The 288,358-nt window shown below is 41.1% G+C and overlaps 1 protein-coding gene and 3 long non-coding RNA genes across 5 annotated transcripts in view; 2 read left to right on the forward strand and 2 right to left on the reverse strand.

The window, feature by feature from the left end:
* Positions 1–21,414: 21,414 nt before the first annotated feature.
* LOC140197603 (uncharacterized) lies at positions 21,415–145,067 on the reverse strand. The gene is made up of 5 exons (XR_011885972.1): positions 144,889–145,067; positions 141,450–141,656; positions 99,484–105,442; positions 91,139–91,434; positions 21,415–22,262 (listed from the first exon to the last, which is right to left on the reverse strand). It is a non-coding gene; the product is annotated as an uncharacterized lncRNA (long non-coding RNA).
* A 38,205-nt stretch (positions 145,068–183,272) lies between these two features.
* LOC140197214 (uncharacterized) lies at positions 183,273–193,726 on the reverse strand. The gene is made up of 3 exons (XR_011885881.1): positions 193,587–193,726; positions 189,523–189,679; positions 183,273–184,562 (listed from the first exon to the last, which is right to left on the reverse strand). It is a non-coding gene; the product is annotated as an uncharacterized lncRNA (long non-coding RNA).
* Positions 188,804–228,229, forward strand: LOC140197216 (uncharacterized). Its single transcript, XR_011885882.1, has 3 exons — positions 188,804–188,922; positions 189,140–189,237; positions 228,179–228,229. It is a non-coding gene; the product is annotated as an uncharacterized lncRNA (long non-coding RNA).
* Positions 228,230–228,598: 369 nt separating this feature from the next.
* The window catches only part of pik3r1 (phosphoinositide-3-kinase, regulatory subunit 1 (alpha)), a 66,909-nt gene continuing 7,149 nt past the window's right edge, over positions 228,599–288,358 (forward strand). The window contains exons 1-12 of one of the 2 annotated variants that reach the window (XM_072257811.1): positions 228,599–228,704; positions 230,620–231,308; positions 268,545–268,637; positions 269,170–269,244; positions 270,665–270,796; positions 271,965–272,166; positions 272,359–272,453; positions 285,447–285,549; positions 286,063–286,161; positions 286,252–286,432; positions 287,336–287,461; positions 287,657–287,799. In XM_072257811.1, coding sequence (XP_072113912.1) covers positions 230,978–231,308; positions 268,545–268,637; positions 269,170–269,244; positions 270,665–270,796; positions 271,965–272,166; positions 272,359–272,453; positions 285,447–285,549; positions 286,063–286,161; positions 286,252–286,432; positions 287,336–287,461; positions 287,657–287,799 — 1,580 coding nt within the window. In that variant the 5' untranslated portion in view covers positions 228,599–228,704; positions 230,620–230,977. Of the gene's footprint in view, positions 228,705–230,619; positions 231,309–268,544; positions 268,638–269,169; positions 269,245–270,664; positions 270,797–271,964; positions 272,167–272,358; positions 272,454–282,978; positions 283,143–285,446; positions 285,550–286,062; positions 286,162–286,251; positions 286,433–287,335; positions 287,462–287,656; positions 287,800–288,358 lie in introns of those variants that run through there. The other variant, XM_072257812.1, reaches the window with a different exon arrangement.

Consider the following 288,358-nt stretch of genomic DNA (forward strand, 5'->3'; position numbering starts at 1 on the left):
TTGTTTGTATGAACATCTTTAGGAGGATATCTGCAGCTTATCCCTATGGCAAACCTGACCTCACCAGGTGCAGTTGATTCCTTTGTCCAGTCATCCCTCTGCAACTCAAAACTAACTTGCTTTTCTCTATTTCACAATTCTGACAAAGAAACTTCCATTTGAAACATTAGCTCTGTTTCTCTTTGCGCAGATTGCACTCAATGTATGCAGAATAATGGATGATGTCATGATAACTGCACAGTCACCTCAGATAGAGAGGGGTCGGGTCTTGTGAATGAGTGAACTTGTTGAAGTGCTTTTCATATAGTCCCTTCCCCCTGCTGCTCAATGCTCTATTCACCAACCAGCCTGAATATTAACAAATGTGAGGCCGTGAGACGACAACTGTGTGAGGCTTAAGCTGCACCTTGATGGAGACACTCACAAAGCTTGGAGAAAGCAGCTAAATTTGCTGTCACTGCTGGGCACAAACATCACTGGGAGCATTTCTAAGCCGCTGTTAAAAGCATGTCAACAAGGCCACAGGAGGAGGTTAGGAAAGAGCTGAGGAGATCAGAGCACCCTTCCCGTTTTCGGTACAACATTTGGTTTCATCTTATCAGAAGGACATGCCCTCTTCTAGTTGACACCATCAAAGAGGAGGTGCAGGAGCCTGAAGATGCACACTCAACGTTTTAAAACAACTTCTTCCCCTCTGCCATCAGATTTCTGAACGGTGCATGAACACCACTTCACTGTTTTGTTCTCCTTTTGTACTATTATGTATTTTAAAAATATTTTATATTGTAACTTATAGCTTTTTTATGCATTGCACTCTCCTGCTGCTGTAAAACAACTAATTTCACAACATATGTCAGTAATAAAAAACCTGACTTTGATTCTGAGAACGCCACAAACTGCTCTACGAGTGCAACCTAACTAAAGTTTTATACAACGTAGGAGGCCAAGGAGAGATCAGGGTGGGGAAGGCTAACACCACCTCAAAGATAAAAAGGGAACTGTTGGGGGTAAACAAAGTTTTAAAAATATATTTCAAAGACAAATTGCTCCAAGTATATATTCGTTGTTCACCAACTTCAGTACTTCCTCCTTGTCACTGGCACCTTGATCACTCTCCCAGACAATCTCAGTGCACTGTGCCATCCCCTGCCCTGCCTAAAACATATTGCATCTCAAAACGGAATCAGAAGAGGCTGCAGATGCTGGAACCTGGGGCAACAAGCAATCCACTGGAGGAGTACAATGGGCCAGTTAATAGTATTAAGTGAACAGAAAAGAATTTTCATTTAAAAGAATCATAGAGCAGTATCAGCATCAAAGGAGGCTAAGCAGCCCACTGGGTTTATGTTGGTTCTGCTTAAAAGCAATCCAACTAGCCCCGCTCCCACACACTCTCCCCCCCAAGGCATGCAAAATCTTTCCTTTCAGATACTTATCCGTCTCCCCTGTGAGTGCCGTGGTTGAATCTACCTCCACTACTACTCACGATAGCGCATGCCAGACTCTAAGCACTCATTGTTTAAACATTCTTTCCTCAGAAATAGATCCAAAATGGTGATGTTTATATAAAGCAATGTCTTGTACTCAGTCCAGAAACTCCTTGGCTTTAAAGTACCAACTGTATAATGTCGCTAATCTTAAATATGCAACTTCAATCATTCTGAGAGCCAAGTTTTGTTTCTCTGACAGTCTCCCCAGAAAGAAGAGGAGCTGGAATGGTGGCAGCTGAGTATAAATGAACCTGAGAGGAGGTGTAATGTAGCCTTGTGCGTGATGATGTTGGATACGACAGAAGAATTTGTTTCATGCTGGTAGGATGTAGGACAATAGCCGATGGAGTGAGGCAGTGATAGGAATGGGTTGTCCTGAGGTAGAGATACATGGCCTTAGTGCAGATATTTAGTTGAAAGCACATCTCAGTATCAAGTAAAAGAGCAAGGTTGAGGACAATTGCTTCACGTCAGAGAGTGGCCGGGAAAAGGAATAGGACTGAAAGGTGCAAACTTGCATTTGGGATGGGCAATAGTGCCTTCCATTGAAATGTCCTCAACGGAAGGAGATTTCTGTTCATCCAGTAGTGCATATTGAACAAGTTAGTAGTAAAATATAACTATACAGCAATGAAAGCAGAGCCGGATTTTGTTGCCATGCCACCAGTCTGCAAGTTGTTTCCAAAATAGCGCAAGAATAATAAATAATTTAATTGAATGAAAATGCTGATCATGCATACAGCTGAGAAAGCAAACTAAATTAACGTTTCTTTTTTGGCCAAAATGTTGTTAACTAGAGAAACAAAGTTTATTATTGAGGGATTTGATTTTTACTTACTTCTTGACCTGAGTGGTTAAAGAGTAGTAGAGTCTAATTCAAAGAGGAATTGTAAATATTTGAAAAGGAAATAAATGCAGCAGTAAGAAACAAGCAGGTTTGATGAATAATTGGATAGCTGTGCCAAAGAGTCATATGGACAATGGGGAAAATAACCTCCTTCTGCATCACCCTGTGTTAATGGGGAAAGTACACAGTTATTGGGAGGATTCCTCACAGTATTGATGTACAGAGGGATCTTGGAGTGGCTGAACAAGTTGATGGGTGATACAGAAGGCGTATAGCATGCTTGCATTTATTGGTTGAGGCACTGAGCTCAAAAGTCAGGAAGTTAAGTTGCAGCTTTATCAAACTCTGGTTAGGCTGCATCGGCAGTGGTGCGTTCATTTATGGTTACCATATTTATAGGAAGGATGTGGAGATTGGAGACAGTGCAGAAGAGGTTTACCAGGATATTGCCTGGATTAGAGGGCATGTGTAGAGAGTACAGACAAACTTGGGTTGTTTTCTCTGGAGTGCCGGAGACCGAGCAGAAATTCTGATAGAAGTTTATAAAATTATGAGAGGCATTCAAAAAGTAGACCAACAGTATCTTTCTCCTAGAGTCAAAAGGTTTAATATTGAGGACTTCCATTTAGATCAGAAGTGGTAAGTTCATAGGAGATGTGTTAGGCAGGCCTTTTACCCCAAAAGTGATGGGTGCATGGAATGCATAGTCGGGGTGATAGTGGAGTCAAAAATGATGGAGCTGTTTAAGAGACATTTAGATGAGCAAATGGATATACAATGAATGGAAGGATATGGACTTTGTGTAGGCAGAAGGGCGTAGTCTAGTTAAATTAGTTCAGCTCAGCATTGTGGCTGAAGTGTCTACCTGTGCTGTATTATGTTCTGTAAACCCAAAATATCAACATAAACTGTCATTTCTGGTTCTGAATCTCACTCGGGTTCACATCTGTCCACATGCTGCTTTCCCATTTGACCTCTGTTGGCAATTGGCACTTAGTACTCTGGTGATTTCATGAAGAGTTAAATCTGAATCTTGGTGTGACCAAACCAGGAAGTTACTAGAATTACCGTTTAACTGATGTAGAAATATCAACGTTTGGGTTTTGCAACCCAACTGCTTTTTGACCACTGATCATTCCTATTCTGTTCTCAAACTTTAGGATGGTGAAGTCATAATCACTGGTCTCTAGGCTCTTTTATTTCCATGGATGTTGCCTAGGAAACTGAAATCTCCTTTCAGAAAGATTGAGACTGCAAATTTAAGATTAACAACATAAAACAGTTGGCACTTTATAAGGAGGGAGTTTTTGGAAAGAATACAAGACATTGTTTTACACAAACATCAGCATATTTAACCTAGTGCTGAGAAGTGATCAAATTGGTACATTTGGGATCTTGCAAAATGTCCTTTATGGTGCCTCCACTATTTGTCTTCCTTGTTTCTTTTGATTTGCCTGAACTTGCTGAGCCACTTTCTGCTTCCATGTGTCATGAATTTATTTTTCTTTCACATTTTATGAATAAATTGTTAAAAGTTATGGTTTAGAGCCTGGAGCCAGCAAGAATCCTGGACTCTGTCCTAGTTTCATTAACAAAGAATTCACACCAGCAAGCACAATTATTCTCATTTCTGCATGACAGTACTAATCTTTGGAAATTAAATGTGCAAAATGGCCTTGGCATAATGAATATGGCACGATAAAACAAATACTGGTATTTCAGTTGTTTCAGATAACAGATGTTGCTGTAGAAATTATCTCTCTTTTCACCCAGTTTTCAGGGTGGAAATATCTCTGGTCCCACTACAAAATGTGATGACTCCCATACTGCTTAAGATATTCCCAAGCAATCACTTAAGCCGAATCTATTAGGAGCCTTTTGGCAAGTGGGAGCTAAAATTCGAGGTATGATCATGCAAAGCATTCAGAAATGGGGTTCAAGATTTCTCTGAAGGCATGTCCTTGCTAATGGTTGTTAAAGACATTTTTTGAGTAATATTTTGGCTGTTTAGCAGAGTTGGAACGTCTTTCTTGCTGAACAGCTGTCGGAGATGTGACTTCTGGCAGCATTTGAAATCTGTCATCGCACTGGCTACAGGAGTGCTTGGAAGGTTGGAGCTGTTGCTGGTGTAAGCGACAATGCTACTGGGCAGTGACAAAAGCCCCGTGGAACTGAACAGACCGGTGTAGCTGAGAGAAAGTGCGACTAGAGGCAAGGATACCAGACGCCCCGTGGGCTCTGGGAATTTAACAACAGGAAGCCTCAACACTGAACACCAAATTCAGGAACCACAGTGGAGAAGATGGTAGAACTACTGCCTCGTGGCTCCAGTGACCCAAGTTCAATTTGCAACATCCTGTCTGGTGTTTACATTTTCTCCCCATGACTGTATTGTCACTAGCTCATGTCACTCGCTGTAGGAGGATTTGAGCCATATTCTCAGGCCATAAGATGACTTTGATAGTTACGGTCACTCTTAACTTTAAAATGTAAACAAGCAGCTTGCACCCTCCTAGAGGACCACAACCTTGTCTTTGGGTTTGGAGGCCTGTGTGCCTCAACGACCTGGAGAGCCATGTTGACTGGAGTCAGGGCTTTACGCTTTGGCTCTTGGTAGGGTCACCCCATGTCAAACAGGTCAAAGGGTAGAGGCCAGGGTAAGAGTGGTCTACCAGTCCTCCAGGTTCGGGAGATCAGCCCCGGACTAGCAACCCTGACTGAAAACAGCAATGAAAGATCCTTCTACATCTGAGTACAACGGTATTCCTGAGTCTCCACCCTGGACTTGGATGTCAGGCGGTGGTGAAAACCAAGGGGAAGCTACTGACGTGATGAAGGAAGCCCTGAACACCATCAGAGATGGAGGACCCTTCACTGCTGCCCTAAACGCCAGTGGTGTAACAGGCAATAGGCAAGTAAAACAACTTGCAGCAGCCACATGGCAGCGTGCTCTCCATATATCTATCAAACCAGTGACAGACAGCCTCTCGGCATCACTTTCTCAGAGTAAGTCACTGATCAGTGGGCTGCTGCCGGAGTCGTCTGCGTCACCGCTTTGCACAGGTGTTAGGTCTCAGTGACTGCATGCATGTAACAGACCTGCTTGCAAAACATCTGTTGACAGCAGATTAATGGAGCCTATAATTAAGGGTGCATACAGGTACTAGTCTGTAGTTGCCTGCTCCTGTTTGATCTCTGAAATTAAACAAACTTTGGTCTGGTGATGATTTGGATAGACCACCCAGGGTGTAATAGGTGAGGCGGGATTTGCCAGAGGAGGGAATGAGTATTGTTGGGTCATTCAGTGCAGAAGCTAACAGTGATACAAAGCTGTTGCATTTTCAATGTCTCCCTCACCCCTGTCCACCCCACTGTGTGCGGCTGCTTCTGGACTTTCTGAAAATTAAGTGTCTGAATGACGTTAGCATTTTCAGTTGAATCAAGGGAAGGGAGGCCATTGCCTGATGAACCTGAATGAAGCTACTAATTGAGTGGGCAGAGTGATATCAACAGAAACGCACACAAATTGCTGGAAGAACACAGCAGGTCAGGCTGCATCAGTGGAGAGAAATGAATAGTCGACATTTTAGGCCAAGACCCTCCATCAGGAAGGGTGCAGAAGCCAGAATAAGAAAGTGAAGGGAACCACTCCATTCTGTCCCCACCCCCCCCACCATTATTTTTGTTTTTTTCCAATTCTGCTGGCCCACTTCCCTTTTTCTGCCGTCATATCCTGCCCATCACCTCGTGCTCATTCTCCATCTCATTCCTTTTATTCTATAGGCCTGTGTCCTCTCCTGTCAGATTACTCCTTCCTCAGCACTTTACCTCTTCCAACCACCATCTCCCAGCTTCTCACATCACTCTCCCCTCCTCTGTGCCTCTTGAGTCTAACTGGCTCTCCACATGTGATCATGCCCAAACCTTTTACTCAGCATCACTTCCCTGAACTAACCCTACATCCATTGATTCTCTTTATATTGTTATATCTAAAAAACATGTATCTGCTCTGCAATGATTTGAGACCAAAGCTATTCAATAAATTCATAAATGTCTGAAATAAGAGGGTAGAAATCCACATATTCACATTTTCTGATGACACAAAGAGGCAGCTTTATCACATTTGATGGAAACATTGAATTACAAATTAATAGGAAGAAATACAGTGTAATGAACTCTTCAGGGAGCCAGAAAGTGTTGGTATCCAATGTTTTTTAGAGCACCTGAACTGGTTAATTGTTCTTTAATGAGAGTTGTTAATTGTTTAGAGGCCCTTGTGTTTTTTTCTCAGACTACGTCCACACTACGCCGGATAATTTTGAAAACGCCGGTTTTGAGTGAAAATGACAGGCCTCCACACTAAGCATTTTTCAAAATATCTCCATCCACAATAGACGGATTTTTGGGCGAATCTCCTCCTACTGGGCATGTGCGGGGCACACAGAAAACAAGCGAAGAGGAAACGGTATACTTGGTGCGCATTGGTCCAGTTACGGAGTAGAAAAAGTTAAAAGGAATTGCTCTTGGCTCTCGGGCAGGAGCCCTTAAAAATAAAAAAAAAACAAATACTGGAGCGTATGGAGGTAACCAACAGGGAGTTCATGGACAGTATGACCCGGCTGACGACGAACATTGAAAAACTGACTAACTCTGTTGCATTAATAAAGTACCTTGTTAAATGTATAAAAACATGTCTGCATCAGTGTTATCTTGTATTTCCATACAATGTTACATTAGGCTGTTACACATCTATTGTCAGAGAAGTACTTGCATAAATAGGTAAACCGCCTTGGTTCTTGGTTCTTGATCCTCCAAAATATTCCGCATGGAATTTAAACTGGAGGTGGCGGAGGGTGTTTTCTGTCCTTACCTTCATATAAGCAAGGTCAGGAAACAGGGCAAAGTGAATATACTTACTTATTCAGTAAGCTATGGGTCAAAGTATTTGGTGAGTACATTTCTAACTCTTCTGGCTTCAGTCTCGTTGCCGTCTGTTCTGAAATTGTTAGGTTATGTGGAGGGTTGCGTTCAAGAAAACAACGAAATGCCGCGCTGCCGCCATCTGTTCCGGCACGTCATGACAGCGTTTTTAAATAGTCAAAAAAGTTCACTTTACAATTTAACTCCCACGCCGCTCACACCGACTGCGCGTTATAACAGTCGTACGGCAGTGCTTGTACAGTACTAAGCAGAAACAGAAAAAGCATTGTTGTTGTGGTGTCGTCATGACAGCGTTTTTAAATCTCTCCATTTGCCCCATATACACTACAACGGATATTAGGCATTTTGAGATTTATTCACTCTGGAGACTGTTTCTGAAAATCTCCGTTTTTGGGGGATGAAAACGTCGCCTTAGTGTGGATGGAGGGTCAAAATGAAGAGAAAAAGCTTCATTTTCAAAATTATCCGGCGTACTGTGGACGTAGCCTCAGACGACTCACCCTTTATTATGCGGTCTCCTGGTGCTTTCTGTTTAAACTTGTCAAGTTTATTTTGATAGGATCGGGGATTTTGTATTAGTTGTTTTATTTATGTGAACAGCTGATAAACGCTAATCGCAGAGCCCTAGTTTTGAAAATGTTACGTCCCATGGTGTCACTTGGCCGAGCCACCAATGTTCTGTTAGAGTCCCCGTGAATAAACTTTGGTCGTCATCTCTACATTGGTATCTGTCTTTCCTTTGCACTTGGGTTCTGACATTGCCAGCACACATAGTGGCAGAATGGGATGACCGTGTGAGTAGGAAGCACGAGACAGCATGAGGGCCGCCAGACCCCGTGTCTGGAACTCGGGGTCCTGTCATCAGCTGGTCTGGGGGTCAATACCAAAGATCGAAGCATGAAAGTTGATTGGAAATCTGGAAGCCCAAGCCCGTTGGCCAGAGACTGGAGACTGGAGATTGGAGACTGGAGACTGGGGACTTGGAGACTGGAAACTGGAGACTGGAGACTGGAGACTGGAGATTGGAGACTGGAGATTGGAGACTGGAGACTGGAGATTGGAGACTGGAGACTGGAGACTGGGGACTGGAGACTGGAGGTCTCTCCTGGAGTTGGAGGACTGTCCGTGTGTGTGGGCAGGAGGGAGAATGGGGAAGAATAAAATGGATTGTTTTGCTGTTATTGTTTTGTTGCTTGCTGTGTTCTGTGTTGTTCTGCTGAGAATTGTGGGTATGCTACAGTACTGTGCAAAAGTCTTAGGCACATATACATAGCTAGGGTGCCTAAGACTTTTGCACAGTACTGTAGTATTTTGATGTATTGCAGTGTAGTGCTGCTGCAAAAAAAACAAATTTCATGACATATGTGAGTGTGATAAACCTGATTCTGATATGGGTCTCTCTTGTGGACTGAAAGAGGGAAGGGAGCAGCGAGAGGGGAATCATGGTTGGGAAAAGGGAAAGGAAAACAGAGGGAGCGGGACACACCAGAGAGACATTCTTATCAATAAACCAGTTGCTTGGGATCATATGCCCTTGCCAGTGTCTCAGGCTGGATGTGTCTGCACCTGCGCCAACTCTCGTCCCTGGCACTCCTTCTCTGCCATATATATATTTAAGACTTTTTGCACTGTGCTGTATGCTGGTGTTGGTATGTGTGTGGTGATGCTTGCAGTCTGCTTCCAGCACGTCCTTAGATGTGTTGGTTGTGATCAGAAACAGTCATTTTCACTGTTTTGATGTACATGTGATAAATAAATCTGCACCACAATCTGAAAATGAACAAAACTTTGTCAAATAGTTCTCATTGCAGCCAAGCATAAGGTTTGGACTTGGAATAGATGGCATCTTCTAAATGATGAAAATCTAGACACCAAGGAGAGGCAACGACAGAGCAGGCACAGAGAGAGACCTGGAGGATTTACAAGGGAGTGGCTTTTATATCTAGAAGTCTAGAGTTAAAAATGGAGAAAGTTGTGTTGTAAGAATACAAATCCCTGACTAAACCACACCCTGGATGGTTATTTCTAATTCTGGGATAACATTTTAGGAGCGGTAGATTGTCCTTGGAGAGAGTACGAGATTTAGTAGAAGGTGACTAGATTAGTAGCAGGTTTAATGTCTTTAGTTGCTATATCTGGGTGGAACAGTGGTGTGGTATAGACGGTACATTCTACGCGTGACTGTGTGAGTTTCCTTTGGGTGTTCCCATTTCCTCCCACATCCCAAAGAAATGTGGGTTGGTAGCTTAATTGGCTGCTGCTACTGCCTCCAGTGTGTGGGAAAGCAGGAGAGCCCCAGGCAATGTGGAAGGAACAAAATGGGCTGAGTGCAAAGGGGCAGGTGGCGATTGGCAGAGAGTTTGAGGCCTGAGGGGCGTGTTTCCATTTTAGGAAGAAATATTTTCCTTTCTGGCTGGTCTCGCCTTCTAACTTAACTTCCTGCCCATCACATCTTTACCTCTAATGGCAATTCCATCAAGAGGATAACAGTTCCTCAAACTGCAAATTAAAAATTGTCAGCGTATTCTAAAGGTACCTTCTGTTTCACTTTGCCTGTACTAGGCCAGAGGGAGCTTATCCAAACCCTTGCTCTGCAGCCTTGTAGGTTGCAGCACACCTGATTCTCTTCCAGCTATGTCCTGAATGAGTCCTGATGAAGGGTCTCAGACCGAACTGGCGACTGTCTACTCCTCTCCATAGATGCTGCCTGACCTGCTGAGTTCCTCCAGCATTCTGTGTGTGTGTTGCTCAAAGTTTCCAGCATCTCCAGAATCTCTTGTGTTTATAACCTAACTCCTTCCATCTCCAAATCATTGGGTGATTTAAATTTTTTTTTAAATTTCCTCAAATCTTGTTGCATCTTTCCACCGCTAAACCTAAATCTATATGCCCTGGTTATTGACTATTCTGCCAGGGCTACTAGATCCTTCCATTTCACCCTGTCTGGGCCTCTTGCAATCTTATATACAGTACATTAGATTAAATCTTCCCCATCACTTCCTTTGTTCTAAATTTAACACCAACAACTTCAGAACCATAGTTCCTCATCCCTGGCAACAAGCTCATTATTCTTCCACTGTAGAGTCATCATAGCTTTGTGGCGCAATGTGGCCAGCAGAACTTCATACAGTCCTCTAGCTGTGGTCTAAGTGGTGAATGATGTAGCTCTAACATTGCCTATTATACTCTAGTGTACAGGTAAATGGCAACAGAACCTGGGGGTGAATAAAAAGGAAAATGGTGTGTGATGATTGAAAATGGACTTTGTAATTAAGAAGCCAAACAGCATATTTGCTTTTTATTAGCAAATATGTATCAGCTAATAAAGTCAAGTATGCTATATGACTTTTTGATCACTTTATCTACTTGCTCTACTATTGTCAGGAATCTATGAACTGTGGAAGGCTCTTTAAGTTCCTACAGATACAGTATACTGCAGGGTAACGTAATTAGAAGAAATGCCCGTAATTCACAACCACCAACATTGGGGTTTCGCTTTAAGAGGCTGGTCTGAAGTGATGACATTGTTACATAAAAATTTTTAGCGTGCTTTTGTGTTGAGATTTTGGAGTTCAATAAATGTGTTATGGGCTTTCATTAAACATATAATGCCTCACTTCGTTTTATTTCCGAAAACCGACATTGGTGATCCCGATGCTCTAGGAAGATTCCAGAGTTATTGAACATGTCGGCCAATGCAGTTGCTTTGAAACTGCTGGAGTTTTGGGAGCAAAATGCCGTCACTTGGTTTGTACAAGCTGAGGTCTAATCCGTTCTGTGAGAAATCACCACCACTGACACCAATTTGCACTGTGTGGTAGCATCACACAGAAACTCCATGGCTGCAAGAGAGGTGAATCTACTTGAACAGCTGCCTGAACGTGATAAATACCAATCACTGAAAACTTACCTTTTACAGACTTTTGAACTATCAGAGTCTGAGCATGCAAAACAGTTGCTCTCCTTACCCAGTCCTGGTGATAGAAACATAGAAACATAGAAAATAGGTGCAGGAGTAGGCCATTCGGCCCTTCGAGCCTGCATCACCATGCAGTATGATCATGGCTGATCATCCAACTCAGAACCCTGTACCAGCCTTCCCTCCATACCCCCTGATCCCTTTAGCCACAAGGGTCATATCTAACTCCCCAAAGGCGATGTCAGGCCTTTGGAGCTAATGGACCACATGCTATCTCTCCTGGGAAATCAAACTCCTTGTTTTATTTTTAAAGAACTCTTCATGCAGCAAATGCCTGAGTGATGGCTTGATGATATTAATGTGGACCTCGCTGGTCCTCTTCCCCCCTTGCCGTTTCACGTACCTCCTTACCATGGTGGACCAGACGACCAGGTGGCCAGAGGTTGTCCCTGTAGCATCGATGACGGCCGCGGATGTGGCTCGGGCATTCATCAGCACCTGGGTTGCTCGGTTTGGTGCCCCACCTGATGTTTCCTCTGACCACGGTCCCCAATTAATTTCAGACCTCTTGGGCTGCAATGGCCCAGAACCTCGGCATTAGGCTACGTCACCCGTAGACCAATGGCCTATGTAAGTGGTTTCACCGCTCCTTAAAGGCTGCTCTGAGGGCTTCCCTGAACGATGAGTGCCAGCATGATCGTCTCCCATGGGTCCTGCTGGGGCCCAGAACTACTCCAAAAGAGGACCTGCAGTCGTCAATGGCAGAGTTGTTATATGGGCAGCCGTCACGGCAACTTCCCCTCAGGCCTCCTTATGACGGCCTGCTCTGTGTTTTGGAATGGGGAGAAAAGACTTTTATCATAGAAAAGTGGGGTAAACCTGAACGTATTTGGGTTGAGTGCCTTAAACCGACCACAAGATTTGACGTATTCTGCTGCCATGCCCCTGGCGTCACAATGCAACCGTGAGTGTGTTAATGCAGTGCTGGGTGAGACAGGGGCACCTGCGGCTCCTCCGCCCACAGAGACCAGGCAGCTCATCCGAGATCCGAACAGGCTCACAATGCTGGCTTCAGAGAATTTTGGGGTGGGGTGGGGTGGGAGGTGGTGGGAGCCTGCGTAGGGTAACTTAATTGGGAGAAATGTACATAATTCATAACCACCAACATTGATTTGGGGTTTCACTTTAAGAGCCTGGTCAGATGGCATTGTTACATAAAGAGTTTTAGCGCACTTTTATGTTTAGGCTTTGGAGTTCAATAAAGTGAGTTAGAGGCTTCATTAAACATAAAATGCCTCACTTTGTCTTATTTGCGAAAACCTCCAATACAACATGGAAACAGTTCCTTGATCCACCGAGTCCACTATGATCATCAGACGCCCATTTACACTAATCTCCCCACATTTGCACCAGTTCACTCTATCATCACTCAGCACACACCAGAGGCAATTTACAATGGCCAGTTAACCTGCCGATTCAGTTGGACGCGGGAGAAAACCAGAGAGCCTAGGAGAAGCCCACACGATCAAGGGAGGGCATGCAAACTCCACACAGACAGTGCCAGAGATCAGGACTGAATCTGGGGGTGTGAGGCAACAGTTCACCTTACGTCAGCACTGGGTTGTCCTTCTTGTCATTTTCTCCAGCAGTGTAGAACACGTGGCATTGGATGCCACAAAGCAGAGAAAGACTTATTTTAATTCTGAACCAGACATATTTAGTAAATGACATGCCAATTTAGCTACTGAAGTTGTCTTGTCCCTCCTCTGTTGTTACTTTCCCAAATGCTATTTCCCCAGCTGACAGCCAAACCTGGAGTTAACATAAAATCATTTAAAGTGCAATGCTGGATGTTGCATGGAAGTCGATCTTCGATCCCAAGGGCTTATGGAAACAGCCTTCACAAGAATATCAAACTTCAGTAGGGCATGCAAAAGGCTGATTAAAGAAAAGTACAGTAGATCATTGGTAATTCTATCATTGAAGCCCATTCAAAAAGCTTATTGTTGTGAACTGTGCATTGGTGAGATGATGCTTTATATATTTTCAAACTGAATGAATGGGCCATGAAGAATATTCTTTCTGTCCGAGGATGAGCTATAACAGAGCAATCCTTGTAATGGGAGAACTGTGGCAATGATACTGCAGGCAGCTGTTGGTTTGAAGCAAGTTTTATTTCAAAATGACTTGAACTCTTGTTCCACAAGTGTTACCATGCCAGTCTCTGCGATTAATTGATGTGGACAACCAATGCATCATACAGAAAAAAACCAGGCGCACGCCAGAGTACAACACATCATAAGCAAAAAACAGCACAGAGCATAACATGATACACACTATAGCACAACATTACACATGGAACTGTACAGCACAACACAATGCAACAGAACAGTACAGCACAGTATAGGTCTTCTGCTCATGATATCGTGCTGATCTTTTATCCTACTCCAAAGTTAATCTAACCCTCGCCTCCTACAAAAGAAATGATAATGGACCAAACACAACATTGCACAGCATGAAGCACCCCACAACATAACACCACAGAGCACAATGCACAACATGAATCACAGCACAGCACAATACAGGAGGTACAGGAGCCTTAGGTCCCACACCATCAGGTTCAGGAGCAGTTATTACCCTTCAGTACCAGGCTCCTGAGCCAGCCTGGATATCTTCACTCACCTTAACACTGAACTGATCCCATAACCTTCAGATTCACTTTCAGGTTCTCTACAGCTCATGTTCTCACTTGTTATTTACTTATTTCTTTTTTTTATCTGCACAATGTGTCTTCTTTTGCTCATTGGTTGTATGTCACTCTTCACTTGTGTGTTACTTTCCCTGATGTTATTTCCTCAGCTGGAGTGTGAAAGGCCACTGGGGAGTGGGAGAAGTAGTTTGTTCAGAGACGTGCTCCTACCAATGTCTCTGTGTCCTCCTGATACATGAACCTTGAAATTCTCAGTACCCTTTCAAAAGCTGCCTCTCCACTTTGATAGGACATCAGTGCTATTTTTTTCCCAGTGGCTTAAGGTTCCTGTTGAGTCTATGTGTCAGATGCATATAAGAGGGCAGGAGTCACTGCTGTGCAGTAGATGATAAGTTTTGTGCTAGGTGGGAGGTTTAAATTGCCTAGATAAGTTGGCCGTTGTCCATGCTGGTGAATTGAATGAGGGAGTAAACTTAATCATTAGCATCTATTTTAATTTAGGGGTAGCTCCTGAGAAATGACATAGTGGATAGTGCAATCACTTTACAGTTGGCTGTGGTCACTGACCAGAGCTTGATTTCTGCTGGTATCTGAAAGGAGTTGTACTTTCTCCCTGTTAGTACATGGGTGTTCTCTGGGGGATTAGTGAGGGGTAGGCACGCCATGTGGGCACCAGAAGCACGGCAGTACTTGCGGGCTGACCCCAGCACAATCCTCGCTGATTTGATTTGAGGCAAATGACACATTTTCTTTTCCGTCCCGATGGAGGATCTTGGCCTGAAACATCAACTGTTGTTCCATAAATGCTCCCCTGCTTATCCCGCATTTGTGTGCATTGCTACAGATTTCCAGCTTTGGATGCGAGTCCTGAGTCTCCTGTACCTTCTTCCTGATGGCAGCAGCAAGAAGAGAGGCTGGCCTGGGTGGTGGGGGCCCTTGATGAATGTTGCTTTCCTGCGGCAGTGCTCCATGTGAATGTGCTCAATAGTGGGAAAGGCTTTACCCGTGATAGATTGGATTAGATTAGATTATAAGGACACGCAGTCCTCTGTTATTGTCATTTAGTAATGCATGCATTAAGAAATGATACAATGTTCCTCCAGAATGATATCACAGAAACACAAGACAAACAAGACTGAAAAACTGACAAAGACCACATAATCATGACATATAGTTACAACAGTGCAAAGCAATACTGTGATTTGATAAGAACAGACCATGGGCACGGCAAAAAAAGGTCTCAAAGTCTCTCGAAAGTCCCATCATCTCACACAGACAGAGAAGGAAGAAAAACTCTCCCTGCCATGAGCTTCCAGCGCCGCAAACTTGCCGATGCAGCACCCTGGAAGCACCCGACCACAGCCGACTCTTGAGTCCGTCCGAAAACATCGAGCCTCCGACCAGCCCTCCGACACTGAGCACCGAGCACCATCTCTGCCGAGCACTTCGACCCCGGCCCCGGCAACAGGCAATAGGCAAAGCCAAGGATTTGGGGCCTTACCCTCCGGAGATTCTCGATCGCACAGTAGCAGCAGCAGTGAAGCAGGCATTTCAGAAGATTCTCCAGATGTTCCTCCGTGCTTCTTACATCTGCCTCCATCAAATCAGGATTGTACACGGCATCCTACTTACAAATACGATATCATTTTGGAGCAGCTGCGCGCGCTGCGTCGTGCCGCCACCTTCTCCTGCCTCCTATGGAGGCTATATCCAATACTTTTTGTAGGATTTTCCATTCAAAGTCATTGGTGTTCCATATCAGGCCATGATGCAACCAATCAATATACTTTCCACTGCACATCTGTAGAAGCTTGTCAAAGTTTTAGATGTCATGCCAAATCTTCGCAAACTTCTATGGAAGTAGAAGTGTTGCCGTGCTTTCTTCATAATTGCACTTATGTGCTGGGCACAGGACAGAACTTTTGAAATGGTAACACCAAGGAATATAACGTCGCTGATTATTTATGTTTTGTAACTCCAAAAACTAATCAAAAGAAAAACACAGGAGTCGAGAGATGCATGTCTACTCTGTTTTACATGGTACTAAATTTACTGTATTGTAAATTTTATATTATCCTACTCAGGCTTAAAGATTTAATCACTGAGGAGGACTTCTTACTCTTGTGGGATAACATCTTGGTGGCTACAAAACAATCTGAGATTCTGGGGCCGCCTCTGTGGTGGTTGTAGGAGTTGACTCTGAGACTGCAGGAAGTGGTTCTGACCGCTCTGAGAACCCGACTTCTGGACGTGGTGGTATCCCAAACAGAGCATGGCAAGCTGCTCGATCTGCTGATCTATCCCAGGCCACCAGACAAAGCTCTGAGCCAACACTTTCATTTTGACCATGCCTAGATGACCAGCATGTACCGCCTCCAAAACTTCTGCTCTCAGCTTAGAAGTTACAACAACTCTCAATCCCCACATAAGGCAACCCCCATCAAGGGTTAGTTCATCCCAGCACTGGTAAAAATGGGGGAACTGGAATTACCTCTGCGCATTCCAGCCATGCTGGGTGGCCATGTAGACCTGAGAGAATGTGGGGTATTTTCTTGTTTCCCCTTGGAAACATCTCTGCTGTAATAGGGAGACTTTCAATTTACATTAGGAAGAATACATCAAGAGGAGTGTCCTCTTTTGTAAACTTTTCAGGTATTTCCGTTCTCCAAGGCTAAAGATGCTTCCAGTTTAAAGTCGCGTTACTGAAGATGAGTGACAACTGGACCCCAAAACAAGAAATGCAACTAAATTCTTTATTAATGAATCCACTTTTTACTGGGGATCTCTAGAGATGCAGCTTGTTAGACCCTCAATAACAGCCTCCGGACGCAGCGGTGAGAAAACCTCCTTTCCCAGACTCAGTACGTCTAGGGTCGATATGACTTGGGTCTGGCCAAACCCGTGAAATTGGAATGTCTCGCCCACCTGAACCCCGATCTGTGTGAACGCTGTGTAATTTACTGCTCCCGTGCAATTGTCTGTCAGCAAGAAATAACAAACCGCACACTGCATACAATTATAAAGAAAGTATATTTATGAATGTTAACTTAATGAAACAGTTACTAAAGAAAAGAAAGAAAAAAAAAACAAAAGGGCCCATCATAATTAAACAGTCAAATATGCATACAAGTTTGAGCCTCTTGAAGTTGAACTCAGCACTGGACCTTGGTCTGCGTGAAAGCACACACCACCTTCCTACTGCTTGAAATCCATCTCGAACAAATGGGCTCCACCACAGGTCCTTCCTCCTTGAAGCCATTCATCTTCACAAAGACCTTGTGCAACAGGGATGGCATCCTCAGCCATCTTCCCTCCTGTCTTCTCCCAACTCCCACTAAAAAGACCTCGACCCACACCAGTGTCTGTCACAAAAATCTCTCTGCCCAGCATTCTCTAGAACCTTCTCCCAATTCCACCATCTTGACTGCCTGACACAACATTCCTAAGTTGAACAACAGAGCCCCTTATCTTACCTCAAACCCAAACAAGCTGAAAGCATAAAAGATGCTTCTTACAGAACTGCTAAAATGAAATACCTGCAACATAGCAGTAAAAATCTTAATCAGGCCTCCAACTAATAACACTTTTTCTGTAAAGAATTATGGCAAATGATCACTGCTAACAATGAAGAGGCGAGCGAAGGTGAGACTGACTCGAGGGTTGAGGCCTGCAGCTGCAATACAAAGTCGGAGTGACGTCGAGGCACGTTTGAGGAGAAGTGGGCGGAACAGGGTTGAGACGTGGTTGAGACGAAGTCAGCGTGTGTGTAGCGGAGTAAAGCCAAAGCAAAAGAACTTCAGAGCCTGTCCATGTAAACTGGAAGTGAGGTCTGATTGATCTGGGCCTATTTGGATAGGTTGGGTACTGGCTGGAACATGGTAGTGAGTTCGTGGGCTGGAGTGTATCGATGCGACAGGGTCCAGGTCTTAGAGCAATGATTGAGTGATTGATTGATTATTTATTTATTGGCATGTGCCTGCATGCATGCGAGTCTGTGCATCTGTGTATCTGTGCATGTGTCCATGATGATGGATTTTTCATGGCTTTTTCCAATGCGCAGAGCGAGAGAGAGAGATTGTGTGGCGCGCCACTCCACACACAGACATTTTTGCAGCATTTTCCCTTTGTTTCATGAGGTTGAGTTGCGGTCTTGACACTTAACCTGGCACGGATGGAAAGCGTGCTTGGGGGCGGTCCCGACTAGTTTCGAACCCGGGAACCTCCACTCCTGGGTCCGGCGCCGATGTTGTTTGAGTGATTTAAATGCGAGGCTAGGTGGATTGAAAAGGCAGGGTGTCGGGCTGGAGGCACGGGTCAGGCCTCTACTGCTTGCTACTCGGTGATATTTTGCTCTGCTTTTCACTGCACTAAGGCTGAGTCTATGGGCCTGCTCCGGCTGCTCTATGGACTCATTTTCATTCTGAGTGCTGTTGCTTGCTTTTATTGTTTGCACGGTTTGTGCATTTTTCTCTCTCTCTGCACACTGGGTGTTTGGTAGTCTTTTTTTTAATAGGGCGTTTCTTAACTTGTGGCTGCTTGTCACGAGACGGACCTCAAGGTCATATAATATATATATACTTTGATAATAAATGAACTTTGGAACGCGACAATCCATCAGCAGTTCCATGATTAGTTGTCCCCTTGAATTTGATCTTGTGTCCTCAAAGGAGCAGAATGCTTCTCCGCATTCATGCTGCTCCTGTTCATGAAATGCCCTCTGTGGACTGAAAATGGACAGTAGTGGTTGATGATCGGTATTGAGGGTAAACTTTCTCCCATACAAGTACTGGTTGAAATGTTTTACACCCCAAACCAGACTCAAGGCCTCTCTGTCAATCCATGCATAATTTTTGTCTGCAGTGGTATGGGATGGTGATGCAAAGGCTATGGGGGTGTTCACTTCCATCACTCATAAAATGTGACAGGACTACACCTATTAATTGTTTGATTAGTCAAACAATATATTTACAATATTACTCAAATATGACTGAAGTATTAAATGCTTCTCCATCTCTGACCCCCTGAAGAGGACAGGCCCATGGTCCTCCGACTTCTTCCTCTTGAAGTCAATAATCAGCTCCTTAGTCCTGCTGACATTGAATGAGAGGTTGTTGTTGTGACACTCAGCCAGATTTTCAATCTCCTTCCTATTTGCTGATTCATCACCACCTTGGCAAGCTTCATAATGGCATTGGAACTGTGCTTAGCCTCACAGTCATAAGTACCATGTAAGTAGGGCAGTGGGCTAAGCACACAGCCTTGTGGTGTACCTGTGCTGAGTGAGATTGTGGAAGAGATGTTTTTCCCAGTCCGAACTCACTGGGGCCTGCAAGTGTGGAAATCAATGATCCAATTGCACAAGGAGGTATTGAGGAACATGATCTGGAAGCTTATCAATTAGTTATGAGGGCATGATAGTATTGAATGCTGAGCTATGCTCAATAAAGAGCATCCTGATGTATGCATCTTTGCTGTCCAGATGTTCCAAGGTTGAGTGAAGAGACGATGAAATGGTATCTGCTGTGGACCTGCTGTTCCAGTAAGCAAATTGGAGTGGATCCAAGTCATTTCATCACTGACCTCTCAATGGACTTCATCACAGTGGATCTAAGAGCTACTGGAGTATAGTCGTTGAGTCATGCTACCACGTTCTTCTGAAACACTGGTCCAATTGAAGCCTTCTTGAAGCAGCTGGGTACCTCAGACTGCCAAAGCAAGAGGTAAAAGATATCGGTGAACACCCCAGCCTGATGATCAGCACAGGTCTTTAGTACTCAGACAGGCACTTCCTCTGGGCCAGGTGCTTTCCATGGTTTCGCCTGAAGGATGCTCTCAGAGACTGAGATCATAGTGTTGCCGGGGACTGTGGGAGTTTGTAAAGGTTCCTCCATGTTTTTACAGTCAAAGTGAGCATAAAAGACATTGAGCTCATCTGTGAGTGAAGCCTTGTTGTCACCTATTTCACTTGGTTTCACTTTGCAAGTGGTGATTGTATTCAACCACTGCCACAAAGACGTTAAAGTAGCAAATAAAAACTAATACAAGACTGAAGCACGTAAGGCCTGGCCTGCGTTAACTGACTGAACTAGTTTACTATTGGCCTGGGTCATGCTATTCTTTGGACGATAGTTCTATAGATCAGGTTTGGGATGTCAAAGTTCCTGACTCCTGAACCTTTCTTCTGCAGTGTGGAACTATGGAGCTTGCCAGTGCTCCAGAGTCAACACCAGTTCCAGGAACCGAGCTCAGGTGTGTTAAGATAGGGATCCAGAAACATAGGGTATAGAACATACTTGACATCTGGCCCTTTGGATTTGCCTCAGCCATGCTGTCCGAAGCTTCGTCTGTTTCCAAGCGTCTCTGAGAAACAGGGACCTGTAGCAGCATACTTAAATAATAATATTTGCCATTACTACCAAGATCTGCACCTGCAGCAACTCCATCTGGGTCTATGCATTAGGTTTCTGTGCTCACCACAGTGTCTCTGCTACTCATCGCAATGTAGCCCCCCCACGCCCCTGCAGGTGTTCCCTGCACTGCCAGCAACAGCCAGGTATTGGCCAACACCCCAGTGCCACCTTTTTCAGGGCTAGTTGATTCAGCAGTATTTGAAGAGTATTAAATGTGTTTAGAACACTTTTAACTAATGAAAAATAACAGAACATTAAAAACTAATCCTGTGGATTGCTTCTATGAACCGTGAAGCATGATGAATTGGATTCATGATCCAATTCCTGCCACATTGTTCTTATTGAAATGAATTATTATGCATTACATCACTTACTTTAAACACAAGCTAAATATTTAGTTTAGACAGCATTTCCATGCGCACAGAATTTAAAGCAAATGAATCACCAGCGAGACTGCAGGGGAAATAAAATTCTGTCGAGCACAGCATCATCTTCGGAATATATTGCACGCCAGTTTACAGATCATGTGGGAGTGGTCTAGTAATTCTATTTGTTAATAGCTGCCCTTGTGCTTATGTGATTGAATATGTTTGCATAATATATTTTAAAAATCAAATGCAAGGATGGCGTGATAGAACCAAATCACTTGTCTTTTCAGGAAGGTAAGTACTTATTTGGAGAGTAGTAGTAAATTAGGAGATATTACTGCAAGTGGTCAATATTGGAATTTTGCTCATTATAATTAATTATGTGAATTAATGTTGTCTGTTGCTCATGACTCCACTATCGTCCAAAAATTTGTTTGTCCCATGCTTGAAAATATTCAGTAAGTCAGAACCCCACAGATCACTTGGATAGAGGAATCTAAAAAATTCAGTTTCTGAGAGAGGAAATTATTCATCATTATGTCTAATGGGCAATATTTTACTGAAGTAACACTCCTTACTTACCAATCCTCCCACAAGGGGAAACGTTCGCACAGTATCTACCTGTTAATTCTCTTTGGAATATTATGTTTCAATGAGGTCACCTCTCATCTTATTTTTAAGATGATGCCAGCAAACAATGATTTCTCGAGCGACGTCTTTCAGATAGCCAATCTCCTCAATTATTTCACTTTCTCTATGTCTTCTGCTTGTTCTTTTTGTCTTGAGTGTATTATGGAAACTGTTGGCAAGCAGTTCGGAATTTAGATCGAATGATCTAGAGCTCTGTTGTGTCTGGAGAGCTGCCTCGTGGAGAAGATCAGAGACGGGGACCCAAAAAGGACTGAGAACATGAGCTGACTCGTGGGAAAGACCAGAGTTGGGACGTGGGGTCACGAATGACTCCATTTTGAATCGACGAGGAAGAATGAAGCATCGCGGTGAATGCGGAGGAGGTCAATGGTCATTCTCAATGGAGCCCACAGGGTCTGTAGATGGGTTGGCGGCATTCACATTCGGGCCCAGTGTGCCGGTCACTCTTTACAGAAGGACTGAGGCCGTGTGGCTGCTCTTCTCAAAAGCTGACGGAGGGATGTTTCTGATTTCCTGAGATTTATGTGATTATTGGACTGTACTTTCTATTGGTCGCCAGTTTTTGGTGTTTTTCTTTCTTGTAGTCAGTTGGCAGGTGGGCAATATGTTAATATTTATGTGAGGGAGAAGTTGGGGATTTGGAATCTGAGGTTTGTTGTTCTGTTCGGTTTTTTCTGTGTGGGTGAATCGTTAGATTTTGTCTGTGAGAAGGGGGGTTGGGGGTTTTGATGCTATTGTCACTGTTCTTTTCTGCGAAGAGGAGGCTAGGGATTTGATGTTATTGCTGCTGTTTTTTTGCAAGACAGGGGTTGCAAGAGAGGGGGTGGGGGGTTTTGGGGTTTGCAAGATTTTCTTTTTCATGTCAGGAACAAGTGATGGCTTTTCTTTTCAACAACTCCCATGGTTTTTCTGTATTTCATGGTTATCTGGAGAAGACAAATATCAGAGTTTTATTGTACATGCATACTTTGACAATGAAGTGAAACTTTGAACCTTTGAAGTTCATTCAAAAAAATCCAACAAGTAAAAGTTAACCAAAATTCAAGCTAAGAAAATTCTCTAAACGGCAACTAATGCAAATTTACCCCTAATTTAACAAGAAGACTAGATGTGGTCTCTATAATACATTGTACTGCTGTAGCAATGCTTTCCTGCTCTTATACTCCATTACCCTCAGGTTAAAGGATACTTGCATTTTCTCTTTAATCCTCCAGGAAAAGACGTGCCTGTACAAACATTGCTTTTATCATTCTCATATTGTATGTCAAACTGCAAATTCCAAAATTATGGCAGACATGCCCTGATATGGGAGCTTAGTAATATAAAAATTACTGCTTCCACGTCATATATTGTCTTAGTCCACTCGGATTTTCTTAAATCATCTTGTCAACTGTGGTGAAACTCTGTCATGTCCTGTTGTGTTAGCAGACCCCCTTTAGACTTTCCAAATGAAGAAACGCTGATTAATTTTCAATACACATCAAGTGATATCATATCTGCATTTCCTTCAGCTCACCAGCACCTCTTAATTCCCTTATTCCTGCTCTGCATTTGGAATGTCCAAAGGAAAACCCATCCTCAGTATTTTGCATGGTCTGATTCAGATACCAATAATGACCAAGGATAATGAGCCAGGTACTGGAAAGAAAAATAAAATAGGTAAAAATGACGCACCACACAGCAAAACTAATGAACCAAGTAGTTCCATCAACAGAAAAAAATGTGACTTGAAGAACTTCCTTAGAACGAGGTGATGTTGCCAAGTTGCAACAGAAGTGTCTTGCCCACAATTTGCTTTCCGTTCTAATACTTGTAAATAAAAACCAATTACACAGTTGCTTCTTATTCCTATTACTAGAATTCCGATGTGGTACAGCTGCAAGTGAGCTGAGTGAGGGACAACAGCAAGACTTTGGAAAACTGGGGACGCCTTGTGTCCTGAAAGCTGCCTTTTTATTATTTAATGTAAAGGATGTGCCACTATAAGAAAGTACATGTGATTTGACATCACATTGTACCTCATGATCTTGGCTGGCTGTGGGTGAGCTTAGTCACAGCACTTCCGTACAGAAAAAAAAACATAAATAAAAATCAGCCTATAAACCCTTTCACTTAATTGGATCTTCCACTCAGCATCTGTGCCTTGCTTAAACCCATTCTGCATCATGCTGCTCTTAAGACACACAATTGTCTGTAACTGTCTTAATCCCTTCCCAACGTTCTGAAACTGTCTTCTCTCTCAACACTTTACCTTTAGTGCCCTGAGCAAATATGTACCCTTTCAACAGATTTTTTTTTAATCAAAATCATCCCTTTGGTAGTTTTAATGAGATCACATCCAACCCTACCGAAATCTCTTCAGGATACATGACAGTGCCTATCTCTTTTCATTCAAAATTGCTTAATTAGTTGTCTTTCAAATTGAAATTGCAGAGTATCACTTTGTATGCTGTCTGATAAAGAGGTCTGCTTTATTACAACACAATAATGATTTAAAGTTTAATAATGATTTATAAATTATACATCATACATTTTTATTTGGTTAAGATGTAACAATCTATAATAACTACAAAGTAAAAAAAATCCAAAGGCAAACTCAATCCCTTTAATTGTAAAGTATCCTGAAACATACTGTACTTTGTTATTATATTTCTTTAACTCTGCTGCACTTGACCATTGTGTCCAAGGGTTGTCCCACCCGAACAAGGTGCCACATTGTTCTGATACAACTTACATTGAAATAGCTCACCGTCGTTTGCTCACCACCACAGATGTTAACAGAAAAACCTCCAATATTCTATTAAATTGAAGGGATGACTATCACTTCAAGACAAGTCAGTCTATTTCCTTTATTTTGTTTGAGCTCAGATGCCTCAGCTTCACAAAACCCATCCTCATTTTAATCAATTCCAAGCCCAGCCTCCCAGTTACTGACGTCACCTTCCTCCTCAGTTTCCCGCCCAGTACTGTCAGCCCTTATGTGCACCCAAAGATCCAAAAGCCGGATCTTCTTCCAGACCTATTGTTTCAGCCTATTCTTGTCTAGTACAACCTCGTTCCACCTATATTGGATCCATGGGAAAAGCAATACAGGGCGCTTTAATATTTCCTGCTCCCTTTAACCCACTAGGTTCATTGGAAGATATATATTAATGAGTAACAGGTTAAAAAGAAGTGAAATAAAATTGCAACCACAGAACAGATGGCAGATACTTGAATCTGGAATCAAAACAAATTGCTGGAGGAACAACACCTTCCCCCACCTCAATTACTGAGGCAGGTTATGCATTATACGTGGGGGTAAAGGAATAGTTTTTGGGTAATGAAAGTAGTAACAACCAAATAGTCCAAAAAAAAATCCTGGCAGTTCCACGAGTGCTTGATTGTAGGAAATTTGCAGAATTTGTATATCTGGGCCCCTGTTCCCTTCGTTGTCACATGGGTCTTGACAGGTTGGAGGCCCAGCTGAGAGAATAAATGATAGGCTGGCAGTTGGTACTGTGTGGAGCAGGGGCAGAGTAGCCGAGCTGTGTGATATACCCCTGTAGAGGGTGCAAATCAGCCGCACATTGTAGAGGTCAAATAGCCCCAGGGGTTCCCAATGGCTGCTTTGGGGACAATTTTGTTTAGTTGCACCTGCAGTGCTCCAAAGCGGATGTTGCATGAATAGTGATGTTGTCCTACATGTGCCCATTGCAGAAGTTACATCAGAAAAGTTGGGGTGAGTCAGGGTTGAAAGTCCCTGAAAGAATTTTCAGAGTGACTAGAAAATCATTGCAAAAGGGGAAAACAAAAAAAATCAGGAAAAAATGGAAGAAAGCACCCAAATTTCCCCCCTCTCTACTTGAATACTGTGGTTTTGTACTTTTGCAGTTCTGACAAAAGTCCTTGACCTGAAATGTGACTGCTTCTCTACCCACCAGTGTTCCTTGATGCAGTGAGCATTTGAATTTCCAGTGCTTACGATTTTTGTTCTATATCTATGTTGATTACTCTTTTTTAAAGTAGAATGTTGAATTGATATGAAGAGGATCTTTAGTGGACTGACTTTGCAATCGGGAAATCTGACCATTTGGTGAAAGCATCCAACCAACAGAGGAAAATGGACCACTATATTGCCCTGTGCTAACATTGTGGTTATCACTTTACTGGTATGTGTGTGTGTATTGCTGATGGCTTGACATGGAAAAATGTCTTGTGGGATGATTTGGAAAGATGCAATTTATAGGAATAGGAGTCACTCCGTTCCATTCTGTCACCCAATTAAATCATGTCTGACAGGTATCTCATCTCCATACACAGACCAGAACACCACATCCTCTAGTGCATTTACCAGACAAAAATATTTTAATCCTTTCAGGTAGAGAGTTTCAGATTTCGACTGTCCCTTGGGTGAAAAGTTATTTCTTGATCTCACCCTTTGTGTAGTCTCTGAAGAGTAACCATTGGACTGGATCATCTCTATATCTAATCCAATAAAATCCTTATTTGTATACATTTGATCTCTACTTAATCTTTTAAACTCAGAATGAACATGGCATGTTTTCTTCCCTCTTGTCCTCAATGTGTAACCTTTGTAGAATTTTGGCAATAGTTCTTGGGGTTGAGACTAGTCCTGATGACTGTCCACACCACAGGTGCAGCCTGGCCTGCTGAGTTCCTCCATCTTTCAATCTCATAAGTAAGTTCCCTTCAGTCTTTGAGAAACGGAATTCAGCAAAGCAACTAGTGACATCAAGGTGTTTGAATACAGTGGCATGGAGTTATACTGCCCAGAAAGAGTATTATGTCTGTGCTGACCATTGTACCCACCCTGATGGATGCAGGTGAGGGTTTGGGCCAGTAGAGGGGTGTGGAGGTTAGGGGTGCAGTTGAGGGATAAAGGTAAGAGGGGGCCCTGGCATAGAGAGAGAGGGGAGAGGTCTGGTGGAGCCAGGATTTGTGGGGTTGTGGGTCTCAGTTTGTGGCCCATCTATAGTATTCCCATTTACCAGTACAGCCTGCAGCTGTCTACACCTTGGTGACTCAAGAGCCTGTCTAAATAATTCTTAAAAATTTGCAATCATATCTGTCTCCACCACCACTTAGGCAGTGTGCTCCAGGGTCTAATCACATTATGAGTGGAAAAATATCTTCTTCACATTCTTAAACTTCTTTCCCATTATCCTAAATAATATGTTCTCTAATTTTAGATATCTGTTCAATGTTTACCCTATTTGGGAGCCTCATCTTTTCGTATACTTCTCTCAGGTCCCCCCTCAGGTACCTTTGCTCCAGGGATGCATCCTTGGTTGTATTGTATTTGTGCAGGAAGTGTGGCAACGCTTGTGGGCTGCCCTCAACACATCCTTAGGCTGTGCTAGTTGTTAAAGCATTTCAATGTTTCAACGTACATGTGATTAAATGAACCTGAATAATTTCATAACCAAACTGATTATTGGCCCAACATGAAAGAGGGGCAAATATTTAGAATCGTTGTGCTAAACAAGGCAACAATAGGAAAAAGCATCCTTCTGCATGCAGTTAAATACTGCAGTACACCAGTCAATGTGTTAAAAATTTGGACTCCTTTCCACCTTCATCAAGATGGGCCATCCCAATGCATCTTGAGTCTATGGAGTCTATGAAATATGCAATCAGTTCATTGCTTCAATTTCAGACTCTGCTGAAAATAAGTGTACTTCTTTAATGCTAATTAAATGTTGTATGTAGAATTCATCTGGTATTTTATGTGTTGCTTTGCTTCTCTTTCATCCTTTGGGTTATGAGGTTGCTTGGTGACCCCAAAATGAAAGGTTCAGTGTCACAGCAGATAGCTGTGCAGTCACCGTAAATGATTCCAGCCAAAGACGCCACGGGCATGAATTATAAAAATATTCTTTTTTCTAATAAAAAGGATTAAATATAACCTGTGTGAATCGTGTAAATAGAATACATATTGAGAATAGCTGAAAATAAATTTCCTATGCCACAGGCCGCATTACTCAGTCATGCCAGTGGTTTCCATGAGTTACGCTGGAGATACCAACCAGAGCCTTATTTGCCATTGACAACAGAGTCCTTCTGAATATCTCATGCAAATGGTTAGGGAATCAGAACCAACTGAAATGGAGCAGCAGGCAATTCAGGCTAGGAATTTATTTTTAAATATTTGTTCTTGGGATGTGGGTAACACAGAAATTTATTGACCATTCCTGGTTGCCCTGAAAGTCCATGGGACCAAAGTCCATCAGAATAGGCCAGGAAAGGAGTGGCTATTCTCCTTCCCCGAGAGAGGTCAGTGAGCCAGATCCGATGCCATGTAATTGCTGTAATTTATGAGCCAATAAATCAGTTTTCCTGAACTTAATTTCATCAATTCCCATTGTAGGATTTGAACTCACAACACAGGACGGAACACCAAGTGATGAGGATGTGGACTGTGGATTTCCGATGGGATTCTGCCAATTCTAGGGATTCAGGAATACTGCCAAAACTGAAAGCATTAAGGAGCAAAAGCCCTTTGACAAGATGCAGCCTTAAAAAGATAAGTTCAGGAAGAGAATGATGCTATGATTCTCGGTCTTTCCACCATACAAACTCAGAGTGTTTATTATTGTTTCTCAGCATCAAATGTCACTTATATACATGATAGCTGGGAACTGATGGCATGGGATCGAAATAAGATTGACTGTTTATTTTAATTATTTAGAAATACGCCATGGTTACAGACTCTTCCTGCCCAGTGATCCTGTGCCGACCAATTACCCTCAAGTTGTTGAGTTCTACCTCACTAACATACTGCAACCAGCTAACAGCAGTATGCAAGTCAATTGGAGCAACTGATGTCCAGCTCTGCTGGTGAAGTGAAAATGTCCAAAACTGAGATGGATGCAGTTTGCTGGATGTCGCATTAAGAGGAAACCAGGGCCAAGAACCTATTGTCTGATGCTCATGAAGGATAGGAAAGGAATGTCAGCAGAGAGGAGAGAAATTACTATCAAGATGGCAAAAGTCCACAACACTCAAATGTTTCTGCCGTGCTTCTGGGTAGGATCCCAGATCCAATGAATGCATCAGACCTTACCTTTGTCAGATCAGGCCCTAAAGCATACAGGTTGAAAATTACAGATGGTACTGTTTGTCCAGCAGTGTACCAAATTCATCACTGCATTACTGAACAGAGGGGTTGAACTTTTTAAAATGAACAAGTCGGTTGTCTCAGGTTAAAAAAAAAGAGGAGAGTGGATTCAATGTTCTTATGATAATATTGCCTTATAGAATCATAACTGCAATTAACGGACGGAAGGAAACAAAATAAAAATTCACACTCCTGAACTGCCTTATTTTGTTTTCATAAAATGTTCTGAACAAGGGCTACAATGTATTTGAGCTTCAATATACAGTCGATTTATGGCTTAAAACCTTCACATTCTCTTGCCTCCCATCTATATTTAAGCGGTATAAGATGGTGGTGAATGCACAAGGATATGTCTATGCAATCCAACGCAAACACCAGCTGTCTGGGTCATAACCACAAAACTGGGAGTTGACAGGAAAACCTGAGCTCATAATTGGGATTGCTGTTGAAGTGAAAAGGATTGAAACTGGCTTTGGCATTCTGGTGAGGTGGCAGGACTTGAAAGCATTGAGTTTCAGCCCTCTCCACTGTACCGGTAACACTGCCAACGTTTTCATGCATGGTGATTAATACGATGTGGCAAATTCTGGCATATCCATACAAGCGCACAGAGCCAAGACCCCAGGATTCTTGGAAACACCTCAATCGGTATTAGTAAAAAAAATGGCCTTTCCAAATATTAATCAGAGATAGTTTCTACTGCTACAAAAATATCTGCTATTACCTTCACTCATTTGAAGCTAACTTCCTTTAACGTGTCATTTCACCTGTTTTGAGCCAACTCACAATATTGATTTAAATCCAATGAGATTTAAATGGATTTCAGGAAAACAGTATTCCATTGATGTAATTTTGCAGAAATCACATCTTGAGAATAGGTTACTATGAACATTAGCATTACAGATGCGACGCAAAATGAACAACTGCACTCAATAATTAATTGTCCCATGTGCTACAGGAGGACAGTTGAATGTAATGATAGAATGAAATGTGGAAGTCTGATGTCATGGTAACACTTCTTCTGTTGATCATTTTTGATGACGGGACCTGAAGGAGGGTCTCGGACCGAAACACCAACTATTTATTCCTTTCCAGCCTGACCTGATGAGTTCCCTCACCATTTTGTGAGTGTTACACTGGATTTCCAGAACCTGCAGAATCTCTGGTGTTTATGATCATTTTTCAAAGTCTTTGCATTGCACCAAATGCATGGCCACTGTTTCATTTTACTGCTTTTTTTTATTGCATCTGTTATCATTTTGATTTGTTCGCTGGCTCCATTATTTAATGCTCAGAGTACTTCATGTATGAGAAGATGATGTGTTGGATATTTTCCAGAATCTGCATCATATTTTATCTTGCAGGTGCCTGGGAAAAATCATCAATCTACATTGATCTGTTTTGCTTTCCTCCTGGACTCAAGTACAATAACTACATCTTTTTTTATGTTATATATACTGGCTTTTTCACATTGGCTATTTATATTCCTGAATTGGTGGGGCTGTCAAATTGTCATTACTTAGACTGCAACATAATAAAGAATGCAATGCTTTAACTATGTAGCTAAGATGGAAGTCACAAGGATGAAGGAAACAATGGATTAGAAGTCAGGTTTAACCTCTTTTAGCTGCAATAAACATTTAGTTCTTATGTTTAGTTGTTTCCCATGAAAAAGAATCATGTCTTTAATCAAGACAAGGCTTGAAAGAGCACTGGTATTAGATATTAGATTAGATTCAACTTTATTGTCATTGTGGCGAGTTCTAATGTTCCCTCTAATTTTTAGTAGTCAGTGGGCGCAAAAATCTTATGTTGTGCAATTTTTTTTCCTGTGACAAAAGTATGTGCGCACTGAATGCACACATGGCACAGTTTATGTAGGTTTACAAAATATTTGACGTAAAACTGCACAGAATAACAACAAAATAACATACATATTTAAGTCACTCAGTTATTTTATCTCTCTCCTGTCTTTGGCATTTACCCATTCTTCGTAAACTCTATCTAGACCAATGTACTTCCATACAATTGATAGCTTTTGATTCTCATTAACATATCCAAATGACTAACTAGTTAACAGAAACATTTAGCTAAAAGATTATTTTCAATAAGTATAATTATTAATTACTACATTATTTTAGGTAACTAACCTTTTGTGCACACATTAATTTCCTTAGTGCACTGTTTGAAAAACGTGTGTGCGCGCGCACATGCGCACAGCTTAGAGGGAACATAGCCGAGTACAGATACAAAGCCAATGAAATGCAGTTAGCATCTGACCAGAAATGCAAAGAATAGTGTTATTTACAAAATAACTGCAAATAAGAAGTAAGTGCTACAGCACACAAATATAAAGGTACCGAGACAGTACAATATGGGTGCAATACTGCTTAGCACTGTGATGTGAGGTTCAGCAGGGTCATAGCCTCAGTGAAGAAGCTCTTCCTGTGCCTGCTGGTGCAGGAGCGGAGGCTCCTGTAGCGCCTTCCGAATGGGAGGAGAGTAAAAAGTCCATGGTTAGGGTGAGATGCATCCTTGATAATGCTTTTCGCCCTGCCCAGGCAGCGTTTACCACATACCATGTAAGATGGGGTAAAGTAGCACCTACATGTTTCACCAGGAAATTCCAGAGACCTACTGCAATTGCTGTCTTAAAGAGCACAGGTGCATGCATCACTAATGCTGGAAAAAGAGCAACCAATACAAAAACCAGCAAATGGCCAAATAACGGAGTGCAAGGTTGCCGATAAAGTTCTCCAAATCCAGGAGCATCATTTTCATGTGACCTGGGCTATAATGTGACCAAGGAGCACCTCAGCGTAGGCCCACCAGCTGGCATGATATCTCTGCGGCAGTCTGATAGTGAAATTGCCGGCAATGAAATACTTCTGCCTGCTTACCAGCCTTGCACCTTCTGGCTAATAGGGAGACTGGCGGAAGTAGCTGTGACAAGAATACACATAGATGTTAGCTGTCCTGTGTGATCAGCAGTTGGTCTGCCACCTGTCTTCGGGAGAGAGAGAGATAAGGAAGACAATGGAGCAGCATTTGGAGATGTGTAATGAAGGGACGGGAGAGAGCGCTGTCTAGAGCGGCTCCCCCTTTGAACCCTGAACTGTTTGAAGTGATGGACAGGCGATACCCCAGCAGGGGGATAAAAAGGGACAGGTTCGCTAAGGCAGGACACACGACACCACGAGGTAATGAGACCCTGGAAGCGGTGCCCCCCCACAAGTCAGCGGGAGTTGTTTTGGAAGGCTGGTTACGGAACTAAGCCATAGACGCACAGGGTGGAAAGGTACGATCAGCGGGAACCCGGTGTGTGTCCACCCTCGCTTGGGTGCCGGGTTCACTGCAGAGGATCGACCGCATCTGGAGGAGGGGTCACAGTCGGTGACCTCAGGTGACATCACAAAGGACTCGCCCGAAAGCTGCTTGTGAGCAATATCGCAGGTCTGTGTGTGGAAGCCGTTTTGAATGATCATTCCTTCTTGTTCTCTCTCTCCTTCCCCCCCACATTGTCCATCGCCACGGCAATGATTACTGCGAACTGAACTAAATTGGACTGAACTTTGTGTCACTTTGAAATTGGTCATTTACCCCTAGACAACGATAGAGCTTGATTGATCCTGTTATCTTAATTCTGTGCACATGTGTGTTTATCATTGCAGAATTGTTGCATTTATTATCCTTTCGATGACTGTGTTGCTTGTTTCTTTAATAAAACTTTCTTAGTTCTAGTAATCCAGACTCCAACTGAGTGATCCATTTCTGCTGGTTTGGCAACCCAGTTACGGGGTACGTAACGTAAGTGGGGGCTCGTCCAGGATTTTGAACGCTAAATTTGGGACAGAGTAAATTGATTGGGTCAAAATTCCCGAAAGAAAGAAAAGACAATCAGCAGAAATGGAGGCTGAGGAATTTATAAAGGCGCCGACCTTGGAGGCATTAGAGGATGCTAGGAAATCGGAATTGGTAGCTGTGGCCAAACGGTTGAATCTTGCTAAGGGGAAGTCGACAATGAGGAGAGAGGAGATACACAGAGCTATCGTAGAGCACTATGTATCAAAAGGTGTGTTTCCCCAAGGCGAGCTGGAGGTGGTGTCTATTGAAAAACCTGCTGGAGACGCGGTACAGGTGCAGCTTGAAAAACTGAGACTCAAGCACGAGTTCTGGGTACGGCAGTTGGAGCGAGAAGAGAAAGAGAGGGACAGACAGTTACAGCGAGAAGAGCAGGAGAGAGAGTTAGAAAGGAAAGAGAGAGAGAGGCAGTTGGAGCGAGAAGAGAGGCAGTTGGAGAAACAGAGGGAAAGGGAATTCGAGCTGGAGAAGTTAAGGTTAAGGGCAGAGCAGGGGCTCATGCCGAACCAAGGTGGGGGGTTCCGGGCGACCCAGGAGGTTAGGCTGGTTCCCCCATTTGACGATACTGACGTGGATCGGTACTTTCTCCACTTCAAAAAAGTGGCTATAAGTCAGGACTGGCCGAGGGATAAGTGGGTTGTTTTGCTTCAAAGTGTACTGAAAGGGAAAGCCCAAGAAGCTTACTCGGCTTTGTCCGCGGAAGATGCCCAGAGGTATGAGGTGGTGAAAGAGGCCATCCTCTGGATTTATGAGTTGGTCCCGGAGGCATACCGGCAGAGGTTCCGGAATGCGAGGAAGGAGTGGGACCGCACGTATTTGGAGTTTGCCCGTGAGATGCAGACATATTGTGAGCGTTGGTGTGCCTCAAAGGGGGTAGAGGGGGATTATGACAGACTGCTACAGCTGATCCTGATTGAGCAGTTTAAAGGTTGTGTCCCTGAGGGTATGAGACCCTACCTAGATGAGAAAGAGACAGCCACGTTAGCCGCAACTGCTAAGTTAGCAGATGAGTATGCATTGACGCATAAAATGAAGTTTGCCCTGAGTAAAGGCTACCAGAAGGGTAGTCAGGACGGCAGGGAGAGTCCGCCAGAAAAGTCAGAAAGTAAGCCGGGGACTAGTGAGAAGGATAAGGTAGACCGGGAGCAGTCTGGTAGGAAGTCTCCTGGGGTCGTCTGTTATAATTGCGGGAAAGTCAGACACTTTGCGTCCAGGTGCTTTGCCCCAAAGAAGGAGACGGGAAAAGGGAAAACAGCAATTTTGACTGGCGGTATCGAGCTGGTAAATGAACCGCTAGGACAGGACAGGTCTGCCAAAGTTCAGGAAGGGCGCTAGAAGTTTATCTCGGCCGGATTGGTGTCAGTGAAGGAGGGGTTAAAACCGGTTCCAGTGCAGATCTGGAGAGACACGGGAGCGTGTCAGTCACTGATACTGAAGAGTGTATTAGAGTTTAGCTCAGAGACCCAGACTGGGGAGGTAAAGGTCAAAGGTGTTGGGGAAGGGACAGAGTCAGTCCCTTTGCACCAGATACACTTACAAAGCAACCTGGTCTCTGGACTAGTCACGATCGGGGTGAGGTCTGAATTACCGATGAAAGGCATGGAAGTCTTGCTCGGTAATGACGTCGCCGGGGGAATCATGTTCCCAGTCGTGAGATTGACAGGTCAGCCTGCCAGCATTGAGGCCCCGCCCATGGACTCACAGGTTCATCACGGGACTGCGGTAGTAAATTTAGCTGAGACGTTTCTGCCAGTCTTGTACGGGAAGGGGGTAGAAAGTGAAAAGAAGGAGTGTAGTGAGGCAAGAGGTAGTGAGGGAGCTGGGACAGACGTAGCAGTAGCCAGGAAAGAATTTGTGCAGACGCAGAAGCGAGAAGAGGGGCTGATGGTTTCGGCAGAGACAGCTCTCTCTGACACAGACTTGACAAGGGAACTAGTAGGCTATTGTGTGGGGGAGGAAGTGCTAAGGAAGCAAGGGAAACCAAGTACTGTGCCTGCAGATGAGGAGTGGGGGGTAGTGCAAAAGAGTTATGGGGATGAGGTTTTTAACCTGGCACACGAGGTACCCCCCGGTGGACATTTTGCGGTGCTGGAGGAAACAGTTGGTGGAATCATGAAAGAGGTTTACCGGCTGCTCAGGGGGGAGGATGTTACTGATTATGACCGACGCGAACTGAGACGGTCACAGGCTTTTGATATGCTAACAAACCTAGTCGGGGTTAGCGTGGAAATCAATGAAGCTAGGGTCCCCCCGACAAGAGAAAAAAGCCATTTTGAAAAGATGAGTATGGTATCGACCAGATGGGAGAAGGCTATTGTTTTGGCCAGGTCTGCTGATAAGGTCTCTCCCTTAATCCCCGAACAAAGCGACTCTTCAGGAGAAGTAATTAAACGACTCGCACCCGTGTGTTTGATTGTCCCGAGACGATGCAAAGAACTGGGACGTTGGGTGGTGTCTGTTACAATAGGTCAGCCTAGTAAGCAACAGTCATGTAGAATGAGTAATTCAGTGACTAAAGGGCTGACGAACACAGAGCTGTGTATTGGCAATTTAATACGGCTGTCTGTAACCAGCTTGATAGTGAACCTTGAAAAAAATGAGTTCGGCCACACGAAGGTCACTTACCTGGGAATTGTGGTGACACAGGGGCAGCTGGCAGCGATGCAAGCTACAGTGCAGGCTATTGCTGACCTCCCAACCCCGACAGACAAGAGGGCCCTCAGAAGGCTCTTGGAGATGGTGGGGTACTGTAGGAAGTTTTGCAATAACTCTGCGGTCACTACCCCGCCCCCCCCCCCCCCCCCCACTAAGCCCTTGCGAGAGAAAACTAAGTCGGAATGGGACGACCCTTGTTATTGTGGTCCGGGACAAAACCAAATGAGAGGTTACATTGATCGCAATTCATCAGTGTTTTTGGCCACTATGAAGTTTGCTAAGTTGGAGCCTGGTCTAAGGGATTATAAATAACCTATATAAAAGGGACAGAAAATGTGATGGCTGACTGTCTGTCAGGCGTTGACAACTTCAAACTCGCTGTATTAGCCAAATAACTGATAAAGATGTATATTTGTGTGTATCAAATAATGTACTCATGTTTGTAATTTTTACCCCAGTAAAAATCCTTAAAAGGGGAGAAGTGTGACAAGAATACACGTAGATAAGATGTTAGCTGTCCTGTGTGATCAGCAGTTGGTCTGCCACCTGTCTTCAGGAGAGAGAGAGATAAGGAAAACAATGGAGCAGCATTTGGAGATGTGTAATGAAGGGACGGGAGAGAGAGCTGTCTAGAGCGGCTCCCCCCTTTGAACCCTGAATTGTTTGAAGTGATGGACAGGCGATACCCCAGCAGGGGGATAAAAAGGGACAGGTTCGCTAAGGCAGGACACACACGACACCACGAGGTAACGAGACCCTGGAAGCGGTGCCCCCCCCACAAGTCGGCGGGAGTCGTTTTGGAAGGCTGGTTGCGGAACCAAGCCATAGACGCACAGGGTGGAAAGGTACGATCAGCGGGAACCCGGTGTGTGTCCACCCTCGCCTGGGTGCCGGGTTCACTGCAGAGGATCGACCGCATCTGGAGGAGGGGTCACAGTCGGTGACCTCAGGTGCCTTCACAAAGGACTCGCCCGAAAGCTGCTTGTGAGCAATATCGCAGGTCTGTGTGTGGAAGCCGTTTTGAATGATCATTCCTTCTTGTTCTCTCTCTCCTTCCCCCCCACATTGTCCATCGCCACGGCAATGATTACTGCGAACTGAACTAAATTGGACTGAACTTTGCGTCACTTTGAAATTGATCATTTACCCCTAGACAACGACAGAGCTTGATTGATCCTGTTATCTTAATTCTGTGCACATGTGTGTTTATCATTGCTGAACTGTTGCATTTATTATCCTTTCGATGACTGTGTTGCTTGTTTCTTTAATAAAACTTCCTTAGTTCTAGTAATCCAGACTCCAACTGAGTGATCCATTTCTGCTGGTTTGGCAACCCAGTTACGGGGTACGTAACATAGCCCATCCTGAAACTCTGCTGGACAAATACAAAAACTGTTCAAAAACTTACCCTGTACTTCCTTTTTCATGCTTGTATCACCATGGCTAACCAAACTTCAGTGGTTGAACTGCAGGATACAGATGACACTGGCATTTCAAGTCATCCTTAACTTATCCACTGAAGCATACGGGTTAATAGGCCTTGTATAAAGAGCTGAATCGTGCAGGCAAGGCAAGAATGACTGCCTTCAACGCAAGGCAGCATTATATACTGCGTGGAATCAAATTGCCATAAAAAATAGTCAATGGGTATCAAATGAAAATAGATTAAAGGCTGTTGTCATACCCCACACAAAGGAAGATGTGGAGGTCAGTCGTCCCAGCACCAGTATGTCATTGCAGGAGTTGTTGAAGGCGGCGTTTGAGACCCAAACAATCCCTGATGACTGGTCTTCCCATCATCAGCTCAGAAGTGAGATTGCTCACTGATGATTTCACAATGTCAATTCCTCTCATAACTCCTCAGTAAATAAGTCCATGTCTGCATACAGCAAGACATAGACAATACTTGGCAAGTAATAGGTATGCCAGTAAGGGGCCAAGAAATAACTGTAACAGAAAAGAGGCAATCTAAGCACTTACCCTCAATATTCAATGATATTACCCTTACTGAATCACCAACCATCAATATCTTAATGGTCACCACTAACCAGAAACTCAAGCAGACCAGACAGAAAAGATGCCATGGGTATCCCATCGTGTGAGTCTCAATCCTCGACCAGTCAAGGTCTTCCACCTTCTAATTGGTAGCTGGTTTATTTGTGTCACATGTATCAAGGTGCAGTTAATTATTAATTTTTGATGCTATCCCCACAGATCATTTCACAACATAAGTGCAGTATGGTTGTGCAAGAGAAAGGTGATAACAGAATGCATCACCGGGTCTCTGTCCAAGACCACAAGAAACTTGCAGGCAAAGTGCAGTGCAGATAGACAATAAGGTGCAGGGCACAAAGAGGTGGATTGTAAGGTCAAGAATCCATACTTAACAGTCCTTGGGCCCACAGGAAATCTGCAGCGAGCAGAAGTCTAGCCACGTCAGCCAGGATGAAGTCCCGTGTGTAAAGTCACCCACTGAAGCAAAGTGTCACTCGTCGTGTCCTGGAAGTTTGAATCCTGCTGTCTGTGGTGTCCTCCAACAAGGTTTCGGCATTCTTTGCCTTCTCATCAATAGGTCATGCTGACAGCACACACACTTGAGCACCCGTGTCTTACAGGAAGCGTCGCCCATAATGAACAATAGATGACCCTGCCAGCTGGAGCTCATGCTGTTCTCAGACCTCTGGTGTCCTGATGCCTTGCACTGTCAAAGTTGCAAGGCGGTCAGCACTTACTAGCGTTTGTATCAAAGCGAGCGTGGTGAAAACACAGGCCCGGCTTCGTCAAGTTGGGAGCCTTGCTGACCAGGCTCATTGAGGTAGAGAAAGGAGGAGGAATGATGCACCACTGCCTAGCTGTGTGTGGACCATTAAGCTCCTTATAGTCCTTCATGGGTGCATCAGCAAGGGCTATGTGAACTTGATCAGTCATTTGCTGCATGAAGAGCTCTTTAAAAATAAAACAAGGATGGTGATTTCCCCAGGAGAGACCGCATGTGGTCCAGCAGATCCAATGGCTTAGCATCTCCAAGGCCAGGCAAGGAGAGCAACTGCTTGGCGTGCTCAAGCTCTGATTGTCCAAAAGTCTGTAAAAGGTGAGTTTTCAGTGATCGGTATTTAGCACGTTCAGATGAGTGTCCTAGCAGACTCACCACTCTCAGCCAGAAAGCTGCTGAGCGACACTATCACCTAGAGATATTTGCTTTTGTCATTGGTGATTTCTCACAATGCGAATTGGGCCTCTGGCTGCACGAACCAAGCAATGCATTTTGCTCCCAAAACTCCTGCAGTTTCAAAATGACTGCATTAACCAACAAGTTCAATAACTCTGGAACCTCCTTCAGCATCGGCGTCTCCAGTGTAGGTTTCCACCAATAAAATGGCAGAGGCATTTCAGGTTTAAGAAAAAAAGTAGCAACTCATTTATTGAACACCAAAAACTGAAAACAAAGCATTTATTTGCAAAGTTGGTCTCCTTTTGCACATTGGTTGTTTGTCAGTATTTGTGTGTAGTTTCTCATTAATTTTATTGCATTCTACTGTGAATGCTTACAAAAAAATGAACCTCAGGGTGGTATATATGATGACATACGTAATTTGATAGTAAATTTACTTTGAATTTTGATTTCAGACAAATCCCTCACTCGAGTTTGAGAAATTTTAGTCAAACGGAGAGCTTCTTCCGTCCTCAGCCGTGAGCACATGGAACATTAATGATCAGAATCCTCCTTTGGGAAGCTCTGTAGCTGTGCCAACAAGACAGAACTTTTGGCAACTAAAGACTTGTATTATTACATTCCAACCAAATCAAATGTCCCTCTTCTCCAAAAGTATGACCTTGTTGCAGACATATGCATACCTTCAGTAAGAAACAGATCAGCCTCACTGATTATTTTTCATTAGCCATGTTCCCAAAAGGACTATTGCATTTAGTATATATAAACACTGTAAATACTAACTGACAATTGCAGGAACACTGTCAAATGACTGACCTTATCTCCTCTCCTGAAATTATTTCTTACTCCCTCTGATAATCACTTAACTCAGCAGAGCCTGAAAGTACTATGGGACTTTCCACTCAATGTGGTTTGAGTGGAAAGGAAATTCATCTGCTATGTTACTTAAGTCTAAAGGGCATAAATGTCTTTACCAGGTCACAATTTACTTTAGAGTGAATATTAATACTGAATGTTAATCTTAGTTTTACATGGCATGATTTGTGTCTGATCAATTTGATGTTTTTGAAATGCATTGATAACAGCTATATGAACTTTAATAATAAAGCCCCAAATGCGAGGCTAATCCAAAACGTTAGAGCCCAAGTTGGCAAAATGGATCCAGAACTGGCCTGATGAAGTCCTGCTGAAGGATCTTGGCCTGAAACGTTGACTGTACTCTTTTCCATAGCTGTTGCCTGGCCTGCTGAGTTCCTCCAGCATTTTGTGTGTGTTGTCCAGGCTTAGACTGTTAATAAGAGGAGAAGGATAAGGGTGGAAGGTTGTTTTTTTTGATAGAAAGCCTTAAGTGAACGAGGTACCATGGGATCAGTGCAGCAACCATCACTGTTTGTGGATGTGGGAATAGGAGGTGAGATTAGTCAATTTGCACAATGATGAGCTGAGGAGGATTGTCACAGGCTGAATGATTATACTGATTAAGCGGTAAGATGGGCAGAGCAGTGGATGTAATTTCATCCTAATAAGGGTAAGGTGATATATTTTTCTGAGGACTAATTTTTAAGGCATCCGTTAGTCTTGCCAGACCATGAATCTGCACCTGGAAAGTCTTCACTCTCCAGAGCGCAGGCCTGGGCAAGGTTGTATTGAAGACCAGCGGTTGCCCAGTCTCCCCTCTCCACAACACCGATGTTGTCCAAGGGAAGGGCAAGGGCCGATACAGCTTGGCACCAATGTCGTCGCAGAGCAATGTGTGGTTAAGTGCCTTGTTCAAGGACACAACACACTGCCTCGGCTGGGGCTCGAACTCACGACCTTCAGATCGCTAGTCGAATGCCTTAACCACTTGGCCATGTGCCCACACTAATAATACCAGGACATACACATGGGAGGGCCCTAAGGAGTGTTCAGCAACAAATGGTCTTCAGTGGATAAGTCCAAGCATCCCTGAAAGAAGCTGCCAGATAGAAAGTTAAGAAAACATACATGATGTTTGCCATCATTAGTTGTATATATAAGAACATATATCTTATATGTATATATAAGAACAGGGAGGCTATGTTACAATTTTATAAAACATGATTTAACCACAGCTGGAGGATAATGTCCTGTTCTGGTTACCACACGATCGGAAGGACCAAGGTGTGCTGGAGAAGGTGAAAAGGAGTGTCACCAGGATGTCGTCTGCATCAGTTATAAGGAGAGATTGAACAGGCTGAGTAATTTTTCCAAGACGGTGAGAAGTACCTGGCAGGCATTTACAAAGTTAAGAGGGGCACAGCAGATGCGTATGAAATCAGAGTTTTTAAATTTGAGGTGGGGGATAGGTTCCTTAAGAATATCATAGTTGAGGGCTATAGCGGGATAAGCTCCCACTTTCTATTAAATGCTGCCAATGGCATGCATTTCAAATAGTCTCTGACAACTAAGTCCAGCTCCTGGCTGGATTTGGCTACTAAGCCAGCAGAACTCGTTCTACTGACAGGAAAAAGGGCAAAAGCAGGTTACTGGCACCTTAAAACCAACTGCTTCAGGCAGATGGGGCTCACCAGCCGTGGTCGGCAGCTCATCTAGGAGAAGGAAAACTCTGATCTCAAACCTCCGCTTCTTAGAGGCTGTAACCACTCATGGAGAAAGCTTCTGGAGTAAACCCCAAGGAGAAATCCAGGGCTGGAGACCCCAAGGCAGTCCTATGTTGAGTTTAACGCTGACTGGCAACTCCTGCATTGCCACTGCGGTCAAACTGTACCTTTAGATTCTTCAGCTATGTGGAGAGGGGGAGCCTGCTGCATAGACAACAACTTGCTCTCCATATCGTACTACTCTAGCTTGCATTCTGGTTTGCATATCATGCAGACAGCTAGGATGTTATATCCGTGGCTGAGCCCAGGCAACGGAGGGCCTCTCTGAGGGAGTAGGAGGTTCAGAGGGATCTTGAGGAAGACTTTTTCACCCAGAGAGCGGCTGGACTCTGGAAATCACTGCTGGCGGAGGTGCTGGAGGCAACACACTGTCACAACATTCAAGAAGTAAATAAACAAGCATTTGAATGGCAAAACTATTGAATGATAAGACTAATGCTGGAAAAATAGATTAGTATAGATATGTACTTGATGGCTGGCATGAATATGGTGGGCTAAAGGGACTGTTTCTCAGTTGTATGATTTCCTGCCCCTATGAACGCAGAATATCTCAGAGCCAGTGAATTGATTTTAAAGTATTGCAACTTTATCCTTGGAGGAAACATAGCAGATGATCTGTGTAGAAGCTTTTACAAACACCAACAAGATAATAACTAGATAATCTGCTTCAATGACAATGATAGATGAATACACAAAAGACAGAGAACATACAGAGGATCTTTAGAAATGCTGCTAGTAAGCTGTTTTTGGGTTAGAGTCGGGCCTGAGAGCACCAGTGACAGCTTTCCATTCTCTAAATACAGCACAGGATCTCAATGTTCAAGACTAGTGTGAAAATTGAAACCACAACCATCTGATTCAATGCTGACAACAGAGCCACATCTGACCATGAAGCAGTACAAGGAATTGAGAAGTTTGGAGAGGCAGTTACAAAGACCTGTCAGCTGACAACATAGTCACCAGTGGTGGAGTGATTAATTGCAGGGATGCATGAGAGGAGCAGTCACCTCGAAGAATTGTACAATTGGAAGAGACTTTATTAAGATAAGGACGCTGAATCATTGTGGGTCTTGAAAATAAAGATGTATATTTGAAAAGGGATCTAGTGCTTTTCCGGCATATATGATGAATAAACTTTTCTCGTGCTTCCAGCCAGGTATAAGTATCGATTATGACTGGTGTTTCGATGACAGACTCTGCTATCTACTTCAGGAATGATGCCTTGACAGTCTAGTCTGGTGGTATTTATACCCCTGTTGTCCATCCTTCCTGATTGGTTAGTCCTCATCCAATCAGGGATCTGCTGTTCCACCTTGTTTTACAATTGAATTCCAGTTCTTACTTAGAGCTAGACCATCTTTGTTAAAATTCTTTTCCTCTAGCTTTATTTCAATGGCTTCTTTTACTAGGTGGTCCCAATAGCCATTGGCGTGGCACATTAGTTTTGAGGCTGTTCTGCTGCTGCCGATTTCTCCAGGACACCCAAATGGATATAACTCCTGTGCTCCTTGATGAGGGTTTCCACCATGCGTCAAGATTCCACCAAGACGGTAGTGTGGCATTTAACACTGTTCACATCACTCCAGGGACATAAGTTCAATCTTGATTTCCAGTGCTGTTTATGTAGAATTTGCATGCTCTTCCAATGCATCCAGTAGTTTCTGCTGGGTGTCCTGGTTTCCTCCCATATCCATACCTGGTTAATTGGTCTAAAGTGTAGGTATGTAGCAAAAAGGAATCCAATGAGTATGTATATCTTGCAGGGGTAGAGAGAAACAAAGGAGAGAGAATGGAGCAAATAGATTTCCTCTACTTTAAACCTGCATGGACCCAATAGGCTGAACAGCCGCCTTCTATATTGTGTAAGGAACCAAACAAGCCATCCTGTAGAAAAGAGGAAATAAAATCTCTTGCTTTAATTTTTAGACACTGATGTGTCAGGAGAAATGATTTCATTAATAATGGCTAAGCTACTGAGGATGTGTGTTGGCTACAGGCAACAATTAAACAGGCATTTTTCTATAAACAGAAAATTCTAATTAATATAGAACTCCAATGTTTAGAAGCAAATCTAACCTTTAATTGGAAGGATTTGGGAGTGCTGTAGCACAATGAATTGCTCCTTCGTGTCACCCTGCCGAGTGCAATGCTGCTGCCTAACTGTACTCACACAGTCCAACATGTCTTCTTAGCTTTCCCAATTGGATCTTGAGAACTAAAGGCTCGGTGCATCCCAACCAACGCCGTTGTTAATTTTTGTCAGGATATCATAACCAAGCCCTTTGCTAGTATTAAACTCTGTAATATTTTCTCCTGTCTACTCTGACTGGCAATCAAATACATCTCCATGAAAATGATGGCTTGTTATTGGCCACCTCCCTCCGGATGCTCACTGCTGCGTTAGTGGTGAATGTACCATCATTCAGAGAAATTGGAACAGTTGAAATCATTCAATAGAAAAAAAACAATTACAGTATGTACTGTCTATTAAAAACATGCAGAAATATAAATCATACAGTTAAGTTTATGTTTGAGTTTTGAAACACCCCCTGAAAATTGCTAGATATAATTGCTAATTGGATCTGCCCATGGCTGGTAACCTCCCAAAATATGGAAAAGTTTACTTTGGAACCACTATGCTGGATGTGAGATCTATTTATGCAACTTTTTGAAAGAATGAAGAGTAGATTTGGTTTATTGACCACATGCACTTACATGGTGTTGGTGTTTGCGTGTACAGAACGTGAGAGGTGCTGACGTGCATGGAAAAACCCTGCTAACTGAGTAATGCTGGGACAAAAATGAATTTGTACAATGGACCACAGTGGCTTAAGAAATTTGCCTGATGACTGCTGCTTCACCCTACTCTTCTGCAATCCCTCTCTATGCTTTGTGGATCTGTTGCTGAAGCTCTCTTGCTCTATTTGCTTACTGGGAACTTTCCCAGCTGTGGACTTGTTTCAAAACCTAGAAACTTCTGCTTTTATTGGTTCACATGTTGTGGGCATTGCTGTAAAGGCCAGCATGTATTCTCCAACCTTAACTGCCCTCAAGGCGGCGGCAGTGGGTTTATACAACTGTTGTTGCTTTGGTGGTGAAGATGGTCCTCTGACATTTTATCCTTGAGTACAGCTGCAGAAATGCAGAGGTGAAATATAGGTAATCTAAAGAGTTGAACAGATGCCAAGCACTTTTCACATGTAAGAGATATTAAGCCTATTGCTCTAAAACTATCACAACACCTAAATCATGGATCAAGAGTACGTTTGGCTCTGCTTCTAACCAAGAATGACCATCACCTTGGTTGGGGAATGGTCTGGGGATAATTTATGGAACAATGCTAAAGTTTTCAAAAAGCTGAGAATGGTCTGCTGGTGCTAAAGAGATAGCTGCTGGCTTGACATTCGTGTATCATCATGGAAATGATTGTATATCTCTGGTAAGTCCCACGCCTTGCTGTTTGACTTCAGCTAGCAGGAACTGGAATTCTGCAAGAGGTGGGAGCTTTTAAAAGAGGTGAGTCACAAGACTTTCTGTTTAGTTTTAGTTAACAGGTGCCCAAAAGAGGCACATTTGAAAACGAAGTGAAAATTGATGGTTAATTGGTAGCAGCCAATAAAAAGGAGCTAGGATCAAGTAGCACAGTCATTGTGAGAGTTGAAGTTTTGACTCAAGAGGCTTCAGCAAGGAGGAAGTCAGCAAAGGTTGAAGATGAGGTTCTGTAAGTTCTTTTCCATTGTTGTGTATTGTAGATGGTGATACTCCTGCACGTGGGCTGTACTTGTCCACCACGAAGATCTGCGGTTGCAAGTCTGGGTTGTACTGCTGGAGGCTTTTCCAAATGTTATCCGTACCACTATGATGCATTGATTGTTGAGGGAATGAATGCTTATTGAGGTGAATGGCCGTTTTGTCCTGGAGGTATTGAGTACTGTTAGAGCTACACTCTTCCACGTAAGTGCTGAATACTCTATGCCATCTCTGACCATTGCCAGATAGATGGGAGTATGGTAAATGGGGTCAAAAGGAGAGTTACTTGCCACAATTCTCAGCCTCTGGTCCTACACTGGCAGCCACTTTACTTACGTGGCTGGTGTTGAAGGAAGTAATTTGACAAATTAATCAGCACTGTTGTTGCTAAGTTTGGTGATTAGAGATTATTGCCAATCATTTGTAAGCCATGAATTTTAAATACCACATGTCAGTCCTGTTGCATGCAAGTCTGAACAACATAGGATAGTACAGCACAGTATAGGCCCTCCAGCCCACAATGTTGTGCCGACCCTCAAACCCTGCCTCCCATATAACCCCCCACATTAAATTCCTCCATATACCTGTCTAGTAGTCTCTTAAATTTCACTAGTGTATCTGCCTCCACCACTGACTCAGGCAGTGCATTCCACGCACCAACCACTCTCTGAGTAAAAAAACCTTCTTCTAATATCCCCCTTGAACTTCCCACCTGTTACCTTAAAGCCATGTCCTCTTGTACTGAGCAGTGGTACCCTGGGGAAGAGGCGCTGGCTGTCCACTCTATCTATTCCTTTTAATATCTTGTATACCTCTATCATGTCTCCTCTCATCCTCCTTCTCTCCAAAGAGTAAAGCCCTAGCACCCTTAATCTCTGATCATAATCCATACTCTCTAAACCAGGCAGCATCCTGGTAAATCTCCTCTATACCCTTTCCAATGCTTCCACATCCTTCCTATAGTGAGGCGACCAGAACTGGACACAGTACTCCAAGTGTGGCCTAGCCAGAGTTTTGTAGAGCTGCATCATTACATCGCGACTCTTAAACTCTATCCCTCAACTTATGAAAGCTAACACCCCATAAACTTTCTTAGCTACCCTATCTACCTGTGAGGCAACTTTCAGGGATCTGTGGACATGTACCCCGAGATCCCTCTGCTCCTCCACACTACCAAGTATCCTGCCATTTACTTTGTACTCTGCCTTGGAGTTTGTCCTTCCAAAGTGTACCACCTCACGCTTCTCTGGGTTGAACTCCATCTGCCACTTCTCAGCCCACTTCTGCATCCTATCAATGTCTCTCTGCAATCTTTGACAATCCTTTTCATTATCCACAACACTACCAACCTTTGTGTCATCTGCAAACTTGCCAACCCACCCTCCTACCCATACATCTAGGTCGTCAATAAAAATCACAAAAAGTAGAGGTCCCAGAACCAATCCTTGTGGGACACCACTAGTTACAACCCTTCAGTCCGAATGTACTCCCTCCACCATGACCCTCTGCTTTCTGCAGACAAGCCAATTCTGAATCCACCTGGCCAAACTTCCCTGGATCCCATGCCTTCTGACTTCCTGAATAAGCCTACCGTGTGGAACCTTGTCAAATGCCTTACTAAAATCCATGTAGATCACATCCACTGCACTACCCTCATCTATATGCCTGGTCACCACCTCAAAGAACTCTTTCAGGCTTGTTAGACACGATCTGCCCTTCACAAAGCCGTGCTGACTGTCCCTGATCAGACCATGATTCTCTAAATGCCCAGAGATCCTATCTCTAAGAATCTTTTCCAACAGCTTTCCCACTACAGACGTAAGGCTCACTGGTCTATAATTACCCGGACTATCCCTACTACCTTTTTTGAACAAGGGGACAACATTTGCCTCCCTCCAGTCCTCCGGTACCATTCCCATAGACAACGAGGACATAAAGATCCTAGCCAGAGGCTCAGCAATCTCTTCCCTCGCCTCGTGGAGCAGCCTGGGGAATATGCCGTCAGGCCCTGGGGACTTATCCGTCCTCATGTATTTTAACAACTCCAACACCTCCTCTCCCTTAATATCAACATGCTCCAGAACATCAACCTCACTCATATTGTCCTCACCGTCATCAAATTCCCTCTCATTGGTGAATACCAAAGAGAAGTACTCATTGAGGACCTCGCTCACTTCCACAGCCTCCAGGCACATCTTCCCACCTTTATCTCTAATCGGTCCTACCTTCACTCCTGTCATCCTTTTGTTCTTCACATAAGTGAAGAATGCTTTGGGGTTTTCCTTAACCCTACTCGCCAAAGCCTTCTCATGCCCTCTTCTTGCTCTCCTCAGCACCTTCTTAAGCTCCTTTCTTGCTACCCTATATTCTTCAATAGACCCATCTGATCCTTGCTTCCTAAACCTCATGTATGCTGCCTTCTTCCACCTGACTAGCTTTTCCACCTCACTTGTCACCCATGGTTCCTTCACCCTACCATTCTTTATCTTTCTCACCAGGACAAATTTATCCCTAACATCCTGCAAGAGATCCCTAAACATCGTCCACATTTTCATAGTACATTTCCCTGCAAAAAAATCATCCCAATTCACGCCTGCAAGTTCTAGCCTTATAGCCTAATAATTTGCTTTTCCCCAATTAAAAATTTTCCTGTCCTCTCTGATTCTGTCCTTTTCTATGATAATGCTAAAGGCCAGGGAGTGGTGGTCACTGTCCCCCAGATGCTCACCCACTGAGAGATCCGTGACCTGACCCGGTTCATTACCTAGTACTAGATCTAGTATGGCATTCCCCCTGGTCGGCCTGTCCACATACTGTGACAGGAATCCATCCTGGACACACTTAACAAACTCTGCCCCATCTAAACCCTTGGAACTAATCAGGTGCCAATCAATATTAGGGAAGTTAAAGTCACTCATGATAACAACCCTGTTATTTTTGCACCTTTCCAAAATCTGCCTCCCAATCTGCTCCTCAGTATCTCTGCTGCTACCAGGTGGCCTATAGAATACCCCCAATAGAGCAACTGCTCCCCTCCTGTTCCTGACTTCCACCCATACTGACCCAAAAAAGGATGCTGCTATATTACCCACCCTTTCTGTAACTGTAATAGTATCCCTGACCAGTAATGCCACCCCTCCTCCCCTTTATCCCCCTGCTCTATCCCTTTTAAAGCACTGAAATCCAGGAATATTGAGAATCCTTTCCTGCCCTGGTGTCAGCCAAGTCTCTGTAAAGGCCACTACATCATAATTCCATGTATGTATCCAAGCTCTCAGTTCATCACCTTTGTTCCTGATGCTTCTTGCATTGAGGTACACACACTTTAGCCCTTCTACCTTACTACCTTTACATCTTTTATTCTGCTTCTCTTTCCTCAAAGCCTATTTACGTTAGATCTGGCTTTAATCCATGCACTATACTTATAGTTCTTGCATGACCTTTATCTTCCTCCACCTCACTATCTGCTCTAACACCCTGGTTCCCCTGTAGAGGAATTGCAAAAGGAATTGACTCTTATACAATAATCAGATATCAGATATCATCCCTTTTCATCGTATGTTGAAAGGGAGAGCATCTAAGACAATAAAATGTGGAACTCTTGAATTAATGATCTGGTGCTGATATAAATGGAAGCCAGTAGCCATCAGCGTCTGCTCTTGACAAGGTATGACATCAACAAGCTGGGAGTTTGTTAACTTTTTTAACTTTTTAAAAAAAGTCTGTTACTTGCACTTTGCCCCTGGGCCAATGCTTCAAAAAAGTCTATAGTGATCGGTTCTGGTGGAAGGCAAATGGTGCATGTGATTTAGATAGACCAATCAATCACACCTTACCCCACTGATAGCTGAGAGTGGACTAACTGGGCAAAAAATTAGCTGGACTAGGTTCATCATGGCCAATTTATTGTTTTCTTGTATGGATGGGAGTCTCTCTATAAAACCCTGGTTGGCACAAACTTGAAATACTTTGGTTCTGGTTGCCTCATTTTAGGAACTATGTGGAAGCTTTACAGTGTGCGGCGGATGCCGCTTGGACTAGAGGGTATGCCTTAAGAAGATGGGTCGAGTGAGCTTGGGCTTCTTTCTTTAGAGTGAAGTTAGAGGAGAGGTAACTTGATAGAGGTGTACAAGATTATGAAAGGCAGAGCAGAGAGCCAGAGACACCCCCCGCCCCCCGGGTGTAAATGTCTAATACAAGGAGCATCATTTTAATATGATTGGAGGAAAGTGTAGTGGGGATGTCAGAGGTACATACTTTACACAGTGGCGGGAGCAGGGAATGACCTGCCAAGATTGCTGGTACCGACAGATAAATTAGGGGCATTTAAAAACCTCTTGTGTAGCTAGGCACATGGATGATAAGAAAATGGAGGGCTATGTTGGAGAGAAATGTTAGACTGATCTTAGAGTAGTTAAAAAGGTCAGCACAATATTGCGAGCTGAAGAGCCTGTATTGTGCTGTAAAGTTCACATCTGGTGTTTATGGAACTGTTGTAACTGTTTGAAGAAACTTGGCTAACAACGTGGCTAGTTCTGGAGCTCAGGCCTTTGCACTACTGCTAGCTTACCTGGCCACATGGACTTTTCTACATTCGTTAACCTCAGTTTAGTTAATCCACGTAGACTGGACTGAACTGGCTCAAGAATGGCTTCTGAGAAAGTGGGGATCTCGGCAGGAAGCTAGTGGTTCATTTGCTTAGCAATTTTGGTGAAAATGTTTGCAGCTAATTTGATCTTCTGACCAGCAAGCAGTAGGTGAGGCCCTGCCATTCACGGAGATGTGGCTGTCCCTGGATCATCTTCCCGCTAACAGATGAACAATTTTTGTAGAACTGTAGAACATTAACCTAATCCATTGACTACTGTCAGGGAGCCCTTCTACTCTCATTAACCAGACTAACTAGCTATCTTCTGATGTGATATTAATAGTAGAATTGAGGTTTGTGTCAGAACTCTATTGTCTTTTGCTTAGGCAATTCCTCGGGATTAGGGTTTACTCAAATCCTGAGGAGTACTTCTATGGATTTTGGTTTAAGATGTCCTTTGTTCACCAGCTATCATGCAGTATGGATGGAGTGTAGTCTTAGTCAATAGTAAGACTGCCCAAAGAATGGGGCATTTGGGGTGAAGGGAGACATCAAGAAGGATGGAAGAGGAGGCTAAGGGAAGAGGATGAATGAAGGGGTAGGGACTGTGTGTGACAGTAGGACAGGGCTTGCAGACCAAGGAGGGGAGATTTAAGTGGGCACTGGGGTGTTCAGAACGGAGTGGCAAGAGGTTGACACAGACAGTGCAGGTGTGTAAACCTGTTGCTATTCTGGAAGTGAGTGTTCTGTCTCTAATAGAGCCTGATTCCGATTCATCTTGGCCCTTGGAATCACTGCTTGTGCAACTTTTCCACAATTGCTGTACACGTGAATACTGTTAGTTCTGCTGTGATAACACTCACACTAGTCGAGCTAAAACTTGTAGGAGATGGAAGCTGCTGAGTGAATAAGTAGCAGATGTCCTAACCATGCAACATTAGCAGTAATGTGTACAGCACCTGCCCTGTACCAGTTGTGGTGAGATTGTCAAAATAGCTCTAGCAAAAGTCATGCATCGCTACTTCACAGAACACTTAACTGACACAAACAACAAAATAAACTGAGGCTGGCTCATGACCTATTGATTGATATCTGATCAAAATAGCTGCTGTGTTTTATTTGATCTTGTTCAGTAGGAGTGGTAAGAAAGGGTAGAGTAGGGCACATGGCATCAGCAAAATAATATCTTCACTTTCAAAGTTTTAGTCCTTCTTGCTATGACATGGTATCAACTGGTTATTAGCTCTTAAACTAATGGAGGCAACTTGTTTCACACCATTTGATGTACAACTAGTGTTTTTCCTTTTGACTTCAGTTTCAAAGTTCTTTGGCACCATACTTAGTCAAATGTTACCTTGATGACAAGGGTAGCCATTCTCTAGTTGCTTTCCAAAATGAAACTAGCTTTATTAGAAAGTGTTATTTGTCAGATGTACATTGAAACACATGATGAAATGTGTCACTGCGTCAGCAACCAACACAATCTAATAATCATCAACTATTACTCAATTAGCAGACTTCCATCACAGTAATGCCTGTGGTTTCTTCAGAAGATGCCCAAAGCCTGGTCAATATCATTAATTTAGTCTCTGTAAATGACTCCACCCCTCTTGGAAGCTTACAGATTTAAAGGGGGGCCACTGTTGAATCTCAGCTATTTTGAGAGAATAGTTGCTTCTCCCTGAGAAGGCAAATGCAATGTTGGCATTCGTTTCAAGGAAATTACAATATAAATGCAAGAATGTAATGCAAGGGTGTTAAAAGGCATTGATCAGACTATATTTGGAGTACTGTGAGCAAGTTTGGGCCTATATCTTAAAAACAAAAGATGTATAGACATTGGGGAGGGTCCAGAGGTGGTCTATAAAAAATATCTTGGGAATGAAAGAGCTGTGTATGAGGAGCATTTGGTGGTTCTGGATCTCTATCAATTAGAGTTTAGAAGAAAAAGGGAAATCTCATTGAAACCTATCAAAGCTTGGACAGAGTGGACATGGAGAGGATATCTATTATAATAGGTGAGTTAAGGGAAAGAAAGACCTTCTCAGAACAGAAGGGCATCCCCTTATACTTCCTTTGGCCAGAGGTGGTGAATCTGGAATTCATTGCTATGGACAGGTATGGAAGCCAAGTCATTGGATATATTTAAAGTGAAGGTTGATAAACTCTTGATTAGTATGGGCATCAATGCTTACCAGCAGAAGGAAGGAGAATGTGATAGAAAATAAATCAGCCATAATTGGCAGAACAGATTCAATGGGCCAAATGGTATAATTCTGTTCCTATGTCTTGTGTTTTAATGATTATTGAGGATGCCTCTGGGAGACTGCTGTGTGTAGAAAAACAAGCATGTTCAGAAAATTTTCACCTGCATTCGGAGAGGCAGAACCCCAGCCCCTCAGTTGGATCCATTCTCTTTCCTTGCATTACTTGGTGGGGTTCAGCTCATGCTGTGGGCTTGGTAGTGCCTAAAAGCTCCCCTCCAACTCAGACCAAAATTACCTTGTGGGGGAAGGGGTGGCAGATGCTTGTTACAGTGCTAAATCTTGGAATTTACTACCTGGCAAAACTGAGGGGTACCTTCAACGCGCGCAGCGTGAGGCTGCTCCAGGATGATATTGTATTTGTTAAATAGGGGCACAATCCTGATTTGATGGAGACAGCCATGAGAAGCACAGAGGAACATCTGGAGACACCTCTGAAATGCCTGCTTCGCTGCCGTTGCTACTGTGCGATTGAGAATCTTTGGAGGGTAAGGCCCTAAATCCTCGGCTTTGCCTATTGCCTGTTGCTGGGGCTGGGGTCAAAGCACTCGGCAGAAATGGCGCTTGGTGTCGGAGGGCTGGTCGGAGGCTCGAAGTTTTCGGACGGACTCAAGAGTCGGCTGTGGTTGGGTGCTTCCAGACTGCTACATCGGCAAGTTTGCGACGCTGGAAGCTCATGGGGGGTAGTTTCTCCCTTCTACCATCTGCGTGATATGATGGGACTTTCGAGAGACTTTGGGACTTTTTTTACCGTGCCCATGGTCTGTTCTTCATCAAATTATGGTATTGTTTTGCACTGTTGTAACTATATGTTATAATTATGTGGTTTTTGTCAGTTTTTTTTAGTCTTGGTTTGTCTTGTGTCTGGAGGAACATGGTATCATTCCTTAATGCATGCATTACTAAATGACAATAAGAGAGCACTGTGTGTCCTTATAATCTGAACTTCAGCAGTACAAAAAGACCATTTAAAACAAAGGGAAGTTAGAGTGGGCAGTAAGTGATGGCTTGCCAATATCCAGATCTCCAAACGAATATTAATGTAATGCATTTTTATATGGTTGCCAAATTATTAGCTACACCTGCTTGTTAATGCAAAATCCAATCTGCCAATCATGTCAGCAGCTCAATGCATAAAAGCATGCAGATGTGTTCAAGAGGTTCAGTTGCTGTTCGGACCTAACATCAGAATAGGGAGGAAATACGATCTTAGTAACTTTGTGGATTAAGTGTTGGTGGCAGACAGGGTGGTTTGAATATCTCAAACAGCTGATCTCCTAGGATTTTCACACAAACAGTCTCTAAAGTTTGTACAGGGAAAAAAAAGAGCGGCAGTTCTGTGGGCAAGAAAGCCGTGTTAATGTGAGGTCAGAGGAGAATGGCCAGACAGGTTCAGACTGACAGGAAAGTGACAGTAACTCAACCATACATTACACCAATGGTGTGCAGAAGAGCAACCCTAAATGCACAACACATGGGCTACAACTGGAGAAGACTACGAACATACAGGAGGTAAGCTATTAGAATGGCCACTGAGTGCAGTTTGATTGTTCCTGATTTTTTGGTAGCCTCCCCGACTCGTGAGTAGTCTTCCAATATGCTCAGTTGCATTAGAAGCCCATGTTATTCAGTTGACAATCAATGGGAGAGAGATCTACCTCCGGTCATTGGAGATGAACTTAAGCAGTCAGTTAAACTTGGGAAGTGAATTCAACTGTGTCTCGTATTCTTGCACCTGTTTAGCTGCCGTGACCAAAGATGAATTACTTCCCATTGTGTTTTCATGTGCATGAAATAAAAATTAATCAGAAGCAGACATTTGGCACATGTTTGCTTTACCCAATGTTCTCATGTGCCTTGCACTCATAATAGACACAAGACTGGTCCTTGCAGGATTAGATTCACTATCGATCCTTTGGTTTCAGTCATACCAGTAAAGATAAAAACAGGAAATGCACATGATCAATTGACATCTAGCAAAGGTAAAAGACTGCCATTTTATCTGGGTTTTTTCATGCTTTTCACTTTTCTTTTATGTCTGAAAGGTGACTTCAGTTCATAGTGGATTGAAAGCCTTTGAGGCTTTTTAGCAATGAGATCACCATACTCCAGTGGTAGTTTGAATATTTCTCATGTTGACAGTACTGAATTTCAGTTTCAAAATTATAATTAAATGGAGTTTACGCAGAGATCACAATGATCATTCTATGCAACACCTGCAGAAATAGTGTAAGCAATCTTTCGTGCTATTTCTCCAAGGATTCCTTTAATCAATGTTACCCCACAAGGCTAAAGAACCCTGAAATTTTCAGAGCCAAGTTCTGAAATGTTAAACACAGCTTTTTTTGTTTCAACAGTGAGGTGTGTGTCTGAAACCAGAGCAGTTGCTATAGTGATCTCAATATTAATTAGGTCCTCGAAGGGAGAAAATCATTGGCCAAGGTATTTGCAGCGTGCTGTGAAGGGAGTGGAGGAGACTGAAATTGGCCTAGGATCCTGGCAAGGCTGAACTTGAAAGTAGGGGCACATCAGCACTTTTTTGTTTTCCAGCTGGCACTTGATGAAACTATCTGCAGAGGGCTAGCACAACAGCAAGACCACCATGCCGAATGTCCTCAACAATTGTAAAATCTTACAAATAAGACAGCAGAGGGAGGCCACTGTTGGAGAGAAGAGAGATGTCCCAGGTGGAGGAGGGAGGGAGATGTGATTATGGGGGGTGGGGGGTAGTTGTGATTAGGAGAGGAGCAGGGGCACATGCCACGAAGGACTGAATAAGCTATGATTGCATGGGGAGTGGTTGCAGGAGAAGCTAATGGTACAACCATAAGCATTTCATGGATTCCTCACAACACCTAGAAAATGTTCCTTTTTAATTTCTTCTATGTTAAGTCTTAGCTTTCACTTCAAAGGGTGGGGGAGGGGTGGTCATCCAGGGTAGATTTTTTAAATTGGCAATTCAGTGGCCTAAACCTTTAAGTTTAGAGTAAATTTATTGTCCAAGTACATAGTCACCATACACCATCTTGAGATTGATTTCTTCCAAGCATACTCAGTAAATCCAAGAACAGAATCAATGAGACCACAAATGACCAATGTGCAAAAGACGACAAACTGTGCAAATGTAAAAGAAAAGCTAAACAAAAGAAAATCTGCAGATGCTGGAAGTCCAAAGCACCACCCACAAAATGCTGGAGGAATTCAGCAGGTCAGGCAGCATCTATGGAAAAGAGTAAACAGTCGATGGAGAGATCGCTGCCTGAAACATAGACTGTTTGCTCTTTTCCATTGATGCTGCCTGACCTGCTGAGAAATAATAAATACCTAACACGAGATGAAGTCCCTGAGAGTGAGTCCATGGTTTGTGGGAACAGTTCAGTGATGGGGCAATTGAAGTTGAATGAAGTTAGTCCCTTTGGTTCAAGAGTCTGATAGCTGAGGGGCAATGACTGTCCCTGAACCTGGTGGTGTGGGTCCTGAGTCTCCATTATGACATTCCTGTGGCAGCAGTGGGGAAAAAAGGCATGGCCTAGGTGGTGGGAGTCTTGATGATAGATGCTGCTTTCCTGCGACAGCAGCAAACCCAATGAAAGTGACGAGGAGAGCTGTTCTATGCTCAACGTGAGTCTATTTTATTTGGCCACTACAATAGGTAGAGTGAAATTTAAAAAAGCTTAGCGTTGAAAGCCAAAGTTGGAACAATTGCCACTGTTTTGAGATTTACTAAATTTTCACTTCATGCCAATCATTGGGATATGATTTACCTTGGCATCTTGAGCGACGCAGTAGTATAGCAGTTAGCATAATGCTATTACAGCACCAGTGATTACTGACTGGCGTTCAATTCTCACAACTACCTGGTAGGAGATTGTACGTTCTCCCCGTGGCTGCGAGTTTTCTCAAGGAATCCTCTTTCCTCCCACGTTCCAAAGACGGGGTTAGTTGGCATAGCGACACTTCTGGGCTGTCCAGCACAATCATTGCTGATTTGATGTGAATGATGCAGTTCACAATGTTTTGATGTACATGTGACACTAACCCAATCTTGTCCAATCTTGTAATTTGTATGTGGAGCAAGAGGCTTCAGTCATAAACTATTATTTAATTATATACTTCATATTTTCATAAAATCCTCACTGGCCAAGTTACTTGATGAATCACACTTTAATTTCTTTCTAACTGGTAAGGAGTCATGAAGAAGGGTTCTCAACTCAAAAAAAAAAAAAAAAAAATTAACTCTCAGTATCTCTTCATAAATGCTACCTGACCCTTTGATTTCCTCCAGTAGTTTGTGTGTTGCTCCAGATTTCCAGCATCTGCAGCCTTTCTTGTCTCCAAGGAATGAGTAAAACTTCCTTTAAACTACGTGAGCTTGCCTTCCATATGTCTGGAAAATATAAATGCACCAAAATGAATGTAATGAGTGAGTCCTTTGGAGAACCTGTGTGTTTTATCTGTGGGACTGCATACGTGTTCCAGCTTGTGATGAATGAAATGTTAATTTGACTTCAGGTCATGCCACATCCATGCTTCATATACTAGGCGGAACATCAGATTGAAGGAGAGTCGGAGAGAATAAATTTGGGAATTAAAATGCATCCCAGGCGGCCAATATATTAAAATCTATCTATGAGCATGCATGTGCTTAACTTTGTGATAACTTGTAAGCGTACTTTGTTTCAATAATTTAATAGCCTCAAAAGATGTTCACTGAATTGAGTTTCTATGGTAACAGTGTGGACTTTCAAATAGGCTATCAATCATAAGCATGAGATTCTGCAGATTCGAAATCAGAGCAGTGCGCACAAAATGCTGGAGGAACTCAGCAGGTCAGGCAGCATTTATGGAATGAATAAACGGTTGATATTTTGGGCAGAGACCCTTCATCAGTACTCAATCATAGATGGGCTTTCAAATTTTCATTTGGTAGAATATAGTGATGGTTTGAGCTTTCCTTTTGCACTTTGATCCATTGGATGCAATTCAGATTTTTAGCAAACGAAGATCTGTGAAGAAAGTATTTCTGGTCATTAGAATTTAAGACTTGTAATTAACCTGAATGGTTTACTGTTTCTTTGTACAGATTACCTGAATCTGCTGTATGCTTCCACATTTTCTATTTTTATTACAGAATCTGCAGCTTTTAGCTTTGCAATTATGATTTTGTTTAGTTGAGTGTTCAAACTGATTTAATACTTGGATAGTAAATTTACTTTGAATGTATGTCAACATGTCTGCCCTGATATTCATTTTCTTGCAGGCATTCACAAAGAAATATGATAGAATTCAATGAAAAGCTATACACAAAGACTGACAACCAACCAATGTGAAAAATGTTGTTCAAAATGCGTAAGTAAATAATACTGAGAGCATTAGTTTGAGTCCTTGAAAATGAGTCCATACGTTGTGGAACCAGTTCAGTGAGGTGAGTCAAGTTATCCATGCAGGCTCAGGAGCCGGATGGTTGAAGGGTCATAACCTGGTGGTCCCTGAACCTGACGGTGTAGGACTTGAGGCTCCTGCACCTTGCTGATGGCAGCAGCAAGAACAGAGCACAGCATAGATGCTGGGTGTCCTCGATGGTGAATCTTGTCGTGGCACTTGCCACATTTCAGAGCCGTCTCTATTTCCTGAGGAGACTGAGGTCCTTTAACATCTGCCGGACGATGCTGAGGATGTTCTACGAGTCTGTGGTGGCCAGTGCGATCATGTTTGCTGTTGTGTGCTGGGGCAGCAGGCTGAGGGTAGCAGACATCAACAGAATCAACAAACTCATTCGTAAGGCCAGTGATGTTGTGGGGATGGAACTGGACTCTCTCACAGTGGTGTCTGAAAAGAGGATGCTGTCTAAGTTGCATGCCATCTTGGACAATGTCTCCCATCCACTACATAATGTAATGGGTGGGCACAGGAGTACATTCAGCCAGAGACTCACTCCACCGAGATGCAGCACAGAGCGTCATAGGAGGTCATTCCTGCCTGTGGCCATCAAACTTCACAACTCCTCCCTTGGAGGGTCAGACACCCTGAGCCAATAGGCTGGTCCTGGACTTATTTCATAATTTACTGGCATAATTTGCATATTACTATTTAACTATTTATGGTTCTATTACTATTTATTATTTATGGTGCAACTGTAACGAAAACCAATTTCCCTCGGGATCAATAAAGTATGACTATTTCCATTCTGAGCACCTTGGCAGGCTGTACACTGAAGAAAGCGTGCATTCTGACACATTCCAAGCCTAGAAAAAAACAAAGCTAGCAAGTTTTATAAGATATCTTTCCCATTCTCTAAAGATAAAGGGAAGTGGCACCACGCTACAGGCTGTACAATTCTGACACAACACAATGTAGGGTTTGCATTATGGAGAAGAAAATGCTAGAATAGAGGAATTTGTGTGAAGTAGCATCACTAAAAGTTTTGTGGAGAAATATAACTGGTATTTTCAAAACAAAAGGACTTGTACCTGCATTTCAGATTTAAACTGGTTAAAATTGGGTAGAAAAGCCTGCAGAAGTCTTAAAAAAATCATAAAAATGAGAAAGAGACCATGCTGCGTCATTTGTTCCCTTGTGTCCACTCTACTAGTCAAGAAGGTTACAGCTTGTGTGTACTGGCGTGCAGTCCTCCAAACCTCCATCAGCTGCAAACCTCATCAATATCATCCATATCATTTGTATTCTTTCAAACAGCCGAATCCCCAGCTGTAAACCCAGTGACACCTCACTAGTTACTGTCCTCCAAACCAAAAAATGACCTATTGGTTCCCATTTCCTCCTTTCTGTACATTAACCATTCCTCAATCCCAGCCACTCCCCTCCTCCCCCAGTGCCCTAATTGTGTTTATTAATCTCCCGTATAGCATCTTGTCAAAGGCTTTGTGAAGGTTTAAAGTCAATTTATTCTCAAAGTGCATGTCTCCATATACAACCCTGAGATTCACTTCCTTGCGGACATACTCATTAAATCTGTAATACAATCAATGAAAGACTGCTCCAGCTTGAGCACTCAACCAGTGTGCAAATTATGACAAACTGCAAATACTCAAATAATAATTAAATGTCAAGAACATGAATGGTGAGCCCCTGAAAGTGGGTCTGTAGGCCGTGGGAATATTTTAATGATGGGGTGTGTGAAGTTATCCCCTTTGGTTCAAGACCTTAATGGTCGAGAAGTAATAACTGTTCCTGAAGATGGTGGTGAGTCCCAAGGCTCCTGTACAAACTTCCTCATAGCAGCAGCAAGATGAGAGCATGACCTTGGTGAGGACTTTACCTGTGATGGAGTGGTGTATATTCATCACTTTTTGCAGAACTTTCCGTTCAGTATCATTGGTGTTTCCATACCAGGTTGTGATGCAGCCAATAAATACACTTCCCACCACACATGTATAGTAGTTTGTCCTGTAGGTTTTTGCAAGCAAGGTGATTTGAGGTGTTTTATGTTTAAGAAAAACTAACAACTCACTTAACTGCACTCCAAAATACTGAACAAAGTGCAGTGAAAGTCCTTCACGTAATTACATCACATCAGGCCAGCTTCTTAGTGAACCCCAATTCCATGTCAGTGATTGTGAATTGTGTACATTTCCACCAATTGCATTACTCTACAAAGAATTCACTAAAACTGGCATTTTGAGCCTGGCCAGAGAGTTCGGATGAGCTGCCCAGCTTGGGTCCTGTGTTCCATGGGGGGAGGAAGAGAAGGTGCTGCTGGCTTGTTCAGAGGTGTGTTGACAAGCTCGTGATCGTGTCGTGGTGACAATAGCATGGTAGCAGACTCCTCCAAATCTTGGTGTGCTGGTTTAAGGCAATCTACTGAAATGCATTTAGGTCTACCCCTCCTGTGATAAGCTCTTTCTCTCCATTCCAAAACACAACTGGCCATTGTAAAGGGCACCTAAGGAGATGCTGGTGTGCATCATGGTGGATGAAAACAAACTAGGTAGAAAGTAAGTCAACAGGAACCCAAAAGTGCTGTACACCATGATGTGAGGTAGGAATAGGTGCAAAGGAATTGAATTTGCTGAGGGTAAAATGCTGTTGAGGGGCTGACTAGGCAGTCATGGCATCAGGAATAAAATCATGTGGCACTCATAATGGCTAACTGTATAACAACTCAGCCACAGATGACTGTATGTCCTTTTTGGAGCTGTTCTGAGTCCCAACAGGACCCACGGGAGACAATCATGCCAACACTCATCTGTCAGAAGCCTTCAGAGCAGCCTTTAAGGAGTGGTGAAACCTCTCACATAGGTCATTGGACTGCAGGTGATACGCTGTGGTGCGACGTAGCCTAACACCGAAGTTCCAAGCCATTGAGGGCCGGCAGTCTGATATGAATTGGGGTCCGCGGTCAGAGGAAATATCAGATGGAATGCCAAACTGAGCAACCCAGTGCTGATGAGCACCCAAACTAGTCTGTGACTGTCCTCGATGCAAGAGGGACAAGCACTGACCGCCTAGTGGGCCAGTACACTAGGGTAAGGAGGTGCATGATGCTGAGAGAAGAGGACCAAAATGGTCAAACCTCAAAAGGTGCAAGTGGTGCCCAGACATGATGGTTAACTTTTGCCTGCTGGCACTCCCCACAGGCTGCAGTCCAACTGTGCACGTTCTTTCTAAGACTATGCTATCACAAACTTTAGCGTAACCAGTTTCAATGAGGCCTTCAGGCCCGGATACAAGAGACCATGTATAGAGTTCAAAACCAGTCCGTCTCCGGTAAAGGGTAATGGTGACCGGTTAAAACCATCACTCATGAGAGAAACCCCAGCTTTCCCCGAAGTTAATGTCAGCCAACCACAGGCCTGTGACTGCTGTTCAGTAAGCCTGGACCTCTAGGTTGGTAGTTTGCTTGGCTGCAATGCCAGCATAGTCAACCCCTATGTACCTGGCCTCAACAACTGGCCATGAGAGGTAATCAGCCACGGAATTATTTTCCGCTCGATATGTTGTATTTCATTTGTGAACTCTGTCGGCCAGGTGGCATTGTTGCACGTAGACCAAGGGTCAGCTATTCTGCCCATCACATACACAAGGGGTTTGAAGTCAATGAACATTGTGAAATGGTGACCCTCTGGAAGAGTGAAAATGGCAGACAGCCAGATAGACCGAGGAGCTGACAGTCAAACGTGCTGAAGAAGGTGAGTGTCTGCCACGCACCTCTGACCAACTGTTCACGCACAGCCCCCCAGCACAGTCCGAAGCATCAGTAGTAATGGCTATAGATGCATTGGGGACTGGGTGCACCAGGAGGATCATGTTGGGAAAAAGCTCGCTTGGTATCATCAAATATCTGCTGACTGGCCAGCACATGATTCGAGGTGTTGCCTTTAAGTGCACTATACAGTTAAGTAGCAAGCGGAATGAAGCAGGGATAGGAATTCACTATACCTAAAATCGCCGGTAGTTTTTTAGTAGCATGCTGTGGTGGAAATCCATAATAGTGGCTACTTCTGATGAGTCGGTTTTCTCACCTTCTGCAGAGGTGCGATGGCCCAGAAAGTCAATGGTTGACAACCCAAACTGGCATCTGGGGCTAATAATCAACCCATATGGGCTTTAGCACTCAGTGTGCGGAGAGGAGATGTGTTCAGATTCGGTTGCAATGGTGACAAGTATGTCATCCGGGTACAGAAAATCTAAGTCTTTTAATAGAGTCCATCAGCTGCTGCAAGGTCTGTACTGCATTTTTCACCCAAATGGCATATGTGGAAACTCAGTGGGGTTATCACAGCCAATTTTGGGAATATCCTCTGAGCTCACAGGAAACTGGTGGTAGCCCCGAACTAGATCAACTTTGGGGTGCAAAAAATTAGCTTTCCAGCTATTCATGCCGAAAAGTCTTGGATGTGTGGGACCAGGTAACAATCAGGGCTGGTGGCCTCTTTAGGACATTGGCAATCACCACATGGGAGGCAACTAGCATCTGACTCGGGGACAATATGGAGGGGGAGGTGAAGCCCAGGGGCTATTCGACAGGCATGCAATGTCAAGTCTTTTCGTGTTGGCAAACTCAGTCTTCACGGTTGGCAGCTTTTCTGGGTCCAGTCTACGCACCCGGGCATGGACTAGCAGGCCAGTTGAAGGAAGGTGGTGCTGAACCCCGTGTTCTGTGACTGTAGTGGTGAAGGTAGGCTTGGTAAGGTTTGGGAATTGGCCCAGCAGTTGAGTAAACTCACGGTGGTGCATGCACTTGCCAGTCGTTGGGAACTTACTGGAGAAACAGAGTAATGACCCAAAGTCCTTCACATCCACAAACTGGCAGTTTTTAAGATTGACTAATAGTCCTTGGGCACACAGGAAATCTGCACCACTTTAGCCAGGACGAAGTCCCATGTGTAACGTCACCTGTCATATCCCGTAAGACTGGATCCTGCTGCCTTTGGCGGCCTGCAGTGAGGTTTCGTCGCTCTTTGCCTTCTCATCAATAGGCGATGCCAGCAGCACACTCACTTGAGCACCCGTGTCACACAGGAAGTTATTCAACACAAACCATACGCAAAGCGCTATTAGAAGTCCTTTACTAATTGCATCATCAGGTCAGACCAGCCTCTTGAAGCAAAACCCCAACTCAATGTTGGTGGTTGTGAATTGTGTACATTTCTGCCAATTACATTACTCTACGGTCGATTTTAGATGTCATGCCAAATCTCCACAAACGCCATAGGAAGTAGAGGCACTACTGAGCTTTCTTCGTAATTGCACTTGCATGCTAGGCCCAGGACAGGTCCTCCGAAATGATAGCTCCGAGGAATTAAGTTGCTGATCCTCTTGCTGTCTCCTACAGCAGTCAATAATCAGCTTCTTGGGTTGTGCTGACATTGAGCTGTTGTGGCACCACTCAGCAAGATTTTCAATCTCCCTCCTATATGTTGATTCATCACTCCCTTTGATTTGGCCAAAGACAGTGGTACTATTAGCAAACTTGACTATAACATTGGAGCTGTGCTTAGCCACAGTCAAGTATAAAGTGACTAGAGCAGGGGGCTAAGCACTGACTTGTGGTGCACCTATGCTGATGGAGATTGTGGAGATGTTGTTGTGATTCTGAACTGACTGGGGACTAAAAACAAGGAAATCGATGATCCAATGACACAAGGAGGTATTAAGATTAGGGTCTTGAAGCTTATCATTTAGGTTTGAGGGGATGATGGTATTGAATGCCAAGCTGTAGTTCATAAGAGCATTCTGATGGTTGCATCTTTGCTGTCCAGATGTTCTAGGGTTGAGTGAAGAGTCAATGAGATGGCGTCCACTGTTTAGCTGTTGCACCTGTAGGCAACTTGGACTGGATCCAATTTGCTTCTTGGGCAGGAGTTGATATGTTTCCTCACCAATCTCTCAAAGCACTTCATTACTGTAAATGTAAATGAGACTGGACTGTATTCACTGAGGTGGGCTATCATGTTCTCAGTCACTGGTATAAGTGAAGTCTCCTTGAAGCAGGTGGGTACCTCAGACTGCCGAAGCGAAAGGTTAAATACCTTTGAACACTCAGCCACTTGATCAGCACAGGTGTTTAGTCAGGTACCTCACCTGGGACGAACACTTTTCATGAGTGTGCACTCCTGGAGGCTGTTCACAAGTCTGCCTCATCCTGAGAATGACAGGATCATCAGGTGCTGTGGGAGTTTGAGAAGGTTCCTCCATGTTTTGACAGTCAAAATGAGCATAGACAGCATTGAGTTCATCTGGAAGCAAAGCCCTGTTGTCTATGTATCTTGGTTTATCTTTATGGTAATGCCCCCTTCACCATTCTCCATTTCCCTTTCTCTCTCACCTTATCCCCTTACCTACCCATCACCTCCTGGTTCTCCTCCCCCTTTGTTTCTTCCATGGCCTTCTGTCGCCTCCTATCAGAATCCCCACTTCTCCAGTCTTTTGCAGCAATACATAGAGGTACCAACTACAGAAGGGGCAGTGTTGGATCTCCTGTTAGGGAATGAGATAGGGCAGGTGACGGAGGTATGTGTTGGGGAGCACTTCGGGTCCAGTGATCGCAATACCATCAGTTTCAATATAATTATGGAGAAGGATAGGACTGGACCCAGGGTTGAGATTTTTGATTGCAGAAAGGCTAACTTTGAGGAGATGTGAAAGGATTTGGGAGGAGTGGATTGGGACAATTTGTTTTATGGGAAGGATGTAATAGAGAAATGGAGGTCATTTAAAGGTGAAATTTTGAGGGTACAGGATCTTTATGTTCCTGTTAGGTTGAAAGGAAAGGTTAAAAGTTTGAGAGAGCCATGGTTTTCAAGGGATATTGGAAACTTGGTTCGGAAAAAGAGAGGGATCTACAATAAATATAGGCAGCTTGGAGTAAATGAGGTGCTTGAGCAATATAAAGAATATAAAAAGAATCTTAAGAAAGAAATTAGAAAAGCTAAAAGAAGATATGAGGCTGCTTTGGCAAGTAAGGTGAAAATAAATCCGAAGGGTTTCTACAGTTATATTAATAGCAGAAGGATAGTGAGGGATAAAATTGGTCCCTTAGACAATCAGAGTGGACGGCTATGTGCGGAGCCAAAAGTCATGGGGGAGATTTTGAACAATTTCTTTTCTTTGGTATTCACTAAGATGGATATTGAATTGTGTAAGGTAAGGGAAACAAGAAGGGTATTTATGGAAAGTATGATGATGAAAGAAGAGGAAGTACTGGCGCTTTTAAGGAATATAAAAGTGGCTAAGTCTCCGGGTCCAGACAGGATATTCCCTAGGACCTTGAGGGAAGTTAGTGTGGAAATAGCAGGGGCTCTGACAGAAATATTTCAAATGTCATTAGAAATGGGGATGGTGCCGGAGGATTGGCATATTGCTCATGTAGTTCCGTTGTTTAAAAAGGGTTCTAAGAGTAAACCTAGCAATTATCGGCCTGTGAGTTTGATGTCAGTGGTGGATAAATTGATGGAAAGTATTCTTAGAGATGATATATATAATTATCTGGATAGACAGGGTCTGATTAGGAACAGTCAACATGGATTTGTGCGTGGAAGGTCATGTTTGACAAACCTTATTGAATTTTTTGATGAGGTTACTCGGAAAGTTGACGAGGGTAAAGCAGTGGATGTTGTCTATATGGACTTCAGTAAAGCCTTTGACAAGATTCCACATGGAAGGTTAGTTAGGAAGGTTCAATCGTTAGGTATTAATATTGAAGTAGTAAAATGGATTCAGCAGTGTCTGGATGGGAGATGCCAGAGAGGAGTGGTGGATTACTGTGTGTCAGATTGGAGGATGGTGTCCAGTTGTGTGCCTCAAGGATCTGTACTGTGTCCAATGTTGTTTGTCATATATATTAATGATCTGGATGATGGGGTGGTAAATTGGATTAGTAAGTATGCAGGTGATACTAAGATAGGTGGCGTTGTGGATAATGAAATAGGTTTTCAAAGCTTGCAGAGAAATTTAGGCCAGTTAGAAGAGTGGGCTGAAAGATGGCAGATGGAGTTTAATGCTTATAGATGTGAGGTGCTACATTTTGGTAGGACTAATCAAAATAGGACATACATGGTAAATGGTAGGGCTTTGAAGAATGCAGTAGAACAGAGGGATCTAGGAATAATGGTGCATAGTTCCTTGAAGGTGGAATCTCATGTAGATAGGGTGGTGAAGAAAGCTTTTGGTATGCTGGCCTTTATTAATCACAGCATTGAGTATAGGAGTTGGGATGTAATGTTGCAATTGTATAAGGCATTGGTAAGGCCAAATTTGAAGTATTGTGTACAGTTCTGGTCACCGAATTATAGGAAAGATGTCAATAAAATTGAGAGAGTACAGAGGAGATTTACTAGAATGTTGCCTGGGATTCATCTCCTAAATTACAGAGAAAGGTTGAACAAGTTGGGTCTTTATTCTTTGGAGTGTAGAAGGTTGAAGGGGGACTCGATAGAGGTATTTAAAATTATGAGGGGGATGGATAGAGTTGACGTGGATAGGCTTTTTCCATTGAGAGTAGGGGAGATTCAAACAAGAGGACATGAGTTGAGAGTTAAAGGGCAAAAGTTTAGGGGTAACATGAGGGGGAACTTCTTTACTCAGAGTGGTAGCTGTGTGGAACGAGCTTCCAGCAGAAGTGGTTGAGGCAGGTTCCATTTAAAGTTAAATTGGATAGATATATGGACAGGAAATGAATGGAGGGTTACAGGCTGAGTGCAGGTCGGTGGGACTAGGTGAGAGTAAGAGTTCGGCACGGACTAGAAGATGGCCTGTTTCCGTGCTGTAATTGTTATATGGTTATATGTTATATTGTGTCTCTATCACCAATCAACTTCCCAGCTCCTTACTTCACCTCCTCCCAGTTTCACCTATCACCTTGTGTTTCTCCTGCCCTTCCTCCATCTTCTAACTCTGACTCTTTCTTTCTTTCTCCAGTACTGATGAAGGGTCTCGGTCCGAAACGTCAACTGTACTCTTTTCCGCAGAGGCTGCCGTGCCTACTGATTTCTTCCAGCATTGTGTGTGTATTGCACAATAGACCAATTGTTTCACATTTATCTTTTCTATTTACAGCATCAAGATTTGGTAAACATGCTGTAAATTTCCTTTCATAAAATGGAATTCTTGCCTCCTTAGCCTTTGTTTTAATTTTTTAAGTGAACTTTTACATCTTTAATAATAGATTCATGCCACTTGTCAAGCTGAGCAATCGAAAAATCCAAATTTTTTTCTTTTAACTGGTTCAAGATGGCTTCTTGGTTAAAAATCCCCCACAGGATGAACTATTAGTAAACAGAAGCAGAGTGAGTATTGGAGACAGAGCCAGACACAACTGAGACGTCATCACCAAAGGGTGCATGTGTCTAGTCTCAGTGTTTCGTGCTTGTCTGATCGGCAGAAGGCTGCAACAGAATGACCAAATGAGGTTTAATGTGTTCTGTCAACATATCAGATAGCACATCATAAGTAAGCAGTCAGTTGATGGTATCCTTGCCATTCTTTTTGTCACCGTCTTAACAAATGTGAAGTAATGTAATGAAAATTGCACAGAGAAGACACAATACAGGAAATCTGTTTAATTGTTTATTAATTTCTTAAGGAAGCAGGTTTTTAAACTGAAGATGCATGGCCAGGATTGATAATATTTTACTTTGTAACAACTTGGCTTAAGTGGCTTGTCAATGCTCCCCATGGAGAAAAGGTGTAGTCACAATGATGTTGCTGTTTACGTGCTGTTTTGAAGTGTAGTTAGTGCTGCGGCAAACCTGCTAAGCAATTTGAAATTCCTATACATTAACAAATAGGACATAGAACAGTACAGCACAGGAACAGACCTTGCTGCCCACATTATTGTGCCAAACTAATTAAACGCCTATCTAAACTAATCACTTTTGCCTATAAAATATTCCTACCCCACCATCCTCTGCACACTCGTTCCATTTTTAAGAGCCTCTTAAATGTCTCTATTGTATTTTCCTCCACCACCACTCCCGGCAGTGCTTTCCAGCATCTTCCTCATTTAAAAAAAACAACATGCCCCTTCACCTTAAACGCATGCCCTCAATTTAATGGTTAGCTCTGATAACTCTGGGGGGAGGGGATTAAATACTAGAAGTACCCTAGTTCACATGATGTTGCAAGATCATCCCTAAATGCTTCAGTTTATGGTGAAAGCCTCATTTTAATATTTCTCCTTAAAGGACACATTGCTGTCAGATAAGGAATGTTTAACTCTCGAAGTACCCTGAAACTATGGGTGCAGAAGCAAACTGACCCATAGGTAATCATACCATAACATTCTTATGAAAGGTTTCTCTATTCTTCATTTATGACTCTTGAACTGAGTGGAGGCTTTAGAAGTTCATTGCTGTTTTATGTATGAATGGAAGCTTGCTTCATAAAGCATACATTTCAGAAAAGATACCACCTATATATAAAAATCCCAGAACTTTCAAGCTAGCCAGCGTCAATACGATCTGGAACAGCAGTAAATCCATGCCATTCATTTGGAGGATACGCCTACCCACATTCTGTGCCCATTTGGGAAATGGAAAGTAATAGTAACATGATTACTGCCCACATCAAATGCTTAACTTGCTCCAGACCTTACTAGACTTATTCATTGAAATGTATTCACATTTCAGAATGATTTATTACTTTCAACATTCTTTTAAACGTGAAAGCTTTGATCTGAATTCAGACATCACAGGAAAACAGCTGAAAATGAGTAAAATTTGGCTGAAATTGTCCACAGTCCTACAAGAGAAAATGTTAGCAAAACAGCTGAGTGTGCATTAAATTTATATTTAATTTGCCATCAGTTTTGTAGAAACCCAATCCTACTCAGCTGGGAATGTTTCATTTCTTGATGTGAAGAAAGCTACATGCAAAGGAGTTCAATTAGCTTTCAGTGTCTGGAATAACGTGCACCTTACTTGAGATTCAAAATGGCAACACATTGGATTTGCCTACACAACAGTTGAGCTGTTAGTTGAAATAAATGGTTGATTACATCCATTTCCTTGCCTTTTGCACTTCTTTTTGTTAATTCCTGTCCTCATCAGAACAAGAAATGAGATCTGCCCAGCATTTTGCAAGACTTTCCCTTTCCTCAATTTGATCCAAGGGGGAGGGGGGGTTCTCTGGTGAAGTACCAAAGATCGAGAATTTAGAGGGAAGCTGGTAAAAAAAAGGAATTTTGGGGGGGGTGTTCTCTGGTGAAGTACCAAAGATCGAGAATTTAGAGGGAAGCTGGTAAAAAAAAGGGGGGGGGGAGAGAGATGGGTAAGAGATGGGCCAGTAGGTGATAGGCCAGGTGGGGGAGGGGAGGGGAGTGGGAGATGGAAGTTGGAAGGTGATAGAGGAACAGGATGAAGAGGGATGGAGGACAGACGGAACCAGATGGGGGAGAGTAACAAATCTAGGTGATCAGTGTATGGGGTTGTGTGGATGGACAAGGTAAACAAAGGAAAAGAACCTAGGTGGACTGGTAGGAGTGAGAAATGGGCAAAGCTGGGGGTCATGTTTACTTGAAACTAGAATATTGAATGTTAATGATAGCATGGGTTTCCAGGCCACCACAACTGGAATATGAGGTGGTGGCGTTCTGGTTTGTGTTGGCTACACTGTGAGTGGAGAAGATCAAGGACAGGCAGCTCTGTGAATGGGAAGGGGATTTGAAATAACATGCAAATAGAAATTTAAGATGACCATTGTGGACAGACCTCAACAAAAAGGTTGTCTAGTATATGCTTGGTCTCCTCAATGTAGAGGAGGCAACATTGAGAGCACTACAGAAGTATTGTTGCTGTTTTGTAGAAGAATGTACAGCTAAATTCTGATCGGTGAGTGAGTAACAAATAGTCAGAGAAACTCAGTGGGTCAGGCAGGGAAATAGACAGTTGATGATTCAGGTTGTGATGAAGGGTCTCAACTCGATTCATCAAGTGTCCATTTTTCTCTACTAATTCTGCTGAGGTCAAAATCAAGTTTCTCCAGCATTTTGTTCATTGCTCCTGATTACAGCATCAGTACTCTGAAGTCTCCAATGATGAATGAATAGTTTGTCTACTTTTGGCAAGTCAGCTGAAAGATGAATGTAACCCAGGGATGTTGTGATATTTCTTAATTGTATCATATTACTTTTTAAAAAATTGCCTGATAAGGACTGTTTAATGTCTCATTGCAAAGATGGTTTCTTTGGGTATTGCAAAAAGAATTTCTAGAGCTTTGTGTGATCAGGACATCCTAAAGACAGTAGGCATGATTTGTTTCTGTCATCTCAAAGCATCAAAACATACAGTTAATGTATTGTTTGTATCAATGACCAACAGAGTCCAAAACCTACTGGGCACAGCCTGGAAGTCTCACCATGCTCCTGATACCAACATGGCATGCCTACAAGTTACTAACCCTAATTTCCACATCTGTGGAATGTGGGAGGGAGCCAACACGGTTACAGGGAGAATGAACAAACTCTGGTTATTACCTTTAACCATTAGGCTCCTGAAATGGTGTGGATAAATTCACTCACCCCAACACTGATTTGATTATTGGACACAACCTATAGACTCCCTTTCAAGGATCCCTACAGCTCATGTTCTCAGTTTTGTGCATTTGTTTTTATTTCTCAGCTCAAGCTGGTAAAACTTGAGGTGCGGGCATAGCCAAGCACATCTTTCAATTTCTAGGAACTTTCAGACTATTCCAGTGGTGATCAGTATTGTGGGTTTCTGAAAATTTAAATAATGCTGTCTAGGCCTTATTGCTTAATGCTATTGTGTAGTTACTTTGAGGTGATACCAGTTATACAATGCACTGTAAAACTGTTCAGCCCCCAATGCTTTGTTCACAAATTATCTATTTAGTGTGGCCTTGTATGCACCAAGCTTTTGTTTTAGTGTATCTATAAATTCTACAATGCTTTTAAGTTGATTATGTCCTGAATAGACCTAATATTTCTTAAGTATTTCCTTAGCTTTTCTCTTTCTTGCTTGGGTTATCCATTTTTAAGGATGTATTCCATTTAGGTGGGTTATTTCTGCTGTAAGGTTTCAATTTTGTTTCTTGATCTTCTGCAATTTCAGTGTTCTCATTTTATTACTGTTTTAGGTTTCCATTAATGAATGCTTCTATTTTGGAGCCTTTACACTGCACTGTTGATGCTGCATGGTATGTTATGTGTAGTTCTTAGATGTTTCAAGTTTTCCTAAATGTGCTAATATTGAAGATTATTAACAATTTTTGCAAATTTTGACTGATTTTGTTTTTGCATGTAGGGTCTTGTTGTTGGGTCAGTGTCCATGTATTCTGTTACTATGATAAATGTTTACAGTGGCATGCAAAAGTTTGGGCACCCCGGTCAAAATTTCTGTTACTGTGAATAGTTAAGTGAGTAGAGGATGAACTGATCTCCAAAAATAAAGTTAAAGATGTAACTTTCTTCAACATTTTAAGCAAGATTAGTGAATTATTTTTGCTTTGTACAATTTTAGAGTGGGGAAAAAAGGGAAAGGAAAACTATGCAAAAGTTTGGGCACCCCAAGAGATTTGAGCTCTCAGATAACTTTTACCAGGGTCTCAGATTTTAAATAGCCTGTTAGGGCTATGGCTTGTATATAATCGTTGTTAGGAAAGGCCAGGTGATGCAAATTTCAAAACTTTATAAATACCCTGACTCCTCAAACCTTGTCCCAACAATCTGCAGCCATGGGCTCCTCTAAGCAGCTGCCTAGCACTCTGAAAATTAAAATAAATGATGCCCACAAAGCAGGAGAAGGCTATAAGGAGATAGCAAAGCGTTTTCAGGTAGCCGTTTCCTCAGTTTGTAATGTAATTAAGAAATGGCAGTTAATAGGAACGGTGGAGGTCAAGTTGAGGTCTGGAAGACCAAGAAATCTTTCCAAGAGAACTGCTTGTAGGATTGCTAGAAAAGCAAATCAAAACCCCCGCTTGACTGCAAAAGACCTTCAGGAAGACTCAGCAGACTCTGGAGTGGTGGTGCACTGTTCTACTGTGCAGCGACACCTGCACAAATATGACCTTCATGGAAGAGTCATCAGAAGAAAACCTTTCCTGTGTCCTCACCACAAAATTCAGCATCAGAAGTTTGCAAAGGAACATCTAAACAAGCCTGATGCATTTTGGAAACAAGTCCTGTGGACTGATGAAGTTAAAATAGAACTTTTTGGCCACAACGAGCAAAGGTATGTTTGGAGAAAAAAGGGTTAAGCACGGGGATGGATCGATCATGCTTTGGGCTTGTATTGCAGCCAGTGGCACGGGGAACATTTCATTGGTAGAGGGAAGAATTAATTCAATTTAATACCAGCAAATTCCGGAAGCAAACATCGCACTGTCTGTAAAAAAGCTGAAGATGAAAAGAGGATGGCTTCTACAACCGAATAATGATCCTAAACGCACCTCAAAATCCACAATGGACTACCTCGAGGTGCAAGCTGAAGGTTTTGCCATGGCCCTCACAGTCCCCCGACCTAAACATCATCGAAAATCCGTGGATAGACCTCAAAAGAGCAGTGCATGCAAGATGGCCCAAGAATCTCACAGAACTAGAAGCCTTTTGCAAGGAAGAATGAGCGAAAATCCCCCAAACAAGAATTAAAAGACTCTTAGCTGACTACAGAAAGCGTTTACAAGCTGTAATACTTGCCAAAGGGGGTGTTACTAAGTTACTAAGTACTGACCATGCAGGGTGCCCAAACTTTTGCTTCGGGCCCTTTTCCTATTTTGTTATTTTGAAACTGTAAAAGATGGAAATAAAAAAGTAATCTTGCTTAAAATATTAAAGAAGTCTGTCATCTTTAACTTTCTGCCTTTTGGAAATCAGTTTATCATTTACTTAGCTATTCACAGTAACAGAAATTTTGACCAGGGGTGCCCAAACTTTTGCATGTAACTGTAGCTAATTTTGTCTGTAAGCTCAGCTTTAGCATTCTGTGAAGGCTCTACATCAGTGAATCAACATCAGGTTATGGAGAATTTGAAGTAATTCTATTTTCATCTGCGTTTCAGTGGGTGGCAGCTTTAGTTTCTTGTATAGCATTGGGTTCTTTGATTTCTTTCCGGCTCTTGAGCTACATGTTTTATTTGGTTTAACATGTCTAGAAGGATTAAGTTGTATTTTATTAACACTCTGTTGATCTGTCATTTGATGCACATTTGCATGTAGGGATATTGTGCTATTATTTTTTCTGTCAGCTCAAGCTGGTAAAACCTGAGGTACAGGCATAGCCAAGCATGCTCATTTCTCAATTGCTAGGAACCTTTGGGCTATTTTGGTGTTTATTATTGTGGCTTTCTGCAGATTTACATAAATAATGCTGTGTACCTCTAATTGTTTAGTGCCTTTAGGATGACACCATTTGTTGATATTACTATCGAGGCGATGTATACTTTGTTCATGTTCCCAAGTCTTTCAATTGCCTCTTAATTTGGCTTATTTCTGCTGTTTTTCACTTATAGATTTCTGTAAGTTGTGTGTTTGGAATGGCTATGTCTATTAAATAAGTTCCTGTTTATCCTGTATTTTGACCAAATGCTTATGGATTACCCTATCTATAATAACTGCTCATAATATAATTTGTGGTATTGTGACACTCAGACTGGATCAGACTTAGTGTCTGTGTAAGAAATCAGATTGTGTGAAACCGCTACAGGATCCTATAATGTTTGCATTGTTTTTTTTCTTGTCATTTTCTACATTTATCACATTGAGTTTGTTGGTCTTTTATTAGGTATTTTTAATCATTTTTTGTTAACCACCTGATCCTGTATTGCACAAGGAATCCTGATTCTAGGAAGAGGTCTCCAACTCTGAGCCAGGCATTCAATGCTTCCTTGTTGACATCTAGTCTGTTCGGATCATGGGGATGTCTTCCATGGAGGGTCATGCTCTTCCATTGGTTCACTTTTTCTCAAAAGTGTTAAGTCTTCATTTTTCTGGGTTGTGTTCTCATTTAAGTTTATACTTATCAGAATAAATGTATACTTATCAGAATTGCATATGATTGCGTGGAGTACTGATTCCTGTTTTAGTTGATGACAGTATATCCTAAGAAGTTTTAACCGACAATAAACTTTTGATATCTGTTATTCCTCTGCCCCTTCTCTCCTAGGTAGTGTTAATCTAAGTGCATATGAATTTGCATAGGTTTTCTGAAATTTGTAATTTCAGTTCTTTATTTTATTATTTATATAATTTTTTAAAAAATTGTTCGCAATTTCTTTTGCGCATTGGTTGCTTGTCACTCTTTGTATGTAGTTTCTGTCAATGCTTTTGTATTTCTACTGTGAATGCCTGCAAGAAAATGAAGCTCAGGGTAGTATATAGTGACGTATACATACTTTGATAAAATTACTTTGAGCTTTGATCAGCAATCTGTGGCCTAATTCTGAAGGTGGATTTGAGCCTACAGTGACACTTGCACCTTGGAGGAAGGATGGTACTGTTCAAAACACACTGAAACTTGTGATCCGGAAACCTGGCTTGGAAACCACAAAGAATTGCTCATCACCACACTACTGGTTTGTTGCTGAAAATCACCATGCTTAATCCTGAAGATTTAAATGTGCATCTAGTGAAAATGGAGTTTACAGAAATGTCTAGCAAACATGTTACTACCTTATATAACCATATAACAATTACAGCATGGAAACAGCCCAACTCGGACCTTCTGGTCCGTGCTGAACTCTTACTCTCGCCTCATCCCACCGACCTGCACTCAGCCCATAACCCTCCATTCCTTTCCTCTCCATATATCTATCCAATTTAACTTTAAATGACAACATCGAACCTGCCTCAACCACTTCTGCTGGAAGCTCGTTCCACACGGCTACCACTCTCTGAGTAAAGAAGTTCCCCCTCCCCCATGCTACCCCTAAACTTTTCCCCTTTAACTCTCAACTCATGTCCTCTTGTTCGAATCTCCTCCACTCTCAATGGAAAAGGCCTATCCACGTCAACTCTATCTATCCCCCTGATAACTTTAAATACCTCATTTGATACTTGCAGCTAAATTGTTTTCCTCTTCCTTGTAGATCAATTTTACATCCTTCCCAATTAGCTTTCCTCCATTTCAATTTGATACATTTTATGATTACGCGTGACCAGAGATGTGAGCTGTTAAAATTCTCAAGTTCCATGCTGTACCTTAGTACTAACCCATCCAAATACATGAACATTTTGCACTGTGGGCCTTCCTGTAAACCTCTGAGCAGAAACCTAGTTCTTCAATGGACTGTTTGAAGTTAGAGCTAGGTATTCTCAGTAGGATTACTGTCAACATAGAAATTCACCAAAATGACATTTTCCTCTAATGGTAATCTTTTGTTTCAATTGAGCCATTAGCTATACTTTCATATATGAAATAAAGAATGCTCATACTACAAGATTTTGAACTAATAATCCAGAAACGTCCTCTAACAGGGCTACAACCTTGTCATTGGGTTTGAAGCTTGCGTGCGTGAATGACATGGAGAACTATGTTGGTTGAAGTCAGGGCTTTGTGCTTTTGCTCTTGGTAGGGTCACCCCATGCCACACAGGTCGAGGGTAGAGGCCAGACTAAGTGTGGTTCACCATTCCTCCAATTCCAGGGCTTCACCTAAGGGCTAATAACCCTGACTGGTACAACAAAACTGTTACAGAAACAGCAATGAAGAATCCTTCTGCATCTGAGTGTGATGTTATTCCTGAGTCTCTGCCCAAGTCTTGTGTGATTGACAGTGGTGAAAACCGAGGAAGCTACTGACATGATGAAAACCCTGAACACTGCCAGAGGTCGAAGACCTTAATAATCAATAGAGCACAAATAAAAATCTAACCATGATACTTTACTAATTTGAGTTTAGTTTGTTTAAAGGTTAAACTAGTACCATAAAGTGTAAATTTGAAGCTGTCATTTATTTTGAAAATGGAACTAATTGACCAAATTCACTGGAGAGAGAAACTTTGTTCTGCAGTCATCACATACAGGGTTGCTTAACTTGTAATTCCCCTCCTTAGTACCTGTGAGCTTCTCAATGACTAAGTGATCACTGGGTTATTGCTGATCTGTATTAGGAGAGTTTCCATTGTCAGTTACTTTAGATTATTTCTACAAACCTAAGTGTTAAAAAAAAAACTTGAATTTTTGTAGCAACTTTGTTTGTCCTATGATACTTCACATATAAATTCCTTTCAAAGTGTACTCACCGTTAATTTGCAACTGTAGATACAAATCCTGCACCAGAGCAAATTGGTGAGGTTAGCTGGGGTGCAGCTGGTGACATGAGTTTTGGGAAATCACCCAGCTCTTTGTAAGGTGCTGGACTTTTTTATTTTCACCAACACAGAACAAGCTCCATTGCCTTCTTTCCAAAAGAATTCCCAGATCCATTTCACAAACTAGTTTTCATCTGTAAATTACAAAAATTGCTTGACTGTGGTTTATGGGAAAACTTAAAAGGAAATAGCTGATTATAATCAGAAGCTAATTATAGGTTGACTTTAAATGACCTAGATATTAAAGGAATTAAAATTTTTTTTACAGACTGAAGTATTTTCACTGGAAAGGTGGGAGGGTCCTTTAACACAGAACTTTGAGATTACAAAATACTGCATTTGGCAGTATGCTCACTCAGGTCTTTGCAGAACTCTCTTTCTGATCAGATAGTGCAATGTTATAATACTGGATAATGATTATTAACATGAAGTAAAAACAGCATGTTAAATCATTACTAAACTGCAAATCTTAACTTTATTGACTCTAGAATTCCCATTTTTTTTATCAAGGCAATAAGTCACACTTGATCTACCAGTACTCTCCATATGCTTGGATGAATGCAGCTCCAACATGTGAGAAATTCAACATCATCCAGGTCAGAGCAACCAGCTTAATGAAAACATGATCTACCTGATATTTGTGTTCTCCAGCAACAATGCACTGTGAATAGTTTGTGCTATCTATAAAATGCAGAGCAATTATTTGCCAAGATGTTAACAATTCTCAACCTGCAAATCTGTTTCTGTCCAAAGATTGGGGTCAGGGGTGGAATTCATCTCATTACTCTGCAAGCTGGCATAGACATTACAACATGTGCTGAGATTTAGTGGCAAGCTTTTTGTCTGCATGCCATCCAGACCATTCATTTCATACACAATGCAGTCTATATACCATTACAGTTATAGAACATGAAATGCAGGTAGTGTGACAAATTAGATAGATAGTTAATTTTTATCATATTCAAGTCTGTTCAAGTGGGATAGATGTCCTTGAGCCAGGTGGCATGTGTTCTAGCCTTAGTACCCTCAGTGGGGGAGGGGGGGGGGTGAAGAGAATGAATGACCAGGGTGGGGGGAATCTTTAATTATGTTGACTGCTTGGCCAAGGCAGTGGGAAGTGTAGAAAGAGCCAATGGAGGGGAGGCTGGTTTTCATGAGGGATTGAGCTGTGTCCACAACTTTGAAATTTCCTGCCGTCTTGGTAGAGTAGTTGCAATCCCAAGAGGTGATGCATCTGAATAAGATGAATCACAATTTGGTCCGAATGGTTAAAAATGTGGTGAGATGAATTACTTTCTTCTATTTTGTAAGAGAATAATATTAAAATATGAAATGAGTATGCAAGTCTCACTAGCCTACAGAACAGTGCGCTTAGTGTCAGTACTAAGGAAGGCAGCAAGAAGAGATGCAACCTTCTCCAGTTCATGCAAAGTAAACAGTCTTTTCCCACAGTCTACCTTTTGAACAAATATCTAACAATCACTTGCTATGATACTGACAGGACTATATACCCGAAACAGAAAGTTTAGCAGGGCAGGCAGCATCTGTGGAGAGAAACAACAATGTTTCAGTTTGACCTTTCATTAGAACTGGGGAAAGTTTAGAAATTACTACAATTGGCACAAGTTGTGTACAGCATTCTATACCAGGCTCACCAGTGAATAAGATAATTAACAAGGAGTTAAATGAATGTGTATGTAAAAATGAAACAGTGGTGCAAGTGTTCACTGAGTTTTAAAAAAAAGGCTTTATTTGTCACATGTACATTGCGTCAATGAAATGCATTTTCTGCATCCAATCAAATCAGCAAGGATTGTGCCGGGCAGCCCACAAGTATTACTGTGCTTCCAGTGCCACCAGACATGTGAACAACTCATCAACCCTAACTGTACACGAAAGGAAACTGGAGTACCCAGCGGAAACCCACGCAGTCACGGGCAAAACGTACAAATACCTAACGGACAGTAGTGGGAGTTGAAGCCCAGTCGGTGATGGGCTCTGTAATAGGGTTGCGCTAACAGCTAAGCCACTCTGTTGCCTATATTGTTGTTAATATATCATTAGACAGTCAAAATTAATCTAGATCATTTCAACACATTTAAATTTTTTTTTAACTTAATTTATAGAGCATTTTTTTTCTTTTAAATGAGTGCATTTAAACTTGCAGAGAAGGGGGTGGGATATGAAGTGCAGAGTGGAGACTTAGTGAAGATGGATGACATAGACCATTGGCTCAAAGAGTACTATTGACAGTTACTCTATGGGAAATGTGTAAACAGAGGGTTGTGTTCTTTATATTAATACCGTGGGTTAACAGTAAAGAATCATATTCTTCCAGAATATGAACTTTTATTTACAGCAACAAAACAAAACTACGTTTTTACCAAGCCATGTCCCAGATCATTCTATCATTTCTGCGCATGCTCAGAACTCTTTCCAATCACGTTCTTACAAGTGATACCACCATATCTTCCTTTCCTTAAAAATAAAAACAATTAGCAACATTGACCATAACAAATAAATAATTTAACATGTCTCTATCAGTCCCTCTGGGGCTTTACGAACACGAGGAGACCTTCTCAGTGGTTCACACAGTTCTTGTGTTTCGTTGTTATTTCCATGTTCTGTCTGGTCTCCATCAGTTAACTGAAACTCTGAAGTTGGCTCTTTCTTAAGGTCTTTGCGATTTCTTCTTAACACTGCTCCTTCAATTCAATTGGATCCTGATTCTTGTCACTCTTTGGCTTCAGATCTGTATTATACTGTTCTGGCAAGTTTGGCCTCTGTCCTCCTGCAGAGGTGAGATTGTGATGGAATGCATGGCCCATTGATGCACGTGAGTTACTTTCAGAGGTCAAAATTGCAACTCCTGGTTTTGGTGGCAATGCTTTGTCAGATGCTGGTAACAAAGGGATGGGTCTGGGAGCTTTCTTTATGATTTCATACTCTTTCATCAAGTCACTGTATTCTGACTCTGTGTCACTATCCAGGACTAAAACTCTTTTCACCAAATTCAGTCTCTCACAGGCAGATAGACTCAGTATTGACTGTACATTCTTTGGCACCACCACAAATGAAAGTGTGTGCACCATATTTTTGTGTCATAATTTTGCTACACATGTTCCTTTAACTGGAATGTTTGCACCTCAATACCCAGTCACTTTTATATTTGTCTTATGTAACTTTGGTCTTGGCTTCAACGCATTAAGCTCAGATTCTGCAAAGCATCAAAGGTTTTTCCCGTCAAAATCTCGTTCTCTTTAACAGTCTTTCTCTCAGACCATTATCCCGAATGCCACAAACATTTCATCTTTAATGAAAGAGTCTGTCAATTCTGCAAACTCACATGTTTTACTCCGGTGCCTCAACTCCGTAACATATTGATCAATTGTTTTAGCAGCTCTCCGTGTACATTTGAAAAATTTATACCGCTCATACATCACATTACGCTTTGGTATACAAAATGCTTCAAATTTGTCCATTATCGACTTCAAATTTAAATTATCTCCATCTTCAAAGATGAAGTGATTATATACCTCAACTGCATCGTCACCTATTACGTGGAGTAGAAGTGCAGCTTTCGTTTTTTCCCTTTTTTTCATCTGCTCCGATCGCTGATAAATATATTTCAAAATGCTGCTTGAATTTTCTCCAGATCTCAGCTACGTTCCCAGTCAGCTGAAGTGTTGGTGGAGGTTGCAAACCTTCCATTTTTAAAACTGTTAGCAAACACCAAAACAGTTCAAACTTTTTTTTCTTCGATTACCTTCGCTTCTCCCATGTTAGCGAATGTATTATTCTTCCAACATTCCATGTTGTCTTCCAGACCAACTTCTGACACCATGTTGTGTTCTTTATATTAATATGTACCATGGGTTAACAATAAAGAATCATATTCTTCCAGAATATGAACTTTTATTTACAGCAACAAAACCAAACCACGTTTTTACCAAGCCATGTTCCAGATCATTCTATCATTTTTGCACATGCTCAGAACTCTTTCCAATCACTTTCTTAGACGTGATATCACCATATCCCCTTTAAAACTCCTCCTCACAAGCCTGTGCCCTATTCATTTTGATACATTCTACCACAGGGAAAAACATACTTTATACTTTATTGTCGCCAAACAATTGATACTAGAGCATACAATCATCACAGCGATATTTGATTCTGCACTACGTGCTTTCTGGAGTACAAATCAATAGTAAATATTAAAAAGTTAAATTATAAATCATAAATCGAAAATAAAAAAGGGAAAGTAAGGTAGTGCAAAAAAACCGAGAGGCAGGTCCGGATATTTGGAGGGTACGGCCCAGATCCGGGTCAGGATCCTTTCAGCAGTCTTGTCACAGTTGGAAAGATGCTGTTTCCAAATCTGGCCATATGAGTCTTCAAGCTCCTGAGTCTTCTCCCGGTGGGAAGAGGGATGAAAAGTGTGTTGGCTGGGTGGGTTGTGTCCTTGATTATCCTGGCAGCACTGCTCCAACAGCGTGCGGTGTAAAGTGAGTCCAAGGACGGAAGATTAGTTTCTGTGATGTGCTGGGCTGTGTTCACAATCCTCTGCAGCTTCTTCCGGTCTTGGACAGGACAACTTCCATACCAGGTTGTGATGCACCCTAGAAGAATGCTTTCTACGGTGCATTTATAAAAATCAGTGAGGGTTTTAGGGGACAGGCCAAATTTCTTTAGTTTTCTCAGGAAGTATAGGTGCTGGTGGGCCTTCTTGGCAGTGGACTCTGCTTGGTTGGACCAAGTCAGGTCATTTGTGATATTGACCCTGAGGAACCTAAAGCTTTTGACCTGTTCCACTTGCGCACCACCGATATAAATGGGGTCGTGCGGTCCACTACTACTTCTGAAGTCAACAACCAATTCCTTTGTCTTGCTGACGTTGAGGGATAGGTTATTGTCTTCGCACCATGCCAGCAGGTTCTTAATTTCCTCTCTGTACTCAAACTCATCATTACCCGAAATACGACCTACAATTGTGGTGTCATCAGCAAACTTATATATTGAGTTTGATGGAAACTTGGCTACACAATCATGGGTGTACAGTGAGTACAGCAGGGGGCTGAATACACAGCCTTGTGGGGCACCGGTGCTCAGAATGATTGTAGAGGAGAACTTGTCCCCTATTTTTACAGCCTGGGTCCTGTCTGTGACGAAGTTGAAGATCCAGCTGCAGATCTGAGTGCTAAGGCCCAGGTTCCAGAGCTGAGGAATCAGTTTATTTGGAATGATGGTATTAAAGGCAGAGCTATAGTCAATGAAAAGGAGCCTTACATTTTGACTATGTATCCTCTATGTCTCAATCATTTTTCTTTTTCTCTATCAATTACCTTTTAGTATCAATCATGGAGCTCGACAGCACAGAAACGGGCCCTTCAACCCATTCAGACCATGCGGAAATGTTCATCTGCCTAGTCCCATTGACGTGCACATGGATCATATCCTACTATACCCCTCTCATCCCTGTCCTATCCAAGTCGCATAAATGTTGAAATTGAACCTGTATCCGCCAGTTTTACTGGCAAACCATTCCACACTCACCACCCTGAGTGAAGATCCCCCTCACGTTCTCCTTAAACATTTCACCTTATACCCTTAACCCATGGCCTCTAGTTCTAGTCTCTCTCAACCTCAATATAAAAGCCTGCTTGCATTTACCCTTTCTATACCCCTCATAATTTTGTATACTTCCATCAAATCTCACCTCAATTTTCTACCTTGTGGGGAATAAAGTCATAACTTATTCAACCCTTCCCTATAACTCAGGTCTTCAAGTCCCGGCAACGTCCTTACAAATATTCTCTGCACTCATTCAATCTTACTTGCATCTTTCTTGTAGGTAGATGACCAAAACTTCACACGATTCTCCAGATTAGGCTCATCAGTACAATTTCCACATAACAGTCCATCTCCTGTACTCAATACATTGATTTATGAAGACCAATGTGCCAAAAGCTTTCATTATTACCCTATCTACTTGTGGTGCCACTTGCAAGGAATTGTGGATCTGTATTCCCTGATCTGTCCTATCGCACTCATTGCCCTGCTGCTTATTGTGCAAGTCCTGCCCTGATGTCATCCCAAAATGCAACACCTCGTGCTTGGCAGTTGGAATTTAATGCAGACATTTTTTCCAGCTGCTCCAGATCCCACTGCAAACTTTGATAGTCTGCTCTGTCCACTACATCACATATATTGGTGTCATTCACACATTGTTGATCCAGGTTACCACAATTTCATCCAGATCATTGATATAGATGACAGACAGCAATGGGCCCAGCACTCGTTCCTGCAGTACACCACTAGTCACAGACCTCCAATCCAAGAGGCAACCATCTACTACCAATCTCTGGCTTTTCCCATAAAGCCAATGTCTAATCCAATTTGCTACCTCAGCTTGAATGCCAAGTGACTGAGCCTTCTTGATCAACCTCCCATGTGAGACCTTGTCAAAGGCATTGCCAAGGTCCATGTAGGTAACATCTACTGCCTTGCCTCCGACTTTCCTGATAAAATATTGGTTAGACAACCAACCACACAAATCAATATTGATTCTCTAATCACTGTCTATCCAAATACTTCTCCCTTACAATACCTACCAACAACTGGCCCACTACTGATGTAAGGCTAACTGGCATACAATTTCCTGGCTTATTCTTGGAGTCGTTCTTAACTAACAAACAACATTAGCTATCCTCCAGTCCTCTAGCACCTCACCTGTGACTAAGGACATCTTAACTATCTCTGCTAGAGCCCCTGCAATTTCTGCACTCTACTCCCACAGGATCCAAGGGAACATCTTGTCAGCCATTAGGAATTTGTCTACCTCATTTGTCTCAAGACAGCAAACACCTCCTCTGTAATCTGTATATGGTCCACGACCTCAGTGCTGCTTTGCCTCACTGCTATAAACTGTTCATTGCCCCAGTAACACAGTTGTAAAAAAAAAATTCATTTAAGATCTTCCCTATCTCTTTCAGCTCCATCCATAGATAACACCTCTCATTTTTCAGAGGCCCAATGTTGTCTTTTATTCTTTTGCTCTTAGTATATCTGTAGAGGCTCTGGGATTCTCCTTCACATTGTTTGCCAAAGCAATCTCATGTCTTTTGGCTCTCCAGATTTCAAGTGTTCTCTTGCATTTCTTGCACTCAAGTACCTCATTTGTTCCTTCTGCCTATGGCTGCTACGCACATTGATTTTCTTAAGCAGGACCTCAATATCTCAAACAAAGGTTCGCTAAACCCACCCTTTACTCGAAAGATGACCAGCACATCCTATCCAATCTCTGGTGAGCCTCGACTGCACTCTCTCCAGCACAGCTTTGCAACAACCACAAATGCATTCAAACCAATAACTTGTAAAGTTGCAACATAATATCCCAACTTGTGTTCTATCCCTGACCTGAAGGCATTCTATATGCCTTCCTGGGTTTGCATTTTCAAGGAACTTGGACTTGAATCCTAAGGTCCTGTTGTACTTTAAATTCCCTTTAGCACCCTGTCATTCATTGCATTTGTCCTAACTCTGTTTGATATCCATAAATGTATCACATCTGAGGATGTTCATGCAGCCTCAATGCTGCCATGTAATCTGTTTGGCTCCACATGTCAAAATTCAAAGTTGCTTGCACTGTCACAGTAGCCCAACATGTTTTCCTCCATGGTTTCTGGAGCACTGCCCCAGATGAGAATCACGGATCCATGAGAGGAACAGCATTTGTGATCCCACCTCTGGAATTCTGCAGCTCGTACCAGCACAGAGACTGGCCCCTCGACTCATCTGGTCCATACTTATCAAGGTAACCCATCTAGCTAGTCCCATGACCTTCCAAACCTTTTTGATTCATGTATTTGTATAACTTTAAGTTGTTATACTTACCTCAGCCATTTCCTCTGACGGCTGATTCCACATACATAACACCCTCTTTCTATATAAAAAGAAAATTGTACCTCAAGCTCCTCCCAAGTCTCTTCCCTCTCTCCTTAAATTTCTACTACTTGCTACACCAGTCCTGTTGGGGGGGGCGCGGGAGGGAGCTGACTGCATTTATCAAATCTGTGCTCTTAATGGTTTTATATACCTAAGCTCACTGCCTAGTCTCCTACAGAATAAAGTCTGATCCTGTCCAACCTTTCCCTATAACTCTGACCGTCAAGTCCTAGCAACATCACAGTAAATATTTTATGAACTCTTTCTGGTCTAATAACATTTTTCCTATAGCAGGGCAATAAAAACAGAACATAACACTGAAGCGTGGCCTCACTATCATCCTGTACAATTGTACCATGTCCTCAAACTTTATACTCGGTGCCCCGACTTACATAGGCTCGTGTACCAAAAGCTGCCTTCACCACACTGTTTCTCTGTGACTCGGCTTTCAGTGAACCATGTATTTCCAGGTCCCTCTGCTTTAACAAACAGGGCATCAGTTGGAGCACAGATGATTGTTCTGGCGTCCAAATTGTATTGCAGGCTGATTGACATAATTCCATACCTGACTGGTAGGTTTCCAAAGCACATTAGCCTCAATGGAATCTCAAACATTGCTTTTGAAATGCACTGACAAATCTGTCTGATATCACTCCATTCCGGTAGTCCAGCTGAACACAGGATGCCAAAGTGCAGTTCCCAGGGACTGGATCACCAGCTGACCTTAACCCGGGACGCACATGATGTTGAGCACTGATACAGCACAGGTCATGAGAAGTGGAAATGAAATAATGCAATAGGGGATGGTTTCCAAGGTTTACAATAAGGCAAGCTTTCAGATTTTGCAATCTTCCCTGTTTTTGGTCCGCATAGGTCCAATCTAATGAGTGTTACACTTGGTGCCAATAGAGGAAATGTATTCCATTCTCCACCCCTGATGTCAATTATCTCAACAGCACAAAATTTCATCAGATGTAAGACACAATGAGATTGATTCTGGAAAACGAAACAACCTTCAGCCATTCACAAGATCAGAAAAGGAAGTGTATCAGATGTCAAAGCACATTATATTGAGACACATTTCTAGGTCAGTTATCAAAGCTTGAGGGCAAACAATAATAAAATAAATGTCTTTATTATGGACAAATGTTGGGGCTGAAACTTCTTGCTGTGGTAATGTAAATGGCTGAGAGATTACATATCATTGCAATGGTTTGAATGTGAGAGGTATTAGTTTGGCTTTTCTCATTACGACTTTCTTCTGTGTTCCTGACCAACCCAACTTATTTTTGTCCATAGCTGAACTCAAAGCCGGGTTGCTGATATTACTGACTATGGGCGGATGAAGCTGTGCAGAGGGTACTTTGAAATTAGCACCTGTGATAACACCCCACCACACTCTCATCTCTGACAGCTTACTTTGCATAAATTCAATTGCAAGATGCAGCTGTCAAATGTCTCAGACTTCTAGTGTGGCAATTTGGAAATTGGGGAACCACAGGTCTGACATCAGATGCGGAAATACTGGAACTTATTTTTAGAGTCAGAGTCATAAAGAGATACAGTACAGGAACAGGCTCTTTGGCCTACCAACCAACCACCTATTCAACCCACCAAGTTCATGGCAGCCATCAACTATCTATTATTTACCTCAAATTCTACATTAATCCCAACAACCACCTCAACCACAGACCCCCAACTAGACCAGAAGACCGAAAAACATTGGAGCAGAATCTTGGCTGATCCATTTCCCTCTCAACCCCATTCTGCAGTCATCTCCCCATAACTTCTCACATCCTGACTTGTACAGAATCTATTAACCTCCACCTTAAATGCACTCAGTGACCTTGCCTCCACATCTGCCTGTAGCAATGAATTCCAGAGATTTGCCACCCTTTGTCTAAAGAGATTCCACCTAATTTCTGTTCTAAATGGATGTCCCTCTATCCTGAGGTTGTGCCCTTTGGTCCTAGACTCCCCTGCTATAAGAAGCATCCTCTCTCCATCCACTCACCACTGACTCAACCTGCGAGTTACCCTTTAGGGTATCCTGTACAAGGATTCATAAGTTCCTTTGCACCTTGGATTTTTGAATTCTACCCCCTCCCACTACATCTAGAAAATAGTTTTTTAGGATTTCTTCTAAAGTGTATGATCATACATTTCCTGACATTGTGTTCCATCTGCCACTTCTTTGCCCATTCTCCTAATCCAAGTCCTTCCTCAGCCTTCCTGCCTTAATGAGAATTGTACAGTGGTGTTCACATCTATGGTGATGAAGCACTTTGAGAGATTAGAAACATAGAACATAGAAAACCTACAGCACAATGCAGGCCCTTCGGTCCACAATACTGTGCTGAACATGTACATTAGAAATTACCTTGTGTTACCCATAGCCCTCTATTTTTCTAAGCTCCATGTACCTATTTAGGAGTCTCTTAAAAGACCCTATCGTATCCGCCTCCACCACTGTCGCCAGCAGCCCATTCCACGCACTCACCACTCTCTGCGTTAAAAAAAACCTACCCCTGACATCTCCTCTATACTTACTTCCAAGCACCTTAAAACTGTGCCCTCTCATGTTAGCAATTTCAGCCCTGGGAAAAAGCCTCTGACTATCCACATGATCAATACCCCTCATCATCTTATACACTTCTATCAGGTCACCTCTCACCCTCTGTCGCTCCAAGGTGAAAAGGCCAAGTTTACTCAACCTATTCTCACAAAGTATGCTCCCCAATCCAGGTAATATCCTTGTAAATCTCTTCTGCACTCTTTCTATAGTTTCCACATCCTTACTGTAGTGAGGTGTTTAGATCTGAGCGCAGTACTCCAGGTGGGGTCTGACCAGGGTCCTATATAGATGTAACATTACCTCTCGGCTCTTGAACTCAATCCCATGGTTGATGAAGGCCAATGCACCGTATGCCTTCTTAACCACACAGTCAACCTGCACAGCAGCTTTGAGTATCCTATGGACTCGGATCCCAAGATCCGTCTGATCCTCTACACTACCAAGAGTCTTACTATTAATACTAAATTCTGCCATTGTATTTGACCTACCAAAATGAACCATCTCACACCTATCTGGGTTGAACTCCATCTGCCACTTCTCAGTCCAGTTTTGCATCCTATTGATGTCCTGATGTAACCTCAGACAGCCCTCCACATTATCCACAACACCCCCTACCTTTGGGTCATCAGCAAATTTACTAACCCATCCCTCCACTTCCTCATCCAAATAATTTATAAAAATCACAAAGAGAAGGGGTCCCAGGACAGATCGCTGAGGCACACCACTGGTCACCAACCTCCAAGTAGAATATGACTTGTCTACAACCACTCTTTGCCTTCTCTGGGCAAGCTAGTTCTGGATCCACAAAGCAATGTCCTCTTGGATCCCATGCCTCCTTACTTTCTCAATAAGCCTTGCATATAGGTACCTTATCAAATGTCTTGCCGAAATCCATATACACTACATCTACTGCTCTACCTTCATCAATCTGTCTAGTCACATCCTCAAAAAATTCAGTCAGGCTCGTAAGGCTCGACCTGCCGTTCACAAAGCTATGCTGACTATTCCTAATCATATTATGCCTCTCCAAATGTTCATAAATCCTGCCTCTCAGGATCTACTCCATCAACTTACCAACCATTGAAGTAAGACTCACTGGTCTATAATTTCCTGGGCTATCTCTACTCCCTTCCTTGAATAAGGGAACAACATCTGAGCGTCTCCCATCCCCATTGATGATGCAAAGATCATTGTCAGAGGCTCAACAATCTCCTCCCTTGCCTCCCACAGTAGCCTAGGGTATATCTCATCCAGTCCCAGTGACTTGTCCAACTTGATACTTTCCAAAATCTCCAGCACATCCTCTTTCTTAATCTCTATATGCTCAAGCTTTTCAGTCCATTGTAAGTCATTCCTACAATCGCCAAGGTCCATTTTCCGTAATGAATACTTTGCTCCAGTATTCACTAAGTACCTCCATTACCTCCTCTGGTTCCATACACACTTTTCCACTGTCACACTTGGTTGGTCCTATTCTCTCATGTCTTATCCTCTTGCTCTTCACATACTTGTAGAATGCCTTGGGGTTTTACTTAATCCTGCTCTCCTAATTTCATTCTTAACCTCCTTCCTGCTAGCCTTATAATTTTCTAGATCTCTATCAGTACCTAGGTTTTTGAACCTTTCATAAGCTTTTCTTTTCTTGACTGGATTTTCAACAGCCTTTGTAGACCATGGTTCCTGTACCCTCCCATCCTTTCCCTGTCTTATTGGAATGTGCCTAGGCAGAATGCCACACAAATATCCCCTGAACATTTGCCACATTTCTGCCATACATTTCCCTGAGAACATCTGTGCCCAATTTATGCTTCCAAGTTCCTGCCTGATAGCTTCATATTTCCTCTACTCAGTACCTCGCTCTGCAATGTGAACCCTCAGCGTCCTAACTGGAGGACCACAATCTGTGTGGATTGGAAATAATATCTCCACCTCACTGACAATCAACACTGGTGCACCTCAGGAGTGTGTGCCTAGCCCACTGCTTTGCTCTCCTACACCCTGACTTTGAGGCTATGTACAGCTCAAATGCCAGCTATAAATTTGCTGATGATATAACCATTGTTGGCAGAATCTCAGATGGTGATGAGGGGCATACAGGAGCAAGATATATCAGCTAGTTGAGTGATAACCTTGCACTCAGTGTCTGTAAGACCAAAGAGCTGATTGTGGACTTCAGAAAGGGTAAGACAAGGGAACACGCACAGAGGGCTCAGAAGTGGAGTGAGTGAGCAATTTCAAGTTCCAGGATCTTAATATCTCCTGAGGACATAGCCTGGTCTTAACATATCAATGCAGCTATAAAAAAGGGCAAGACAGTGGCTATATTTAGTTGGGAGTTTGAGGAGATTTGGTATGTCACCTAAAACAGTAGCAAATTTCTACAGATGTACTTTGTGGAGCATTCTAACTGACTGCATCACTGACTGATATTGGGGTGGAGGGCAATCACACAGGTTTGAAGCAAGCTGTAGAGTTGTACAATTAGTCAGCTCCATCATGGCCACTAGCCTCCATAGGATCCAAGACATCTTCAAGGAGCAATGCCTCAAGGGTGGCATCCATCGTTAAGGAATCCCATCACCCAGGACATGCCCTCTTCTCATTGTTGCCATCAGAAAGGAGGTACAGAAGCCTGAAGGCACACGCTCAATGAATCAGCAACAGCTTCTTCACATCTGCCATCTGATTTCTGAATGGACATTGAATGCATGAACATTACCTTGTACTTTTTATTTATTTTTTTAAGTATTTAACTATTTAGTATACTTTAATTTGGGTTTTTCCCCCTATATTACCATGTATTGCATTATACAGCTGCTGCAAAGTTAACAAATTTCACGATATATGCCAGTGATATTAAACTTGACTCTGATCAGAAAAGGCTTCCTTTATTCCCACTCTTCCTGTCAATCAGTCAATGCTGTATTCATGCTAGTATCTTTCCTGTAATACCCGGGGCCCTATCTTGCTAAACAGCCTCATGTGTAGCACCTTGTCAAGGCCTTTTGAAAATCCAAATACACAACATTCACTGATTCTCCTGCTTGGGACTTCCTCACAGATTTCCAGCAGATTTGTCAGGCAAGATTTTCCCTTAAGCAAATCTTGCTGACTCTGGCCAATTTTATTATTTGCTTCTAAGTGCCCCAAAACCTCATCCTTAACAAACAACTCCAACATCTTCCCGACCACTGAGGCCAGGCTAACTGGCCTATAATTTCCTCTCTTCTGCCTCTTTCCCGTAAAATGTGAAGATAGAAATTACAGGCCCTTCGGCCCACAATGTTGTGCTGACCATGTACCTACTCTAGAGACTGCCTAAATTTCCCTAGCACATAGCCCTCTGTTTTTCTAAGCTCCATGTACCTATCTAAGAGGCTCTTAAAAGACCCTATTATATCCACTATGTGGAGTGATGCTTTCAATTTTTCAGTCCTCCAGAACCATTCCAGACTCTAGCAATTCTTGAACGACCACTACTAATGCCCCCACAATCTCTTTGGCTAATTCTTTCAAAACCCTGGGTTTTATTCCATCTGCTCCAGGTGACTTATCTACCTTCAGACCTTCCAACTTCCAAAACACCTTCTCCCTGGAAATAGAGACTGCATTCATTTCTGCCCCATAACACTCAATCACCTGGCACACCGCTAGGCTCCTTTACAGTGAAGACAAACGCAAAATACTGATTCAGCTTTTCCAACTTTTCCTTGTCCCCCATTACTACCCCTCCAGCATAATTTTCCAGAGACTTGATATATACTCTTGCCCCACTTTTATTCTTTGTGTGGCGGGGGGGAGAAAAAGTTCTTGGTATTCTCTTTGATATTATTGGCTAGTTCACCTTCATATTTCATCTTTTCGCTGCTTATAACTTTTTAGTTGCCTTCTGTTTTTAAAAGCTTTCATGTTCTCTAAATTCCTACTAATTGTTGCACAATGTGCCCTCTTTTGCTTTCTGTGTTTGCTTCCCTTGTCAGCCACTGGTTGTCATCCTGCATTTAGAGTACTGCTGCTTTGGGATGTATCTATCCTGTGCCTTCTGAATTGCTGCCAGAAACTACAGCCGTAGCTGCTCTGCCATTATCCCTACTACAGTCCGCATCTAATCAACTTCAGCCAGCTCCCCTCTTGTGTCTCTGATTCCCTTTACTCCACTGGAGTACTGATGCATCTGACTTGAGCTTCTCCCTCTCAAATCGCAGGGTGAATTCTATCATATAATGACCACGCTCTCAAAAGTTTGGTACCTTAAGCTCCCTAATCAAAACCAGTTCATTACACAACGCCCAGTCCGGACCAGCTGATCCCCTGCTGGGCTCAGCCACAAGTTGCCCTAAAAACCCATCTCGTAGACATCCAACAAATTCTATCTTTTGGCACTCAAAGTCAGCACCAACTTGATTTTCCCAATCTAGGTGTATATTGAAATTTCCCATGACTTTTATAACCTTGCCCTTTTGACATGCATTTCCTATATCCTAGCTACTGTTTTTTTTTAACCAACAGAGCCACACCACCCTCTGCCTGCTTGCCTGTCCTTTTGATACAATGTTATGATCCCAACTATAATTTTCTTTCAGTGACAACTCAGTGATGCCCACAGTGTCACACGTGCCCATCTGTGACTGCGCTAAAAGATCACCTACCTTATTCCATAAACTGTGTACTTACAAATGTTACACCTTCAGTCCTGTATTCATCACCCTTTTCAGTTTTGTCCCCATTACACTGCAGCTCATTCCACCAATTGCAATTTTGTTCTATTACCTGCCTGCCCTTCCTGACACTCTCACTATACTCTGCGTCTGCTTGTAAACCATCTGCCTCCTTCCTCAGCCCTGTCACTGTTTCCCATCCCCTTGCCAAGTTAGTTTAAACCCTCCCCAACAGTTCCAGCAAGCCTGTCCACAAGGTTATTGATACCCCTTTGGGTTCAGGTGTAACATGTCCCTTTTGTACAGCTCATGCTTTCCTCAGAAGGGATCCCAGTGATCGAGAAATCTGAAACTTTGCTCCCTGCACCAGTTCCTCAACCATGCATTCATTTGCCAGATCATCCTATCCTTGCCCTCACTGCACATGGCACAGGCAGTGATACAGAGATCGCTACACTGGGGGTCCTGCTGTTCAGCTTTCTATCTAGCTCCCTAAATTCTCCCTTCAGGACCTTCTCCCTTTACTACCTGTGTCACTGGTGCCAATGTGTACCGAGAATTGCTGCTCACCCTCCTCCTTTAGAATGCTGTGAACCCAATCTGAGACAGCACTGGCATGGGGAGGCAACATATCATCCAGGTGTCTCTATCATGTCCACTCCTAACTATGGAATCCTCTATCACTACTGCAATCCTCTTCTCTTCTCTTCTTCCCCCGCCCCCACGCTTCTGAGCCACCTCAGACTCAGTGCCAGAGACCCAAGGGCTATGGCTTCCCCTGATAGGTAGTTTCTCCTCTCCCACCCCCCCCCCAAAAAAAACAGTATCCAAAGTGAGAACAGGTGATACCTGAGATCAGATCTGGCTGTCTGGTGGTCTCCACTCCCACTATACCTCCTGCCCCCTCAGCAGGATTCTAGCTTCTGTCTCCTTTCTTTTCAGTCCTGATGAAAAGTCTTGGTTCGAAAGATCAACTGTTTATTCCCCTCCGTAGATGTTGTCTGACCTACTGAGTTATGCCAGCGTTTTTGTGTTGCTCAAGATGTGCAGCATCTGCAGAATCTCATGTCCACCATGCCTGCATCTGGTACCTGTAACTGTAGAAGTGCTGCTGGGCCTGTGTGCACCTCTAAGCCAGGGAGCATCTGAGGAAAGAAAATGGAATTAATGACTCAGATTAAAAACAGTTTTTGTCAGAGCTTGGACACATACTATTTGTGGAACACTAACTATATTAAGCTATCTTCCTTTTCTGTCAGAGGTGACGAATAATTAGCAAAGTTCAAAGTCGGTTCCAATTAACTCTCTATTTTAAGATGTTAAATCAAGCATATTTAATTCCCTTATTATAAGCACATCTGCAAGCTATGAACTTATTGGCAAAGTCTAATTTAATATCCTGAGATGAATAATAACTTCAAATGTAATTACACTTTTACTTAACTTCACACACCAAACACTAACAAAGGGGGTTATTCTCCCTTCTCTTGCCATTGACAGGAAGTCCAATCACTTCGAAAAATCAGGTTCCAAGTTGAATCATTTGATCCATTTTCACAAAACTAAAATGATTGCTTTTCCCAACTCCTGAATTTAAAAATATTTTGTTTAAGTGCTTTTAGAGCAAACTTTGGCATGATTCTGATGGAGCTTTTGCACAACTCTGACCTGAGGTCTGACTTCTAAGCTTGAGGCTGACTGCTTACCCCTGAGATTCACCAGATAATTTAGGCTGAGATTCAACCAAACAAATTTGATCCACTCCTATGACTATTCTAAATTTTAGTCTTTGGGGCAGTGCTGAGATGGGAACAGACCATATTGAGTGTTATTATCACAGGAAATAAGTAACAATTGTGTTTGATCTGCTTGAAGTCTGCCACTTGCAAATTTTCCATTCACTTAAGCAGCCTTGTGAGTTGCACTGTGATCTCACACAACTTCCCTTTATTTACCCAGACCCTGCTCAATTCAAAGTTCCTTATAATTGTTGTATACAGTCATACTATGTTCTTTTTACAAAGGATATGTGCAGCCTTAAATTGAAGATCCCTAGCCTATCATTTTGACACCTGCCTGATCTCTTTTCAAGTTTTAATTGACCAGCTCAAAATACATTGCTATTTGTATGCCATTAATTCTAATTATGTATTGAGCAGACATTGTAAAAATTCTAATATGCTCCATATTTCTGTCCTGGAAATGTAGTTGATGTAAGGATATCAGCCTTGAGGTTATTATAACCATGAGTGGTAGTGAGGACAAGCTCCCACTACCTATAGTAGACTATGGCAGGGTCTAAATGAGATCACTGGGCGCAAAGAAAAGGCTGGGAATATCAATAACTGTGGCCCTTCTCTTTCTGACGAACTTAATGTATTCTACGCAAGATTCGAACAGAAGAGGAACATCCTGCTCCCTCCAAATGAACCAGATCTGGTGGCATCAAGGTTCATTGTCACCGAGGAGGACATTAGAAGGGCCTTCCTGAAGATAAATCCAAGGAAGGCAATGGGCCCAGATGGCGTCCCGGGACGGGTTCTCCGGGCCTGTGCAACTGAGCTAGCTGGAGTGTTTGCAGACATCTTCAACTGCTCCTTGCTTCAGGCTAAGATCCCCTCGTGTTTTCAGAAGGCAACGATAATCCCAGTGCCAAAGAAGAGCAAGGTGGCATGCCTGAATGACTGTCGACCTGTGGCTCTGACATCAATTGCTATGAAGTGCTTCGAGAGATTGGTTATGGCACACATCAACCACAGCCTACTGGTCAACCTCGACACTTTGCAATTCGCCTACCTGAGCAACATCTCTCTGGCCCTACATTCCTCCTTAGAACACCTGGAGAATAAAGATGCATACGTAAGGCTCCTTTTCATTGACTACAGCTTTGCCTTTAATACCATCATTCCAAATAAACTGACTCCTAAGCTGCGGAACCTGGGCCTTAGCACTCAGATCTGCAGCTGGATCTTCAACTTCCTCACAGACAGGACCCTGGCTGTAAAAATAGGGGACAAGCTCTCCCCTACAATCACTCTGAGCACCGGTGCCCCACAAGGCTGTGTACTCAGCCCCCTGATGTACTCACTGTACGCCCATGATTGTTTAGTCAAGTTTCCATCAAACTCAGTATATAAGTTTGCTGATGACACCACAATTGTAGGCCGTATATCGGGTCATGATGAGTTTGAGTACAGAGAGGAAGTTAAGAGCCTGGTGGCACAGTGCAAAGACAACAACCTCTCCCTCAACATCAGCAAGACAAAGGAATTGGTTGTTGACTTCAGAAGGAGTAGCGGACCGCACGATCCAATTTACATCGGTGGTGTGCAAGTGAAACAGGTCAAAAGCTTTAAGTTCCTTGGGGTCAATATAACAAATGACCTGACTTGGTCCAACCAAGCAGAGTTCACTGCCAAGAAGGCCCACCAGCATCTTTACTTTCTGAGAAAGCTAAGGAAATTTAGCCTGTCCCCTAAAACCCTCACCAATTTTTATAGATGCACCGTAGAAAGCATTCTTCTAGGGTGCATCACAACCTGGTATGGAAGTTGTCCTGTCCAAGACCGAAAGAAACTGCAGAAGATCGTGAACACAGCCCAGCATATCACACAAACCAATCTTCCATCCTTGCACTCACTTTACACCACATGCTGTCGGAGCAGTGCTGCCAGGATAATCAAGGACACGACCCACCCAGTCAACACACTTTTCATCCCTCTTCCCTCCGGGAGAAGGTTCAGGAGCTTGAAGACTCGTACAGCCAGATTTGAGAACAGTTTCTTTCCAACTGTGATAAGACTGCTGAATGGATCCTGACCCGGATCTGGGCCGTACCCGCCAAATATCCGGACCTGCCTCTCGGGTTTTTTTTGCACTGCATTACTTTCCATTTTTCTATTTTCTATTTATGATTTATAATTTAAATTTTTAATATTTACTGATTTTTACTATTTTTAATATTTAATATTTGTAATCCAGGGAGCGGGAAGCGCAGAATCAAATATCGCTGTGATGATTGTACGTTCTAGTATCAATTGTTTGGCGACAATAAAATATAAAGTATAAATGCTCCCATTGGTTTGCGACTCAAATAGCCTCTAGTCCAACTCCTGGTCTTCACGTGAGGCTTGCCTTCTAAGCCTGGGCTGAACTGTTTCTACTGACAGAAGGGGCAAAGGTGGGCTACTGGTACCTTTAAAAACCAGTCGTTTCAGGCAGATGAGGCTCATCAGCCAAAGTTGGCAGCTCATCTAGGAGAAGGAAAACTCTGATCTCAAATCTCGACTGTCTTGTGACTATACCTAATCCTGGGGAAGGCTTTGGGAGTGTATATATATATATATATATGTAGCTTGGAATAGGAGATGCAGTGTTACGCTTAGCCCTCAGTGTTCACTCACCACAGCCTCTATTCAGGTGATGAGCATTAACCTCTTTATTTACCTTTGCTTTTTCTCTATTTGAGAGAAGGAGGATGTAACTCTTCATTTTGATACAAGAAGCATTCTGCAACTGGCACATGGCAAAACAAGGACAGGAATTTGTTTCAGGGAGTTCCAGAGAATGAGGGGTGAATTTGTCACCTAACCGTCAAACCTCCACACATGAATCTAGATACTGAGTCCATAATGTCTAGTACACTACTTAGTCCCACTTCCACTGGCACACCTCTTAGAATGTTGCTTCTTTGCTGAAGCTTCAGTGTTAAGATGTAACGTGGCTTGGAGTTGGCTTCCCTTTCAAGGCACAAGTGAGGATGTTGCAAGACGTGTCATTGTCTTCCATAGTCTCCGATGTGAAGTGTTTTGCAGCCAAAGAAAAGTTTTTGAAGTTTCTTTGAAGTGTAATCACTATTTGTTTGCAGGAAACACTCCTCTAATCAGTGGCACCAAGCATAGACTCTGCAACCAGTTTGCAGATTACCTGTGCTATGCCATCCGGAGCTCCTGGCTGCATCCATTTTATCCCCTTCCTATTCCCACAGCCATCTGTCCAGCCTTGGCCTGCTCCACGTTCAAAGTGAGGTACAATGGAAAACTGAAGAAGCACACTTCATATTCTCTCTACCTTATCTAAATCCCAAAGGCATGAACATTGGATTCTCCAACTTCAGCTAATCCTTCTTTTGAACAGTTTTGGGCCATTTATCTAAGAAAAGATGTGCTGATATTGAAGGGGCTCAAAGGAAATTCACAAAAATGATTCCAGGATTGAAAGGCTTGTCATATGAGGAGCATTTGAAGGCTCTGGGCCTCTACTCACTAGAATTCAGAAGAATGAGGGGTGACTTCATTGAAACCTATCGAATGTTGAAAGGAAACAACATGAATTCTGCAGATGTTGGAAATTCAAGCAACACACATCAAAGTTGCTGGTGAACGCAGCAGGCCAGGCAGCATCTGTAGGAAGAGGTGCAGTCGACGTTTCAGGCTGAGACCCTTCATCAGGAATGTTGAAAGGCCTCGACAGAGTGGATGTGGACAGGATGGTACCGATGGTTGTAGAGTCTAAGATCAGAGGACACAGCCTCAGAATAGAGGGGTGTCCTCTTAGAACAGAGATGAAGAGAAATTTCTTTAGCCAGAATTTGTCTGTCATTGGGTATATTTAAGGCCTGAAGAATACACAACGTATTAGGAAGGACTAGCAAAAAAAAACAAACAAACTGCTGGAGGAACTCGGTAGGCCAGGCAGCATTTATGGAGAGAGTGTGAGAATCTGGATGGAGCCAGTACAAAGGAGAAGTGGGAGAGGTGAGGCAGGGGCTCCAGACGACAGGTAGACAGTTGAAGTAGGGATAATGGGCAGATAGGCCCTTTGGTGAGGTGGGAGGGGAAGGTATGGAGATGGGAGACAGAGCTTAGGGCTTGATAGTTGGAAAAAGAAGCAGAGGGACCCATGTGGGGTTGGGGGAGGTTGATACTCTTGATTAGTCAGGGCATGAAGGGATATGGGGAGAAGGCAGGAGACTGGGGTTGAGTGGGGAAAATGGATCAGCCATGATGAAATGATGGAGCAGACGCTGGGCCAAATGGCCGAAATCTGCTCCTTTATCTTACGGTCATGTGGTCTTTGCCAACAAGGTCTTCTATCCTGTTCTCCCATCTTCTCAGCTGGCCATCATCTCTCTCTTCTCCCTTATCCAGATCCACATCATTGTCCTTGCTCAAAGAGTCCAGCACTTTATGCCTCTGTGTCTGCATTCTCCCTCCCCTAACCCTGCATGGTTCCCTCTGCTTCTTTTTCCAACTATCAAGCCCTAAGCTCTGTCTCCCATCTCCATACCTTCCCCCCCCCCCCCCCACCGCCTCACCAAAGGGCTTACCTGCCCATTATCCCACTTCAGCTGTCTACCTGTCATCTGGAGCCCCTGCCTCACCTCTCCGGCTTCTCCTTTGTACTGGCTCCATCCAGATTCTCACACTCACTTCCCTTCATAAATACTGCCTGACCTACCGAGTTCCTCCAGCAGTTTGTTTGTTTTTGCTAGTCCTTCCTAATACATTGCGTATTCTTCAGGCCCAACTAGATGAGCATCTGCACTGCTTACAGTACAAATTACATTGAGTCCGAGGTACTGTAGTGACACAACTAATATAATTGCTGCCCCACAGCACTGGAAAACCAAGTTCAATTCAAAGTCAAGTTTGTTATATGCGCAGGAACACATACATACAGGTGTACTGAAAAACTTGCAGCAGCGTCACAGATACATAGCATTATATAAACAGCATTCATAAGAAAAACTAAGCATCAATTGTACGTAATTTTTACTGACGTTTAACGCATTCTATTGCAAGGTGGCCAAAATGATCACAGTGTTGCTAATCTGTAGTGATTAGCATTTTGCCATTTGGTACAAGGACCAAATGGTTGAGGGAAAGAGCATTTCTTGAACCTGGTGGTAAGGGATTTTAGGCGTCTGTACCTCCTGACCTTGGGTGCCATCTGTGTGGAGTTCCCCCATGGCTGCACAAGTTCCTTTCGGTTTCTCCGGTTTTCTCCCATGGGTTATTTAACCCTAGTAAATGCCCCTAGTACATGTGGTAACTGAGTGGTAGAGTCTGGGAGGAGTCGAAAATGTGGGAAGAATGAATGGGATTAGTGTCAATGTTTGGTACAGATTTGGTGGCTGAAGGGCCTGTTTCTGTCTTCTCTGGCACTGACTCCACAATGTAACATATAGGAGCAGGAAAGGGCCATATTCAATAAGATCTTGGGCTCATTTCCCTGCCTACTTGCCATAACTCTTGGCTCCTCTATAGCTGAAAAATCCACCTGTCTAGACTTTGAATCTAGTTAATGGCTGTACTTACGCACTCCGGAAAGGAGAACACCAAAGCCAAGAAGAAATTATTTGTTTCTTAAATGTGTGACCCCCCCCCTCAATCTGAAACTATGTCCCCTATTCTAGACCACCGAAGAGGGGAAAGTAAATCTCAGCATTTTCCCTGTCCAATCTGCTCGGGATCTTAAATAAAAGCAGAAAATGCTGGGAACTCCCAGTGGGTCTTACCTGATGCTAGATGTTTTAGTTCAAAAAACTTTTATCGGAGTTGGGAAAGTCAGAAAACAAATCAGTCTGATATTTTGCAGAGTAGTGGAACAGGATAAATTAAATTTCTGAAAGTGTCAGATTCTTAGACTTTTCATTCCTCAGAACTTGGACTGGAAAGTGTTCAGAAAGGATTTGAGTATGCCACCAGAAATAGAGGACCTGAGTTGTGGAGAGATTAGCCAAACTAGTCTTTCCTCTTTGAAACATAAGAAAATGAGGGGCGGCCTTGTAGAAATGTTTAAAATTGTGAGGCACAGATAAGATAAATAGTAACATCCCCCCTCCCCCCTACCCTAGGGTAGAGAAATCCAGAATTAGAGGGCACAGAATTAAGTGAGATGGGAAAAATTTAAAAGGGAACTGATTCAACTTTTTCCACACAAAGGGTGTAGGTATACGGAATGAGCTGTCAGAAGTGGTTGAGGCAGGTACAATTGTATAATTTAAGAACACTTCGATAGGTACATGGAGGGATGGGATGTAGAGGGATATGAGCTGAATACAGGAAATTGGGACCAGCTGGGTGGGCATGGACTCGTTGGGCTGAAGGACCTGAATCTATGTTGTATTGCTCTAAGTCTAGGACTCTGCGTTCAATTCGTAAAGGCCCAGCTAACTGAACCTTCATAAGACAACCCCTCTTGCCCCGGAGTCAATCCAGTTAACCTTCGCTGAACAGTCTCCATTGCAAATAAAGGCACAACAAATAACTGTTGAAGGACCTCAGCGGGTCTGGCAGCGTCTGTGGAGCCAAAGGGATAGTCGATGCAGGGTCTTGACCCAAAATATCAGCTATCCACTGCTTCTACAGTTGCTGCCTGACCCGTTCATTTCCTCCAGCAGTTTGCTTTGTTGCTCCAGATTCCAGCATCTGCAGTCTCCTGTGTGTCCATTGCAAATATATCTGTCCTTAAATAAGGAGATCAGTACTACATAGTGACATGTGGATATGGTCTCATTAATGCCCTGTAAATATAACAAAACTTGTGTTTCTATCCCCTTGTAATAAAGGGCCTAAAGTGCCAAAGGATAATTTCCCATATTCTTCAACACCACTGGTGATGCCCATAATTGAAATTGCTTCTCTTCCATTTGTAATCAGCAAACAATGAAACCATGTTTATGCTAAATAAATGAATGAAACATTCTCCCACTGTTGCCAAAAAATGGTACTCTGGTTAATTGATTTACTATTGTCACATGTACTGTGAAAATATTTGTTTGGCATGTCATCTGTTCAGATCATTTCATTATAATGGTGCATTAAGGTACAGTAGTACAAGGGAAAGCAATAACAAGATGTAGAATGGTGTTAGCTACAGAAGGCGTGTAATGCAGGCAGACAATATGATGCAAAACCTTATTGAAGTAGATTTTGAGATCAAGAGCCCATTTTATCATATTAGTGGTCTTGTAGTTTCTCACAGTCGCAGGCAGAGCAGTTGCTGTTATGTCTATGCACAACTACATATCAATTAAATAAAAGGATGCACAAGGGAAATGGCTTTAAATGGTGCATTCACATTGTAGTGAGACAGAGACAATGCACATGTTTAGGCACAGACAACAGATCACTATGTAGTGCTAAGGAGGGTGGGGGGGTGTAATTGCTCTAAATGAAATAGATCCATACCTTACACTTTCTATACCAAGTTGTGATGCATCTGGATAGATGGTGCATCAATTAAAAAATTGGTGAGGTTCAATGGAGACATGCCAATTTTCTTTAGCCTCCCGAGGATGTAGCGGTGCTGGTGAGCTTCCATGCCAATACATTAAGAAGACATTTCTGCCATTTGGCACGCGATGCAGAACTAGAGACAGACAGATTTGTTAAAGACTGAGCAACTGTTCCTGTTTTTATGTTGGTGTTTATAGTCAATGGATTAATGTGTCTATCTGTGTACCCATGAGTAGAATTTAGGTATCAGTCTATTGATGTTGATCAGAAAATTAAATTGGCACAATGTATTATGGCCACTTCACAACACTGTACAAATCCTGAAAAGGTTAAAAACTGAAATCAAGTAGACTTCTATTCCAGAGTCCTGTTTCCGTGTTGTGAATTCAATTCTTTTAATGAGGAATATTGCTAAACTTTTATGTAATTGTGGTCCAGCTCATTGAAAATATTACTCAGGCCTATCATAAGATAACAATGTGAATCAGAATTGTACTTTGAAATCTGTTTACGTTAGAAGCAAACCTGTGGCTTGTGGAACATTTCAAAGTAAAGCAATACATCTGAATACAATTATTTTTTTCCCATTTCCAGTCACCTGGATGGAAGACACACTTTAAGTGTTTACTACTATTCAATAAGAAAGCAATAGAATACATGAATGAACATTTCTTCCTACTCATTGATTTTTTATAATGTTTATTCCTGAAAATGTTCTGAGAATACTTTATACTTTATACTTTATTGTCGCCAAACAATTGATACTAGAACGTACAATCATCACAGCGATATTTGATTCTGCACTTTGTGCCCCCTGGAGTACAATTCAATAGTAAATATTAAGAAATTAAATTATAAATCATAAATAGAAAATAGAAAAGGGAAAGTAAGGTAGTGCAAAAAAAACCGAGAGGCAGGTCCGGATATTTGGAGGGTACGGCCCAGATCCGGGTCAGGATCTGTTCAGCAGTCTTATCACAGTTGGAAAGAAGCTGTTCCCAAATCTGGCCGTGCGACCCTTCAAGCTCCTGAGCCTTCTCTTGGAGGGAAGAGGAACGAAAAGTGTGTTGGCTGTGTGGGTCGTGTCCTTGATTATCCTGGCAGCACTGCTCTGACAGCGTGCGGTGTAAAGTGAGTCCAAGGACGGAAGATTGGATTGTGTGATATGCTGCGCCATGTTCACAATCTTCTGCAGCTTCCTCCGGTCTTGGACAGGACAACTTCCATACCAGGTTGTGATGCTCCCTAGAAGAATGCTTTCTACAGTGCATCTATAAAAATTAGTGAGGGCTTTAGGGGACAGGCCAAATTTCTTTAGTTTTCTCAGGAAGTAAAGGTGCTGGTGGGCCTTCTTGGCAGTGGACTCTGCTTGGTTGGACCAAGTCAGGTCATTTGTGATATTGACCCCAAGGAACTTAAAGCTTTTGACCTGTTCCACTTGCACACCACTGATGTAAATGGGGTTGTGAGGTCCGCTAATCCTTCTGAAGTCAACAACCTATTCCTTCGTCTTGCTGACATTGAGGGATAGGTTATTGTCTTCACACCATGCCACGAATAGAGGGGAATGTTGCTGGGAACCACTTCTTACCCAGCTCCATATGCTTGTCTTTTCATAAGTGATTTGCTAACACAAATTATTCAGCATTGCAACTCAATCACAAAGCCTAGCATCAAAGCTTTATGAAGGTCCAAGCAGGTATAATTGGGTGATGGAGCCTTTGTGAATCAAAGAAATCTAATCCCTTCAATATTTTCCCAATTGTCTCACAAATGGCCGCACTTATCGCAAGTGGATTGCTTCACTAGTGATAGCCAATTATACACCGGCCTCTTACACTGTTTCTCACTCTTTTTTACCTTGTTTTGTTTCTAGTTCCTGCTTGCCTGGCTTATTCTGTTGTTAATGACAGATTTTATTCTCCTTTGTAATTATAGCACATAGGGCAGTGCAGCATAGGAACATGCACCTCAGCCGATGATGTTGTGCTGAACTAATTAAATGCCAAACTAAGCCAATTCCCCTGCAAATGCATCCCTCCATTCTCTGCCTACCTGACAGCCTTTTAAATGCCTCTGTCGTATTCGCTTCCATTACCACCCCATGCATTCACCAGTCTGTGTGTATGTCTAAAAAGAACTTGCCCAGCACACCTCCTTTGAAATTACCCACTCTCATTTTATGCATCCCATTTAATATTGGATATTTCGACCCTGGGAGAAAGTTATTTGCTATCCATCCTATATGTGCTTTTCATAATCTTAGACGTTTCACAGGCCTCCTCTCAGTCTCTGCTGTTTCAAAGAAAATCATTTTCATAACTTCCCATTGAGGGAATTCAACATATGATATCAGACCATAGCTACTTCAGCATTTTGCATATTGCTTTTTCATGATACTCAAATAATTTTTCTTTTCTCCTTGTCACATTCAATTAATAGGGGCTTAGAAACTACTATGTTGCACAATGTTTAGCTGTGCTGTGCTGTTGAAATTTATTGGAAAACTATTTACTTACCCTCTCTCTCTCTCTCTCTGGCTATCCATCCCATAGGATGATGATGGTTTCTTTCAGTCAATTAGTGGAGTTTATACCCCACTCCTCAGAAAGGAACAGCGTGTGTGTGAGTGGATTTTAGGTGAGTAGGGGGTTGCACAGGTCCAGACCCACCCTCTCGACATCCCCTCCCAGATCCAGCGGCATGGTGGGGTCCAAGACGGCTGGGGGAAGTTCTGTTGCAGTGAATGGCCAGACCAAGCTTCGATGCAAGGGATGCCCTTTCCGCGCTTCACGGCACGTGTTTGCTAGATGGCCGTTGACCCTACGAGAGGGTTCGTCCGCCCTTTGACAGGTCTTGTTTTTCATCCTGCAGGGTGTCTAGCCACCCTCCTCAGCAGGCAAGCCTGGTGGGGGAGCCGGTTTAGTCGCCGACCACCCGACCATGGGACAGGTAGTACTGGGTTACATGGTACCAGTAGAACTCAGACGAGTGACATGACCAACTATTTACTTACCAGTCCAACTATGACAGTAGAAATAACAGTGATTGTAACAGTATCTACGAACATTATGGAATAAGTTACACTTTATATTTTCCTTTACAGAAATCAGTAACTTGCTGTCCAAGTTGCCCTGTATTTGGAACAAAGATCATGTTGTATACTTGGCCCATCAATAATTTTCACCAGCTCCTTATCTGACACAACTTGCCTTCCATATTTGTTATAGATAGTGGCCATTCCAGCCCATACAAGCTCACAGTGTAAACTCCATTTCACTACGTGTTCCATGTTACCTATTCTCCCTATATTCTTATCAACTCACCGAAGCACTGGAGACAATTTTCACAGGCTGATTAACCTTCCAACCCATACATTTGGCATGTAGAAGGAAGCAAGAAATTCCAGGAGATATGAGAATGGAGAGAAAATTGGGTGATGGGCAAAAGGCAGAGTGGGAAAGGGTCAGGTCAGGTTACGTTAAGAAAACAGAGCCTGCAGAAGGACTTGGACAGATTAAGGGAATGGGCAAAGAATTGGCAGTTGGATTACGGTGTCGGGATTGTATGGCCGTGCACATTGATAGAAGGAATAAAGGTGTACAATATTTTCTAAATGGGGAGCTAACTCAGAATCTGGAGATGCAGAGAGACTTGGGAGCTCTAGTGCACAATTCTTGAAAGATTACTTCTCAGGCTGAGTCAGTAATAAGGAAGGCAAATGCAGTGCCAGCATTTATTTATGAAACGCTGTCTCATTCTGCCCCGCAGAGATAAAGTTTTTTGAATCTTTGAATCTTTTTTTGAATCTTACTTTGAGGGCTAGAATATAAAAGCAAGGATGTAAGGCTGAGTCTTTAAGGCATTAGTCGACCAGATTTGGAGTATACTGAGAAATTCTGAACCCCAAAAAGGATGTGCTGGCATTGGAAAGGGTCCAGAGGAGAATGATCCCGGGAATGAAAGGGTTGATGTATGAGGAGCATTTGATGAGGACCTGTACTTGCTGGAGTGTAGAAGAATGAGGGGAACTCATTTAAAGCTACCACATATTGAAAGGCCTAGGTAAACTGAATGTGGAGAAGATGTTTCCAACAAGAGTCTCCAACCAGAGGGCACAGCCATAAAGTACAAAATATCCTTTTAGAACAAAGATGAGGAGAAATTTCTTCAGCCAGAGGGTTGTGAATCTGAAATTAATTGCCACAGAAGTCATTGGGTATATTCAACAGGGGCTAATAGGTACTCAATTTATAAGTGCATCAAAGATTATGGGGACAAAGTAGGAGAATGGGGTTAAGAGCAAAAACGAATTGGCTTTGATCCAACGATGCAGCAGACTCTGATCGAATGCCCTAATTCTGCTCCTATGTTTTATGGGAAACCTACAGTCACAGGAAGAGCAAGTTCTGAATAGACAGCACTGTCTGACTGGGACTGAACTTTAGTCACTGGAAGTGTGACTACTGTGCAAGCCTTCAGTTACTCTTTTTTCTTTCTTTTTTTTAAACGGCAACTAAATTGCCCCTCCCATTCCACATTTCCTTAAGCCCAACAAATTCAGCTCCTGTAACTCTCTCATTAGATCCATCTGGATTATTTTTCTATTTATGATAAATGCTACCTTTCCAAAGCACAGAGACCAAAATTACACTTAGTACTCCAAGGCCCTGTGCAGTTACGGTAAGATATCCTTTCTCTTGTACTGCAAATAAAATATTTTGATAGAAGTTCACATTTAAAGTAAGTTTATCACCAAAGTACATATGTCACCATATACAACCCTGAGATTCATTTTCTTGTGGGCATTCACAGTAAATGCAAATAAACACTAGAGCCAATGAAAGCCCGCACACACAGATGGACAAAAAACCAATGTCCAAAAGACAGCAAACTATGGATATAGAAAGAAGAAAACAAAATAATAAGTAAATAAGCAATAAATATCAAGAATGAGAAGAGTCATTGAAAGGGTGTCCATAGGTTGTGGGGAACAGTTCAATGATGGGGTTGAGTGAAGTTGTTATTTCCTTGCTTCAAAGAGCCTGATGGTTGACGAGTAATAACTGTTTCTGAACCTGGTGTTGAGCCCTGAGGCTCCTGTACCACCATCCTGATGACAGCAGCGGGAAGAGAGCATGGCCTTGGATGGTGGGGGTCCTTGATGATGGATGCTGCTTTCCTGTGACAGCGCTCCGTGTGGATGTGCTCGATGGTGAGGAGGGCTTTACCCGTGATGTACTGGGCTGTATCCACCTCTTTTTGTAAGCTTTTCTGATCAAGAGCATTTGTGCAAGCAGCCAATATATTCATCACTGTGTTATCTATAGAAGTTTGTCAATGTTTTAAATGACATGCTGAATCTTCACAAACTTCTAAGGAAGTAGAGGCGCTGTGATGCTTTCTTTGTAATGGCACCAGGACAGATCCTCTGGAATAATAACACCGACGAATTAAAAGTTGCTGACCCTCTCCACCTCTGATCTGGTGAAAACTGACTCGTGGATCTCTGGTTTCCTCCTGTAGACAATTATCAGCTGCTTAGGCTGGATGACATTGGGTGTTGTTGTTGTGGCACTGCTCAGCTAGATTTTCACTTTCCCTCACACTGATTCACCACTGCCTTTGATTCGGCCGGTGCCAGTCGTGTCGTCAGCAAACTTAAGTGTGGCATTGGAGTTGTGCTTGGCCTCAGTCGTAAGTATAAAGCAAGCAGAGCTGGGGGCTAAGTTCACAGCCTTGTGGTGCACCGGTGCTGATGGTGATTGTGGAGGTGATGTTGTTACCAATCCGAACTGACTGGGGTCTGCAAGTGAGGAAATTGAGGCTCTATTTTCACAAGGAGGTTTTGAGGCCAAGGCCTTGGAGGTCATTTTCGTTTTGAGGGGATGATGGTATTGAAATCCATTCTCTGTAATGCATGGATAAGAAACAAGAGATCATTGATTATATTTTTTTAAAAATCATGGATCACAGATCTAGAAAGGAGACATCTTTTTCCAGTAAGAAATCTGAACATAATGCCTGAAAAGATGGTACAGCCTGATACCATAATGCAGAAGCTGAGAAAAGGGAGCTTACAAGTTTGTAGACCACATTGAGCAGGAGGTAACTAAGGACATAAATAATATCTCTTTCAATGAACCAGCAAAGCACAGACGTAGTGGGTTGAAGGCTGAGTTTTAGTCTGAAAAGTACAATACCTTTTGGATTCCGTGACTGGCGGAAATGTTAATAATCCATTGTAAAGAAGTGATTAGTGCTGCAGTTTTCTGATTCTGACTTGCTGTTCTCTCCTTTTGTATTTGCATCACATGGGTCACGGAGAACACTTGGAGACCTCACTGAACATCTAAGTGCACGAGCCAGTGGTTAGAATAAGGTAGCTATCATTATTAGCACCTTAAGGTGAATACTATCAGGGCCAACAGCTCAGTCTGTGTACACAGTCCAAACACAAGGATCTGTAGACTTGTTTTCCAACTCAGCACAGCACAAAACGGGGCTTGGGCTTTTAGCCAACAGATGCAAGGAAAATGACTGTAATCTTGGGCTCTTATGCATGGTAATTACTAGAATTGCTGTAACTTAATTGAGTGAAGCATGCAGAAACTGGCATAATTGTGTATATAATCAAAGTTGACTCTCAGCAGAATTCTTGTTATATTTTGTGAAGTCATGGAGTGAAACAACACAAAACAGGCCATTCAACCCAACTTGTCAATGCTGGCCTAGGCTATACCTCTTCCTATCCTGTTGCTTGTAAAAACACCAACCCCTTCTCTCAATTCCTGTCTCTGCCACATCTGCTCTCAGGATGAGGCTTTTCATTTCAGAACGAAGGAGATGTCCTTCTCCTTCAAAGAAGGGGTGACCCTTCCTCCATCATCAACACTGCCCTCATCTGCATCTCTTCCATTTCACATGTCTGTTCTTACTCCATCCTCCCGCCACACTACCAGAGATTGGGTTCCTCTTGTTCTCAACTACTACCCTACCAGCCCCCACGTCCAGCACATAGTTCTCCGAAACTTCCACCACCTCCAACGGGATCCCACCATCAAGCACATCTTTCCCTCCCCGCCCTTCCCCCCGCTTCTGCTTTCCACAGGGATCACTCCCTACACAATTCCCTTGTCCATTCGTTCCTCTCCACTGATCTCCCTCCTGGCACTTATACTTGCAAGCGGAACAAGTGCTACACCTCCCCCTACACCTCCTCCCTCACTACTATTCAGGTCCCTAAACTGTCCTTCCAGGTGAGGTGATCTTTCCAAGTACGCGTGTGGAAAAACCTGCTGAATTGCCCTTTCAATCTTTCCCATCGCACCATTACCTACGGCTTCTAGCTTTAGACTCCCCTACCCTAGGAAAAAGACTGCCCCTTTTGACTTTATAAATGTCTATAAGGTCACTTCTCAGCCTCCTTTGCTCCAGGGAAAACAGCCCTAGCCTATGTAAAAGTGAACCCTCCAGTCCCAGCAACATCCTTGTGAATCTTTTCTGCACCCTCTCTAGCTTAATCACGTTGTTCCTGTAGTGTGGCAACAAGAAACATGCACAGTAGACCAAGAACGTTCGCACCAACATCCCATACAACTGTAACATGGCACCTCAATGCCTCATCCAATGAAGGCAGGCACGTCAAAAACTTCACTACCTTGACCACCTGGGTCACCACTTTCAGGGAACAATGTAGTTGTACTCTAGGCCTCTCTGTTCTGCAACACTTACCAGACCCCTGCCGTTCTTTCTGTAAGTCCTACCCAGCTTTAACATCCCAATTTGCATCATTTTACATTTATCAGAGTTAAATTCCACCTGCCATTCCCCTGTTTACTTGCCTAATTGACCTAGGTCCTTGTTGTAGTTCAGAGTTCATGCCCAGTATCCCCTAAAAGAAGTTCGTATGTCCTTCCTGTGAGCTGGTGGATTTCCTCCGGGTGCACATTTCCTCCCACAGGTCAAAGACATACTGGTTGGCAGTTAATTGGTAATTGTAAATTGTCCTGTGATTAGGCTGGGGTTGCTGGCAGTGTGATTAGTTAGGCCAAAGGGCCTATTCTGTATTGTATCCCTAAATAAATTAACTTTCCCACCACTGACGTTCAACTCACTGGCCTGTAGTTCCTGTCTTGTCCTTGCAGCCCTGCTTTAAAAAAAAGCACAACATTAACCACATTTTTACTACTGTGCCATAGGTATTTCATTTTAGCAATTCTGTGAGAGCAGTCTGTTCTGCTTTTAGTCTGCTAGTAACTTACCCATGCCTAAGGAAGATACAAAAATCTCTGCAAGGGCCCCAGCAGTTTCTTCGCTACTTTTCCTACAATGTCCAGAATACACTTGAGCAGGCCCCGGTGACTTTTCCAACCCTGTGCCTCATTCCGGTGTTTCCTAGCTCCCAGACCATCTGCTGGGAAATAGAGAAGTATTCTTTTAAGAATACCTGTCCAGCTCCCTACGAAGAGAATCTATTTCTTATTGAGTGTGGAAACGCATGATCATTACTGTGCCAATATCATTTGTGTGGGGCTTCATGAATATAAAATTTGCCCCTATTTTAGCATAACTTTGTTTGATTTCGTGGTTAATTAACTTTATTTTCTTACTATACAGAGTCATAGTATGTCCTTGTGCTGGGGAGGCTCGTGCCCATGATGCAGCTGGCTGAGTTTACAACCCTCAACAGCTTTTTCTGATCTTGTTCATTGGTGCCTCCGTTCCTGATAATGATGCAACCAATCAAAATGCTCTCCAAAGTACATCCGTAGAAATTTGCTAAAATTTGCTAAAATTTTTACAGATTTCCTCAAACCTCCAAACCTCCTCAAACTCCGAATGAAATATGGTTGCCTTCTTTGTAATTGCATCAATATGTTGGACCCAGGATAGATCTTCAGAGATGTTGACATCCATCCAAATCATTTATATAAATAACAAGGGTCTTTACAGCTCACCATTAGTCACTGGCCCCCATTCCAACAACCTTCAACCACCACCCTCTGCTTCCTAGCTCTGCGCCAATTTTAAATCCACTTAACTGGCTCTCCCTTAGATTCCAGGGCCTTAACTTTCCAGACCGACCCACCATGTGGGACTTTGTCAAAGTGCTTACTAAAGTCTAAGTGGGCAACATCCACTGTTCTACCCTCATCTATCTTTTTGCTTACCTCTTCAAAAAACTCTCAAAAATTTTGTCAAGCACAACTTTCCACACATACAGCCATGCGGACCCCTGCCAATTAGACTCTGTCTAACCAAATGCTGGTAGATCCTATCCCTCAGAATTCCCTCCAGTGAAGCCCTCACTAGTGAAGTCAAGATGTCTAACCTGTAGTTCCCTGGCTCATCCTTGCCAATGTTCCTAAACAATTGAAGCCACCTGGTTCACATTTTTACTACTGTGCCATAGCTATTTCATTTTAGCAGTTCTGTGAGAGCAGTCTGTTCTGCTTTCAGCCTGTTTGGTTTACCATTAAAGATAAAGGATGTTTAGGAATGTGAGTCATCCAATCAGGATGGTGGAACTGGGAGAAGGTTCTAGAGAACGGGGGGGGGGAGAGGCTTTATGAGGGACACTAAGGTGGGTCGAGGTCTTTAGGGGGGAGATGACGAGCGAAGAAGCTGGAGAGAACCAGCTATAGGATTTGATCCAGTGGGAATGCACGATTCGATAGAGCCCAAAGTGTGGAGTTCTACCGAGTTTTGTTGAATATGGTTTTTGTAAGATTTGAGCTCCAACTTGTGCACATTTGACTGTTTAATTGTAATAGGCCCTTTTTCTTTCTTTTCTTTTCTTTACTAACTCTTTGGTTAAGTTAATGTTCATAAATATACTTTCTTTATAATTGTGTACAATTTGTTATTTCATGTCCACAGTAATTGCATGGGGCAGTTAATCAAGCCATGGTTTGAGTGGGTGAGACATCACAATCTCCTGAGTTTGGCAGGTCAAATTCGTAGGCACCCTAAATGTATGGAGCCTGAGGAAGGTAATTTTCTCACTGCAGAGCCCAGTGGCTGTTAGCGAGTTAGAGACTCCCAGTAAAAAAGGGATTTCACAACAAACATTCGCGAACTTCTAGTCTTCAGGAACTTCACCAGTAGTTAATGAAGCAAAAATGGCTATAAGAGACTCCACAATTCCTTCTCTTGCCTTCCAAAGTGCCTGAGGTTGCATTTGGTCTGGCCGTGGGGAATTTTCCATCTTATTTCACTGTAAGGTTGCAAATATTTCCTCCATGGTAATATGAATTTCCTCCAAAACATCTCCACTATTTTCCCTTATCTCTTGAACAACTATTATTTTCTGCTCAGTAAAAACCAAAGAGAAATATTCAATAAAAATTCCACCCATCTATTGTCACTCAAGACATTGGTGGCTCCGCAGTCTTCATATAGCTATTGAAACTCCAGGATTTGCCTTAACTGTCAGATTCAGCTCGTACCTTCTCTTTGGACTCTGATTTTCCTCTTAAAAGTAGTTTTAATCTTTTTCTAGTAATCAAAGGATTCACTTAATCCCAGCCTCCTAAACCCAGGGTATGCTTCCTTCTTTTTTAAACCAGACCCTCAAGATCCTTTGTCAGCCATGGTTCTCTAAATGCCAGGTTTATCCTTCACCCTAAAAAGAGCATGCTGTTCCCAGACATTTGATAGCACACTTAAAAACCTCTCACTTGCTATTCATTCCTTTCCTTTTCTTTCAAACAGGCTCACTCAACCGACCTCTGCTCGATCATGCCTAGTTCCCCCAAACTTAGACCCTACTCTAGTTTAATACCCTAACCTACGGACCTTTGCTATCACTCTCTTAAAAGTAAGTGAATAATGGAATTATAATAGCGCTAAGTGCACCCTGAATGCCATTTCTGTTACTTGCCCTACATTGTTCCCGAAGAAAAGGTCCAGTGATGTACTCTCCCGACTCAGGAAACTTTTCTGGACACATTTCACAAATTCCACCCTGTTCTGACCCTTAACACTTTGGGTGGCCCTTTCACTCCCAGGGAAATTAAAATCTCCCACTAATATAATCCTATTATTCTTACAACCATGAGCAATTGTTTTTCTACACGCCTCCTCCTCAAGTTCCTACTGACGAATGGGGGAGGGGTCTATAATACAGACCCATCAAAGTAATCCTCCATTTTTTTGTTTCCAAGTTGTTCCCATGTGATCACGCTGGAAATCCCCTGAGAATGTTGTCCTTACATGATTCAATTATGTCCTCCCAATCATAAAGAGAAATCCCCTCTTTGCTTACCCATACCTCTGTCATGCCTGAAAAGCATCTGTATCCCATAACATTAGAATCAGAATCAGGTTTAATATCACACAGATACAACACAGAATTGGCTCTTCCAGCCCTCCGAGCTGCGCTACCCAGCTATCCCCAGATTTAATCCTAACCTAATCATGGGACAGTTTACAATGACCAATTAACCTAGCAACCGGTAAGTCTTTGGACTGTGTGAAGGGTAAACCTGGCAAGTTTGGGGAAGCTTGACTGACAAGGGATATTGTGGTTGAGATATTAAGCTGCCCTTCTCTCAGCCATGTTTCTGTCATAGCTATAACTCCCCAGTCCTCACAACAAATTGATGCTGTCAATCCATTCACCTTACCTGTTAATGTAGGTTAACAGGGTATTCCTTTCACTATCTTTACTGTGCCCCTGGCTCCTGGTTACTAAACTTGTTCTTTGCTTTATCCCATGACCTGCTCCTGCTCAGATTCCCATCCCTGCCAATCTAGTTTCAAACCTCCTGTGTACACTATCAAATTTATCTGCCAGGATATTGGTCCCTCTCCAGTTCAAGTGTATCTTATCCATCCTGTAAAGGTCACCTCTGCCATAGAAGAGATCCCAACGGTCCAAGAATAAGAATTCCTGACCCTGCACCAGCTCTTCAGCTTATGATGCCTTATGTGAAGTGACCATTGTTTTATTGGCAGAAACTGGAGGGCTAGTAAAAGATCAAAATTATTTTCATCTGAATAAACTGAAACCATATTATATCTCTGTGACTCATCTTCTTCCAAGCTGTAGTACTTTTCACATACAACTGCAGATAGCATTAAAGGTGTTCCAGGTCCCTCTTGGACGAGGCAAATAATATTGTTATTGGTCTCTGCAATAAGCATTTAGGTTTAAATTGCAATAATGCAAAATTTATTAATCTTGCTTGGAACTAGAACTATTAGGTGTACACACATGAATGTTTAGTGCCTGCACACTGTCTGAGTGTGCCTGCAGAATGTCACTGCGTGCTGTTTTATATGATAACGTTGGGATTTTAATTTGTTGCCGCTCTGTCTGAGAAGTTAATATTAGAGGAACAAATATAAATATCAGCAGTGACAATAACCACTGCCTCCTAGGTCCTGTTGTCAGAAAAATGTTCATGCTCAGCGGGCCTCAGTTGAGAGCCGCCAGCTCTACATGTTTCTGTCTGTGGCCTGTCTGAATAAGCGATTGGTCGGCATTCCACCAATCCAGGGTTGGAGGCTGCTTTCTCAGCGTTAGGCATGCATCGACAGTGCTGGCCAGCTTCTGACAAGACCTGCTGCTCCTCCCACTCAGACATCTGCTCAGCAACAGGCAAACGCTGGTGCCAGTGTCCCTGAAGGTAGATTTATCAGAACTTCATCATACAAATCCAACATCACTTTAGTGCCAAGCCGAAAAATGACTCCTTCTTTATCAGAGTATAGAAATTAAAGAAAACAGGTTTAAAAATATCTTGCTCTAAAGATTGTACTGTTATTGTGTGACTTAGTTAAGCCAAACCCAGCAAGTAGAATCAGCAAACCTAGAACATTCAAATATTTGTGCACATTTTTGCATTTGGGGTACTTTGACTAGGAATTATCAGTGGAGTTTCTGCACATAGGCTGGCTTTGATAAATCCAACAGCAGAATCCTGCAGGAAAAGGAAATTCTGATGAGATTTTGGAAGATAAACTACACTTAGACATGCAGAGTGTCTGGGTCTGCTCTGGAAGAGGGGTAAAGAATAAAGAAGTGTGTCAAAGGTCTGATTACATATTTCTTCCCTTGAAGCATAAATATATATTTTTTTACCAAAAATGTTTTACCTTTGGACGGCAATATTTACTGAAAAGTTTGAGAAGATACTCTCACTTAAAGATTCAGTTCTCCACTTCACTTACAAACGAAGGGCATAAAGATCTAGTATTGTTGTTTACTGGATGGGCGCAAGCTCATGGATGGGGTAGTTGATGGGTTACTACTTCATCTAGGATTATATTGCCCAGCATTTTGGATGGGTTCCCTTATTTAAAATATTTGCTGGAACAAATTATAAAATTTATTATGATACTTAAATGAGGTTACTGTATTTGTTTCAGAATTCCTTTATAGTGTGAGGCTACCACAGCACCTGATTTGCCAACAGAACAATGTGCCAACATATTGCTAAGGTGTGATATAAAGAGCTTATTCATGCCAGACAATTCAATTGCTAACTTGTCAGATTACAGCACTACTTAAACCCTGGGCCTCTTCTCGGCTGCCATCTCCATCCCATAAGAGCTCTCGTGTTTCCAGACTTAACTCAGTGTCAGTGCCAAGCTCCAAACTCCTGCAGACTGCCGAGTTTAGATTCTGCTGGTGGGTCTGCCTCGGCGACTGGATGTCAGGTGGCAGCAGGGAAGGAGAGAGAGAAGGAGAGGGGGAAGGGGAAGAGCAATCAGTTTTCACTCTGCACTCCCTTTATTTCACTGCTTTCTCCAGCAGCACGACTGCCTTGGAGGCTGGGTGCCATCTCATGCGTTGCTCAGAATCAGAATCAGGGTCAGGTTCATTATCACTGGCATGTGTCGTGAAATTTGTTAAATTAGCAGCAACAGCGGTTCAGTACAATGCATAATATAGAAGAAGAAAAATAAATAAATAAATTACAGTATATGTATATTAACTAGATTAAAATTCATGCAATAACAGAAATAATATATATTTAAAAAGCCAGGTAGTGCTCACGGGTTCAATGTCCATTTAGGAATCGGATGGCTGAAGGAAAGAATCTATTCCTGAATCGCTGAGTTTGTGCCTTCAGGGTTCTGTACCTCCTACCTGGTGGTAACAGTGAGAAAAGGGCATGCCCTGGGTGCTGGAGGTCCTTAATAATGGACGCTGCCTTTCTGAGACATCACCCCTTGAAGATGCCCTGGGTATTTTGTAGACTACTACCCATAGATGGGACTGACTAAATTTACGCTGCCTGTGAACAGTTCTGCCCCTTCTGAATGGAAGGGAACCGTGCTGCCTAAAGGTGCACCTTGTTTCTGACCCCAGGCTATGCATTATGTAGGTGTGCTTCAATAGGTATCACTCATTCAGCCTCTGCCTGTCCTCCATGTGTCCTGTATACCAACCAGTCTGTCCGTCACTCTGAGGTCACCTAGCAGAACAGCACACACACCTCTCCTGACCCTCAAAGACCCTCAGCCTCTGCCCAAAGATCCTAGAGCTTTCTGCATGCTCCCCCCACCATCCCTCCGCCGCTCCCCTCAGAGCACTTTTCTCCACTCCCTTCTATTCAGTTCCTCCAGCTTTGTTCCCTCGAAACCTGTTCGTCTGGTGACGTTTATCTTCCTGCTTTTTTGAGCTCCCATTTGAGGGAGTAGTAACTCTAACCAGTCTGATCCGATTCAGAGAGATGGCAAGCTCAGCAAACTGTCACGACATCCAGCCTCAGCAGTAGAAAAGAAAGCAGCTGTGAACCAAAAGTATTCGTTACAGTTTTTATAGAACTTTTTTTCAGACTTCTCAATAACCATCACTTTCTCAGTGGCGAGCTTTAGAAAGTCTGTGAAATCCTTGGATGCATTGTTAAATGTAAATGACTTTTACAAAGTTGCACCAATTAACCAATTATCTCATGCTTATTAAACAGCCTGCAGCTCCCATGAAGGGCTGTATGCTTTCAGCCTAATATACATGTAAGGTTGGAGCCAGAGACCATCACATTTCTGCCAACATTAATTAATGCTGCCCTGGCTTCTAAGTCCTAATTTTACTATATTTTAACAATCCCCACTGGTTTGCAACAGAACAGCACAGGAACAAGTCCTTCAATCCTTCATGTCTCTGGTGACTATATTGCCATCCTAAGCTAATCCCATCTGCCTGCATGTGGACCATGTCTCTTCAGGGAATGTCTGTTCAGATATGTCTGTCCAAATGCCTCTGATATATTGTAATTCTAGACACCTCCATTCCTCTGCCAGCAGTCTGTTCCATACACCTACCACGCTGTGTAAAAGACAAACCTGCCACACTAATTTCCTTTAAACTTTCCTCCTCTGACCTTCTGGTATTTAACATTTCCACCCTGAGATCTATCCTATCAATACCACTCATAACTTTATAGATTTCAGTCAGGTCTTGCATCCCTGAGCCTCAAAACTCCACAGAAAACCATTTCTCAGCATAGCTAATAGTCTCTGTCCCAGACAACATCCTGGTGGATCTGCGTCCCTTTCCAAGGTCTCCAAATCTTTCCTATCGTGTGTACACAATGCTCCAAATGTGGCCCAATCAACATTTTATACTTCTGCAAGATGACTTGCCCACTTTCATATTCAGTGCCCTGATGATGAAAGTAAGCATAGTGTACCCTTTTTTAACCACTCTTGCGTTGCACTTTTTTTGAGTTATGGACTTGGACCCCAAGATCCCTCTGTATATCAATACTCTAAGTGTCCTGCCACTTGCTATCTCCTTTCTTTTCACATTTGATCTCCCAAAATGCATCACTTCTTTCCTCCTGCATTTGACCTCACACTTTCTAGGCCTTCGACTTACACTGTCAGGTATTGATATAAAATCTGCTAGCTTCTCTAAATAGTTAAGATCCAAAGCATGCTGTTGCAATATCAGTGGGAAAATGTTTGCTTCATTCTTAATTTATTCCTTCATCAGCAATTTTAGGCAGGTTGGTACATAACTATCACAGGGCAAATACCATTTATATCACCAAGATTTTTTTTTATATGTTTAAATTGTCCAGAATGTTCCTCTGCATTGATGCATGCTTCAAGTAGTGGTAACACTATGTTCTGTGATGAGATATTGTCAAGATAGATTAACTCCTTTTGCCTTGTTGGCACCGAGGCAAAGTTATTTTCAAAGCACTGCTTGCTGTGAAACAAGACAGATATTCACCATCTCAAGTTTGGACAGTGACCAGTTGTAATATGCATAATAGATGTTGGTTATTGGTTTCTCACCTCAAATAAAGCTTATATAATCAAAGACATTTTGCCTGTGAAAGGGACAGGAGTTATTTAGATCCTCATTTATTCCATTTTTGGAGAGTGACTGATTTCAAAATGTCTCAAGATGTTTGCAGGCTCATTCTTCTAGAATAGCTTTAATTATTTAATACCCACTTGATTATAGTTCAATTGATTATTCAACCAATTTGAAATCAGTTTACAAAGGATAAGTAGCTGTTGAAATGGACCTTTTATTTTTAATTGGAGTTAATGGTTTTCCAGATGTTTTATTTAACTGTAGTCATTTCTCTTGATACATCAGATACCTTTTGAATGGCTTTCCCAAAATCTCCCATTGACTTTCCATTCATTCCTCTGTGATCCCACATCACCTTCAATGGGTTGAAGATCCCCAACACCAATATGGATAATACATGGCAATAATGAGTTAACTAGAAATATTATATACAACTTTGGACTCTAATAACTAGGAAATGATACAGTTGTGACAGAGAATTCCACCGCACTCTGGATGAAAACATTTCTAAGCACCTCAGTTTTAAATGTGTTTTTTTAGAGACACAGCACAGCAAACAGGCCCCCATGGTTCAAAGAGCCCTTTCTGTCCAATTACACCCATGTGACCAATTAACCAACTAACCCATCTGTCTTTGGGATGTGGGAGGGAAATGGAGCAGCTGAGGGAAACCCACATGGTCACGGAGAGATGGGTCAGACTCCTTACAGACAGCAGCAGGAATCGAACTCTGGGTCAGTGGCACTGTAATCGTGTTGCACTCACCACCACACCACTGTGCCAGGATGACCAGGTTTTTATCGTGTGTTCATGTTATCTTTCCTATGAAGGAAAGTAGAGCTGTGGTGAAAGACCAACATTATCTTATTGAATGGTGGAGCAGGCAAGAGGAGCCTTCTCCTATTTCTTATGTACCTTCTCCGAATCTTTCACAGGAGTTGTGCACTTCATTATTGGGTTACCCAGTTTACCTAGTTTACCTTGTATGATATGTCAAACAGCACTCTACTAGACAAGTACAGATCAGGCAATCAACTGAGTGCTAGAATAAATCGGATCCTAACAAAAGATACCAATGAATATAAGGGTGAGATTTCTAAGCTAAGAAAGAAATAATAAATGAAGAGGTCCCAATTAGTGTACTTTCTGTGCCCTTCCATAATTTCTGGTACATCTTTAACTTCAAATAAGTTTCCAGTTGATAATATCCCAAGAGCTGAAAAATGAAATGGGCACGCATCAAGCAAGTAAGGTCTATAATATGTTTTCAGCAAGCTCCCCTTCAATAAGGTTTAATCCATTTTATTTATTAGTCATTGTTCTGTCATTGAATAGCTCACTAGAATTTAACCAGAGCATACAGCAATTTTCTTTACATCACAAACCCAAAATTAGAATACTTTTAAAGATACAATTATTTATAATTTTTAAATACCTATTGACTTTGACAATTAATCAATTCTTAAAATATAATTAATAATCGTCTATGCGCATTTCCTAGCAAAATGACAGGAACTGGGATGATAATAGCATTTGTACTGATTTGTGGGATAGAAATGCTTCCAATGCTGCATGTTTTAGTTAAGGGAATTCTGTCCATATCCTCTTGCAAGCTGGTGATGATTAGGAACAATTAGGAATATGACTCCATTCATAATTTAATTTATGCAATTATCCGTCAATGAACCCCAACAAAAGAAGTAATCTGGTCACTAACTTCATATGTTTGTTAAACTTCTCTGTAGGTAAACAGATTATCACATGTCCCCACTTGTCACCCTATTTTCCATCATACATCTAGAAATGGAGATTGCGCAATGCTAAATTGCGTTCACAACTTTTCAGAAAATGAAGCAGGCCAACTCCCACAAGCATCAAAATGACAGTGTTCATGCATGGGCTGGTAAGTGACAAGTAAAACAAATGCTACACTAAGGCCAGACAGTGGTCAACTCGAACAACAACAATAACATTACAGTATTAACCAGGACCACTGTCACTAAAGCTCCCACAACATGAGCTTCACCATTGATCAAATGGGTAATCTGATCTGATACGCAGTTACTATGGATAAAGGAATACGTCAAAAACTAGATATTCTGACTCGTCTCCCAGTCCGCAAAGTCATATTGCCTTCTCTAAGGCACATAGTGGTTGCCTGGATCTGTGCAACTCCAACAACATACAAGAAGCTTGGCACTACCTAAAACAAAGACCGTCACCCTTTCTACTTCCAACCCACTAAAACTGCAATGTACATTTTCTATAAAATTTGCTCTAGTTGTTAGTTAATAGCTCTTCAAAGGTACCTCTCAAACCCACAAGCTATACCACTGAGGATAAGGATTTCAGATGCAGACTTCACCTCCTGAAGGTTCCACTCCAAGTCACTCACTGTCCTGACTTGGAAATGGATCGCTATTCTTCTTCATTTCTAGGCCTAAATCCTGGAACGCCTCTCCATTAGCACTGTTGGAACATGTTTACCCAAAGAAACTACGGGGCGTCAAGAAAAGAAGAGCAATAAGTGGCCTTGCAACTTGATACATTTTGTAACTTCAAAACATTAAACTAACTCAAAGTACGACACCAGAGTCCGAAATGGAAGTCTAATTTTGTGTTTACTTTAAGCGTGCACGTGTCACATAGTCATGTGATGATCTATACAAATTACACCTTTTTACATATAATTATAATGAATTACTTAAATGAACAATGTTTAATTAAACAATATTTAGAAGATTACTGCAATATTATTGAAATAATAAATACGCAACACAATTGGCATCCCAGATACGACTTTTTTTAAAATGTCACTACGCTTCAAGCTATCTTATTGGATTTCAAATACTTTGGAGTATTGGAAGATCGGTGAAATCACTATATGAATACAATTTTCTTCCTTTTGCATGCATGTGTGGATAACTAAGAATTATGCACCAAGAAGCCATATTTAAAACATATCTGTGGATTAATTATACTATCATAAACTGGACACATGTGACCATTTCTGGCAGTAGAACAGAAAATGACTGGGAATTTGTCTGTAGTACCAAATGGGGAAAAATGTAAGGAAATCAATCTGACCCACTTTACATACATTGATTCAGACTCATGGTATAAAATGTTCCTTTTCCACCCCTCCCAAACCTTCATCTGTCATTCTTTCATTAATTTATGCATACAAGGAAATAGAGCAGGGTTGACTGACAATGCTGGAAAACTGAGCCCGGCTGATACAGAATCTGGTATTGTGGTCAGGAATAAGTCGCTCCAAGGACATTAAGTACATTCCTCAAGTGAGTGTATTTGTGCAGTGTGTAGACAGTGAGATAATTGCTTAACTTGTTAACAAGAATCATGAAATTAGCCTTGAACTGTAATCCTAACCCAAGCAAAGTATAATGTTGCAGAGTGAGTTTCATACTACACCTTCTCTTCTGGTCTTGTTTTTGGAGCCATCCCTAGTCTACTGGTAATAAATCTGTTCACATTTTGGTCAGCTTGTTATTTTTTAACCACGGTTTGTGTAGCCAGTCTTATTGATATAACAGAGTCAGGCTCCTCAAAGTCGTCAGACTGTTGTTGATGATCAGGAACTGCAATAACACAAATTAGTTCTTGCCTTTGAAATCAAGACCATCTCTTCACAACACTAGACATAACTTCATATGAACTGCAGCATAAAACAACATACTCATCATATGATTGTCAGCAACATATTTAGTATGGTTTTACGTTTCAAAATGGAGAAGAGAACAGAAGGAGTGTAATTCAATCACTTACAACATTTCTCCTACATCTGAATTATGTGATGTAGAAGGGAGGAAGTTCACATAAAGCTAAAAACTTGGTGTGCATGGACTTTTTTATTCTGTGCAAAGAGTTCTATGTAAATCAAACCAATCTATGGGAATACAAAATGAAGGCTGACTACAAAATAAACATGTGAATTCTGTAACATTTCTTAAATTGATGAAAATGTTCTGGTGCTGTCCCTATCTGAATTTACACTAGCACTACAAGTATCACCTAGCAATAAAGATACATTTAAAAAATAGATTGCTTACTAAATTCTGGCTAATCTGGCAGCATACATATACTCAGTGGCAACTATATTAGGTATCTTCAGTAGATAGCAAAGTGACAATTGAGTGTATGTTCATGGTCTTCTGCTGCTGTAACCCATCCACTTCAAGATTCGACGTGTTGTACATTCAGAGATGCTCTTCTGCACACCACTGTTGTGATTTATGGTTATTTGGGTTACTGTCACGTTCCTGTCAGTTTGAACCAGTCTGGCCGTTCTCCTTTGACCTCTGTCATCAACAAGGAATTTTTGCCCACAAACCCGTCGCTCACTGAATGCTTTATGTTTTGTGTGCCATTCTCTGAAAACTCTAGAGATTGTTGTGTGTGATAATCCCAGATCAGCAGTTTCTGAGACACTCAAACCATCCTATCAGGCACCAGCAATTATTCCATGGTCAAGGTCACTTAGATCACATGGCTACCCCATTCTGATGTTTTGTCTGAACAACAACTGAACCTCTTGACCACATCTGCATGCTTTTATACATTGAGTTGCTGCCACGTGATTGGCTGATTAGATGTTTGCATTAAGTGAGGAGGTGTACCTAATCAAGTATATTCTGGCTAATCTGGCAGCCATATATAAAGAGAGACTAAATGCCCTTGAACCACAAAACAAAGAGAAAGGTGGACCTGGTTAAATAATTCCAGTACCAGGGAATAAGCCAGAATATTAGATTCCTGTTTTTCCCACATATTTATCTCAGTACTCCATTCAAGTGTTCTGTCATCTAAGTTTACTTCCTAGTAGCAATGTACAAGCTATTAAAAATACACATTGGAATAATTATAAACTAGCTGCTGGCACACTTAAGAGCATATCAAATTATATTACCATCAATAAGTATATAATTCAAAGGTAAATGTCAATGGGTACAGAATGTTTCCTTGGATGTTGATTATCTAAACTTTACATTTTTTAAGCAATGTGCCAAGTTATTTGCTGTGGTTGACTCTATGGTAATTGAAGCTCTAATTAAATTTGCCACTAATCGATAGATGGCACTGCCATAGGATGCTCATTACACATGGTGCCACCGACCACAGCTGAAAATCCACATTACTTCCAGTCAGCTGGCACTTGCTTGGTCACACAGATGATACCTTCCTGAGGCACCACCCTCTCAAAGGTGTCCTTGGTGGTGGGGAGTCTTGTGCCTTTTATCGCTGCAGCCTAGTAAAGCAGGGGGCCAGTAGCTGGAAAATAATACCTATTGTGTAAGCAATAATTAGGGGAACAGTAACTACAGTATTTAAACTGCTCTGCCTTTCTAAGCTGCTGGAAAGCCTCAATGTAAATGGACCACTGCATTCAGTAAATGCACTAAATTCTTCTCAGTTAACCCAATAATTCATTACAATGAGCACTATGTCAGAGATCAAGATAAGTGTAAGATTCTTATGTAAGAGTCTGTTCTAGTAATTACTTCCCTGCAGTACTCAATATTTTTTATTAAGCTAAAAGACTAAATTAAATCTATGAATTCAACTTCATGAAGATCAAAATCTCACTGATTTTTTTTGTGCTCTGTAATGAATTTTCTCCAAAGATGATCAAGTCTTCAATGCAGATGGCACATTTAAATATAGAGCCTCCAAAGCATTTGCAACATTGAATAGTTGTAAATTAGCTCAAGAGAAGTCCCTGAATTCAGTACGCCATTCATACTATTATGGGCCTTAAATGGAGGGTTGAAATCATCCCTGTTATCTTTTTGAAGGTAGGTTATCCTTAAAGAACTTTCTTTGGCATTCTTCTGCTCTCCAAATGCCCCTTGGAGATCCAACTCAGAAAAGAGAGCAGTCACCATATCACCATTACCTCATCAACATCAAACACTCCTTCAGACCCAGATATGATTTCCAAACATCTTCCATCCACCTGCTGAGATATCCATCGCCTATGCTCCTTCTCTGATGCCCCAACCCAGTGGTCCTGACACCATGTAGCATTCTCTCCTACCCTGGACTCCGAGTCCAGTGCTCCCCACCACCTCTCTCCACCTGACAAAGAATGCAAGGTATATTCTCTACTTCATAACTGGGTGCAAACAGAGGCTCAGGATATTAAAATTGGGAGAAAATTCATCACCTGCCGTAGAAACTCTTCCTAGAACAGAATGGAATTTAATTAAAACCCAGTGCTCCAACCCCTTCAAAACAAAATCCTAGTGAAAGGAAATGAGATTCAGATGCTCAAGAGAAAGAAGCTAACTCCAAAAGCATGTTGCTTTGATGAGGCTCTGAAATTACCAAATCAGAAGATGCTGACATTTTTACTGTATCAGTTCAAAAATAGTAAGTAAAAATATGACAATGCGGTCTAACTCTGCATTGTAATTAAACTCCCAGGAAATGATTATTCCAGGAAACACTAAATCACAGATAATGTAATACAAACATAATTCAAATAATGTAGATGACTGTTAATAATTAATGGCATTTATAACAATAATAGGAAAGGTTCCTTTGAGAATAATTATTTACCTTTGTGGAAAAGTTAATTGAAAACAAATCTAACAAATGGCTTACTAATGGAAGTACAAAATTCCAGATGTGAGTATTATTTTCCAGTGAAGGAGATCCCCATTGGTATTGATAGCTCAGTAAACAATCAAATTATAATATTATCTTACAATAAACAGCTCACTCTAAAACACTTTGCAACATAGCAAAAACACAGTAACAGGTCAGCTACATTCCGCTTGAAAGAGCAGGAGACAAGTCATAGGAAACAATAGCTAATAGAAACATAGAAAACATAGAAAATCTACAGCACAATACAGGCCCTTTGGCCCACAAAGTTGTGCCGAACATGTCCATACCTTAGAAATTACTAGACCTCCCAATAGCCCTATATTTTTCTAAGCTCCAGGTACCTATCTAAAAGTCTATTAAAAGACCCTATTGTATCCGCCTCCACCACTGTTGCCGGCAGCCCATTCCACGCACTCACCACTCTCTAAGTAAAAAACTTACCCCTGACATGTCGTCTGTACTCCCTAGCACCTTAAACCTGTGTCCTCTTGTGGCAACCATTTCAGCCCTGGGAAAAAGCTTCTGACTATCCACACGATCAATGCCTTTCATCATCTTATACACATCTATCAGGTCACCTCTCATCCTCCGTCACTCCAAGGAGAAAAGGCTGAGTTCACTCAACCTATTCTCATAAGGCATGCTCCCCAATCCAGGCAACATCCTTGTAAATCTCCTCTGCACACTTTCTATGGCTTCCACATCCTTCCTGTAGTGAGGCGACCAGAACTGAGCACAGTACTTCAAGTGGGGTCAGATATATAGCTGCAACATTACCTCTCGGCTCCTAAATTCAATTCCATGATTAATGAAGGCCAATACACTGTATGCCTTCTTAGCCACAGCGTCAAACTGCGCAGCTGCTTTGAGCATCCTATGGACTTGGATCCCTCTGATCCTCCACACTGCCAAGAGGCTTACCCTTAATGCTATATTCTGCCATCATATTTGACCTACCAAAATGAATCACCTCACACTTATCTGGGTTGAATTCCATCTGCCACTTCTCAGCCCAGTTTTGCATCCTATCAATGTCCAGCTGTAAACTCTGACAGCCCTCCACACTATCCACAACACCTCCAACCTTTGTGTCATCAGCAAACTTACTAACCCATCCCTCCACTTCCTCATCCAGGTCATTTATAAAAATCATAAAGAGTAAAGGTCCCAGAACAGATCCCTGAGGCACATCACTGGTCACCAACCTCCATGCAGATTATGACCTGTCTACAACCACTCTTTGCCTTCTCTAGGCAAGCCAGTTCTGGATCCACAAAGCAATGTCTCCTTGGATCCCATGCCTCCTCATTTTCTCAATAAGCCTGGCACGGGGTACCTTATCAAATGCCTTGCTGAAATCCATATACACTACATCTACTGCTCTTCCTTCATCAATGTGTTTAGTCACATCCTCAAAAAATTCAATCAGGCTCGTAAGGCACGACCTGCCCTTGAGAAAGCCATGCTGACTATTCCTAATCATATTATACCTCTCCAAATGTTCATAAATCCTGCCTCTCAGGATCTTCTCCATCAACTTACCTACAACTTAAGTAAGACCTATGATTTCCTGGGCTATCTCTGCTCCCTTTCTTGAATAAAGGAACAACATCCACAACCCTCCAATCCTTCGGAACCTCTCCTGTCCCATTGATGATGCAAGGATCATCGCCAGAGGCTCAGCAATCTCCTGCTTTGCGTCCCACAGTAGCCTGGGATACATCTCATCCTCTGGTTCCATACACCCTTTTCCACTGTCACACTTGATAGGTCCTATTTTTTCACGTCTTATCCTCTTGCTCTTCGCATACTTGTGGAATCCCTTGGGGTTTTCCTTAATCTTGCCTGCCAAGGCCTTTGCATGGCCCCTTCTGCCTCTCCTAATTTCCTTTTTAAGCTCCTTCCTGTTAGCCTTATAATCTTCTAGATCCCTAACGTTACCTAACTCTCTGAACCTTTTGTAAGCTTTTCTTTTCTTCTTGACTAGATTTATTACAGCCTTTGTACACCACGGTTCCTGTACCCTACCATAACTTCCCTGTCTCATAGGAATGTACCAATGCAGAACTCCACACAAATATCCCCTGAACATTTGCCACATTTCTTCCACACTTTTCCCTGAAAACATCTGTTCCCAATTTAAGCTTCCAATTTCCTGCCTGATAGCCTCATAATTCCCCTTACTCCAATTAAACACTTTTCTATCTTGTCTGTTCCTGTCTCTTTCCAATGCTATTGTAAAGGAGATAGAATTATGATCACTATCTCCAAAATGCTCTCCCACTGAGAGACCTGACACCTGACCAGGTTCATTTCCTAATAACAAATCAAGTACAGCCTCTCCTCTTGTAGGCTTATCTATATATTGAGTCAAGAAACCTTCCTGAACACACCTAACAAACTTCACCCCATCTAATCCCCTCACTCTAGGGAAATGCCAATCAATATTTGGGAAATTAAAATCTCCCATCACAACAACTCTGTTATTATTACACCTTTCCAGGATCTGTTTCCCTATCTGCTCCTCGATATCCCTGTTACTATCGGGCAGACTATAAAAAACAACCAGTAGAGTTATTGACCCCTTCCTGTTCCTAACCTCCACCCACAGAGACTCCGTAGACAATCCCTCCGTGACGTCCACCTTTTCTGCAGCCGTGACACTATCTCTGATCAACAGTGCCACGCCCCCACCTCTTCTGCCTCCCTCCCTGTCCTTTCAAAACATCTAGAACCCGGCACTTGAAGTAACCATTCCTGTCCCTGAGCCATCCAAGTCTCTGTAATGGCCAGCACATCATAGCTCCAAGTACTGATCCACGCTCTAAGCTCATCTGCTTTGTTCACAATACTCCTTGCGCTAAAATAAACACATCTCAAACCATCCATCTAAGCACATCCCTTCCCTATCACCTGCCTATCCTCCCTCACACAGTGTCTCCAAGCTTACTCTATTTGTGAGCCAACCGCTTCTTCCCCAGTCTCTTCAGTTCGGTTCCCACCCCCCAACAATTCTAGTTTAAACTCTCCCTAGCAGCCTTAGCAAACCTCCCCGCCAGGATATTGGTCCCCCTGGGATTCAAGTGCAACCTGTTCTTTTTGTGCAGGTCACACCTGCCCCAAAAGAGGTCCCAATGATACAGAAATCTGAATCCCTGCCCCCTGCTCCAATCCCTCAGCCGCGCGTTTATCCTCCACCTCATTCTATTCCTATACTCAATGTTGCGTGGCACAGGCAGTAATCCTGCGATTACTACCTTTGCAGTCCTGCTTCTCAACTTCCTTCCTAACTCCCTGTAGTCTTTTTTCAGGACCTCTTCCCTTTTCCTACCTATGTCATTGGTACCAATATGTGCGACGACCTCTGGCTGTTCTCCCTCCCACTGCAGATTATCTTGGACACAATCTGAAACATCCCGGACCCTGGCACCTGGGAGGCAAACTACCATTCAAGTTTTTTTCCTGCATCCACAGAATTGCCTGTCTGACCCCCTAACTATCGAGTCCCCTATCACCACTGCCTTCCTCTTCCTTTCCCTACCCTTCTGAGCTACAGAGCTACACTCTGTGCCAGAGGCACGGCCACTGTTGCTTCCCCCAGGTAGGCTGTCTCCCCCAACAGTACTCAAACAGCAGTACTTATTATCAAGGGGTACAGCCACAGGGGTACTCTCTAGTAACTGATTCTTCCCCTTTCCTCTCCTGACTGTGACCCACCTGTCTGTCTCCCATGGCCCCGGTGTGACCACCTGCCTATAACTCCTTTCTATCACCTCCTCGCTCTCCCTGACCAGACGAAGGTCATCGAGCTGCATCTCCAGTTCCCTAACCTGGTCCCTTAGGAGCTGCAGCTCGACACACTAGGTGCAGATATGGCTCTCCAGGAGGCTGGGAGACTCCAGGACCTCCCACATCTGACACCGAGCACAGAAATCCGGCCTCACACGCATACTACTTCCTTTCCGCAATTAACACAGGTAGACCTACCTCACCTCATTACCACCTAAGCCTGTTGAGCCAAAGCCCTATCACTCTGCCACCTCTCACTCTGTTGCCTGCTGGATATGGCGGTCTCCCTTTTAAACTTTTCCTGCTCTACTGGCTGACATCACAGTAAGTATTACCTTATGATGATAACTCTTTGTTGAAAAGGTTGTGTTTTTCTCTATAGGTAATATTTTTCTAATAGCTTCAATGTCCCTCACATTAAGTCTTCACTTCATTTGGCAGTTGTATTACTTAACAAACAAATGTTTTGTGCTGTCTAGATGGTAGAGTGAACACAGCAATTAGTAAAAATAGTTGTCAATAGAAACAGCTGTACTCAGGAAAGCCTCTAATTCTTATCCCATGTAATCAAAGCAATGTCCTTGTCTATTTTCAATGCTTTGATAAGGAAAGAAGCTTGCAGGATATAGGAAGATCTCTGGGCAGTGCTCCCTCTCTCCTGTACAGAAAAAGACCAATTTGAGACCCTGGAACCGATGACGAAGGGAGCTACTACATCACAGATGGAAACATGGCCAAAGAACAGGAAACAGACAGTAGCAGTGAAAGGTTGGAAGGAACACTGCACTCCCTCAGGAGATAATGGTGGGACCACTGCTTCTCTTAAAGAATATTAATGATTCCAACTTGTGTGCAAAGACATAATTTCTAAATCTGGAGATGGCACAAAATTTAAAGGCAGTGAGCTCTGAGGAGGGAGGTAATAGACATCAAAGAGACTATGAATAGTCAAAGTGTCATACAGATTGGAATCAGGTGTTTTGACCCACTGATTCCATGCTAACCATCAGGAACCAATCTATGCTATTTATCTTTCTCACAATCCCTACAGCTCAGCCCTACACACTAGTGGAATTTACTGTAGCCATTAACCTAGCAAGCTACAGGCTTTGAGTCATGGAAGGAACAAACCCCATCACCCCCAGCACATTGTCATTCACTCTGTCTTATACAGGGTGCAGGGAACTCAGTCTGTCCTGACCTTTGTAGTAGGTTGCTACATTGACCACACAGAAAAGAAATCCTTCATTTCATTTATACTTTATGCTTTATTGTCGCCAAACAATTGGTACCAGAACGTACAATCATCACAGCGATATTTGATTCTGCGCTTCCCACTCCCTGGATTACAAATATTAAATATTAACATTAGTAAAAATTAGTAAATATTAAAAATTTAAATTATAAATCATAAATAGAAAATAGAAAAATGGAAAGTAAGGTAGTGCATAAAAACTGAGAGGCAGGTCTGGATATTTGAAGGGTACAGCCTAGATCCGGGTCAGGATCCGTTCAGCAGTCCTATCACAGTTGGAAGGAAGCTGTTCCCAAATCTGGCCGTACGAGTCTTCAGGCTCCTGAGCCTTCTCCCGAGGGAAGAGGGACGAAAAGTGTGTTGGCTGGGTGAGTCGTGTTCTTGATTATCCTGGCAGCACTGCTCCGACAGTGTGCGGTGTAAAGTGAGTCCATGGACGGAAGATTGGTTTGTGTGATGTGCTGCGCCGTGTTCACGATCTTCTGCAGCTTCTTTCGGTCTAGTACAGGACAACTTCCATACCAGGTTGTGCTGCACCCGAGAAGAATGCTTTCTATGGTGCATCTATAAAAATTGGTGAGGGTTTTAGGGGACAGGCCAAATTTCTTTAGTTTTCTCAGGAAGTAAAGATGCTGGTGGGCCTTCTTGACAGTGAACTCTGCTTGGTTGGTCCAAGTCAGGTCATTTGTGATATTGACCCCGAAGAACTTAAAGCTTTTGACCTGTTCCACCTGCGCACCACCGATGTAAATTGGGTCGTGCGGTCGGCTACTCCTGAAGTCAACAACCAATTCCTTCATCTTGCTGATGTTGAGGGATAGGTTATTGTCTTCACACCGTGCCACCAGGTTCTTAATTTCCTCTCTGTACTCCAACTCATCATTACCCGAGTTACGGCCTACAATTGTTGTGTCATCAGCAAACTTATATATTGAGTTTGATGGAAACTTGGCTACACAATCATGGGTGTAATCTTGCACTGCATCATTTCAACATTATTTGTTTCATAGGTCACAATGAAATTCTGGGCCGCTGCCTCTATGAACTTTCTATGTGTTGCCATAGAAACAGAATAGTGCCTGCTTGGAAATCCACATTGCAGGCATCTCTAAACAAGAAGAGTTGGAAATGCTGCTGATAATCTTATCACATCTATCTTTATTATCTCACTTACTCACCTCTACACTGAACTTCAGCTCCCTGCTCCAGGAGATTTATTCATCTCTGCATTGAACTGAGGCTGTGGCCTGCATCAAATGGGCTTCTGAACTGGCTGCACTGATAGCTCATTCTCATGACCTTCGGTTCGGACTGCTGTTTGCTTACTTTTATTGTCTGCGCGTTTTGTTTGTTTTCTCTCTGCATGTTGGGTGTTTGACAGTCTCCTTTTGTTTTAATGGGTTCTGTTGGGTTTCTTGTTTTGTGGCTGCCTGTGAAGAGACAAATCTCAAGGTTGTCTTTAGTATACACACTTCAATATAAATGGGCTTTGTGCTTTGAACTACTTTATCCAAAGTATTAACCCCTCTGCTAAAACAGCAGTGGAGTGAGTAAGATTTACTGCAGTTCGCTAAGCATTTGTGTGATAACACTCCCAGCAGTAAATCGTCACCTGACAAGACTCAACAATGAGAAATCAGGAACATTGCCAGTTTATAATTCAGACAGTTGGTCCGTAACACCATACTGAAACAAGACAAATGATTCCAGTCATTACCGCAACTTGCTCCATTGAAATGTTACAAAAGATAGAATAGAAATCTCTTAAAAAGTATCACAGCAACATAAGAAAGCATAAAGCTTATAGTGTAAGATCTGGGCAATACAGCAGTTAGTTCAGCTGATTATAGATTGATAGTTATTTAAAATTTACTTAATAACAAAGAAAAGTCGGGTGATTTACCCATAATCCTTTGGCATGCACCACACTGACCTGCCCTCATTAGATTAGGAATGCTGGGCAGGGTACAGCTGTGTATAAACTCTTATTGAGTGCAATGAGATAAAAAGCAGGGCCGAAACAGGAAAGATAGCAGCTGAATACATTTATCTGACTGAAAAACATTTTTGTACATCATGGAATACACACAAGAAGATGTTCTCTGTCTCAATGCTTTTATCTGTCAGTGTGGGTGGAGCATTGTATGCCATATCTCTCAACACAGTAAGAACTAAATTACAACCCAATTAATTGCACAATTGTGAGTGTATTGTGTAACAAACATTTCAGTAATTTTGCACTGAGGTGCTTTCCCTGCATCTTTTTGCATTCGCTCAAAACTAACAAAGCTGCATGTGACATTTGTAGTTCATTCATTTGTATTTATGTTTTCAATTTTAACGACATCATGACAACCCTATTATCAGTTCTAACTGGGGATTAGAACTTATTTTGGTGTCTGCTGGTAATAAATCCAACTTTTATTAGGTACACCTGCTTGTTAATGCAAACACCCAATCAGCCAATCATGTGGTAGCAACTCAATGCATGAAAGCATGAAGACATGGTCAAGAGGTTCAATTGTTCAGACCAAGCATGAGAATGGGAGAAAGAAATGCAATCTAAGTGACCTTGACCGTGGAATGATTGTTGGTGCCAGACAGGGTGATATGAGTATCTCAGAAACTGCTGATCTTCTGGGATTCTCACACACAACAATCTTGAGAGTTTACAGAGAAGGCAACAGTAAGTCAAACAACCACATGTTACAACAGTGACGTGGAGATGAGTATCTTTGAACGCACAACACATTGAACCTTGAAATTAAAGATTCAGTAGCAGAAGACCACAAACATGCACTCAGTATAAACCAAAGTGAATGCTTGGTGTACTGTGCTTCAACTCTGCACCTCTCTCTCTAACTCTAATAACAACTTGTTGCACCAGAGTGACAAATCTGTTTTCAGTTCTGTCTCTCTCCTGCAGACAGTTAATTTGCAATAAGGGCTGATTTTGCACATTAATTGGATTGAAAGAGGTTCAAATCCTGCCACTTGCAAGGCTTGAAGATAGGCCCAGATGTTCATATTGTATGGCAGACCATTTAACCTAGTAACCCATTTAAAATCAATGGGCCTCTGTTAGCTTAACAATTAGAACATGTAGTCCCCGTCAGACAAGGTTTCAGAGGTAAAAGAGTGCCATTGTAATCTATTAAAGAATCTAGTTCCATTATAATTTGTACTTTTGTATTCTTATTGCTAAGTAGAGCTGTAAAGAGTGTAATAGTTGATGGAGTATTGGATTACCTAAAGACCAAAATTCTACTTTTCCCAAAAATCAGTAAATCGGTAAAAATTATAGAACTGCTTCTTTCAAACTTGTCACTTATAGAAGATGCAATTTAATGGTTACGATGAGAAGTCAAAGCTAATCACCGCGCGCCCACAAGACGGATTCAATATTTCTCAACAGCTGCCGACCAAATACAGTCGGTGCAAATTACGTTAAGCTGCCTGTGGAATGCCAGCAGTGAATAATTTACTTTCTTGAGAAGATTTTGCTAATGATGCAATGTCAGCACATTTTAGGTGGTGTGGGATAACCCCAGCATTTTTAAGAAGTCTGGAGGCAGGGCAGTATGCAAAAGTCAATGTCAAAGCATTCTTTGTGACTTGGAAGACCCAATAGGAAGCCCTAGAAAGAGGAACACAAAGCAAAATTATGACTATTACTGCAACGCTGCAAACTAGGAGCACAGGACATGCACAAACTTGAAATAAGTAGCTATGCAGTTGCAAAAGGTTAGTCCATTGTATTAAGTACTTTAGAACCTGTCAGGGCTGAAGTTCTATCATGAAGGATATTTTCCTCTAAGAATGCTCAATTTACATGGATGCCCTGGTTACCCGCTGGTGATTATGGTAAGCTGAGCAAGGGACCTAAAAAGTATCGATTGAAACTATAGAAGGTGTGAGGAGCAGTTAACCCTTCATTGGACACCTACTCACCCACCTCTCTCCAAAAAAAAAGATAATTTTATTGATGTATATATGATAAATAAATCTGAAATTTGAATCTAAAATCTGAAATCTATCAGAGCACTTTCAAAAGAAGTGTGATACTATAATTTTGTAACTTTGTAAAAAGTCCTACATTTTCTGATTTTCAACAAAAGGAATAACATTTGCTTTTAGGTAACTTGATACCAGTCATCCTGATATTTAAATTGCTCTTTGACTCTGACTTTAAATCTGAAATAAAAGCAAGTGATTTTGGAAACCTTAATAAGGAGAGGTCGAATCTGTACCTGTTAGAGGTGGATCTCTAATCCAAGCACATGCTGGTGAACCTTTTCTGCACTCTCTCCAAAGCCTCCACAGCTTTCCTGACCAGACCTGCACAAAATACTCCAAATGTAGCCTGTCTAAAGATTTACACAGCTGCAATATGTCTTCCCCACTTTTACATTTAACACCCCGACCAATGAAGGCAAGTAGTGTATATTCTGTGCATTTGTTACCACCCTATCTGCTTGTGTTGCCAACCTTTAGGAAGCTATAGATGTGTATCCCAAGATGTGTACAGTATAGCAATGTTTTTAAGATTCTGCCATTAATTGTATACTTTCTTCTTAACTTTGACCTTCCAAAGTGCAACAGCTTACATTTATCTGGATGAAATTCCATCCACCAGTTCTCCGCCCACATTTCAACTGGTCTATATACTGTTGATTCCTTTGCCAGCCTTTCTCACTTCCCTTGCCCTCTTTCTCACTGTTACCATCAGGAAGGAGGTACAGAAGCTTGAAGGCACACACTCTGCAACAAAGGAGCAGTTTCTTTTCCTCTGCCGTCCGATTTCTGAGTGGACATTGAACTCACGACACGACCTCACTACTTCATTTTGTTTGGTTTTTTTTGCACTGCTTACTTTAACTTTACAGTTTAATAGACACATATATAATTTTTTTTCTGTATTGTATCACATTTTTCATTGTACTGCTGCCATAAAATTAATGAATTTCACAACATATGCCGGTGATATTAAACCTGATTCTAACCATAATTTATCCAATTCTCATGTCATCTTCAAGCTTATTAATCAGCAGAACTACATTTTCATTCAAAACATTTACATGGTGTATAGACTCAGTGTCACCTCCTGCAGCTAATAAAGTCCCCACTGAGTGTGTGCTTATGACCTGCTGGTACTGGAGCACATCCACTTCAAGGTCTGACGTGTGTTCAGAGACAATCTTTTGCACACCATTGTAAAACGTGGTTCCTGTCGGCTTGAACTAGTCTGGCCATTCCACTCCGACCTCCCTCTTTAACAAAGTGTTTTCTTCCACAGAACTGCCACTCACAGGATACTTTTCTTCTGATTCTCACACCATGCTCTATCAACTCTAGAGAATGTTGTGTGTGAAAACCCCAGGAGAGCAGTAGTTTCTGAGATACTTAAGCCACCATGTCTGGTACCAACAATTATTCTGTGATCAAAGTCACTTGCATCACATTTCTTCCCCATTCTGATATTAGGCCTGAACAACAACTGAAGCTCTTGTCTACGACTGCATGCTTTTATGCATTGAATTGCTGCCAGATAATTGACTGATTAGATATTTACATTAACGAGCAGGTGTACAGATGTACCTATAAAATGGCCACTGTGAAGATATTGAGGTCCCAGAAGTGATCACAGGTCACAGGCCTCCAGTCAGAATTGCACCTCTCCATCACTACCATCCGTTGTTTATGGCTAAGCCAATCTAGCAAATATCCATAGATCATATGTGTCTTAATCTGCTGGATCAGCCTACCATAGCTGTGTAATTCTATACGGGTTTCTTCAATCCTCTTTTCTAACATGTTAAAAAGTTGTATCATTCAATGTTGTCCCATTTTGTTGACTCCTTTTGAGGGACCAAAATGTTGAATGTAACACTAAACATGGAATGATGATCAGCCAGCCAAATATCGATTTGTTAAGCTGCTATGTCAAGATTATTTTTTTGTTCTCCTGCTGTAATTAGCATGTATTTCACAAGCATATAGTTTGTCATTGTGAGAAATGGCTGCAGTGTAAAGCTGAGAGAATGGAAGTCTCATCAATCCGTCCTGGAGCTTGCAGAGGCACTGAACAGCAAATGGAGAAACTGCACTTTATCACCAAAAACAAACAGATTGCCAATAGCTAGTCTGCGTGCCCTGCAGTGCTGTAATGTGGGTGCGCAGAGGTAAAAAAGTCAAGTTCCAGCAATAATTCACAGCAATTTTTTAGAGAAAGGTCCATCTTAAAGTGCTAATAGATAGATAGACAGCTACTTTATTGATCCCAAAGGAAATTACAAAGTAACAGTAGCATTACAAGTTCACAGATATACAATATTAGAAGAGAGTAGGAAGAATAATAAAAATAAGATATCTTAAACAGTATAACAGGAGGATGTTATCACTTTCCTGGCTATAAGTTGGCTCATTACAGAACTTACGCCTAAATAATACACAATAGACAATAGGTGCAGGAGTAGGCTATTCGGCCCTTCGAGCCAGCATTGCCATTCACTGTGATCATGGCCGATCACCCACAATCAGTACCCAGTTCCTGCCTTATCCCCATAACCTTTGATTCCGCTATCTTTAAGAGCTCTATCCATCTCTTTCTTGAAAACATCCAGTGACTTAGCCTCCACTGCCTTCTGGGGCAGAGCATTCCACATATCCACCACTCTCTGGGTGAAAAAGTTTTTCCTCAACTCCGTTCTAAATGGCCTACCCCTCATTCTTAAACGGTGGCCTCTGGCTCTGGACTCACCCATCAGCGGGAACACGCTTCCTGCCTCCAGCGTGTCTGATCCCTTAATAATCTTATATGTTTCAATAAGATCCCCTCCCAGCCTTCTAAATTCCAGTGTATACAAGCCCAGTCGCTTCAAATTTTCAATATATGATAGTCCCGCCATCCCAGGAATTAACCTTGTGAACCTACGCTGCACTCCCTCAATAGCAAGAATGTCCTTCCTCAAATTTGGAGACCAAAACTGCACACAGTACTCCAGGTATGGTCTCACCAGGGCCCTGTACAGCTGCAAAAGGATCTCTTTGCTCTTATACTCAATTCCCCTTGTTATGAAGGCCAGCATGCCATTAGCTTTCTTCACTGCCTGCTGTACCTGCATGCTTGCTTTCAGTGACTGATGTACAAGAACACCTAGATCTCGTTGTTCTTCCCCTTTTCCTAACTCAAGTCCATTTAGATACTAATCTGCCTTCCTGTTCTTACCACCAAAGTGGATAACCTCACATTTATCCACATTAAACTGCATCTGCCATGCATCCGCCCACTCACCCAGCCTGTCCAAGTCACTCTGCATTCTCATAACATCCTCCTCACATTTCACACTGCCACCCAGCTTTGTGTCATCTGCAAATTTGCTAATGTTACTTTTAATCCCTTCATCTAAATCATTAATGTATATTGTAAACAGCTGCGGTCCCAGCACTGAACCCTGCGGTACCCTACTGGTCACCACCTGCCATTCCAAAACGGACCCGTTAATCGCTACTCTTTGTTTCCTGTCAGCCAGCCAATTTTCAATCCATGTCAGTACTCTGCCCCCAATACCATGTGCCCTAATTTTGCCCACTAATCTCCTAAGTGAGACTTTATCAAAGGCTTTCTGAAAGTCCAGGTACACTACATCCACCGGCTCTCCCTTGTCCATTTTCATAGTTACATCCTCAAAAATTTTCAGAAGTCAAGCATGATTTCCTCTTCGTAAATCCATGCTGACTCAGACCTATCCTGTTACTTCCATCCAAATGTGTCGTAATTTCAGCTTTTATTATTGACTCCAGCATTTTTCCCACCACTGACGTCAGGCTAACCGGTCTATAATTTCCTGTTTTCTCTCTCCCTCCTTTCTTGAAAAGTGGGACAACATTAGTCACCCTCCAATCCACAGGAACTGATCCTGAATCTATAGAACATTGGAAAATGATTACCAATGCATCTACGATTTCTAAAGCCACCTCCTTAAGTACCCTGGGATGCAGACCGTCAGGTCCTGGGGACTTATCATCCTTCAGACCCAACAGTCTATCCAACACCATTTCCTGCCTAATATAAATTTCCTTCAATTCATCCATTACCCTAGGTCCTTTGGCCACTATTATATCTGGGAGATTGTTTGTGTCTTCCCTAGTGAAGACAGATCCAAAGTACCTGTTCAACTCGTCCGCCATTTCCTTGTTCCCCATAATAAATTCACCCGCTTCTGTCTTCAAGGGCCCAATTTTGGTCTTAACTATTTTTTTCCTTTTCACATACCTAAAGAAGCTTTTACTATCCTCCTTTATATTCTTGGCTAGTTTACCTTCGTACCTCATTTTCTCTCCGCATATTGCCTTTTTAGTTATCTTCTGTTGCTCTTTAAAAGTTTTTCAATCCTCTGGCTTCCCACTCATCTTTGCTATGTTATACTTCTCTTTCATCTTTATACTGTCCTTTACTTCCCTTGTCAGCCACGGCCTCCCCTTACTCCCCTTAGGATCTTTCTTCCTCTTTGGAATGAACTGATCTTGCACCTTCTGCATTATTCCCAGAAATACCTGCCATTGTTGTTCCACTTTCATCCCTGCTAGGGTATTGTTCCACTGAACTTTGGCCAGCTCCTCTCTCATAGCACCATAGTTCCCTTTGTTCAACTGTAATACTGACGCTTGCTATTTTCCCTTCTCCCTCTCAATTTCTAGATTAAAACTTATCATATTATGGTCACTACCTCCTAATGGCTCCTTTACCTCGAGATTCCTGATCAAATCCGGTTCATTGCACAACACTAAATCTAGAATTGCCTTCTCTCTGGTAGGCCCCAGTACAAGCTGTTCTAAGAATCCATCTCAGAGGGACTCCACAAACTCCCTTTCTTGGGGTCCGGTACCAACCTGATTCTTCCAGTCTACCTGCATATTGAAATCCCCCATAACAACTGTAGCATTACCTTTGCGACATGCCAATTTTAACTCTTGATTCAACTTACACCCTACATCCAGTCTACTGTTCGGGGGCCTGTAAATAACTCCCATTAGGGTCTTTCCACCCTTAGAATTTCTCAGTTCTATCCATACTGACTCTACAACTCCTGATTCTATGTCCCCCCTCGCAAGGGACTGAATATCATTCCTCACCAACAGAGCCACCCCAACCCCTCTGCCCATCAGTCTGTCCTTTCGATAGGACGTATACCCTTGAATATTCATTTCCCAGGCCCTGTCCACTTGAAGCCATGTCTCTATTATTCCCACAACATCATACTTACCAATTTCCAACTGTGCCTCAAGCCCATCCACTTTATTTCTTATACTCCGTGCATTCATGTACAATACTTTTAATTCCTTACTCCCCTCACCTCCCATATCAGTTCCTATTTCACTTGGCCATACTGTACGATCCCTTCTTGAGCTTTCTGCTCTGTTGATTCTGTTGTCTTTCTTAAATTTTCTTATTCTTACTTTCCCTTTAACTCCATCCTTATGTTTCCAGATTGTCCCCTCCCCCCCACTACTTAGTTTAAACACACCCGTGTTGCAGAGGCAAACCTGGCTGCCAGAATGCTGGTCCTCCGCCCATTAAGGTGCAACCCGTCCCTTTTGTACAATTCATCCTTACCCCAAAACATACCCCAGTGGTCCAAGATTGTAAATCCTTGCTTCCTGCACCAGTTCCTCAACCACACATTGAGATCCATTATCTCCCTGTTCCTGCTCTCTTCAGCACAAGGAACTGGAAGCAAACCAGAGATAACCACCCTGGAAGTCCTGCTTTTCAGCCTTCTTCCGAGTTCTCTAAAGTCACGCTGTAGAATGTCTTTCCTCTTCTTCCCCATGTAATTTGTGCCGACATGCACCACCACTTCCGGATGTTCACCTTCACTCTTGAGGATTCTCTGCACCCGGTCCGTGACGTCCTGGATCCCGGCACCAGGGAGGCAACACACCATCCTTAAATCTTGCCTGTTGCCACAGAAACCCCTTTCTGTACCTCTCACTATGGAGTCCCCTACTACCACGGCTCTGCCTGACTCCTCGGCTTTGCTTCAGAGCCAATTTTCAACTCGCAGACCTGACCGCCTCTCAGGCTAGCAGTGTCTTCTGTCCCAACAGCTTCCAAGAGGGTGAACCTGTTTACGGGAGGTACATCCCCCGGGGTCTCCGGTACTCCAAGCATCCATCCCTTCCTCAGCGTCGCCCCCCCCTTCTCTCTTTCAGCATCCTTGGTGTATTGACCTCACTGTAGGTCCTGTCCAGAAAACTCTCGTTTTCCCAGATGAACCTGAGATCATCCAGTTGCTTCTCCAGTGTTGCAACATGGTCCTTCAGAAGCTGAATCTGGACACAATTTCCACAATTGTAGGGGCCAGAGGCACTATCAGTGTCCCTGATCTCCCACATCATGCACGCAGCACACTGAATCAGCCTAGCGGTCATTTCCTCACCATTTCTCCCCCTCTCCAACTGTGGCGTAGTCTCCTTCCTCAGCCTCCCTGCCGAAGACTCTTGAGCCAAAGACTCGCACTTCCCTCGACAAGGCCGCTCCCCGACAGATCATAAATTATCGTGAGAATCATACCCTTATTTTCTACTGTACCACGTACTTTGTTACCATTCAAGTACTTAAATAAATGACTAACTTTATTTCCATAAGATGTCTTCCCTCCTCAGCCGCCAGCCCCATAGTCTCCCAGACACACACAACACCTTTCTATTACCTCACCAGGAAATGTTTCCACATGCTGGAATTTCCTGGTATACTCGCTGTTTCATTCTCTTCCTGGCTCGTAGAAGTTATTTCTTCTTAGGTTGACTCTATTCTTTCTCTCCTGGTCCAGTCCCTTTGGACTTACATCTCAGAACTCTTGAATGTTATCCATCACTTTAGCAGCTTTCTGATCCAAACATCTCATATTACCATGGACTTCCAACCTCCCTATACCTCCCATCTCACACCAGGATGATCTGAGGGCCCTCCACTAATTCCCCTCCTCACCACAGTCAACCACCTGGTTCTGATGAAGATACTGAATAAAGGCCATTAATATGAAGCATTAACCCTGTTTTTGCTCTCTCTGAGATGCTGCCTGACTTTGTGTGTGTTTGAGAGCTTCTGGTTTGCTTCTAGTCATTACTTACTTTAAGCATTCAACTGGCCATCGGAAAGAAGTGAATTATAAACATGAGAAATTCTGCAGGTGCTGGAAATCCAGAATAACACATGCAAAATGTCGGAGGAACTCACCAGGCCAGGCAGCATCTAAGGAAATAAATAAACAATCGACATTTCGGGCTGAGACCCTTCCTCAGGACTGGGAAGGAAGGGGGAAGATGCCAGAATGAAAAGGTGAGGATGAAGGAGGTGAATAGCTAGAAGGTGATAGGTAAAGCAAGGTGGCTAGAGAGGATGGAATCTAATGGAAGAGGAGAGAGAGTGGACATAGCAGAAGGAGATGAAGGAGGGGACCCAGGGGGCAGGTGATAGGCAGATGAGAAGAGGTAAGAGGCCAGAGTGAGGAACATAAAAGTGGAGCAGGAGGGAATTTTTTTTCACTGGAAGAAGAAATCGATAGCCATGCCATCAGGTTGGAAGCTACCTCAGGGCAGAGGAGCAACACCTTATGGTCTGTCTAGGTAGCCTCCAACCTGAGATCACAAGTATTGATTTCTCCTCCCCTCTTCTTCTATTTCCTACTCTGGTCTCTCTCTTCTCCTATCACTTTCCTTCCTCTCCAGCACTTCACTTTTCCTACCCACTTGGCTTCACCTATCACCTTCTAGCTAGACGTCCTTCCCTCCCCTCCCATCTTTTATTCTAGTGTCTTTCCCTTCATTTCTGGTCCTGAAAATAAGGTCTCAGCCTGAAATGTTGACTGTTTATTCATTTCCATAAATACTACCTGACCTGCTGAGTTCCTCCAGCATTTTGTGTGCATTGCATCAGAAAGAAGAATGCTGTAAAAAGGTGTTTTGTTTTTGAAAACTTAACAATCAGAATAAGAATTAAGTTTATTCTCTCTGACATATGTCACTAAATTTGTTGTTTTGTGGCAGCAGCGCAGTGGAAGACATTTAGAAATTACTATAAGTTATTACCAACAAACAAACAGTAAATAAATGAACATAAATAAAAAACATATAAATATATAATTGGATGAATGGATGAACACAACCAACAAACAAACAAATAGTGCAAAAGAAAAATAGGGAGGTACAGTATCGCTTATTGACCTTCCAGAAATCTGATGGCAGAAGGGAAGAAGCTGTTCCTAAAATGTTAAGTGTACGTCTTCTAGCTCCCATACCTTATCCTTAGAACCATAGAACCATAGAATAGTACAGCACAGTACAGGCCCTTCGGCCCACAGGGTTGTGCCGACCCTCAAACCCTGCCTCCTATATAAACCCCCACCTTAAATTCCTCCATATATCTGTCTAGTAGTCTCTTAAACTTCACTAGTGTATCTGCCTCCACCACTGACTCAGGCAGTGCATTCCACACACCGACCACTCTCTGAGTAAAAAACCTTCCTCTAATATCCCCCTTGAACTTCCTACCCCTAACCTTAAAACCATGTCCTCTTGTATTGAGCAGTGGTGCCCTGGGGAAGAGACGCTGGCTATCCACTCTATCTATTCCTCTTATTATCTTGTACACCTCTATCATGTCTCCTCTCATCCTCCTTTTCTCCAGAGAGTAAAGCCCTAGTTCCCTTAATCTCTGATCATAATCCATACTCTCTAAACCAGGCAGCATCCTGGTAAATCCTTGATGGTAGTAATGATGAACAGGCATGTCCTGGATGTGTATCCTTAATGATGGATGTGGCTGCCTTGAGCCAGGTGCCTTTTGAAGATGTTCCAGGCGGTGGGGAGGGTTGTACCTATGATAAAGCTGACTGAGCCCACAATCTTCTAAATCCTCTGTGCATTAGAGCCTCCATATCAGGTTCTGATGCAACCAGTCAGAATCTTCTCCATGGTACATCTATGGAAGCCTACAGTGACATACTAAATCTCCTCAACTCCTAATGAAGTACAGCCTCTAGTGTGCCTTCTTCGTGATTGCATCAATATGTTGAGCCTGGGATTGATCCGAGCTGTTGATTCCCAGGAATTTGAAGTACCATAATGAAGGAGGATTTGGAAAATTTCCTTTCTTAAATAGAAATGTCATTGCAGGAAATACTTGTTTGTGCCACTTAAACATCGTGACGGAACAATCGTGATGGAACAGGGGGCTCTCCGGGTCTGTTTGTAGATTTGTAAAAGGAACTATTTGGACCCTCTACCATGCCCTTCCTATCCTCTTTGTGAAACTTAGATTCAATACCAGTATTCAGTGAATCAGAGAAAAGCTGTATAAAATTTCTAAGAGAGATAAGTAAGACTCTACAAGATCATCCTGAATTTATACCAATATTATCCTGACCTCATCAGCTGTGTTCTAGAGATGACATTTTCATACATATATTTATAGGGAAAGAAACTGATCTAGACTGCTCGAGATTTGTTAATATTATAGCCGTTATCGGTAAAATGCACTCTTTCACAGTCTAAGTTAAATAGATTGGTATGCTCACATTATTTATTTCTCTCAGAATTTTAATGATCTGGTTCTGCTATGGAGTAGGCAGTATTCCAGATTTGCTGTTCAGAAATTACAATGTATTGGCATAAAGAATAAGTTCTGATTCATATAAAGCCCTCAACATAAAGGATATTTGGCATTGAAAATGAAAGAAACACATGCATTTGTATATCAAATTTCATGATTTCAGGATGTCCCAGAGCGCTTTGCTACTAATGAAATAGTTCAAAGTGTAGTCACTGGTGTAGCATAGGAAACGCAGCAGCCAAAATTGCAAACATCAATCTGCCATGAAAAACAATGAAATAGATTATGACAAATCATTCGTGCTAGAGTAGGGATAAATGATGCCCAGGTCTTTAAGGAATTACCTTACTTTCTTTGAATTTTGCCATATTGCCTGCTATGGCCATCTGAGAGGGAAGCTGGTTTTCTTCAAAGCGAACGCAATTGTTGGTTGCTTTTACATTCATGATGGATGTCCTCCCCTCAATCTTTCCTTCCTCTTGAATGAAACTTGTGTGCAGTCAACCAAAGGGTGGGGATCGTTGCAGTCAATCTTTATATGCCTGCATGACCTAAAGGAATAAACCAGGGATAAACTTGCTCTTCTAATAAGATTAAAGTGTAGAAATCAAGAAATAGTAGTACTGTTGGGAATAGGCAGGTCAAAAATCACATAGAATTTGATCAACCTACATCGTGGAACTGAATTTCAGAGCCAAGCAGATCGGCAATCCACAAATGCTAGCTGTAGCAGAGTCGAGTGAAGATTTGCACCGTAAAATCTTAAGGATGACCCCCATTACAGCTAAACCTTTGGGAGCATGTGTAGCCTCAGTATAATCAAAATGTTTTCTTGCATTCATCAAGTGAAGCTCTGCAGTGTAAGGTGCTTCCCATCAATTACATGCTCATTTCCATGCTTATCAGAGGCTCTCCAATGCAAAGGGGACCGAAGAAGCTGACATATTTTTGAAAAAACTTATGGACTACATTCTGACACTCACTCATGGATTCTGCTTGCCATGAATCCAACATTGAAGGAGATATTGGCAACCCCTCTGGCAACCATTTTTCCTTCATTCCATTCCCAATTAGTTTTTTGTTCTTTCTTTGAAGTGGAGGTCAGGGGAAAAGCCTTTGGACAATGGAAAATAGACAAGTAACAGGCCGATGAGAAGTTTGTGACATAACTAAAGATCTTCTTGCAAATGCCCTATCCTGCATGTTCACTCCATTACACTTGCTGGTATTCTGAAGGCAAATTCTGGGCTGTAATGCCTGATTGGTATAATAACCCACTGTTATCTTATTCTGAGCCAATTGCAGCTTTTGGCAATGACTTGCAAATGAGCGAAAAAACGGCTGGGTTTCTTATTCATTAGTTGTTTGCCAATAAGCTCCTTATTTGCTCAGTATGATTGCTTGCTGACTAGTTAATAGGTTTAAGCAAATCTAGTGCAAGTATGATGTGTATTATCCATGCCTTAAACTTCGAAGTGATGTAAACTCAGTGTTTACTAGGTACCTCCTGCAGCGAATATGTGGCCACTGAGTGTATGTTTGTGGCCTTCTGCTGCAGTAGCTCATTCAGTTCAAGATTTGACATGTTGTGCATTCAGAAATGCTCTTCAGCATACCACTGTTGTAATGTGTAACTGCCTCCAGCCAGCCAGCTTTGACTAGTCTGACCATTCTCCTCTGTCCTCTCTCTTACACCCACAGGACTGCCACTCACTGTTTGCTTTCTGTTTTTGACGCCACTCTTGTAAACTCTAGAGACTGTGTGTGTGAAAATCCCAGGAAATCAGCAGTTTCAGAGATCCTCAGACCAGCCCAACTCGCTGTAACCATCATTCCACCATCAGGATCACTTAGATCACACTTCTTCTTCATCTGAGGTTTGGTCTGAACAACAGCTGAACCTCTTGACCACGTCTGCATGTTTTTATGCATTGTGTTGCTGCTACATGATTGGCTGATTAGATATTTCCATTGGGTAAAAGTAAACAGTTGATGTTTTGAGCCGAGACCCCAACCCAGAATCTTCCATTCTGCCATCACTTCAATGAAGAAAAGAATGGGTTCCAGAACTTTTCACAGCTAATGGTTTAAAACCATGGTTGTAGTTTGTTCATTTATTACGTGTTGTGTTGCATAATGTGGGCAATCATCGTCTATGACCATAATTGTTCTTGGTAAATTTTGCTACAGAAGTGGTTTGCCATTGCCTTCTTCTGGGCAGTGTCTTTACAAGACGGGTGACCCCAACTATTATCAATACTCTTCAGAGATTGCCTACCTGGCGTCAGTGGTCACATAACCAGGACTTGTGATATGCACCAGCTGCTCATATGGTCATCCATCACCTGCTCCCCTGGCTTCATGTGACCCTGATTGGGGGAGGGGGAATGGGGGGTGCTAAGCTCATGCTGCTCCTTGCCCAAGGGTGACCTGCAGGCTAGCAGAGGGAAGGAGTGCCTTACACCTCCTTCGGTAGAGACGTATCTCCACCCCACCACCCGATAGTTGTAGTGAAATGCATAGAATCTTGGATAGTGGAGTTAGTTACTTTTTGTTGGTTTGTTAGTTCTGTGGTCAGCGACAATGATTTCATGACTCCCCAATGATGTTTAGTTCTTGCTCTAGGACAGTCTTGGACAGTAATAAATCTACACATCTATGAGGCTTCTTTGTGGTTTTCTTGACATCTACACATCTGTTCAACATGTTAAACCACCCTAGCTGATTTCCCTAGCTGCTACTCAGATTGAAGCAAATGAGAGTTCTGTTTTTCTCTAGAAAGCATCAGTTTGTATATTGCTTGCACAGTATATCTTGTGAAAAATCTTATCTTCTACTCTGCCATCATTTCAGTGAAGGAAAGAAAGAGCTTCAATGTATAATGGCTTCACAGTCTTGGGTAATCCAGAACTCATTAAAACTAATGGTTTAAATGCATGGTTGTAGTTCGTTTGTTCATTATGTTCCGTATCATATGGCAAGGCGATCATGTGCTATGACCATGATTGTTCTTGGCAAATTTTGCTGCAGAAGTGGTTTACCACTGCTTTCTTCTGGGCAGTGTCTTTACAGTGTCTTCTGGGCAGGGTGCACAGCCCAAAACGTCGACTGTTTACTCTTTTCCATAGGTGCTGGCTGACCTGCTGAGTTTCTCCAGAGTTTTGAGTGTCTTGTTTGGATTTCCAGCATCTGCAGATTTTCTCTTGTTTGTCGATATTTCCATTACTGAATAGGTGTACCTAATAAAATGGCCACTGAGTGTGTATGTGTAAGGCAACTAGCTTTCTAGTTCTAATGGTCCAGTAAAGAAAGATATATTAATGTGCTTTAGTATTTTGGTAAATATCTAATAGTGCATCTTCATTCATCCATTAAGGGCCTTTTCTGTGTTCAAATATTTTAGACATAATTAAACATTTTCAACAGAGCACACGAAGTACTTTGAGGTTTGTGGCTAGAACCAGTGTATACTTACGAACAGAGTCAACAAAAGGAAAAGCAATATAAAAATAGAAACCGAGTGTGACTGTGCATTCATTTACAGTGTCGCCAGAATCAAGGCAAAACAAAACACAAGAGTACTCTGTTAACTACCAAAGAGAAAGCACTGAATAAACTTTCAAACACTTAGGCAAATATTTGTTGTAAAGAGATCTCGCTGGGATCAAATCATTGGCAAGTCTTTTTCTCTACAGCTAGAGAAATAAAGATCATCTGATCCAAACTCAAATAAATGAGAGGTTATTGGTTTTGCTCCAAATTAAACATTAAAAGTACACTCACCCTTAATAACAGTACATCCTGTAACTCTGGATGGCATCTGATGGGTAACAGTTACGAGGATTGGTATATCAATGCAGTAGTACCCTGATGATCTTTCACACCAGTAATGGCTTCTAGTAATCTGTTACCAAGTTAACGGTTCTTTGTGAAATATTGAGAGACTGTGGTGTGCAAAAGAAAAGCAATGGAAAATGACTCAGTGGCAATGATGGATGCCAATATATTTCCCTACCAGGACAATGCGTGACTTGGAGGAAAACTCGTGAGCAGAAGCATTTGGATGTTCCCACAGCACTTCAGCCCACCTCCCCAGATGTGAACTGCTTGCAAACAGAATGCATGCCAGCAGTCTAATCAAATCACATGAGGCCAGATCACCAACATTGTTCTGGCCTCAGGGTTAATGTTCAGATGAGTTTGACAGTAAGTTTCACATCCGTTCATCCAAATTGCATAATACATCAGATCTACCTCTAACTTCTCCAACATCTACTTCTCAGCTCTCTAAGCTCTCTCCCACACAATGTTCTAAACCACTTTGCCTTTGCTTCTAGGATTTTTTTGCACATCCTGCATAGCCATCCTTCAATATAGTGTAGTAACCTTCTGATGCTTGTTTATAAATTAGATTAGATTAGATTATGAGGACACTCAGTCCTCATTTATTGTCATTTAGAAATGCATGCATTAAAAAATGATACAATGTTCCTCCAGAAAGATATCACAGAGACACAGGACAAACCAAGACTAAAACTGACAAAACCACATAATTATAACATATAGTTACAACAGTGCAAAGCAATACTGTAATTTGATAAAGAGCAGACCACGGGCACTGTAAAAAAAAGTCTCAAGTCCCAGTAGCCCCATCATCTCACGCAGACAGTAGAAGGGAGAAACTCTCCCTGCCGTGAACCCCCAAGAGTCGCAAACTTGTCGATGCATTGGAAGCACCCGACTGCAGCCGACTGCAGCCGACTCTGAGTCCGTCCGAAAACTTCGAGCCTCCAACCAGCCCTCCAACACCAAGCACCGAGCACCATCTCTGCCGAGCACTTCGACCCTGCCCCGGCCGCCGAGCAACAAGCAAAGCCGAGGACTCGGGGCCTTCCCCTCCAGAGATTCTGGATCACACAGTAGCAGCGGCAGCGAAACAGTCACTTCAGAAGTTTCACCAGATATTCCTCTGTGCTCTCACATCTGTCTCCATCAAATCAAGATTGTGCATGGCACCCTACTTGACAGATAACAGATATCATTCACCGGAGTGGCCGCTGCGAGCTGCGTCGCGTCGTCATCTTCGCCTCCTCCTCCTGGAATCCCTTCACAACTTAAAGCCCCCCAGTAAATGAAAAAAAAATTTAAAAACGCAGGTGCTGGAAATCTGAAATAAGAACAGAAAATACTAGAAACACCCTTTGACCTGAAATGTTAACTCTGCTTCCCTTTCCACAGATGCAGACTGCCCAGCTGAGTGTTTCTAACACTTTTTTTTGTTTTTTTACTTCGGATTTCTGTAGTTTTATTTTTTACATATCTGTTTCTTCCCCACTTCCAGTAAACCTTCAAAACAATTTGTCACTAATCACCTCAGGTTTGTCCATAAATCCACAAAAATTGTCTTGTCAGCCATCCTTTCAGACAACTCTCCACAAAGTTCAGTGTTAATATATCCTCGGAATATCTTCAGAATAACCGATAGCATGAATTCCAAGCTTTCCTTGTTAATAAAGATGAAATGGGAGAATACTGCACACAATAGTATTTTATACATTAAATCATAAGAAGCTTAGGAAAGCTTCCAAATTTGCATAAGCTGATGTGGTCTGATATGTATTAGACAACAACAACATATAAACATCAAGCAGTCACCTTACAAAATGTTTTACTTTGTTAACAAGATAACACTGATTTGCATGCCAGTGGAGTTTTATACAAAAATCATTTACAAGAACATAGAAGAATTCTCAATGAGTCTGGTGACATTAGAACAAGAACTGTTGACACCATACAGCCCTTATGTCTCATGATGTAGTGCTGACCTTTTAATCCACTCCAACTTCAATCTAATGCTTTCCTCCCTCATTGCTTCCCATTTATCTTTCATCCATGTGCCTATCTAAGAGTCTCTTAAATGTCCCTAACGTATCTACCTCTACCACTTTTTATGTTTAAAAAACACATCCTCTGACTTGCCCCCTATACTTTCCTCCAATCACCTTTAAAGTATGCCCTCTCATATTACACATTGTTGCTCTAGGTGAAAGGCTGTCCACTCCATCTATGCCTCCTATTGTCTTATAAAGTCACCTCTTCACTCCAAAGAGAAAAGCCCTAGCTCATTTAACCTTTCCTCATAGGACATACTTTCTAATCCGGGGGAGGGGAGGAGAAGATGGCGGCACGACACAGTGCACGTGGCTGCTCCGAAATGATATCGTATTTGTTAAGTAGGGGCCATGCACAATCCTGATTTGATGGAGACAGACATGAGAAGCACGGAGGAGTATCTGGAGAAACTTCTGAAATGCCCGCTTCGCTGCCGCTGCTACTGTGCGATTGAGAATCTCCGGAGGGGAAGGCCCCAAATCCTCTGCTTTGCCTATTGCCTGTTGCCAGGGCCAGAGTCGAAGTGCTCGGCAGAGATGGTGCATGGTGCTCGGTGTCAGAGGGCTGGTCGGAGGCTCGGAGTTTTCGGACGGACTCAAGAGTCGGCTGTGGTCGGGTGCTTCCAGGGTGCTGCATCGGCAAGTTTGCGGCACTGGAGGTGCATGGCAGGGAGAGTTGTTTTCTTCCTTCTACTGTCTGCGTGAGATGATGGGACTTTCAAGAGACCTTGAGACTTTTTTTTTACCGCGCCCATGGTCTGTTCTTTATCAAATTATGGTATTACTTTGCACTGTTGTAACTATATGTTATAATTATGTGGTTTTTGTCAGTTTTTTAGTCTTGGTTTGTCTTGTGTTTCTGTGATATCATACCAGAGAAACATTGTATCATTTCTTAATGCATTCATTACTAAATGACAATAAAAGAGGACTGCGTGTCCTCATAATCTAAACCTAATCCAGGTAAATCTCCTCTGCACTGTCTCTAAATCTTACACACCCTATAATAAGGCGGCAGGTGACAAGAGTACAGCAGATTGCAAGATGCAGTTAAAGTGGTGTTCTAGCTCTTTGGCAGAGGGGTTGTGGGAAGTGCATAAAAGCTCGGCCCATGTCCTTGAACTGTATTTGTTGTGATCATCTTTCCCACAGCAACCTAACTGTGGAAATGAAAGACTGTAGATACTGGAAAGCAGAAATAGAAGTAGTAATCGTTACTCAGCAAGTTAGGAACAACCTCTGGAGAGGGAAATGATTAATGTTGCCGGCCCAGCATCCTTAACAACACTCCCTTTTTGTAGGGGATTGTGTACAATAGTTGGAAACGTCTCTTTTGCTACAAGACATACTCATGAGGAAGATAATCAATTTTCCTCAGATGCTGGATATCTGAAACAATAATAGAAAATGCCAGAAACAGAGAAACAGAGTTAACATTTGAAGTAATTTATTGGAGATTATAACATATTTGTGTGACACAGGTAGGAGTTAAGACCAGATGTAGGCCTGTACCTATTCTCTGCTCAAAGGCCAAGTTGTGACTCTGTCACAATGATGGCAATTATATTGCCGGGGTGAATGTTTGCTGTGCACAAGAACACTTCAGCAGCTCCTGCCCCAAACTGCCAGTTAGGGAGTTGATAAAAGCAAACTCCTCTCCGAAAGATGACCAGAGAGAGTTGGTTAATCACATCAGTAACCTCATGATGATAAGTTCTGTGCTTTTCACTGTCAATAACCAATCCAGATTCCTTCTGAAAACCTACACAGAGTCAATAACTACTGTATCTCCTAAGCCAGCGAGGTAATCAAGGGGCTCATTATTCTCAAAGAAGAATGTATTAACTAATATTTTATTTCATACCTTGTTTAGTCTCTTCTTATCAAGTTCAATTGCATGATTCCTGATCCTCTTCAATCTGCTATTATTGAAAGGCATGAAATATAATCCCTTATATACTTCATATTCCTCTGTCTGGTGATTTGAAGTAAATAGTCCTGACTCTTTCCTATTTGGGTATTTCCACATTTCTGTTGCTGTCCTTCAATTTTGCAGAACGCATTGGTAAGTAAGCTCTTACAGAGGAGTGTAATATATCAGGACTCATCCAGGTTGAGTGTAGGGTCAAAGCAACAAAATGTTCCCTGAAACATCTATGTAGTTCCAAACAACAGTGGTGCCATATGCAAACCTGAGGGCATGTCACAAGGTGCATCAATATGAGGGGAATATCAAAGTTGGAGGTAACCTGGTCATCAAAATAGACGTGGGGATGCTCCAAATGCCAGCCTTTTCTGAAGTTTTAATGTACTTGTGTCCTCTTAAGCACACAAACATCACAGCTCGACAGCAGAATTATTATTTCCTCACCACAATAGAAAGAATAAATTTCAGTAGTATGAGAATGAGCACTATCTATTTTGTTTCTGTATACAATTTTGCAAGGTTTCAGCAGAATTGCTTCCTTATCATTTACTTCACTGTAATTCACTATATGTTTAATGCATTTCACTGTATGTTTCAATGGATATGTGATGAATAACACTAATCTCCAAGCTATTCTTAATAGGTTTCTTTCAGCTATTAATGCAGAAATATTTTTTGCTCTGCACTAGCAAGCCTATATAGTTTCTATACACATGCGTTAGTCTTGTGAGACCATGGATTTGCGCCTTGCAAGGTTTCCAGGGCGCAGGCCTGGGCAAGATTGTATGGAAGACCAGCAGTTGCCCATGCTGCAAGTCTCCCCTCTCCACGCCACCGATGTTGTCCAAGGGAAGGGCATTAGGACCCATACAGCTTGGCACCGGGGTCATCGCAGATCAATGTGTGGTTAAGTGCCTTGCTCAAGGACACACACGCTGCCTCAGCTAAGGCTCAAACTAGCGACCTTCAGATCACTAGACGAACGCCTTAACCACTTGGCCATGCGTCAACATGCACCAGCAAGCCTACCTTATTAATATTAATATGCTGCTCTCCCCTCCCAGTGCCATGACCTCACCACCCTAAATATCCTATGTAATACAGTCCTGAGGCTTGACACTGAAAAATAATTTCAGGTTGTTCCCAGATTATGGCAGGGTTCCATTCCTGTGGCTGAAGGATGTTTGTAGTTAGGAGCTGAATTACACATTGTATTGGAGGAATAGGAAAGTAGGCAGAGGGGGTGGTGTGGCTCTGCTGGTAAAGAATGGCATCAAATCAGTGGAAAGATGTGATATAGGATCAGAAGATGTTGAATCCTTGCGGGTCGAGTTAAGAAGCTACAAGGGTAAAAGGACCCTGATGGCAGTTATATACAGGCCTCCCAACAGTATCTGGGAGGTGGACCACAGATTACAATAGGAAATAGGAAAGGTGTGTCAAAAGGGCAATGTTATGATAGTCATGAGAGATTTTGACACGCAGGTCGATTGGGAAAATCAGGTTGGTAACGGATCTTAAGAGCATGAGTTTGTTGAATGCCTATGAGATGGCTTTTTAGAGCAGTTTGTTGAGCGTACTAGGTAATCAGCTATTCTGGATTGGATGTTATGTAATGAACCAGAGGTGACTAGGGAGCTTAAGATGAAAGAACCCTTAGGAGACAGTGATCACAATCTGAATGAGTTCAACTTCAAATTTGATAGGGCGAAAGTAAAATCTGACATAGCAGTATTTAAATGGAATAAAGGAAATTACAGTGGTATGAGAGAGGAATTGGCCAAATTAAATTGGAAGGAGATGCTGGCAGGGATGACAGCAGAGCAGCAATGGTGTGACTTTCTGGGGAAAATGAGGAAGGTGCAGGGTAGATGTATTCCAAAACAAAGAAATACTCAAATGACAAAATAGCACAACCGTGGCTGACAAGGGAAGTCAAAGCTAATGTAAAAGCAAAAGAGAGGGCATACAAAAAGCAAAAGTTAGTGGGAAGACAGAGAACAACTAAAAGAATCATTATGAGGGGAAAGATGAAATATGAAAGTTAACTAGCAAACACAATTGTAGTGAATAGTAAAAGTTTTTTCAAGTATGTAAAAAATAAAAGAATGGATGTAGAACCACTAGAAAATGAGGCAGGAGAAATAATAACAGGAGACAAGGAGATGGCAGATGAACTAAATGAATATTTTGCATCAGTCTTCACTGTGGAAGATACTAGCATTGTGCCAGGTGTTGAAGGGTGTGAGGGTGAGGGAAGTGAAGTGAGTGCAGTTACTGTTACAAGGGAGAAGGTGCTCAAGAAGCTGAAAGACCTAAGGGTACAGAAGCCACCTAGACCACATGAACTGCACCATAGGGTTCTGAAAGAGGTAGCAGTAGAAATTGGGGAGATATTAGTAATGACCTTCCAAAAAGCACTGGACTCTGGAATGGTGCTAGAGGACCAGAAAATTGCAGATGTCACTCCACTTTTTAAGAATGGAGAAAGGCAGAAGAAAGGAAATTATAGACCAGTTAGCCTGATCTCAGTGGTTGGGAGGATGTTGGACTTAATTGTTAAGACTGAGGTTATGGAGTACTTGGAGACACAGGACAAGATAGGACAAAGTCAGCATGGTTTCCTAAAGGGAAGATCCTGCCTGATGAACCTGTTGGAATTCTTTGAGGAGATTACAAGTAGGATAGATAAAGAGGATGTTGTATATTTGGATTTCAGAGGCCTTTGACAAGGTTCCATACATGAGGCTATTTACCAAGTGACGAACCCATGGTATCACAGGGAAGTTACTAACATGGTTAGAGCATTAGCTGATTCGTAGGAGGCAGTGAGTGGATCCTTTTCTGGTTCCTGCCAGTGACTAGTGGTGTTCCACAGGTGTCGGTGTTGGGACCTCTTTTTTTATGCTGTATTTAAATGATTTAGATGATGGAATAGATGGCTTTATTGTCAAGTTTGCAGATGATACAAAGGTTGGTGGAGGGGCATGTAGTGCTGAGGAAACAGGTAGGCTGCAGAAGGACTTAGATAGATTAGGAGAATGGCCAAAAAAGTGGCAAATGATATACAATGATGGAAAATGCATGGTCATGCACTTTGGAAGTAGATGTAAATGTGAGGACTATTTTCTAACTGGGGAGGAAATCCAGGAATCTGAGATGCAGAGGGAATTGGGAGTTCTTGTACAGAACAACCTAAAGGTTAACTTGCAGGTAGAGTCAGTGGTGAGGAAGGCAAATGTAATATTAGCATTCATTTCAAGAGGTCTAGAATACAAGAGCAGGGATGTGATGCTGAAACTTTATAAGGTGGGGTGTCTAGGACAAGAGGGCACAGCCCCAGGATAGAGTACGTCCATTTAAAACAAAGATGCAGAGAAATTTCTTTAGCCAGAGGGTGGTGAACTTGTGGGATCTATTACCACAGGCAGCAGTGTAAGCCAGGTCATTGGGTGTATTTAAGGCAGAGCTTGATAGTTTCTTGATTGGACACGGCATCAAAGGTTACAGGGAGAAGGCTGGGGAGTGGGGCTGAGGAGAGGAAAAAAGGATCAGCCATGATTGAATGGTGGAGCAGACTCAATGTCTTCTGGTCTTCTGGTCTGCAAACTATTTGCAGCCCAAGCAGATTTCAAGTTGGAAATGTGGCTGTGAATCAAGTTCCCACATGGCAGAACAGTCAGCAAGTCCATCCTGTTCATTTGTTCGTATGGACATGCCGTATATAATTTGCTCATTGGTAGCTGGGAAGACCTAAGTGCAAGACTAACAGTCATTTCTCAAAATAAAAACAGAAATGCTGGATTCACTCACTGAATTAGACACCAACTGTAGGAAGAGAAACAGAATGACTGTTTCAGGCTGAAGACCATTCCTCAGAACTTCAGCGTATAATTTTGCAATGTACTGTATGTACTTCACCGCAAAACTACCAGATTTCCAGTATCTGCAGTTTTCAAGTGACTTGATTGTCACTTTCTGTAACTTAATTGCTGGAAGTGCAGAGCTCTGCAAATGCTGGTGATCTGAAGCAGAAGAAAGGTTGATTCTCCCTGATCTACAGAGCCCTTTCAGCATTTTCTGTTTTTAGCTCAGTTGCTGGGTTCTTACTGACAATGAAACTGAAAGAAGTTCTTGGACGTGAGCTTCCAATAGCAATAGGTTTCTTCTCTTCTTCTAAGCTGGTCCCTCATAATGGGAATGACTTGATTTCACTCTGGCTCTGAGGGTCCCAAGGTGGCTAATGAAGCCAGTATGGATGGAAGCTGAAGACTTTTGCATAGGTGGGGCAAAAAGAGCTTGATAAGGTCAGCCCCTGACTTCCTAAATGCTCCTTCTCTACTGTGGGTCAAGGCTTTCTAAGAGGCTTGGAAAACTTCCTTGGATATATTTCACTCTGCACCTGATAAACCTCTTGAAGTGATGGATTAGCGTATCTTGTATCTACTCCCATTAGTGTAATTAATTCCTCAGTGCTCCAGATATTGGCCTAGGAAAGGAGACTGTCATTTGGCTGAGTTGTGCTGTTGCCTGCGTTGGAGATGCTTGTGGTGGTTGTCTAGGCATTATTTTGTGGTGCTTTAAGGTACCCATTGTATGCAGGTAGTTGATGTCTCAGGACCATAAGTAAAGACAAGAATCAATGCTACCAAGTGAGTTTCATCACGTATGATATCTTGATCTACAAGCAACTTTTTCCTCATCAGTACAAATCCTCTGCTGACTTACTGAATGTATGCTGACTTTATTCATTACTGCCTCCCCACCACAGCTTCCAGCCCACACAGTGCTTGAGAATGCACATGCTTAGTGGCCGGGCTCCAAGACGTCATTGAGAGAAAATGGGCCTGAGAGAATTTGCCCGCAGCAACATTCACAAAACAAAGATCCTCAACTAAACAAACCCTCAACACTGCCATTTGACAGTAAAGATTCAGGAGGAGATTCTGGAAAAAACGGACTAATTCATACCTTAGCAAGTGAGCCTCAGTGAAGGCAAACTTTGACAATGAAATGGTATTTAAAATGAATGGCTGAAGGCCAAAGAAAACAGTTGTAATGCCAGTGAATCCAAGTTGTTGAAAAGCCTGTACCCGCAGTCAAAGGAGCTTCACTATCAGGAATGTCTCCGATGTTACTCGAGAAGAACTGGCCCACAGCAGCAGTCTGCCATTTTGCAATTGTACAGCAACAGAGCACAGTAAAAAGCTGGAAATTTGTGGCTGCTTTAATATGAATACAATAGCTGCAGAAGTTACCCCATGGTGGCTATAAGGTAGTAGCTACAATAACAAGAGCACTAAGTAAAAGCATTTTAGGGAATGGTTCAGCAATATAAATTGAGTTTAATCATATACTTCCCATTAGATGCACTGAGCCTGTAGAAAGTGGGTTTACATACGGAACCTATAAAAAGTATTTACCCTGCACCACCCCCCCCCGAAGTTTTCATGTTTTATTGTTTTACAACATTAAATCACAGGAGAATGAATTTGGCTTTTTCTGACACTAATCAACAGAAAAAGACTCTTTTGTGTCGAAGTAAAAACAGATCTCTACAAAGTGATCTAACTTAATTACAAATATTAAATACAAAATAATTGATGGCATAAATATTCACCCTCTTTAATATGATACATCAAACCATCACTGGTGCAGCCAATTGGTTTCAGAAGTCACATCATTAGTTAAATGGAGATCACTGTGTGCAGTCAAGGTGTTTCAATTGATTGTAGTAAAATACACCTGTATCTGGAAGGTCCAACTGCTGGTGAGTCTGTATCCTGGCAAAAACTACACCATGAAGACAAAAGGACACTCCAAGCAACTCCACGAAAAGCTTACTAAAAGCACAAATTCAGGAGATGGATACAAGCACATTTCCAAGTCACTGTATACCCCTTGGAGTACAGTTAAGTCAATCATCATGTTTAATGTAAGCTAAACACTGCACATCATCAAAAACACACCATCCCTACCATGAAGCATGGTGGTGACTGCATCATGCTGTGGGGATGCTTCACTGCAGCGGGCCCTGAAGGGCTTGTGAAGGTCGCGGGTAAAATGAATGCAGCAAAATATGGGGAAGTCTGGGATAAAAACCTGATGCAGTCTTCAAGAGAATTGCAGCTAGGTTGATTTGTTTTCCAGCAAGACAATGATCCCAAGCATAAAGCCAAAGCTACACAGAAATGGCTTACAAGCAAAGTTAATATCCTGGAATGGCCATGTCAGAGTACAGATCTCAATCCAATTGAGAATTTGTGGCCAGACTTGAAAGGGCTGTTCACTCATGATCCCCTCGCAATCTGACAGAGCTAGAGCAGTTTTGTAAAGAATAATGGGGTAAAATTGCAGTGTCCAGATGTGCAAAGCTGATAGAGACCTAGCCACACAGACTCAAGGCTGTAATTGCTGCCAAAGGTGAATCTACTAAATACTGACTTGAAAGGGGTAAGTAATAATGCAAGCAATTATTTTGTGTTTAATAATTGCAGTAAATTTAGACCAATTTGTAGAAATTTGTTTTCACTTTGACATGAAGGAGTCTTTTCTGTTTATCAGTGTCAAAAAGTCAAATTAATTCACTGTGATTCAATATTGTAAAACAATAAAACATGAAAACTTCCAAGAGGAGTGAATACTTTTTATAGACACCTCAGCTGAAGTGTATAATGCGTCGGGCTCCAAAAGCCATACAACTAAATCAAAAATGGTTTGTGTTTTGATCTAGCAATGAAGTCAAAACACTCAGTAATCCTTCTGGCAACCTAAGGAACTTTAGGACTACTGCACATGACATCTTCAGAAATTTCAAAATTACACTCAGAGTAGTCTTTAAGGCTGTGATTTTGTATCTCATCTGGTGCAGACCAGTGGAAGTCAAATTTCAATTGGGATTTACAATGTGGGATTGCTATAAACTGCAAAAAGGCATTTCATTTATTTTATTTGTTAATTATTTCTAGTTCTAGTTTATTCATACATGTAAGCTTCAATCTTTGCTTAGCACACTACATAACATTTAATTCAAACCATCCCTTGTACCAAACAAATTCTGTCTTTGCTAATGTCCAAAAATTGATTTTGTCCGTATATAACATAAAATATTATAGCCAACCTTTTAACCTACTCTAAGATCAATCTAACCCTTCCCTCTGACATAGCTCTCCATTTTTCTGTCACCCATGTGCCTATCAAGATTCTTTTAAATGCCCGTACTTTACTTTACTTTACTTTATTGTCACCAAACAATTGATACTAGAGCGTACGATCATCACAGCGATATTTGATTCTGTGCTTCGTGCTCCCTGGAGTACAAATCGATAGTAAATAGTAAAAATTTAAATTATACATCATAAATAGAAACTAGAAAAGGGAAAGTAAGGTAGTGCAAAAAAACCGAGAGGCAGGTCTGGATATTTGGAGGGTACGGCCCAGATCCCGGTCAGGATCTGTTCAGCAGACTTATCACAGTTGGAAAGAAGCTGTTCCCAAATCTGGCCGTACGAGTCTTCAAGCTCCTGAGCCTTCTCTTGGAGGGAAGAGGAACGAAAAGTGTGTTGGCTGTGTGGGTCGTGTCCTTGATTATCCTGGCAGTGCTGCTCCGACAGAGTGCGGTGTAAAGTGAGTCCAAGGATGGAAGATTGGTTTGTGTGATGTGCTGGGCTGTGTTCACGATCTTCTGCAGCTTCCTCCGGTCTTGGACAGGACAACTTCCATACCAGGTTGTGATGCTCCCTAGAAGAATGCTTTCTACGGTGCATCTATAAAAATTAGTGAGGGTTTTAGGGGACAGGCCAAGTTTCTTTAGCTTTCTCAGGAAGTAAAGGTGCTGGTGGGCCTTCTTGGCAATGGACTCTGCTTGATTGGACCAAGTCAGGTCATTTGTGATATTGACCCTGAGGAACTTAAAGCTTTTGACCTGTTCCACTTGCACACCACCGATGTAAATGGGGTCGTGTGGTCTGCTACTCCTTCTAAAGTCAACACCAATTCCTTCGTCTTGCTGACGTTGAGGGATAGGTTATTGTCTTCGCACCATGCCACCAGGTTCTTAATTTCCTCTCTGTACTCAAACTCATTATTACCTGAGATACGGCCTACAATTGTTGTGTCATCAGCAAACTTATATATTGAGTTTGATGGTAACTTGGCTACACAATCATGGGTGTACAGTGAGTACAGCAGGGGGCTGAGTACACAGCCTTGTGGGGCACCGGTGCTCAGAATGATTGTTGAGGAGAACTTGTCCCCTAATTTTACAGCCTGGGTCCTGTCTGTGAGGAACATGTACCCGCTTCTACCAACACCTCTTACAGCGCATTCCACGCACACGTCACTCCCTGTGTATAAAACTTATCTCTGACATCTCCCCTATACTTCTCCAATCACCTTAAAATTATGCCCCTGCTCATATTAGCCCCTTCTGTTCTGGGAAATGTCTCTGGCTGTCCACTTGATCTATGCCACTTGTCATCTTGTACTCTGTCGAGTTACCTCTCCTTCTCCTCCTTTGCTCCAAAACACTCTACCAAGTGAACATAGAGCATAGAACATAGAATAGTACAGCACATTACAGGCCCTTTGGCCCACAATGTTATGCCGACCCTCAAACCCTGCCTCCCATATAAGCCCCCACCTTAAATTCTTCCATATACCTGTCTAATAGTGTCTTAAACTTCACTAGTGTACCTGCCTCCACCACTGACTCAGGCAGTGCATTCCACGCACCAACCACTCTCTGAGTGAAAAACCTTCCTCTAATATCCCCTTTGAACTTCCCACCCCTTACCTTAAAGCCATGTCCTCTTGTACTAAGCAGTGGTGCCCTGGGGAAGAGGTGCTGGTTGTCCACGCTATCTATTCCTCTTATTATCTTGTACACCTCTATCATGTCTCCTCTCATCCTCCTTCTCTCCAAAGAGTAAAGCCCTAGCTCCCTTAATCTCTGATCATAATGCATACTTTCTAAACCAGGCAGCATCCTGGTAAATCTCCTCTGTACCCTTTCCAATGCTTCCACATCCGTCCTTCCTGTAGTGAGGTGACCAGAACTGGACACAGTACTCCAAGTGTGGCCTAACCAGAGTTTTATAGAGCTGCATCATTACCTCGTGACTCTTAAACTCTACTCCTCGACTTATGAAAGCTAACACCCCGTAAGCTTTCTTAACTACCTTATCTACCTGTGAGGCAGCTTTCAGGGATCTGTGGACATGTACCCTCAGATCCCTCTGCTCCTCCACACTACCAAGTATCCTGCCATTTACTTTGTACGCTGCCTTGGAGTTTGTCTTTCCAAAGTGTACCACCTCACACTTCTCCGGGTTGAACTCCATCTGCCACTTCTCAGCCCACTTCTGCATTCCAACGAGAAGCTTTAAGGTCTTCCTGTTGGGGGATGGAAGTGTATGGGGACTAGATGTACATAGTACAAATAAGGTGAAAACTCATCTAAAGGTAAGTAGAAAATAATTCTCCCCTCTTTACTGATCTCCGTCCTGGTGCCCAACGTTGGAAAATACACAAGATCACTCAGTAAAGTAACCACACCTCCACTGACTGTAATGAAAGGCATCAAAAGCACATAGGACTGATGGAAAAGAACATTAGGTGCGTGGTGAGAGAGGGAAAAAACTAGTTCTGTCACTCATAGGAGAAAATGCATGTACGTACAGTGTTGCTAGAAAGTTTGTGAATTCTGAGAATTTTCTCTATTTCTGCATAAATATGACCTAAAATGCGATCAGATCTTCACCTGTCCTAAAGCTAGATAAAGAGAACCCAATTAAATAAATAATGCAAAAAAATCTTTATACTTGTTCATTTATTCACTGAGAAAAATGATCCAATTTTACATGTATTTGTTGGAAAAATTATGTGAACCTTTGCTTTCAGTAACTGGTGTGACCCCTTGTACAGCAATAACTTCAACTAAACATTTCTAATAACTGTTGATCCAATCCTGCACATCAGCTTGGAGGAATTTTAGGCCATTCCTCTTTACAAAACTGCTTCAACTCTAGGATGTTGGTGGGCTTCCTTGCATGAACTGCTTGTTTCAGGTCCTTCCACAATATTTCTATAGGATTAAGGTCAGGACTTTGATTTGGCCATTCCAAAACAAGAATTCTTAAATCATTCTGTTGTTGATTTACTCTTGTCTTTCAGATCATTGTCTTGTTGCATTATTCAACTTCTGTTAAGCTTCAGGCGATGGACTGCTACCCTGACATTCTCCTGTAAAATGTCTTGATACAATTTTGAAACCATTGTCAGCTGTCCCGACCCTGAGGCAGCAAAACAGCCCCAAAGCATGATGCTCCTTCCACCATGCTTCCACAGCTGGGGTGAGGTTTTGGTGTTGGTGTGCAGTGCCTTTTTTCCTCCAAATAGAGCAATGTGTATTTCTGCCAAAAAAGTTCAACTTTTGTCTCATCTCTCCACAGAACATTGTCCCAGGAGCGTTGTAGAACATCCAGGTGGTCTTTTGCAAACCTGAGACATGCAGCAATGTTTTTTTTTGGAGAGCATGGGTTTCCTCTGTGGTGTCCTTCAATTAACACCATACTTGTTCAGTCTTTTTGTTATAGAGGACACATAAATAGGGACTTTACAAGTTCTAGAGATTTCTGCAAGTTTTTTGCTGTTACCCTTGAATTCGTTTTCACCTCCTTCAACATTGCACATTGTGCCTTCTCTAGGTGTGAGCTCCTGTGAAGATCACACCTAGAGCAAGGCAGCGGCTTGAACGCTAATGGGCTGAATGCGGACAACTGGGACCAGCAGAGAGGATGCTGTGGTCAGCATGGACCAGTTGTGACAAAAGTCCTGTTTCCATGCTCTATTACCCTATGATTCTGCTACAGAATTCAATGGTACATTTTGCAGTAAAACTCTTCGGGAGATCCTCTGGAGAAGTAAAGATGCCAAAACCTGCAAGTCTTTCTATTTTTAGTAGGAGAAACATCAAGCTCCATTTTGTTATTCCTGATTATTGCGAAATATTTTGCCTGTTTAGATTTGCTTTTCTGAAAAATACATCCTTTTCTAATGTATTGCCTTCTCTCCTTTCACTCTCTCCTCACCCTTAACCAGTGCCAACAAAAAAAGCACCTTCAGCTCCAGTTAAGTACATAAAAGGCCCTGGCCAGTGGTTGAATGCTTTTCACCCACATCAAGGCCAGTACTAGAATGATCCTTACCCACAAAGAGTGCCTTGGAAAAGTATTCAGTCCCCATCCCTTTGATCACATAACTGAGTAGTACAATGAGGGATTTTGATCATTTTAACTGAGAGTTTTTATTTGTGAATCACATGCTCCTTTTTTCCCCATAATACAGCCCAAAAACAGGGAAAATTGTAAAGCATGAAAAACTAAAAATTCAAAACCTGAAATGCCAGCAGTTCAAAAGTATTCATCCCCCTTTGCTCAATACCTAGTTGAAACACCTCTCGCAGCAATTACATCCAGTGGTCTCTTTAGATAAGTTACTATTAGATGCCCACAACTTCATAGAGCAAGATTTGCCCATTCCTCCTTGCAAAATTGCTCAAGCTGTGCTAGGTTAGTTAGGGAGCAGTGGTGGGCAGCAATCTTGAGGTCTTGCCAGATATGTTCCATCGGGTTAAGGTCAGGACCTTGACTGGGCCACTCAAGGGCATCAATTTTCTTCATTTGAAGCCCCTCCATGGTTGCTCGAGCGGTATGCTTTGTCATTGTCCTGCTGGAAGTTGAACTTCCTCCCTGGTTTAAGCTTTCTGGCCAAGGCTAGCACGTTGTTATCCAAGGTCTCTCTGAATTTAGCAGCATTCGTCTTCCCATCAATTCTGACCAGATTTCCAGTTCCTGCTGCTGAAAAGCATCCCCGTAGCATGGTGCTACCTCCACCATACCTTTACAGCAGGGATGGTGTTACTTAGCTGATGTGTAGTATTAGATTTACACCACACGTGCTGCTTAGTGTTGAGGCCAAACGGTTTCACTTTAGTTTCATTCGACCACAAGACCTTCTTCCACATCGTTACAGTGTCTAAGCAACACTTCACTAAGTCTTTATGGGCAAGGATAAGCATTTTTTAGCCAGGGCTTCTTCCTTGCCACCTTTCCATAAGTAGCCATTCTGTGCAAGGCCTTGGAGATTGTGGAGCCATGAGCTTCATCTTCTTTTGCAGTCACTGACTTCTGCAGCTCGCTCAGAGTGATTGTTGTTGGCACAGTAGCCTCTCTTACAAGTGCCATTCTTCTCCAGCAACTAAGCTGAGAGGAGTGATCTGACCTAGACAATGTGGCTGTGGTTTCAGAATTTTTTCCCCTTAATCCTGATGGGCTGCCCTGAGCTCTGAGATATGTTCAGTGCTTTTGACTTGGTCTTGTACATTTGGGTCTTTCCCAGATTTTTGCTTCTCTGTTATCATGTCCCTGACTTGTCTTGAAAGCTCTTTTGTCTTCAATTTGGTTTGGTCTGTTGAAAATCTACCATGCTGCAGGACTTCACAGAGGGAGGGAGTATTTATTTAGGTGATCCTCCACTTTTCTACATCAACAAGTTGGGTCAGTTGGAAAGGTAATGTACAGTATTGCACCTGAGGAAAGTTAGCATTGTAATTACAAAGGGGATGAATACATTTTCAGCCTCAGAATTTTGGTTTCTAATTTTTAGTTGACAGGTTTTTTGAATCGTTCTTTTGATTTGACATAATGCACAATGTTTTGTAGATTAGCTCAAAAATCCTACTTCAATATATTGTAAATGTAGAAAATGAGGCAGTAAAATGTGAAAAAGATTTGTGGGGGCTGAATACTTTTTCAAGGCAATGTAGGTACAAAGAAATGTAGAAATATTCAGCACAGAAGTAGTCTAATTGTCCCGTCATTACCACGCCAGCTAAAAAATGGAATTGAGGTTAACTTCCCAGTTCTGCAGGCTTTGGCTCACCCTGGTACTTTTCAAATGTGGTTTCTGTTTCTCTCTCCAACACCCTTTTAGACTGCAAGTTCCCCAACACTCACACTCCTTTTTCCAACTCTCCTCTAGTCCTTGCATCAACTAACTTAAGTCCATATTCAAAAGTACTGGCCTTATTTAGACTTGTTTTATTTATTTATTTATAGATATGGCACAGTAACAGGCACTTCTGGCCCAATTACACCCATGTGACCAATGTCTTTAGAATATGGGAGGAAACCAGAATACCCGGAGGAAACCCAAGCAGTCACAGGGAGAATGTACAAACTCTTTGCAGACAGCAGAGGAATTGAACCCAGGTTGCTGGTACTGAAATAGCATTATGCATCACTTCATACACACCCTAGAGTGCGTTTCAATTACTTGAACTAGAAAAACTGGAGGAAGATTTAGTGGCATGTCTAAAGTAATGGGCAATGCTATTTCTGAGCCAGCGAGTTCAATTATAAGATACAGTATTCTTCAAAGGGACATTCCACAGTCTCCCTGCAAAACTCTCTTTATCTATTAACTACTTCATGTAATATAGAAATTCATAGGCAGTAAAAACCTATTAATGCATGTCGGTGTTCTCATACACTGGATTATACACTGTTCTGTTAAAACAAAAGCTCCCTGTTGATATTCAGGGGATCTGATCCACCTGCTCCCGTACCTGGGTGACTACTGTGCGGACTGGGCAGCAGAGAGGCCAAACACGGGGCATCAGATGGGCTTTATATTGACACGTGAAGTACTTCAGAGTGGGCAACAGAGAAACTACACCAAGAGGTTCAGGTGGGCTTCCCACTGGGCATCAGGTCACTACACTCTGAGGACTAACACTGGGCGTTAGGAGGATTCACACTGTTCTTCGTCAAGGCTTCACACTGGACATCAGGTATACTGTAGTTTGAGCACTGGCAGGACTTCGCACTGGATATCAAGGGGGCTTCACACTGGGCATCTTCAGAACTTCACAATGAGCATCAAGTGCACTACACACTGAACTACACTCTGGGCAATCACAGAGCTTCACACTCGCCTCTTGGTTGAATTCTTTTGGGCATCAGAGTTTCCCACTTGGCACCGGAAGGGTTTTGCACTGGACAACGGGTGGGCTACACTTTGGATTTCACACAATGTTAATTGAACTTTGTGTTGAGCATCAGGAAGGAATCACATGAACTATCAGGTAGACTTCACCTTGATGTCTAAATTTGTTCACATTAGGCCTTGTGCAGGCTTCACACTGTGACTCTGGCCACATCACACCGGGCATCAGGAAGGCTTCAAACTGAGCTACGTATTGGGTTTCAGATGGACCACAGAGAAGTGCTAGTCTGCTTTCACACTGGGCGTTGTGAGGGTTTCATACCAGGAATCAGCTGGACCATGCAGGATTTCGAACCTGGCTCCACTTTGGGCAGCAGGATGACTTCATGCCAAGAGAGAGTAGACTTCACACTGAGCACTTAGGGGGCTTTAGACTGGGCACCTGATAGAGTATACATTTGGCATCAGATCGAAAGCACTGTGCTTCGGGCTGGCCATCAGGTGAACTTCACACCGGGCATCAGAAAGAATTTACGATTGCCATTGGGCTGCAGGACAAGTATCAGCTGTGGTCCTCACAATGTTTCACAATAGATAGCAGGAGGACCAAATTTGCATCAGGAAGTCATCTCTTTAAATGTTTCACATGAGATATCAAGAGGACTTCATACTGACAATCATGTGAGTTCCACACTGGGCATCATCTGGGCTTCATGTTGGGTATCTGGTGGGCTTCTTCCTGTACTTATAGGTCTTCACACTAAGAATGAAGAGAACAGAACTGAGCACCAGGAGGACTACATTGAGACCAGGAGGACCACATTGAGACCAGGAGGACCACATTGAGACCAGGAGGACTACACTGAGACCAGGAGGACCACACTGAGACCAGGAGGACCACATTGAGACCAGGAGGACCACATTGAGACCAGGAGAACTACACTGAGACCAGGAGGACCACATTGAGACCAGGAGGACTACATTGAGACCAGGAGGACCACATTGAGACCAGGAGGACCACATTGAGACCAGGAGGACTACATTTAGAATCAGAAAGGCCTTCATTCTGGCATCAGCTAGGCTTCACATTGCCTGTCAAGTGGGCTTCATATTGACATTATCGAATGCTGGGGTAACATTTCAAATCGCTGGCAAAAATGCCATGGAACATTTCTGCACTTTTGGACCAGGTTTAATTGAATATAGCTCTACAAGTAATTGGTGTACCATCATGCATAAAGTATGAACACTTTAGAATCATTGGCAAGTTAAGCTCAAAATGGTGGGTGCTCTGGAAGTACACATTACAATTACAGAATGACATTAGAATTAAATTCAGCTAAATGGGAACATTTGGCAATTCACTTTGTAATTATTTCTCATTTCCAAAAGGTCTCTGCTTGATTCCGCCAGTAAGAGTTGTGGTGCATATGAAGACAGTGGCGCCTTGACAACTCCTCAAAGAATACTCTCTATGGCAACAACGCTGAGCCTCTATTTACTTAGTAGCAGGATCAGGGCTTTTTATTTTGAGTTCAAAGTTGCAGATTTCTCCAGAAACTAACCCATCTGGTTTACTGTGGCCACAAGATTTTTATCCAAAAAGGTGGTTTTGATCTCCTCTCTGCCTCTGTTCTATTCACCATTTGTTTTTAATAAAAATCGGTTTATATAGCAGATGACATAGCCATTCCATGATGTGGCATTATGTAACACCAGTGCCCTGCCAGACATCTGGCCTTCTGAAAGAAGGCAAAGATACTATGGGTGGCTCCTTCAAATATTCAATTCATCTCCTGAGTAAATTGAAATGATATTCCTCAAGGAGAAGCAACATTGGATCCTGTTAGCATAAATTGAAATCTATTCCTTATGATTGCATTTAAAAATGAATGCCAGAAAATAATTCCCACCTTGCCAAAGATGTATTATTTTTCCTTGGAGCATTCAAAGAAGGGAAATGTTAGTTCTTTCAAAGAGATTCAGCTTTTTGAAACTGATCTCTAATCTTTTATTTTTAAATACATGCTTTGACAGAAATTCCTCGCCTGCCTGCCCCGCTACTGCACAGGCCAAGAACAGCAATGGTGGGGGGAACAGGCAGCACCAAATTCTTGAATAATTCACTCCATTTCCTGACTTAGACACCTATCTCTTTGATTTCAATAGGTCTGTCCATTTGAACTCTTCATACTCTTCATCGGAATAAGTTAAGGGATTGACATCATCAAACGGGCTGCACAGGTCAATAGGAGAAGCCAACATGTCAAGAAAAGTAAAGTAAAAGGAATCCATTAGTCTTGCGAGACCATGGATCTGCGCCTGGAAAGTCTTCACTCTCCAGGGCGCAGGCCTGGGCAAGGTTGTATGGAAGACCAACAGTTGCCCATGCTAACAAGTCTTCCCTCGCCATGACACCAATGTTGCCCAAGGGAAGGGCATTAGGACCCATACAGCTTGGCACCAGTGTCGTCGCAGAGCAATGTGTGATTTAGTGCCTTGCTCAAGGACGCAACACGTTCCCTCGGCTGGGGCTCGAACTCACGACCTTCAGGTAGCTAGTCCAATGCCTTAACCACTTGGCCACGTGCCCACACAAGAACAAGTACAAATACAAGAAAAGTACGGGTGAGCAATATAGAAAGCCTTCGTGACTATAGTCTTGTAGCATTTACCTCCACTGTGATGAGGTGTTTTGAGAAGTTGGTGATGATAATGCATACATCAGGATGTTCTTTATCGACCACAGCTCAGCATTCATTAACATCGTCCCCTCAAAACTAGTCAATAAGCTGCAATACCTTGGTCTCAATACTCCCTAGTGTAAATGGATCCTGGATTTGCCCACACAGACCCCAGTTAGTTCAGACTGGCAACATCTCCTTCACAGTCTCCATCGGCACAGGTGAACCACAAGACGGTGTGCTTAGCCCCCTGCTCTACTTGCTTTACACTTAAATAGTGTGACTAAGCACAAATCCAATGCCATTTTCAAGTTAGCTGATGACACCACTGTTGTAGGCCGAACCAAAGTTGGTGACCAATCAACTTATATAGGAGGGAGATTGAAAACCTGGCTGAGTGGTGCCGTAGGATCAACTTCTTACTCAATGTCAGCAAGACCAAGAAGCTGATTACTGACCTCAGGAGAAGGACACCAGGGGTCCATGAGCCAGTTCTCATGGGGGCCGGGGGTGGGTGTCAGAGGTGGTGAGTGTCAGCAACTTTAAATTCCTCAGTGTTAATCATTTCAGGGGACCTGTCCCAGGGCCAGCACGCAAGTGCCATTACGAGGAAAGCACAGTAACACCTCTACTTCCTTGGAGGTTTGTGAAGATTCAGCATGACATCTAAAGCTTTAACAAACTTCTATAGATGTGAGGTGGAGAGTGTATTGACTGGCTGCATCACAGCCTGGTATGGAAACAGCAATGCCCTTGAATGGAAAATCCTACAAAATGTAGTGATTACGGACCAATCCAACATGGGTGAAGCCTCCCCCATTATTGAGCACATCTATATAGAGCGTTGTCACAGGAAAGCAGCATCCATCATCAGGAACCCCCACCACGCAGGACATGCCCTCTTCTTACTGATGCCGTCAGACAGAAGGTACAGGAGCCTCAGGACTCACACCACCAGGTTCAGGAACTGTTATTACCTCTCAACCTTTAAGCTCTTGAACCAAAGGGGATAATAACTTCACTCAACTTCACTTGGCCCATCACGGAAATATTCCCACAACCAATGGACTCACTTTCAATGATTCTTTTTCTCATGTTCTCAATATTTATTGCTTATTTATTTATTTGTTTGTTTGTTTACTTATTTATTTATCATCTCTTTCTTTTTGTATTTGCACAGTTTGTTGTCTTTTGCACTCTGATTGAACGCCCAGTTGGTGTGATCTTTCAATGATACTATTATGGTAATTATTCTATTATCGGTTTATTGAGTATGCCCACAAGAAAATTAATTTCAAGGTTGTATATCAATCAGCCAAATGGCACATTGCACTTCACTGCCTCTAACTCCAATTAGCGATTCACCGGTCATGTTACAGAAAGCCCAAAGATTAGAAAGGATAGTGTCATTAATTGCCCATCATCTGTCCAGATAGAACCCAATGAAAACAGCACTGGACTGTCAAAAGATTTTATACAACCAATTCTCACCAATGTCGCATATAGTGAGTCCTTTTTTAACTGTGTATCAGTGTGTTTCTTCAACTTGATCCGGTTGTTTATCTAATACTGTGGTTCTTGAACAATATTAGACTGTGGGGGGAAAGTAGATCCAGTTAGCTAATTGGAAGCAGCTTCAGGGCAGTGAGCAAAACAGATTTACTATCCACATGCTACTTAAGCTTTGAGGGAGCATAATCCGCTCCAGATCATAAGATAACCATATGAGGATGTTATCGTAACACCCTTTCAGGGAAAAAGAAGTTCTATCATTAACGTTGAAAGATTAGATTTGGTTGTTTCATACACATGAAACATCAAAACATACAGTAAAATGTGTTCTTTGTATCAAATCGAATCAGAGGTTCTGGCTGGCAGCCTACAACTGTCGCCATAATTCTGGAATCAACATAGCATGCCCACAACTCACTAACCTCACTTACTTTGGAATATGGGAGGAAACCAGAGCGCTCAGAGGAAACCCATGCAGTCATGGGGAGAAGGTACAAACTCATTGCACGCATTTTTGTAGGAATTGAGACCCGACTGGTGATCGCTAGCACTGTAGTAGCCTTGCACAAACTGCGGCACTACTGTGCGAACTGACCAGTCTCTGAAATACTTCTGGTTCCCTTCTCTCCTTCACTCGAAATTTCACTCACTCTATTAGATAGCAAATATTATGAAATAAATGTTTGTACCGTCTCACATTGCATTAAAAGATGATGATTATGGAGCTATTACTAACTCTACCTCTTATTGCATTGTGGTTCTATTTAAGCAACTTTAGCTGCCTTTACAATACGCTTTAGTCTGTTGTCTGCCTCATGAGCCAGCTGACAGGCAAGTGATGGCACAATCTGCCCACAGGCACGAACCATAGTAAAAAAAAAACCAGTTCCTTCTTTTGCACAAATACATGTCTACCAAAGAAAGGGAAGAGATGGAGAAAACAAAGGGTATATCTGTACCAGCGTGATTCACTTCTACCTGCAATTTTAAACATGCTTGATTTCTGCTTTCTCTTAGTTCTCATGAAATGTCATTGACCTGAAATATTAACTGTTTCCCTTTGCAGGTGCTGACTGTCCTACTGAACACTTCCAATATTTTCTCTCATGCACACCGCTGTAGGCACATGCATATCTTCAGAACACTACCAAAGAGGGTATGTCAGTCAATCTTTTCTTCCTCCTTACTCATTTTCTCACCATTCCAATTGTAATTGGCAAGCTCACAGTTGAGATAGGGGGTAATGATTAAAATTATCTCCAAGCATTTAAATGATGCAAGGAGGGGTGATTTTTTTTTAACAAACACAAGAGATTCTGCAGATGCTGGAAATCTAGAGTAACACGTACTAAATGCTGGAGGAACTCAGAAGGTCAGGCAGCATCTATGGAAACAAATAAACAGGGCCAAAGGGACTCAGCAAGGAATGTCAATTGTTTAGTCTCCATTTCCATAGATGCTGCCTGACCTTCTGAGCTCCTCCAGCATTTAGTATGTGTTACTCTAGATTTCCAGCATCTGCAGAATCTCTTGTGTTTGTAAAAGAAAAATCACACTTCCTTATATTATTTAAATTTTTAGAGATAATTTAAATCATTGCCCCCTCCCCAAACTCTAAACTTACACATAGGTGAAATCATTCTCCACATTAAATCTGTTCGAATTCACAAGGTAGCTTTTGTTCATTTTAAGGAGTCATGGTGTTCCTGCGCAACATCTGTTTTGCTTTCCCAGTGTTTGGAGCTGTAAATGACTGTGATCACAGTGTCAATTGTAATTGGCAAGATTCCCTTTCCTTCTGTTCACTTTGCAACATGTTCGGTATCTGCCACTCTCCCCTGGTAGAGTAACGCCTGTCACCAATGACAGGCTTGCTGAAAATGGCCAAAGCTATCAGCACCATAAAAATAACTCAAAAACTTGTTTAAGATTCTTAGAATTGAATCATCATATTACTCCTTTTACTTAAACGTTTGGAAGTTTTAGCTTTCAGAAGCATACCTTGAAATGGAGACTACAAGCCCATGAGACCACAAGACATAGGAGCAGAATTAAGTTATTCAGCCCATCAGGTCTGTTCTGCCATTTGATCAAGGCTGATATAAGGTTCGTCCATTGTCATCGATGAAGACCTCAACACCATTAGTACCTTTTACAAGGTAGAGCTGCTAGCTCGACACTCAAACCGCTATGGATGGAAAGCATGCCCGGGAGTGGCCCGACTGGATTCGAACTCAGGAATCTTCGCTCCGGAGTCCAGCTCTGATGTCACTGCACCACCAGTCGGCTTTTTTGATGGTGCTGAGACTAGTGCTTGATTTGGATTTAAGTGAGGGAGAGTAGCCTCACTCTCTCTTCCCAATTCCCATCTGGATCCAGTGGCAAGACAAGAGTCGAGACGGCTGGAGATGGGACTAGGCGCAGTGGATGACCAGGATGTCTTCTGTGTCTTGTCATGCTCTACGTGTTCCATGACGCTTGCAGAGTCCGCCTTCTTGGCCGTTGGACCTTCCATTGGTCTCGTCTGCTCAATCCACCGGAGTCTGTCTTCACATGCTGGGATAGACAACTCCCTATCTCACCGAGGGTTTGAGACCCGTCCCTACCCTCACCTGGTTTAGCCGGCTTGTTGAAGCCTTTGCCCGGGGTGTGGCCGCTGTCGCATGCAAACAACTACGGGGAGCCACAGGTGAGAGCTGAGTGCCAGGTGGGGACCAAAGGTGGACTAACTGCCTTGAAAAGGACACAACATGTTCCCCCACCAGAGGTGCTACCCTCCCTGATGCCCCATACACTCCTCAAGGCTGATATATTTTGCCTCTCAACCCCTTTCTTCTGCCTTCCCCCTGTAACCTTTGACACTCTTACAATCAAGAAACTATCAATCTCCGTTTTAAATATATCTAATAACTTAGCTTCCACAACTATTTGTGGCGATGATTTCCACAGATTCTCCACTCTCTGGCTAAAGAAATTTCTCATCACCTCTGTTCTAAAGGAACATCCTTGCATTCTGAGGTTGTGCCCCTTGTTCTAGACTCTCTCACTATTGGAAACATTCTCTCCACATCAGCTCTATCCAGGCCCTTCGATATCAGTCGGTTTCAATGAAATCATCTCTCATTTGTCTAAGCTCTAGTGAGTAATGCTCAGAGCCATCAAATACTCCGCATACATTAACCTTTTCATTCTCATGATCATTCCAGTGAACCAGCTCTGGACTGGTTCCAACACCAGCACATTCTTTCTTCAAGATGGACCACAAAACTTCTCACTTTTCTCCAAGTGCAGCATGACAAATGACCCCATAAAGCCTCAGTGTTACGCCCTTGCTTTTACATTGTAGTCCTCTTTAAATGAATTTTAGCATTGTATTTTCCCTCCTTACTACTGACTCAGCCTGCTAGTTAACCATTAGGGAACCCTGCCCCAGGTTTCCCAAGTCCCCTTGTACCTCTGATTTCTGAATTCACTCCCTGTTTAGAAAATAACCTACACCTTATTCAACCAAAGTGCATGACCATGCGCTTACCTACACTGTAATCCATCTGCCACTTCTTTGCCCATTCTGCAAATCTGACCAAGTCCTTCTGAAGACTCTCTCCTTCTTCAAAACTACCTACCACTCCACCCATCCAAAGATCTCAGAGTGAATACTTTGTGCAATCGTATAGCTATGTCTATTGTTTGGATAGTCTTACACTTACAGAGTCATGCAGTTTACGCAGAGCAGGCTTCCACAAACTCTCACAATCTGTTTGAGTGATATTAATTGAGCATTAAAATAGTCAGATCAATATATATATATCTAAATGATGCTAAATTTCAATTATTTGAATTGTCACATATTCAGAAGAAATAAACATGATTGGTTACTCAGAGTGTAAACACATTCACTAATTTGTTAGCTTAATTAGCCTGGTACCATGTTATAGTCTCTGTGTTACATCCTTAATTCAGCTGAAACATAAGGTGCACATTAAAAATTCCACAATAAACCTGCACTATTAATATATCACCTGTCTATTTTCCAATCAAAGTTCCAAATGATATCTGACTTTCACAAATTCACATTTCTAACAGTATTTTTTCCTTCAAAACATTAACCTTGAGAAAGGCCTTTAGAACCACACAATGGTACCTGCCTCCAACAAATAGATGCTTCCAAATAATTCAAGGCTTTTCATCTCCAGCAATCCACCTGGAAATTTATTTTGAACTGTGAATTACTTTTGCTCTGTATAAATGCAGCATGGTGTCAGTCTTTAAATTGGTGTTAGGCAGTTTGTAGTGGTGTTCTTTTGGCCTACATTATATTCCATATAATTGCTATCCACTATACAATTTTATATAACTTCATAATCTCACTCTTCAATTATCTACTGGCCAATAATTCCCTCCAGCAATATACACTCAATGGCCACTTAATTCGGTAACACCTGTACCTTATCAAATGGCTACTGAGTTTATGTTCGTAGTCTTCTGTTGCTGTGGCCATCCACCTCAAGGTCTGATGTGTTGTGCGTTCAGAGATGTTCTTCTGCACACCGCTGTTGTATCGCGTGGATACTGGAGTTACTGTTTCCTTCCTGTCAGTTTAGACCAGTCTGGCCATTCTCTGACCTCTCTCATTAACAAGGCATTTTCAACCACAAATGACTTTTTGTTTTTCACACCATTCACTGTAAACTCTAAAGGCTGTGTGTGAAAATCCCAGGAGATCAGCAGTTTCCGAGATACTCAAACCACCATGTACACCTACTCAAGCCAAGAGGTGTACCTAATAAAGTGGCCACTGAATGTACTTTGGTAGTTAATACCATTTAAATCCAAAAGTTGCTTCAACACATTTTAATCCTCAATCCACTTTAGCATAATAACACCATGTGATTGTTCATCTAGGCCCTGGATATTACTTTAATTTTTAAAGAGTAGTGACTATATTTTCTCCAAATGGGAGATTTGGAGCAAATGAGAAGAAAAACTGTGAAGGTATGAGTAACAAAGCACACATTCTCCATCGTCCTTCACTCCATCTTCCTACCCTTCACAGATAGACTTTAAAGTAGGGCAGATACAAAAACCATCCAACCAATGAGACAACCCTTGAAGTTCATTTAATAGACTTACAAAACCCTAGGTGTGGTTTGTGAAGATATTTTTCTCTGTGCATAAGTATTAAACTAGCGTGTAGCTTGCACTTCAAGCTTTGATTGAAATATGATATGTGTTAGGCTGTTGAGATAGTGGCTGTGAAATGAAGGAGGTGGGGGTAGCAGAACAATGGCAATCACCTTGTTGTTTTGCACTCACAAAGTAAATTAGCCCTTCAATCCTTATAACATTTTAGCCTGTTTAATGCTGTGTCTGTTTCCAGGGCCGTGAAAGTTGGGCTGGTAATAGAAGCTTGAAAGGGTTTGTTCAGTGGGGTAAATGTTTTAGTGTGGGTTATTTTACATGGACCAACAAGTTAACCATTTCTTATTGCTTGTGTTCCTTTGCCTCCACAACTTTCAGTGTTTCTCTACACCTTCCACAAGTTACCTCTAAGTCTCTGTTCTCCACAATCTCCCAAATGACCTCTTTAATTATCCCTTGATCCCCACACTCACCCCTAATCTCCATAAACAAGTCCTGTCCTTCATGCTTGTTCCCTGTCTCCAGACTCACGCTCTGATCCCCATGATCTCACCAGCCTAATTCCTACCTCCAAAGTGTATCTCAAACCAAGATCCACCTCTGACCTCACTGATCAACTACTGACATTCACAATCTATTTCTGACCACAATTCATTTCTAGCCTATATGACTGCACAATCTACCTCTGATCCAGTAATTTACCAGCAACCTCTGTGGCCCATCTCTGATCTACTCCCAGTCTCCATGCTCCACTTCAGATCTGATCAATTAGCCTCCCACATCAATTGTCTGCCTCAGTGTTCCACTGTTAACTTCCAAACTGACCAATTTATCTCTGACCTCTATAACCAGCCTTTCACTTCCTGAACATCATTATCTCGGTGGCCTCCACCACCTATCTGACACCTTCATCATTATCTTGTCATAATCTGAAGAATCATCTTGACTCTATGAGTCAGCCTGGATATCTACTACAGAGCTGCAACCCTTAGCCACAAGATTTTCACCATCTTGGACTACGATTCTATTGATTAGCCTGGTTATTGGATGGGAAACTGCAAACAATTAGTAACAGCAGACCATCTAGGAAAACCTATGCCTGCTGGTCTTCACAGTGAATGCCAGAACTCTTTGCATTCTTTTATTTCTGAATGAGAGCAGTTTAGCTGGAAAATTTCTCAGTGTAGGAAGCATTCCTGATTATCTCCTCCTTTCTAGTCAGTTACATTGAGGTGAAACTGAGCAGGTCTGCAGCAAATGAAGTCAACAAAAGAATCTGAAACTGACGGTAAGAATCAGATCAGAAGAATGTTCCCAAAGGGAGATTTTATCATGAAACATTTAAATTCATTGAAATTAAAAAGAAATTAATCATGCCTTGAAATCTGGTGCAACCGCAGAAAATGGTGTCGAATAAAGGAAAATAATACAACCAAAGTTACCATATCCGATCCCATAATTCCTACCAGATAGAGCATTGTATGGTAATGTCTCAGTTCTCCTCCGAAAGAGGAACATGGTACTGATTGTACTTCAGCTTAAGGCAATGAAGGAAGGGGGACCATTAGGGAGGTGATTCTTATAAAAGATCTCCCCAAAAAGTGTTGACCCTTCCTGCTCTTTCAGATATCTATCAGCATGCTATTATATCTAACATTTATTGTAGTATTTTTGATTATAATGACAAAATCCTATTAGGATCTATAAGTTTATCAGGCATTTAGCTGTTGTTTGAAGTCCAACGATTCATTCTTAGATAAGTTGCCAGACAATCACATCAGATGGCAATGTGATGCACCACATGAGTTGCCTTGAAAGAATGCTGGCTTTCAGCAAAGCACAGTTGCTAAGGTACCAATGGATCTAAAGGAAGTTCTGAGAGATCAGGCTGTTCGATTTAGCATCTTGCTTGGTGCACTTGGCTGTGGTTGTTCTCAACAAAAGTCAAATAATTCATACTGGAGATGGTCAGCTGTAACCAGTTGAGATTTTGGGCAATGACCGCTCTCAGCTACCCACCAGCTCCGGCCTCCTGCCCTCTCAGATTTCATGATGGGACAATCCTTGAAATTTAGCCGGTATATATGATATTTTGATGCGTTCTTGGAACTGTTCTCTTCTTTGGCCTGGGGAGTGGAATGCACTACTACAGCACCCCTCCCCCATCCCTACCCTTCATGCTATCTGTGCACATGTAGAACCAAGTCTATTTTAGTTGTGATAAGGAACCTAACTCTGTACAAGAGACTCCACGTGTTTGAAATTGATAGCATTCGGAACCCTGAGAAATCCAGCAATGTTATTTTCCAGGCATGGTTCCCTGTTTCTGCCACTGTTGCAAATGACTTGTTGAGAAATCGATCTGTCTGTTTGCTATCTTTACTAACACAGCCACCACTTACTGCGTATTGCTTCACAATAAACCTGACATTGAGAAATCACAAGATAGTGCATGAAATGAGCCATGAATGCAAAGAATACAGGACTGTGGAAACACCTGGCTCAGAAACTAAATCTTCCTTCAGCTTCTCCCACTGTGAAACCTCAACCTTCCAAAGCAATATTAGTTTGAGGCTGTGCTGGGTGCTTATTTCAGGAAATCATCCAATGATAATAGACCGAATTTTATCCTATACGGTCTCTGGAGGAGGGGTGGGGGTGGAGATGGGTGGTAATTTTATCTGCAGTTCCCATCACAAGATCATTTGCCGTTAACTATATGCGTCTCCTGGCAACTATCTGAAACTGAAAAGGTCTGCCTACATCCCTAATAACCTATTTGATTCCAAGGTGACATAGACCACTGGCAATTTCTACCTCTAAATCATTATCTAATTCTGTCCCTGCTACATTCCATGTTGTTCTCCTCAATGCCTTAGTTAGCCAACTGCTTCAGTGTCTGGCTCACTCTTCTTTCCATAAATCCTGCTCCAGTGTCCTAATTCATAACAAATCCTATTCCGGTCTCGCCTTCGAGTTGGCTAATCTACACTAGTTTCCAGTTAAACAACATGCAGAGTTATTTTAAAATGTGCATGGTAGTTGTTTTTTTTAAATCCCTCCATGTGGTCACAATTATCCAACTTGTTATTCTTCTTCAACACAATAACCCCCTGTGATACCTGTGCACCACCACTCCAATCTTATACTGCTTCCTGGAATTATCTCCCTACAAATGAAAACCTGGACAACAGCTGTGAGATCCTGTGTTGTAGAATTCACTCCCTGGACACTTTTCCTTCTCTTCTTTTAGACGCTGTTTGAAATCCACCACTTTTGGTCACTTGTTCTTAGCACCAGCTACTATAAAACCATACAATCATAACACAGAGAAGCAGAATTAGGGCATTCGGCCCATTGACTCTGCTCCGCCATTGCTTCATAGCTGAGTTATTATACCTCTCAAGCCCATTAACCTGTCTTCTCCCAGTAACCTTTGATGCCCTTACTAATCAAGAACCTAGCAACCTCTGTTTTAAATATACCCAATGACTTTGCCTCCAGAGCTGTCTGTGCCAATGAAATCCACAGATCCACCACCATCTGACTAAATAAATTTCTTCTCATCACTGTTCTAAAGGGATGTACTTTTGTTTTGAGTCGGTGCCTTCTGGTCCTAGGCATTCCCACTGTAAGAAACATCCTCTTCATGTCCAATCTATCTAGGCCTTTCAGTAACGGTAAGTTTCACTGAGATTCCCCTCCCTCCCCCTCCATTCTTCTAAACCAATGAGTACAAGCCTAGAACCAACAAACACACTCTTACATTCCTGGGATCATTTCCCATGAGCCTCTCTGGACCCTCTACAACGCTAGCACACAACTTTCTCAGCTAAGGAGCCCAAAACTGATCACAATATTTTAAGTGTGGTCTGACCAATGCCTAATAAAGTTTCAGCATTACAATCTAATAACTCTTCTGCAAAATGCCTTCAGACAATATTAAAAGCACTGTATAAATATTAGAAGCTCCCACTGACTATTGAATGCTCCCAACGGCGTGCATCTCAAATGGCCTCTGACAACCAAGTCCAGCTCCTGGCCTTCACATTTGGCTTAGCTACTAATCCTGGCAGAACCATTTCTACTGACAGGAGAAGAGGCAGAGGCAGGTTAATGGTGCCTTAAAACCAGTTGCTTCGGGCAAGTGTGGCTCATCAGCCGTGGCTGGCAGCTCATCTAGGAGAAGGAAAACTCTGATCTCAAACCTCCGCTGCCTTGTGGCTGAACTCACTCATGAGGCAGGCTTTGGGAGTAAACCCCGAGGGAAAAATCCGGAGCTGGAGTCCCTAAGGCAGTCCTACATTGAGTTCAATGCTGACTGACAACTCCTTCGACACTACTGGTACCAAACTGTATCAGTCTCTGCTGTTCCTTTGGGTTCATCAGTTACATGGAAAGGATGAGCTTGCTGCACGGGCAACAACTCGCCCTCCATATCGTAATGCCCAGGCTTGCGTACCTAGACAGCTTGGACACAATATCCATGTTCGACTCTGACCGACACAGCCCTCAGATAAATAGAAACAGCTATTTCTGATATTTTTGTCTAGTGAGGTTACTGACACAGACATAGGCTGGTTTATCTCTTATATTTATTTCAATGTTGTCAGTGCCTTTGCTGTTCTGAAAAGAGTGAAGTCAGTGCAGGTTAGCTGCTTGCATAGGGAGGCTTAGCAAACTCCCCGTGGCTCTCCAAGTAGTGACTGATTGAAGATGTTCTTTTGGACTTTGGGGTGAGATTATGGTGTGGAGGTGGGCAGGGAGTAAATGTGTCCAGAGTGGGGAGCAAGGTTGACCCTGGCTGCAGATAGTGTACTGTTTTGGCCATCGTGTGGCATCTTGGTCACCCTTTTAAGCTGCAGAGGGTGCAGAAACCAATTCTGAGGAACAGAGTGTCAGAGCTACAGGGGCAGGTTGCCCTTGCTGGATCTTTATTCCTTGAAAGGGGTGACTGCATAGAGGTTTATAAAGTCATGAGGGTGTGGATAAGGTGGACAGTCAAGGTCTTTTCCGCAGGGTTGGGGAATCCAAAACTAGAGGGTGTAGTTACAAGATTGGGAATATTTAAAAGAGGCCTGAGGGGTAACTTCTTCGCACAGAGGGTAGTGATCTCCTGGAATGAGCTGGCAAAGGAAGTGGTGGAGACAGGTACAAATGAAAAACTTAAGAGGCATTTGGAAAGATACATGAAGGGAAGGGACGTGGGGGGACTTAGCAGCTGGGACTAGCAGGGAGGGAGGATTCTGTGGCTGGCAGAGATCAGTTAAGCTGAAAGGTCTATTTCCATTCTATGACTCTATGGCTCTAACATTACAGCCTTCATTATGGGGGGTCTAAGATGCATTACTAACCAAAATAAAAGGAAATTCTGAAATCACCAGAGAGCCTTGACATCGTCCGCTCATTTACATCACTACAGCAGGAAAGACAAATTGTCTATTCTTCTTAAATCCCGATTAAAATGTTATAGATAATGGCCAAGGTCACTCCTCTGCTTATGCTCATTGTAAGATGATGTTAACAACAAGCTGGTTGACTAGCATTTGAGGTTCATGACATCTAGTGTTTTCTGGTGATTCTGAACAGTGGCAGTGAACTACAAGGATTCTTCTGCAAACATACAAGAAATACAGACATTGAGGCCTTAGTATATGAAAAATCACTTGCAATCAATCAGATTCTGTGGGCTTGCCCATTTATTCAATAGGCTTTCTACACTGCTGTGCTCTCAATACTGAGAGATAATTCACAGCTGAACTTTAGAAGTCCCAAAACGAAAGATCAAAGTAAATATTTTGCACTTACTTTTTAACTCAGTTTGGCACAGTAGTGCAGTAGTTTGCAAAATCGCTCCGCAATGCCAGCACCACTGATTGGGGTTCAGTACCTCCCACTGTCTGTAAGGAACTGCCCGTGATCTGTGCGTGTTTCCTCCGGGTGCTCCCGTTTCCTCCAACATTCCAAAGACATATCGGTTGGGGATAGTAAATTGTGGGCATGCTTTGTTTGTGCTAGAATCGTAGCGGCACTTGTGAGCTGCTGCCAGCAAGATCCTCATTGATTTGATTTGACACAACGCATTTCACTGTATGTTTTGATATTTCAATGTACACATGAAAACTAATCTTAACTCTCCAGAGGACAGAATATATAACTAGTCCTGCAAACATAGAATTATAAATTTGCTAGTCCAGTAGTTTCTTTCTCTTTTGTGGTTTATGATCTTAACAACATTCAGCACATAAAAGTTAGTGTGGGTCACGTTCTTTTTTTAACATGCATTCTCTCTTTTCTCTTGATCATAAATCTGCTGGGAGTAGAGCCTGCAGCTTGTCATTTTGTTGCATTAAATTTGGTTAAAAATAAAACAAGGTTTAAAATGACCTGGCAACTAGTAATAAGACTGTCTGATAAAAGAAGAGGCTATCCTATTGCATCCAGTGTGGAATTGTTTATATCACACCCTACACCTCCCGTTCCCAAAATCAGACCTTGACTTCCTCTGTTATGAATAGAACGCTCTAACAATCGTCCTATTTCTTGATTCACTTCACTTCTATCCTGCCCTTTACAAATGTAACACGATCCTGTAATGTTAAGCCACTAGACCCTTTAATCAGCTGTAGGACTGTTCAGTTTAAAAAGAATGGGCTAAATCAGAGCAAGGTTAAATTGCAAAATATCTGGAAAAGGAACCAAACCCACTTTCAGTCCAACAACCTACTCTTCTGTTCTTCATGCAGGAGATAAAAAAATGGAAAGTAGACTCATTGTTTGAGTATTCTGCTGAGGCTGTCTAACCTTCAGCAGTTTATTATTAATAATAGGCAGCTGGTATTCCAAACTGGGAAACTCAGTAGATGTAATCATGGAAGAAGAGATGATATAGGTGCATCTACAGCTTGTTCGACAGCATGATAAGGTTTCGTTTAGGCTCAACAACCTACTCAGTTAACTCAAATCCTGCTCCCAGCAAGTGGCCTTTTCCTTACCTTCTAAATAGCGCTAAAGCAGAGCACCTCTCCACTGACAACCTTTGCATTGATAGCTGTCATTGAGTCCCTCTAGACATCAAACTTCTCTGCTCATTTTGTTATTTGGATCCTCCTTGGTTGCTGGATACCCAGCATCCCTACACAACCTCACCCCTTCTCTGCCAATCCAGAATGCCTATCCCCATCAAATATTCCCTGCAATCCTGCCTCTCAGAAATTTAGGGCTGCCCGAACCTCAGCATAGAAATCCCCTTCCTGCGTGAAAATATAAGCTAATGTAGTCTTATTCCTCAGCACCCTGCCAAAATGTTACAAAGGACCTTGTTTAACCACTAGTTAAATGGAAAGCTCTTTAAAATTGTTTTACAGCATCTAATTCCCAAGCACATTTATAGCCAATGAAATGTTATCTCTAACCTTGCCTTTCCTCTTAACTCCTTTGTATCAGCCAATCAATCACTTGAACAATTTTGTTGGGATTTGCAGAGATAACAGAGGCAAAATATCTATCAGTTCTTGTAGGACTGAATGCTTTCTAAATTTCATTCTTTCAAAACAAAATTGGCCATGTGGATGTGAGATGCACGCGATTCCGCCCTTTTAGACTTCACTGATCCATGTAGTACCCATGCATCGCTACTGATGTGAGATTACTGAACTAACTGCGTGATAGTTCAGAGGAAACATTCCAACTCAAAGCAAAATATTCTTAACCAAGAACAGATAAGGCTATTTGTCAGTGAATTCCATTTTCTATATTAATCACAAAAAAGTATATCTCAGCATCACAAAATTTTAATTGATTACACAAGAAAAACATATTTTTCAGATTAGCACAGAGTTCCATGATTTGTATATTTGACTATATAACTAATTCAATTAAATATTCTGGAAAAAATTTAAACTGATTAATTGTAATTTATGGTAATGTTGCATTCCTGAAATATCACTGATATAAAAACAAAATTAGACCAATTAGAATCAAGCAGCAGTTGGACATTAATCAGTTTGCCCTAAATCAAATCCTCAGAAAGATTTGACATAGGGTCAGAAGATGTAGAATCCTTGTGGGTAGAGTTAAGAAACTGCAAAGCTAACAAGACCCTGATGAGAATTATATACAACCTCCAAAGAGTAGCCAGGATGTGTGATATAAATTATAATGGGAGATGGAAAAGTCATGTCAAAAGAGCAATGTTGCAATAATCATGAGCGACTTAAAAATGCAAGTAGATTGAGAAATCAGGTTGGTGCTGGGTCCCAAGACAGGGAATTTGTAGAATAACTATGAGATGGTTTTTCAGAGTAGCTTGTGATTAAGCACATTAGGGGAATGGCAATTCTGGATTGGACATTGTTTGATGAACCATATTTGATTAGTGAGCTTAAGGTAAAGGAACCCTTAGGAGACATTGATCATAATATGATATGATAGAATTCATCCTGTGGTTTGAGAGGGCGAAGTAAAATTGGATGTATCGGTATTTCAGTGGAGTAAAGGGAATTATAGAGGCATGAGAGAAGCTGAACAAAGTTGATTGGAAGGGGACACTAGCAGGATGATGGTAGAAGAGCAATGGGTGGTGTTTCTGGGGAAAATCTGGAAGGCACAGGACAGATACATCCTAAAGATGAAGAAGTATTCTAAAGGGAGGATGAGGCAACCATGGCTGAAAAGGGAAGTCAAAGACAACGTGAGCAAAAGAGAAGGCATCTAATATAGTAAAAAATAGTGGAATTAGAGGATTGGGAAGCTTTTAAAAACCATCAGATGGTTAGACATTAAGATACTCACCAAAGCATTGTATAATCAACTAAATTAATTCTGTAAGTGCCATTTCTGTATCAGAACTGTAGTTACCAATTTTCACCAACATAGTCCAATAAAAGGCACTGTGACTATGGAAGGCAATCTGTTTTGGTAATGTCAGTAAGGGAATAAATAAATGTTTGAAGACCAGAAAGAACTCTGCCATAGATCTTGCAGTTCCTTATAGCTCTATTGTTTGGCCAACATCAATATTGTGTTCAAATCCCTGAAGCAAGACTTGAATCCGCATGGACCTCTTTGCTCACGTGGTTATTTTCTGACCTTCTTTCTCCTGAAAGGAGCACCAATTTCTTCTCAAAAGTGAAGTCTGTTGGTGTCAAGGTGCACTCCTTTCTGAGATCACTGTAACTTCCACAGCAACTAAACAGAATATCAGTATACTGATTGTAAACATTGCACGTTGATGGAGTGGCCAAATCCTAGCAGAGTTCTCACTTGCTAATCTTTTGATATCCATTAGCTTCCCTCATGGCAGCATCTTTCTGTCATACTCCTCTCACACATTCTCCAATCAATACGACTTTGTCTTGATCCCATCTATCTATATTAACATCCCTGCTCCCCTTTAATGTCATAAGATGGAGTTGTCTTTGTCTAGTTGATAGATATGATAAGGACTTTAAGTTTCTGCCTACAATGTTACACTTTGGAAGCCACAATTCTCCCTCTGTGCTACAATGGATTTTTATTCTGCATATAGAAAGAAACTTACATCTACATCTCTGAATCAGGAACAAGAGTGCTAACAATAGCCATTTTTTTCTAATGCCTCCCTTCTGATGGATGGAATAGAATAAATATTTTAAAAATATAATAGTATACCTTAAAAATTCCTAAAAAAACCTATAAATTGAAGGAATGTAATAGTACAGTTTAGTTAACCAGTTTCTGAACAAGTAAAGTTGATCAGTAATCATTAACACCTTGTTAAAAAGACACATAATTATTTGACACTCTCAAGGGAGCATTTAATGGGCAACAAATGCACTAGCAAAGTTTTTAAGTCTGTCAGCAAAGTTATTGTTTCAAAGCACTAATGCAAAGGAACACAAATTAACTGAGACTATTCGCCAGTAAATTCTGTGCTGCAATTGAGATGTTGAGGTAGTGGTATTTCAACTGAGAGCTGTATTGCTATGAAAGTGCTCCAGCAATTTAAAGTAGGCTCATTCCACCCAATAATTAGGACACTATCATTAGGGGAGTGCTCCACAAATCTGTGAGTGATGCAATGATATGGATGAGTGATGGAACCTCAGGAACTGAAGATAAAGGGAAGATGGATCGGGGTGGAAATAGACTTGGCGGTCCTACTTTAGGATCCTCTTAAGGTTAACCTGCAGGTTGAGCTGATGGGAAAGAAGTCGAATGCAATGTTAGCTATCATTTTGAAAGGACTCAAAGGAATAAAGCAAGAATGTATTACTGAGGCTTTATAAGGCATTGGCCTTTGGAGAATTGTAAGGAATTTTGGGCCCCATATCTGAGGAAATAGCAACACACACAAACTGCTGGAGCAACTCAGCAGATCAGGTAGCATTGATGGAGGCGAATAAACAGTAGATGTTTCAGGCCAGCCTCCAAGAAGACCACAACCTTGTTGTGGTTTGGTGGCTTGTATGCCTCAACATCCCAGAGATCTAGGCTAGCTGGAGTCAGGGCTTTATGCTTTGACTCTTTGTAGGGTCACCCATGCCAAAAAGGTCAAAGGGTAGAGGCAAGACTAAGAGTGGTCCACTGATCCACCAGGTCCAGGGATTCAGCTCAGAGCCAACAACCCTGACTGGTCAAACAAAGCCATTACGGAAACCGCAATGAAGAGTCCTTTGACATCTGTGTGCGACGGTATTCCTGAGTTTCCACCCGGGACTTGCATGACTGACAGTAAACTAAGCTGTGAACACTGGCAGGGATGGAGGGCCTTCGTTGCTGCCCTAAATTCCACTAGCATAACAGGCAAAAGAAGAAAGAAGTTGTTTCAGGCCAAGACCCTTCATCACAACTGAACAGGAAAGAGGAAGAAGCTAGAATGGCTTCTGACTTCTGTCAATAGTTTCTGGCTTCTTCCCCCTTCCTTTCCAGTCCTGATAAAGAGTCATGGCCTGAAATGTCGACTACTTAGTAACCTCCAGAAATGTTGCCTGACCTGCTGAGTTCCTTCAGCAGTTTGTTTGTGTTGCTCTGGATTTCCAACATCTGCAGGATCTCTTATGTCTAGGGAAACTAATGCTGGCCTGAGAGAGGGTCAAGCAGAGGTTCTCAAGAATGATCACAGGAATGAAAAACATAATATATGAGGAGAGTTTGATGGCTCTGGATCTGTACTCAATGGAGTTCAGAAGAATGAGGAGGGATCTCACTGAAATCTATTGAATCCAGTCCTTTCAGTATAAAGTGAGTTTGGGGAGGATGTTTCCAATAATAGAAAAATCTGGGATCTGAGAGAACAATCTCGGAATAAAAGGACATCAGAAGATAAGGATGAACTTCTTCGGCCATGGCATGATGAATCTGTGGAACTCATTACCGTGGAGGGTTGTGAAGGTCAGAATATTGGAATTAATTAAAGCAGAGATTAATAGGTTCTTGATTCGGAAGAGGATTAAGTGTTATGAGGAGAATGCAGGAGCATGAGAGAAAAAAAAAGCCATGATTGAATAGTGAAGAAGACTCAACGGGCTGAATAGCCTAATTCTGCTCCTGTTTTATGGTCCTGTGGAAGTATTGATCAGAAAGAACTACGATCTACAAATTAGTGGATTTGAATAAATTAAGGAAAGTGGAAGTAGACAAAAAGAATCACAGTCTACAAATCAATGGATTCAGATGAAACAAGGACAGGGAGAGCAGATAAACCAATTGACTTTTGTTTCCCCCCATTTTGTGAACTCTGAACTGATTCTTCTTCTGGGATAATCTAATCAGAGCAATTCAATGTAGACACAGTAATCTTCAGCTAATGACCTGCTAAACCTGAGACCATTCTCAGACGTGGAAGTGATTTGTAATCTCATTACAGTACACTCAGTGTCTGGGTCACCTAGTTTTGACTGGTTTGAACCAGTCTGCTGAAAGGAACATGGTTGGGGCAGAAACCATAGAACAACGTTGTTTGTAGACCTGGACTAGAGCCAGTAAGAAGGTGACCCAGGTAGGTCAGGTGACCTTGAGCCAATGGGATGGAAATCCATCAGTTCAGCTGATGTCGAACACTATAAAAGTCAGGAGCTCCAAATACGTAGGGGCGATGACTCTTGAGCAACTAGAGAAAAACCATCATGGATGAGGAGAACCTCATGGACACGTGGAGATCGGAGCTTCAAGGAACCAGTGGCCAGCACAGGCTCCTTTCCCAGATAATTCTTTTTCTCTTCATGGAGGGGCAGGGAAATACGGCTTCTCTCTGCGTGTCTCTCTGATCATTATTACTAAGGGGTAGATTCTTATAACAGAGGAGTGGCTCTTGATCTGAAAAAAATAATTATTTAAGCATTAATATACGTGACATTACACATGTGGATAAAGGTAACAGTAAGCATGTTAACACCACCAAGATTTTGTTCTCGCAGCACAAGGTGTGCATAAAATGGAGTTCAATTTCTCATGCATCTGCCTACAAGAGACTATTATCAGCACAATGAGGCTTTTGTAAAAGTAGACAATGGTGTGGAAATTTTATATGATGATTAATTGTAAACGAAACAAAATTATACAGTCACTCTAAAGAACTTGTTTCAGCCACTTTTAGTTTCCTTATAATCAAATAAATAAAGACCTTAGAAAAGGGTCTGATAAGAAGCAATAATAGATTGCTATCTGGTTTAATAACTTGTAATCATATTATAAATTGTGCTAAGTAGAAAATGCTGGAGCCCTTTAGACCAGAGCAGCACAGGACTTGGAGAAACTTGATCTTATCTTTGAAATATTCATGGAAGGAATGAATTTGGTCAATGTATTGGTTAAAATAGCTCAGACCAATAAACAATATGAATGTCATAAGCTTGGAAATCAACTGTACATTATTAGATATTTTCTTTCACAAATTCCTTTCATAGACCTTTCATAGACATAGAAACAAGTTATAGCTAGTAGCAATATGCAGCACTCGGAAGAAGCTAGACAGGTTCCCCAATGTACATAAATGACAGTGTACTGGAAGTGGGTGTGGTTTGGAGGAGAGGGACTCCAAGCCAGCACTGACTGCCAGAACTTGTTAGTAATGGATCTACATAATACAACGAATTCCATTCCAAAGCACCCTGCATATCATAGTAAAGTACAGCACAGAAACAGGCTCTTCGGCCAGTCTCGTCCATGCCAAACCATTTAAGCCACCTACTTCCATCAACTTGCAACCAGACCATAGCCCTCCCAACCCTTCCCATCCCTGTACCTATTCAAACTTCTCTTAAACGTTGAAATCAGCTCACATGCACTACTTGTGCTGGCAGCTCATTCCACACGCTCATGACCCACTGACTGAAGAAGTTTCCCCTTGTGTTCCACTTAAACATTTCACCTTTCATCCTTAACCCATGACCTCTAGTTGTAGACCCACCCAACCTTAGTGGAAACGTCTGCTGGAATTTACCCTATCTATACCCCTCATAATATTGCATACATCTATCAAACCTCCACTCAACCTTCTAAGCTCCAAGGAATAAAGTCTGAACCTATTCAATCTTTCTTTATTATTCAGGTCCTCAAGTTCCAGCAATACCCTCGTAAATTTTCTCTGTACTCTTTCAACCTTATTTACATCTGTCCTGTAGGTATGGGACTAAAACTGCACCAGATTAGCCCTCACCAATGTCTTATACAACTTCAACATAACATCCCATTTCCTGTACTCAATACTTTAATTTATTGAATTGACTTTATTTCTTACATCCTTCACATGCATGAGGAGTAAAAATCTTTGTGTTATGTCTCAGTCTAAATGTGCAATGTGCAATCATAATAATTTATAATAAACAGAACAGTCAATGTAACATAGAAATACACTCAAATCAGCATGAGAATCAGTCTGATGGCCTGGTGGAAGAAGCTGTCCCGGAGCCTGTTGAGCCTGGCTTTTATGCTGCGATACCGTTTCCCAGAAGGTAGCAACTGGATCAGATTGTGATTAGGGTGACTCGGGTCCCCAATGATCCTTCGGGCTCTTTTCTCACACCTGTCTTTGTAAATGTCCTGAATCATGGTAAGTTCACAACTACAGATGTGCTGGGCTGTCTGCACCACTCCCCACAGAATCCTGCGATTAAGGGAGGTACAGTTCCCATACCAGGCAGTGATGCAGCCAGTCAGGGTGCCCTCAATTGTGCCCCTGTAGAAAGTTCTTAGGATTTGGGGGCCCATACCAAACTTCCTCAACTGTCTGAGGTGAAAGAGGCGCTATTGTACCTTTTTCACCACACAACTGGTGTGTACAGACCACGCGAGATTATGAAGGCCAATGCGCCAAAAGCTTTCTTTATGACCCTATCTACGTGTTAATGAATTATGGACCTGTAATCCAGGATCCCTTTGTTCTTCCACACTCCTCAGTACCCTACCATTCACTATGTAAGATTGTCCCTGGTTGGTCCGACCGAAGTGCAACACTTTGCACTTGTCTGCATTAAATTCTATCTGCTATTTTTCAGTCCTGTTTTTCCAGCTGATCCAGATCCCACTGCATACTCTTACAGTCTTCCTCGCTGTTCCCTCCTAATCTTGGTGTCATCCACAATTTTGCTGATCCAATTAACCATATTATTATCTGGATCTTTGATATAGATGACAAACAACAACAGACCCAGCACCAATCCTTGCAGCACTCCACTGGTCACAGGCCTCCAGTCAGAGAGGCAACCATCTACCACCACTCTTGGGCTTCTCCCGCAAAGCCAATGTCTAATCCAATTTACTACCTTACCTTGAATGCAAAGTGACTGACCCTTCCTGACCTGCCTCCCAAGTGGGACTTGGTCAAATTCCTTGCTAAAGTCTATGTAGACAACATCCACTGCCTTGCCTTCAATAACTTTCCTAGTAACATCCTCGGAAAAGCTCTATAAGATTGATTAGACATGAACTACCATGCACAAAGCCACGCTGACTATCCCTAATAAGTCTCTGTCTATCCAAATACTCATATATCGCCTGAAAGTATTTTAGAGAGATCGCCCTGTTGAAAAGTAGGAAATCCAGCAACCAACATGTATAAAGCAGGCTTTCATTGATATCGATGTGAAAGTAACTGAATGAAGTGCTCTGGTGATATTGGTTCTGTGATAAATGATAAACAAGGTATCTATGACCTTGTTCAGAACAGTGTCTTTCAATCTTTCATAATCACCTGATGGATGGAGCAGGCAGGGCTTCTGTTTAATGTTGCACGCAAAACAAACAATTCTTCAACAATTCTCTGAACTGAAAGGATTGGGCCTAAGTGTTAGTGCTCAAGTCACTGAAATGGGAATTGAATTCAGAAACCTCAGGCCAAAACGTAAGAAGGATAAAGTCATCAGAGAGACAAGTATAATGCTATGATAACTTTGTGATTTAGTTATTGGATCAGTATTCAGAGATCTAGACCATTGATCCAGAGTGATGAGTTTCATCACAGTGGTTAAGATTTTAAGTTGAAGTCACTGTCTAAATCTACATTTTAATTTTTAAAAATCTTAATTATGGTGAGCATGAAATCACTGCATTGTTGTAAAAGTGCATCCAGTTTGCAGATATTCTTAAGGGATGAATATCTGTCATCATATGGCTTATGTGTGATTCCAAGCCCTCAGTGTGGTTAACTCTTCATCACCTCCTCTGTTCAGGGAAAAATAGGAGTAATTGTCATTATTGCCAATGATACCAACAGTCTGTAAACCAATAAATCTTAATAGTCACAAATGAGGTGGAAAGGAATTCCTGAGAGTTCTTCTTGTTAATTTCTAACATTATTTCTGTGTTTACTCACTACCCAGGAGATTGTGTAACTGTGGCCTGCATGGAACGAGGCACAAAGAGAAATGTTGAAGGAACCAGCTGGTGTTTTCCTGCATTATCTTTTTGTATGTATATAGCTAAAGTCATGCTGCATTATTTTGTGTTGGCTTTAATTACTATATCAAATTAATGAAATGAATGACCATAGGAATCTAAGATAATAACCCAAAAATGATGAATGCCAAAGAATCATTGTATTTTGTACAGTTTAATGTGATATGGTTGTTAAAACTAGTGTACTTGTACAATTCATTAGTCAAGCAATTATCAGTGAAATGAACAGCCCAGAGAGAATCAAGAAGGAAAAATGCAACCGAGTTTTGAATAAATACATTAGTAGAGATGTTGAAAGAATGAGAACCAGGAATATAATAAGAACAGAGCCCTATGGTGACTAAACAAAGTGGTTGACAGTACAGAAAATATGAGGAAACAAAGGGTATTAAGAACAGAGTTCACAGGAATTAACAATGGATAAGACAGAGGCAAAAATGTCTAGAAATTTGGATTGTAGATAGCAGCAAAGCAGAAAGCAAACTTTATCTGCTAGTATTTCTCCTCTGCTATTGCTTATTATAAGTTAAACAATAGCTGTTAAATAAAAGGGATGTTACCAACAGAGTTGTTACAGGAAGGAAGTGTGTCACTTAAAGGAAGTTCTTGACATACACAAGACTTCTACAATGCTCGGTCATCCTTATCTATGAGGGATGAGGTACAGGCTTCCCTTAGTAACAAAATATGCAGACACTACTAAGGTCCTCCCCTATGTAAAAGTATTAACATGGATGGCCTTTTGCTATTCCTAAATTACAGCTTGAGAAGCCTTAGACAGGTATATGGAGGAATTTAAGGTGGGGGCTTATATGGGACGCAGGGTTTGAGGGTCGGCACAACATTGTGGGCCGAAGGGCCTGTACTGAGCCGTACTATTCTATGTTCTATGTTCTATGTTAAACTTATCTTGGCATTGGTGGTAGGGTGGGTGGCCTTTTTGAGATGGTCCCTGATCTCACAGCAATCTCATGTTAATGATCTTTGTAAATTCACAGGCATCTCACGGGTGAAGTGCCAATTCCAGACTAAACTTTAATCAATGAAGGATGTTCTACAGTTGTGAAAGGGCTTGGATTCTATCACCAGTTATAAGGTAAAAGCCAGTGACTTAAGCGACAACAGGGCTTTGCTTCCGGGTGAGCTCAATGTCTTCTATGCTTGCTTTGACCATCAAAACATGAAGGAACCATCACAAATTCCCACATCCCCCAGTGATGCTGTGATTGCGTCTCTGAGGCTGACGTGTGAGCAGCCTTCAGGAGGATGAAGCCCTGAAAAACACCTGGCCCAGACAAGTACTAAAGACCTGTGCCGATCAGCTGGCCGAAGTGCTTGCTGACATCTTTAGCCTCGCACTTCAGCGGTTTGAGGTCCCCACCTGCTTTGGATTGGCAACAGCAGCTCCTCCACGGTCTCCATCAGCACGGCTGCACCACAAGGCTGTGTGTTTAGCCGCCAGATCTATTCGCTTTACACTTGTGACGGTGTGGCTAAGCACAGCTCCAATGCCACATTTATGTTTGCTGATGATACCTCTGTCAAAGATGGTAACAAATTAGCATTTAGAGGGAGATTGAAAATCTGGCTGAGTGGTGCCATAACAACAACCTCATACTCAATGTCAGTAGGACCAGTATTATTGACTTCAGGAGGAGGAGACCAGAGGATCGTGATCCAGTCCTCACCAGAAGATTTGAGGTGGAGAGGGTCAACAACTTTAAATTCCTCGGTGTGTAATCATTTCATAGGGTCTGTCCAAGGCCTGGCACTTTAATGCAATTACAATAAAAGCATGGCAGCGACTCTACTTCCATAAGAGTTAGTGAAGATTTGGCATGACATCTAAAACTTTGACAAACTTCTGTAGATCTGTAATGGAGAGTATGTTGCCTGGCTGCGTCACAGCCTGGTATGGAAACACCAATGCCCTTGAATAGAACATCCAACAAAAAGCAGTGGATACAGCCCAGTCCATCATGGGTAAAGCCCTCCCCACCTTTGAGCAGATCTACGTGAAACACTGTCTTGGAAAGCTGCATCCATCATCAGGGACCACCACCACCCAAGATGTGCTCCCTTCTCACAGCTGCTATCAGGAAGTAGGTACAGGAGCCTCTGGATTCATACCACCAGGTTCAGGAACAGTTAACTTCATTCAACTTCACTTCATCATTGAGCTGTTCCCACAACCTATTTATTTACTGTCAGGGTCTCTTCATCTCACGTTCTTGACATTTATTGATTATTTATTTCCTCTTTTTTTTTTGCTCAGCTCAAGCAGGTAAAACCTGAGGTACAGGCATAACCAAGCATGCTCATTTGTCAATTGCTAGAAACTTTCAGAGTATCCTAGTTGTGTTTAGTATTGTGGATTTCTGAAGATTTACAGCGATTACTGTGTAGCCCTAATTGTTTAATGGTGTTGTGTAGTGCCTTTGGGGTGACACCATTTGTTGATATTACTATCGGTACAATGTATACCCTATTCATGTTCTAAAGTCTTTCAATTTCCTCTTTTAATTCAGCATATTTCTGCTTTTTTTTTACTTATTAATTTCTGTAAATTATTTGTTTGGAATAGCTATATCTATCAAATAGGTTGTTCTTGCTGTTTATCCTATATTACTATATCCAGACAGTTATTATGGATTGCCTTGTCTGTAATAACTGATTAGTCATAATATAATTTGTGGTATTCTGACTCTAAAACTGGATCAGGCTTGTATGTATGGTAAGGCGTGATTTCATTTATTAGTTTGTATTTTAAAGCACAATTTTGATGAAAGATGTTTGCCACTTGATTGTGCCTGTGTAAATAAGTTAAACTGTTGCATAATCTTGTAGTGTGTTTGATTGTTTCTTCTTGTTATTATTATTTCTTTCTGTTTGTATTTGCACAATTTGTCGTCTTTTGCACGTTGGCTGAACACTCAAGTTCATGCTGTCTCTCATTGATCCTACCATGGTTATTATTCTATTATGGGTTTATTGAGTATGCCCTTGTAACACCTGCGTAGCACCAGCCTTATTCTGTGTGACTAGTCGTCACACTCTTTAGAGAAAATCAAATTACACTAGGCGCTAATAGGCCGTCAGAAGAATTCAGGTATCGGAAGGAGGCAGTGAATAGAAACCACACACTCTGGAAATAAGATTTTGTTTATAAGAAAAAAAACAAAATGTACAAAATATTTACATGAGCAAGAACAATTCAAAATTCCAACATTCTGTTTACGTTCCAAATCTTAGATATCAAACCACAACAAATTCCTTTTTAATTAGAATCAGTGATATTCATTAGAATAACCTTTGTTACTCCAAATTCTCTAACTAATTAGATCTAATGTTATTCCCTATTTAAAAGTTTACAGACTAAACTTCGCTTTTTACTCATCCCTAGTTAGTCAGAAAACCAAATATGATTCATATTCTCAAGTATTAGAGTTAACTTCAGTTTCACTTCCAGGCAGCGTATCTACAAGTTTAAATTCAAATTCAAAATTTATATATACACAGTTTAACTCCTTTCACGACAATTCTCCAACATCACAACTCTTAAACAACGTAAATCTCATTCAGTAGCTTATCAAAATCTTTGCAAAAATAATCAATTCTTGCAGAAAATCAAATTTGGATTTTCCGAATGAAAATAGCTTATCATCCAACCATATTAAATCCTCTGCATCATTACACATTTCATTCCCGCACTGGTTCTTCATCTTGGGTGCTCGCCATCTTGGTTCGTTGGATGAAATAGTTGATCATCCAGAGTAAACCAATTCATAAACTTGTACAATACTTGACCAAATGCCTTGGTATGACTTTGCAGATCTGATTTCCGGCTACACAGTAGGGATTTTGGACACTGGTCTCTGCCGATATTGTCTCATTATAGCTGTTGTATGTTATAGCTATAGCTTCAATAAATCTTCTATCGCTATTGTCTCTCCTCCAAGGGTTTCACCCTGAGTGTTTCACGTTAGTAGGGTAAAGATACTACCAATTCCACTCTTAACATCTCATGACTTCAGCTTCTAATCGATGCTGTGTTTCTCTCCTTACCCGTCCTGTGTCCAGCCTGCCCCCCCCTTGCATAGCGTTTTTCTCAAATTCTGTTTTTAAAAAATCGGTAAACCTCGTTTCCATTCCTCCGCAGGTAGAACTTTCTAACATTCCAATTTTGGGTTTAATTAACCTGGGTTACACCTCAAGAAAATGAATTTCAGGGTTGTATATGGTGATGTATATGTACTTTGATAATAAGTTTACTTTGATTGTTGAACTTTGAAATTAGAGACCACTGAAATCCCTAAAGGCCCAAAGACACATCCCCCCTGCACTTTTACTTTTCGCGCTATACTTTTGTGTTGCCTGAATGAGATCTGAGGGTGAGGGTGGCGTTTAGTTCTCAGGTATTGCACCTGTCACTCAGAACACATGCCTCCTTCCATCCACTGTAATTATGTCCTGTACATGATCAGGTAGAGGTTGAATAGAGGATTCAATTTCCAGGGTGCATTAAATAAAACCACCTACAAATGAACATGACCATAACTCATAGGAGCAGAACCGGGCCATTCAGCCCATCCAGTCTGCTCTACCATTCCATCATGGCTAATCCTGGGTCCAGCTCCACCCCATACACCTGCCTACTTGCTATATCCTTTGATGCCCTGACCGATCGGAAACGATCAACTTCTGTCTTAAATATACGCAGGGACTTCGACTTCACCAGTCTATGGCAGAGTATTCCACAGATTCACTACTCTCTAGCTAAAAAATTTCCACCTTACCTCTGTTCTAACGGGTCACCCCTCAATTTTGAGGCTGTGCCCTCTTTTCCACCACAGGAAACATCCTTTCCACATCCACCCGATCTAGTCCTTGGAACATTCAGTAGGTTTCAATGAGATTCCCCACCCCCACCCCCACATTCTTCTAAGTTCCAGTGAGTACAGGCCCAAAGTTACCAAATGTTCCTCATATGTTAACCCATTCATTCCCAGAATCATTCCTGTGAACCTCCTCGGGACTCTCTCCAATGACATCACATTCTTTCTGTGATACGGGGCCCAAAACGGTTAGCAATACTCCAAGTGCAGCCTGACTAGTATCTTATAAAGACTCAGCTTTATCTCCTTGCTTTTATATCCTATTCCCCTTGAAATAAATGCCAACATTGCATGTTCGTTCTTTACCAAACTGTAAATTAACCTTCTGGGAGTCTTGCACGAGTACTCCTAAGACCCTCTGCACCTCTGATGTTTGAGCCTTCTCCCCATTTAGATAACAGTCTGCACTTTTGTTCCTTTTACCAAAATGCATTATCATACATTTCCCAACATTGTATTCCATCTGCCACTTTTTTGCCCAATCTTCCAGTTTGTCTAAGTCCTGCTACAATCACATTGCTTCCTCAGCACTACCAACCCCTTCACTTACCTTCGTACCATCCGCAAACTTTGCCACAAAGCCATCAATTCCGTTATCCAAATCATTGACAAACAATATGAAAAGTAGTGGTTCCAATTCTGACCCCTGAGGAACACCACTAGTCACTGGCAGCCAACCAGAAAAGGCTCTGTTTATTCACACTCGCTGCCTCCTGCCTGTCAGCCAATCCTCTATCCATTGCCATTATCTTTCCTGTAACACCATAGAATTTTATCTTGTTAAGCAGCCTCGTGTGTGGCACCTTATCAAGTGCCTTCTGAAAATCCAAGCAAATGGCACACACTGCTTCTCTCAACAGGGAACTGTACAACCACATAATTGTTCCTAATTTTATGACTACATGGATCTGCCGACAGCGCATTAATAGAGAACAAAGGCTTGGTGTATATTAATATACACCAGAGGAGAAATAATAGATCATATTACAGATGATCAAGATAAGATTTTATAACTATATTGCACGAATTGTTAGTAGTTACAGATGTTCCTGCTGATTGCTCTATTGAAAATAATTCATGACAGTAATCACTGTGAAGTTTGTGCGTAAATGAATGGCTGTTGTGGTTTGCAACATCAATCATCTTTTTAATATCCCACAGCCAAGAAAGTGACAATGAATTGTGCCTCCTCCTGTAATGTTGATGACTGAATACTGTACAGCATCAGTCATGCTGTGAAAAGTACCTCGAAGCTCAAACTGCTTGCTACATGAGAATTAATAATATTATTGTAATGAACGAATGCATGTTTGGGCAGTGAAATACTGCTCAATGCCCATACAACAAACAGTAAGTAAAGTGGGAGTTACTCCAAGTCAATAACCAAAAGACCCATATGAAGTCATACACTGGAACATTAATATTCTGGCAATTTATAACATTTGTTCAAAATAATAAATGGTATCCTTGAAATTATTCCCAGCTATCTGTAATACACTTACATTTCATGTCAAATCTCACAGTTACTGACTCCTCCTGCCCACGGTTCGTCTGGGTCTGTGCACGTGATTTCAAAGGCTAGAGCTTGACATGAGGTCACAGATGAAATACACAATATCATTGACTTCATCAGCAACATTCTGCAAATAATCCATTCTTTATGTATTGTGACATTAACAATGCATAAAGTTCAGAGCTTTCAGGACTGATACCTGCAGTCTTCACACTGAGATTTTGACAATGGCATGACGTAATTTGTTATTGTTTAAAGAGAACCAATATGCATTTGATCAATAGGCTGCAGATGAATAGTTATTGGTGTGAAAATTGCTGTTGATCATAATTCCAACCGATTTGGTTAATATGTTTATTGTATTCTATTGCCTACTATTTTAATGCAGGCTTTTTTTGTGGTTCAATACCTAATTTGTCTATGTAAATAAAAACATCATCAACTCATAAACACAAGAAATTCAGAAGCTGGAAATCAACACACAAAATGCTGGAGGAAATCAGGTCAGGCAGCATCTATGGAAATGGATAAATAGTCGGCATTTTGGGCCATTCATATTGCCAATAATTAGGAATTATGCTGTAAGAAATTAAACATGAGATACCTATTGCCAACAATCAGACCATCAATGAACAAAAACCACAATATTGATGATTTTTGCGATTAGAATAGCAACTTAATTAGGCTGAATCAAAGGTGGTGATGAATCAGCATATAGGAGAGAGATTAAAAATCTGGCTGAGTGGTACCACAACAACAACCTCTTACTCAATGTCAGCAAGACCAAGGACTTCAGGAGGAGGAAAGCGAAGGTCCATGAGCCAGTCCTCATCAGAAGATCAGAGCTGGAGAGGGTCAGCAACTTTAAATTCCTTGGCGTTATCCTTTCGCAGGACCTGTCCTGCGCCCAGCACATAAGTGCTATTACAATGAAATTACGGCAGCACCTCTACTTTCTTACGGGTTTGCGAAGATTTGACATGACATCTAAAACTTTGACAAATTTCTGTAGATGTGTGGTGGAGAGTATATTGACTGGCTGCATCATAGACTGGTATGGAAACACCAATGCCCTTGAATGGAACATCCTACAAGAAGTAGTGGATATGGACAGGTCCATCACGGGTAAAGACTCCTCACCACTGAGCATATCTACAAAGAGCGTTGTAGCAGGAAAGCAGCATCAATCATCAGGGACATCCCACCACCCAGATCATGCTCTCTTCTCGCTGATCCCATCAGAAGAAAGGTACAGGAGCCTCAGGTCTCATACCACCAGGTGCAGGAACAGTTATTACTCCTCAACCATCAGGCTCTTGAATCAAAGGGGATAACTTCACTCAACTTCTCTTGCCCCATTACTGAAATGTTCCCACAACATGTGGGCTCTCTTCCAAGGACTCTTTATCTCATGTTCTTGATATCTTTTGCTTCTTTATTTGTTACTATTATTTCTTGCTTTTTGTATTTGCACAGTTTGCTGTCTTTTGCACGCTGGTTGAACACCCAGTTGGTGCTGTCTTTCATTGATTCTATCTTGGTTATTATTCTGTTATGGATTGCTTGAGTATGCCTGCAAGAAAATTAATCTCAGGGTTGTAAATTCCCAGTTTAAGATGGTGCTGGTGAAGCACGGAGCCTATTTGCCTGTAGCAAACAAAACAAAGAAAACTATTAACTACTTTGTTTAGGGGATTCATTAGTTAGGGGAATGGGCAGAAGGTTCTTTGGGCAAGAATGAAATTCCCAGATGGTATGTTGCCTCCCGGGTGCCAGGGTCTGGGATATTTCAGATCCTCAGCATTCTTTAAGTGGGAAGTTTGAACAGCCAGAAGTCGTGGTCCACGTGGGTACCAATGACATGGGTAGGATGAATGATAAGGTTCAGGGAGTTAGGTGCTAAGTTAAAGGGCAGGACCTCCAGGATTGTGTTCTCAGGACTGATACTCGTGCTACATGCTAGTGAAGTTAGAACTAGGAAGATTATACAGTTTAGTATGTGGCTAAGGAGTTGGTGTAAGAGGACAGGCATAAGATTTTTGGATCATTGGGCTCTCTTCCAGGAAAGGTGGGACCTGTACAGAAGGGTCAGTTTGCACCTGAACTGGAGGGGAACTAATATCCTAGTGGGAAGATTTGTTAATACCGCAATGTGGGATTTAAACTAGAGTTGCAGGGGGATGGGAACCAGAGAGCCAGAACAGTTAGCGGAGAGATTGTGGAGCCAGTCGTTGGTAAGACATCAGACAAAGTCAGGAATCATATGGTTGCACATGATGCGACAAAATCAGAAAGGGTGAATACAGGACTGAGGTGTTGTATCTGAATGTGCGCAGTATATGGAATAAGGTAGATGAACTTGCAGCACAGTTACAGATTGGCAGGTATGATGCATTAGGCATCACAGAATCATGGCTGACAGATTACAGCTGGGAGCTTAATGTCCATAGATACACATTGTATCGAAAGGACAGGTTGAAGGCAGAAGGGGTGGTGTTGCTCTGTTGGTAAAAAACTGAAACCAAATCCTTAGGAAGAGGTGACATAGGGATGAAAAGTGCTGAATCATTGTGGATAGAGCTAAGGAACTGCAAGGGTAAAAAGACCCTGATGGGAGTTGTATACAGACCACCAAATAGTAGTAAGGATATGGCCTGCAAATTACAAAGGGAGATAGAAAAAGCATGCCAAAAGGGCAATGTTACAATAGTTATGGGGAACTTCAATATGCAGGTAGATTGGGAATACTGTATCAGGTTGGTGCTGGACTACAGGAGGAGGAATTTCTAGAGTGCCGATGAGGTGGCTTTGTAGAGCAGCTCATGGTTGAGCCTACCAGAGGATCAGCTATTCTGGATTGGGTGTTGTGCAATGAATCAGAGTTGATTAGAGAGGTTAAGGTAAAAGAACCCTTAGGGCCAAGTGATCATAGTATGATCAAATTCACTCTGAAATCTGAGAAAGAGAAGCTAAAGTCAGATGTATCAGTGTTACAGTGGAGTAAAGGGAACTACGAAGCCATGAGAGAGGAGTGGGCCAGAATTGAATGAAAAGAACACTGGTAGGATGACGATAGAGCAGCAATGACTGGGGTTTCTGAAGCAATTCAGAAGGTGCAGGATATATACATCCCTAAAATAAAAGCCAAGAGAGGGCATATAATAGAGCAAAGATTAGTGGGAAATTGGAGGATTAGCTTTTAAAAGCCAACAGAAGGCAACTAAATGTCATTAAGAAGGTAAAGGTGGAATGCAAAACTAAGCTAGCCAAAAGGAGATACCAAAAGTTTCTTCAGATACATAAAGGGTAAAAGAGAAGTGAGAGTGGATATCAGACACTGGAAAATGATGCTGGAGAGGTAGTAATGGGGGACAACAAAATAGGGGATGAACTGAATAGGTCTTTTGCATCAGTCTTCTTTTTGGAAGACCCTAGCAGTATGGTGGAAGTTCCAGGTGTTGGGGGATATGAAGTGTGTAAAGTTAGATAAGTCATCTGGACCTGATGGTATACACCTCAGAGTTCCTAAAGAGGTGGCTATTTCCTCATACAAAATAGGTTGATCCAACTGTTTCTGGTTATCAACAGAAAGTGTAGGAATGTTTAAGTGGCCAAAAAGTTCTATTCAAAAGGTTCAAAGGAACATCTAAACAAGCCTGGTGCATTTTGGCAACAAGTCCTGTGGACTGATTAAGTTAAAATAGAACTTTTTGGCCGCAATGAGCAAAGGTACGTTTGGGGAAAAAAGGGTGCAGAATTTCATGAAAAGAACCTCTCGAACTGTTAAGGATGGGGGTGGATCGATCATGCTTTGGGCTTGTGTTGCAGCCAGTGGCACGCGAAACATTTACTGGTAGAGGGAAGATTGAATTCAATTAAATAGCAGCAAATTCTGGAAGCAAACATCACAGCGTCTGTAAAAAAGCTGAAGATGAAAAGAGGATGGCATCTACAACAGGATAATGATCCTAAACACACCTCAAACTCCACAATGGACTACCTCAAGAGGCGCAAGCTGAAGGTTTTGCCATGGCCCTCACAGTCTCCTGACCTAAACATCATGGAGAATCTGTGGATAGACTTTAAAAGAGCAGTGCATGCAAGCCGGCCCAAGAATCTCAGAGAACTAGAAGCCTTTTGCAAGGAAGAATGGGCGAAAATCCTCCATACAAGAATTGACAGACTCTTAGCAAACAAAAGGTGTTTACAAGCTGTGATACTTGCCAAAGGGGGTGTTACTAAGTACTGCCGTGCAGTGTGCCCAAACTTTTGCTTCAGGCCCTCTTCCTTTTTTGTTATTTTGAAACTGTAAAAGATGGAAATAAAAAAGTTCTCTTGCTTAAAATTTAAAGAAATGTGTCATCCTTAACTTTATGCCTTTTGGAAATTAGTTCATCTTTTACTCACTTAGCTATTCACAATAACAGAAATTTTGACCGGGGTGCCAAAACTTTTGCATACCACTGTACATCTACATGTATTAGGAACTAAAGTGATTGAAGTGACATGTTGCAGATGATTAACTTTTTCTCTTATTTTATGAGAGGAGTTGGGAAAACATGTAAATATAAACAACCTTAACTTTCTCGAGGATAAAACATGAGATTGGAAACTATGCCCATACTTTTACAATCAGCAGAGTGAGTCTTCAACTTAAGGTCAGGTGGGAAGATGAAGCTAAAACTGTAAATCAGTGAAGAATAGCAAAATCTGGTTGGATCGCTCTTTGACTGGGATATCCCCTTGACCTTTCCACCATGGGTGACCCTACCAGGAGCTACTGGAAGTGTGAGATGTCTAAACTCAAGGTGGCATTGCTCTCAGGATCTCAGTAAATTGCAAGCCTCTTCACCACAGCAAAGTGACAATCCTCGGAGAAGGAGAAGTTAGTTGGTACCACATCAGAACACACCCTAGAGTTGGCCATCGATTTGGTACAACCATCATTAAAATGAGAAAGTCAAGCTTATGAATGGATGATGGCCAAAACAGAAACATTATGGCAGGAGCTTTGAAATAACAGCTAGAAGAATTTTATAAAGGGTAACATAATATTAGCACACATTTCCTTCTTTTCTGAATTTAGTTAAGGCATGGGTCTAAAGAGAGATTTTTTCATTCCGGACTATGATGAAAATTCTTCACTCAGTCTTTGGAATTCATTACCCTAAAGGGTGATCAGTCAGTTTTAAATTGATAGATTTTTGGATGTGAAGAGGGTCAAGCATTGAATTTATAAGAAATAGGGTGTAGGATTAAGGCATTTGGCCTTTGCAGCCAAATCATCAAGATCATTGCCGATCTATAGAGCTTCTTTCTTGTGTGTGCCTCTTATTCCTACAAGGTCAACTAGTCTTAGAGAGATACAGCAAGGAAACAGGCCCTTCAGCCCACTTAGTCAATGCTGACCACCCATTTACTCTAATGCTACATTAATCCCATTTTATTCTCCCCCCATTCTCACAAGATTCAACCACTCACCCACTCACTCGGAACTATTCATGGTTAGTCAGAAGCAGAATCAAATTTATTATCATAAGTTGTGAAGTTTGTTGTTTTGTGGCAGCAGTACAGTGCAAGATATAAAAAATTACTATGAAGATATAATAGTTAAATAATTATTTAATAGATAAGGAAATAAACAGTGAATCAGAGGAATCATGGGCTTATGGACCGTTCAGAAAACTGATGGTTAACCTACCATCCCAATGCATCAGAGGAATAGTGAGATAGTATTTGTGGGCTTATGGACTATTCAGAAAGCTGATGGTTAACCCACCATTCCAATGCATCGGAGGGAGAGTGAGGTAGTGTCTGTGAGTTTATGGACCGTTCATAAAGTTGATACCATCCCAAAATGTTTGAGACCAAGGTTGAGATTGAACTCATTTTAAAAGCTTCCTGGTCCCTTTCAGTTTCTTCACATTTTCTTCATGAGGATTCAGGAGAGTTTTTTTTTGATCGTACGCATGTTATATCTGGGTTCGCAGTGAATGAAGTTTCATCTGGGACTCAAAGATGCACAGATGGCTTCCATTGCCACTGCAAGAAAATGAAGATTTAATTGCTCCTAATTTCTGATCAACATACATGTATAATATTTAACAGAGCTCATTTCCAGTCTGATTTCCAGTAATTTCTTCACAGCTGCCAGTCTATTGATCTTAAAAGTGACTGATGCTAGTCTATGGAATCAAATAAAACCATGGTTGCTTAAAGAAGTGCTTTGAAATTAAATGAGACAATTACAGGACATAGAAAAGTAACAGCATAGATAGTGGCAACTCAACTGTTCGTGCCTTTGTTAGTCATTCTAACCAATTTTTACAAGAATACCAGTGAGAGTGTCCTGACCAGCTAAATCGCTGTCTAGTATGGAAATTGCATGGCGTCTGACTGCAGTCTCGACAGTTTCCAAGAACTTCTGAGAGATCCATTGAGGACTCCCTTCCACCCATCAGAAATATTTATCAGGAGCACACTGAGCCTTTAGCATTGTCAATAACTCCTACCACCCATTAAACAATCTCTTTGACCCCTCCCCCCACCATCAGGCAGGAGGTGCCAAAGCATTAGGACAATGACTGGTTAGGATAGGAAAAAGCTTCTTCTGCCAAGCTGTGAGAAATCACTGCCATCGCTCAGGTCTCATTATGCACTGTATGAAGCTCCAGAAGCATTATACTGTTTACTTATTAACTTGTGTACTAAACGTGCTTTATTATTTGTTGATTTATTTGTGGTAATATTACTTTATGTGTTGTGTGTGAGTTACATGTACTGTGTTGAGCCCCATGGTCCGGAAGAATGTGGTTTCATTTGGTGGAATACCTGCATACAGTTGAATGACAATAAAGACCATAAGTCAAAGGAGCAGAAGTCCTTGATTCAGCCCATCAAGTCTGCTCCGCCATTTTATCATGAGCTGATCCATTCTCCCATTTAGTCCCACTCCCCAGCCTTCTCACCGTAACCCTTCATGCCCTGGCTACTCAGATACCTATCAATCTCTGCCTTAAATACACGCAATGGCGTGACCTCCACTGCCGCCCGTGACAACAAATTCCACAGATTCACCACCCTCTGGCCAAAAAAAAAATTCTTTGTATCTCTGTTCTGAATGGGCGCCCTTCAATCCTTAAGTCATGTCCTCTCGTACTAGACTTCCCCCACCATGGGAAACAACTTTGCCACATCCACTCTGTCCATGCCTTTCAACATTCGAAATGTTTCTATGAGGTCCCCCCTCATTCTTCTAAACTCCAAGGAATACAGTCCAAGAGCAGTCAAAAGTTCCTCATATGTTAACCCTCTCATTCCCGGAATCATTCTAGTGAATCTTCTCTGAACCCTCTCCAACGTCAGCACATCCTTTCTTAAATAAGCAGACCAAAACTGCACACAGTACTCCAAGTGAGGTCTCACCAGCACCTTACAGAGCCTCAACATCACATCCCTACTCCTATACTCTATTCCTCGAGAAATGAATGCCAACATTGCATTCACCTTCTTCACCACCGACTCAACCTGGAGGCTAACCTTAAGGGTATCCTGCACAAAAACTCCCAAGTCCCGTTGCATCTCAGAACTTTGAATTTTCTCTCCATTTAAATAATAGTCTGCCCGTTTATTTCTTCTACCAAAGTGCATAACCATACACTTTCCAACATTGTATTTCCAAACTTGAATTTGAACTTGTAAAAGAGTTACCCAACATAATCCCACTTTCCAGCATCAAGGTTGTAGTCCTGCTTCTCTGAAGATCCTCATCTTGAGAAGCTTATGAGTTCGTCAGATCCTGAGAGTGATGCTACCTGGGGTTTAGCTCCTGATAGAGTCATCCATGGTGGTGAAAGTCAAGGGAGAGTTTCCAGGCAAAGAATGATCCAACCAATCCCTGGAAAGTGGAGCTGGCAGAAGATGATGACTCACAATGGCAGTGAAGGTAGGCCAAAGCTGCATCAGTGAAGCTACCTCAGACATCTTGCATTCCATGCCACTGGACCCCATGCACAAGTCTTCCCACGTTAAACAAACTTTTGCATAGGTGTCCTCTATTAGGAGCAGAATATATGGATGACAGATCGGACTTCACAGCCACCTGAGGACCCACCAATAGATACCCTTAGGAGAACATGATACTCAGCTCGAGTGATTGCTCCAGCATTACTGTTGTTCTGCATTTAATGGCCCTTCAAGTACACATCCAAGTTTTGACAAATTTGAGGAGGGCTTTTGCCTCTACTTTGATTTTGCATATGAAGTCCCCAACTCCTATTGCCCTCAAAGTTCAAACAGGTTTCCTTATAATCCTCTATCATCTTCCCCTCCCCCCATCCAGATCACCTTGTTTTTGACCAGTCTGCCAAGGGAACAATGTCCTTTTCCTATCTGCTCTGTATAGGTCTATCATAATGTTATACATCGTTCATTTTAAATACCTCCCCACAATCTCCTCTTTTTCCAAAGAAAACGAACCCAATTAATCTAATCTTTTCTCATGGCTACAAATGTCCAGTCCCAGAAACATGTTTAAAAATCCTCTGTGCACCCTCTCCACTGTATTTTCTGTAATGTAATATCCAAAACAATCTGTGTTACTTAAACGGTGGTGCCACCTGGATTCGAGGACTTGGGCGTGGACGGAGGCTGGACAAACCTGGGCTGTTTTCTCTAGAATGGTGGAGGCTGAAGGGAGATCTGAATTAGGATTAGAATTTATTTCTTACATCCCTCTCACAGCATGAGGGAGTAAAACTCTTTATGTTGTGTCTCTCTCACTGTACACACAATAAAAAAGGGAAATGTGGGAGGATATTGCCCAAACAGTAAGAGTGTATACATAATTGTCCTGTATGCATGTACGTACAGTCAGATATGCAATCAGATCAATGTGTATTGGTGAATCTGATGGCCTGGTGAAAGCAGCAGTCCCAGAGCCTGTTGGTCCTGGCTTTAATGCTGCGGTACTGTTTGCCAGACGGAAGCAGCTGAATCAGTCTGTAGTTGGGGTGGCTGGAGTCCCTGATGATCCTCGGGGCCCTTTTTATGTACCTGCAGCTGTAAATGTCCTGAATAGAGGAAAGTTCACATCCACAGCTACTCTGGTTTGTCTGCACCACTCTCTACAGTGCCCTGCGACTGAGGGTAGTACAGTTCCCGTACCAGGTGATGACACAGACAGTCAGGATGCTCTCAATGGTGCCTCTGTAGAAAATCCTGAGGATCTGGGGATTTGTGCTGAACTACTTCAGGCGTCTGAGGTGAAAGAGATGCTGTTGTGCTTTTTCACCACACAGAAGGTATGTCCAGTCCAGGTGAGATCTTAACCTTATAAGGTTATGGGAGGCATAGATAGAGTGGACAGACAGTATCATTTTCCCACGGTTGAAATGTCTCATACCAGAAAACATACGTTTAAGGCAAGGGGGAGGGGCTAATTTCAAAGGAAATGAGAGGGGCAAGCGTTTTTCTACACAGAGAGTGGTGGGTGCCCGAAATGCACTGCTTGGGATGATGGTAGAGGTAGATACATTCGGGACTTTTACACGTTGTTCAGGTAGGCACATGAATATGAGGAAAATGGAAGGATATGGACATTGTGTAGGAAGAAGGATTAGTTTAGTTGCCCACTTGGTTACTAATGTAATTGGTTCGACACAACATTGTGGGCCAAGGGGCCTCCCCCTGTGCTGTACTTTTCTATGTTCTGTGCGATGTCCTTCTGTTCCTCTGCATTTTTTGCACCTCTCCAAAGGCACTACCTCATATTTCTGTCCAGGAAATTCTAGAAACTTCTTGGGTTGGAGTTAAAAAGAATGAAAAAATAATTTGCTTCAAAGTTGTATTTGGTCCATGATATTTATGAACCCTTGCTCGATCATCTCATGTGTTTTTTCCTTTTACTTGGATAAGCCAGCTGGCAACTGTTGTATTGCAAAGGTGTTGAACTTTACTTTTTCACAACATAGACATTAAGCCATCAAATATAATATTTTAAATGAATACCTTTTCCCCATTGTTTAGCAATGATTAAGTTTAGAACAATATTCTCTGTATGTATTGTAGAAAAATTAATTGAACGTGATAGAATTGACCAGTGGATATACCTATTGCTTCAAAAGAGCCAAATACAGTCTGTTCAACAATAGCTTCTGTAAACATTGTCTAGAAGCTAAAGGCCCCAATATTTACTGAGGAGGGAGAAGTAAAGCCAAAATGATTCAAGAACTTGGCAGAAGGACTATGAGCCCTGCCAAATTTAATGAGATTCTGCATCATTTTTGGAACTGGTTCCTGCCAGATCTGCTATACAGTCTGGCTTCCAGGCAGAAAGAAGATGAGGCAGCAAAAGGCCAGGACCCATGACTTTTGGATAAACACTTGTAACAAGGAGATATTGCAGGTGGGAGAGAAAGGACGTTGCAAAGGGAGAAGGGAGATAATGGTGCCATACAAGGGAGAACATGAACAGAATGCAGAATAAGGTGTTCCAATTAGAGTGAAAGTACACGGCATAAGGAGCAAGGTCAATTGTGAGATCATGTGTCCATCTTATCGTTCTGAGAGACCACTCAGTAGTCATAACAGTGGGGTAGAAGCCTTGTTCTTTCTGTGTCATGGGGAAATGGGGATGAAGAGTGATGGTTCATGTGAGAGAGAGAGAGAGAGAGTGTGACAGAGAGAGAGAGAGAGAGAGAGAGGAGATAATGGCCAACGTTAGTATCAAAGTTTTTTTCTAACTTGATGTTTGCCTTCAATTTTTTTTATCCCTCTCAAGATTGGTGGAGTTGTGGATAGTGTAGAAGACTGACAAAGAATACGTCGTAATACAGTTCATAGAAAACATAGAAAACATACAGCACAATACAGGCCATTCGGCCCACAAAGCTGTGCCAAACATGTCCCTACCTTAGAACTACCTAGGCTTTACTCATAGCCCTCTATTTTCCTAAGCTCCATGTACCCATCATTGGAGTCTCCTATCATTTCTGCCTCCACCGCTGCCACCAGCAGCCCATTCCATGCACTCGCCACTCTCTGCGTAAAAAAACTTACCCCTGACATCTCCTCTGTACCTGCTTCCAAGCACCTTTAAACTATGCCCTCTCGTGCTAGCAATTTCAGCCCTGGGAAAAAGCCTCTGACTATCCATACGATCAATGTCTCTCATTATCTTGTACACCTCTATCAAGTCACAGCTCATCCTCCATCGTTCCAAGGAGAAAAGGCTGAGTTCACTCAACCTGTTTTCATAAGGCATGCTCCCTTATCCAGGCAACATCCTTGTAAATCTCCACTGCACCCTTTCTATGGTTTCCACGTCCTTCCTATAGTGAGGGACCAGAACTGAGCGCAGTACTCCAAGTGGGGTCTGACCAGGGTCCTATATAGCTGCAACATTACCTCTCGGCTCTTAAACTCAATCCTACAGTTGATGAAGGTCAATGCACCTTATGCCTTCTTAACCACAGAGTCAACCTGCATAGCAACTTTGAGTGTCCTATGGACTCGGACCCCAAGATCCCTCTGATCCTCCACACTGCCAAGAGTCTTACCATTAATAGTATATTCTGCCATCATATTTGACCTACCAAAATGAACCACCTCACACTAACCTGGGTTGAACTCCATCTGCCACTTCTCAGGCCAGTTTTGTATCCTATCAATGTCCCACTGTAACCTCTGACAGCCCTCTACACTATCCACAACATCCCCAACCTTTGTGTCATCAGTAAATTTACTAACCCATCCCTCCACTTCCTCAACCAAGCCATGCTGACTATTCCTAATCATCTAATACCTCTCCAAATGTTCATAAATCCTGCCTCTCAGGATCTTCTCCATCAATTTACCAACCACTGAAGTAAGACTCACTGGTCTATAATTTCCTGGGCTATCTCTACTCCCTTTCTTGAATAATGGAACAACATCCGCAACCCTCCAATCCTCCGGAACCCCTCCCATCTGCATTGATGATGCACAGATCATTGCCAGAGGCTCAGCAATCTCCTCCCTCGACTCCCACAGTAGCCTGGGGTGCATCCTGTCCAGTGCCAGTGACTCACCCAACTTGATGCTTTCCAAAAGCTCTAGCACATCCTCTTTCTTAATATCTACATTCTCAAGCTTTTCAGTCCACTGCAAGTCATCCCTGCAATCGCCGAGATCCTTTTCCGTAGTGAATACTGAAGCAAAGTATTCATTAAGTACCTCCACTATTTCCTCTGGTTCCATACACACTTTTCCATTGTCACACTTCATTGTTCCTATTCTCTCACATCTTATCCTCTTGCTCGTCACATACTTGGAAAATGCCTTGGGGTTTTCCTTAATCCTGTCCACCAAGGCCTTCTCATGGCCCCTTCTGACTCTCCTAATTTCATTCTTAAACTCCTTCCTGCTAGCCTTATAATCTTCTAGATTCATGTCATTACCTGGCTTTTTGAACCTTTCGTAAGCTCTTCTTTTCTTCTTGACTAGATTTACAACAATCTTTGTGCACCACGGATCTTGTACCCTATCATCCTTTCCATGTCTCATTGGAACGTACCTACTCAGAACCCCATGCAAATATCCCCTGAACATTTGCCACATTACTTCGGTACGTTTCCCTAAGAACATCTGTTTCCAATTTATGCTTCCAAGTTCCTGCCTGATAGCCTCATAGTTCCCCTTACTCCAACTAAATGTTTCCCTAACTTGTCTGTTCCTATCTCTCTCCAATGCTATGGTAAAGGAGATAGAATTCTGATCACTATCTCCAAAATGCTCTCCTACTGAGAGACCTGACACCTAACCACGTTCATTTCCCAATACCAGATCAAGTTCCGTTGCAGATATGGGCTGAGAAGTGACTGATTGAGTTTAACTCAGATAAGTGTGAGGTGTTGCACCTCGTTAGGGCAAATACAAGGAGTCAGTACACTGTTAAGGGTAAGATCCTTCACAGTGTTGCTGAGCAGAGAGATCTTAGGATCCAACTTTATAGCTCCTTGAAAGTGGCTACACAGGTCGATTAGGTGGTTAAGGCAGCTTATGGAATGCTTGCTGTTATTAGTTGAGGCACTGAGTTCAAAAGTCAAGAGGTTATGTTGCAACCTTATAAAACTCTGGTTGGGCCCTATCTGGAGTATTCTATACAGTTCTGGTCACCCCACTATAGGAAGGGTGTGGAGGCTTTGGGGAGGGTGCAGAAGAGGTTTACCAGGATGCTGCCTAGTTTAGAGGGCACGTGCTATCGTGAAAGGCTGGATAAACTTGGGTTGTTTTCTCCAGAAGGGCAAAGGCTGAGGGGAGACCTGATTCCCAGGGGTGAAATGTCTAATACCAGAGGGCATTCATTCAAGGTGGGAGGGGGAAGGGGGGTGTGAGGGGTAAGTTTTTTTACTCAGAGAATCGTGGATGCCTGGAATGTGCTAGCTGGTGTGGTGGTAGAGGCAAACACATCAAAGGCTTTTAAGAGATGTTTAGATAAATGTAAGGAAGATGGAGGGATATGGACATTGTGCCAGTAGGAGGAATTAGTGTTTGGGTGTTATTGATTTGTTTTTCAGCTGGTTTGACACAACATTGTAAGCCAAGGGGACCGTTCCTCTGCTGTACTGGTTTATGGTTTATATCCTATTTTCTATTTAGTCTGCATGAAAATCTGCATGAAACATGCAGGAAAGCTCAAATCCTTACTTACTGTGATATCATATATAAAACCTAATTCATGGAAGATTATTTAATAAAATCATTTTTCATAAGAAATTAATCTTAAAAACAGACAACCAACTTTGTTCCAATTAATTAAACCTTTGTATACAGTCCAAGCACCTTAAAAAAGACCCAAAAAACCCCACAAATATAGCTCTTGGCATACAACAACATGATAGGTCACCTATCCCCATCCAACTAAACAGAGAATGCATCTCACTTACATCCTGGAGCTGCTAATAGAGGAACTAGATATGGACCAGATGACTACACTTAGTAGAGGACAGATCCTCAGCTGAAAGACGAGCAGATTTCAAGAGAATCATAGGGCGTCTTCCATCAAGTTGTTGATCTTCTAGCTGCAGCCCAGTCAGCAGCTCAGTTTACAGTGTTCTGTGATACCAAGATGCAGTGAATAAAACCAATACATCTTTCTCCACATATAACATAACAATCCAGTTGGATGATGTGCCCAACAGTATTACAGCTTTGTTTAGGAAAATGTGCGATTGGTTCACTCTCTTCCACAAGGACTTGAAGAAAACTTTGATCCACCCATTGCCTGGTAGCTTTGAGAAGGTAAACACTGATCACCGATGTATGGCTGTAGCAGCTTCGAATGGTACTGTGAGATCACTGAGCGTACTCTCTGCTCAACTAAAATTAGATCATTTGCAAATAATGAACAATTATACAATTTAATTCAGATAAAATCATTAAGTGCTCTTACATCAGAACTAATTGTGCAGTCAAGTAGCCCTCTTTCCTGGTGTTTTTGTACCTGAGACAGGTGGGAGGTTACAGTCCAGCTTTCAGGGATATCCAGGTCAGTGTGATCATACTGTCTCATTAATTCACAATAACATAGCAAGGAAAGGCTGTAGGGAGATAATATGGATAATAGTGATACAACATTTGGCTACAAGGTAAGGGACAAGTCATTTAAGACTGAAGTTTTCCCAGAGTGTAGATAACGCTGGAATCCTCTGACCCAGAGGGTGATGGAAGCCAAATAATTAAATATATTTAAAGGTGGATAAATATTTAAGAGATCTAGGATGTGAAGGTTCTGAATCATTTATTTATCACATTTACATTGAAATATGCAGTGAAAAGCATTGTTTGTGTTAACAACCAAAATAAACTAAAGATGTACTGGGGGCAGCAAGCAAGAGTCATCTCACATTCTGACACCAAAATAGCATGCCCATAACGTTCAGCAGAAACAAAACAAAGCAACAAGAGCAAAACAAGTCCTTTTTCCACCAACCCACGCACACACACAGATAGATCTCCAATCTCTTGTCCAGGACACGCAGCCTTCAGGCCTGCAACTTCCAGGCCCACGGGCTTCGACCTTCAGGCCTTGACCTCTGGACCCACCAACTTCAGTCTTCAACCTTCAGGCTTTGACTTCTGGTATCAGTCCCAGGACTTGCCGATCAGTGCATTTCAAACTCCAAGCCTCGATCTCCAGACTCACGTGTACCTGTGACCCCAGGACTCAACAACTAAGTGGTCACCAGCCTTCATGCCTCCTGCCCACAAGGACCACCAGTCCCGGGAGTTACCAACCTGGCAGAGTCACCAGCCTTGTCCTAGGGGCCCAGTGACCACGATCCTTGATCATGGGGATTGCTGGTCTTCGTCTTCACCACCTGCTAACCCAACGCTACCCACCCCCCATCCTCGCGCTGTCCCCAAACCTAAAAACAACTCTGAGCCACGATCTCAAGGGACATCTTCACCGTGAGCATTATGGGAAACTGACAGAAAAGAGGAACTGAAGCCAGCCTAGTTCAGCCATGAACATTTTGAATGGTAGGACAGGCTTGAGGAACCAAGGGGCTTTTTTTATTTTATTCTGACCTTCTTGTGCACAATATTACTAAGACAGTTCTGAGTTTTAACTACTTACAGGTCTCTGTATCCTCATGGATTAATTTCACAATAACTCATTTGCCAGATCTGTGTTTGCATCAGAATCAGGTTTAATATCACTGTCATATGTCATGAAATTTGATGTTTTGTAGCAGCAATACACTGCAATACATAATAACAAAAAACTATAAATTACAATAAGAAATATATTTTTAATTAAATTAATTAAGTAGTGGAAAAGAGTGGAAAAAATTGATTTAGTGTACATAGGTTCATTGTCCATTCAGAAATCTGATGGTGGCGGAAAAGTGGCTATCCCTTAGACATTGAGTGTGTGTCTTTAGGCTCCTGTACCTCCTCCTTGATGGTGGCAATGAGAAGAGGGCATGTCCTGGGTGATGAGGGCCCTTAATGAAGGATGCCATCTTTCTGGGGCATCACCTTTTGAAGATGTCCTTGATGCTGGGGAGGCTAGCGCCCATGATGAAGCTGAATGAGTTCACATCTTTCTGCAGTGCCCCCTCCCCCATACTCGACAGTGAAGCAACCAGTTAGAATGCTCTCCGCAGTACATCTGTAAAAAGTCTCCTCACACTCCTGAGGAAAAATCAGAATCAGAAGCACTTTATGTGAAATGTACCAGAATTGATTGTGGTTCAGTGCCAAGAATAAAACACAAGAAAATATCATAACAGACAACTCAATAGCAACCAATAATTTACAAGACAATAGTACAAACAGCCATGAGCGATCAACAATTACACAAATGTTAATAATTAAAATTGAATATATGAAAAGACTAAATAATCCTCAACAGAACACGGATTGTCTTCTTTGTAATTGGATCAATATGTTGGGCCCAGGATAGATTTTCAGGGATGTTGACACCCAGGAACTTGAACTGCTCACCCTTTCCACCTTTGATCCCTTGAATAGGACTGGTGTGTGTTCCCACGACCTCAAGTCCACAATCAATTTCTTGTTCTTCTTGATGCTGAGTGCAAGATTGATATTGCAACACAACTCAATCAGCTGATCGATCTCATTCCCGTACACCTCCTCGTCACCACCTGAAATTCTGCCAACAAAAGTTGCGTCATCAGAAAAGATATGGGTGTCATTTGAGGTGTGACTAGCCACGCAGTCATGGCTGTAGAGAGAGTAGAGCTAAGCACGCATCCTTGAGGTGCACCAGTGTTGATTGTCAGTGAGGAGGAGATGTTACTTCTGATCCGCACTGACTGTGTCTCCTGATGAGGAAATCAATGATCCAGCTGCAGAGGAGGTACAGACGCCCAGGTTTTAGAATGCTTGTTGATTAGTACTGAGGGTATGATGGTGTTGTACACTGGCCGTAATCAACATACAGCAGCCTGACATAGGTATTGCAGTTGTCCAGGTGGTCCAAGGCCGAGTGGACAGTCCGTGAGATTGCATCTACTGTAGAACTATTATGGCAATAGGCAAATTGCAGCGGGCCCATGTCCTTGCTTAGGCAGGAGTTGATTCTGGTAAGATTATCTACCTTTTTAAGCAGGTGAGCACCTCCAACTGCAGCAGTGGAGACCGAAGATGTCCTTGAACACTCCTCCCAGTTGGTTGGCACAGATTTTCAGTGCCCTACCAAGTACACCATCAGGGCCTGATGCCTTGAGATGGTTCACACTCTCAATAGATGTTCTGACGCTCTGCCTCTGTGACAGAGTGACAGTGATCACATTCACTCTTTGCATGAAAACATTATTTCTCATTAGTGATTTAGAGTGGTTCAAAATGAAGTTGGAAAGCAAAATATCATGAAATGCAGAACTCGACTGGTAATAGGATGTTATAATAAATTTAAATATTTCAGTGGCTCATTAGCAACAGATTCTCAACATTTTCACTTAAGAATTTTACTTTATCACAAGTCTCAAGTGCCCATTCAACAATTAATATTTCATAGATAAATACCTTAAAGTGTTCTCATAAACTTGACAAAAAGGGTGCAAGGGGGAACTGAAGACATTGCTTTATCTGGAGGAGGGTGACAGAATTAGGGAATCATAAAAGAATAATCCAGCTGGGCCACACATTCCTCTCTCCCCTTACACCATCAAATATCTTTTCTTTCAGATACAGTACATATTCTTTTTAAACACAACAAGTGAATCTGATTTGGATAGTACCTCTGGGTGAAAGGTTCCTTCATATTTATTTTATTTCTCTTAACAATCATTTTAATTCCACGTCCCTCACTTCTTGACCCTATGCTCAAAACTGTTCCCTTTGACTCCAGGCTGATCATTAAATATCGGAAACACAAGTGATTCTGTAGAGGCTGGAAATCCAGAGATGGAAGAGCTCAGCAGTTCAGGAGCGTCTCACTCATGAAGAACTAATGAAGGACCTCAGCCCAAAATGTCAAATCTTTATCCGTCTCCATTGATGCTACCTGACCTGCTGAGCTCCTCCAGCATTTTGTGTGTGTTACATTAAATACCTTTATCAGATCTGCTCACAAACTCCTCTGTTTCAGGAAACAAGAGCCCAGCCTCTCCAATCTATACATGTAACTAAAGTCTCATACCCCTAGGCACATTTTGATAAATATCTTCTGCACCTTCTCAAAAGCTTTTGAATTGGACACAACTGGATATAGCCCCCAGTTATGGACAAATCAGTGTTTAATAAACATTCATCATGACTTCCTTATTCCTGTCCTCTAGAGAATGTTCTTTAATGAATTACTGTTACACCCTGTTTAACTGATTGGAGATCTTATCAGTGTAAATAAGCAACAGTTCAACAATGATTTCCCAGGTGATCTTTTTTCCTGTGACTCAGAATAATTTGTCAATGCCAAATGTCCTTGAGACAGCATGTCAATCAAATACAACAACCTTTGGAGTTTACTCTACCATCCACCAATACCGTTGCTGAGCTTCTCATTCAATGCTATTTTGCTGCACTATTCCTTTGTCTACTTTCCTCTTAATATTCAGAATTTGTCTGTAGAGAATCCTGATGAAGGGTCTGAGGCCAAAACATCAGCTGTCTATTCCTTTCCATAGATACTACCTGACCTGCTGAGTTCCTCCAGCATTTTATGTGCGTCACTCAAGAATTCTGTTGATCTCTTTTTGGATAAACTCGGTGATTGCTCCTCTATATTTCTCTAGGGAAGAGATTTCCTAAGAACTCTTCGCACTAAAACATTTCTCCCTATTTCAGTCTCAAGTGAAACAGTTCTGAAACAGTTAACCTTGGTTCTAGAGTTATCGTCCAGGGGAAATATCCACACTCTATCAATCCAGTCAAGATTTGTAAGGATTTTGTAGGTTTCAATGAGATCTTCTCTTATCCTTCTAAACTCTGAAGAAAACAATCTCTCTGCCGTGTTAAACCTGCCATTCCTGGAATCATTCTCATTTCATTTTTAAAATCTTTTTATTAATATATAATCTTCTACAGCTATAAAATACAAAAGTTCAACAAATTAGTATATATATAATTAATAAAGCTGGAAAAAAAACTTGTATATGCTAATGAAAAAAAAATTTTTATATAAGAAAAAGGAGGAAAAAAGAGAACCCCAACTAACTAAAACAAAAACCCACTAACTAAAAAAAAACCATTAGGAACCAACTCCCGGAGAAATATGTCTTACAATCATCTATATATATAAAAGAGAAAAAAAAACAGCAATGACCACCAAATCACATTTATATAACATAAAACTGGAAGGAAACCATATAAACTAATTCAAATTAAATGATGATATTTGGTAAAAGAGCCCCACCTTCTCTCAAAATCAAATCGGGGATCAAAAGTTCTACTTCTAATTTTTTCCAAACTAAGACATAACATTACTTGGGAAAACCATTGGATTAGTGTAGGAGCAGAGGTATCTTTCCACTTCAATAAAATAGCCCTTCTTGCCAACAATGTAACGAATGCAATTACATGTTGGTTTGAAAATGAGATACCCCGAATATGATGCGGAACTGTTCCAAATAGAACAGTCAATGTATTAGGTCGTAAGTTAATTTTCAAAGCTTTAGAAATTGTAGAAAATAAAGATTTCCAAAAAGATTTCAATGAGGGACATGACCAGAACATATGTGACAAAGTAGCTACTTCATTTTTACACATAGGAATCATTCTGTTGAATTATGGCACTCGCAGTTTTAAAATTAATAATGTAGGTACAATAATTTGTATTAACTATAATAGATAAGGACACCAAAACTATATTCCTTAAACTTGAATTCCCTTATTTTTGATATCTCTGCCATAGAGAAAATTGAGAATCAACATTATCTTATATATTTCTATCTGCACACCCTTTAGCCTCCTCCTCTGCAACCTATCCAATTGCTCTTTAGAATTGAAGTCTTCCAATCCAACAAACATTCTGTCTCTTTGCATTTTCTCCAGCACATTTATATTCATATCTAAATATAGATTAAATTTTCCTGTGATTAATGTTTTACCCTTGTTGCATGTATCTCTCATTTCATGAGACAGTAGAGCTGAATTTGGTCCATTCGGTCCACCAAGTCTGCTCTGCCATTCGATCACAGCTGATCGATTTCCCTCTCAAACCGATCCTCCTGCCATCTCCCCATAACCTTTGATATCCTTACTAATCAAAAACTATCAATCCCTACTTAAAATATATCTGATATCAACCTCTGCTTTACATATTCAAAGTGTCCAAACTCCAGAGACCTGTGGTTCAAGTCTGACCTCAACCTCTGCCCACAAAAGGTTGGTTGCAGGCGCAGCAGGCCATCAAGAAAGCAAATAGAATGTTGGCCTTCATTGCTAGAGGGATTGAATTTAAGAGCAGGGAGGTTATGCAGCAACTGTGCAGGGTACTAGTGAGGTTGCACCTGGAGTACTGCATGCAGTTCTGGTCTCCTTACTTGAGGAAGTGCAGAGGAGGTTCACCAGGTTGATTTCAGAGATGAAGGGGTTAGACTGTGAGGAGAGATTGAGTCACCTGGGACTGTAGTCACTGGAATTCAGAAGAATGAGAGGAGATCTTATAGAAACATATAAAATTATGAAAGGTATAGATAAGATAAAGGCAGGCGAGGTGCTTCCTCCGAATGGTGAGACTAGAACTAGGTGACAAAGCCTCCAGATTCAGAGGAGTAGATTGAGGACAGAGATGAGGCGGTGTCACAACCATGGATTCAGCAGCGCAGCAGAATCGGCAATTGCGCTCGTGAACATGCATGTGTCAGCTAATTATTATTTCACTGTGATAGTCTTTAACTCCATTCATTCCATCGTAGCTTTTGTTGAAACTTGAACCCAGGACATAGCAACACTTCGCTGCCTGCATTCCACCTTGCCTGAGAAATTGTACTGTTGAGTCAACTGAATCTGAAGTCTAGCGGTTTTCGTTTAATTCTTAGTTGTTCTTTTCAGCCGCAGTGTAGGCTTCATTTTCCATTTGAGAGTTTTAGTTAACGGCCCTGTTTGGGCCTAGCGTTTATTGTTTTCTTCTCCCTTTAACGCTGTTCGCGTTAAAGTCTATGATCTGTCGACCTGCTGCAGTGTTTCTCACTCCGCACTTTGGCCATATCTGAACTGGGTGACAAGAGGGTCTGCTTTTCCCAGAGGGGGATGAATCTTTGGAATTCCTTTCCCAATGAAGCACTGGAGGCTACCTCAGCAAATACAGTATATTTGAGACAAGGTTGGATAGAGTTTTGCATTGTAGGGGAATTAAGGGTTATGGGGAAAAGGCAGGCAGGTGGAGATGAGTCCATGGCCAGAGCAGCCATAATATTGTTGAATGGCAGAGCAGGCTCAATGGGTCCGATGGCCTACTCCTGCTCCTTATGTCTGTCTGTGTGGAGCTGGCATGTCTCTCTGCAACTGTGGTTTTCTGATTTATGCCATCCCATTATTACGACTACTATTCAGTGGGCTATAAGTAGTCCAACATACATATTCTTCCCTTTGATCTTTCTTAGCTTGAACCCAAACTGATTCTAATTCTACATCCTCATCTACTGAGCCAGCATTGTTTCTACCGCTGCACTGAATTCATTCCTTACTAATAGAACTAATTGCACTCTTATCCTTTTAGTTCTCCTCCCTAAAAGACAAAATAGCCTTGAAAATTCATTTCCCAGCTTTGGTCTCCCTGCAATCATGGCAATTAGATGATTCTCAGTTACTTCTATTCATGTTATTAATTCATCTACCTTGTTGGGAATTCTCTTAGCATTTAGATTTAGCACACTTAACTTGTTTCTGCTGCCAATTTATTTTGCATATTATGTTTCTTAACTCTATTTCTCGCTTTGTTTCTTTCCTTCCAGAATTCTCTGAGGTCCCCCTCCCTTGTAATACTAGTTTAAATCCTCCCAAACAGCGTTAACAAATGCCACTGCAAGGATAATGGTCCTCTCTCCAGCTCAATTGCAACCATTCCATTCACCCAAGGGTAGTCCCAAAACATCAGAAATGTAAAGTGCTTCCCCCTGCACTATCCCTCCAGCCATACATTTCATTTGCTTTGTTCTTGCATCCTTGGACTTGTCAGCACTTGGCAGAAGGGGTAATGCTTTGAAGACCTGCTTTCTAATTTCTTTCCTAGCTCACTAAAATCTGATCACAGGATTTCATGGTGAAACAAATACAGTACATATTGCACATCCTCAGGTCATATTGCAGGAATCCAAGCACCTTTGAAGACAGGTAGGTTGTGTTTTGCAGTAGATGCCCTTCAGATTTTAAAACAGTAAGACCATAAGACATAGGAGCAGAATTAGCCCCATTTGGCCCCTTGAGTCTTCTCTGCAAGCTTTTTTCAAGCAGTCAGTGAATTGATTATGTCCTCTGGTACCTATTCAGCACAAAAGCTTTGCAAGTTAGCCAGGATCATTAAGTCAGTTATAGCAAGATCTCTCATTTCTACCTCTTGAACAATATCCACCACCAAACTCGTCTCAGCTCATCTCCTGTTAACTTTGGATGAAACTGTTCCAGTGCTCTCTCCATCAGTAATTCTCCTTACAATATTATTTAATTTCAAACTGCTGCTAGCATTCTAACTCACATTAAGTATCAACTACTAATGGCCATCGTACGTGTTGATCCAGGTGGACTCCTAATTATGCGATGCTTCAACTGCCAAAATTCTGGTACTTCCTCCCTAAGTTCTCTGTTACTCTCCCATTTACCGTTCCTCTTAGTGCAAACTTTTGTCCAATTCTGGTGTCAAATTTCCTTTCAAACATAGCGATGAATCACCTTGTAATGATTCGCAATATTGCAGGCACTACATTAAAACGTGTTCTTGTTAAAGGAACTATGTTGTTGCTAGAACCACGGAAGTAAAAGAACCCCTGATGGACTTTGGACTCATTTGTTGAACAGAGGATGATAGGTACAAAGAAGGATCTAAGTTCAAGTCACTGACGTGTTTATTGCTCTCTTTTGCTGGCACGGTGATACTAGCCCTTGGGTGTAACAGGGAAAAATCCTCCCTCATTTCTGTCACTGATTGTCGTTCAGTAGATCGTTGAATGCAGTGATTCTATACTTCCTTCTGAAACGAGATCATTGACATCCTTATTAGAGGATCACAGTCAGTGTGGATTGATAATGACATCTCCTCATCACTGACAATCAACACACACTCACCTCAAGGATATGTGCTTAGCCCCCTGCTCTACTCTGACTATACTCATCATCAGCACAGCTCAAATGACACCTGTAACTCCATACGTAACACCACTGTTATTGGTACAATCTCAAATGGCAATGAAGAGGTGTAAAAAAGTGAGTTAGATTGACTGGTTGAATGGTCTCTCAACAGCCTTGCACTCAAAGTTAGCAAAATCAAAGAATTCATTGTGGTCTTCTTAAAGCAGAAGTCAGGAGAAGACACACCAGTCCTCACTGAGGGGTCAGCAGTGGAAAGTGTAAATAGCTCTAAGTTCCTGGGTGCAACGTCTTGGAGGATCTATCCTGGGCCCAACACCTTGCTGTAATCATGAAGAAGACAGACATGAGGAGTTTGAGGAGATCTGGTATCTCACCAAAGACTCTATAGATGTGCAGTGGTGAACATTCTGATTGGCTGCATTGCAGCCTGGTATGGAAACTCTAAAGTACAGGATCGCAGGAGGCTGCAGAGGTTGTAGAGTCCGCCAGCTCCATCATGGTCACATCCTCCCCACTAGTAAGAATATCTTCAAGAGGCAATGCATCAAGAAGGAGGCATCCATCATTAAGGGGTCTCTCTATCAGGTAAATGTCCTCTTGTCAGGGAGGGGGTACAGGAGCTTGAAGACCCACACTCAATAATTCAGAAACTGCTTCTTCCCCCTCCCGTCAGATTTCTGAATGGTCCATAAACCCATGAACAATACCTTATTATTCATTTTTATGTTCTATATACTGTATTTAATTTGTAATTTATAATAACTTTATGTGTTTGTATTGAATTGCAGCTGCAAAACAACAAATTTCACATTCAATTGCTACATTTTGGTAGAACTAATCAAAATAGGGCATGCATGGTAAATGGTAGGGTATTAAAGAATGCTTTAGAACAGAGGGTTCTCGGAATAACGGTGCATAATTCTCTGAAGATGGAATCTCATGTGGATAGGGTGGTGAACAAAGGTAGCTGTGTGGAATGAGCTTCCAGCAGAAATGGTTAAGGCAGGTTCGATGTTGTCATTTAAAGTTAAATTGGATAGATATATGGACAGGAAAGGAATGGAGGGTTATGGGCTGAGTGCAGGTCGGTGGGAATAGGATAGGGGAAGAGTTTGGCATGGACTAGAAGGGCCAAGATGGCCTGTTTCCGTGCTGTAATTGTTATATGGTTATATATGGTTATATAAGACTGCAATAATGAACCAGATTGCGATTCTGCGGTGTTCAACTGTAAGTAGCAAAATAGGTTGGTGGCACATTGATATTTAGGTAAGGTGGCTTAAAGTATTTGGTTCTCTTGGAAATGTCCCAGGAAAGAATTCAACCAAGCTCTTTGAAGTGTAGACTTAATATTATAGTAATATGTGACTGATATACATTTTTATCGCCCTGGTCATAAAAGTTCCTCCAGGAAGGAATTCTAAGGAGCTGGAAAGAGGAGAAAATTCAGCGAAAATTGTTAGAGAGGTCAATTGCTCTCCAAGTACTGTCATTTACACACAATTTGCTAAAACCACTAAGAAACTAAAATATTCCTCTGACTTAAATTATGATTTTTGTTTTACTCATTGGCAAACTTCTTTTGTTGTTCGTGGCAAAAATGCACCTGTCTTCAGGGCAACATGGGTACAAGAGTTTGCCAAGGCATGGAGAGGCACAGGATGTTAATAACAAAATAGCTGCTAGTACGTCTTTTCTAAAGTTAGGGTTACAATGAGCGCAAAGAGAAATTATCTCAAACAGGATATTACAGATGACCAAATGGAAAATATGTTTCACAGTTCAAAACCACACATAAAAAAATAGATGAGCATATCATAAAATCACAGAGTCATTATACTTCCAAAGGCCACTTGGGCGCAAAAACTCCGTACCATAATGAAGACATGCTCTCCTCATAGTCCTAAAATCTCTTTTCTTACAGATACTTATCTAATTCCCTTTTTAATGTTTCATTTGAAACTACCACCCCTATGCTTCATACCAAAAACTAAGTACGCACTCTGTGAAACAAGAATTCCCAAAATTACATTTGGTTCTTTTGTCAATTACCCTTATTCTATTCCTCTAGTTGTTGACTGTTCTGCCAATTAGGACAATTTCTACCTGCCTACTCCATCCATGTCATTCATAATTTTAAATGCCTTTATCAGATCTGCTTACAACCTTCTCCCTTCCAAGATGAACAATCCCAGGATGCATTTGATTAATCACTTAGTTATTATCCACATAGTAATGTACTACAGTACAAGCTATAAATATCGAGAACGCGAGATGAAGAGGCCTTGAAAGTGAGTCCATAGGTTGTGGGAACAATTCAGAGACGGGGCCAGTGAAGTTGAGTGAAGATATCCCCTCTGACTCAAGGGCCCAATGGTTGAGGGGTAATAACTGTTCCTGAACCCAGTGGTGTGAGTCCTAAGGCTCCTGTACCTTCTTCCTAATAGCAGCAGTGAGAAGAGAGCATGACCTGGGTGTTGGGGGTCCATGATGACAGATGCTGCTTTGCTGCGACAATGCTCCCCGTTTATTCTATTGCTTCCAATTTTGATAGCATGTTATCATAGAGAAGCCGATTATTATCTCATTTTCCTTAACAAGCTTTCTATCGCAAGAAAAGTTCTACCAAGTTAGTTAGATTTGGATTTGCTTTTAACAAGTACATGGTAACTCTTGGTAATCAATGGACACTGATCAAGTGACTTCTAGTTCTATCCATGATACTGTATTTGGAAATTTCCATATCACCAAAGTTAAGCTGCGTAGTTACTAGGTTTACCCTACACTCTTCCAGGAATATTTGCAATATTCCATTTCTCAGGCACTGCCCTCGTATTCTATATATATTTGGAAAATGATGACTGGGGTTCCTCAGCAAACTGGAATGGGTTCCAACTTGACCAGGTGACACACATTTTAAGCGCAGCTAACTTTTTTCGTACCTCTTTTTAATCAATGTTTTCAAGATGTTCCAATTAATATTTATTGCATTTAACATGGCCCATTTCCCAGAGCCAATCTGCTTTAGAAAGTCTTCGCACTCTTAAACCCTTTTGTATTGTTGTCACAAAATGATGAAAAGACTTGGTGCCCCAATCATTTTAAAGTCCAAGAAACAATTATGTAGGAAATTTGAAAAGAAAACTCTCTTCCTGAGTAGGCAGCAAGGGTTACAAAATACACGTGGACTAAGATGTTAACTGTCCTGTGCTATCACCAGTGGGATCATCAGTTGATCTGCCACCTGTCTTCAGGAGTTTCGGCCCGCTTATGATCAGGACTGCCTCAAGGTGGTGGGCCAGCAGTGCTAAAGCACCACCTCCCACTGGTGAGCTTAAAAACTTGGCATCTGCCTCTATCAGGGTTGTTGGTCACTTCCATCCAACAGATAGTCTACTCTTCAGGCGTCTATGCAACTACTGAAGGGTTTGCAAGATATGTATATACTGTCTGACTATCTGCCCCTCTGGACATACTTGGTCCACACCCATGCTGATCCTTTCTCTGTTGCCTCAGCTACAGCCCTGATGGTTGACTTGATCTCTCTTCTAGTGAAGCCAAGATCACGCAGCCACTTCTGGAGAGTGAATGCAATAAACCCACGGCAGCCTACTTCGAATGGATAGCATGAGACCTTCCACCCTCTGTCTCTGCACTCTGATCTTAATTCTGCATACTTGGTTAACTTGCGCTCATGGGCTTCATTGATGTTGTCTTCCAAGGGGACTGTGAGTTCACCAATAACCACTTCTCTACTGGTGTCAGACCATACGATTATATCTGGGCGCAATGTTGTGAAAGCTATTTGCTCCAGGAAACTGCCTTTCCCATCCAGGTCGGCCTTGACACACCAATCATTGGCTGAGGAAAGTATGCTTGATCGTGAGCCTGTGCTGTACACCCTTGACTTGGAGCCTTCTTTCACAAATGATATGTGATGTTCTGTGCAGCATGGGGCATGAGATAAGTTGTGCTGCAGTACCCTCTGTTCAATCGCTTCTGTTACAACTTTGAGAACATTGTTATGTCTCCAAGCGTACATGCCGCTGGAAAGATTGACTCTGCATGCACTCAAGATATGTTGAAGTGTTCCCTTCTCACCACAAGCAGCACACCTGTCTGTCTTATCTTCATACCAGGTGCTGAGGTTGGCAGGTGTTGGGAGCAGATCGTACGTTGCTCTGCATAGAATAGAAATGTGGAGCGGTTCCATCTGCCACAGAACATTCCAAGATAGATGTCGTTGTTCAACACTTTCCCACCGGGTCCAAGCCCCTTGTTTGGCCAGACCAGCTGTTTTAGTTAACCTCTTCTCCTCTTCTACCTCTCGTACCTCTTGTGTTACAAGCTCACGGCGCTCCTTACCTGTAGAAGATGATCACCACTTGTGGGTTGTCCATCCAGGTCCCTGGCGGCCTAGCTGGATAGCCCCAACCGTCTCCTCGTGCTTCAATCTAGACTCTCCCTGTAAAAAAAAACTAATGATAAAACGAGGTGATATTTGGCCAAAGAGTCTTACAAATCAAATTTATACCCTAAGAACTTGTTTTCCCTTTATAAAAATGCAGAAGTAATTGTGTACAATATGTACCTGTTACCATCAAGTTGCAACAAAGAAATGTAAGACAACATGATTCTAAATAGAAACATTTTAGATACTTGGGTGCACATGATAAAATAGGCCAAAGCCAACATGGTTTCCTTAAGGGGAAATCTTGCCTAACATATCTGTTGGGAATTCTTTGAGGAAATAACGAGCAGGAGAGACAAAGGAGAGTCAGTAGATAGTGTTTACTTGGACTTTCAGAAGACCTTTGACAAGGTGCCACACATGAGGCTGCCTAACAAGTTAAGATCCCATGGTATTACAGGAAAGACACTTGCATGGCTGACTGGCAAGAAGCAAAGAGTGGGAAAAAAAGGAGCCTTTATTAGTTGGTTGCCAGAGACTAGTGGTGCTCCACAGGGGTGTTGTTGGGACCGCTTGCTTTCACTTTATATGTCAATGATTTTAATGATGGAATGGATCGCTTTGTGGGCTGGTTTGCAGACAATATGCAGGTAGGTGGAAGGGCAGGTAGCATTGAGGAAGCAGAGAGTCTACAGATGGACTTAGACAGATTGGGATAATGGACAACAAAGTGGTAGGTAGAATATAGTATGGGGCAGTGTATGGCCATCCATTTTGGTAGAAGGAATAAAGGTGTAAACTATTTTTGAAACAAAGGAAAAATTCAAAAGTCAAAAGTGCAAAGATATTTGGGAATCCTTATGAAAGATTCCCTGAAGGTTAACTTCCAGGTTGAGTTGGTGGTAAGGAAGGCAAATACAATGTTAGCATTCATTTTGAGATGATTAGAATATAAGGACAAGAATATCATGCTGAAGGCTTTATAAGGCATTGATCAGACTGCACTTGGAATAAGAACATAAGAAATAGGAGCAGGAGTAGGCTATCTGGCCCATTGAGCCTGCTCCACCATTCCATGATCTGGCCATGGACTCAGCTCCACCTACCTGCCTTTTCCCCCTAACCCTTAATTCCTCAACCTTGTCTTAAATATATTTACTGAGGTAGCCTCCACTGCTTCACTGGGCAGAAAATTCCACAGATTCACCACTCTCTGGGAACAGCAGTTCCTCTTCATCTCTGTCCTAAATCTACTTCCCCAAATCTTGAGGCTATGTTCTCTAGTTCTAGTCTCACCATTCAGAGGAAACAACTTGCCTGCCTGTATTTTACCTATCCCTTTCAAAATTTTGTATGTTTCTAAAAGATTTCCTCTTATTCTTCTGAATTCCAGCGAGTGCAGTCCCAGGCAACTCAATTTCCCCTCATAGTCTAACCCCTTCATCTCTGGAATCAAACTGGTGAACCTCCTCTGCACCACCTCCAAAGCCATTATATCCTTCCTCAAATATTGTTCAAAAGTTCAAAGTTCCAAGTAAATTTATTATCACCATATTTATTTGTCTCCACATAAAACCCTGAGATTCATTTGCTTCAGGTGCACTTAATAAGACCAATCTACGATAGAATCAATTACAGACTGCACCAACTGGGCGTATAACCAGTGCAACAAAGCTCTGTGTAGATGTGCTCAATGGTTGGGAGGGCTTTACTTGCGAAAGAGTGGGCTGTATCCACTTTTCTTTAGGATTTGCTGTCCGAGGGCATTGGTGTTTCCATTACCAGGCTGTGATGCAACCAGTCAATATTCCCTCCACCATACCTCTATAGAAGTTCTCCAACATTTTAGATGTCATGCTAAATCTTCTCAAACTTCTAAGGAAGTAGAAGTGTTGCTGTGCTTTCTTCATAATTGTACTTCCATGCTGGGCCCAGGACGGGTCCTCTGAAATGATAACGCCAAAGAATTTAAAGTTGCTGACCCTCTCCACCTCTGAATCCCCAATGGGAACTTGCTCATGAACCTCTGGTTCCCTCCGCCTGAAATCAGTAGTCTGCTCCTTAGTCTTGCTGACATTGAGTAACAGTTTATTGTTGAGCACCATCACTTTTTTTCCAGTCCTGATGAAGGGTCTCAATCTGAAATGTCGACTGTCTACCCTTTTCCATTGATTTTGTCTGGCCTGCTGAGTTCCTCCAGCATTTTGTGTGTATTACTTTGATTTCCAGCATCTGCAGATTTTCTCTTGTTACTTATTCCTACACCTTACTTGCTATTTTCAAAGTGCATTGCTATATTACCCATGATTCATGTGCTCTTCTGCATGGGATCTTATCAAAAGTCTTATAAAAATGCAACTCCATCACACACACCCATCTATTTCATATCAAATAACTACAATAAAATCATAAACATTATTTCTCTTTATTAAATCAGGTTGATTCAGATCAATCACATCCTTTATTATGGATTGCAGCACTTGCCCAGCTACTGGAGTCAGACTAACAGATCTGTAGTTTCCTGTTTTCCCTCTGTTTTTAAGTACACACTTTCTACTGTCCAGTATGCAGCAGCCAATCCAAATTCTATAAAATTTTGGAGAATGATTACCAGATTTTGCAATATCTTCATTGACACCTCTGGAATGAACTTTGATTCTTCATTCCTCAGCAATCCTTGGAGGTTTTGAGGATTCTCCTTGAACACAGGGATAACATTTGTTTTAATTCCTCTGTCATATCATATTTACTATTATAAATTCTCCAATTTCTGGACAGGAGGAATGGCCTCCCTCTGCTCTTAATTTATATGTTCTAATTCAATACTAAATCCTGGAGGGTTTATCACGATGTGATGAAGTTTTAACATGATTGAGGGCTGCTCCTCAAGCTTACATTGAGCTTCTTTGGTAAGAGTTTAGCATGGTAATGGAATGTATAATTAAAATGAAAATCCATTGTAAGGTAATGTGAAAAGAAGTTTTCGGCAAAGCCCTCTGCCTCTGCACTGGTCTCCCCAGCATAGCAGACACCACCCAAGTACACAGTGCCATACACTTAATTGAAAGAAGTGCAGGAAAATGGCTGCTTCACCTAGGTTTCACCTTGTGAAACCTTAGCTTCTTTCTCCAAAATTGCCCAGTATTAGTAATTAATTTATTATTGACACATAATCTATAAGGATCTATAAGGCTATGTTATAGACCCCCTCGTACTAGTAGTGATTGTAATGAACAACTCTATCAGAATATTTAAAGAAAAACAAGTTCTGAGGATGATGGTATAGTTATGGGTGACTTTAATTTCCCAAATATTGAATGGGAGAACCCAGTAACTAATGGATTACAGGAAAGTGGATTCATTGAGTTATTGAAAAATTGTTTTTTTGACCCTGTGTGTTCATGCACCAACAAGAGGAGGAGCCTGTCTAGATCTGATATTCTGTAACAATCAGAACAGAATTTTGAGTACAGAATTTGTTGAGCCTTTAGGAACAGGTGATCATAACATTGCTTGTCTCGAAGTTTTTTGGGAGAGTATATCAGTAAAACCAAACACATTAAATCAAATTTCAGGAACGCAAAGTTTGTGCAGATACAGTAAGGACTTCAGAAGGTAAACTGGCAGGAACTGCTTGACGTTGAGTCAAATGAGGAACAATGGGGTTGATTTAAAGAGGTAATGCACGCAGTGTAGGAAATGCTCATACTCAAGGTCAGGAGAAGCAAAAACAATAGACCAACTACATGGATAAATAAAAGCAAAGAGAGCTATACAAGGAATACAGAATAAGTAGTAATGAGGTTAACCATAGAGCATATGAAAATATGAGACCTATAGTTAAGAAGGAAATTCGGTTTGCCAAAAGACAGGTTGAGAAGGATATTGCCGATAATGCTAAGATTGACCCCAAGAGATTTTTTCAGTACTTTAGTAGTAAATGAAAAGTCAAGGAGGAAGTTAAGTGCATTAGGAATAACAGTGGGGTGTTAAATTATGCAGTGAAGGACATAGTGGACACTCTTAACTCATATTATGAAGATGTTAGCACTATGCCAGTAAGTGTAGAGAAAAATAATAATGTTTTAAGTGACTTAGAGATCTTAGGAGGTGAGGTCCTGCTTCAACTGAAAAGGCTGAAGGTTAATAATTCTCCAGTGCCAGACCACATATAACCAAGAGATCTGTGATTATATGTACAAACACATAACAAGTATTTTTCAAAAGTTATTGAACACCGGTGAAATCCCAAAGGACTGGAAATGGGCTAACATTGTCCCAGTATACAAGAAGGGTGATCACACTGACCCTGGTAACTATAGATCGGTAAGCTTAATGTGTATCACAGGCAAGATAATGGAAGCAATAATAAAGAATGGGATGGAAAAGCAGCTGATAAGAACATGCATCTTAGCAGAAAGCCAGCATGGGTTTCATGTTTTACTAATATGCTGGAGCTCTATGAAAAGACAACTAACATTTATAACAATAGTGCAGTTGATATCATTCACTTGGACTTTCAGAAGGCTTTTGACAAGGTACCCCATGAGAGATTAAACAAATTACTGGAGGTAGGGATTCAGGGTAAGGTGTACAAATGTGTGAAAAATTGGCCCAGAAACAGAAAACAATGAGTTATGGTGAGGAGATCATTTTCACACATAGAAGGTGTTAAAAGTGGGGTTCTGCAGGGATCAGTTTTGGGGCTGCTGCTTGCTGTTTTAAATTTACATTAATGATTCACATAACAAACAAACTAGTAATGACACAGAACGGGGTGGGGGGGCAGCTGATAACATTCAGAGAGCAGAATCAATACAGTTAGATATAAACAAAATCTAGATGTGGGGAAATAAATGGCAGATGAAAGTTAATGTAATAAATGTAAAGTGTTACATATAGGAAGTAGAAATATTATATATAAATATACAGTGGGGTGGTCTTGAGTTAGAAAGTGCAGTGTACGAGAAGGATTTGGGCATTCTGGTAGACTCATGCACTTGTGAGGCCACACCTTGAGCATCAGGTACAAATTTCTCTACCCTATTGTGTGAGGGATGTGAACACGCTGGAGAGAGTTCAGAGAAGGGCAACGAGACTCATTCCAGGTCTGCGGGGTATGAGCTTGAAGAAAGATTGAAAGAAGTAAATCTTTTTTGCTTAAATAGGAGTAGAATGAGAGGAGACATGATAGAGGTGTTCAAAATCATTAAGGGTATAGTGGTAGCTGTGTGGAATGAGCTTCCAGTAGAAGTGGTAGAGGCGGGCTTGGTATTGTCATTTGAAATAAAATTGGATAGCTTTATGGACAGGAAAGGAATGGAGGGTTATGGGCTGAGTGCAGGTCAGTGGGACTAGGTGAGAGCAAGCATTTGGCACGGACTAGAAGGACCGAGATGGCCTGTTTCCGTGCTGTAATTGTTATATAGTTATATGGTATTAGGAAGGAGGATGCCAGCTGCTACTTCAAAATTAATCCATTATCAAGGACAGGGGAGCATAGGTGGAGACTGGCTAAAGAGAAATTTCAGACTAACATCAGGAAACATTTCTTTACACAGAGAGTTGTGGATACATGGAACAAACTACCTAAGCTGTGTAGTTGAGAGTAGAACCTTAAAGACTTTCCAATCTAAACTCGAGTTATTTCAACACACTATGTGGATAGCAATTTGGCAAACTTTGTTAGGTAGAATGGTCTGTTCTTGTCAAAAACTTTCTACTGTTCTAATGTAGCTACTGGATACAGTGAAAAACTTCGTGAAAACTTTGTTTTGCATATCATCCGTACAGAACATTTCAAAACATATTTACAATGAGGTGGTAGAAAGGGGAATGCTTAAAATCTTGGAATTTAGATTTCAAGAGTAGAGGAATTATAATAGATGAAATGAATAGGTCTGTTGATAGTATCTTCAGTACTTTCAGTTTTCATTTCAGATTCTCTTTTTTAATTTTTAAGGTATGTAGGTGTCCCTCGATAGAGATTAAAGGCTATTGCATCTTCGGCGGTTGAACGGGAAGATGGCGTTAAGCGTTTGGGTTTTGCGAGACGATGAAGATTTTGCCTTGAACGGGTTTGGTAAGGAGCAACACCAAAAGGCTGGGAGCGCTCCACGGCGAGTGTCATAATTGCAAAGAGGCGACTCCACTAGTAAGAAGGGATTGGCGTGAGGAACTAGTTTAGGAATGCAGAGCAATTAACCATAGATTCATACTTCTGGCTTCCTTGAAAGCCAGCCAAGCCAACGACTCGTACCCGGTCACCAGAGCTGACAGTGATTGGCAGGCAGGGAGCCCCTATCGTGAGCGGAGCGGTCCAATGGGCGTGGGGGAAAGCGGAAGGGGCGTGTCGTTCGGAACAATACTGGCGCGTTGGGGAGGAGCCGCGCGGACTGGTGAGCGAAAGGAGCGAGCCGAGTCGGTGACGGTGGTGGTCGGCTGGCCGGTCGGTCGGTGCGGGAGGCCCCTCTACCCCCGTACGCCAGGTAAGCGGGCACTTTACCCTCATCGGAACATGGGCGCCGAGGGGGGCGGGTGGCAGGGCATCACGGAGCAGTTTCTCGGAGCGGTGCTGCCGCCGCCGGGCAACACGGCCTGGCTTCCCCGGACGGAGGGGAGACTCACCTCCGGGAGTCCCGGCTTAAGGGATGGCGGAGGGTGGAGGCGGGAAGACACCGCAGGAAAAGGTTAACGATCTGCTCCTGCGGAGGCGAAAGGGGCAACTTCACGGGCGGTGGGGGTGGGGGAACCGCCCACGTTCCCTTATTTCGGGAAATGCAAAGCGTGTTGAGTATTTTAATCGTGCCCGTTCAGTAATCTTAATAAATAATCTAGTTATGCTGTTCATAAACTATTATTCTTTTATTGAACTTTTCTCCCAGATTGCTTATAAGTAGTCTTTATGTTGGTAAAAATTGTCCTTTATTTTTTTAAAAATTAATTGCAATGAAATAAACTATTCTGCAAGCTTACGCCGACCACGTATCTACATTAATACGGTCCATATGGATTGTTATGCGGAGCCTCGATTTACTGTATGCAGTTGGCCGTAAGGCCGCTGATACTCTTTCTTTAAACAACTTATCTTTCTGTAAGATGCAGTAAATTATAAACCGATTTGGGTTTTTTTTGCAATATTGTGTTTCGAATACACAAATGCGAATTGCAAGTTTTTAGAAGCTTAATAGCTCTCACTGTTGCAGCTACAGTTATAATTAATCTCCATTGCTGTTTGCTTGTCCCGTACGTCAATCTGACAAAAATAAATAAATCGATTTAAAACTAGATTTGAGTAAGCAAGTCGTTCCTAACTTTTCTGGATCCCCACCCACACGTCTCAATTACACTTTTTATGCCCCCAAAAGGTACAGTGCATTGAATGTTTGAGGTTCGTTTGAGTAATCAGATCCACATGGTATAATGCCCAGGGAGACTTCCATTTCCAGTTTGCACTTTTCTTCAAAGCAAAAACAAACTGCAGATGTCGGAAATCTGAAATAAAATAACTATACTGGAAATAGTCAGATGACAAGTCATGAGCCTAAAATGTTAATTCTGTTCCTGTCTCCATGGATACTGACTTAACTGCTGAGTATTTCTTAATTTTTTTTCCACTTAAGGACTTCATAGTGGAAAAATTGCTATTCAAGGTATTTGTTTATACATTATTTGTCCCATGTTTACTCAGCATGAACTAATTGTAAACAAAGTCAATAGTTTGGTGAATAATTGGCCATCTAAAGCTTTTCAGAGTTTTAGATTTTGTCATGGTAATTTTGTGCAGAAATTTATTGGATTGCCTTTATCTTCAGTTTAACTGATGAACTGTCACGATTGAGCTGTTTTTCACACTGATCTTGTTCTTTGTTCCTTGTTTGCATGGATGATCAAAACTACTGACACTGGCTTTCAGTGTTCTTTAATTTTCTTTGTAAAGGTAGCATCAAATTTCTATCTGGTATGTCATGTGGATTTGCAGTTGGAATAATACCCCATGTTAAACTTGGCTTTGGGGTCAAGTATTACACCAAGGGATTCACAAAATGTCTCAAAAATTAGCATTATTTCAAATTTGGTAATGATGTGAAGCTACTATCATGTAATTTTGTAATGCTACAGCTGGTTCCTACTTCAGTGTCAATCTAGCTCTAGCAATTTGTTCCCCTTTTAATAACTGACCAACCTCAAGCTATAAATGTAAAGTTTGATCTTATATTAAACTGGGTTGTTATGTCGTAAATTAGTTCTGCATTTTCTGGACCATATTCAAATGCATAATATAATTCTTCATTTGGATGAGTTACCTTTGTATGAATTTATGAGTGGTCTGTTATCATTTAATCCTTGTTTAAGAAGTGTTATATTAACTTCTATTAACAAAATATTTCTCTTCCCTTTTAGGTTAAAGCCGGTCAGAAAGGCTATTATCAGTGGATGCAAATTGATGTTTTCTGGATATAGTGGATGGAGCATTAAAAGATACTTTGAATAATTCACCTCAGGAATCTTTAAAGAATCTGCTGATGTCATTGAGCAGTACAAGTAGTAGTCTTTCTTTTGAAGAACAGCATTACTAATTTTTGGAAATGGTAAGAGTAGTTTCAGGGACTTCTGATTAAGCAAGCAACTATTGATAAATACTTCATTTGGAGAATCCATTTTCACTTGAAGAACATCCATAATTTTTGAATTTCATCACCTGATGTCTACATAAAGGGCAAAACATCTTGCATGTTTTGCATTAATAACAATAGAGAAAATGAGCGCTGATGGCTATCAGTATAGAGCTTTGTACGAATACAAAAAAGAGCGTGAAGAAGACATTGATTTGCATACTGGTGATATACTGATTGTCACCAAAAGTACTCTGTTAGCCCTGGGTTTCAGCGAGGGAGACGAGACGAGACCAGAGGAGATTGGCTGGCTCACGGGCATAAATGAAACCACGCAAGAAAGGGGTGACTTTCCAGGAACCTATGTAGAGTTTTATGGTCGCAGGAAGATTTCTCCGCCAACACCCAAGCCACGTCCTCCCAGGCCGTTGCCTGTGGCTCCAAATCCATCAAGACCGGAAGATGCTGACCAGCAAGGTCAGTCTTTTCAGTAATAGTTGGGATACAAGATACAAGCTGGGAAGGATTGGTGTGGGTTAAGGGGTTGCAGCTTGTATCCAAACTCCAGCGATATAGTTATGCATATACTAGTAAAGCACATAGTTTTAGAAAAAGAATATTTCTGCAGATTAATTTGTGCCTAATATAGTGGAAAGTTGAAGAAGCAATAACAAATTCTCTTGGCTAAATTAAAAATCTGGCTTGCTTCTGCTTTTTAACAGGATATTTACACATTAATCTGTAGGTTCATGAAAATGACTCTTTGAGTTCGTTAACTGATTGGGGAAAATGCCTGCGTAAATTTAGTTTGTGTCTCATCTGAAGATTTTAAATTCTGCTGCGGTAGAATTAGTTTAATACCAGCAGACATTAAATAATTGGAACTAACAACATTTGACAAATACTAAGAGGATGTTCCCTCTGGTTGAGAAGCCTGGAACCAGAGGTCTCAGTCTCAAATTAAGAGATAAGCTATTGGGATTGCAAAGAATGGTGAATGTTTTGAATCTTCTGCTTTGGGGTTTTGTAAAGGTTGTCTCATTTAAAACAAGTTGGTAGATAAGGAATCATGGGGTTTCAGGAAGATGGACCTGTTCTTGATGAATCATGGCAAATAGTCAGATTGAAATGGCTAGCTCATGTAATTTATATTTACAATGTTAGGTGACATTTTTAAAAACTGTTGAAGTCCTGTAAATCTTGAGTGTATGAATTCGGCTTTAACAGCTTGTTGAGAGTAAGAACAGTTACATTGTTCAGTCTACCCTTTGAGACCAATCAGTTGCACTCCATGGCTTGTATTAGTTAGCTGAGGACAGTATCACTCACTTGCATGTGCAGAGTTGAGGAAAATAGTAGCAAAAGTCTGAGAGAAATTAAAAATGTTACTGAGCAAGTTTTCATTCTTTCAAACTCCTGATAATTATAAAGAATGGTAAAAATGCTACTTTTTGTACATTTCTCACAAAATAGAGAATCTCCATTGATTTATTAATTTGGTGTGTTATGCTTTTGATCTCAGTCACGCAGTGTTATTCTTGTGTAATTGATGGAATGTACCACTCTCAGGTTAAATTTCTAGTCTTGTTTATGCATCCTACAGGAATCCTCGTAGATTCCATTGGTGAATATGATGGCTTCAGCCCTCTAAACCACCTGTACCCTGCCTTGCATCTTTACTCTCTTAGACACCCCCACTTTGTGGGGGAAGATTGGAGAAGAGAAAATAGATTCTGATCATGCAGCCCTATCTACCACCCTCAATTTTATATACTTTTATCTAGTGACCCCTCAGTCTTCTCTGCTGCAGAAAAAATAAATCCACTCTACCCATTCTGTCCGTAAAACTGAAATGCTCCAATGTAGACAGCATCCTGGTAAATGTCTCCTGCACCCTGTACAGTGTGGTTACATCCTTCCTATAATGTGGCAACCAGAACTGCATATAAAACTCCAGATTTGGCATAACCAAATGAAGTTGTGCCACCTTCACCGCCTGTCTGCTTGTCTAGCCAGTTTCAGGGATCTATGGATTTATACCTACTTTGTCACTACATTCTAGGCCCCAATTATTTCTACTTTAGAGCACAAAGTACATCTCTTCATACTTGCTGAGGTTAAATTCCATCTGTTATCAGTCCACCTAACTTTCCAGCTGACTAATATAACACTGTAGCCTAGGGCAGTCCTCTTTGTTATCTGCAACACCATAGTCCTGTTACAGCAAACGTATTCCAGTTTCAACACAGGAGTTGCTAAAGGGACTCGGTCAGTCAGGCAGCATCTAAATGGACAGTGGACATTTTGGGACCTTTCATTTGGACTAAAAGATCGAGGGAAGATGATCCTGATGGGTGTCAGCCCGGAACATTGTCTGTTTTCCTCCACTGGTGTTGCCCAACGTGCTCAGTTCCTCTGTTATATCTTCTGTTGCTCCATATTCCAACATCTGCACTCTTTAGCCTAGTTTCAAGTTTCTTATTGTTGTCATAGTTATACATACACAGTATATAAATGCCATGAAAACAAGCTTTTTGCAGATGCGCGCAGTACATTATGAGGGCAAGATAAGTTGTTGTAAACTTAAATTAACGAATTTTGAGCAAAATAAGCAGACTTCTAGTACAGTTATACCTCCTACATTCACTTCCGAGTAATTAATGTATTTTATAAATGTTGTGTCCCAGCATAGATCCTTGTTGTATACCTCTAATCAGAGACTTCCAATCAGAAAAAATAACCTTCCATTGCTACCCTTTGCCTCCTATTTCCAAGCTATGTCAACCTTGAGAAATTTTGGACTTTTTTACTGTCTATAATTTCCTGACTGACAGTGGTCGTGAGCCACCAACTTGAATTACTGCACACTGGTTGAGAATTCTGGCGTCTGGGCCCAGCAGCGGAGGGACAGCAATTGCAATGGTGTTTAACTTAGAAAGGGAAATGTTTCCATACATTTTGAAATCTTGTCCTTCTAAGTGAGGCTAGAGGCTGTAGGTTTTGGAGCTGCTGTTGGTGTAGTTTGGACAGGTACATGCAGAGGATGATGGTACTGCAGCCACAGTGCAGCAAAGGGAATAATATTCTTACCCATCTAGTACTAGTCAAGCAGTCCGGTTTGATCTGGGAGCTGACAGATTTCATAAGAGTTGTTGGAGCAACTCAATCCAGACTTGGGCATTCTGGATGGTGGAAAGACTTTTTCATGTCCTGAAGTTAGTCACTCACAGCAGGTATGCAGCTGGTTGCCCACCTAGCCACAGATTTTTTTTTTTGTCCGGTCTGTTTGAGGTTCTCGTTAGTTATGATTTTCTTTCTCCTCTTTCTTTCCCCCCTTCTCCCCCCCCCCCATGGTGAATGTTGGGGATTTGGTGATGGTATTGCCATTGAATAACATAATTTTTGGAGGTGGTGATTTCTAATTTTGTAGCACAATGCCTGCCCATGTCTAAATGAAGCATAGGCAGCTTCATTTTTGATGGGTTGCAAATGGAATTAACTGTGCAAACATCATTGAATATCCCCACTACTTGTGAAGGAATGAAGGTCATTGCAGCAGCTGAAGATATTTAGGTCAGATATACGATCCTGAAGAACTTGAAGTAGTATGCTGGGTTGGGAATATTGACCTCCAGCCACAACTATCTCCATTTTGTCTGAGGTTTGACCATTGGACAGTCTTTCCCCCTTTGATGCCCAGTGATAATGTTACCAGGGCACTTTGATGTCACAAATGTAAAGAACAGTCACTCAGTTTGGTTCTGGAAATTAGTTCTTCGGTCTATGTTTGATCTGAGATTGTGATGCAATTTGGTGCCAAATAGTTCTGCTGAAATGACATTAGGGAAGATTTTTGTAATAAAAAGTGAGATGTCCTAAAAGTGAAGTCATTACTTAACCATTCCTCCATGTATTTTTTCTTTTACTTATGGTATTCATAATATAAATTCATTCATCTGGAACACTTATCTCTATCAGTTGCAATTTCTTTTGTAACTGGAAGAATGAGGACTGAGTTACAAAGTTCTGCAGGCTTAGGAGAAGGTGAAAAGTTGGTTCCTGGTTTGTAAGAAACATCTTTCCTTTCAAATTATACATCTTCAACAAATAATACTAGTCTGTTATGCTAAAATTGGAATTATAACAAAGAACTGAAAACATGCTTAAATTGTATACTTGGGGCCTGGTTTTAACCACAGCATTGGATCTTAACTGGAATATAACTTTTTCCAAAAGTGCTATTTGGCTAGCTAGACTATAAGTGAATGTATGCAAAATGCTGAAAGCATATCTTAATGCAGCCTTGGTTCTACTTTGAAAAGAGTGAATCCACTTAAGGTACCTGTGGGTTGGACTTGGTTTGGCTTTCTTCAGTGTGTGGTAAGTTATATAGAGATGCAAGGATTCTCTAGGTTTGAGGTCTGAGTTTTTGAAAATACTTTATGGAGACCAATGGCTAACTTTTGTTCATAATATGGATTGAATTTTTCAATTGTAATGACAACTATCAGTGGAGTGGGTTATTTCTGCATCTATTCCATAATACCCTGTCCTAATTATTAAATGTTCTGGTATGCTTACCTACATAAGCTAAGGCATTGGGTATTAGAGTTAAAATGTCATGTTGCAGCTGTGTAAAACATTCGTTTAAATTGTATTTGGAGTATTGTGTACAGTTCTGTTCACAACTACAGGAAGGACGTGGTAACAATTGAGAAAGTGCAAAATAGATTAACCAGGAAGTTGCCTGAAACTGAGCATTGTGGTTACAAGGAGAGATTGGATAGGCTGGCTTTAGGAGGCTGTGATGACCTGAGGTTTATAAAATTGAGAGGCATAGATAGAATAGATCGCTTTTCTTTTTGCAAGGACATAGTAAAGGGCATGGATTTAAGGTGAGAGAGAAGAGATTTAAAGGAGATCTGAAAGGTATGTTTTTCACATAGTTGGAAGTATCTGGAATGAGCTGCCAGAGTTGTGGAGGACAATTAAATGTATCTGCCTTTTACACAGTAGGCAAATAAGTTTAGTGTAGGTAGACATCAAGGTCATATGGATCACTGGCATGTTATTTCATGCTCTATGGAGTGTATATTTAATGACTTGTATGTAAAGTTTACTCCTTTTTTACAGTTGTGTGGGCCAGCCATTGTCTAAGCAGGAAATGTTTGCATGGCCTGAAAACTGTGCGGCACTTTAAATTAAAATAATATAGGAAAAGTTCCTGCTGCGCGACAACAGAGGCTATGTGCACAGGAGTATTTCAGTTACTGCACAGTCATGCACCTGCACAGCTTAGAGGGAAAAGATGAAATATTAGATTTCAGAATTTTAGCTGCACGTTACTGCTCAATAATGTGAACCTTATAAATTTTGGAGTTCCAACTCTTCCAAATTGCTTTCTAATTTTCCCGCTGATCTTAATGTTTGCAGTGGAAAACCTCTGCTCTGCAGAATGGTACCATCTTGCCCACTACAATATGTTGCCCCTGCAAGATCTGTATCTGTCATGTCTGGCTGCTGTAGTCAGACAATGCTTTCCAGGAATCTCCAGTTGCGTGAAAGAGTGACCTATGGTTTCATCTAGCAAAGGCACGGAGGAGTAGGAGGAGTGTTGTGGAGGCTGTGGCTGCAGGACCTGAAGTAGGACCTCTTATCTCACTGTCTCTGCAACTTGGGCTCCACCTAATGAGGCCATTAAGTTCCGCCTCGCCCTATAGACCCAAATTCACATACAAGTCTGCAACCTACTTTAAATGCAGGTCCATCGTAAATGCAGAACTGTTTGGATGGGAAACATCTTCCCCCAGGCCATAAGACATGCGACCATGTATGAATCTCACAATACAGTTTCATCGCATATGTGATGCCAGCAGTGTTATACTGGTTGTTTTTTAATTTCTATTGTATATGCACCTTATTATTTATGGTAATATTGCTTTGTGCTTATATGTGTGAGCTATATGTACTGTTGTGCATCTTGACACAGAGGAACGTTATTTCATTTGGCAGTATACGTGTATACATTTGAATGATAATAAACTGAGTTTGAATTTAGTACTGACAAGTAAAAGTCTATCACTTTGAAGTATTTTGGAGCACTTTTTAAAAATCTGGTATTGGCATAATGGGTACTAAGATTCATTTTTATTACTATCCTACCACCACACCACCACTTCCCTCCTAGTTGTTACTTTGTTAGAGATGGGCACTTGTATATGAATTGTTAGCACAGGAAGGATGCAAAGGGAGGAAATGCATTCTGCTTCCTGATACAGGGCAGTGGGAATTATTGGCTTTCTGAAAGGAAGGTGTGAACAGTTAGCTGATGTTTTATAAAGGAAGCTTAACTTGTGTAGTTTTCTGAATGGCTTCAAAAAAATAAAACGTGGTTTCTATAAGTGGCCTTTGGAAGTGGTTTGGATTGTAAATCTGTCCCTTCCCACATTAAACAATGTGTACCACTGCAACAGGACAATGTCATAAGTTTCCATCCTTTGACAGGCCCTCTCCATCCTGCCACTTCGCAGTTCTCAGCACAAATTTTACACACTCATTATAAAGATTAAGATATAAGATTATAAACCTTAATGTTTTCACATTAAAAACTTGTGTTCTGTCAAATGCTGACAAACTTTCAACCTATGCCATATTGATTTAGAACAAAACACAAGCATTTGTTAAAATCAGAAGTGAAGTTACTATCAACACATTAGTATTTCTTAAATTCCAAGCCACTTGGTCTGTTTAAGAATGCCCATTTGTATTTCAAATTCCAGCCTTCCTCACAAAACAATCGTTTAATATAACATATGCATCTATTTAATCATTTTTTTTAAAAAAAAAGGGTTAAAAGATAAGCTGCCTGGCTTTTTCCCTCTAAAGGTTGCCACTAGAAACAGATTCCTTCCTGTTCCCCTATTCCCCTATAAAAGTGCAGTCTCTGCTTATTGATCAATGGTAGAAACTATTTTTCTTCTTTTTTTTTTTGAATGTGTCCTCTTGGGCTATCTCTTAACCTGTACTCTAAGTTTCTGTATCTCCACATACTGGCAGTGAAAAACTTTTGATCAGTCTCTTGCATGTTTTTCAAGATTTAGATGCCCTTGAGCTTGCGTGGATTTGTACATCTTTCTCCAGTTTTTAGTCATATTCAGTAACAAAGCTAGCTATTTAATCCACAGTACTGCGGCAAAATGTTCCATTTTCTCTTAACTTGGTGTAATGGCATTTGTCTTTGAGTTTCTGCTCAGTCCTATAGTGACCCTGCATTGATTTCCTCAACTAACAAAATGTGTAATGACCCTTGTCCTTTAAAAGTATTTGCATATGTGGGGTGTGGTTGGTTAAGCTTTGGGTTGTGCATGATGATGAGATTTCATTTAAATCTTCTTGATCTTCTATGATCTCTTTAGTTGGTGTCTTCCAGGTGATCAGATGTTTTAAGTGTCAATAATGTAGAAGTTCTACATTTAGTGATGTACCTAAACTGTTCTTAGTGCTATCTGGACTTCATTACATTGTAAGATTTAAATTTTGTGCTCTCATGCCCTGTTTGTAATATGCAAACCACTGTAAGCCTTTAACAAATTGCAGTTGCCAGTTAAGGTGGTACCCGATTTGTACCAAGCCAAGGAGCTGGAAACTGCACCAGCCATTGCTAGCTCATTTCCTTGAGGCCCTCCATTGGTCAGAGTCAACCATAGATGTTGCATCCCAGATCCCATCTGTCTACATGGTACTCAAGCCAGGGCAGTACAATATGGAGAGCAAGCTGTAGCCCATGTAACAGGCCCCCTTTCTCCCCCTGGTTTACACAGCTAATGAATCAATATAGTTTGGCATCAGTCACATCGCAGGAATTGCCAGTCAGTGTTGAGCTCAACATACCACTGCCTTTGCTTCAGATTTTTTCCATGAGGTGTACTCTCAAAGCCTTCTCCATGAGTCATTATAGCCACTTGGTAGCAGAAGTTTGAGATTAGAGTTTTCCTTCTAGATGAGCTGCCAACCACAGGTGACAATCTCCACCTGCCCGAAATTTAGTTTATATAGTGTAGTCACATATGTGTAAATTGTGATAAAGATGAATGGTGTGTTTTATCACGTTTGATTAATGGTTTAACTGATTTGCATAAATTGTAATTTTAAATATGAAAATCAAATTTAATCTTAACTGCATTTCAAGTGTTTCTTAAAGATCCCTGAGGTGATCTGGGGTTTTGGGTTCCAAATTACCCTATTCTAATGTGTAGATCACTCTGCTTCACAAATGGTTGAGGTGACAGCACTGTGGGGCATAGGGACTATGTGACCACAAGAAGGTGATGTAGCATCAGGACAGGGGATAGGAGGGCAGTAGGTGGTCTCAAATAGGGCTGGAGCCCATGTGTTAGCATGTATGTTTCCCTCTTCCTGAATACTTAAATTGAGTTCATGTTCCTTTCTCTTCAAAATGCATGAAATATCCTCTGCCCTTTCCTCGAATCCACAAGTCAACCGTGTTTTCCTTCTGTAACATTATTCCCTGCCTTGGCCATCTGAATCCATGTTTGTTAACTCCAGGCTTAATAATTTCATTCTTAGCTGTCTTTCATCATGCTTTACAAAATTGAGGTGTATAGAAAATCTGTTGCTTGTACCTTGCCGCTCATGAAATCCTATTCATCCATCACCTTGGTGGCTGCTGAATTGCATAGGGGCATTGTTTAAATAGGTGGCAATTTTCAAAGTTCTCTAACTTGTTTTCAAGTCTCAACATGTTCTTTCTTCTAAATGAATAATTCCCTTAACATTCCTGGGAGGAATCAAATCAGAAATGCTGAAAATACTGAACAGGCCAGGCCCACTTATGGAGAGAAATGACACTCGGAGAGGGCTGGTCCAGTTCAGTACTCTTAGTCATTCCTGAACTTATTCTCTTTGTATATAGACCGGTTTGGCTTTGGGCACAATGCTCATGAATTACCTCCTGAAGTATTTCCACTTTTTTCCCCCGCGGGTTTTAATTTTTTTTAAAAAGCAAAACTTGTATTTCAATATTTGGATTATCTGACCTAATATCTTACTGTTACTTTTGTTTACACGGAATGTCAGAAGAGCACAATCAATGTTTTGTTCCTTTTAAAGGCATTCTGTAAATGTTTATTAATGTTTATAGACTTTGCATTTTGTTAGATCTCCAACTGTCTTATCTGTAGGTATCTTTACACTGAAATCCTGAATCAGGGTTTATTGCTAATTACTTGTCGAATTGTTTTGGAAACAGTTGGATGTTGCATAGGGAAAATAGAGATGCTGCCTAATAGACTACTTTAAGACTTGCTCTGTCTCTGCCATTATCAAATGTAAGTCCAGTACTGACTTATTTCTTCTCACATTAGAAACGAAGAAATTAATACTCATTTCATATTCTGATAAGACAGAATTTCAATTGAATAACCAAAATCATTTCAATTTTACTCTTGTAGCATGTTATTTGGTTTTTTGAATACATTTTAAGTATAGAGGCCTTGAGTGATAATGATGGAATCTCTTTAAATGCTGAGTCTGATGTTTTGAGTCTAAAATAAAGATGATAGGGAATGTCAACATTGTTACAACAGGGCAAGAAGATGAAATTTGTTTTGCACATCTAGCTGTATGCAAAAGTAAAGGTTCCTTGTGGCAAACTCCTTGGCATTGTTTCTGTGTTGAGGCAGCAAATTCATTAAATGAAAATCACCTACTCTTTAATCAGTAGAGGGGATGAGTTTGTTAGTAGGAGGGCAGCTCCCTAGCAGAGGAATTGCACCTTGAAAGTTCTTTACATATAAGCTCTTAAAAGCAAAATCCTTAATATATAATATTAATGTGGTCTTGTTGAGTGACAACTAGAATTTTCTTAATACTTAACATCATAAGCACCTATATTATGTGCAGAAACATTTTGTACTACAAGATTGTTGGTAATTGGGCTTCCAATTAGTGGATGTTCAGCACTGAACTTTACTGTTGTAATTCAGAGCATCAACCAAGCGTGGAGTTGTTGCTAACTGCTAGTGTTTTCGTAACATCTGTTCTTCTGACTCTCCTTATTTGATCTAGTAATCCGATTTCTTGTTAATTTAATAATTTTTACTGGGTCAATGTCAGCACTTGCCTTTTATAAGGCATTTTGTGTACTTAATATCATGCTCTTTTTAAAAAAAAATGGGTATATACAGCCCTCAGTCAAAGATGACATGATTCTTCTCAGATTTTGTGAGCTGTTGGGTAGGAACTGTAGAATCTTGCACCGATGAACCAGGCAGTGGCTAATAGGGTGGGTTGTTTATGAGGTGGTTTGCTGTTTTTTTTTACTGCTTATGCAGAGCTTCTGTTTGCCATTGCTACATGGATCAAGGTTCTCAATGTTAAATTGAAAATTCCTGCCCCACTTTAGACATGGGTTCCTAGGAGTAGTTGAGAGTGTTGCATTTCAATGACTTGGATCTGTTTTTCTGTCTGACCTATAATGTCATCCCGGGACAAAACTTGGAGAATCATTTGCTGAAATGTGAGTGTTCGGAGTCCTACAACGGAGTTTCTCTCTTAAAGCAAAATTCATTAGATGTTGAAAATGTGCAGCAGATTCTGTGGAGAGAAGATGGAATCTTTCAGATTGACCTTCTATCGGAACTGAAAACATTTGTAAAACAGATTTAATTTTCCAGTGAAGGGTGAAGATGGAGGGAGTAAAGTGAATATCTGTTATAGATGCCAAGAAAGGACAGATGATACAGGTCAGTGGCCTTTCAGGGAAAATACTAAACATATTTCATCAATTAGGATTCATAAATTCTGTATTCAGAATTTTCAATCTTCTTGTCCCTCTTTCCCTTGTCATCACTATTTTGAAGGAACTGCTCATAACAGATTCTCCTTCCACAAGTTAAGCCTGCTCTGCTGGGTACATCTAGCAGTTTCTCTTTGAATTATGGTGCAATAATGCACGTGCCTTTGTTGAATAAATCAGTTATTGTGATTTCTTCATTTGATTCAACCTTGTGCTTCTCAGCAGTCTATACTTAGTAAATCTGGTTGGTTTCCTGTAATGTTCATGTGTTGTGCTCTATATTCACCTTGGTTTATTTAACACGGGCAGGTTTATTTAAATTCAAAAATAATTGGCATCTTGCACAGAAATGCCAATTGTCACTAATTATTGGCTTGTTTATATTGCCCAATTAAAATCTTCTTTTGAAAGACTTTCCCAATGCTTTCGCAGGCTTTGGCAAGTTACAGCAATTAAAAGTTTAAATACAGGAAATTGCGATTCTCTCTTTGATCTGCAAATCAATTTTAAAATAAGTGCTTATGAAGATTGGGGAGCTGAAAATGCTTGTTCTTCTAAGTTGTTAGTTTAAAAACTGATTTTTTTTTTCTCTCTAAATTGTGCTGTTTTGGAGTTCCACTTGTGGAGTTGTCAGGTTACTTAGCAAAAATACTGATCTGACTTTTTATCTACACTCAGTTCAAGAATGTAGACTTAGTTCAGTTAACACTACCTATAAAGAATTGAGGTATGATTTGTGATAATGTTCCACTGAACTGCTATGTGAGCTTACTTTAACTGTCAAAGCTATTTTGCTTTTTACAAGGGGATGTAGTCTGAATAGCCACATCCTGAAGTCAAACTTAGAAATTGCTAACTCCTGTCCTGGGAGGGAACTGACGTTGGTTTTCTTTTAAATGAACATTAAGGGCATGTCACATTTAATACTGTACTTTCATTGTTTCAATGTACAAATATTGAAAGTTTAAATTCCTAGCCTGCTTGGACATGAAATTAAGATGTGAGACTAAAATGCTCAAGATTGCCAGTTCAAATTTGATTCCTGCAAATTGTGAATTTGAATTTAATTAAATTTGTAAATGGGCAAGCAATCCCACTCCAATCATAATCAAACAACCTGTTGGACCTGAGTGTAAATCTCATTTGTAACTATGATACACCAGTTTTCTTAATATTGATATCACTGTGTGATAGCCATTAGCAATTTCTTAGTGTCATGTTGTACTGTTGAATTGTCTGAGACTGACTTTTAAGTATAATCTTGATTATACTTAATTGAGATTTCCTATCGTAAGCAGCTAAATTGTAATACTCCCTATGAGCATGTCATTTAATAAGTTAATATTTGTAAATCAAAGAATGGTAGTGAGTGCTAAAAATGGACACCGGTGTTTTGTATAATGCAATTTTATCCAATGAGGCTGCTAAGATAATTATTATACTCAGTGCGATTCAAAATCTGATTTTAAAGTTGAGGCAAATTGGAGCTGGAGGAAAATTTTCCATATTCTGCAAAACTAGTTGTATTGTTTTTGATTACATTCGCTACTGGGCCGTTACAATAGTTTGATTAGTGAAAGCTCACTTTATGCGATTTACAAAAAATTCAAAAAGAATGGAAATAATCACTTATGGAATTTGTGGTGGGTGGGAGTGGAGGAGAGATGTATAAACATGAAATGTGTGCAGAAAGTGGAATTGGATTACCTAAGGAGAGGATTGCAGGCTGCAGCAGGACATTTAAACTGGTTCTATTTGAACTAGGCAGCCTTGATACTTGCACAGCGTATTTTATCAGATGATGAAAAGTCCATTTCTAGTAAATTAAAATAGTTACTTTCACTCACAATGCAGTCAGAATTCCCTTGCCCAAATATTGCATATCCATGGAGAACAGCACTGTTGAGCTGCTGGTTCATGTTGTTTCTCGGGGTAGGGGTGTTACTGCTGGGTCCTGATGATCTCAGAGATGTTATTGAAATTTTGAGATTTATAGATTGGACTGTAGTTCATATTGGGACCTTTCAGTTTTTTTTTGTGTTCTCACCCATTCTTATTGCCAGTTGGCGGGCCAGAGGTTTGGGTGATCTGGTAGTTTTTGTGCGAGTGGGGGTGGGGAATGTTGGGGTTTGCGAGTTCTTGTCTCTTCGTGTGGGGGAGGGGATTTGATGTTTTTTTCATTACTTCTATGGTTTTCTGTATTTTATGGCTATTTGGAAAAGACAAATCTGGGTTGTATTCTGCATACATACTTTGATAATGAACCTTTTGAACCATTGAACATCCTTCCTATAGGGATTCAATGGGGTGATAAAAGGTTTGCCTTACAGAAAGTTGCAATGCAGGCATTTTATTTGAAGAATGCAATTCCTCTGTAATGGGGGTGGGGTACATTATGTATAGAGGAAACTGCAACATCAGGGTCTAAAATCAGTTTCTTGGATTTTGCTTTTATTATCTCCTCAGATCAACAATAGAGCTCTCCAGTCATTTTCACCACACCAGCCTTGCTTTTTACAAATTGTACTTAATTTACATTGCCTTCAATGACATTTCCCCACCAAATGTGTCAACCTGTCCCATCCATCCCCTTTCAGTAGTCCAAAAGGAAAATTCACTATGCAACTCTCTGGTCTGCTCTTACCATCTGCACCAGCTACTTCCCTTCAGGGTACTTTGAATTGCACACATCTGCAGCAGATGTCACACCTGTCCTTTTACCTCACAGCATTATTTTGAGATGCAGCAACAAATCACTTGCACTTCCGATCTAGTCAACTGCATGCAATCAATGTTCACAATGTGCTGCATTAATTGGAGAAACCGGATGCAAATTGTGTGACTGTTTTGCAGAGTACTTGTTGGCACAACCTTTGATTCTGTCACATTCCCACTTTGACCTATCAGCTTGTGGTCTCTGCCTTGTTGTATTGAGACTCAGTGCAAGTTTGTGAAACATCACCTCATCTATCTGGTCACCTCAACACAACCTTGTGATCTCTATATCAAATACAACAGTTGTATAGAATTCTGTTTATAGCAGAGTCTGATATCTGATATTGACTGTTTCCCCCACCATTAGCATGATTCTATTTGTATTTCAGGTATTCCAAATGTATGTATTTTGATTTGTTTTCATCAAAATCATTAGTTGGCATAGAATGGGATATTCTGAGGATGTGAATGATTTAGTATGATTGTAAGTACTGTATGCTTACTTTGGGATTCACTTCAATGTTGCATTTGTGGAAATAATCATTGGCTGGGTTTGCATACAGTAATTTTATCATTTGTTGCTTGCTGCTTAGTAATGGAGACTGATCTTCAAGTAATCCTCTGATAAATGTATATCAATAATTTTAATGTTTTTGCTGTATAAATTCTCTCCTATTACATTTGTGTAAACCATGCTATTCTGTGCTTTAAAATTGGAAAAAGAATTGAAGGAGTAGTTTATTGGTTATACTGCACCAGAAGGAAACAAGACTGCAACAAAATGTTCATTGTATTTGATATGCTTTGATAATGGTTTGAGTTTGACTGAAAATGAAGAGCTGTTCAGAGATTCAACTGTCTTATCTCTCTGAAAGTAGCATCGTTGATCTGTTTCAAGGGATATAAAGTTTCGAAAGCTTTAGATAATATGCTGCATTATTGAGATATTCTGATGCACTCTTGACTAGATCTCTGAAACGAAGAGAAATAGGAGCTGCAGGCCATTTCTGTTAGAATTTGACGATACATTTGTTGGGAATTAAAATCTTCAGAGCTTGCCAAAATACTAGTTTCAGTAAACAGCCTAAATAGTGTCTTTCTGCCTTAAGCAGAAAAGTGACTTCAACTTGAGATGTAACAGAATAGAGGACATGGTTTGCAATTATGTGGCCCTCCATTCAATCCACGTCTTATTCTGGAGGTATGAGTAGTTATTAACATGGCATAATGAAGAACTTGCGCAGCAGATTGTCATTATCCCTTAAAGGGCCGTGAAAGTTGAAGTATTTATTCAATTAAGTTTTAAAGGTTGATCAAGGTGGATATTATTTTAGAATGAAACTTTTCTATATTGAAATCAGTGGCAGACAGCATTGGGCATTTGGTTAATGCTGAAGTTCGCAGTAAGTAATTAAGTTGATTTTATTTGCACGGAGTGAAGCTTTGCTCATTGGAAAAGTTGTATGTCTGTGGCTGTACTTCATTAACATGACTTGTATTTGATTTGTATGTTCCCATCTGTGACAGATTGGTCCTTTGGCAAGGGTGTGTATTCTGCATTGTTTTCATAGGTGGAAAAAAGTAGTATGTAATGGAGATGGGGTATGTAACAATAATCTAAGTTATTTTCTTTCCTAATAATTCTAATTTATTTGTCTCCTCTATTTCATTTTTGAGTTTTTAATTTTATTTTGGAACATTCTGCAGCAATTCAAGAAGGTGGCCTAGGTGATCAATACACTCTATATTGTTTTAAAAATATGAAATAAAAATCTGTAGCCTATTCCTGTTTTTTGTGTGTTTTAATACTTTGGAAATCTCCACTGCATAACTATTCTTTGAAGCCAAGGTATCCAAAAAGTAAGCTGGAGATCATTTTAAAATCCATGGCCAAAGCAGTGATTCAGAATTTTTTTTGTTTGTATTCCAGAAGTAATGAAATGCATTGCTTCTGCTGGAATTGAGGAAATGGAAATCTTCACTTGCAACTTGGCTTGCTATGCCACATGGTTTCCATGGTGAACATATTTTGGATATCTTCAATGATGTGCTGCATTATCAGTTTTCATTTTGCTCTGTTAAATTTCTCCTAAGCCTGTTTGCATTGAGCTGTTGCTCAAAATAAAACTGCAAATAAAGAATCTCAACTTATCTTCATTAAGTCAGGTCAAACTATTATCTTAAGGCAAAATTTAAACATCTCAATTCTGAACTGCTTATTCTCAGGGTGTGACAGGCTAAGTCCAAGAAAAGGTTGGGTGGGGAGTGGGGAAGTAATACTTGATGTTCTTCCAGACTGGATTATATTTCTTAAGCGCAGCTGAAAAATTCAATGAGTTCTGCTGCTAATGCAGACTTGACAAACTACAGCCAAACCCATATAAAACTTAGTTCTGCTGCAACTCTAATCCATTTCTCAGCACAGAACTTTGGGTGAAGCAATGAAGAATGTGTGGAAATGACTTGCTGGAATGTTTCTGAAGATGAGGGATAACTCCTGGATAGGGATTAGACACACAACAGCATTGGTGAAAAATATTTCTTTCAGCCATTTAATTTTTTTTTTTTTTTTTTTTTTGTCGCTTGCTTTTTACCCCCGATTTAGTTGCTAGAACTTCCCAGCCAGCATGGTTGAGCCTTTAGATTATAGACCACTAACTTGATCGTTAAGTTTCTATACCATGCTGTAACAATTTACTTCGTGAAAAATGCTCATGGAGCTGGCACTTGTGTTCAATTCTGTCTGCAGCATTTTAGAGTAAACAAGCAGTGGAATTCTAGAAATGGAACATCATGATATGATGTCATCTGATTGGGTTGTGGCATCTATGAAAATACAAAGGAAGAGCAGAAGATGATGTTTCGAGAAAGAAAATGAGTGTCTTCTGAATTAGTGAGTTGGTAGGGTTGTCTCTGGACAGAAAAAATGAAGTCTGTCAACACATTGTGTTAAAGCAGGGGTGGCCAACCTTTTACATTCCGTGCGTCAATTTTTTCATGCACGAGTTCTATATTAACATATTTTTACAAGAATTGAATGGGGGTACAAGAGCTGTATGGCGCATCTGAACTTGTGAGTGGAAAAAAATTGACGCATGGAATGTAAAAGGTTGGTCACCCCTGTGTTAAAGCATAAAATAATGAGCCCCCTTGAGCAGAAACTTCCCATTGAAAAGGGCCACTTGTAATTAGCAAGCAAATGTAGAAAGGATTTGGACAGTAAAAAACTGAGGATTGGCAAATGGGCAAAATGACTAGTAACTGCTATAAACGCCTTGCATACTAAACTATTATTAATCCTGCCTTCAGTTTGTTTAATGTATAACATCATTACAATGTTAGTTTTGTAGAGGACACTGACACTCTTTATGAAATACTTCAAGCAATATTTCATAGAGGACATTGATAGAGAATTAAATGGCAGTTGTTTTGCCCATCTTGCCAGTCTTGGGTAGCTTGGGAGTATTGTTTATTTTAATTGATTTGGAACAGTGTTGGGGGGTGGAGGTATAATTTCCTAGGGCAGGGGTTCCCAACCTCCCAACCTGGTGTTCTTGCACCCCTCAGTTAATGGTAAGGCTCACTGGCATGAAGAAAGATTGGGAACCCCTGTCCGAGAGAGTCTATCAATTTTTAATTGAAAACCTAATTTGGCACCATTAAATCAAATGCTGCTTCTTGCCCCTTGCATAATACAGAATTTGTGAACTGTTTTTTTGCAATTGTTTCATTATTCAGTCAGCATTTGGGGTGCTATCTAACCTGATTCTTGCCTAATTTATTTGTAAATATTTCCCATTGCTGGTGTTCAGAGTTCTTTAATACAGTAATAAAAATCCAGCTACCTAAAAAGGATTTGACTCCATATTTGCTATATGCATGGTATAAATGCTTACGGGCTTTTGCCAGCTTTTGGAACATGGCCTTTTGACCTTTTGTACCACACTTCCCCGTAGAAACAGTTGGAATGCAAAAGGGCTGAATTTGTTCCAATTTTTGTGTAACTGCACTTTGTGTAAACATTTAGTCTAACATTGACACTGTTGCTGCGGAGAGTTGCCTTTAAATTATTGTTCCCTATCACTTTGTGATAGAAGTAATTTTCTTTAAAATGGTGCAATGATTATTAATAACAGTTTAGTATAACTAATGGGATGTTAAAATAACCTTTCATCTCACCTCCACTGTCTTTTAGATTTCACAGAAAAGTCATTTTATTTATGTTCTATCTTGAAGTGTAATCACAAGCTGTATGGCTTTATTCCATTTCTAGTGAAAGATGGATATCTAGCATTGGCTAATATTTTCTGATTGCAGATGCTGAATGGTAAGTATCTCCAGCAGATTACTTATTTTTTTTAATCCCTTAATACGAGTACAAAGAGACAGCAGATGCTGGAGATCTGGAACAATACATCCAAAATGCTGGAGGAGCTTGGCAGGGTCTCGGCCTCAAACATGACTGTTTATTTCCCTTCATGGATGCTGCCTGACCTGATAAGTTCCTCCGGCATTTTTTGTGTGTTGCTAGTAACTTTTCCTTACTTGACGTTTTAAGTTTATTGATCTATTTTCTTAGTGTTCTGGGTGTTTTCACAAAGCACTCTAGCATCCCTTTGAAGAAAAACTATTTAAGTTGAAGGATGTGAACAATCATTAATTTGAATGATGTCCACATAAGGGAGGATGTGGAATGATATCACAATGAAGGAGGGAATGTCATAGCATGGTGCATGTGATTTGATGCCGTTATGGTTAGAAATTTGTCCTTTCAGTGTGTTTTTATTGGTGACAAGGAGACCACTTTTTGCCATCCATTGATTGCCCTTGAAAGTGCAGCTAAGCCAACACTTTGGAACTGCGATTATCCTGCTGAAGATAGTGCCACAATGTTTCAATTAGGAATTTGCTGGATTTAAATCCATCTGCAGTTGGGGAAACAACAGGAATTCTGCAGATGCTGGAAATTCAAGCAACACACATCAAAGTTGCTGGTGAACGCAGCAGGCCAGGCAGCATCTGTAGGAAGAGGTGCGGTCGACGTTTCAGGCCGAGACCCTTCGTCAGGACTAACTGAAGGAAAAGTGACTAAGCGATTTGAAAGTTGGAGGGGGAGGGGGAGATCCAAAATGATAGGAGAAGACAGGAGGGGGAGGGATAGAGCCAAGAGCTGGACAGTTGGGAATAATGGTGCATTTCCAAGTTAGGATTGTGTGCAACATGGAACACCTCAGTGGCAGGATCTTGGATCCCTGATGACCTGAATCATGGGGGTGGAGGTTGTGGGTTTTTCTTGTGGTGTTGAAGTAGCCCATATGTGTTGCAGTGGTGCATTTTTGTTGTAATGCACTTTTGTCACAATATGACAGGAAAAGTATTGCAAATATTCTCCATGAATTTAACTGGAAAACAATGTACTAAAATAGTTTAGACATTGTGTGTCTTGCATCAGAAATTTCACTGATTTGAAACAATTTCACCACAGGTAATGCATAATCTCTTAGATATTCCAGTGCCTTATTTCAATTTACTTAATTCTGGTTCAGACTCTTTTTTAGCTTGCACAATTAAGGTGTTAAAATATGCATTACTTTGCAATTTCTTTAATTGTGAGCGTAATGGTGATTAATTAATGGTCTCAATTAAGCATGCCTTTGGAACAAGGTATTATGGAGTGTCTTGCAGCTGTACTGCCTGGATTAAGGGCTGTGTTGTGCCACCAAATTTAATTTGATTTTACAGTACCATTGTGTTTTAACTGAGTTTTTAAAATTTGTCTTGTGCAATCATTTTCATGGGTTCTAGATTATTGATTACTGTTATCCACTGGAGCTGCAACACTAACTTTTCCACACTCCAATGGTGCTTTGAACAACACATGAATTGTATTTTTGAAGTTTTAACTGCAGTCTAAGGAGCTTCAGGGAATGCAGATTTGATATTTTCCTCCTTTTAATTATACCATTAGGATTTCTAATTAATTTGGGAGGTTTAAGGCCTGCTTTTCCCTCGTATGTGCGTGCAAGTATATACATGTGTGTTTCATTACTTGATTGCTCAAGGAGCCTTTTGTTTAAATTGGCAAACCATAGAATTGGAGCACAGTTTGTCTGCTGGCAGATTAACTGCATGGCGGGCAAAAAGGGCCATGTGAACTAGAGAAAATTCTACTTATTTCTGCTAGAGAAAACAGTGCAAACATGGGTAGAGTAACACTGGACACTGTTGGAACTTTCCTTATTCAGAGCAACTTTTAAAGATGTGGACTTTAGTGTGTGAAATATAATATCTTTGAACACTTAGTAAATTGTATTTATTCCCTTTTTGGAAAATTGCTATAACTTTTAAACTGACAGCAAACATAAATTTGGTAATTTGTACTCCATTCAGCTCATAGATTTGGTCTGTTTAATGAAATCCTAGCTGATCTACTTTAACTGTACCTTCCCATATCCTTGTACAGTACATCCTTTGATTTAGTATTCCCAGTTGCTTTAGAAATTTAGCTTTTGCTTTTACTGATCAAAGATCAAAGCTTGCATAATAAATTCAGTAACTGCTTCATCTAATTACACTGAATAATAGTAATAAATTAGATTTTTCCTACTCTTTTGGGACATCTGGATAGATCTTTCAAAGTGTATGAATAGTTGCTCATATCCTACTCAATACTTTAAGCAATTATGTGGAAAATTACTTATTCCTTAAAATTCATTTAGAAGCAAGTCATCCTGGAGAATATATAAGAAAACTATTTCTCTAAAGATTTGTTATTTATCTATGGCTTATTGGTTGTTTTGTTTTCAGTGGATTAATTTTAAAGAAATTGATTTTTTTTATCGATTCCTGGAAGCTACCAGGAATACTCATAGCCATATCTGTGTCTTCACATGCTTGTCCAATTTACTAAGCTTTGTAAAATAATAACATACTACTCAAGACAGCATGCAAGTTTCAGAAGAAATTGAGCTTCGTTGGCATCCCTTGTTTTTGCATGGTTACCTGCTTCATTTAGTTCCTGGTTTATCATCGACACTCCTTTATTAGGTAAAGTTTGATCTTTCCATGAAACCCTATGGCTGTGGCTACGTGTACCATCATGGGCTGAATTCTTTCAAAGAAACTCTACTTAAACTGATCGCAGCTGGTTCAAGAGATCACAGTGCCAACACTATGGATATACTGTATGTCACTGTATTCCACTTTATTGTTTTTGACTGATAGAATGCTGCACAAACTAAAAAACCTTTGTTTCAAACTAACCAGATCCCTTGTTAATTGAATAAATGTCTGTTATTAAATTCCTGTGAGATGAATGAGATTGGGACTGGTGAATGAGGTAGAAGAATTAAATCAACTTAACAGTGGTATCTCTTTCTTTCTTTTACGTATCTTAGCCAGGAAAGTTTCATCAATTTTAAAGGAATAAAATATGAAATCATTACACCTTGATTTTCAGTTATTCACTATCCTTAATGTGGCGATTTTAATTAGAGGTAATAAACATAATTTAGGTTGCTTATACTGCCTCAAGGGTTCGAAAACAAAATTAAATCTCTGCCTTTCCTTCAACTGCATGGACTTCCTTTTCCATCATTAGAATACCTTCTATCCACTCTCACCAGTTAACGTCCACACTGCAACATCACAGATATTTACACAGTAAACATTAATGTTATTTTTCCCCACTGTAAACTCAATAGACTATGCTACATGACTGTTTTTGGATTTCTGTTGCAACCTGTTGATTGGAAGAAGCTTCAAAGCCATGTATATAGGTTTGTTTCACTTCAGTATCTTTGGCACCACAATGTGGAACCCCTTCTGATCAAACACAATGTTCGAGTCCATTCAGGCTACTTTAGCACTTCTGTCCAGGCTTTTACAGATATATTTTTATGTATATTTAGTCAAGTCATCCTATAATTTGTGTCCTCCATTACATTGACCTTCCATACCAAGTGTTATCATACTACTTGATAATTCTACCATCTGAACTCATCTGATAACTACTTCATACCCAAGTTTTATCTTTGGTGTGCACTGAGTTGGCGTTATCTGCCTTCTGAAAGGCACTTGGCAATATTACATCATGGAGTTTACGGTGGACTGGCTATATATAATGGTTTTGGTGCTACTTGCTAACTTGCATATTAGGATGAAAGAGATAAACTCATATACTGTGTTTGGTGCTCCCGGTGTGGCCTCTTGTATATTGGTGAAACCCAACGTAGATTGGGAGACTGTTTCGCCGAGCATCTACGCTCCGTCCACCAGAGCAAGCGGGATCACCCAGTGGCCACCCATTTTAGTTCCACTTCCCATTCCCATTCTGATATGTCCGTCCATGGCCTCCTCCACTGTCAGGATAAGGCCGCATTTAGGCTGGAGGAACAATGTCTTGTATTCCATTTGAGTAGCCTCCAACCTGATGGCATGAACATCGAGTTCTCAAAGTTCCAGTAATGCCTCCACCCCCACCCCGCAATCTTTCAAATCTACTCCTGAGCTTTTTTTTCCCCTCTAGTCCTGCCGAAGGATTTCAGCCCGAAACATTAACTGTACTTCTTTCCATAGATGCTGCCTGGCCTGCTGAGTTCCTCCAGCATTTTGTGTGTGTTGCTCAGGTTTCCAGCATCTGCAGACTTCCTCTTGTTTGTAACTCTGGTATTCTGTTTACTTCATTTTAATGCTTTAAATTATTTTAAACAAATCAGAATTTCATATCTCATGAAAAATGACTTAATTATAGTTAAGTCTTAACACTTGTGGCAGAATATAATATTGTTCTATAGCCTAACACTTGTCCAAGACCTGAGGCAGGGCCTCGGTGACTCATTGTGGTCTGTCTGTCTGTCTGATCTGAGGCTGGGAGACCCTGAACGTTTGAATCCGCACATCTCTATGTTCACAATTAAGGTGTTAATGTGGATACAATTTCCAAGAAGTATTGCTTTCTGTGAATTCAAAAAGTCAAAGTAAATTTATCAAAGTACATAGATGTCACCATATAAACCCTGAGATTCATTTTCTTCTGGGCATACTTAATAAATCCAATAACCATGAAAGAATCAGTGAAAGATTGCACCAACAACGTCGGGCAACCGACGTACAAAAGACAAAATACAAAAACAAGAGAAAATAAATAATACATAAACAATAAAAATCTAGAACATGAGATGAAGAGTCCTTGAAAGTGAATCCCTAGGCTGTGGGAACATATCAGTCATGGGCAAGTGAAGTTGTTCCCTCTGGTTCAGGAGTCTGATGGTTGAATGGTAATAATTGTTCCTGAATCTGGTGTGAGTCCCAAGCCTCCTGTACCACCTGATGGCAGCAGCAAGAAGAGAGTATGACCTGGGTTATGGGGGCGGTGGGGGGGGTCCCTGATTATGGATGCTGCTTTTCTGTGGCAGTGCTCCGTGTGGATGTGCTCAATGGTGGGGAGGGCTTTACCTGTGATGGACTGTGCCGTATCCACTACTTTTTGTCGGATTTTCCATTCAAGGGCATTGGTGTTTTCATATCAGGCTGTGATGCAGCTAGTCCAGTATACCCTCGACCACACATCTATAGAAGCTTGTCAGTTATTTAGGATATTGAACAGCAGGCCAAGGAACAATATAAAATGCCTATTTTTATTTGTGTGTAGTTGCAAAAGAGATTTCCTCAAGATCATCCCCAGCATTGCTCTTATCTCCCCCCCCCCACCCCACCCCACCCCAATCAATACAGAAGCAGAAAACTTTTTCATGCTAAGAATTTGGTTTGGCAAATATTGGGGCTAGATGTAAGACTAATTGTGCAAGTCTATAAACCAATATTATTTTCAGTTCAAGTACAATTTAATATTTTAAAAAAGTCATAAATGCTGTTGTTACTTATCCTAAATTTTGATGATCAGATATGCTAAGCAATCTACATAAAATTCTGTCTTAATGCAGGGTGAGCTACAACTAAAATCATGAAGGAAACTGGGAATCATGGAATTTTTAGCACTTGATGTCAAAGTTTACCCAAGTCTTTTCATTATTCAGACGTGATGCAAATTTTGCTTATGAGTATATCTTCTGCAAGTGAGATGATGATTTGAGTTAAACTGTTGCAGTCAACCAGGTGAATGTACTGTCATGATTAATTAAAAACTTGAACAGTTTTTATGAACTATAACAAATTTTTTTAAATTGTTGTTCAGAATAAAGATAGTTTTGAATTGGATCTGACTGCAGATCAAAATCTATTAACTTAACTGCCTTTACGAATGATTCCATGGAAGTTGGTGGTTGTGGGTTATAGGGATTGTTCTGGTTCACTCTATACTCTATTGCATTTTAGTATCATCATTTTGCTTTAAAATTCTAATGCCATTTTTTTCATGACTAACATATTCTAAGATGTTTCTCAGCTGAAAACTTATTTTAAATATTTCTGCAATGCAATTAGAACTACCAATGTATTTAGAAAAAGCAAAATTGCAATAAGAGTTTGTGAAAATGTTAATGCTTGACCATCATTATTTTAGGTTAAGCATATTCTGATCCATCTGCTGGGAGGACTTTTAATACAGTTTGGGGTTTTGAAGCTTGAGAGTAATGTATTATAGCCTTGTGCAAGCTGAGACTACTTAGTGCAAGTGGTTACAGTTGTTCTCATTTTAAAAATTTGGTTGAAGCTCTGATGCTAAAATGCAAATTGATGTGACTCTTCACCTCTTTGATTTGTTACCCTAGCTCGAAGATGTACCACAAGAACAAATGTCGTGGAAGTTGACATTTGGACCTTCAAACTTGTTCTACCATTCATCAAGGCTTTGGTTGCTCTTTTGTCTCAGCCTCATTCTCCTGCACAGTCTCTACTTTCTGTTATTACCTTAACAGCCAGAAATCCATCGACCTTAACTTTGACTAAACATGGTCTCCATGGACTCAATACAGACTGAAGTTGTGTGTATTTGAACATTGTTTTATCTGCTGTTCATTGTTTCATTTGTTTTGTTTTGCTTTGTATTTGTTGCATTAGATCAGCTGTCCACTTCCTAATCTCTCGGAACCAAAACATTGTGAGCAATTGGGAGAGGGAAGAATACGATAGAATCAAAGTATGCCAGTTTTCTTTTTGAGTGCCTACGGACATCTTGTATAATTCAAGTGTTTTTAGTATTTGAAATACTAGCTGGGTTTCTTCCCCTCTCTCGCAGGCTGTAGCTATGTGGAAGTCAGATGCATGATACTGCAGGTTTGATTGTGTATGCTGGCTCCTAGTGGTAAGATCATAATTTTGTCAAAGGAAACTTTTTAACCCAGTGTGATTATTCCAAGGGAAATCTTTTGCTATTTTAGTTGAATTGTCTTAACTTTGTCCTTGTTACTACGAAAGCAGAAGTGGGATGAGTATTCCTGAGAGCCCTTGATTCCAGTCTTTAGACGTTCAGCTCTTCTCAACCAGCAGTTAGGTGGCCCAGAACACCAAACACTTCAATAAGATCACCATGATGTGGTTGCTTCATTATCAATCGTTGCTTGGTTCTTATTCTACAAAGTTTTGCAGACTGTGGTCAAACTTGGTGTGGCCTGCATTGTTCAGTAATACCTCAAAGGGTGAAAACTTTGATGTGGGGGGGGGGAGGAATCTTGATTATTGGTTCAAATATAACTTGCTATGGTCATGTGCACTAATTACGCATTTATTAATTGTTTAAATGCTTTGCAGAACAATAAAACACTAACAATTTGTAATTCAACTATTCTGGAATCCTAATATTTTGGCTGCTTGCCCACCAGGTGATGTTTCCCATATTCTAACCTGACTTGTTGGAACCACTGGAAAAAAATATTTTATGTAACCTGTAAAGAAAAAGTGAGCTATATGCGCATTGGCGAATTAGTACAATAGTATTGCAGAGTCTGGAAAATCTGCATCATCAGGGTCCTAAGATATGCCTGGTTTAATAGAGTTTTACTATACCTTCTTATTCCATCTCCAGAGTGATTAGTCAGCTTACTCTTGGTACGTTTGTCCAAAATAGTTTTAATTTTCGGTATGAATAGGATAGGCATACTATGTGTTCTTTAGTGATTTATTATTTAGTAGTTAAAGCAAAGCTTGGAGTGTATAGAGGTATGTTAAGGAATTCATTAAAATTGGCTGGAAGGAAAATTAGAGAGAAAAACACTGTCATAGACTTCGTGGCCAATATTCTTGCATATAATCTTATGCGATCCAAATTTAAAATGGTTAAATCTAAAGCCCCTGAATCGTGCACAGTACATGGAATCAATTAGATTTCATTATGTTTGCAGAAGCTTTCACTTATAGAAAGTTAGCGATCGGAACCTCACACTTCGAGTTCTTCTGCAAGATATGAAAATTGTTAACTTTTTTCCCTTTTTATAGTTGACTCATTATTGCCAAGAAAAAAATAAAGATACTGATACTGTAATCAGAGTTGAATATGTCAAAAGTGGAGGGATTGAAAGGTCAAGTTCATATTAATCAATATGTAAACTGCGTTCTCCTGATTTGGGGAATCTGGTCTATGGCTAGGGTATATGGAAACTTAAATGCTTAAGAAGCTACAAAGTGACATACTTATAGAGGGCAGCCTAATTTATCACGCTGATGAATCTTTGGCCTGTGATATGGAGCTGCAGTAATTATCAATAGACCTTACAAAAACCATCTGTTGTTATTTATAGCATACTTTTCTTAGAATATATGCTGTTGGAATTGGATGGATTACTGGGAGCTCAAAATACATTTGGTAAACTGCTTGTTAACCCCTGAAATCTTGTACTTTTAATATTATGAGAGAGGGGGGTGTAGAGTTGAGTTTTATTTAAATAAACCAAATGGAGGAAGTACATGGTGAATTGTCTTTTATAATTTGGACTGGTGCTATTTTTCACTATGACTCACAGAAGTTGGGACTACATTCCAATCCTGATTCCAGTGTTAATGGAAAATCATACATGATGGACTTAAGTTTTGTTCCATTTGAAATAAGAGATCATATCTAATTAGAAAATTGGGGAGTAGATTTGATAACAGTATTTATTTCCTAACTACAATGCACCATGATATTGTGGTAGAAATGAGCAGAGGTGAAGAGGAATAGGGGTATGAAATCAGAGTGTTCATATATTAGGATCATGGTGGGTTTGAAAGCTTCCTTCTTGCATGGGATCAGCCCAAAAATGCACATTCTTACTCAGAAATGAGAAAATCTGTAGATGTTGGAAATCCAAGCAGCGCGCACAAAATGCTGAAGGAACTCAGCAGGTCAAGCAGCAGCTATGGAAAAGAGTACAGTTGATGCCCTACTGAAGGGCCTCAGTCTGAAGTGTTGACTGTACTCTTTTTTTTTCCGTAGATGCTGCCTGGCCTGCTGAGTTCCTCCAGCATTCTGTTTGTTGTACATTCTTACCGTTTTTGAAAATTTTGTGTGTTGACTTGTGGAGTACAATATGTAAAGACTGGGCAGATTTTTCATGTCCATCTTTTATGTCATTTAAGAGCATAAATATGAAGTGTCTCATTGTAAACTACTGTTCCATTATTTCAAATAATTGTTATTCTGATTTTTGATGTAAAGTATTGACAGTATAATGGGCTTAATTGTAATGGAATTTCCAGTTTAAAACTACTTGGGAGTCCTGTGCTTTATTCTGCCAAGCATTGCTTTTACCTACTGTTAGTTGTTTTAAGAGAAAACCATTTGAACAAAATGCATATTTAGAACTACTTGAACAGGTTCTGCAGCCCAGTGAATTTTTCTACCAGCATTCTCCCTTCTTTAGAAAGCAACCAGTTTCTGAGGATGTTTATCTTAAGATTGGCGTAGACAATAATTCCAACTCCTCCCCTCACCCACCCCTCCAAAGAATTTGGCTTAATGTTCAGTATAGAAATGTCCACAACTAAAATATGATTAGTGCATTTTAATTGTTTTTAATGCCACTGCATTTGTTTTTAGCCTTGTCTTCCTGAGGAATAAGGAAGTCTTTGTTCTGCTTGATAGGACTTACAGTGGATTCCATTAGTGGGTTCATATTGGGTACCATTTCTGATTCTACCTCTGAAGCGTAAGAAGAGGGGATTAATTTCTTTCAGTCTCTTTACATTGTTCAGTTTGTTCTTTGCTCTCAAAAGCAGCTAAAGTGTGTGAATATTTCTTTTAAAAAGCTTAGAATACCGTTAAAGGACTGACTTGAGTTCTCCACTAAGGAATATGAAATTGTAATTATAGGGCAATTGTGTCTACAATGTTCAGTTGAGTGTTGATAAGCCTGCCCCTTTTGCTGTTTAATAGAATGTTAATTACAAAATATACTTTTCTAGGCTTGCATAGAATCATATTTTAAGAAAGTAATAGATTTGGAAATGAAAATCCTACTTCTACCTCAACCATTTGAATAATTTGCTCGTGCTTCCTGGTCACAACAAATCAACTTGGATAAAGAGGTTTGACATTTACCAAGGATTTAGAATATAGCAGAGGAGTGGGCATTTTGGCTTTCAGTACCTGCGCTGGCTATAATGCAGAAACCTTCCTATCTCTCTGTGTGCTGAAATAAAAACTTGCACATTTCCTTTAAATTTTCCTCCTTTTTCTTTGAAGCTATGCACTCTGGTATTTGATATTTCCAACCTTGGAGAAATTTGAGCCATCCATCCTGTCTTATGCCTCTCATAATTTTATAAACTTCTATCATGCACCCCTTTGCTTCTGGCAACAGAGAAAATGATGAAAACTTGTCCAACCTCACTCCTTAGCTAGGAGTCTTTAATCGAGGCAATCTCCTGGTGAACCTCCTCTGCGCCTTCTCCAAATGTGGCTTAACAAATGTTTTGTACAGCTGTGACATGGGAAGAGGAGGAAACATTAAAATGCTTGCCTTCTTACTAGTTACTATCACAACTCCATTATTTTTTGTCACAATAACTTGATCAAATTTGAAAGCCAACCTGGTTTTATGGATCAGAAGACAATTTTGCTGGTGTTTCCATGTTGCATGGAAAGAAAAAGATTAGAAAAATCACATGAGAATTTGCTTTGGCCAAGAGCTGCAGGAATTTCTTATATGATTTTGTGTCAGCAAAATCTAATGTACAGAATTAGTATGTCATTAGTAAATAGTTGGGAAGAATGCAGTTTGCATTCAAGGGAATTGTATAACTGTAATCTAAATAGAATTCACAGATTAACTGTTTTATTTTAGAAAATCTAAAAGTTGCCATTTCAGCATGTCCTTTGAAATGCTGGACGATATGGACATCACTACTGAGTTTGTTGTCACGCAAGGCAGTGTCGCCTATTTCTGCTTAAGAATTTGTTGCCAGGAACTGTAGTCTAGATGGGAAGGTTTTCATGGGAGGATGTGTATGATTGGTTGTTGCTTAGCCTGGTTAAAAAATAGAACCTGTGGAATCTGACAGTTGTGATGTGTCATCAGAAGTCCAACCTTACTGGCATCAAGTTCATTGCAAACTTTGAAAGTGCGGACCGTTGGATGATTCTGTATGTGCACTCCATCTAGCCAGGTTACCAATTTCTTTTAGTGCTTCTGTTTAAACATCCAGTTGATGACCTGATCTGCCTGAATTTGATGAAGATGGTTACTTTAAGTGAGAAGTTGATTTTGAACAGCAGTAAAGGAATCTACAAAGTTACACAAATTCTGAAGTGCAAACTTGCTTTTCGTTATTCTTGTGCTTCATTGCTGTTTCCACGAAAGGAGCCTTCTCATTGTAAGCACATTTTTTATGTAGCTGTATTTGGTTCTGACTGTTTAAGTTGTGCACAAAAAAATAACATAACTGATGTTCGTAGTAGTTTTGATCTTTTTTTTTTTAAAAGTCAGTTTCCCACCAGGCATGTAATAGTGTCGTGTTAGCATAGCAGATTTGCATAACTTCAATCTTTGATTAAATTATTTGCCAATACTGAAGATGAGGGCTATTGCAAAGAAATAGTCTCTGGATTTGGGTTGGAGGAGGGCAGAAAAGAAAGGGGAATAAAAAACTTGCATGTTATGGAACAGTAAATAACTGATTTTAGTTGTGTTTTGAACACCTTATGTTTTGAACTATCATTATACTGATACAAGCTTTTTGAAAAAGTAATGTATTGCCATGGTGGCTCAGATAACCATGTTCATTTCTTGTTGATTTTTTGTGGCTGACTAACCTTCCATGGCAGTACTGGTGGACAGAACTTCCATAGACCTTATTCTCATGTGCTGTGTCTGTCTTTAATGCTTTCCATTTATGTCCTTTTTTTCATTTATCACACCATCCATTTACATGTGCAGAATGTTTTGGGTTATAAGACTATGCCAGAACATTCTGCTGTTCATAAGGGAGCAAAAAGGAAAGGTTTTTCTAAATCCCAAGAAGACTAAAATTTTCAGAGATAAACTAATGTTTTTGCAATTTTAATGGTAAATGGGAGTAAGAAAGAGGCCTTTTTAATCAGTTGTAACATTAAAAAATATGTACCCATTGGATTTTGTCTCACTTGAGTGTAGCCATGTCTGTCATCTAGACTATTGGGTTTTACTTTCAAGCTCAGGTTCAGAATATTCTAATCATTGTGTTTGTAATGAATTAGGTATGGGACATAGTAAAATTAGAGCCAGTTCATTTGTGGCTGATATCAAGAAGCATCTCTTCACAGTGGGTAATGGAAATCTGGAATGCTATCCTAAACCAGTTACTGCAGCATTTAAATGTTCGAGGCTGTGATGCATATATATTAAGGATAATTACCAAAATCCTGTGCAGGGAGGGAAAGGCCAACACTTGCAGAGGGATGACACCACCTGCAGGTTTCCCTCCAAGTTGCACAATATCCTACTTGGAAAAGTGTCGCTCCTTCGTCACTGATTTAATTTTTGGAAGCCACTACTCAAAGACAGAGATATGGTGATTAATGGAATTGAGATACAATTAGAGCAGGTGAATAGTTTAATAGAATATCAATAACCTTTTGCACCATTAGCTCTCTCAGATAAAGGAGATGGTTGAGAAGGCTGGCTACGTCGGTGGGCTATAACTTAAATACATTTCATGTATTAATAATGTGCGGAAGTTTCTTTTGACCCACTGGAAACTGGAATCCATCTGTCACACTGATTAGTGTTAATTTGCATAGTATATTTTGCTTTAAGCAATAAAAAGGCAGATTAGGGAGTGGGTGGGGGGGGATAGAAATGACAAAATCGGACACTTGAGATGTAACCAGGAGACCAGAATGATGTCCTTTGGCATATTAGAATCTTGTGTACAAATCTGAATTTGCATGTTTAATCCAAGTGATGCCGTCTAAAACTAGTCAAATGGATTTGAATAGAACACTGCACTGACAAACTGTTAATGTGAAGTGAAGTAATTCACACACCTGCTTCTACATGTCATTATTCCCAGTGTTGGCAACCGCACATTCAAATGCCCAAATCAGCATGCTCCAAGGCCCTCATAGCTAATAGCTAGCAGTTTTCTTTACTTCCCCAGTCCATCGCAGATTGCTATACATTCTGCTCTCTTTTTGTGGTTGACTTATTTTGGAAGTTGAATCTAATGGGAGTTTGCTGTGAGCAGTATTCACCATGATGGACAGAGCAGTTCATTCCCCAACAATCTCTTTCCAGCAGCTTTGTCATTTTGACTGCATTAGATTAAATTATATTTTTGATGCATCTTTGTTTAGTTCTTGTAGTAACTGGTTTATCCAATATGAGCAGAAATCCATTTTTAATAGTTAACCATTGATTTTGTTTGCTTAATCCAAAATTAAAATTTAGGATGTGTTGATCACTATTCTAAACAGATTCTCTTTCAGAGTTTCTTTGTAACTCATTCTCAGTTTTTTTATTTGCACACGTTGTCTTCTTTTGCACATCGGTGGTTTGTTAGTCTTTATAGATTTTCATAAGTCTATTGTATTTCCTGTAAATGGCTGCAAGGAAATGAATCTCAAGGTAGTATATGGTAACACATGTACATCAATAATATACTTACTTTGAACTTTAAATGTTCTTTCATCTTTTCTGTACTTGAGTAATTGAATGCATCGAACAAACATGCAGTGTTGTACTGTTTACAGAAAGAGTTAAATGTGTTGCGTATGGTAGAATGTCTGAATTAACTGGGATATCCTGGTGGTGGTGTTAAATTGATTAGAAGCACCATCTGCTGAGCAATTTGACTCTTGTAAGCAGATGTATATTGATGCATGGAAAAGTTTTGACATGGTTGCAATTGTTGGCATTAGTTCTAAATTGGCTGCCAGAAAATGAGGATAAGTCAGTTGCCTGCCTTCTGCTATTGAAGAACAGTTATAAGAACATAAGAAATAGGAGCGGGAGTAGGCCATCCAGCCCATCGAGCCTGCCCCACCATTCAATAAGATCATGGCTGATCTGTCCGTGAACTGAGCTCCATCTACCTGCCTTTTCCCCATAACCCTTAATTCCTTTACTATGTAAAAACCTATCTAATTGTTTCTTAAATGTATTTAGTGAGCAAGCCTCAACTGCTCCCCTGGGCAGAGAATTTCACGGATTCACCACTCTGTGGGGGAAAAACAGTTTCTCCTCGTCTCCATCCTAAATCTTCTCTCCAGAATCTTGAGGCAATGTCCCCTAGTTCTAGTCTCACCTACCAATGGAAACAACTTTTCTAATTCTATCTTGTCTATCGTTTCAAAATTTTGTATGTTTCTATAAGATCCCCTCTCATTCTTCTGAATTCCAGGGAGTACAGTCCCAGGTGACTCAATCTCTCCCCATATGTTAACCCTTTCATCCCTGAAATCAACCTGGTGACCCTGGTCTGCACTGCCTCCAAAGCCAGTACCTCCTTCCTCAAATATGGAGACCAGAACTGCACATAGTACTGCAGCTGCAGCCTCACCAGTACCCTGTATAGTTGCAGCATAACTCCCCTGCTCTTGAGTTCAATCCCTCTAGCAATAAGGCCAACATTCTGTTTGCCTTAATAACCTTTTGTACCTGCAAGCCAACCTTTTGTGATTCATGAACAAGCACTCCCAAGTCCCTCTGCACAACAGTATGCTACAATCTTTCACCACTTAAATAATAATCTCCTCTTCTATTATTCCTTCCAAAGTGGATGATCTCGCATTTACCAGCGTTGTATTCCATCTGCCAGACCTTGGCCCACTCAATCTATATTCCTCTGCAGCCTCTCCACATCCTCTGTACAATTTGCTTTTCCACTCAGTTTAGTGTCATCAGCAAATTTTGCTACGCCACACTCTGTCCCCTCTTCCAAGTCATCAATTATATATGAAAAATTGTGTTCTGCTGAATGATATAAAATAATCTAAGTGAACAATGCTGTCAGATGAAAATTAGCCATGTTTTACAAAGTTTGGTTTGGTGACAGAGATGCATTGAATGCCAATAATATAGAGACAAGACCATTGATGCTGGAAGTCTGGAGCAATGCAAAAAATGAAGGCACTCAAGTCATGCAGCATCTATGGAGAGAAGTGAACAGTTGACATTTTGGGCTGAGACCATTGATTCTGAACTTTGCCCTCTTCAGTCCTGATGAAAGGGTGGTGGGGTGGGGGCAGCAGTGGGAACACAGGCTGGCAGTTGAGAGGAGGAAGATAGGTAGGGGATGGGAATGATGTGAGAATCTTGGAGATTATATCAATTAATTTCCACTTTTCCCCCTCCACCTACTCAGTGTCTTTGCCTCTCAACTGGGATTCACATTCACTGCCAGCTTGTGCTCCATACCCATCCTTTTTTCTGGCTTCTGCCCTCTTTCCAAAATGTGTCACACACTTAATTTTACTGTAACTATCAAAAGAGGAGACTTTGGGAGGTGATCAAAAGTTTACTGCAAGAGGGACAACTTGAATATCTGAAATTTCTCCAGTTCTCCCTCTTTAACGAAGGAATTGCAGAGATTGGGCAAAGATATGATGTCACAAGATGGCAGCGTGCATGGTAGCATTGACCACTCCGGCTCCAACCAATGGTGAAATTTCTTGTCCTGCTTATCTTTTCTGTGACTGAAAACAGCTGATCATAAAAAACACTAAAATCTGTAAGCTTACCTCAGCCAGTGGAATGACAAAGGTGTTACAGACTAACATGGGGAGTGGTTTCTCAATCGGTGCCACGGGCTACTGCAGCTTCTCAGGGAAGTGGCCATTAGAAGCGGTGCACCCAAAAGCCGAAACACGCCAGTATTAAAGCAAGACAGAAAACAGAAACCCTGCAGGCCTGCACTCCTGTCAGTTCTACTCACTAACATCCAATCGCTGGAAAATCAACTGGATTACTTGGATCTGCGTCTGGACTAGCTGGAGATGGAGGGACTGTTGCACACTCATCCTGATAGAAACATGGCTTTAAGACACCATTCCAGACTCTGCCATTCAGCCAAAAGGCTTAATCTCCTTTCGAGTGGACAGAAATGCTCTGACCTAGAGCAAGCCTCCTGGAGGACATCAGTAAGAATTGTTGGATGAATACCTCAGTAGTAATGACTCACTGCACATAGTTTTTAATGGCCCTTCTACTTGTTGAGTGAGTTCACTGCTATTGAGATTTCTGCTCTTTATATTTCCCCCCACCTCACCCTGTGCTAGTGCTGGGGAAGCGCTCCTGAATGCTTTCTATGCCCATTTTGACCAGTTGAATGATGTGACAGGGTAAACCCACACCAAGCTGCAGGGCCAGACAACATACCTGGTTAGGTGCTGAGGGGCAGTGTAACCCAGCTAACAGAGGGTTTAACAGACATCTTTAGTATCTCTGATGCGCTTCAAGGCAGTCATCATCATTCCAGTGCCCAAGAGAGCAGCGGTAATGGACCTATATGATTACTGTCCAGTGGCACTGACTTCAGTAGTCGTGAAGTGCTTAAAGAATTTTTCTAGCGATGTTGAACCCCTTCCAGTTTGCCTACCGCTCAAACCAGTTCACTGATGATGCTGTAGCCCCAGCCCTCCATGCTATCCTGTCCCACCTAGAAAACAATGCCTCGTAGGCCAGGTTGTTGTTCATCGTCTTCAGCTGAACATTTAACATGATCATCCCTCAGAGGCTGGTGGGTAAGCTGTCCTCATTTGGACTCAACACCCCTCTCTGTAACTGGATCTTGGTCTTCTTGATGGAAAGACCCCAATCAATCCTAGTTGGCAGCAACACCTCAAGTATGGTAAAGCAAGTGAGCAATAATATCGAGGCTGCACAAACTGAGTATCCTTTTAATTGAAAATGCTTGTGTTTAAAGCAGTGCTCTCCCAGCTTTATATTGTTCATATGGGGGAAAAGTACATGACACCAATCTGCATCTTTAAATGTGCCATCTGTCACAATAGATCAGTGCGTGGTTTAAATGCAGAAAATTGTTAATTGTTAATGGGAATATGGTAGCGAAGGGGTTAGTGTGATGCTTTTGCAGCTCAAGCGATCCGGATTTCAACTCTGGTGCCATTCTGTAAGGAGTCTCTGTGACTCCCTGCAGAATGCATGGGTTTTACTCTGGGCCCTCCGGTTTCCTCCCACAGTCCAAAGATTTACCGGGTCGGTTAATCGATCATTGCAAATTGTCCCATGATTAAGCTAGCATTAATCGGGTTTGTTGGCATTTGCTGAGGTGGCGTGGCTCAAGGGGTGGAAGGGTCTGCTCTGCACTGTATCACAAAAAGTAAATGATCTTATTGGATAATAGGGTAGGCAGAAAGAGCCAGCATAGCACCTACTGTTTTTAAAACAGCATCATTAACTGAAGACCCCAGTAACAGACGGATGCCAGCAGTGGCATATACATAACGAAACCCGATTTCCCTCGGGACCAATAAAGTATATCTATCTATCTACTTGATACAGCACAGAATGGAATGCACTCTGAAGGGGGAAAATAGAAAGTCCAGAGATTCAAAGATGTACCATTTAGTGGGTTAATTGGTCCTGTGATTAGGCTAAGGTCAGCTCGTTGGGCCGGAAGGGCCTGTTCTGTGCTGTCTCTCTAAATTAATAAATAAAATCAAAAGCAATAAGTAGCAATTAAGACTTCCTGTCCGATCATTTAATTCAGTGGAGTTGATCATGTCAGCAAAGGTAATATGTTCAATTTATTAATCTATTAAAAGTCTTGGGCAAAGTATCTCACAGTATATTAATGAATATTGGGATGTGGGACAAGTAGTACGATAACAGGGGTTTAAATGTTTCCTATTTAGGAAGTGAAACATTGGGTCCTGTAGAGATCAATAGTACCGCTGGTCCTTGAAATTTGCATCACTAATTTAGATTTTAGAATTGCACAAATTATCACTTAAATATGATCAAAGGAAATAAAGTATAAATGCACATCATAATAAGAAGTAGTGATGTGAGTAAGACCACCTTTTGAAAAAACACAAAGAAAGCCCTTGTACTTATCTAAATCATCCCTCTAATTCTGTATTTGTCAAATCCACTGGGCTACACTTAGAGTACAACTTATTCTGTCTTTCATATTTAACAGTATATAGTCGCACTTAAAGTATAGGGAATTGTTTATTATGACAATGCAGGGAATTTGGGGGTTATTCCTGCTTTAAAAAGTTTGGAAAGCTTGAAATTTAGCTTTAGGAAAAGTAGTTCCAAGTTTGAACTGAATATTAAGAAAAATTCTGGCAGATAGTACTTTCACCTGTGGGGTGTAGCAGACTGGTTAAGTGATCAATGTTGGTTTGTCAAAAAAAAAAGGAATTTAAAAAAAACTTGTTTAACTCACTTGAACATCGAACTGTTCCCACAACCTATGGACTCGCATTTAAGGACTCATCGTGTCATGTTCTCAATATTGATTGCTGCTTTATTACTATTACTACTTCTTTCTTGCATTTGCAGTTTGTTGTCTTTTGCACATCAATTCTTTGTCTGGCCAGTTGGGGGCTGTCTTTCATTGACTCTTGTGTTTCTTGTATTTACTGTGAACCCCCGCAAGAAAATGAATCTCAGGGTGTCTATGGTGACATGTGTACTTAGATAATAAATTGTACTTTTGTACTTAGCTGCTGCCTAAGGCAGTAGTTGGAAGAGATGTAAAGATACATACAGAGGAAATTAAAATAAGTGAGGGAGAAGGTAATAAAAGTTTGCTGGTATTTTGTAAAACGTAATTTTAAAGTTTGACTACTGTCTTCTGCATACGTGCAGTCAGAGCAAATGCCAGCTTTCTTGACCATGTAGAGCTGCTGCCTGTCTGTGGGGGGAGGGAACCTTCAGTTTTGTAGAATTTATCAAGCAGCAAACCATGTATTCCTCAGAATTTCGTAAAAATTTTGCATTCAGAGCATTTCTACTTTATCAAACACATCATTCAAATCTGCTTTCCTGTGTTTCATACATAGAAACTTGTTTTTTATCGTTAATATTCTGTGTTTCCCTTATTACTGATACTACTATAATTTGAGTTTTGTACAGGGATATTATTTCATCCCTGAGCATGCTTTTAATTTAACTTTGGCTGTATTCAATTGTTAACAATTAGTTTTGCACATTGGTTAACAAATGTGAAATATGGGCATGTATGAAATAATAGTGGGAACTGAAATAAGACAACAGTTACAAGCCATCTTATCCTGTTTAATACCATACAAAAGCATCATTCTAGGAACAGAAGTGCACAGCAGTGCCCTCATCTGGTGACAGTCATACTACAGTTTATTTAAACAAATGTGAATTCTGATCAACCCCTTTCAATTTGACATATTTCTAGTTTTGCTGGTTAATAAAAACAGATACTATATATTTTGGAGCTGGACTGTGACTAGATGCACATTTCACAAATCTGATATTAGTTGGACAGTAAAGAGCTTCTATCTTCTACTAATATTTTGAACTCGACTTATGCCAGAAGATGTTTTCATAACCTGTTAAATTACAACCTGGGAATTGTTTAAACAGAACAGAGTAGCTCTTTGGTCTTTGTGATAAAGTGTACTTCAGGCCACAAAGTCAAACATTAAACTAAAACTTCTCGTGATGTTTGGGGAAATTGCAATGAAGATATAATCTGAGTGCCAGAGTGATAGAGGGAATGTGCAATATTGACACTGTCAATAATTTATTTGCTGTTTAAAATTTAAACATTTATACAATTATTTTCTGAGTATTAACAATTACATTCATTTTTAAATTCTTCAGGTCCTGTTCTACCAGATTTAACAGAGCAGTTCTCTCCTCCAAGTCTCGCTCCAGCAATCCTTGTGAAGTTAATAGAAGCTATTGAAAGAACCGGTAAGATGGCTAAACCAAACTCATAATTCACGTTTCTGAAATAGAATTTTGAATTAAAACTAATAATAGAATTATGTTTGTTAAATGATTACCAAAATGAACACTTAGTCTGAACAAATGGCTTGTAACTGCACTTTTGTAAGAAAATTAGAAACAAAATAATCATAATTTGTAACCAACTAAGATATTTCAATTTTTAATTGTGTGTCATTTTTAGTTAATAACATTAGCACTACAATTTCCGACTGATTTGCTGATTCATCAGATGGAAAATTTAATGAATAATGTTGAATGCACGAGTTGCCGGCAACATTAATAAAAGCAGTAGTTTGAGGATAGTGCAGCTCGTGGAAATGAAGTACTTATTCTACACTTGAAATTGGCTGCTTATCTGGTAATGTTAGTGGTTTCTTATGATTTCTATACTTATAACTGATAGTTTAACTTGTCACTTAGCCTTGCTGTTCCTAAATCTTCCAGTACAATTTGGGCTTAAAGCTCACTTAATGCAAGCATTTGATTTGTTTCTTAGGTCTTGAGAGCGTCAATTTATACCGGACTTCTGGTTCGTGTGGTGGTGCTGAATTAAAGCAGTTGTTGGATTATGGTAAGTGTGCACTGGATTTGGCTCCTTTTCTAGTTGTAATACTTAAGGCATGATATAAATGTATACACAGCATTCTTTTTATCTTTTATATTAATGCTTACATGCATCACCAATTAAACTATCTCTTGATCTCTCTTCTTCCTTCCTGCACTTCCCTCTTTCTTCCCCCCTCACCCCCCCATCAACACCTATTACAAAAAAAACTGATTAAGTATTTTCTCACTTCTCAAAAAAGAATGGGGGGGTGAGAGAAGTGGTCGAGATTATAGTTTATGACTACTTAAACTTTACAGCTTCTACTTTCACTAAAGATTTTTTAAAAATCATGTAGATTTGGATAGCCTTCACGTAGCCTTGGCGTGAAGCTCCTGAGAGAAGCAACTAATCTGGGTCGTCATAGATTCATCTTTTCCGTACAGAACTACTTTTATATATTCTTTTGATTACCACTAGGGGGCTGCTTAGTATTGTGTTTCAAGTTGACCATATTGCAGAAATAATTTCAGAATCAGGTTTATTATCACTGTCCTTTGTGGAATTTGGTGTTTTACAGCAGCAGTAACAGTGATAATACATTATTACCAAGGGACAAATGCTATCAGTTCATTTTTCTAAAATAAATTTATTCCATTAATCTTTTAGATTGTTGCTGCCAATTCTACCTTTACGTATTATTTTAATTATATCCAGTTTTGTGTTGATTTGCAAAATAAGCACATTTAGAATTAAAAGGCAAATCTTGTAAAGAACTGATGTTTTAATAACATTCAAAAACTGATAAAAATTGCACAGAAATTCTTCTGTCTATTCTAATAAATATCAGAATCAGGCATATTTTCACTGAGCGGTCGTGAAGTACATTTTGCAGCAACAATACACAGAATTTTTACATCACAGGTGCCAGCTACATTTTGAATTGCACATTTGAGACCAGTTTTATCTATACATTGAACAAAGGCAGATTAGTTGACCACTAATTTGTTTTCTCCTGTATGCCAGGATACACTTCAGTGTAATGAGACCCATGTCTGTTGTTTTTTTCTCTCTCTCCTGCTGAAGATTAAGGCAGTATTTTTACCCATTGGTACTGCTCTAGTTGTGAATGAGAATAGGCTACAGATTGGACTTTGGCTTCTTCTGATTAATAAAGCACACCAGCACTATCCAATCCTACCTCTGGGGTGTCCTCAAATGGCTATTTATGGAAGTTTGTGTTTTTTTTTATATGCTGAAAATCTGCCTTGCACTTGGGCTTATCTGAAAACGTATCCCATAACAATGCCTCTGCTTTTTGTAAACAGATTTTGCCATGCTTATAAGTCTGTGCTTTCCGTATAAAGTTAAGAGTTCAGTGAAACTCATAACAACCCATTTGTTTTGAAAATAGTTCTGTGTAGTTTTATGTATTTCTCTATGGTAGATGTAGCTTCAGTGGACGTTGAACAGTTTGATCTGCCGTCGCTAACTGAGGCATTAAGGCAATATCTCCAGGAATTACCAAGCCCTGTCATTCCTACATCCATCTACAGTGATATGGTTTATATAGCTCAAGGTAAGAAAGAAATAACTTGAATTTATAATGAAGTTTTCTGTTTTAAAACAAACATCTCATGTATTGAAATTGGAAGGAAAACCCTATTTAAATAAATGTTAATTCTAAAAATCCAGGAATTGAAGGTTGCCATGTGCTGGGGGGGGGGGGGGCGGTGTCCATTTATATGTTGTTAAATAACAATCATATTTGTTTACCAAATGTTCAGGAGTAAATTTTGCACTTGACTATCAAAGAAGATTTGAAGATTTGAACAGATTTCCAAGTAATAGGGCAAGCAAAAGATCAAGTTAGCTGGAGGATAGATTTGGCTTTTTGAAAAGTTCAGTGATTTATTTTTCTTATCTACTTCGTATCCCCAACCTCACTGTTTTGCCCTGTTCTCATTCTTTGGCAGTTCACTTGTATTTTTGCTTTGATTGTTAACTTCAAATCTGTTTGTGCATGTTGGCAAAATGAAAAGAGTCTTAGAAAATGACAGCAGGGAAACGGGCCTTTTGACCCATCTCCATGCCAAACTATTAATGTTTTCATTCACTGTATATCCATTTGATGGCTTAACTCTAGTCAGAATTTGATTTTTAGTTTATTCAGCACAAACTAGAATAAATAAAAACTCTTTGACTGTAAGTTGTCCATGAATTACTTGAGCAGGACCTGGATAAAGGTGTGAACATCTAATATCTTAATCTGGCACATAAAGTTCTCAGGCACTTAACCACCGTATGTACGCTGTGGTATATGAAGTTGGGGTGTGGTTATGTAACAAATATAAAAATGAGGAGCATTAAGTTCTGTACAATCTGTAGTGCTGGTTAGTCTGCAGTGTGTGTCTAACGTCAGTGCACAATGCAATGAAAGGATGTGGTTTATCCTATCTGTTCTATCTATCAATTGTCCAATCATTTGCATTAGAGAAATAGCAGACCTATAGTACAGTACATACTAAGTATTTGTGGTCTGTATCTCAATGCATGCAGTTTTCCATTAGCTGCCCACAGTACCTTAAAGTTTCTTTTTTAAACCAGGCGTGTATTACTAACTGCCATCATTAATCGATACGTTTCCTTGAACTTGGATGCAGTGAATTTTGATAGTGTATGCAGTATGTTCGTAGATCTTTTGCCTGGTTATGGACAGCCATGATATCTAACGTTTTTAACTACAGAGGTACTCAATACAGAGGAGTGTGCACAGTTGCTGAGGAGAGCTATCCGGTCCCATAATGTGCCTCAGCAGTATTGGCTTACTCTTCATTATTTGATCAAGCACTTCTGCAAACTTTGTCAAAGTTCTGGGAAGAACAACCTGACTGCACGAACCTTGGCGGAAATTTTCAGTCCTCTGCTTTTTAGACAACAAGCAGTAAGGTATGTTTGCTACTGGGAAGTGAGTTTCTGAAGTATTTGAGGAAACATCTCAAGACGTTAAGACATTTTGCTATTTAGATATTTAATAGTTTTTTAAACTGTTCAAGATTAAATTTACTATTGTAGTACTTTAAACACGTTTTGCTTTCCATGGTTTAAGATTTTGAATTTTTTTTTTCAAATCTTGTCTAGTTCGGATATAAATCCTGAATATCTCACAAAAATTATAGAAGTACTTATAGCCAGTGAATGCCACGAAACCCAGACTGCACAAGCACCGGCACCAGGTAGGATTCAGTGTGATTGCTTGTTACTCAGGATTTGATGTCAAGCCTGAATATTTAAAACGTATGGTTTATGTTAAGTGAAAAGTTGTTCTGACTCCAGCTCAATTACTTTGTATTATGAATAAAGTACTAATCTAGCTCTACATTATTCATTTCGGAAAAAAGTATTAATGTAGGTCTTGTATTTCTAAATTTGTTCCATTAATGTCTATTTTAGTTTATTCTCATTTAATAAGATGACTTGGTATAGCTTTCCCTCTCTCCCCCTCCACCCCCATATTCTATGTTATTTGAAATTATCCTACAAGATTGACCTGGCACTGGATAATTTTGTTTTGTTGTAGAAAAAACCCATTTATTTTGCTGTCTTATATTGATGGCTTTGAAGAACTAACTTCGAGCTTTTTTTATAGTAGATCTCATTTTTAGGTAATGTTTTTAAGTAATGAATTGGATGTGAAGCTAGTCAGCAAGAGTGCCAATGATTCACCTGAAGGATTAGCTTCCTCACATTTGGTTTCTTTTTTCCCCTTAGCCACTTGAGCTTGCATATTAAGCATTAAAAAATCAAAATTCCATGCAACTTTTTAGTAAATCAGTTGCGTAAAAAATAAGGTATTCTTAGATGCCCATTTCATGATACAAAACTAATATTTTGTATTATCTATATTCTTGTGTAAATTTCATTATTTTACTAAAAATATAATTTCAATCAAAGCCAGCAATATGAGTAAGATGGGAAATGATTTAATGTCCTTTCCCTGATTGAGAGGGGGTGTCCTAAGTGACCACTTGTTCACTAGAACTTCAGACATGTTGCATGGACTCTTCTTGCAGGCTGAGTCATTTTTTCCACCTGCCTATGTGTTTTTGGTGGGGTGAAAGAGAAGTAATTTGACCTGTGCTCAGATTTTAATGAATATAAAATTTTGAATTTTAATTTAAAATGGAACACATTGTAGCATGGTTAAGTCTTAAAATTTAACCTGTTTTTAATGACTTTTCAATGAGGGTGCTGGATGGTGGCAGCTATGAATAGTTAACTTGCTTTGTCAGTCAGTTATAGGAGTGGTGAAAAGTAGCCCATATGGCTAAGCCTTAAAGACTCACTTGCATCCTCAATAGTGACCAGTACATTGAAATGATTGTAATTTGTGTGTCAGTTACTGGTTACATGAATGTCCATACCAAATCATTTCTAAATGAATATTTGCATAGTTTTTATCTGTAGTTAACTTTAAACCTGTAGTTAAGTAGAATATCAAGCATTTGAATCACATATTAGAACGTTAGTAAAAGGAGTTTTTTTTTTGCCAATTTTCTTTTTAGCCTTAGCCATTATAGAAGTCTCCCATAAATGGAGTATTTTATTTATTTAACACCTGAAGAGGACTCAAAAGCAAATTTATAACATTCTTGGGATCCCCATGAGTTATCCATAGTCTGTTTAAAATGTGGCTTACCATTGAGCCAGTATCAAAATCCAATAGATGTGGAATTACTTTCTCAATGATTTATTACAGTCATATATTTAGTGCTGTCAGTTACAATTTCATAAATATTTGAAGTCAAAATATTCTATTCTTTATCTCATTCTGTTCTATAAACCTTAGTGCATGAGGAACTAAGCCTCAGCTAAGTACATAATGTTCTTGACTTGAAATTGGTTCAGATTTCTAATTTCAATCTCCAAAATTCATTTCCCATTCCTTTTGGTCATCTTGGATAATTGTGCATTCACGCCAGCTCTGGACTTGATTACTATGCACTATCATCGCTTTTGTATTTCCTTTTTCCTTGCACCTTCCTTTTTATGCTTATTGTCAATTTGCTGCATCTTCCCCCAGTTCTTACCCTCATCAGTCAAAAATATTAGCTCTAATTTTCTTTGTGCAGCAGCTGTCGACTTGCTACCTGCAACATTTTCTGTTTGTATTTCAAACTGACTTAATGTTGCAACACCAAAATGAAAGCACAAAATGCAGGTTAGGTAGCAAAAGATAAACTCTTCCAGCTCTATAAACCTGTAAGATATCCGCAGTGCTCAAATTCTGGTGATTTATGAATTTAGTCACTTCTCCTTTGGCAACCATATTGAGGACTGTCAGTTTTGGAAATCTTCTGTCCTCGTCTTCTCCCTGCTCTTTTCTGTCCTTTTCAAAACTATTTTTTATCCAAACTCTTGGTCATCAGAATGGTTATATTCATGTGTGTGAAGGGCCCTCCAATTTTTTTTTCCTAAAGTCACCTTGTAAATAGAAATGGTTGCCTCTCATGTCACTGAGGTTAGTTTGTTGTTTATACCCAGCAATCCAGGAAGTCCAAAGTTCAACAACTGTTTTGTACTAACTTAACTAATCTCTATAAAATCACAGAACAGTAATTTAGGGAAAGAGATTTTTAGCTCCAGATTGCCTTGGTGCCAAAGTTTCCATCACTTTGAACAAAACTGTCTCTGAGTATTGCTTGATTCTATTCTTTAACCCATGTTTCTTCCTTTCTTTTTGGACATTATTCCTTTTTTTTTTGGGTTCTCGAGAAAATGAGCGTGCTTTTGAGTCTACAGTGATATATTTATGGAATATTTTTATAGTACACCCCCCAATTAATCATGTCCTCACCACAAAATTTTCACAGCAGGCACCCAGTTTGAGTTATATGTATGAATGAAATTTAGCTGCATTATTTAAAATTCATATTTTAGTAATGTTAAGTGAAATAAATGATCATTTTTATACACAAAAGCTACCTTTACATACATCCACAGTGGTATATATGATGAGTGAGTCACTGCTGAGCACCATATTGTTTGAAGGTGTTAGTTTGAGGCATCCACAGAAAGTATGCTGAGTAGCCAGATTATGTCCATTAGTGTCCAAATCTGATTTGTTGCCAAAGCTGCCATTTTGAAGCTTAGTGCTTCAATGAATATGCACTAATGCACTTCATTGAACAGCCACGCAGAGCCAAAAGGACTCCAGTCTACAACACCCCCACTCCAAACAGCGTTATTTAAAAGTTCATGAATTTTTTACAGTTCAGTTGATTTAGTTCTTCAGTGCTACACTTCTGCATGTGTTTTGTGGTTTTGCAAGGTGGTTTAAATTGCAATTGAATACAAGCAATAATGTAGCTGTAGTAAGTCTACATTTTACTTTTGCCACTAGCTGACTAGTAAGAACTTTGGCATCTGGCATCTTTCAGCTAGTGAGAAATATTTGTATCTTTTGATTTCATCATTCACTTCTACACAAAGAATATTGTTGGTTTTCTGTTCTTTAAAAAAAGTCAACTGTTGTGTTGTCAGAGACCAGGAAAGAGTTGGAGAAAAGTACATGTGGCTTTGCAAGAATGAGTCTTCCCCATGCAACAGTGTGCAGTTGACTGTAAATCATTTTTGTGTGCTCAAGTGAAAGCAGTACTAATGTTGAAACCAAACAGAATCAACTGACTTTAATGTGCAATTGGTACAAGATCATAGACAGTGAATCAATCATGCTGCATACCATCTTCCTGGCTTCAGTCGTAATGGGAACCATAACAAATGATTCTTGGGCAGCTTGCATACAGTGAAAGCACCGCTGCTTCACAAAATGTGATGGAGCTTTGCTCTGATAAGGTACTTAATTTGTCAAAGTGGTTATTAAAATTTATCTGCTGTTTGCTCAGAGCTTTGTTGCTATGAGAAAATTAGGTATGTGGTTAAACCAGCTGAGAAGTAGGAGGAGGAAGTACAAGCTAGGCATCTCTTTCCTGTCTGTGCAGTACAATTCCACTACCTGGGATCTCAGTTCCCCATTGACAATCACATGCTTTGCCTTCCTTTCTGTCATGGTCCTTAATGCTGCCTGCTTGGCCACAAAGATATACTACAAATCATAGGATGTTCAATACAAACTCTTTTTTTTTTGCCTACTCTAAAGTAACCTTGCTGGGTAGAGCTTAGCTAGTGAAAGACAGGCTATTGACTTTTCTGGGGAAGACTGGTAGCTGAGCTGTTTGAACTCGAAGCAGGTCTAGAGACCTGGTTATGGACTGCACCAGCTCAGCATGGGTAGCAGTGATCCAGATGGAGTATCTACTAATCAGCAACACAGAAACCAATAGAGTACCAAGGGTGGGAGGGTAAATGCTGGCCTGGAAGAATTATAGCTAGTTCATACCCCATATAAACATCACAGCAACAAATTAAAACCTTTTGAAAGGCTGGGTTGCTTTGAGAAATTGCAAGTTACTTTGCATTCTGATCTTCTGTCTTAATGGCATTAACTGGTGTTTGTTCATTAGAGCTGCAGCAAGGTAACAGGCTCTCCGGGCCCAATGAGCCTGTGCTGCCCAGTTACACCCATGCAACCAGTTAACCCACTAACCCGTTTGTGTTTGGAATTTGGGAGGAAACGAGCATTTGGAAGAAACCCCCATAGTAACAAGGACAACACATTACAAACTACTTGCAGACAGCAGTGGAATTGAACCTGGGTCACTGGTAACAGCGTTGAACTAACTGCTATACCACTGTGCTGCCCTGATTTTGAATGTTTGTTCTCTCAGCTATTTGTTTGCTGTATTCTTTGGGAGCTGCAATTTAAGGCAGTGCATCCAATTTGTTTCACAAGTTATGAAACTGTTAGCTCCCGCAAGCTGTGCTCCAAGCTCAGTGTAAAACCCTATACCAAATTTGTATTCGACTTGTTTCAGTGACTTCTGTACTCAGATTTCTTCAGGCCATCCCAATGTAACAAGTGTTGAATTTTGTACATTGAGCCTTTTCACTTCGCATCTTTTTGAAGTATCAGAGCCTACTGGACAGGGTGTGCACAATCTTGACCTTTAACAGTTTGGTATTTGCATTCTTCTTTACCATGCCCTGCCCACAATGAGCCACTAACATCTAGTGTCAGAACCTCTTGTAGGTTTCACCTCTATATTGAGCAAGTGAAGTCAAGCATCTGTCTTTGCCACATTTTTTTTTACGTTAGCTGTTGGATACCTCAAGATCGAGGCATATGACTAGAAGTTGTGAATGGAAACGTTTGCTCAGAAGTATGCTTCAGTGAGAAAGGGGATTCTGTATCACTGTAACACTCACCTTTGGTATTTCTAACCTTGTTGATGGTTATGGTCCAGTGGAGGCCAGTGGCACCCCTTGCATGTTATTTGCCCTGCATGGGAGGGGGAATTGAGTTGGTGAGTGGCGTGCAGTATTTGAGTCATGTGGTTGTCATGGCACTGACACGGTAAATATAATGAGATGTTCGGAGTAGTGCTGAGTTTGAACATAAACGTCTTTGAGGTTACTGGGAGGAAAAAAAATGGTAGAATGATATGATGCAATGCCTTGGACAGTACATGTAAGCTTTGAGCAATAGAAGCCTCTAAGATGACCCCCCACTAATTAAGAATCTGTAAACAATATTTAAACAAAAACTGCCTACCATTTTTTCTAATACCTCAAGCCTCTCTAAAATTAGCAAAATGTCCAAACCTAGTTCAGAGTTCATGTACCTTCAAAATCTTATTAGTCACGCTGTCTGTTGGAATTTGAAGTTATGGGGCTGGGTGTTTTTCCTCTGGAGAGGCATTAATTCCCCAGATGTCATGATGGGATCTGAAGTTCAAGTGATTAAATCTAAAATAATTAGTGAAGCTTGTGTTGCTGTATAAAACACACTCACTCACGTTTACTACTCTCCATCAGATACATAAGTCTGCTATCCTTATCCAGTCTGAACTATATTTGTTAATGTGGTTGACTCTTAACTATATTGAGGGAAACTATGAATGCATAATAAATTCTATCCTTCCCAGCATACTGCAAATGAATAAATCATAGAGTTGAATTTGGTGGTTGAATGACAAATGATCAAGCACTTTTCGTGTATGGATTGTGAAATTAACTGCTAAGCCAGCATTTTTCATAGCCTACCTCCAATTATTCCTGAGAAGCTAGTGGTCTTAAACCCGTACACCTTGGTGCCATATTAAATTCCTTGGTTTATTGGGAGGCAGTTTCAGCTATTTAACCTAGTAGTCATTGTGGGCATGGTTTCCATATGTTTGCTGTCCTCCTCTTCATAGGTGGTAGAATGCATGAGTTGAAGAGGTGTGTTGAATAGAGGTTTCAGTTGTAAATGGTACAGATGGTAGACATGGTAAACTGGAAGGAGTGGATAGTTAAGTTTGGGTACCAGTTGGTTAGAGTACGATAGCATGGATGATAGTGATCTTTTTATGTCATTAGGAGTTGGACTTGAACAGATGAAAGTATTCTATCAGAAACTACATCTTTTATAGATTTAAAAAAAAATTCAGATGGGCCATTTATACACCCAGCCTTTGATCTGCTCTTGCAACCCCAATATTGGTTGTTCAGTTAAGCATCTCATCATTAATGATTTCAAGATATTGATGATGCATTCTGTCAAGCATAATGTCAAGAGGTGGATGTTTGATACTCTTGATATAGATTGCCCAATACTTGTGCACCATGGATGTCATTTGCCACTTGTCAGAGCAACCTTAAATGTTTCTTGGGTCCTGATGTGTAGGAATATGAACTTTCACTGTCTAAGGAGCTGTGCTTGTAATAGAGCAAATTGTGCCAATCACCAAACATGACATTTCTGACATTATGAAGGAATGATACTGAAACATCTGATGATGTTTGGGACTAAAACTCATGCAACTTATTCTGGAACTGAGAGTTCTCTACGATAACCATCTTCCTTTGTACAAAGCAAGGCAGCAGCTACAGGGGAGATTACCCCAACTTATCATCAAATTCAAATACAAATATTGTATCATTTCTTAATGCATGCATTACTAAATGACAATAAAAGAGGACTGCGTGTCTTCATAATCTAAATTCAGTTTTAAGAGCTTTAATGTTATGATTGGGGGGAGGAGGGGGAAGGATTAGGATAAGACATGAAAGACAGATGCCCTCAATTTGCCCTTGGACAGAACTGGCTTCCTTTCTATATTTGGACCAAAAATAGAGCAAGGTCTCAAGCTGAGGACCTGGTGAAAAACAAAGCATCGTTTAGCATTTTCTTTGTGAAAGTATGGTTTACATCCGGTTCCAGTGTTTTGAAGATGGTTAAAAGAGGGGCAAAATATAGTCAAAATTGGTTTGAGTGTGGACAGGATGTGAGCTGTTGTTTGTGCTTGAACTAAAGTGACTTGACTAGCAGCTGCTTCTTGAACAAACTTATTAGGACAACAGTGTTGCTTGAACCTTCAACTTGAGCTCTACGGGCTCAGATGTTAATTTTTATGTGAATAAAATTGACTAAGGACAAATTACTGTGACAGAATTGAGGAAGGCCTGTAAAATAGGTCATTCTTTCAGCACTTGTAGAAGATGGTTGTCTTGTTTCTATTATGATGGGCCTCGCATCCTAAGAATACAGATAGATGTCTTTAGTGTTGCTGCTTTTGATTTGGCCATTCCCATTCATACTCGAATGTGACAGGTCTAAATTGGCTTCTAGCCATAAGCAAGTTGAGAAGATTTTTGGGGAATAAAGTCGTGTTTTAAGTCTATCTCGCTGGTTTGGAAGGTTAATTTCCTAGAGCAGTTCAGCTTCTGGAGAGTATTCTTAAAAGTCTGTGAGCCGAGTTCCTTGCTACGTGGCCATTTCTACTGAAATACACTGTGGACTGAAATATGAGCTATCTAAAGTAATGCAGTTTTGTTCTGCACCTGTAGCCTGACCTGAGGGGATTGATAGATTCAAAGTTGGATTGCTTGTAGAAGAAAGACTTGAGGAAGGCTTTGGTATTTTTGCTGAACCAGCTTAGCTGCTTCCTGCATGTAGCTGCTTGAGGTATTTTGCTTTCCTGCAGGGACTATTTTAAAAAAGTTTTTAGTGTTTCTGAAGTAGGCTTTGGTATTTTATGCATTGGAAATGCCACTCGAAAAATAAAATTTTTACTAATGAGAGCTTACTAACTTGCAGTCTTGTTTCTCCTTCCCACCATCTAAACTAGCCCCCTCCAAGCATGCACACAAGATAGAAATCCCAAACTCAGCAAATATTTGAGCTAACCTGGGTTAATGTTTAATGCAAGATCTTTATCATTAGTTAAATACAGACCACTGGCTGTGCTGGAAGTACAGAACTTGGGTTCATTTTTTAATAATTAACTTTGTGCTCTACAGAGGTACCTGCACTGTCATTGCAAAGAGTTCATACATTAAGTTGTATGCATTTCTGGGGTGACTAATTACAAGAAACTAATGCTCAGATACGTTGCTCAGTATTTTTAGCTGCAAGATGCTTCTAAACATGCCGTGAAATCACAGGGCAAAGGCAGAAGCTGGTTGACTTTGTTCTACATTCGTTTGTCCAGAATGTTGTAGAAAAACCTGTCTGAAAATAGTTCATTAAAAAAACACGTCAGTGGTAATGCATCATAAAATGTTAGTTTATCTATGAATGCATTCTTGTAAACTATCTGATCTTATTTCTTTTCCCTTACGAATTGTAGCAAGTTTTTTTAAAGTTATATTTGCCTTACCCAGCTCAGCCACATTGTTCTTGGTACTTATAACCATATAATAATTACAGCATGGAAACAGCCCATCTCGGCCTTTGTAGTCCGTGCCGAACTCTTACTCTCACCAAGTCCCACCGACCTGCACTCAGCCCATAACCCTCCATTCCCTTCCTGTCCATATAGCTGTTCAATTTAACTTTAAACGACAACATCGAACCTGCCTCAACCACTTCTGCTGGAAGCTCGTTCCACACAGCTACCACTCTCTGGGTAAAGAAATTCCCCTCGTGTTACCCCTAAACTTTTGCCCTTTAACTCTCAACTCATGTCCTCTTGTTTGAATCTCCCCCACTCTCAATGGAAAAATCCTATCCATGTCAACTCTATCGCCCTCATAATTTTAAATACCGCTATCAAGTCCCCCCTCAACCTTCTACGTTCCAAAGAATAAAGACCCAACTTGTTCAACCTTTCTCTGTATCTTGGGTGATGAAGCCCAGGTAACATTCTAGTAAATCTTCTCTGTACTCTCTCTATTTTGTTGACATCTTTCCTATAAACTATACTTCGCATAGTTTAGTTCAGGGTTTCCCAACTTTTTTATGGCATGGATCCCTACCATAACGGGTGTGCTGGAACCCCTGGCTTAGTTGAATGCAAGGTATATGCTATGTAGAGGCTGCGGAAACTCACCTGTCAATTGTACCTGTACTAGTTTAGCATATGGTGGTGCAGGAAGATAGACTGGTTTGAGTTGAGCATTAACCTGATTGTACAAGTTGTCCACATCAAAGGCTAGGCTCTTTGGTAAAGCCCTGAAGGTTTAACTTTTCTTGTCCTGGTTTCATAGACTAAATTAAATCTTTTTCCACTTGTAAAATTAATAACTTTGAACTTAATCAGTGTGTATTTCTGCAGTGTTATGATTTATTTTAACGGAACCTTTTAATGTTAATTATTTAAATAAAGTGAACTTTTAAAAACAATCTGTGCTGCTAATCAGGAAAGCAGCAGGTGGGTTTCATGGTAACACTTGTTCAGTATTGGATTTTGTTCAAAAGAAAATCTTGTTGCAGTTTTCCTCCAGACTAAATAGCAGTTTTAAAAAAAAAATCAAAATTAGAAATTTGTGAAGTACTTTTCATAAATGGTTTATTGAAAGCGTGTATGGTTGCTTTTTTGAATAGGTTCTTAATTGTATCTAGTTGAGTTTTTGGCTGATCCTGTGATTTTAATTACCAAATGGCACTGCTGTAGTGAAGTCAGCTTTTGAGTGGCATTAAATACTTCACTTTGATTTAGATCTACTTTGATCTTGTAATCTTACTAGGAGAAAGTAAATGCTTCATCCCAAATGCCAAAGTATTTCAAAGCGAAGCTATATGTAGGCACATGTGTGCAGAGTTTTGTCCTGTGTATATGTGTTATTTCTGTTGGACTTTGCACTATTACCACCACCCTTGCCTGTACGATTGTTTGTTCAGGTCAATTGATGTATATATTTTTTTAAAAAGCTATTAGACAGTTCATTTAATTAGGATTAATATTTTGTTATTTTTTAAATGAACTTACAGATATTTTGAAATTGTGATAATTTAGTTCACGTTTGACTTGGTGTTCCAGGGTTAAAATATGCTTAAAATAGTGTAAGTCCTAACACTTCATGAAATGAACTAGCTCTGTCTACTGCCAAATGCATTGAGGAGCCTACGTGCTGCAGTTAAGGTTTTGTCAGCCTGCCAAAAGTGGGATGTACCATACTGGAGCCCTTAAATGTGAAGGGGAATTTTTAGTGCTAATATAATCTGCTGGATTTTGATCTGTCTGCTAGTTCTGTTTAAATGTAATTTTTCCATTTACTGAATTTTGGAATAGAAATAAAATGATACTGAAATGCACTGCATATAGGAAATGAGCAGGAGTGGTCTGGTGACATTATCTTGATTGGATTGGCTGTGCTGTATGATGTAAGAGGTTACAGTGCAGCCCTTCATAGGTTTTAAAATGAATTCCAAGACACCATTATAAAAAGACTGCATTTGTTCTTATGATTGACCCTGAACAGCAGTGCTTGAATCTTATTGTACAATACTGTTTGGAATATGGAAGAACTAGAATTAGACTACCATAGAACAGAACTTCACTGTGCTACAGATTTGATGTTTTACATAGAAATGGATCCACCAGGTAAAGCTGCAATAAAACCAAGCCAGATTTGGTTTTAATGTATATATTTGCAATCTTTCTGTATTAGAAACTTGTATGTTATCATTTTTAAAAGTGAGCAATGCGGGATTTGGAAATGTTTTTATTTTTCAGGAGAGCATGTCTTGTTTATTGTGAATGAGGAAAATTTCCCACAACCCCTATTTCCCCCATTCTCCTCTCCTCTCCCACCCCCAACCTATGTACTGGACACTTAACTTCAGAGCTGCATGGGGATACTTTAGTTATTCTTGTAATTCTATATAACGATAGATTAAAACTAGCTATATTTATTCTTGCAATAATACTGATCAAAAGAAATTTTCCAAAACTGTTTCATCTTGCTGTAAGGTTGATAACTAAGCTGATGTTTAGCAAAATGCATCACAGTATATTTTCCTTGGAATTGCTAGAGTGCATTTAGTTTTTAAAAAAACTATTCCGAGGTAAGTGATTACCTAATAATGACTGCAAGGAAGCCCCTGAAACTGCACTGAGAAATTAAACTTGTATTTGATAAACATCATAGCGATTTTTTTTAATATATCGAGACCAGTGCAGGATTTGTTTGACATTTGAAGTGATGTGCAATGTTAAATTCTAGTTTCATGATACAAGGGCTGAATTTTAAGAGGAAAGTTGCGCATTCTAGGGTTGTTCGTGCAGTAGGTGCTGGAGAATGCCTACATTTCAGCAGCCAAACTGATGAAATGCTGCTTCGCTTTAAACTCTTAACATTGACCAAATATTACAGGGCTGATTTTTCTGCTTTTAAATTTAATTGTTTTAATTTGTATATAGTTCTAATTAATCAGCGCAGAATATTATTGCTAAATTCTAAATTTTACAGAGTATTGTTCAGAATAGTGTTAGAATTTAGGAATTATATGCAGTTTTAATCAGTAAGCTTATGTTAAATTGTGTTGAAAGGGGGGAAATATATAGGTCTATTAACAAGCAATATTTTTATAGAATCATTTAAGTTAGCTAAAAGACAGGTTTTTAATTTGCATTTTAGATACTTGTGTTATATAATAGTAGCTGGTTCATTTTCTTTCTGTGACATAATGTGCAACTCAAAACTATAAAGAGCCTGACTGTGTTTAGTTCCTGTATATTAATGACTGATCTTTGACGGTTTAATGTCCACTGGAGCTGAAAAAAATTCTGCAGTATTGTTTTTATTGGCTGTAGAATTTGTTTCTGTATGGTTCATTTAAAAGCTTTGGAGCAGGGTTTCAGTCAGTATCTTAACTCTTTCAAAGCCGTACCTTCCAGTTCCCATTCTCCTTTTCCTTCCTCTTTCACCCCCCCCCCCCCCATATTAAACAATTGATCTGGAATAGAGTTTGAATACTTTTTGGAAAGCAAAGATTTGATAGAATATTTGAAAATTTTAAGTAGAATATGCTTTAATGTCAGATTTAATCTGAAAGATGTGCTAAGGTTTGGTGTTCTGAATACTTCATTTTAAAAAAAAAGTCGTTGACTTTTTTTCCCTGATGCTATATAATTTGTGTAATGGTGAATATTTTAAACATTTTTGCTTGGTAAGCTTCTTTAAAACAATGTGTATGTATATTTTTTAATTGTTTTAAAAGTGCTCTACAATGTTTTTGATATAATTTGGTGCAGGCTTTGAGAATTCTTTAGAATGTAGCAGTGTAAGTAAAGAGTGAGAATTGTCCTACAGAAAATAAGCCAAGATATTCCAGAATTATGTTGAAATTTGACACTATCGATTATCAGTTAAATTCATTTTCAGCATCTTTTGGTTTGCACATACTTGTGTACAGAATTCTAAAGCAAAAACTGGATTCTCCAAAGCTAATTTGGAGGGATATGCTCATTCTTATTGCAGTTAAGTGATTTCTCTATATTGTGGAATGTTTTATTTCCCTGAGATGGAATAGCATATCTGAATAGCATATATAGCATATATGGAATAGCATTTCAGTTATGTTTAAATCAACTCCCTTAAGTAATGCTTTTTTTTTTTGTTTGTTGCCAAAGTGTGTTGTTAACATAGAATGTTATTCTGGTGAAGCAAAGAGGCATACATTTTTAACTCCTACCAACTGCAGTGGTCTAAAGTTAACACATTGTTATATTTAACTGCAGAGTATGTAATTAAACATTTGAGAATAGCAAGTTAAAATGTGTATTCTGTTTGCTATTTGAAACTTGAAATCTGTGTTACTACAAACTTATTATATATTGGGTATGGAAAATTTTTTTTAGCACTTTGAAATTATTCTTAAATTTCTTTATTTTCAATTCACACAGCTTTGCCTCCAAAACCACCAAAAGCTACACCTGTAACTAATAACGGAATAAGCAGTAACATGTCTCTACAAGATGCTGAATGGTACTGGGGAGACATTTCAAGGTGAGTTTGTAACCTTAAGAGTTCTTTGTATACAAAAATATATAAGCATTTTACATCAGCCCTGATATGGAGCTAAAATTGTTAGCCTGACATAAGTACAAGTGCAAAGCAGGGAAAGTTAATAAACATAAACACCAAACTAGAAGCTGTCATTATTTGAATAGCTAAAGTAGAGTCATTGTGTATGTGTCAACAGGGAACATTTGAGGATATTAATTAAGTTGGTGAAGAAGTGTTCACCAAGTCAGAGCTTTGATAAAAGGATTTTTTCCTATACCAATCAGTGGGTTAAGACAAAACTATGCAGACCTGGCAAAACATTTGGCTGTGGTGGTTTGCAATTAGAGATGTATGCACTCTCTTTTTGGGATAAATTGGTTCTGCTTAAATATTCCTGAAATGGTATCTCTGTGCTTCATAGCAATATGTGTTTTATTTTTTCTCCTCTGCTTTATTTCTAACCTCCATCCTGCTACATGTATAATAGTATAATTAAACAATTCCTCATTTTAGGGAGGAGGTCAATGAAAAACTACGTGATACTGCTGATGGTACCTTCTTAGTCCGTGATGCATCTACAAAAATGCATGGTGACTACACCCTTACCTTGAGGTAAATTTTCTGAATATTTGTTATAAACTTCACCAAGTAATGCGGCAATGTTTTGCCAAACTTAAACGTGAAAATGTGATTGTTTTACAGAAAAGGGGGCAACAATAAGTTGATCAAAATTTTTCATCGAGATGGAAAATATGGCTTCTCCGACCCATTGACTTTTAACTCAGTAGTGGAGCTTATAAATCACTATCGTCATGAATCGTTGGCACAATACAACCCAAAGCTAGATGTTAAACTATTATATCCTGTGTCCAAGTTCCAGCAGGTATGATTTTTGTGTGCTTTTGTTCTAAATGGTGTCATCAATTGAAGACAAACATGTTTTGTTGGATTTTTGTAGAATTGAAAATTTTGCCTTCGACATACAAAATAAGCCCTTTAAGTTATACCAAGCGTGCTTTGCATTTAATGTAAGTTTAAAGTTAATGATATTGGGCTTGGTCTTGCTGACAAGTATCACTGCTTTATAATCACCATCCATGGTGACCACATACCCATTGCACTACGCACAGATGTGGAAGATATAGCCTTCTGACCCATGGTATCCTGGCTCCAACAGTGTACACTAGCAGCACCATCTCCAGTGGAGACCGATGGGTCATGTACATGAAACACTCCATTAAAAAGCTTTGATGCTGACAAAGCTGCACCACCAGCTTTGCCACCTCTGCCGTTTGTGGTTAAGTACCCCTGATTATACCTGATTTCTGAAACTTCATTCATTTATAATAGTTTTTAAATTACCAATATTTAAAATAGTGTCATTTTTTTTTTAAAGATACTAAGAAGGTTTGGCTTAAAACACAATTTTACATATTAATCTCAACTGAAATAATTAGGAAAAAGGGAGCTTGCCTTTCCCTTCCAGTCCCCATTAAAATCTACTGAGGTAGCAAATCCTGTGCCAGGTCTAACCTGGATGATCTCAGCAGGATTGAGTTTGACGTTTGTTTCCCAATGGTAGTGGAAAGTGAAAGATATACCATTCTGTATCTGTCACTGAGCTTTAGAACTTGTTCGGAAGTCTTGGTTTTCCATGTGGCTAAAAACCAATTCTCCTTTGAAACTGCAACTACTAACCAGCATGATCTGATTTATAAATGACCATTTTGCATAATGCTATGGGTTAACCCAGTGTTATTTAATGTCACATTTTTGTTTCCTTCAGGATCAGGTGGTAAAAGAGGATAACATTGATGCAGTGGGCAAGAAACTACACGAGTATCATACTCAGTACCAGGAGAAAAGCAGGGAATATGACCGACTTTATGAAGAATGTACACGAACATCTCAAGTGAGTTTTGCAAGTTTAAAAAAAAATCATTTTCTGCATGAGAATTTCTGCAAGGCATTTCATCAGTGAAAGTATGTTTATGGGAGTGACTAAGTTGAATCACTAATCCTTCTCATTTAAGAAAACAGATTTTTTAAAACCGTAGCAAGATTTGGTTATCAAACATCTGTGAATGTTTTGTTTATTCTCATTTAGGAAATTCAAATGAAAAGGACAGCTATTGAAGCATTTAATGAAACAATCAAAATATTTGAGGAGCAGTGTCAAACACAGGAAAGGTACAGCAAGGAGTACATTGAAAAATTTAGGCGAGAAGGAAATGAAAAGGAAATCCAGAGGTTTGTATCTGCTTAACTTAACTATTGAACAAAAACATTAGTATTTTATTTTAATTTCCAGGCAATTGTAAACCATGTATAAAATCTTACTGTTTTATTTGCAATGTAGTTTGCAGGTATTTACATTAAGCTTTGAAGTAACCTTTCTATTAGTTTCATCCTCTCAAGTTCATCTTTTCCGTATTCATTGCGGAGCCTCAGTATTTTTATGGAGTTCAGAAATGCGCACACACACAATTATTGTGTAGCCGCATTCAAAACAAATTGCTCATGGCCTTGTATCTATTAGGTTCTTGGTACTTGCACTCCTTGTCTATTTTTAATATTATGATCTGTTTTCCTATATCTCTACTCAGTACCTCCATTTCATTTCGTACTTTCCAAAAAATAAATGGAGCCTTTATTCCTACAAAAAGAAGCTGTCTTGCGTGCCAAAATAAAAGCAAACTCCTCAGCAGGTCAGATGGTGCATCTGATAACAACAGTTAATATTTCAGTTTTCTTTACCTGGGATAAACAGAAGGGCTAACTGCTGAGATGGATAGGATAAGATGGGGCA

Source organism: Mobula birostris, chromosome 5, assembly GCF_030028105.1.
Source record: "Mobula birostris isolate sMobBir1 chromosome 5, sMobBir1.hap1, whole genome shotgun sequence".
Taxonomy (NCBI): Eukaryota; Metazoa; Chordata; class Chondrichthyes; order Myliobatiformes; family Myliobatidae; genus Mobula; species Mobula birostris.